General features: G+C 43.4%; 1 protein-coding gene across 2 annotated transcripts; it reads left to right on the top strand.

Annotated features, from left to right (window-relative positions):
- Positions 1-94,745: 94,745 nt before the first annotated feature.
- Positions 94,746-238,741, top strand: LOC124595210 (rap1 GTPase-activating protein 1). 2 transcript variants are annotated; one of them, XM_047133850.1, is made up of 10 exons: positions 94,746-94,931; positions 222,689-222,871; positions 222,995-223,233; positions 223,336-223,487; positions 225,206-225,332; positions 227,016-227,181; positions 228,144-228,317; positions 231,407-231,504; positions 236,854-237,061; positions 237,350-238,741. In XM_047133850.1, exons 1-10 carry the CDS (start codon positions 94,755-94,757, stop codon positions 237,488-237,490), a joined length of 1,665 nt encoding a protein of 554 aa, XP_046989806.1. In that variant the 5' UTR covers positions 94,746-94,754; the 3' UTR covers positions 237,491-238,741. The 2 variants fall into 2 exon arrangements, with proteins under 2 accessions (XP_046989806.1, XP_046989805.1); XM_047133849.1 differs by having other exon boundaries at positions 228,144-228,419.
- The last annotated feature ends 49,617 nt before the right edge of the window (positions 238,742-288,358 follow it).

Genomic DNA, 288,358 nt, shown 5'->3' with positions numbered 1-288,358 from the left:
ACCAACCTTCAAACACCTGTTACCTTCAAGTAGTTTCAAACACAGCAAACAGTTTTGTTTGTGATACTGGTGCTAGGTCAGCGATCATGGTCCTCAGTCTCAGGCTCACGACCCTCCACGAATTACTTGTGCCAAGTAAAGACTTGTACCTTCCCAGTTATTCAGTCATGTCCTGAAGATTTCGCCTGGTCTTACACCTTTCCGAGCGAGAAACTTGGTAATAATTCGCTGCGCACCTGAGACAGCAGACTGGTATCCGTTGCTCATACATCGTTATTATGACCATCCACGAAAGCGAGCGACCCCACTCAACTGTTTCCCCCAACTCGTCAGGAGCGGTAAACCATCACATATCAGTATTTGCGAGCGCAGGGATCTCGCTTATATTTCATATTTGGGATGAGGTGGCGCTTTGCAGCTGTCAAAAAATTGTGTAACTTCATTGTAGATGTCCATCAGCTGTTTGTTTATACGCTCTGCTACCGTTTTCGATCAGTGGACCAAAATCTTCCTTACCACCTCTTCCCTGAACGTTAGTATCGTCATAATGGTAGCGTGATGTAGAGAACGTGGAATGAATGATATGGGCAGAAGGTTTCTCTGTGGCCTCTAGAGGACTGCTGTGGGTCCAGATGGAAGAAGATTCTGCTCTCCCCCCCCCCCCCCCCCCCCTCTCGCCCTTCACTCCCACTCGCTCCCCGGGTCGTGTCAGTTCCGTCTTCTGCCGACTGTCGCAGCGCCGTGCGACAGGCTCGTATGTCACTCGGCGTACGTCTGAAATGGATTCGTCCACGGCGGACGGCCATTAGGGGGTGGTGGTGGTCCGCTGTTCGTGTGTGTGGCCCGGGGCTGCAAAAACTCGCCGCTAAGGGGAGTTGGAGCCGTTTTTTTTTGTAACCTGTCGCGAGTCACGGGGGAAAGCAGGCGAGAAGAAGACATCTCGTCGAGGGCGCACACGTCCGGCTCACTAACAGCATCGTCAACTCTGCGCTTTTTTTTCTTTCATCACTCGGGCTGTGATCTAATTTAACTTTTATACATTTCTTTTGAAATTCTGAAGATAATAAGGACAAAATCAGGGAGCGAAAGGTTATTCACAACTTCTACAGAAATCGGACTGCAGATATATGTGTCAAAAAAAACGCAGTAGATTAGGAGTGCGATAGGGTCGTAACCTATCTCGAATGTTTTTCTGTGTGTACCTTCAGCAAGCTGTGAAGGAAACGAAGGATAAATTTGGAAATGAAATTAAAGTTCGACAATTAAAAATAAAGACTTTGAGCTTTGCTGATGACATTGTAATTCTGTCAGAGACGGGAAAGTGTTTGTCACAACAGTTTAGCGGAATGGTTAGTGTCTTGAAAAGAGATTAGAATAACAACAAAAGTGAAATAAGGTGATAGAATTTAATCGAAGTAAATCAAGCGATGTTGAGAGAATTACATCAGAAAATGAGACACATGATGTAGTATGTGAGTTTTATTATTTGGGTAGCAAAATAACATGTGATGCCCTAGAGAGGATGTGAAATACAGCCAGGCGATGGCAAAAAGAAGATAATTTCTTTGGAAGTCTTTGCTGAAGGTATTTGTCTGGAGTACAGCCTCATGCGGAAGAGACACTTGGCCAATAGACGATTCAGACAGGAAGAGAATGAAAGGTCTTGAAATATGCTACTACAGAAGAATGCTACAGATTACCTGGGCATGTTAGATAATTAAAGGAGAGATACTGAATAGAACTGTGGAGGAAACAAATTTTAGAGACTGATTGACAGGGCATATCCTGAGTAATTGAGGGAAGTGTGTGTGTGGGGTGGGGGGGGGGGGGGGGGGGAGGGGGGGGGGGAATAAAATTGTTGAGGTAGACCAAGGGTCGATTATGCCTAAGTTGCCAAATGTATATGGGTTGCAGGGATTAGGCAGAGATGATGAGACTTGCACAGGATAGTTTAACATGGAGAACTGGATCAAACTAACTTCGGACAGAAGATCACTCCAACAGCAGCAGGATTTCTCATGTTTGTTTGCAGTTATCCTTTGTATATTGATGGTATTTCAAATCCAGTTTTGCAGCCACTCTAAGTGAGCATTTATTTTTCAATTCGCTTTTCGTTTTGTTCATTTAAAACATCGTCATTGGTGTGGAGTGAGGCAGATTTATAATTTAAATATTTATTTAAACACGACATAATATTGCACTAGAAATATTTATTTGTCTCTTTGGCAAACGTATGTTCATGTTTATAGGCAACTTACTTGCTTGTCCTGTTTTTCGCTTTATCTAAACTTATTCACCCGATCTACGATTTGCTATAACTGCACTATGTCGTCCTGTTTACATTAGTGTGTATTTATTTAAAAATATTAGAATCAGTTTTGTTATATGAGAGATAAGACAGAAACTACTAGAAAATAAATTCATTGTTGAATCCAGTGGGCACTTAGCGTTTAAATATTGAAACGCAATTTTTTAAAAACTTGCATGCTTTGGCGAAATATAAGAATTCCTGAGGTTACCTGCAAATGCAACACATGACTGTGATAATAGTTTAGCCTATGGCCACATAATAGTTCATTACATAAATACGTTTGAATGAAAAGAATAATGTGCTACCTTGCTAAAATATTTACTTTAAGAAAACATGTTACTTTACTCCAGGTTCTCACAGAAATGCTACTTTCTTATTATTCTACTCGCATATTTCTGCACATGTCTCCCTTTTGTTTTCAGGTGAGCACCGGGCGGCTGTTGCACTGCGTCTCAGAACTAGTCGCCCTGCAGCGACTGTGCGTATTTCAAGATTAATCAAATGTTGATTTCTCGAGTGTAAGTATTGAATAAATTAATGAGTGTACAGTCTACTGATTGTAGGTGCCACTGGTTTTCAATTTAGGCTTTAGCACCGAGATTTTACTTTGTTACACAGTTATTGAGGGAATATTTGCTGTTAAATGGTCACTGATTTTTATTAGTGGGACCTAGAACTTCTGCATTTCAAGCAGGTACAAAAAATTAAATTGTTCAACGGACTATCTCCAAATCGTTTTTTCTCATACAAATACTTGTCTGTTTCTGGGAGGACTTTGTGTTTAATTGGTTTCTAAAAACGAAAAATGCTGAGCTAGCGCGACTAATTGTGAAACGCAACCGGAAGTTCGTCGGGTGCAAGATAACATCGTATGTTCACTGCTTTTAAAAGGGGTTTAGCGACGCGGAGAGGTAGGCAGCGCAGCAGTTTGCCTTTTGAAAGGGGGATGACCAAGTTCCAATGCCCCATACTTCCTGCAGAAATCAGGTTTTCTATTTTTAATCCGAGATTAAATGATTCTGTAAGGTTGAATCGGGACAAGCGCCTGTTCACAACGAGGCGCGGTTCATTACTGACTGGAATCCCATGGATTGCGCACGCACGCACGCGCGCGCGCGCGCACATACACACACATCCACACGCATGAGCGCACATCGAACTACTGTTATTGACGTGGTAGGCCGCCATTATATATTAAGGGAACCTACGAAAATGTGACGGGAGTGTGAGACTTCCATCGGAAATAAGAAATTTATGTTGCAGGAATGAGTTCTGTAAGATAATGAACTTGTCAAATAGAAACTAGTCACTAAATAGATGCAGTATTCAAACGGCTTCATTGTTCATCACTTTAACTGTTGCAGGGTCGAAGTAATTAATCTGCAGGTACCTGCGAACACAATGAAAATCGTTAAAGTTGTTTTTCTCGGTAGAGTACGGGGAAACCGAAAAAAGTACAGGTTAATTTTGACAATAAGGTAAACAGCAATCAATAACTCTTATTAACAGATCTAATATTTTATAAGAAAAAATAGCGCCGTTACTGGTTCCGAACCTGCAGGACTGTCATCATACGACGAAATCTAACATTATATTTGCAAAAGTTATTTTGAGCTAAATGTAGTTTTAGACGTGAACAGCTCTTGACGATCGACTTATCGGTTGGTTAAGGCGCGCTACTACTTCTGATCAGATATTCCACAGCTCGGACCGTCTTCAAAGGCGTCGCACGTTCTGGCCGTGATCAGCTGTTATATCAGAAGAGAAAAATATGAAGTAACATAAGATACATACTATATTTCTGATCATTACGAAAAATTGGATAAATTTGTGCCTTACAAGCCACGGATTCATCATGTCCGTTTTCGACTGAAGTCACTAAAAGCGCCTGCAACGGATGGGCAGTGGTGCCATCTCATGCTCGTGAACGAGCTATAGTCACATGTAGATCAATTGTCTCAGTTCGGAACGGTAATTGCACTGGACGAAGAAGAAAAGTTTTACTTCAGTGTAGTGGTTGGTAACAGTGTATCATCAATAAGACACGTGTTGACGGACAATTCGCCGGCCGGTATGGCCGAGCGCTTCTAGGCCCGTCAGTCTGGAACCGCGCGACCGCTACGGTTAGTTTAGGTAGTTCTAAGTTCTAGGGGACTGATAACTTCAGATCTTAAGTCCCATAGTGCTCAGAGCCATTTGAACCATTTTTTGAACGGAAAATTCAAAATGGTCGGATGTGTGTTGAATTCCTAAGGGACCAAACTGCCGAGGTCATCGGTCACTAGACTTACACACTGCTTAAACTAACTTATGATAAGAACGACACACACACACACACACACACACACACACACACACACACACACACACACACACACACACATGCCCGACGGAGGGCTCGAACCTCCGGCGGGAGGGGCCGCGCAATCAGTGACACGGCGCCTCAAACCGCGCATCTTGACGGAAGCCTATGGGGAAAGGTACTGGTTAACTCATCGTTTCAGTGACATCGAGAGCTTCTCAAAAGGAACCTTACCACAGTGTATCAATGTTATGTTATGTTATGTTAACCGGGCACCTAGAAACGAGGGAGAGGCTCCGTCCCCGCCGCAGCCGCAGCCGCAGCCGCAGCCGCAGCGGTCCGCAACCCCACGTCGTCTACCGCAGTCCACTTCACCCCTGCGCCGCCCCACATCGAACCCAGGGTTATTGTGCGGTTCGGCCCCCGGTGGACTTCCCAGGGAACGTCTCACACCAGACGATTGTAGCCCCTATGTTTGCGTGGTAGAGTAATGGTGGTGTACGCGTACGTGGAGAACTTGTTTGTGCAGCAATCGCCGACATAGTCTAGCTGAGGCGGAACAAGGGGAACCAGAGCGCATTCGCCGAGGCAGATGGAAAACCGCCTAAAAACCATCCACAGACTGCCAGCTCACCGGACCTCGACACAAATCCGCCGGGCGGATTCGTACCGGGGACCGGCGCTCCTTCCCGCCCGGAAAGCCGTGCGGTAGACAGCACGGTCAGCCGGGCGGACACAATTTAACAATACTGGCTGAAGAGCTCGGGTTTGGGATTGTTCACGAAGCTATCCCGGACTGGAGCGATTTAGGGAGATAACGGAGAAAGGTGACCCGGGATTGCGACATGGGCATTGGGAGCGTGCTCTGCTTTCTCGACCTTTGCACCAGTTCTCACGGCCAGACTGTAGAGGCGCTCCGTTATTGTAGAGGTATGGAGCCGAGAGCAGGTGAAAGCAGGGTGTGCGGTGAACAATGGAGGTGGGATAGAAGGAGCGGGGGCGGGCAGGTTGTGGCAGCAGGCACGCCCCGGCGGCGCCGACGCCCCGCCGGGAGGTTGGCGCCACTGCTACGCCCAAACACCGGCCCCGTCTGCAGCGCGCGCGTGTCCTTCAAGATGTCACCGACTGAGGTTCTACACTGTCGGGATGCTACACGTCGTCGTGACAGACACCAGCAACGGCATTCAACCTACAACATGCTGACTTGATCGTGGTTTACGCGACCGCAGTGCGTTTCAGAGGCAGTTGTCAGCTGTGTGCCGGCCGTTGTGGCCGTGCGGTTCTAGGCACTACAGTCTGGAACCGAGTGCGCGCTACGATCGCCGGTTCGAATCCTGCCTCGGGCATGGATGTGTGTGATGTCCTTAGGTTAGTTAGGTTTAATTAGTTGTAAGTTCTAAGGGACTGATGACCTCAGAAGTTTAGTCGCATAGTGCTCAGAGCCATTTGAACCATTATTTTGTCGGCTGTGTCGAGCTCGCAAATCACAGTTTCATTTACGAAGTGGACGGGAGTAAAGTTCCTACTTTCTATGAAAAGGCACATATCCTCCCTTAGCCGTATGCTACTCATATTTTGTCTGTAGTATACAAAAAACAAAAACGTAAATATCCGTGAACGTATTAAAGGCAAAAAGTGAAGTTCCATGTTCAAAAAAAATGTTCAGATGTGGGTGAAATCTTATGGGACTTAACTGCTAAGGTCATCAGTCCCTAAGCTTACACACTACTTAACCTAAATCATCCTAAGGAGAAACACACACTCCCCATACCCGAGGAAGGACTCGAACCTCCGCCGGGATCAGCCGAGTTCCATGTTCAGTCAGTAAAGACATCAGCTTGTATAAGTTCCATCACAAATCGTGCCATAGAAATTTACAATAGTCTTCCACGTAAAATAAAAGTTGCTTCATCTCTATCATATTTCACTAAAATCCTGAGGTCATTCTTCTTTTGTCACTGTTTCTGCTCAGTTCAAAATGGTTCAGATGGCTCTGAGCACTATGCGACTTAACTTCTGAGGTCATCAGTCGCCTAGAACGTAGACCTAATTAAACCTAACTAACCTAAGGACATCAGACACATCCATGCCCGAGGCAGGATTCGAACCTGCGACCGTAGCGGTCGCTCGGTTCCAGACTGTAGCACCTAGAACCGCACGGCCACTCCGGCCGGCTTCTGCTCAGTAGCAGTATCTTCAGAACATATGCAAAATATGTTACTGCAAGCAGTGAAAGCTCTCTTGTACATAAAGGCCACCGAAGAAACACACTCTCGGGAGAGAGCTAACTTACATTTAGATAACATCGAAAATAGTCTATAGTTATTGAAATAATAACAAAGTCGCAGAACTTATTACAAAATGCGAAGGCGAATGAAATAAAAAGTAAAATAAAATAAAGAAAAGGGGGAGGCGGGGGGTATAGTGAGACGCGAACTATGTACACATAACTTTGTAAGCGTGCATCTCTATTCATTACGCTGTCCTAAACTTCTGTAACATACGACAACCTTGTCTTCTATGTTACTATATTCTGACGGCTTTAATTGTAGATATATGTTACTAACTGACAATTAGCCCGCCCGGTTGGCCGTGCGGTCTAAAGCACGGCTTTCCGGGCGAGAAGGAGCGCCTGGTCCCCGGTACGAATCCTCTCGGCGGATTTGTGTTGCGGTCCGGTGAGCCGGCCAGTCTGTGGATGGTTTTTAGGCGGTTTTCCACCTGCCTCGGCAAATGCGGGCTGGTTCCCCGTATTCCGCCTCAGCTACACTATGTCGGCGATTGCTGCGCAAACAAGTTCTCCACGTGCGCGTACACCACCATTACTCTACCACGCAAACATCGGGGTAACACTCGTCTGGTGTGAGACGTTCCCTGGGGGGGTCCACCGGGGGCCGAACCGCACAATAACCGTGGGTTCGGTGTGGGACTGCGGAGGGGTGAAGTGGACTGTGGTAGTTGTCGTTGGGTTGCGGACCACTGCGGCTGCGGCCGGGGACGGAGCCTCTCCGTCGTTTCTAGGTCCCCGGTTAACATAACATAAGATAACTGACAATTAACTATTATAAATCGTACCAAGAAAATTTTTTTTGATGGGTCTTCACTATGCCTCTTCCCTGAAATTGCATACTTTTATAAAAGGCAAGTTACAATTCGATAATTCTTTAACCACCAGTGTGATCTTTCCTGTCATTTTATTACGACAAATCGTACCTATAAACGACGAGAGAACCTCAGTTTGCTGGTGGTTTGAAACGTCATATTGCCATAGGTCACATTTTGTAATGCAAAACCCACCAAATATGGGCTTCAACTGATAGGCTACATTGTGTCTCTGGGCTCTGTAATGAAGAGAGATGGCGTGGGTGTGACGCAGGGTCCATGTTGTTGGTCTACGTTCAGACGTACGTTCAGAATATATGTCATGCTTGATATTGCTATACACGTTCGGAAACGCCCTCAACGTCGTTTTTCCACGGTATGACGTCAGAAACTCGAACGCTCAACGCTGACATTCGAATGCACGGTTCGTGTAACGGCGCCCTTAACAGCCACGGATCGTTACGCGTTGGAACCAGATAATACTGCAAGCCACACGGAGCTGGATTTGCTGTAAAGCCGATTTTATACCAGCGACTTTCGTAGTGGATGCACATAGCATGTTTAGGCATAAAGTAGCCGGCAACCACCCGCGAGTGGGTCAGTGACGCAAGCGAGCCGGGCGTAGAGTTCTAAAATCTTGAGTATGTCGCAAAGTGCGCTTGCGCAGAAACGAGAGACAGTGACGTGGTCCAGTCACCTCCGAAGCTGAACAAGTCTCGCTTAGCTCCCTACTACAGAAATAGATTTGGAGCTTTTGGGTCTTTTTATCCATTTCTTGTTGTCTGCTACGTTTTCCTGAAATATTTCACAGGTTGCACGAGGATGTGATTTTTTTCCTGCCTTTCCCCTCCTACAACAGAGACGAAATGTTGAAAACAAAAAGATATTTACTTGTTACAAAAAGCCTATGCTAGAGGAACATAGGAACTTTAATAAAGTGTTTCAATGAAACTTCTTGAAACAGTGAAAAAGTTCACATCTATTAACGAGAAACATAATTTGCGATATTATTTGGCACCTAGAAACAAAGCAACATTCAAAGAATAAACTAGAAAAAATTGAAATAAAGTCAAATGTTTCGTGAAATGTTTTTGTCTGAAAGTAAGAAATGAAACAGATAACAAAATCATTAGACGCGCCTTTGAATAGTGATCGAAATCGCATACAGCGCATGAGGTGACGAATGAGAATGCCCATTCTTATTCCTGATGCTTAAGAATATTCTATTAAAAAATTTTGAGACAAAAAACTTTGAACTTTGTTACATCTTCGAGTAAAGATGATGGAGATGTCAAGGAGATAGGCACAGTCTACATAACCGACTATACAAATTTCCTTTAGTACGTTTAAGATTCCAAGTTAAAAAATGAACTTTAAATTCAAAGGCGCGGCAAATGTTTTCCTTGTCTGTATATTACTTACTTTTAGACAAATCATTGCACAAAACATTCAACAATTTCTTTCTTTAAATTTCATTTGTATTTTGAAATTTATTTCAGAAATAATGATCTCTTCAACACCTCATTTGCTTACCTAGCGTCTTCTGCTGTCTAAATGTCACAAATCCAGTGCTTGATTCGAAAGATACCTTTTTCTTACAGTTAAATATCAAGCAAGTATAATTTTTATGCTCAAAATAGCTAGGTCTTGAAGATATGAACTGAAATTTAATTTCCATTTGATGGCAGCAGTTGTTCGTGAAATATTTATTTCCCTTAAAATAACTCGACAGTGTTTATTAATCACCCAGATTAATTTCAGTTCACGTTTTTTATTTAAAAACTGTATCTGACTGTGGTCAATCTGTCCATTTCCCAGTCTTCTTTTGGCTATGAAAATTCGGACAACACTGCATCGTGTAATTTCTATGCAATCGTGTTGTTTTCGCTCCTTTGAAATATGTAACCAAAAAAACTATGTTTACTGCCTTCTGAAGTTTGTTTAATGTCTTTCAAATGGCTCTGAGCACTATGGGACTTAACATCTGTGGTCATCAGTTCCGTAGAACTTAGAACTACTTAAACCAACTAACCTAAGGACATCACACACATCCATGCCCGAGGCAGGATTCGAACCTGCGACCGTAGCGGTCACGCGGGTCCAGACTGAAGCGCTTAGAACCGCACGGCCACACCGGCCGGCTTTTAATGTCTTTGTAAGTACATATGTTCCAGAGCAAATAAATATGGGTGCTTTGAATTGTGTGAACGACGCTTTTCCTATTCACTCAGTTATCAGTGTTGTGGAAAATTTACCGTGCGATCTTTGTCAAAAACCATCCACTATGAATTTTGCTTTGGTCTTCAATAAATTTTACTATAACTGCCTGTTCCTACATCCTGTTACTTTATATCGATTTCTCCGTAAAAAAGGGTGGTCTCTCATAACCCCACTTTCAACGTTAGTTGGATAACTGCACAGCACACGGGTCTCACAACGTATGGAATTTTGTTGTCGACGCGTAAATGAAACCTACCAGTCGTGACCGGCAAGACTTACTGCAGGAACAAAACACCATGGTCACTGCAGTAGATTCACTTGCGACGTGTTATCGATTGAGGTTAAAGTTACTCGCTTAAAACGGCCCTTAGTTACTCGTACCACGGCGTCTGGACAGTGGAGGAAGGTAACCATATTTGTTTTAATTACTGCATATAGGGAACAGTCGTTCTTATATTCTGAGGATGCTCCCAGCTGTTCTAACAAACGTCTGCATTTGAGATATTTTTTCAACCAATAACTTAATCGAAGATCGCCTTCACCGTGTGCCAGCTTCACGGGTCAGGCTTTCAGAATGCCTGTGAGCCAAAACTCTTGCACGATGTCTTCGATCAGCGAACTCATTCACACGTTGTCTGCTTCCTTCGAGTGTACAGAGAATGCTGTCTTCTTCCTAGTCGCTAACTCCGGCACACAGAGATTTTGTAGCACATTTGTATCGCACGCGCCCGCTAGCTGATCAACGGGAAAAGGTGTGTGTGTGTGTGTGTGTGTGTGTGTGTGTGTGTGTGTGTGTGTGTGTGTGTGTGTCTGTAGACGTTTTCGAGTGAGAATTTAATTCAGTCTTTGAAAATTTCCTAAACAGCCACAGAATATGTGTGTATCTACGAGTAGATTCATGGTCATGAAAGGTTAGAAAAAGAAATCAGTGTACTGATGATGGGGAAACTTCCCCGAAACATGTATGATCGAGAATGAAAAACATTTGTTTGCTCAAGGCCGCATCGTTTTCCAGCACATTTGTTAGCAAATTTAGATACAGAAAGAGAGCTTTAACCTCACGAAGTATATTAATTCTGGTATCAGAAAGAGATGTTCCCTATGGAGAATAAAAAGTAACTTCGGTCGACATTTCTGGAAAAAAATTCATAATTTTTAATATGACGCTAAGAATGTGTTGATAGTGTGTAGATCATATAAAACACAAGGCATTTACATCGTACCCCTACGACTGTGCACTTTGAAAGTGTTTTTAAAATGTCTATTATCTTCAATGCGCCTCAAGGTGGGGACTGATTTCGCATGTCGGTGCTCACCTTTCTTTACGCGACGGTGTACTAAGCAACGCCTGGTTTATTTCGTACGCTTATCTGAGTAGGCACTAGCGACCAGGCGGCGTGATTTACGGGCTCACTCTGGAGTGATATTAACCGGACTTTTATAATCCTCCTGTCTGTGGAAACCGTTCGCTACTTATCTGCTCCATTAATGCATTCCCTTCGCTGTCGCCTGCTTTTCCACAGTGCCGACTCTCGATAAATATTCCAGACCAGACAGCGCGCACGAACTGCGTCGTTTCTTTTTCTCAAGTACCGCGCTTCATAAAGGGTGTTGATCTTAGTATTTTTAGCTGAGTCGTGCTTAAATCTCGTTGTTTAGCTTCTTACGGGCGCGACTTTTTGCCACACACACACACACACACACACACACACACACACACACACACACACACACACAGAGTACCTACATTTGTTGATCTCAGTTTTATATACTCGGCGTTCAGCGCTAAACTCCTGTGGACAGAAATTTTTAAGTTCCTTTTTTGGTTTATCGCTTGCTTAAATACTTTTGCCGGTATGCTAACGACCTCCTTGCATATTCTAAAGCTTTTGCACTTGCATTCTTGGTGTGATATGTAGATAGTTACTGTATATAGTCAATTTTAGATGGTCTTACTCCTTTGCTTATTCTCCAAGCTTGTTTTGCCAAAAATTTCATGGCAACTAGTTTCTGATTGCGTTCATATTCATTCGCAAGTGTCTACGTCTTTGTCCATTGCAGGTGGGACCACTGTGAAGTACTAACCATAGTATCTGCTATATGTTTGGATTTCTTTCCGTTCCATTCATGTATGCCGTGCAAGAAGAACGACTACGCGGAATTAGTCTCGGCTTCCGCGGTTCTCAGCTGAAGCAGTCGTAGCCCGCTGTGCTTTACTGCTAGATTAAAATACTGGCATTGAAAGTCTGTAAGTGGAATAATTGGCGTTTGTCTGATACTCTCCTGTGAGCCAGGCAAACTTGTGACTTCTCACAAGAAACGACTCCACCAGACAACTCTGCAAAAAAGGCTGCTCTCCTCTCTCGTTGACTTACTTCTCATTAAAACGATCTAATAGTCCATCAACCGATTTAAATTTTTTTCCATCTTTACCGCTCTTTCCTTTGCTATTGTTTGGTATGTTCAACATTTTTTTCCACTTTCACACTGAATACGTCTCTTTCTGCTGCATTTCATCTTTCCTTTCCTTGAAAGTTGACTAACTAACGAAGCTGTACCTCTAGCGAAATAGAGGTATTGGTATTTATCCAAATATGGTTAACCACTTTCTTTTTAAATTAAATTCTGTTCTTGTGTGACTACCTATATAGCCATAAATTAGTTAATACAGAACTCTTGTTGCAGTGGACTTGTTTATTACTTCACGATTTTTTCGTTTTCTTGATTTTTCGCAACGTTGATTTTGTTTATTATCTTGGCGATTTTTTTTCTTTCTCATTTACAGTTTCTTACTGTTACTAGTTCGAAAAGGGCACTGGGTAATATTACTGCAGTAAGCGGAAAGGACTAGATTCGTAGAAACACTATTAAAGATATTGCAGTCTGAAGAAAAGGGTTACAAACCACCAGCAACTGTCTACTAACGAGATTCATTACTAAAGGAGCCAGGAGAAGAGCAAGCTACTTGGTAACAGAGGAGGTAACGGAATGAAGATTAAAAGCTTCGCTTAAATAATGCAGAGACGGCGACAGAAGGTTTCTGGTGCAAGGTTTCTGGCTGAGCACCTGACGTAATTCGTCCATTTAATCATTTAAAAGGTACTGTCACCCGCAGGGGGAGACATTTCCTTCTCCTAGCAGCGAGGACGCACGGTTCATACATTTTTCAGTTGAGCTTGAATAATACACTAAATTGTTTCACGATAAAAAAGGGACATCACTGAAGGCTCCCGCTTACACGTAGGAGGTAATACTAATACAGGACAGTGCCAAGATGTCGGTAGCGAGAGTAACACTAGACGCATTAAACACTGCAAAAGTGTGGGTTTTTTTACAAACTAGTTTCTGTAGCACAGTGAAGGGCACATGGTTGCGCTCATCCTGTCGCGCCTCAAAAGCATTACTTTAAAACGACTTCATACAATTCCGCACCCGTCATTTCTTTCAATTCGTATAAATTGTGCGTCGCTAGGTCGTACAATAATGGTCGATTCTACTTGAGTGTAACTATTGTGTATTCAGAAATTCTCTGTTTCTGTCAGTAAAAAAAAATATGAAATATTATGTTGTAAGTAAACTGATTGATTGACCAGTAAGGTAGCCGTCAAAACGACACACAATACGTAACTGTGCTGAAGTATGCTTAAACGTAGCTAGTTTCTTTTCTATTTGTATGTTCTTCGTAGAGCTCATATTTTATATGTCTTTTACGAATTTGTACTCACCCTAGTTGTGTTCAGGATGAGCGCCAACTACGCTCCGTCACGGAAGTAGAATAAAATTTTCTAAGTAACGATTTTCCCAGGATAACACGTGTGCGATAAAAAGTTCCTTTAAAGGAATTTCTTGACGTCACTTGGCCGAAAAAAAAGAAAGAAAACAGATGTGTCTCGGTTCTGGCGAAAACGGCAAAGAAGCATCTGGCAGCACAAACAACATACGTGGCTTTATTGCGCGGTAATTCGGCTTGTGAATGTGTCATCCAACGCACTCTTGTTCCACACGTTTTGTTATCCACGCTAGGCATTCCCGTGCGAACTAACAAGACAAGTAGCCTACAACGCGTTACCTTTTCGACGAAAATTTGAAGATGAAACACACTGTTCTGATAACATCTTCCTCGTGTTTCTTTGCCTTCTCAGAATATAATGCAAGTGCGCATATTGCCTCTGGGCCTCTTCTTTATTAAGCCGACAGTTTCAGAGCCGGCCGCTGTGGTAGAGCGGCTCTAGGTGCTTCAGTCTGGAACCGCGCGACCGCTACGGTCGCAGGTTTGAGTCCTGCCTTGGGCATGGATGTGTGTGATGCCCTTAGTTAGGTTTAAGTAGTTCTAAGTCTAGGAGACTGATGATCTCAGATGTTAAGTCCCATTGTGCTCAGAGCCATTTAAACCATTTTTGACAGTTTCAGAGTCTTAATCAGCAATATTTAGCAATTCAGTTTATGGCAACCGAAATACATACTTTGGTTTTGTATCTCACTACGTGAAGTGAACATGTAGCGGTAATTCTTATTGCATAAAGCTGTCATTATTAGAAACAGTAACGTCTTACACACAGTTTTTAATTACTTTGGTATTTTACTCATCAGTCTCTGGGACTGGTTTTCCATGCTTCTGCATATCATTTAGTAAGTCAGTGACTGACTGAAACTGGGATGTGGACATATTTTTCTTTACGTGGTAGCTATATATCTTTTCGCTGATCATCCAGTGTTGCAAATCGTGTAGATTTTTACAGTGTGAATAATGTTGATTAAAACTGTTGATGTTTGTCATACGCTGAATAATATATTTGAACTGATACTACAGACAGAAATGCTTACACTAAATTACTAACAACAGAAAAAATGGCAATTTATATCTATGTAGAAATAGAAGAAGAAAACAAAATGAATGATTAAGAAAGAAGGTGAAATGAATCGATTCTTTCACTTACAGAGACAAGCCTCAAAGTTTTATCAATCTGTAGGATTCGTTCATTCAATCTGTAGGATTCATTCATTACCGATCACAGCACGCTCATCCTTCCAATAATATGTACATACGACTCTATACTTTCTTTTAGTATTTTATCGATCTTCAGTAACTGCATTTGTATTTGCTGAAATAATCAGCACCAGGTTCTCATGAGACCACCGAAGAAGTTAAGCACTGTCAGGCTTGGCTAGCACTTGGATGGGTGACCGCCCAAGCCTACCGAGCGCTGTTGGCAATCGGGGTGCACTCTGGCGTTGTCAGGCCAAATGAGGACCCACTTGAAGGAGAAGTAGCGGCTCCGCCACGAAAACTGGCAACGGCTAGGAGAGCGGGCTGCTGACCACATGCTCCTCCATATCCGCATCCAGTGACGCTTATCGACTAAGGATGATGCGGCGATCTGTCGGTACCGATGAGCCTTCCGAGCTCTGTTCGGACGAAGTTTTAATTCTTTGTTGCACATAAGAAATTTTATTTCGTTAGCTGGTTTCACACAACTAGTGCCTTTCTTCAAAAGGCTGTACAGAAATGTGTTCTACAAATAAGTAGAAGTTAGATAATAATATTAAAATTTAAAAACGGAAGGCTTAAACGTCTAAAGATAAAAACTCGTACATACTTAACATTTTCGCATTATTTCCGAGTGTCAAAAAAGAAATGTATGCAGCTTTCTGAATATTTTAAAAATCGTTAAGTCCTCGCCCGTCTAAAATATTTTTCTAGGGTGTAGGATTTACACTAATTTGGTGTTTGTTTAAGAATCTGACTGCTGATGTGGCAAAGTCACTTAACACATTCCGGCACTGCAAGTAATTTCCACTGTACTCAGAATAATTTCACCCTGAGTAGGCATTCATCAGCGTTTCTCAAAAATGGTTCAAACGGCTCTGAGCACTATGGGACTTAACTTCTGAGGTCATCAGTCCCCTAGAGCTTAGAACTACTTAAACCTAACTAACCTAAGGACATCACACACATCCATGCCCGAGGCAGGATTCGAACCTGCGACCGTAGCGGTCGCGCCGTTCCAGACTGAAGCGCCTAGAACCGCTCGGCCACTCTGGCCGGCAGCGTTTCTCATATCTGCCCGTTCCAACGGCGCACCACCATCGTCAAAACCTAATTGTACGCTGGTATTCTACCATATTGTCAGCTTATTCTGGCTTCGCGCTGCCTGAGCGGAATCCGTTATTACGTTCCATCTGCAGCAGGGTCTGACTAGGCTTAGTTGCAGAGGCCGTCAAAAATTAGAATCGGTACGTTGTCAGCACGATCAGCTTTGCAAACCGAGTCTAATATCTGACCTCTAAAGTGCTAAACTCTGTCCAGACGAAAGTGTGCTCATGGGTTGTAGCATCAACAGAAGGACCTACGGGCAGTGGTTGATGTAAAATGATGTACAGTCAGTTCCATAGGAAATTGTATGCCGTTATCTGTATGAAATAAGACACTGTTATAAACATATGTTTACATTAAACTAGGTGTTATTACTAATTGCACAATTAGCTGATAGTTAATCCAATCGCCGCCATTATCTATTATAGCTTGGCACCTTTGTGGCATGCTTATCACGAAATTTTCCGCGTATTCTCTAAATAACGATCTCCATATCGTCGTGATTTTATTGACAGCTGCTTCAAAGTGTATATTGGCTTTCCTTTAAGCTTCAACTTAATATATGACCAAACATTTTGGATCAGATTTGCATCTGGAGACATTGCAGACCAAATCCGTTGTTGACACCCCATTGTCTTGTTTACACACGCTGTACAGAGTCGGCTGCGACGTTTCGGATCATTATTCTCGGAAGCACCCAGTTTGCCTCGTTCGGTCCAAATAGATTCTTAGCGGACCTCGGAAGGCATTTTTGATAAATATTGCACATATTTCCAGCGTTTAAATTGGCTGTAAATAAGTGCAAATAGCCAAAACTGCAACCGACGAAACAGCTATACATCTGTACACTGTGCAAGGGCGCACTAAGTACAGATTCGAGATCACTACCAGAGATGTCGCTGCAGACAGTATATTTAACATTATCGAGTACACTTTTTTTGTGGAATTGACTGTACTTTCTCTCTGGAAGTGATTTTGTAGTCTGTCAAGACATGCACTCGAATATGCTTGGAGAGTATGTCACCACCAAAAGGGCAAAAGGCTTTTGCAGAGACACGACACGGAGCCGTCGGCCTCCCACGTTTGCCGTTCTTTTTGTTTTGGCTTTTTTTCGCTGCAGATACCACACATAGCGGCTGATCCCCTTGTTCTTTCGCCACGTTAGCCCGCAAGCCAAGCGTGCTGAAGCTAAATGTCAGACCCTGTTTCTGCCCACCTCTGCGCTCCGCAGACTAGCTTTGAAGGCTGTCGATGCCACGCGGCTTTTTTGCGGTACAGCATTTGTCTTTTAAGTGACATCCGGAGATATTACTCTGACACAGGTATCAGTAGAATTACATACATAACATCTGTCGCTATTGCTTGCTCAGTCAGATTCAGCTCCGAGGTTAATTCTTCTTAGGAGGTAACGTACTTCGTTTTTGGTGCCTCTCGAAAACAATGCGCAAGTTCTTGTTAGTAATCACAAAATACAAATGTAATAGTGCAACTTCCTAAGTATACAATGGTCTGCCAAAAAAGGACGATAGGAAATTTTGCATGATATTTCACTGCCAATTATCATATCTCGATGAAACTTGGACCATATATAAAAAGAATTGCTACAGTAAAGTACAGAAGGTAACAAAGTAGTACTCAATGAAACGAGCAGGAACGTTCCTCAGCTGTATTATTACACTTTTTTGTTACGACCGGTTTCATTCTTTGAACATCTTGAGGTTGGCGAGTTATTCAAAGACAATAATTCACCTGAAGTCACAGCGATTTTATCATCCCCTGCTCATAACAAAATACGGGACCTGGTTGTTAACAATGAATGCGGTCCACGGACGGCAATGCATGCTCTGCAACGGCTTCCAAGGTTGGTAAGGAGTTCTTGTGGTAGGGTGTTGCATTCCTCCACCAGCGCGGTTGACACCTGCTGGGTGGTCCACGTGGACGTGTCGCAGTACGTTTCCCCAATGCATGTGCTCAATCACGGACAGGTCAGTCCATTAGCCGAATATCAGTTCTTCCACCTGTGCAGTTCGATGCGATCGCGCACTGTTGTCCATGAAAATGGAGCCAGCGTGGAGTACACCCTTGGAGAGACGCAAATGGGGAAGTAGTACAATGTTACAGTAACACTGACCGGTGAGTCTACTGTGTACAGAGGAGGTGAGGTCGTTACGCCCATGCAACGTCATGTCTCCCTACACCATAACTCGTGGACCACCAAAACAATCATGTTCGACAATGCTGGATGTATACTCATGTGTCGAGAGGGGAACACGTAATTCGACCTTTCGTATTTCTTTCGCTTATGGAACTACGGAAAAATGATAATCTCTCTTCACACAAGGATATCTCCTATCTTATTTCCGCTATCCCTATGTGATGCATACGTTGGAGTAAGTATAATTATTACGTATTCCTAGAATACTGTCTCTTTAAATTTGCGCTACAACTTGTTTCAATAATAACTTTGCCTGTCCCTCAAAAGTTCCACTTAATTAATGGGCATCTATGTTAAATTCTCGTAAGAGCTCCTCTACCTATTACTATGGTATCGACGCAGCTCTAAGCTCCTTCTATGTATCATGTCATGCCTACATGATAACGTCGTTTGAGATTAACTCCAGAATAGGTTGTAGTAGTGACTTGTATCCCGTTTCCTTTGCACCGCGCTTATCCAAAAACCTTCCATTCGCCTGCTCCAGTACGTAATTTTTATCGCTTCGTATTATTATCGTAGATATGTAAGTTAGATGACACGATCCAGTGGGTTACCAATCATCTTACACCAGAATATTACCTGGTTTTTGCTATTTGTTATTACGCAATAATTTAAAGAGAAGTGTCATTCGGTACATCATTTGGAAATACTGTCCAAATCGTTCGGCATTTCCTTGCAACTTTTTCGTACAATTTCGAATGCCTCCCGGAAATGTAAGAAAACAGTCTCTACCCACTTCGTTGAATCTACTATTTAAGAAACATTGTGTGTGAATGAAGAGCTCTGTTCACACAATGGTTTTTCTTGAACCTGGATTCGTGAGAGAAGCAGTCTCCTTTCCTCCAGGAAGAACAAAATGTTACAGCTCAGAATATGCTCTAGGAGTGTACTAGAAGTGGACGCTAGGGACATTGGCCTCAAAATTTGCGCACCCGTTCTGTTTCGCTTTTGTAAACAGGAGGTGAGCGTGTGTTAGACAGATGTTTCACTCCACGCCCGGAGCTGCTTGCTTTGGTGTGGTGCACCAGAAACCTCGTTCCGCTCAGAAGAACTGCGGTGAGTGTAAGCCAAGCTTCCGTGAGAAGCGGTGGTCAGAGCCAGGACAAGTTAATGGTTATTCTGCGCACACCTGGTGACGCACCGCGTCGTGCGTGTGTGTGTGTGTGTGTGTGTGTGTGTGTGTGGGTACCGTTCCCCAGACACAGCCACTGCCAGCAAAACATCGCAGCACTGGAGAGCCACCCAGGTCATCCAACCGTACTCGCTTCTTACGTTCGTATCATCATAACTGACATCCCTCTATCGAGATGGTTGAATGGGCACGTTCCGAAAGCCAGTAAATTTGAAGAACAACCTTATTCCGTTTTTTATCACAACGAAAGTCTTGCTGTACACGACTATTACCAAGTTTAAAAAAATAAATCTTTAATTGCATTTTTTTAAAGCCAAGTGTGAGGTTAATTCATCTTAAGGTTAAAGCTGACGCTACGACCGTGTTTTGGAGAAAGTATTCCGTTAGTAAACTCAGATTCCTTCGTTATCGCCTGTAAATGTCTCTGCGGAATTTTGCCATTGTTATCAGGTCCATTTTATTTTATGTTGAATAAAAGGTAAAAAATTGGCATGATAATGCATACAGTTTTGGGATTATGGTCATTACATTTTAAACATGTTAACGAAATGCATTCCTTAATCACACATACTAGTCTTCACTTAACTGTCCCTCGCCTGCACACTTCGTTTGCAAATATTTTAGATTTATTCAGACTATCGTACATTGATCGAAATGTTGGGCCTAAAATGAAAACCATTTGTGCTTGGAATTTTTTGCGCTTTGTTAATGTTAAATCGTATTACTGCATCTATTTATACGTTACATTGGGCTATGAACACTGATTTGTAGAAACAACTTCGAAAGTTATTACAATTGTCTATACAAACAAATGCTGAAAAGTAATCAATACTTCGTTCAATATAAGTATTATATAATACAATAGACATACGCCTGTACTGCAGACAGACATAGATAAATGAACATCAGTATGTGCGGTTAAATTTTATTAATGTAATGACAATAATCCCAAAAGTCTAATAATCGTGCAAAATTTTGACGTGTTATTTGACGGGAAATAAAATACAGACACTAACGCGCGTGAAACTTCACCGAAAAGTGTATGTGATAAAGAAGAACATTGTGTTTGTTCGAGACAGTCCTTTTTCTCAGAAATACCTGAATGTGCAGGTATAAATTGAGTGTCTCCCTCCGTCACTGAAAGATAAAGTGGTCAGCGCGGCTGACTTGTCATGCTGAGGCCCCGGTTTCGATTCCCGGTATTGCTGGGAATTTTTGCTCTGTGGGAGGTCTGGAACTGGGTGCAGTCTGCCTCTTGATGCCAATTGAGGCGCTGCGTGGCCGTGAAGCAGCGGCGCCAGGTCACAAGGACTGACAATGGCCGGGAGAGTAGTGTGCTGGCCCTACGCCCATACATACTGCATCCAGTGACACCATTGGCATAGGGTGACACGGCGGTCGGTCGGTGCTGATGGGCGCCCCAGGGCCTGTATACAGATTATTTTTCATAAACTGAATCGTGTGCGAATGCACAACGATTTATAAATACTCCAGAATGAGATTTTCACTCTGCAGCGGAGTATTTATAAATACTAGTTAACTTCAGATTTAAGAGGCTCTTTTAATAAAGTGACTTGCAAAGAAAGCGCACCAAATGGAACTTCACTGCAAAAGCCTACAACTACAGTTTACTTCGTTCTCTTAGTATAAGGGATATAGTCAATACTGAAGACATACTGTTTACGATAAATTGCTGATACTTCCACAGAACTTACGTCAAAGTTGGGTTCTTTGTTAGACGATTTACGAAAGATCTAAAGACAACACGATATCATGCCTTCAGCAACGAATGGTTAAGCACATCAGACATCCAAATACACTACACAATGTCAAAATCTCGGAAAGAGGAAGAGAGAGCTTAAGTTACGTCGTTTTAGTATTTGTTTTACCAGCGACTGGGCAGAAGTGCCCCCACAAAATCTTGTACATTTGCTCAGTATGGCTTCCATTCCTTAGCAGCTCTCGCCAAAACACAATCGCTGGCGCTCTCAGTTTCGGTAATTAATTAATTTCATTTATTCATGCACGTTCTGTCGTGTGGATGACTCTGATTGTTCTTGTGTCCGTTGTTATGGATGAGTACGTAATGAATATAACGGCACAAAGGGGCCGCCGAACTACGTAATTCGGTGGACGTATCACCGTCAACAACGTGATCCCCATGGGATATTGTGCAGTCAGGATATATAGGCCTAACTCTGAACGTTCGGTCACAGTATGGAGACCAGAAACCGTGGCCGCTAACCTCTACATCCCTTGTGGGATGAATACTTGTGATGAAAGTTCATTCCACCACCAAAAGACGATCCAGGTACGAATACTAGCGACCGTGGGAGCGGAAGCGGAAAACACTGCCCCAGAAAAGAAACTTACCGCAAAATCCTGAAAGCTAGTCTCATCACATTGCAAGCTGCAGGTTGTTCGAGGTTTGTTTGGTAATTGTGGTAAATTTCCATGGTGTGCCTTCATGGTTGGTAAGCTTGATTATTCCAGGGATGGGATGGGAATTGCAACAATGTACAGCATAGAGTTAGTTGTTGACAATCGTCTGAGTTGGGCAGTGTGTCGACTGTGAATGAAAACGGAGAAAATCGAGTTTCGTGCTGTTATTAAACATTTTCATTTGGAGGGTTGGACTGCCGCACAGATCAAAACAGGATTGGACGAAGTTCATGCAGACTCTACACCATCGTTGAAAATGTACTTTTCTATTAATCAATTTAAACGTGGTCAGACAAGCACCTTAGACAAAGCGCGGTGTGTCGTCTGATTGAGGTCACCACAAACGAAGCCATTAACAAAATCCACGATGTAGTAATGCAAGACCGCCTAATAAAGACTTGTGACACTGCTGAGACTGTAGGTTGCTCAGCTGAGCGAGTGCTTAATGTGCTGCACGGAGAACTGGCTATGAAGAAGCAACCTTGGCTATGAAGAAGCTGTCTGTGAAGAGGGTGCCGCGATTGCTCACAGTCGAGCAAAGGCGCATAAGGCACAACATTTCAACACAATGTCAATGGCGACGTTTAACCGCAATCCGCAAGACGTTTTGTGCCGATTTGGATCCATCATTACACACCACTGTAAGAACGGCGATCAAAACAATACACAGAGGCTGATGAAAGTGCACCGAAAAGGCAAAGACTATTTTGTCAGCTGGCAAGGTGATGGCCACTGTTTTTTTCGGATTCCCAAGGAATAATCCTCATAGACTATTTGGAAAAAGGCAGAATCATAAGTCGATCCTGTTCTGCTTTGTTGATGGATTGATCAAAAGTGTTCAAATGTGTGTGAATTCCTTCAAAAACGGTTCAAATGGCTCTGAGCACTGTGGGACTTAACATCTGAGGTCATCAGTCCCCTAGAACTACTTAAACCTAACTAATCTAAGGACACCACACACATCCATGCCCGAGGCAGGATTCGAACCTGCGACCGTAGCGGTCGCGCGATTCCAGACTTAAGTGCCTAGAAACGCGTGGCTAGACAGGCCGGCTGTGAATTCCTGAGTGACCCAAGTGCTTAGGTCATCAGTCCCTAGACTTACACAATAAACTAAGTAAAACTAACTTATACTAAGAACAAAACACACACACACACACACACACACACACACACACACACAAACGTGCCCGAGGGAGGACTCGAACCTCGGCGGGAGGAGCCGCGCAGTCCGTTCATGACGCCTCAAACCGCGCGGCCACTCCGCGTGGCGTTGTTGGATTGATTGAAACTTGCGTTGTCTGAAATAAATACCAAGGCCGGCACGAAGAAAGATGCTCTTTCACCAGATTAATGCACCATCTGTGACCTCTGCGACAACGATAGCGGAAGTGCAAAAGAATTGGGCTGTAAATGGGTTCCTGATCCACGCTGTTCACCAGACTTAGCCCCAACGAATTCTTTATGTTCTCTAACTTCAAACTTTGGCTTGCTATGGATAAATTTTCATCAAGTGAGGAAGTGATAGTTGCAGTTATCTAGTATTCTGCAGAGTTTAACAGAAATTTCCGAAGAGATGGAAAAGCTGGAGCATCGCTGGACCAAGTGTATATCCCTCAAAGGAGACCGTCGAGAAGTACGGTGAGTTGTTTTCTCGCTTTTATATTTTTTATTTTAGTACACTTAGCAAGTTACCGTCGTATCGTGGGCCAGAGCGCAAGTGAGTGACCTCCCCCCCCCCCCCCCCCCCCTCCCGAGTTACTTACTTACACACACACAAACTGAGATAGGAGGAAAGCTAGTTTGCCGGTGTTTGCTCACGCAATTAAGGCTGCGGCGCTGGAACGGTCCGTGGTTCAGCGCCGGCGAGCAGAGCACGGTTTCCGTGGGCGCTAGCAGCCGGTGCCAAGCGCTCTCTCCTGCAGCTGCTGAATATGCAGGCGTCTCGCGCACCGCGCATCCTGATGACCTCTGCGGGGGCAGGCGCTGGCGCCGGCACCTTGCTCTGGGATGAGGGAACACTTCCTCGGAAACCGCGTGCGCTTTGTCTTCGCACAGTGGCATCGAAAACGTTCCTCAAAGTGTCGGCGGTGCAATTTTAGTAAAAAAAAATCCAAATCTGTCACTATGTATCTTACTGCTTAAGAACCAAAAAACAAACAAAAAATAAAGAACACTGACAAGGGAACCTCCCCATCGCACTCCCCTCAGATTTAGTTATAAGTTGGCACAGTGGATAGACCTTGTGAAAAACTGAACACAGCTCAATCGAGAAAACAGGAAGAAGTTGTGTGTAACTATGAATAAATAAGCAAAATATACAAACTGATTAGTCCATGCGCAAGATAGGCAACATCAAGGATAGACAGAACTCAGGACCGCCGTGGTCCCGTGAGCAGCTGGGGAACGAGAGGTCCTTGGTTCAAGTCTTCCATCGCGAGAACAGTTTAATTTTTTATTTTCAGACAATTATCAAAGTTCAGGCACTCACACATAATCAACTTCGCTCTCCAAAATTCCAGGAGATGTTCAGATTTGCTTGGACATATGCAGGATTTGACGGTCTACACACGGAAAAATTTGAAAACGTTAAAAACATATGTTTTGACAGAGGACAGGGAAAAGTGTGCGACTGTGAGACTTTTGGATTCATTTGTTGCAGATTATGCGACAAACTCTTATGTTTTCATCACTTTTTTGGGAGTAATTATCACATCCACAAGAAAACCTAAATCGGGCAACGTAGAAGAATCGCCAAGTGTACAAGTTAGGTGGGTCGACAACATATTCCTGTCATGTGACGCACATGCCATCACCAGTGTCGTATAGAATATATCAGACGTGTTTTCCCGTGGAGGAATCGGTTGACCTATGACCTTGCGATCAAATGTTTTCGGTTCCCATTGGAGAGGCACGTCCTTTCGCCTACTAATCGCACGGTTTTGCGGTGCGGTCCCAAAACACAGACACTAAACTTATTACAGTGAACAGAGACGTCAATGAGCGAATGGACAGATCATAACTTTGCGAAAACAAAAAAAAAAAAATTCGCTCGAAGGGAGATTTGAACCATGGACCTCTCGTTTCGCAGTTGCTCACGCTAACCACGGGACCACGGCGCTCCTGACTCAAATTATCCTTGATGTTTCCTATGTTCGCGTGGACTAATCAGTTTGTATATTTTGTTTATTTTTTTATAGTTCCACACAACTTCTTCCTGTTTTCTCGATTGATCTGTGTTCAGTTTTTCAAGGCCTATCCACTGTGCCAACTTATTACTAAATCTGAGGGGGGTGCGATGGGGAGGTTCCCTTGTGAGAATGATGTCATCCACAGGTCACTGGAATGAATCTGACTATGCAGCGGAGTATGTGCTGTTTCTTGCAGGCAGATTAAAATTCTCTGTCAAGATGCTACACGAACCTGGAAGGATCATACAGTTTTAATCTGCTGGGAATTTTCGGAGCAGCGTACACTTCGCTGCAGGGTAGAAGGATTCGTTCTCTGAAAACAGGGCTAGGGTGAGGCTAAGCAGTTTCTCCACCATATAGAGGAAGTACAGCAGAGTATGTAAGACGGCTTCTGTTAAGTGTGGAAAGTACCTGAGATGTACTGGTAGAAGCGAACCTGTGAAGACTAGTCGTGAGTCGTCCCGCAGTCGGTAAAAGCAGTTGCGAAAGCTCCGAGTTCGGTTAGTGCTCCGGCGATTACTCGTGACTACTTCTGTACCTCGACAGTAACTTCGCGAAATATGTTATTAAGGTTGAAGTTTAGCCGGAAACAGTGACAATGAGAAATATTAACAGCGCCCTCTACTATTTATTAAAGGTGCGAAGCCAGCCGGAGTGGCCGAGCGGTTCTAGGCGCTACAGTCTGGAGCCGTGCGACCGCTACGGTCGCAGGTTCGAATCCTGCCTCGGGCACGGATGTGTGTGATGTCCTTAGGTTAGTTAGGTTTAAGTAGTTCTAAGTTCTAGGGAACTGATGACCTCAGATGTTAAGTCCCATTGTACTAAGAGCCAAAGGTGCGAAGAGAGGGAGACGTAATGAGTGGTTGCAACTCTAGTAAAAAAAAAAAAATTTAGAAAAATCCTACGGCATGAAAGGCTGAGAGACCCAGAAACGCAGATTCAGCCGCCTAACGCCTGATCGGAAAAGTTTTTCTTATCCTCCGCAGGCATGTTTCCTTCACGAAGTATGAGAGCTGTGTATGGAAGTATATTGGTGAAGTGTAGATTTACTGTAATTGTGTGTCCTGTCGTATCATCTCAAATCCGAGATAATGCAGTAAGGGAGAGGGTGAAACCTGGTGCCATTACATAGTCTACTACTCTCGAAGGGCGCCAATGGACCCTTGCCCTAAAGGCAAAGGGAAGATTCTCAGCAGAACGCGGCCTAACCGGATGGTCACGGCTCGCTGATCTGTTGGGAAATGGTATAGCCACTTCGGCACGGCCGTTGACTTTAGTAAGCGCACAGATGTAGTTTTGCGGGTATGATCATCATCTTCACGAAAAACAGCCGATGGTTCCGAACTAAGAAAATTACTTTTAAAAAACATCATAAGAATAATATTCTAATTTGTAAAAAGTCTTCTTTGTTGTGTGAATGATGAGATTATATTTTGTGATGATCGAGAAGCAACGATGTTGGTATAAAAGCAGATTTATTTTATTTATATTATTAACTGTGTGGAGCTGTTGTGAAAATGTCGTCAACAAACACTTTTGCGCAGCTTTACTTGTTCTGAAGATGAGTGTAGCAAAAAGAACAACAGACAATACCGTTCGCTATTCATACGATGGTTGTACGTAGGGTTAAAGATCTTTCCGCTCTATGAAAAATAGCTTTGAAGTAACTTGCTGTATGTTTTGCAGTATAGAGATTGTTGTTAATGATTCGTTTCCCGTTAGCTTGTAATTATGGATCACACAGGCGGCTGCAGCAACGTTGTCTTTAATTTCTTGGTAGCTCAAAGTTTTTTAATACTGGCACGTGATATGTGAGGTCGGGGAACTTACACATCAATGTTTCCGCAAACGAAACCAAGTTGCATAACGCTACAGTCTACTTTCTGTGGCTGAACGGTTGTAGCAGTTTTCGCAGAATGACGCATCTGACCTCCATTGCCGTTGCCGACTGCACATTGTTCTTTCACTTCTGAGCAGGTGGTAACGTCAGTTTCCCAGAGAACTACGTCATGTCTCTCTTTGTCCAGACCAGACAGAATACTCCTCATAACTTGCTACACACACACACACACACACACACACACACACAGAGAGAGAGAGAGAGAGAGAGAGAGAGAGAGGGGGGGGGGGGGGAAGTGAGATAGGAGATACAAACAGATAAGCCATTCTCGCAGGTAAAGATGTACAGAATGTGCTGATGAGGGCGTGTGCATGTGTGTGTGACGTCACGAGGTGAACAAAGCTGCTACCATCGCTACCGTGGCCAGCAGTTCGATCGTCGCTTCCCCTCACCCCTCCATCTTGGCATGTAAGGGGAGTGATAGCACTTGTTTCTGGGCGTACCCTTTTTCCGGTATTGCATTCCCTCCCACCCCACCCACCTTCCCTCCCTCGCCTTTCTCCTTCCGTTGTACACCGTCCTCCGACGATTGTCTGTGACGCCGCTGCATTGCACGCCATTGTCGTGGGACAAATGCGTATTGCATAGGGCCAGAATGCGCGTATTGTATAACGGGGACCGAGCGCTCGAGGCGTGCCGTACCGTCCGTCTGCCGACGCGCACCTCATCTCCAGAAAGCGGCATCTCGTGTAAATGCCAGCCATCAAACAAACGTATTGTTTGTTCTTTTTTCATCCTTTTTTATCTTCAGTGGCAGCTTGCGATGGGAGTGTACTTTATTTAAAAATAAAACTTTCTAGGACGAGTTTCAGCTATTAACAGCAGGATGCGTAGTGCTAATTTTCTCCTCTTTCTTTGGCTCCAATTCTAGCTGTTGTTGTTGTTGTTGTTGTTGTTGTTGCTGCTGCTGTTGTTTCTGGTTTCCTGCGGTAAACGGCAGGCTACGGAATTGTGAAGCATCGCGATGTGGGCCAGCAGTCTGCGATGCACTTGGTTGTTGTTGTTTTTTTTAAAAAAAAAAAAAGAAGCTGTACATTTTGAACGTCAACCACACGAGTTTCAAGTCCTTCTACCCTCATCTGCAGGTATGTTTGGGAGCTGGATCCGTCTTACGCAAAAATACAGTTACATTGTTTCCGCGTTGCAGTGAATTTTTCAGTATTTATTTCGAAATCAATGTTCGTCAGTTAAAACTACTGCACTGTTATCCGTTTTTTGTTTTTTAATCATTATTCTCACCGCTTACGTCACCATATGATGCGAAACCCACGTTACTTGTACATTACATATTCGAGGGCGTGCTGAGAAGTAATGCCTCCAAATTTTTTATGTGAATGCTTTTTGAACGAAACACGCCTTATTAACGTTCTACATATTTATTAATCATGTCTAATGTTTGCACCCATCTGCCGCTGGAGGGTTTCGAATTGTAGCGAGTAACATCGCGTTGTGCAACGTAGCCGGCCGTTGTGGCCGAGCGGTTCTAGGCGCTTCAGTCTGGAACCGCGCGACCGCTACGGTCGCAGGTTTGAATCCTGCCTCGGGCATGGATGTGTGTGATGTCCTTAGGTTAGTTAGGTTTAAGTAGTTCTAAGTTCTAGGGGACTGATGACCTTAGAAGTTAAGTCCCATAGTGCTCAGAGTCATTTTTGAAAATAAATATTCCGTAAACGAGCTTGGTTGTTCATATTTATGTTTGTATGTCATTCTTTACGAGTAGTTTAGAGGTTACGGCGACATTCTCAAGCTCTCATTCTTGTAATCGTTATACTGTCATGGTGGCTTCTCGCAACGTCGGCGGTCACAGCGACACATTCGCAAAGAATCAGATATAAATAAATAAAATAGACTTTGACGTGCAGCAGAAACCTCTTGTCAATGAAGAAAATCATCTTCAGCTACGGGGCCAAAAATTCTCTTTTGAAAATAATGGATAATGTCATGAAATATTAATGAGAATTGTTGGAATGCGGGTCGAACCGTCACCTGGTTCAGTGCCAGTTCGGTACATGAACGGTCTTCTCTTAGTCTTGGAGCATCGTTTCCCAAAATGTCGAACAATTTTTCACAATTAAAGATAGTTAGTGCTGTCAGTAGTGTCAAATGCTGAAGAAAAAGCCCTTTGCATGTGTACTTAAAGCTGTGTTTTCCATTATTTGACAGCATTGCTTACGACCGTCTAAACAACGAGGAGCTCACTTTGATGTTGAAACGGTTAGGACGAGCGGCAATAACGACGACTTAAGGGAACTTCTTTTAATAGCCGGGGGAGATTATTTCTGTCCGTATTTATGGCGCTACTGAACTTCGGAGTCGACAAGGGAGGTCCTATAAATGTGTCTAAACGCCAGGGCGCAGCAAGGCGTTACTCATCTCCTTTGTTCTTAGCAGTGTTGTCTGAAACACGTGGGAGAGACGTTGGTGATACTAAAATGACGATTAAAGGGCCCTTTCAGTTTGAGAAAGGTGCTCATCTGTTATTCTATGTATCGCTTTGCAGAAACTTCTGTCGTCAACTTATGGAACATAAACGTCAGTTTCACTCCGAGCAATGTTATACCGTAAAGAGTGTTGAGGGTTATTAGTTTCATATTTGCAGCAGTCCTATATGTTGGTATTGTTGCTGCTATACATCAATTACGCAGATTGGTAATGGCTGTTGAAAAAAGAATGTGGAAGGTGGTAGTTTCTGTCACACTTAGAGTGAAATTTTATAGCACAGAGGAAACAAACCCTTGTTAAATATATTGCACTGTTGCGACATTGCGACATTGTTCTTGCAAGTGTAAAATGATGGAGAAACATGTGGAGGCAAAGGGTAGGAAAATTACGAATCCTTTGGTAAAAAAATTCTGGCATCAGACGAGGAGAATAGAGGGAATTTGGGTAGGAATGTAGAAGTTACATTTTTGTATTCTGTATTACACGGTCTATATTTCAGTTCATATTTACTAGTTTACAGTTCGCTACCAAAGTTATCACAGAAATGTGACAGAATTTAAAATAAAAAAAAGCATGAAGTTGGCATAGCGAAATAAAATTGTAAAACTAAGCGAGAAATTAAAGGCAGGGTAAAATGTAGACACAAAATTAAGTAGTGAGAAGGTTAAAAAAGAAGGAAAATGAATGAGGGAGAAGGTCAGCCAGGTAGCCAGTCTGGGGGAACACCTGTAAAGACTTCGTGTTACGGCATCGAAATATCGTGTTGGGAAGACGCGGAACACCCGATCTCGACGAGATGATGACGAATCTCAGGGAAAGTCTTAGAGATTATATAGGCTTAGCTGCTTAAACTTTGTATCTAGTTGGCTTTAACGGGGAAAAGAAAGAAAATAATATTTAACCAAAACATAACGAAACGGCATCATGGCCTAGTCACGGTGCAAATATTACCGAGGTAACATTAGATACAACTGACGGGTTGTTGTTTGTAACACTCAAAGTTGCCGTTTATTATAGGTGTTCTGCTACTGGTTTTACCTTTGTGTATTGCTGGTTTTCTTAGTTATAAATGCTAGCACGGTAGTACTAACCATTACGAGTAATGGCAACAGAGATGCTGTGTCTGAGATCTGCTTTGCTGTACCTATACTTAAAAAACGTCATCGAAAGTCCGAGTGCTGTCTTGTATGCTCAGTTAAAGCTGTTAAAGGGCATTGTATCAGATGCTGTTATAGAGATCAGATTTACTCGTTCCATTTGGCTCTTTCGGGTCCCTTTGCGTGTACTTTTTAAGCAGGTGTAAGTCGGCTTATTGTTTATAAACTAAGTGGCCAAAAGAAAAGGAATGGGTTGTCCCATTTGAAGATATGTTGCGTAGGGCTCTAATGTAGACACGGTATCTCAACGTCTTACCGACAGGTGTGTGAACGTGGAAGCACGTCGCGAGTTAACCTGCTGTAAACGTGGGTTGTTGATCGGTGCAAGACGCATGTGACCTAGCGTATTGGATATTACACGAAACTTCGGGCTTTGGATAGTACAGAAAGTCCGCCTGAGACTGATGTGCAGTATTGCAAAGAAAATGTTTCTACACCAGTAGACCTCCGCATAGAACAAGTTGGCGGACAGGCGTCACGTCGCTTCCACAGAACTATACGGGACGATCGACGGTCTACTGAGAGAGAGAGATAGCGTTTGACTTGACTTGAATGTGGGGAGTCAGGAACCGTTTTCTACTAGGACAAACGCGCTGTAAGGGCATCACTCAGTGTATTCAATCGATTCGGCTGACATGTTGGATCTGTATCGCTTGAAAATCGTGACTGAACTATCGTGTGCCGTGCTTATGCAGGTAAGATCGCTGGTCCAAGTTTCCATCAGCTCCTTACTGCACCACTGTGGAAAGCCTCAGCTGTCGGTTTTAAGCGGCCCCTCTTCTGAGCCGTCCTTCATGAACACGGGGCGGCGTGGTTGGGGAAGCAATAAGAAGACTGCAACTTGGCGGATACCTCGCTCGCCAGCCTGCCAGCTTCAGCGATGACCTAGGCCCGCTGGAAGGCGGAGGGAACTCAAGCTGCAGGCAGTCCCTACAGGCCGTCTTAAGTGAATGCGGTCTTATAACCAAGAAGAAATGTGACGAGACGGCTGAAATAAACTGTTCGTTAAACCGAAACTGAACCAGGAATGTTGTTGCGCTTATTAACTCCGAACGCTGTAGAGGATGAAACCAAACTTGGGTATTTTCGCCAGTTAAAGCGAGGTAGAGCTAAGTTGGTTTGAGAGTAATATTTTTTATTACCGTCAAATTCCAGAAATATTTTTAAAAATTCGATAAAAATGTAATTACGACAAATATCTCTTTCTTAGCATTAATCCCATAGTAGTCACTGTCGTCAGTTAACCTAAAGGAGGGAATTTACCATACACAACTCACCAAACAGCCGTATATTTTCTATAGTTGTTATATTTACAGGACTCGTTTTGGCATGTCATTAATGCTATCTTCAGGCCCCTATGCACTCCATGCATAGAGAATCGGTTACATTGATGCAAATCTTCGAAGTGCACATTCCACAAAAAGTTAACCGAATCCAAGTGTTGATGCCTCCGGCTATGCACGCATCGATGTATCTGATTTTCTATATATGGAGTGCATAGAGACACGAAGATGGCTTTAATGAGGTGCCGAAACTGGTTGTGTAAATAAAATAAAAACTTCTGAAAATATACGGCTCTTTGGTGATCTTTCAATGGTAAATATCTGACCTGCTGCTGTCCCGTATCCACGATGGATCAACAGAGATTACATCAACTCTGTGTGGTGACATGGAGATTGACGACGAGTCTAGAGTTTTCCCAAACGAACCTGGGAAACCGCCAAAAGGTCGACAACCAAACTGGCCGGTACACCAGAGAAACGGACGTTAACTAGCCGCACTGATTCAGTCTGCGTTTGTGTGATCTCCCTGTCTCGCAAACTAGTGCACTGCGCGATAACCTATACAAGAAAGTCCATAATTACGATAAACATTATGTAAATATTCCGGTTGAAGATGAAATCTATCTCAATTTTGAACGTAAGTTATCTGTTTCTTAACCGCTTTAATAAATAGTGACCATTTTGTGTTTAAAGGAATTAGAATTACATTAATACCTTCAGCTGCTAACGGGTGTTGATATATATCAACGGGGACAGGTGAAAACGTGTGCCCCGACCGGGACTCGAACCCGGGATCTCCTGCTTACATGGCAGACGCTCTGTCCATCTTAGCCACCGAAGGCACAGAGCATAGCGCGACTGCAGGGATTATCTCGTGCACGCCTCCTGCGAGACCCACATTCTCACCTTGTATGTCTACACACTACATTCGTAGTGTCCCAACCCAACACACTCATTACTCATGGAAGACATTCTTACCAATTCACGTAAGAGTTCGGGGAATACGTGTGACATGTCCGAAAGAACAGACACCATATCCATATAAGTATATTTTGTGTTTAGATCAGTCTAGTAGTAAAGAAAAGGTTGTTACACGTTTGCCGTAGTCCTTTCGCTAAATTCTTTCAAAGCATTCGCTGTGACCTGTAAAGTAAGTGTAATACCTTCACTAGAAATCCAAAAAATGATGTTGACAACCACATTATCAGAATTACATTTACGTTCTTACATATACGAGTATAGCTTGTTTGTAGGCTACGTAAGAAAATGGCTCTGAGAACTATGAGACTTAACAGCTGAGGTCATCAGTCCCCTCGAACTTAGAACTACTTAAACCTAACTAACCTAAGGATATCACACACATCCATGCCCGAGGCAGGATTCGAACCTGCGACCATAGCGGTCGCGCGGTTCCAGACAAGCGCCTAGAACCGCTCGGCCACCCCGGCCGGCCTACGTAAAAGATTGAGAAAAAAAAAAAACAAAAAACAAAAAAACATAAAAAACGCTTGTGCCGAAACATTTAATAGCCTTTTGACTACCCTCAAAGACAGACCTCTTCGAAAAGAAAAATCACAGTACTCCATCGTTACCTACGTTAGTTTTCTCAGTGAAGTTATCAGCGTTATTTGATTTGACCTACGATAATTTACCATCTGATAAAATTCTAATGTTATGTCTTCAATTCGTAATATACGGAAATGTCTTTCGGGACTTGTCAAAATCTGGAGCGATTTATTATTCTAGAGCAGTCCAGTCGCAAGTTACATTTTTTCTCTTCACAGAACACAGTGGCAACATACACACCATGTTTTGTGAATTGGAAAACCAGTGGAATTCCACAGAAGCGTGTGCCGTGTTTGTATGCGCATTTCCACAAAAGATGAGCGTGCAGAGTAAAACGGACGTCTCGAAACCAACTGTAGGAACACTCAGAATATAGTATCGACGTATTTTCGCCCAACAAAATTACGTTCAGACATAGAGCAATTCGTTAATTCGCAAACCAAGCAGATGACAATCTACCCATACGCTGCAATGCCCAGTGCCCTACAGAAACCATTAACAACCACAACACACATTGTTTTTAGGTCTGTTTTTATTGGAAAATTGCTACTTGAAGCTTGTTTACAGGACAGAATAAAGTAACCACTGATGGTGGTATTTATGAAGAACAGTTATTTGCTTAATAGGCGGACCTGGATTTCCGTAATAGGCTGCGTTACTTGAAATTCTCCGGGTGCAGTGCCCACATGGGACTCGCCATGACGCCAGCAGTAAGTAGTTTGGCAACCTGGAGAGCATCTGCCGTGCTGCTGGCTGCGGCACCAGAAACCAGGATGCGGGCGCGCCGACAGCTGCTGGGTTGGGCTGACTCTCCGGTCCGGGCCGGGCATGTCTGTCCTTGGAGGCGCGCTGAGTCGACTCGCAACAAAGACGAGAGGGGACCGCGCTCACCTGCCGCTTTGTCCGCAGTCAGAATATCTCGCCACTCAAAACACACACACGCACACACCACCTGATCTTCCACTTCACCTGTCCGTCTGTCTTGCACTCATCTTCCCCTGTCTGCCGACCTCCCATATACCTCTTCCTCACTTCCTCGCCCTCTCAACCTCCCCCCCCCCCCCCACCCCACCCCCCCCAGGACCAGCAATGCCGCCCCCCTCCTCCCCCCGACCCACGGGAGCATCAGTATGTTACAAGTTAACAATTCGCACAAAGCTCAAAAGTTTTCAACAGATCGTCAAAGCCACTGAAGCCACAGACTGAATCAGATTTCCTTTCCCACATTTCCCGACATCATTGAAAGGAGCGTGGTCTGTAACGTGTACGCTTTCAACGGACCAACCGATTTCTATTTATTTTCTGTAAACTCTCGTTTAAGAGGAGCTTACGATTTCATCAGAAGTTGTATATATTGTACAAACTATTGGCGTGGATAGACTATGTTGGAATCGACAGCATCTCCAGTGAAGTCGATTCTGCAACAAGATGCCTTAAAGAAACTTTTAATCTCCAAGATAGCATTCAGTACTATTTATTCCTGATGAACGATTTCTACAGTTAAAAAAGACTGCCATCTTCTGGTTTTTAAAAACCTGTTTTATGGCTCCTGTTCCATTATGACCGTGTCACACACGCCGTGTTCACGTTGCAGTGGATACTTAACATGACGTGTGCAGTACAGTCATAACGGAACAGGACGTGAACAACAATTCTTTTAACGACCAGAAGATGACAGTCTTAACTGTTGAAACCGGTCATTAGGAATAAACAGTGTTGAATGCGCACTTGGATATTAAAAGTTTCTTCAAAGAAAATACATATGGCTCCTTCCAGTCCCTAATTATGAGAAATTTCTGTCAACATGACTTGGTTTTCGGTGGAATTCATTCACACAATTGAACTCCAATCTATTAAATGTTACTTTTGTACAAGAAGGCGCAGTAAGCCATCACAGTATCCCCTAAAAACCATTTCAGTAGCCAGTTTTATGTGCAGTTAAAAAAAATGTTCTTGTTATATACAGTGGACGACCAGTCTTCGCTGCATATTGTTGGTTAGAAACTGCAGTAACTGACGTTTACTGCTTTTACGTGTATATCTTTACGAGGACTATGGAAGTTTATGGCGTGTATGCCAGAAACAATATTCTGTGTGGATAAATGATGATGATGATAAACGGTTTTGTGGACCGGCATCAGCAAGGCCATTCGCGCCCGCATGAAAATGTAATAAGACGAGTGTGGAGAAAGATGGTAAATTACTAAAATCAGAACTGCGAATACAATAAAAACGTAAAGAAAGTCATGAAAACTGGCGCGCGTGCGCACACACACACACACACACACACACACACACACACACACACACACACACATACTTTGTCTGAGCCAACACAGAGAAAAAGGGGAAAAGCTGTGGAAAGAATTACAGCCTGATCGTTGGAATAAGAAGGGATGAGCCAGTCACTCTGCATCACACTAAAATGTCCAGTCCAAAAGCTTAGGCCACAATCCAGACATTTAAAATTTTAAAAGCTTGACCTCACTCATTTCGTCATCAGATAAACTAGAGGGCAAATCCCAATTCGCTTTTGTCAGTTTGCATTGTTCACCCTGGTCCTCCTGGTTCTTACGCGATACTTAGTGGAAGAAAAACAATCAGTAACCAAAAGGCTAGTTTGCATACCCAGTGCGTGCATTGTCATGATGCTACTGAAAGGAAGCCCACGACATAACGCTGTTGGAGCTGGTTCACCCTTGCCACCCTTCGACATCGTGAATTGTCATCCAGTCAGTTACAGTTAAAAGGGCATCTGAAAAACAGTGGAACTTTGCGAATAAACAATGTGCTGCCTGGAACGAATATCTTGTTAACTGTTAGAAAATCCTAGCACAGTGGGACTTTGCAGCGTTGGAAAACTACTAGAAAGCGACACTTAGCCTCAATTTCGTTCCCGTCCATTCTCAGATGTTGTTGTTGTGGTCTTCAGTCCAGAGACTGGTTTGATGCAGCTCTCCATTCTACTCTATCCCGTGCAAGCTTCTTCATCTCCCAGTACCTACTGCAACCTACACCCTTCTGAATCTGTTTAGTATATTCACCTCTTGGTCTCCCTCTACGATTTTTACCCTCCATGCTGCCCTCCAGTACTATATTGGTGATCCCTTGATGCCTCAGAATATGCCCTACTAACCGACCCTTCTTCTAGTGAAGTTGTGCCACAAATTTCTCTTCTCTCCAATTCTATTCAATACCTCCTCATTAGTTATGTGATCTACCCATCTAATCTTCAGCATTCTTCTGTAGCACCACATTTCGAAAACTTCTATTCTCTTCTTGTCCAGACTATTTATCGTCCATGTTTCACTTCCATACATGGCTACATTCCATACAAATACTTTCAGAAACGACTTCCTGACACTTAAATCTATACTCGGTGATAACAAATTTCTCTTCTTCAGAAAAGCTTTCCTTGCCATTGCCAGTTTACATTTTATATCCTCTCCACGTCGACCATCATCAGTTATTTTGCTCCTCAAATAGCAAAACATTAAAGAATTTTTCAGTCCTCGTGGCCTATACCTGGACTTGCGTCCGACTTTTCTCCATCAGATGAGAGGAGATTCAAGAGTGTCCTACACGAGACAACTACCACGCCATCCTCTGAACTGCGCTGAAGATTGCGTTTCACGCTATCTGTTTTTATTAGATTGGTGTAAAAGTCGTAAAGTTTCGCCATTAGTTTAATGAATACAAAAGATACACACAGGCTTTTGTTATCAGTTCTCCTTCAATGTTTACATCTTTCAGCCAACGTTAGGCTAACTTTTGGATCCCGCGACTGTAGAAGATGGCGAAGAACTCGTCGAGTCATGTTCATCCGGAAAAGAAATTCCTTGAAAGTTGTTAGAGAGCGGAAAAGGCGAAAATATGAGGGCGCAAATCGGGAGAATAAGGTGAGTGCTGAATGACTTCCGAACACAACCCCTGTACAGTGGTTTTTGTCAGTCTAGCAGAATGCGGGCTGTTGTTATCGAGGAGTAGCAGTACTTCACGCAGTCTTCCTGGTCGTTGTTCTTAGACTGCGCAGCAAGACGTCTCAGCTGTTGGCAATAAATGTCAGGAGTGGTAGCTACACCTCGGGGAAGCAATTCGCGGCACACCACACAGCCGCTGTTCCACCAGATGCGTAATATTAACTTTTGTGGATGCGCGCAGGATACGAATTGTCAATGTTGTTCATGAGCCACAATAAATGTCAGTAGTGGTGGCTACACCTCGGGGAAGCAGTTGCAAGTAAACCACACCGCCGCTGTTTCGTCAGATGCATAATACTATTTTTCGTAGATGCGCGCAGGATAGGAATGTCCCGTGTTCACGAGCCAGTTGACGACGAGCAAGCTGAGATGCACATATGGTCACCCGCTGATTCTTGTCATTTTGGCGTAGAATATGCCGTACCCATACACCCGATTTTTGAACGTTCACCACTGCGCGCAAATGTCGCACGGTGCTAGAATGATCACAGTTCATCAGATTTGGCAGTTCTTGAGTACACAGACGTGGATGATTATGGATTAATGCGTTTAAACGATCTTCATCAGACGCCGAAGGTCTTCCTGAACGTGGAGAGTTCAAAATGGTTCAAATGGCTCTGAGCAGTATGGGACTTGACATCTGAGGTCATCAGTCCCCTAGAACTTAGAACTACTTAAACCTAACTAACCTAAGGACATCACACACATCCATGCCCGAGGCAGGATTCGAACCTGCGACCGTAGCAGTCGCGCGGTTCCAGATTGCAGCGCCTAGAACCGCTCGGCCATACCGGCCGGCCGTGGAGAGTCACTAATGTCAAAACGATCGAAAAGTCGATTTCCTTGCCGTCCTCTGTCCAGTGGCATCCCCATACACGGCGCAGATATTTCTGGCTGCCTCCGTTGCCATCACCCCTCTGGTGAAAATAAACAGAAGAATATGTCGGAAATGTTCAGATTTCTCCACTTGTCACTCCACCTTCTAGGCATCCACAGTTTCACTCGCTATCTCCAAATGACAAAACAACAATATGAAACTTCCTGGCAGATTAAAACTGTGTGCCCCACCGAGACTCGAACTCGGGACCTTTGCCTTTCGCGGGCAAGTGCTCTACCATCTAAGCTACCCAAGCACGACTCACGCCCCGTCCTCACAGATTTACTTCTGCCAGTACCTCGTCTGCTACATTCCGAACTTTACAGAAGCTTCGCTGCAGAGTGAAAATCTCATTCAGGAAACATCCCCCAGGCTGTGGCTAAGCCATGTCTCCGCAATATCCTTTCTTTCAGGAGTGCTAGTTCTCCAAGGTTTGCAGGAGAGCTTCTGTAAAGGTTGGATGGTAGGAGACGAGGTACTGGCAGAAGTAAAGCTGTGAGGACGGGGCGTGAGTCGTGCTTTGGTAGCTCAGTTGGTAGAGCACTTGCCCACGAGAGGCAAAGGTCTCGAGTTAGAGTCTCGGTCCGGCACACAGTTTTAATCTGCCAGAAAGTTTCATATCAGCGCACACTCCGCTGCAGAGTGAAAATCTCATTCTGAAAACAACAATATGCTGCCTCAAATAGCAACAGTGAGCTACAAATAAAAAATGACAAACGATAAATAAATCCGTGGCAACCGGAATACCAACACGAAAAACAAAAACGCTACGAACTCATGTACCTACCTAATATATTAGAGTAACTGGTGGTCTGATGATACCATCACATGCGCACGCAATCTTCGCGGAATATTCCTTTAAGCTTACGGGTTGTCTTTTTTTCCTGCTGGAGAAGCAGCAGCAGCAGCAACATTGTTGTCGTGTCGGCTATTTGCCCGCACTGGCGGGGTCGGCTCATCTGTCAGCGGGTGCCTTCCGCGGGGATATACGGCCGCCTGTCGCAACTCTGCGCCGGTCCCAAGCGGCGCCGCCTACCGCAGAGCAATATTCTGGCTGCTGCCGCGTCTCCTGGGAAATACGCGCAGCCGCATCGGCGTCGCCGACGCCAAAAGAACTTTGCAGGTCACGTCCTCTGTCTTGGACACAGGCACGGAGGGGAGCAACACAAACACACACACGAAGAATCAATTCTTCGCTTGGAATACGTATCTGAATTTACATAGTTCTCCGCAGAGATTTTGAATGTATTTATTCACTCGCAATTGACCTCGTACGTAAAGCGGAGTTTGTATAATATGTCACAGATTGCTTTGTTGATGCAATGGGATATCAAATTACAGTTTCAGCGACAAGTTTTTTTTATTTTTTGTCTGCTATCAGACATTCTTTTCTTCAGTGCTGGGTAACTGCTTATTTAACGGGTAGTGAACTATGGTTGAGCCATTAGCAACGGTCGTAAGGGTGCCGCGCTTCGCACCAATACACAGCTGCAGATATTAACTTTGACCTCATTGCCGTACACAGCTACTGCTTCGAGTTTGAACTCTCTGAACTGTAAGAAATCCGTACTTTTGTTACCAGGCATCGAGCGAGGTGGCGCAGTGGTTAGCACACTGGACTGGCATTCGGGAGGACGACGATCCAAACCCGCGTCGGGCCAACCTGATTCAGGTTTTCTGTGATTTCCCTAAATAGCTTCAGGCAAATGGCGAGATGCTTCCTTCGAAAGGGCACGGCCGACTTCCTTTCCCATCCATCCCTAATCCCATGGGACCGATGACCTCGCAGTTTGGTCCCCTTCCTCAAATCAATCAACTAACCAACCAACCAAAACGAGGCCTGGGTGTACTGTCCGTGTGCAGCCAAATTATTGAAAGGAGTCTTTCTATTTGTAACGGTTGCAAATATTTATTGCCACTGAAATTTCGTCATTTCTCAAACAAGCTGAAATCAAACACGGTGCCATTAAAATTAAATTCCGTTATAACTCGGTCCATTAGTAGTATTTGGGGTGTTCAACACCGCGACTTCACGTTTAAAGTAGACTTAAATGCGCCACATAGGTACTGCTTCTGTTTTGTTTTAGCGTTACTTTATTTTTAACGTCAGCATATTTCATCTGGTGACACTGTTTCCTTTAAATAAGCTTTGAGGTGACGAACTGTCGAAATTACAGTAGCAATAAATGCTTTGAACAACCGTAAGATGCGGAGTCGAAAGGTGCGAGATCCAGGCTGTAGGTTGGATGAGGAAGAATAGACCAATGGCCGGCCGGGGTGGCCGAGCGGTTCTAAGCGCTACAGTCTGGAGCCGCGTGACCGCTACGGTCGCAGGTTCGAATCCTGCCTCGGGCATGGATGTGCGTGATGTCCTTAGGTTAGTTAGTTGTAAGTTCTAGGGGACTGATGACCTCAGAAGTTAAGTCCCATAGTGCTCAGAGCCATTTGAACCAATAGCCCAATGAAGTTTGTGAGCTACTCTCGAATGCGCAGGCTTGGGTTTGATTGTGATCCGTCTATCACCCGGAATGAGAGTGTCCGCACGTTCCAGTGTTGCCGGAGTCGCAGCTGTGTGTGGCCGGCCGGCACGCGGGAAATGGTGCAGGCTTGCGCAAGCATGATGATGGCAGATGCATCGCGCAACGACTCACCGTGCGTTTTTTCACTGCCAGGTCTCCGTAAGCATTGTGCAGGCGCCAATCAGTACCTGCGATGCTCTGCTTTTCCGCCAAAAGTAACTCAGTGACAGCTCTCTACTTGGCATACACTTCCGTCTTAGACGCCATTTTGAAGGCTACTTATAACGCCACTTCGAGAAACTATAGGAGCTGATGCGGCAATATCCCAGGATGTCACACGACAAATTTTGCATTTTCCAAACAAAAATTGGCTGAGAGAAATTGCTTTGCATTACTTACTGAACGCCCCTCATATTATATTCTAAACTTTACGGTTAAACGTGTATGTTCTCGCTTTCGGAACTATCATGGACGCTGAAAATATTCGGATATATTACATGTTGTCAGTAACAGGAAGTACAAATTTTCAGGTTGTTGCACTTAAAATGTTTACTAAACGTAAGCTCCCTCTATTTCTAATCTTGATCTGACTTGAAATTGACCAATCGTGCGAAACATGTAAGATAAATACACTACTGGCCATTAAAATTGCTACAACAAGAAGAAATGCAGATGATAAACGGGTATTCATTGGACAAATATATTATACTAGAACTGACTTGTGATTACATTTTCACGCAATTTGACTGCATAGATCCTGAGAAATCAGTACCCAGAACAACCACCTCTGGCCGTAATAACGGCCTTGAAAAGCCTGGCTATTGAGTCAAACAGAGCTTGGTTGGCGTGTACATGTACAGCTGCCCTTGCAGCTTCAACACGATACCACAGTTCATCAGGAGTAGTGACTGGCGTATTGTGACGAGCCAGTTACTCGGCCACCATTGACCAGACGTTTTTAATTGGTGAGAGATCTGGAGAATGTGCTGGCCAGGGCAGCAGTCGAACATTTTTTATATCCAGAAAGGCCCGTAAAGGACCTGCAACATGCGGTCGTGCATTATCCTGCTGAATTGTAGGGTACCGCAGGGATCGAATGAAGGGTAGAGCCACGGGTCGTAACACATCTGAATTGTAACGTCCACTGTTCAAAGTGCCGTCAATGTGAACAAGAGGTGACCGAGACGTGTAACCAATCGCACCCCATTCCATCACGCCGGGTGATACGCCAGTATGGCGATGACGAATACACGCTTCAAATGTGCGCTCATCGCGATGTCGCCAAACACGTATGCGACCATCATAATGCTGTAAACAGAACGTGGATTCATCCAAAAAAATGACGTTTTGCCATTCGTGCACCCAGGTTCGTCGTTGAGTACACCATCGCAGGCGCTCCTGTCTCTGATGCAGCGTCAAGGATAACCGCAGCCATGGTCTCCGAGCTGATACTCCATGCTGCTGCAAATGTCGTCGAACTGTTCGTGCAGATGATTGTTGTCTTGCAAACGTCCCCGTCTGTTGACTCAGGGATCGAGACGTGGCTGCACGATCCGTTACAGCCATGCAGATAAGATGCCTGTCATCTCGACTGCTAGTGATACGAGGCCGTTGGGATCCAGCACGGCGTTCCGGATTACCCTCCTGAACCCACGGATTCCATATTCTGCTAACAGTCATTGGATCTCGACCAACGCGAGCAGCAATGTCGCGATACGATCAACCGCAATTGCGATAGGCTGCAATCCGACGTTTATCACAGTCGGAAACGTGATGGTACGCATTTCCCCTCCTTACACGAGGCATCACAACAACATTTCACCAGGCAACGCCGGTCAACTGCTGTTTGTGTATGAGAAATCTGTTGGAAACGTTCCTCATGTCAGCAAGTTGTAGGTGTCGCCACCGGCGCCAACCTTGTGTGAATTCTCTGAAAAGCTAATCATTTGCATATCACAACATCTTCTTGTGTCGGTTAAATTTGGCGTCTGTAGCATGTCATCTTCGTGGTGTAGCAATTTTAGCGGCCAGTAGTGTAGTTCTTAGTTAACAGCCATGACACTGTCGTCTGGGAAACGGCCGTGTTTAATGTTACAAGCAGGTTGCGGACCCACCCCACATAAAAACTACAGTATCCTTGCAGCGGATGAGTGAGCGTTACGTGGTTTGGCGTCACCTGGCCAGACCCTGGGAGACAACTAACGCGTACGTCAGCGGACAGACACGGTGTCTTGGCCGGCGAATGTTGTGGCAGCGCAGGGCGCCCCGGTCGGCCTTGAACCTGCCGTGACACCCGATACGGCAGGCGCGCGACCCCCGCGGCTGTGGCGCGGCTTTGCGTCGCTCGGCCGGGCCTGGCTTGTTAGCCCTGCCCTGCTACGTTGAGCCGTCCGACTGCCGGCGTTTTTAGACCCGTGCCTGAGGGCATTGCGGCTGGCGCGGTTGCGGTCCGCTTCTGGCCCGCGCTAGGCTTAAGAACGGGAGGAAGGCAACTGCAAAACCAGTGGGTTACCGCGGTGCAGCATCGTTCTTCTGGCGACATTCCCCACGGTATACACGTTACGACGTTTGCTTTGTGCTGTGGTAGGACAGAGTTGGCTAGGGAGTTCGTGAGTGGTTTGGATGGCAGTCAAATAGCAGGACTGTCATCTAAATTTGCACGTTTCTGTAAAACCGCTATCAATGCGGAGGTTGTTTCGAGCACCACACTGCTTTGCTAGGATGTTCCTTCAGGAGATTGTATGCTGTTGACTTTTTCTGACTTATAAACTGACTTACGCACCCAGTTACTGGGAGGCGCACTGGTTAACGTGGACTAGGAACGACGATGCAACTCGGCATTTGTTACAATTAACAGGTGGACGAAGTAATCCGCGACAAACTAAAAACCTGGGACTGACGTAGTATAGGACCTGAGGCCTTTGGGTTCACTGTGTGGCTCTTTACCATTTAGCCCAAGTCTGCCCCTGGTAGCTGAGTGGTCAGCGCGACTGAATGTCATACCTTACGGCCCGGGTTCGATTCCCCGCATGGTCGGAGATTTTCTCCGCTCAGGGACTGGGTGTTGTGTTGTCCTAATCATCATCATTTCATCCCCTTCGACACGCAAGTCGCCGAAGTGGTGTCAACTCGAAAGACTTGCACCAAGCGAACGGTCTACCCGACAGGAGGCCCTATCCACACAGCATTTCCATTTAGCCCAAGACTTTTTTCCCCCTGACACACACACACACACACACACACATATATATATATATATATATATATATATATATATATATATATTGTGTGTGTGTGTGTGTGTGTGTGTGTGTGTGTGTGTGTGTGCGGGGTGGAGGAGGAAGAGGGGCATTAAAAAAAACTCATTTGACCTGCTGGTTCGGATATATTACTGAACAGCTATCCACCTTACTTGTAGCGCCAATAACGGTAATTTACAATGACTCGGTGACAAGTAGTAGACTATTTATTACGTATAGATTTTGTAATGTAGTTGGTGACGTCAGCACATCGAGGATTTCCCAACGACTTTCGTAGGACGTGGTATCGTCTTTTCAAGAGGCGAAAGTCACAGAAAACACAAGAAATGGTAGACCCCAGCGGGGATCTATACGTAGTAGAGCTTTCGATAGATGTTTTGACTGTTGCCAAAGCTGCGACCAATTAGCATACATCATAATTGGATGCAGTAAAAGGAATCGAGACCAACTTAAGCTTAGCAACGTACGAAGCAGGTATGCGAGAAAGAAAGTTGGACGACGAGGACGGCAGTACAATTCTAATAGATCATCTACTCTGAAACAGTCTAGTGATTTCAGTCGTGCCCAAAAAGAAAGTTGGAGCTTGTATTTCTTTTCTGTGGCCGGCCGGAGTGGCCGAGCGGTTCTAGGCGCTACATTCTGGAACCGCGCGAACGCTACGGTCGCAGGTTCGAATTCTGCCTCGGGCATGGAAGTGTGTGATGTCCTTTTGTTAGTTAGGTTTAAGTAGTTCTAGGGGACTGATGACCTCAGAAGTTAACTCACATAGTGCTCAGAGCCATTTGAACCCTTCTTCTTTTCTGTGCACTGGCAATGGTTTCCCCGACTCAACCTCTCCCCCCACCTCTCTCTCTCTCTCTCTCTCTCTCTCTCTCTCTCTCTCTCTCTGGCTGTCTCCCGCTCTCCCTCCCTCCCCCTTCCCCCTTCCTCCCTCCCTCTCTCCTTTAAATCGTTATCGTACGGCGGTGGCACAGCAATGCAGGTGCCTCACAGCGTAATGCACCGAGCGAGTTCGAGGCGCAATCGCGAGGTCAAAGCTTCAAATTCCAGTTCGGTCCTCCAGATAAAGTTGTGTTTGGTTCTTCCAAACCGCTTAAAGAAAAATGTCCAGGTGAATTCCTTGAGAGAGGGACAACGATGACTCCCTTCCCCAAAAACAATCTCATACTCCATACCTAATGACCTTCTCGCCGACGAGTTGTTAAATGGTAATTTTCCTCCATTTTTACCATCACCGCCCATCTCAAGTTATTCGACTTTCGAGCTACTCATGAGCTTGTTTAGCCACGTATCTTGAGGTAACTTCTGGAGTCTGTCGCTGTGACTGCAATATTTCGCTCGCGTGAGGGAAACGAGTGTAACCTCTTGTCAGCGCCCGGACTACTACTGGAACACTGGACTCGCATTCTGGAGGACGACGGTTCAATCCCGTCTCCGACCATCCTGATTTAGGTTTTCCGTGATTTCCCTAAATCGTTTCAGGCAAATGCCGGAATGGTTCCCTTGAAAGGGCACGGCCGATTTCCTTCCCAATCCTTCCCTAACCCGAGCTTGTGCTCCGTCTCTAATGACCTCGTTGTCGACGGGACGTTAAACACTAACCACCACCACCACCTACTACTGGAAATTGAAGAATGTCGCTGGGCTACATCTCGATTGGGAAATATTTGGATTTTAAACCGAGCCCTCCTCTTGTCGTGAGGCATATGTTGACCATATGAATTCCTTTATCGCCGGGATTCTCACCGGCTGCCTCGGGGTCCAGTCCGACTGCTCTAGCACGCGTTGGCGGTCTCGGCTACGTAGGAGGGTCAGCAACATTGGTGCCGTTGGGGCTGACCTTGATACGTGGAGGAACGGAACGAGGAGGCGGTCACTGTGACACAGGAATGCTCACAGTTAGGAAAACGAGCGTGTGTCGTCGCTGCGAGGGCCATATTTACAGGTATAGGAGCGCGTGGCAGGTAGTTGGGACTGGGTACACGGTGAGTTGGCGGCCGTTGTCCAGGAGACACGCTCCGCCGGCACGTGACGGCAGGAAGTCTGCGTCGCCGAGCACGCCGCCTGCCTTCGCACTGCCATCGCCGGGTCGTGGCACCCCACGTGTATCACCGTCTGTCACTGCAAATCACTGTGAAGTACTGTGGTAAGTCATCATCACCGTCACCACTCATTTGTCAACTTTTTGACAAAGGTCCTCGCCATACTTTTCAGATGGATTACATCTATACAATGAGGTGATAGAAGTCATGGGATAGCGATACGCTCATATGCAGATGGAGGTAGGATCGCGCACACAAGGTATGAAAGGGCAATGTATCGCAGAGGTGTCACTTGTACTCAGGTGATTCATATGTGGAAAGGGTTCCGACCTGTTATGGCCACACGGCTGGAATTAGTGGCTTCGAACGCGGAATGCTATCTGGGGATAGACGCATGGGACATTCCGTTTCCATAATCGTTCGGGAATTCAGTATTCCGAGATGCACAGTGTCAAGAGTATGCCAGAAACACAAAATTTCAGGCATTACCTCTCACCACGGACAACGCAATGGCAAACGGCCTTCATTTAACGATCTAGAGCAGCGGCGTTTGCGTTAGCACTGACAGAAAAGTAAGACTGCGTGAAATAACCGCTAAAATCAATGAAGGACCACGACGAACGTATTCGTCAGGACAGTGTGGCGAAATTTGGGGTTAATGGGCTGTGGCAGCAAGTGATCGACGCAAGTGCCTTTGTACGACAGCCTGCAGCGCCTCTCCAGGGTTCGTGACCATATCGGTTGGATCCAAGACGACTGGAAGACAGTGGCGTTGTCGGATGGGCTCCCATTTCAGTTGGTAAGAGCCGACGGTAGGATTCGAGTGTGTCACAGAACCCACGAAGCTATGGGCCCAAGTTGTCAACGAGGCACTGTGCAAGATGGTTCGAGCTCCATAATGGTATGGGCTCTGAGTACTCGGAATGGACTAGGTTCAAATGGCTCTGAGCACTATGGGACTCAATTGTTGAGGTCATAAGTCCCCTAAAACTTAGAACTACTTAACTCTAACTAACCTAAGAACATCACACACATCCATGCCCGAGGCAGGATTCGAACCTGTGACCGTAGCGGTCGCGCGGTTCCAGACTGTAGCGCCTAGAACCGCTCTGCCACTCCGGCCGGCGAATGGACTAGGTCCTCTGGTCCAACTAAATGTTTATGTTCGGCTATTTATCCCAGATATGTTGTGCCTCCAGGCAACAATTGTACGCGACTGGTCTGAAGAACATTCCGGACAATTCGAGCGAATGGTTTGGCGATCCAGATCGCCCAAAATGGCTCCCACCGAACATTTATGGTCATAATCGAGATGTTAGTACGTGCACAAAATACTAGACCGGCAATACTTTCGCAATTATGGACATCACTCACATCCATGCCCGAGGCAGGATTCGAACCTACGACCTTAGCAGTCGCGCGGTTCCACACTGAAGTGCCCAGAACCGCTCGGCCACAACGGCCGGTTCCATATCCTCGAACGCCGACAGTTGAACACGTTCGCTTGGAGGCAGACCGCTAACTGACGCGTCCCGGACATAAATATTGTGCAGTAATAATGTACCATTCTTGCCCACTCGCTTTCGCGCGGTATATTTGCAGAACCCTCAGTAGTGTTGAGGATGTGATAGCCGCGACACAGATAATCGTACCGGAGCTACAGCAACAGCACAATGGCTCCTGTGAAGAGGCCAGACTAACATACAGGCTGAGCCCAAAAGGGACTTGCAACTTTGTAATGACATAGAAATTTACCCACGTAACTTACAGAACCGGTAGATGTGTCATTTTGTAGCAAAACAACCTCAAGTTTCACATAGAAGTGCCAAGTGTCATTTTGGATCGATGTGACTACCATTTCTGATGCAGCAAACATCCCATCAGTAATCAGTTTCTTCCCACACTCGTTGCAGCAAATCAGGCGTAACTTGTACAACGGCATCATAAATTCGACTGTTTGAGACGGCTAAATTATTTGGTAGGGGAGGAACATAGACACAGTCCTTAATGAAACACGGTCTTTAATGAAACCCCAGAGAAAGAAATCCAGTGGTGTCAAGCTTGGGGAGCGAGGTGGCCATGCGATTGGCTGCTCATGGCCAAACCACCTGTCGAGGAAACTTGGAACTTCCGGGATGAAATCAGGTAGTTCACCATCTTGCTGGTAGTACACCACCCCTTTTCGGTATCTTCATCGATTTGTGGAATTAAAACACTTTTCAGTCTTATCCATATAGCTAATACCAGTAACAGTTGCTTTACGAAGAAGAAAGGGACGTATTTAAATTTTCTAAGGGCACAAAACAAAGTTCTTGTGCCAAGAGTAAATTGTGGGCCTGTTTGGAGTTTCCTTAGCGTTTTCGGTGCGAAATTTACTCCGAACAGTTGTTGCAGAGCTCGTTTCATGAAACCAAAACACTCAGTGAGCACGCTCCGGACCAGTGAAAGTAGCCATTTTAACTGTGCACTGCGCCGGCGCTCCTGGTGGCGGAATGGGGTACTGGTGCAATACGTTAATCAAATTTGAGTTGCGTGCTACAAAATGACACGTCTACCAATTTTGTAAGTTATCTCAGTAAATTTCTGTATCATTCCGATGTTGTAAGTCGTCTTTGACTCATCCTGTATGGTTCCTGAAGATGGACGCAAGCCTTTTCAGTAATTGCAGGAGGCAACCGTATGAATGAATGACTAATCCAGCCCTGAAATAGTAGCCAACATGGACGTGCTGTATTGGTGCTTCGAACAGCTGAAAGCAATGGGAAACTACACCCGTTTTATTTCCCGATGGCCGCGCGGGATTAGCCGAGCGGTCTTGGGCGCTGCAGTCATGGACTGTGCGGCTGGTCCCGGCGGAGGTTCTAGTCCTCCATCGGGCATGGGTGTGTGTGTTTGTCCTTAGGATAATTTAGGTTAAGTAGTGTGTAAGCTTAGGGACTGATGACCTTAGCTGTTAAGTCCCATAAGATTTCACACACATCTGAACATTTCCCGACGCCGTACGGCTCTACAGTATGCTAAATGTAGTGCTGTAGCTTAGATAGTTAGTTGACAGGATCGGATATCTGAGGAAGAGGTACTAAATCGAATTGAGGAGAAAGAAATGCAGAACCTTGCCAACACTACCACCGCTCACTGCCATCTATCAGTCACAAAGTTATTTTATTCCACTTATGGTGAATGCTATTTACTGTGCTAACATGTTGATAATGCATTTACGAAATTACAACCAGCAAAAACTGTAATGGTTGACAAAGTTTCTAGCTTACCTGTTGCTCGTCACGACATAATATTGTGGACGTTTTTGTTTCTCTCTCTTCCTTCACAGTCTCCGATGGAAAAATTTCAAATTATATATTTGACAGAGAGTTATCTTAGAAGGCATTTTCTGTCTTTTTATGGAAAAGTTCTTTCTTTGCGTACAGAGTTTCAGAAAACGCCGGCGTTGTGCGTCAAATGGCGTATCTTGATGACCGTGTCACAATGGCCCGTGATCTCAGCAGGATTGCGCATTAGCCTTCATTTACGTGACTCACGTTCATGGGCTCGCCGACCGCATGACTTCGGCGCTTTCACCACCCCACCAAGCCGTAGTTCTGTGCCACGTTCTCCGCATGTGTACGCCGTCAAATGTCAGAGGCCCCTAACGACTACCTCCGACCTTGAGGTATGTGTTCCATGCCATAGACATCAGGACCCACACAGATTTAACAAAGGTCAGTGTGGTCCACTGTGCGTAGACCATACTGGTATTTACCACTTGCTTTCTATCCATCACACGTATTTGACGCCATTAATATATCGAAAATGAAGTTACGAAAGTTATGCGGTACAACAGTCAAACCGCTGCCAGATGTTACACGAAGTACACGGACTTAGAAATGAGAACTTAACTTCGTAGAAGCCTCACTGCTGATAATAAAAGTTTCCTGACGTTTATGATCTAGAAAACGGAACACTAGAAGTTGATTTTAAGACATCTTGACGACATTTACTTGTTTGTCATTGCAAAGATGTTCGTAGCCCGTTGTCAGCAGTGCAAGTGCAAGGGCTGGGGGTCAGGAGGTAGGCGTAATAGAACAGTTCTAAGCATAACTTTATTGTAACTAACCATCCAGTAAAACCCACTGATACTCTTAAAACCAAACTTTTAGAAACAACACCAAGTAATTGACTTAAAACAATACGTCAAAAAAACTTTACAATGAAACGTTCAACTTAATTTAATGTAGTACCTTGGCCAAGAAAAACTTTACACTCAGAAGTGAAAATTACTGCAGTTCCTCATTCGTCTGTCTTTGCTCTATGCAAACAGTAACAAAAGAAGGGACACGAAAATAACAATGTGAAGTACAGTACATATGAGTAGCATGACAAGTTTTCGGACTCCCCCTCCCGCATATTTCTCTTAGTTAAATATGCGCCACAGCTGAGCCACATAGAACACGCCCGGTATTCAGATCCTTGGGCGACGACCGTTCCAATCACCACAGCTCACTATAACTCTAAAAGGTTAATGATCGGTACTATCCACGGTCCCACCAATACCGACCAAAGGCATCGTCTGTCCGGAACACGTCGTGTAGCAGGTTGGCGCAGTCCGGGGCTCCGTTCTTCCGTCTCGCTCTCTAGTTGCAACCGTTCTCCGTGAATTGTCCAACGTTTTTGCCAAGATTTTAGGGATATGGTTTTCGTATGTTCACAGGGTGACTGACCCACCCATATTTTACTTAACTGCGCAGCCAGTGACGTTTTCCCGTGCCTTCCTTTTAGCTCCTTTGTCGTTTTACTTGTGTTTCAGTCTCCTGTGTAGCAGCGTATATTCTTTCCCCTTGGCTTAGCGTGTGTGATCACATTTTAATAATTTTTTTCCACATTCGATTCTTGTCATGTGTCTAACAAGGGAACCTCCCCATCGCGCCTCCCTCAGATTTAGTTATAAGTTGGCACAGTGGATAGGCCTTGAAAAACTGAACACAGATCAATCGAGAAAACAGGAAGACATTATGTGGAAGTATGAAAAAAATAAGCAAAATATACAAACTGAGTAGTATATGCATATGATATACAACATCGCCGGCCGGAGTGGCCGAGCGGTTAAAGGCGCTACAGTCTGGAACCGCACAACCGCTACGGTCGCAGGTTCGAATCCTGCCTCGGGCATGGATGTGAGTGATGTCCATAGGTTAGTTAGGTTTAAGTGGTTCTAAGTTCTAGGGGACTTATGACCACAGCAGTTGAATCCCATAGTGCTCAGAGCCATTTGAACCATTTGAACAACATCAAGGAGAGTATGAGCTGACGAGCGCCGTGGTCCCGTGGTTAGCGTGAGCAGCTGCAGTAAGAGAGGTCCTTGGTTCAATTCTTCCCTCGAGTGAAAAGTTTAATTTTTTATTTTCAGACAATTATTATCTGTCCGTCCGTCCGTCCGATGCGATCAATTTTTTGGGAGTGATTATCACATCCACAAGAAAACCTAAATCGAGCAAGGTAGAAGAATCTTTTTACCCATTCGCCAAGTGTACAAGTTAGGCGGGTCGATAACATATGCCGTCACCAGTGTTGTATAGAATATATCAGACGTGTTTTCCAGTGGAGGAATCGGTTGAACTATGACCTTGCGATCAAACTTTTTCGGTTCCCATTGGATAGGCACGTCCTTTCGTCTACTAATTGCACGGTTTAGCGGTGCGGTCGCAAAACACAGACACTAAACTTATTACAGTGAACAGAGACGTCAATGAACGAACGGACAGATAATAATTGTCTGAAAATAAAAAATTAAAATTTTCACTCTAGGGAAGACTTGAACCAAGTACCTCTCCTACTGCAGCTGCTCATGCTAACCACGGGACCACGGCACTCGTCAGCTTATACTCTACTTGATGTTGCATATCATATGCATAGACTACTCAGTTTGTATATTTTGCTTATTTTTTTTTTATACTTCCACACAACTTCTTCCTGTTTTCTCGATTGATCTGTGTTCAGTTTTTCAAGGCCTATCCACTGTGCCAACTTATAACTAAATCTGAGGGGGGTGCGATGGAGAGGTTCCCTTGTAAGGGTGCTGATAACCTCGCCGTTGTGCGTCCGTAAGCACCACACACACACACACACACACACACACACACGACGTATAGACTCAATAGGAAGGGGAAGGACTACACCCATTTTAGTCCGAGCACTTCGTTCTTGGTCTTCCATTCTTATTGTTATCCTCGCTTTTTCCCTTTGCGTGAAATAACGATTGTTTTCGCGAATAGGTATCGAACCGTCTACTTCTACTAGCACTACCGTACAGGCCCTCGTAAGTAGCATCGAGCATTAAGGTAGAAGGACAGTGTTATCCTTTCGGGAGCCGTAGATCGAAGTCACTGAGCGGATTTCCTTACACGCCGCGGCGCCGGTTGTCACGCGCCCGCTCCTCGGCGAGCAGACGGCGCAGGGGGTGTTTGTTTACGTAGCAGCTGGCGTAGACACGCACCTTCCGTGCCGTGCACTGGGAAGTGCTGTACGGTAATGGCGGCTCCGCGTTATCGCGATCTGCCTAGCTAGCCTACTGAATTATTCAACGTTATCGGCCGCGCGCCCGCGCAGCTCGCCGCAAACGGAGTTACAGCTAACCCTGTCCTGCCACCGGCCGTATCCACTTGTTTACATCGCTCCGAAGGCGGAACAGTGTCGTCAGCCGTCCGATGACAGCTACTCCGCTCCCAATGCCGACTGCGTGTTTCCTGTTCCGTCACACTTGACATTTATCCGTGCTCTCCGTTAGTTCCACATGTGCTTTCCTACAGCTGTCGCTCTTCCAGGTCAAACCTAAAGATCTGTTCCCAGAATGAGATTTTCACTCTGCAGCTGATATGAAACTTCCTGGCAGATTAAAACTGTGTGCCGGACCGAGACTCGAACTCGGGACCTTTGCCTTTCGCGGGCAAGTGCTCTACCAACTGAGCTACCCAAGCACGACTCACACCCCGTCCTCACAGCTTTACTTCCGCCAGGTTCGCAGGAGAGCTTCTGTAAAGTTTGGAAGGTAGGAGGCGAGATACTGGCGGACGTACAGCTGTGAAGACGGGGCTAAAGATCTGTTGTTCATGATCATTTGCACCAAAATTTTTTTGCTACGTTAACAAGTCCCTCGCGATCCCATTTCTGGTGGCCCATCGCTTGCTTCTTAATACTGATTAATGTGTTATAGTTAAAAGTATCGTTGTCGACCTGAAAGCTGTTTTCCTCTCGCCTCCTCTTTCATATATATTTTTCTATGTTTTTAAAAATAGCTCGTTGATTGTTGATACACAGTCCAGTCACAATAAAGTGACCACAGCTTACGGTTGACGTCAACGTGCAATAGTTACTCACAGGTGGCAGGTGAAAAGACTGAAGGCTCCCGTAAACGATTTGCGAAGTAAGCTAATACACGTTCAAACTGTGTTTTTCGGTTTAGCCACACTTTGAAGCAGACGCACTTCGTGTGTATTTTGGGCAGTGAGTACGGCGGCAAATGAAGACAAAGCAGTCCTGGCATTGACTTTGCGCTGTGTTTAAAGAAGAAGAAAACGAGACTCTGGGGCAGGGAACGGCTTAAAATGAAAGATTTACCCATGAAAAAATGCCAAGGGAAATACTACTTCAGAACCCGGTAATTACAACTACTTTCTGCGAATGGACAATGAAACTTTTTAAAACTTGTTAAGGCCCTCCTAAAACAAACTTGCCTCTCACGTTCGCTCTTATGTAGCCACGGATGTGTCAAACAAGAAACGTATCAAGAAAACTTGTCATTTCTTTCTTCTGAAGCAGGCGCTTTTTGTGTACGCTGTATTTTGGCGTTAGAGGGAATGGCTAGAAATGCAGATAAAGCACTTCTAGCCGCCGTCAACGTGTTTAAAGAAGAAGAATACAAGACGCTCGTCCAGGGAATGGTTTTCAATTAGAAATATACGAGGTGCATTCAAGTTCTAAGGCCTCCGATTTTTTTTCTAATTAACTACTCACCCGAAATCGATGAAACTGGCGTTACTTCTCGACGTAATCGCCCTGCAGACGTACACATTTTTCACAACGCTGACGCCATAATTCCATGGCAGCGGCGAAGGCTTCTTTAGGAGTCTGTTTTGACCACTGGAAAATCGCTGAGGCAATAGCAGCACGGCCGGTGAATGTGCGGCCACGGAGAGTGTCTTTCATTGTTGGAAAAAGCCAAATGTCACTAGGAGCCAGGTCAGGTGAGTAGGGAGCATGAGGAATCACTTAAAAGTTGTTATCACGAAGAAACTGTTGCGTAACGTTAGCTCGATGTGCGGGTGCGTTGTCTTGGTGAAACAGCACACGCGCAGCCCTTCCCGGACGTTTTTGTTGCAGTGCAGGAAGGAATTTGTTCTTGAAAACATTTTCGTAGGATGCACCTGTTACCGTAGTGCCCTTTGGAACGCAGTGGGTAAGGATTACGCCCTCGCTGTTTCAGAACATGGACACCATCATTTTTTCAGCACTGGCGGTTACCCGAAATTTTTTTGGTGGCGGTGAATCTGTGTGCTTCCATTGAGCTGACTGGCGCTTTGTTTCTGGATTAAAAAAAGGCATCCACGTCTCATCCATTGTCACAACGAAAAGAAAGTCCCATTCATGCTGTCGTTGCGCGTCAACATTGCTTGGCAACATGCCACACGGGCAGCCGTGTGGTCGTCCGTCAGCATTCGTGGCACCCACCTGCATGACACTTTTCGCATTTTCAGGTCGTCTTGCAGGATTGTGTGCACAGAACCCACAGAAATGCCAACTCTGGAGGCGATCTGTTCAACAGTCATTCGGCGATCCCCCAAAACAGTTCTCTCCACTTTCTCGATCATGTCGTCAGAGTGGCTTGTGCGAGCCCTAGGTAGTTTCGGTTTGTTGTCAGACGATGTTCTGCCTTCATTAAACTGTCGCACCCACGAACGCACTTTCGACACATCCATAACTCCAGCACCACGTCCCCTTCAACTGTCGATGAATTTCAGTTGGTTTCACACCACGCAAATTCAGAAAACGAATGATTGCACGCTGTTCAAGTAAGGAAAACGTCGCCATTTTAAGTATTTAAAACTGTTCTCATTCTCGCCGCTGGCGGTAAAATTCCATCTGCCATACGGTGCTGCCATCTCTGGGACGTATTGACAATGAACGCGGCCTCATTTTAAAACAATGCGCATGTTTCTATCTCTTTCCAGTCCGGAGAAAAAAAATCGGAGGCCTTAGAACTTGAATGCACCTCGTACAACTGAAAACCCGTTAATGGAAATGTTACACCCAGAACATGATGATTACGTAATTTTCCGCGAAAATGTTTAATAACTTGGGTACTTTGCCCTCACATTCAAAAAGAAGACATAAGTATGCGAAAATTTATTCTCGTCTGCTTGGTCCTCTGATGACAATTCATTAAAATATCACAACATGGGAACGTGTAGCCCACTCGTTCCTGGAAGAACCGGAAATCTTCTATTTCAAATGGCTCTGAGTACTATGGGACTTCACATCTGAGGTCATCAGTCCCCTAGAAGTTAGAACTACTTAAACCTAACTAACCTAAGGACATCGAACATATCCATGCCCGAGGCAGGACTCGAACCTGCGACCGAAGCGATCGCGCGATTCCAGACTGAAGCGCCTAGAACCACTCGGCCACAGCTACCGGTTCTTTCTTTTATTTCATTCCACTCTGCTTGTTTGTTACTGTATGCGTATGATACTTCTGCCATTTTAGTAATTGCCAGTGCTATTTAGGTTTTATGTTTTATTTTTCATAGTTGTGGAAACTCGTGATACAGTGAATAAATTGTAATAAAACATTTATTCACCAAACGTACGTGGCGACACAAATGACGTCCACCATCTTGTCAAACTTCCAGTCAATCGAAATTTCTCGCAAACACGATGCATGCGTGACAAACACGTCAAACAGCACCGTACACGGTCAAATATTTGGCAAGCGTAGCTGCGTTTGACAGAATGTTTGATCTTTAGAGAAGTTTTTACAGTGAAAGGTACTGTATCTTAAGCGTTCCGGACAGGGCGTGGAGAGATAGAGATGCAGAAAACGTTACAGTCGTTGTCATAAAGCGGGAACGAATGTCCAAAAGCGCATGACCATTAGCTTTCGGGCCAAGAATGGAAGCCTTTAATAAGCCGCCGTGGTTAAAGTATAACGTGCATGGTAAAAAGGCGCCATCCAAACCCAGCGCCGAGGCAACTATGGCTCAACTAAGGGCCATAGACGGCAGCAGTGGAAGATGGCTGAGGTGACAGGCGAATAGAAGGGCAGTTGTCGAGCAACTGACCACCCAGGTGAATGGAAGAGCTACCAACACTGCCTCGACCTTTCAACGAACTTTGCTGTGTTTGAGCCTCCGCAGCCTTGTTGACCGCTGCTCAAAGGCGGCGCCAGTTCCGCAACTGGGTGTCTACTGCGTAGCGAAAGATGGCCGCCTCATATGAATTACGGTTTATGCTCAATCCGTCAGATGACCGTTGTCTTTTGTGGTCCTACTACAGTCGTCGTGAGGATCGAGGCCTGGCCGGCCGTTGTGGCCGAGCGGTTCTAGGCGCTTCAGTCCGGAACCGCGCTGCAGGTTCTAATGCTGCTTCGGGCATGGATGCGTGTGCTCTCCTTAGGTTAGTTAGGCTTAAGTAGTTCTAACTCTAGGGGACTGATGACTTCAGATGTTAAGTCTCATAGTGCTTAGAGCCATTTGAACCATTTTTGATCGAGGCCGGAGGGGGGAGCCTTATGGTCTTGGGAATGTTTTCGTGGAATTCCATGGGCTATCACGTCATTCTGGAAGGCACAATGGATCAACAGAAATGTGGATATCCTTGGGGACCATATTTACCGTTAAACGCAGTTTGTTTTTCATCGGCACAATGGCATCTATCAACAGGACAATGCAACGTGTCACTCAGCTGGCTGTGGACATGCGTGCTTCGAAGGGCACCAGGATAATTCTACCTGCTCCTGTGGCCACCAAACTCCCTGGATTTAAACGCAGTAGAGAATCTGTCGGACTACCTCGATCGGGCTGTTCGCGGCGTGGCTCCATATACATACCTATCAGTACCTCCCACAACCTCCTGTACCTCTCGCAGCGGCCCGCGCTGTAGAGCGTGGTTATTCAGGCTTTTGCCGGGTGGTCTCATTAATATGACTGGACAATGTATTTGTCCTATCCAGTTTGTTTCTTTTTGTACCATTCAATAATTGTCACTACTCTGTCACGCTTCTCAGCAGCTCATTTATCACCGTATCTTCTACTCTATTTGCATCTCTGTATGTTCGTTCATAGTGATGTTGAATTTGTTGACCATGTGAATTTTATTGGGATGGGGGACGGGGGAAGGAGTAAATTTCGTACAGCGATTAACTTTAAAGTTTCCAAGATACTGTAGTTTCTCTGCGGAGACAGTATCCATCCTTGACCACTGCTTGCTGGGAAACAAATCAACACAGACTGATGATTATGTTTCGTTGGGATGATAATGTCTAATACGTACCTAGTCAGATGCAATGTACTTAAAGAAAGGCATCGTGCAGCACGTGTCTCTTCGCAGGTGGTTCTAGGAGCATCAATCGGTTCCCCTCTCAGAAACACAACCAAAGACTACAAAACAGACCGATCGCGTGCAAATCCCGTACGTTGAGACCGATGGTGACGGACGATGACAAACGGCAAATTACTAAATTGATATAGTCACATGGCCATATAGTCCGCTTATACTAAATATGTTTTTATCATATTACATTAGTCTCTCCCCCCCCCCCCCCCCTCTCTCTCTCTCTCTCTCTCTCTCTCTCTCTCTCTCTCTCTCTCTCTCTCTCTCTCTCCCCCTCTCCTTCTCCCTCTCTCTCTGTCTCTTGCTAGTAGCTTCTATTTTCTATTCAATACCATACTCGACACAGAACGCTCGGAAAGATACCAATCTCTGCTTTCTCTGAGGTTTATTCCTCGAGTACGGTGTTTCATACCCGATGCCACCATTTTCCATGATGCCACCATTTTCCATGCCCGCTTCACACCAATAACCTCCCAATGTGTTTGCCGACACTAGGCGGTTCCCGCACAAAAGTAAATGGACGAAATGGATGTGAAAAAATAATTTACAATTCCATTCATTAGTGTGTAATATACACATAATTTACAATTCCATTCATTAGTGTGTAAAATACACACTAATGAATGGAATTGTAAATTATTTTTTCACACACCGCCTTCTGTTTCCAAGAAATCCACTTACAGAAGTCGCTGCTGACGAATACAATGTGGCGTGCACTTCTTTCTGTCAGTCTTCGTAGCTGCAATACAGGCCGCCCGTATTTGGCAGTGAGCCTTTCGCGAAACACAGGGCATTGCACCAGAGCAGGGCACGCCAGACGCGGGTCGGCTGGAGAGCTGATCACATATCGGAGCGGGAACCGCAACCTGGCAGCGGACTGCCGTACAAGGAAGGTACGGCGGGGACTGGTCGCGGCCTGCCTGCTGTTCGGAGCGCCGACCGCGGGTGACAGCGGCGGTCCGAACGCGGCGCGCATGCGCACGAGGGCTGCAACAGCAGGTAGCAGTAGCCCTTCGAGTAACGGAACGTTCTGACGTGCGACGTTTTACTCTCTTTAAACTGCAGCTGCGCGCTTACGTTGAAAGCAGTTCTGCAAGCGAGCTTCTCCTTTTTCTACGATCTCATCAACTCCCCTCTACTTGTCTCCCCCTTTCTCTTTCTGTGTGTTTTTTTGCGAGAGCAGGATATTAGGTTACGTAATTAGTTATCAGCTAAAAGTGGGAGGGGACAATAAGCAAAGACTATCCGTCGAAAGTGTAGTGCACCACCAACTATGCTAATATTAATTTTAGTTAGACAGCTAGTTTCATGTTCCATCGATCATTTGCACGATAAATCCTGATTGTATGGAACGAATCATTTTCACATCACAAATCATTGTGTAAATTTGCCTACATACAGATCATTCATAAGTGTACTTTTTCTTTTAGAAGACATACAGATGTGAGTTGTCACGTGTTGGACGTGTTTTTTCTCCTGGTATTGTAATTATTTACATCGTTGTTCCTTTAACTGCAGTTCAAAGGATTTGAACATTTAAAAAAGACCCAAATCAAGAAATATGTAAGGTGCGTACTTTTCCGTGAAACTGCAATGTGAAACAAATACTGACGGCGCCACGTGCGTTTTTGAACGAACATCGTGTTATTTAACTTTTATATTGATTCTCAATCCTAATTTTAGTCTACAACATGATACTTAATCTAATGAAATGTTTTCTCTCTGCACCTACCTCAGTGAGTGTTTCGTTGGTCCTCAGGCTAATACGTTACTTCACTTTTTATCACAATAGAGTTTTCCTTCACACCTAAACAACAACAGATAAACAATTCAGACACTGCGACTTACGAAGACTAAGACTGACTGACTTAATGGGAACAATGACTGTTTACAACGTGCCACAGTGATTTAGGAGACGTCGAGACGAACAGTTTTGCAACACACACATTTGTGGTCTATCAAGTCAGAAAACACCGTCAAAAACTGAAGCTACAGCGCATGAATTCCGCGCGAGGTTTTCGAATGTCCTCTCCCTCTCACTGTTTTGTGAGTTTTAACAGTCTAAAGTTAACAATTAAATCGTCTGCTTCTCTGGCCTTCATACTGCGAGACTACTGTGCTTGTAAGGGTTTAGACCGAATTGGAAACCTTTCAAAAGTCTTTTCCTTTTTTCTTTCATTACCGTACAGCGATCATTAACCTGCTAATGTTAACGAAAGTCGGTGGAATAAGAGGGCGAGAGTATTAAACATCTCGCAAAGTCTATATGCGCTATGGCTTTCGTAGCTTCGTACGTTAATTTGAGGGAACATGCACATCAAGCTCGAACTCTTACTGGAATCGGTGGAATGCTACGAATAATGAGGAAAATGGGCAAGAGACACTACATCACGAGTGTTTGGGTAAGTTGACAATGTGGGTCTGGCGGAAGGCGTGGATGTGCGATGACCAATGTGTCTGGATGGCAGAGTGGCCTAGGGCATCAGTCTAGTAAACAGGAGACCCAGGTTCGAACCCCGGTCTGGCACCCATTTTCAGCTTTCCCCATTGATTTAAATCAGTTCCCGATAGTAGTTATTGTGTTTAATTCCTTTGTGTCCTTATTTGAGGGTGTTTCCCGGCTTGATAGACAATAAGCGGCGAATATAACAGTGTTCGTCTTCACTTCCCCTACACCACTGTGTGATGTTGTAAACTCACTATTTACAACAGTGGTACTTAACTTCATTTCTTTAGAAAGGCTTCATAAAGCTTCTCTCATAAATTTCTTCATGTTTATTTTTAAAAACCAATGATATACTTTGTAAATTTGGCACTTTGTATGGGGTCTTTCATATCAGATTAGAGTTACATATCTGTTACAAATTTTGCTATTGTGTTGTGCTGTGCCCACATGTATTCGTTATCATTTTTTACGTTTTGGTAGTGTACGCTTCTGTCATTTTCGGATAGTCGTGCCGCGTGGTCTAGGGAGCCTTGCCACGGTTTGCGCGTCTGTCCCCGGCGGAGGTTCGAGCGCGCATGTGTGTGTGTGTGTGTGTGTGTGTGTGTGTGTGTGTGTGTGTGTGCGTGTGTGTTGTCCCTCGCGTGAGTTAGTTTAAGTTAGATTAAGTAGAGTGTAAACCTAGGGACGACGACCTCAGCAATTGGGTCCCACAGGAACTTAACCACAAATTTTCGGATAGTCGTAATTTTAGGCATAAACGCGCATGTTTGTACACAACAAAGTAGACAGTACCTAGGAGTCATTACTGAACATAACTTGCAACAGGAGATTCTTCGCAGTAGCGGAGAGTAAAGGAGTATATCGAAACCACTGACAAGAAGAAGGGACAGTATGATAGACATCTATTAAGACATCAGGGAATAACTTCCTTGGTATTAGAGGAAACTGCAGACGGTACAGACTATCGAGTAAGACAGAGATTGGAATACATTCAGCAAATAATCGAGGGACGTAGAGTGCAAGAGCTACTCTGAGATGAAAAGTTTGGGAGAGAAGAGGATTTCGTGGCGGGTCACATCAAACCAGTGAGGAGAATGATGATTTGAAAAGAACAGAACACTTGTAATATTATGATTTCATCTTCAAATTAAGCAAAAACTTTCTACGTTGCATGCAACGCGTTATCTCACAGCGAAACCGCACAGTGAAGTATCAAACTCACGAAGGAGCAGTGCTTTACATTGCGATAACTTGGGGTGTCATACTCTTCGTTTAGCCACTGTCTCAGACACTATACTAGTCAGTAGTTGAGGCAGCGACATTTCAAGAGCCAGTGTTCTACTACGGATACAGCCGTTTCTGTGTCACCATGTTCTACATACGAAGCAAGGAAGTTGACAGATTAATATCTTGTCAGTGTGTTGTTCATTTAAGACATGTTTCACATAGTGATTGCAAGGAAGGCCTTAGAGGGACTCGGCAGTGCGATTTTGTGAAACGATATTGCTGACAGTGCAGGTAAAATTCCCGTGTCTGATGGCGCTGTGGTTTAGGCTAACAAAGCTCCATGACGTTTCGTAAATTTGCAGACAGTCCGTTTCATAGCATTTCTGACTGCTCTGCAGGAAGAAACGTGTACTGTTAGAGAGCAGGACAAAAAAGAAATGAAATCCTGCTTCGTCGACGCAACCTTAAGCCCCGAGCTTCCTTCCTCCGAATCATACTTTTTAATGATCTTCAGCTTGGCGCTTATGCAGCGAATAATATAAGCTTCGTGTGTGTGTTGCGGAATATTTTATTTGTATTTAGCCAGAAAATTTCACCTTCTCCCAGAACATTCCCTGTAAGTCTTCGTACAACCTTCTCAAATTAATACAGACCCACGCGCTCTTTACAGCATACACCATTATAACAAAAATATTTCTCTATTGCCTTATCATACATAGTGGTATATACCAGAATGTAGTACTTCCGGAGTTTGGACCCGCCTTATGGGGAAAGAAGGGTTGTTTTATGTGCACCTAAACAACCTAGGGCAGTAGAACTTTATCGCTTGTGAAATCGTTGGCAAAATTTTAGTAGCCGTATTTTTGATTATATATTGTGAGGACTTTACTATAAAGTTGGTTGTTTTGTACCTATCATTTGACGGAGGCGAATACGGAATAAGTGCAGTGCTTCTCCTATATACCGAACCCCAACAGAAGAGGAAGATATTGTACGTCGCTTAGCGGTTCTCATGTACAGGCGGATCGGGTCTTGCAGGAATTTAATGATGGTAAGGTTTAGATAGTCAATGTCCTTGCGGCAGTGGTAACACCGGTTCCAGTCAGATCACCGAAGTAATGTAGGGCTTGGCTAGCGATTCATTGATGACTACAGGTTTGTCGAGCGCTGTTGGCAAGTGGGGTGCACTCAGCCCTTTTGAGGCCAGTTGTGGAGCTCTTTGACTGAAAGTAGTGGTTCCGGTCACAAAAACTGACAACGGCCGGGAGAGCGGTGCGCTGACCACGTGCCCCTCCATATCCGCATCCAGTGACGCCCATCGGTAGATGATGACACGGCGGTCGGACGGTACTGTTGGGCCTTCCGAGGCCTGTTGGTGTGGACTTCATGATACAGATAAGTTGCTAGAGGTAGCTATATCAATGTTCTGTCGGATAGACAGTGGAGGAACCGCGAGTTATTGTGCACGATCTCCTTCGAAAAAGTCTCCTCCACAATTGATACACCGCTCCCGACGCCGTTTCCAGTTCCGGAAACAGTCTTTGTACACCTCTTGCTGGATCACGAGAAGCGCCGTCTGCGAAATTTCTTTGGTCTCGCCCATCGTTGCAAATCTTCGTACTTTCAACTGGATTTTCAACTTCAAAAATAGAAGTCTGCAGCGGCCAGGCCTGGAGAGTACGAAGGATGAGGCAGCACATTGATTTCGGTTCTTGTGCAATAGCGGCGCACCGTCCTAATAGTACCATCGATTAACAGTTTGTTCCTGTGGTACTAATTAATGATGAACTAAGAGGTCGAAGGGCGTCCTGAACGAGAGTCATCCTTAACTTCCATCCGGCCATTATTAAACCGTGTGAAGCATTCGTAAGACCGAGTACGACTTAAGATCTTTTTTTATTTTTATTTATTTTTTAATCTTATGGGACTTAAATGCTAAGGTCATCATTCCCTAAGCTTACACACTACTTAACCTAAATTATCCTAAGAACAAACACACACACACCCAAGCCCGAAGGGGGACTCGAACCTCCGCCGGGATCAGCCGCACAGTCCATGACTGCAGCGCCTGAGACCGCTCGGCTGATCCCGCGCGGCGACTTAAGCTCCCATCACCGTAGACTTCCTGCATTATTGAGTTTCACGCAAAATTTAACGCAGACGCGTTGCTCCTATAACTCTGCCATTTCGAAATTAGCAAACTATGCGACACAGCATTCTACTCATTATAGCACTGAACAATAACTAACAGACATACAACAATGAAACTTCTGGCAGTTATACATTAAAGACAGGCGTGTGCACTGATGCCAACCACATTTCGCTCCAGCACACTACTGACGCGAAATTAAGAATGTGCCGGAATTTTTTTGAACAGACCTCGTATAAATGACCAAGTTAGGCTGCGATTTGGCAAACTGGCATACCAAGTCTAGTGGTTAGTAACTGCGCAACATTTGCAACCGAGCCTTGAATGGGCGACCCATAACAGCATTTTACTGCAAATACATTCCGTTTACTCTCAGCTTTGTCTTACTTTCTTATGACGCATAGAGTGCTCCCGACAAAGTTCGCTGCGAGCTGCCTAGTCTGAACCAGCAAGCAAGTCCATGAATCAGCGGCGATTTAGAAAATGCTGCCCGAATGCCCGTCGTGCGTCATCCAACAGGGAGGAAATAGTAATGATACTTAAGATGATTAGACCTCCGTTGTAAATCTGCGAGGGCAACTTTCTAAGCTGACATTCACAGTACATGAAAGCCAGCCGCATGCGGCGCCGCGTCAGGGGTGTTTGCCTCGCGAAGATGCACTGCGGGACTACTTTCATGCGTGCGCATTAATAAAGACTTTCACTGGCTGCCACCCAGACCTCGGAGAGCGCTTTCTCGGGCACTTAGTCGTCCCTGCCCCCGCGTGTTCGCAGCGCTTCCTCCTAGCGCGGCCTTCGACGCGCTTGTCCTAACAGGAAGAAAGTGGAGGGTCGCCACGGTGAGAGTTTGCCCCCCAACAAGCTCACTGCCAGTGCGGATCTCCTAGCCAAGTGTGGGGCGCAGTGGTTTCCGCCGCAGATCCAGGTTTCTCTCCGTTGGGCTCCTGATTAGTTTGATGCGAATCTGGAGCAATTCCTCTCTTGCATCTCGCAGTAGACTTAACACAAAGTGCACAGTTATCTGTTGCGTATATTCCAAGCAATAGGCACAAGAGCCAAAGGAAATAATAGCACTGGACGACCAAGAACGAAGTGCTCTGATTAAAACGGGTGTAACACAGGGATGCAGTCTTTCGCTCCTCCTGTTGATCGGAAAAGCAATGATGGGAATAATAGAAAGGTTCAGGAGTGGAATTAAAATTCGAGGTGAAAGGATATCAGTGATACGATTCGCTGATGATATCGTTATTCTGAGTAAAAGTGAAGAAGAAGAACGTGATCAGCTGAATGGAATGAAGAGTCTAAAGAATACAGAATAAGAGTAAACCGAAGAAAAATGAATGTAATGAGAAGTAGCAGAAACAAGAAAAGCGAGAAACTTAACATCGGGATTGATGGTCACGAAGTAGTTGAAGTTAAGGAATTCTGCTACCTAGGCAGCAGAACAACCAATGACGAACGGAGATTCCTGGCCAATAGAAGTTTTAGTAACAAACGTAGGCCTTAATTTGAGGAAGAACTTTCTGAGAATGTACAACGTAGCTACGGATCATGAGGTTTCAGTTGCTGCACAGTCTGGACCTTGTACGGGTACCGGTACCAGTATAAAACAGACCGCAGAAGTTCCCGTACTGTTGAACATGGGTTGGACACTGCATGAGCACTAGCCTCTATCCAGAGCACGCCCTGCATGGTCAGTCACGGAAATAGCAACCCCGTCAACAACTTCCTCTACCAGATGCCACAGCAAGCTCACCCGTGTTTTCGAAATTCATTATCATCCTCTTTAAACCATTTAATGACATCTGGCCGCTCCTCAGACATCTCAGTCAGTGATACTCTCTCAGTGCAGCACTGTAATTGCTGCTGTTCACACAAAACAGTTTCACTAACACAGTCTCTCTTCTACGTAGTTATACTGTTCAGTCACGTATGGCTTGTCAAACGACCTCGTGGATGTCATACCGTCATAAAACTATGTACAGCGCCAGTTTTGCACCTGGTGACCGAAATGGGAAATAATTTTCGTCCAGTGCAAATCGGTTCCGCATTAACATATCTAACGCTTGCCGCTACCATCCACTACACTATTCTGAGATGTTCCTACAACCACACCACAGTACTTTTACCTCCGTACACACACGCGCGCTTACGAGAAACGCGATTCTTCCCTGGTAGAATGACTGATCATTATGGGCTTTTTCAATGTTGTGAAGGTATTTTTCACAGAAAACAAGGGTACTGTCCTAGCATGCCAAATAAAACCCAGTAACGAGTAACAGGCACCACTACTGTCGGAACAAAGCATAGCATCGCCACCTGTGCACTGGCAGGGAAGAGGAAAATTTTGTATTGCTTGTGAAAAAGCGGCACTTAGGTCTATGCCTCATGAAAGTTGGCAATACCCTATTTGAAAAATTAAAACAAAATCGAAATGAGTGGAGAAAGAGTAACAAATAGAGACCGCCGATGAAGAAGTGGGTTCTATCGACCTCTGATGAACGTCGATAATTATGAAACGCTGACAGAAAGGTTAAGTAGTGGGATTAAAATTCATGGTGAAAAGGATCTCAATAAGATTCGCTGATTACGGTGCTTTCTATCTGTATCCGGATCCCGCTCCAGCTACTTCCGGGTCTGGGTTGTTACTATGGAGTTGGGCAAGGTTAGTTTCAGAGGGTGGCCGGATGATTACAGTGCTAATCTCTGTAAAAGTAAGATAGATCCTGACCATTTGAAGAAATGAACACTCTAATAAACAGAATATGGACTGAAAATAAACCAAAGAAAGACGAAAATAATAAGAATTAACAGACATGAAATTATTGGTAAACTTAGTATCAGAATCGAAGATCACGAAGTAGACGAAGACATTCTCCTACCTCGGAGGCACATATTACGCTTTATGGACGAGGTCAGTAGGATATAAGAAGCAGATTACCAGAGGCAAAGGGTGACACTCCTCTCGAGCAGTAGTGTCTCCTAGCATCAAACAGAGGCCTTAATTTGAGGAAAAAACACCGAAAACGTACGTCTGGAGCTCATCCTTGAATGAAAGTGAATGATGGAGCATCGAAGTGTATGAGATATGGTGCTACGAACGAGGTTTGAAATTAGGTGGATACGAGGAAAATTTGGAAAACACCGGTGAGGCGAAGGGACAGAATGATAAGACGTGCGTTGAGAGCTCAGAGAGTAGATTCGGCATTACTAGAGGGAGCTGAAGAGGGTGAAAACTGACACTGGATTATTTTTTAAGTCATCAGTGTTCTGACTGGTTTGGGGCTGCCCGCCACGAATTCCTCTCCTGTACCAACCTCTTCACCTCAGAGTAGCACTTGCAACCTACGTCCTCAATTATTTGCTGGATGAATTCCACTCTCTGTCTTCCTCTACAGCTCCCTGTAGTACCACGGAAGTCATTCCCTGATTCCTTAACAGCAATCTTGCCCCTTCTCCTGTCAGTGTTTTCCATATATTCCTTTCCTCTCCCACTAAGCGCAGAACCTACACATTCTTTACCTTATCAATCCACCAAATTTTCAACAATTGTCTGTAACACCACATCTCAAATACTTTGATTCTCTTCTGTTCCGGTTTTCCCACAGCCCATGTTTCACTAACATGCAATTTGATCTTCCGTTTCCGGCACGGATCGAAGTTGATGGCATGTGGCCGGGCAATATTCTACGGAGTGACGAGCCGCATTTTATAATACGGGTTGCAGTAAAGGCACAGAACTGCCGAATTTGAAGTACTGCTAAACCGCGTGTTGTGCATGAAGAGCCATAGCACTCGGCTTGTGTGACTGTGTGGTGTGGATTCACAAGCAGCTTTGCTGTCATCCGTTCTTCTTTGTAGAGAATACGCCCAGAGGTCCTCCCAGCCCTAAGGTGACGCTTGCACCATATCGAGAACTTCTTGTACAGCACTTGATTCCTGCTTTGGAAGAGCGCAACTGTGTGCAAACCACTGTTTTCATGCAAGATACGGCAACACCTCATGTCCCTCGCCCAGTGAAAGATCTGCTTAATACAACCTTGCACTAACATGTTATCTCCAGATATTTCCCAGATGCATGGGCTGAAGGATCACCTGATCTGATTCCACGTGAGTTTTGGCACTGCGGATGTCTAAAGGAACGCGTTTGCCAGGGAAACGTTCAGTCTCTATCTGATCTGAAGGCCAGCGTACACGAACACAGAATCCACCGGTGCTGCAAACAACTGCTGATCACGTCGGTTTACGGATGCAGCACCTCGCCGGCGTCTCTGGCGCTCATATTGAACAAATTGTGTTAGTAGCCGTTAATAATAAAATCAACATTATGCCGACCTTTTCTTGCCCGCATATGAAAGGAAATGAAACACCTACAGCCGTCCTTACGGTGTCATTTATTGTGTGGCTACCAATTTCGGTGCTTCAGTGCACCAACTTCACGCATTAGCTTAAGCAGAGGGGTTAAAACCATCCATAAACACGATGCTACCTGTATCAGCGATGTTGTCTCCAACCATCGACTATATTTGTCGAGTTACAGGTAGTCTGCGAAAACGGGTTATAAGTGTTGGCCACTGATGCATCGTATATACGGATGGTGTCAACCCCCTCTGCATCAGCTAATGCATGAAGATAATGCACTGAAGCAACGAAAATGGTAGCCATACAATAAATTACATCATAAGGACGGCTGTAGGTGTTTCATTTCCTTACATAAGTGAATGGCCGTAATCCCACAGACCCCCAACCACGAGGATGGACATACAAAAATGTTTCTGCCCACGTCCCGTTCCTAATGCATTACATACGGGAACATTTCTATACTTCTTTCTTGCATTCACAGCGCCAGATTTGCATCTGGTGGCCAAAATTGGAACAAAATTTTTTTCCGCTGTAAAACGGTTCTGCACAAAGGCATAATATATGCCATGTTTCCCTACCATACGATAATTGCAGCCCTGTACTGGATCTCTGTGAGTAAGTGCATTTTAATTATAGCCACCCAGTACATTGTGGTGTATATCACTGTTAACGTACCACTATCATTACCGGAAAAAACACGCGTAGTACTGTATGCAATCGTGAGGGCCAAGAGCAAAGTGGTCGTTACTGTTGTTGGTTGGTTGGTTGGTTTGGGGAAGGAGACCAGACAGCTTGGTCATCGGTCTCATCGGATTAGGGAAGGATGTCGGCCGTGCCCTTTCAGAGGAACCATCCCGGCATTTGCCTGGAGTGATTTAGGGAAATCACGGAAAACCTAAATCAAGATGGCCGGACGCGGGATTGAACCGTCGTCCTCCCGAATGCGAGTCCAGTCGTTACTCGCTCGGTCGTTACTGTTGTCCGTAGCAAGTGCCATGACTGAATGGAACACGTTCGTTTTTAATGAAGTCAGGCGGCACATACCGTCGACATTTGCTATGTTATGCACGTTTTTTGAGTGCAACAAAGACGGAAAGATAAAGGGGGTAAAATTATCAAATGAAATGCAATTACTCTCTAACGAGCCACCTGAGACCAGGAATCGGTTACACCGAAATACTCCGAAAATATCCCGGAACCATCAACAAAATTTTTCGGCGGAGTACAGATTCACAATGTTTCTCGAACCTTCTCTGAAAGTGGGTTCCTTGAATTTTAACGTAGAAATGAGTATGCGGCGGCCTGTGTTACGTGCAGCGCCGTACCAGCACGTATCCCTAATTCGATTAGCTGACGCCGTGTAATCCGCATCCGCTCTCGTTTTCCCTGGAGTGCTGACCTACTCTCCCTCCATCCATATTTTACAAGCACTCTTCAGCCCAAGAGCCTCTCTGGAGTTGCGCGTCATTAAAATTCGGGCCGAGCACCCTGTTCGTTACAGTTAGTGCGGCTCCGGAAAGAACGGGGACGGGGAACGACTCAGTTCCCGAATGAAGACTGCCACCACACACACACACACACACACACACACACACACACACACACACACACACCTATCCTTCCTCGGGCCTTAGCCAGTTTTTTCGATCGGCAAATAAATCTCCTCTGGCGTCCACCCCTGCGACCAATATTTCCACCACGGCGCGGTGCCATCGAGCAGAAGACGCAATCTTTGTGAGCGTGTTATTTTTTCGCCCGGTCCCGCCCGTGTAAAACGCCGCCGATATTGAAGTGCCCTTCCGGACGGCAATAGAGGCCGAGTCCGAGGATCCACAATCCTCGCGACCTCCCTTTTTTCTCTCTCTGGCCTTTGCCTAGAAGGTGGGCGATAAAGCCCCGCCCCCCCCCCCCTCTCGTCAACCCTTCCCCCTTCCTTATCAGCAGCCTCTGCCGGGAGATGGCCAGGGGGGGAGGGGGGTGGATGATAGAGGAAGGGAACGGGCGCCCTGGTCTGATGATAAAGTCTCTCCCAGACGGCCGTGTTTACTCCAGTTTCCCGGCAGTTTGTGTGTAAATGCCGGTGAAGATTTCCTTCGGAGCCTTATTCTATATGTGAGATTCTTCTGGCAACTTCTTACTTCGCAGTTTCGCCTTTCCGTTTTCCTGTCATCTGCCGAAATTATCTTGTTTGGCTTTCCAGAGGATTGGAGTCGCCCATAGTTATGAGGGATGCAGGGAAAACGTTAGAATAATGTTAGCACCACCTCAACAGTCACAACTCACATTTACATTCCTTTAGACTGTACGACTTTGCGAATTCAATTTTACTGAATCGCTGAACGAGGTTTTTCGATTCTTATTTTATACTTTTCTTAAACACTTTGACATACATCAATAGGTCGTCGGGGACTTCTGTGTGATAACCAAGTTTGCTTTTTTATGTATACCTGCGTCCATCGTAGAATCGATAGAAGGAACATCAAAGACGATGTTTCGACTGGGCACCTGCTAGCCATCTTCAGTGGCTCACCTCAAGATGGCTGGCAGGTACGCAGTCGAAACATCGTGGGATGAACTGAACGACGACTGGTTGCGAGCCCGAAATTTGTTTGAAAATTGAATTCGCCGGGAAAATTTTAAAATTCACAGAACAGAGGTGACACGATGTTCCATCCTCATGGGTGAGTTTCACCCATTTAATCGTCAGGTAAGCGCTAATTACGTTGGGTATGAGGACTTCAAGAAGTAGAACGTGTTTGTGATTAACTATTAGAAGTTGAAACTGTTTTGTTGTTATATTCACCAATATACAGGTAGCAGAAAGAGAACCCCCCTACCGCAGAAGGTAGCTGCTATGTTGATGTGGCGTGCTTGCACTCAGAAACTGCCTTGTCACACGGCAATTTAGGACTACAACAAAAATAATGTTGGCAACACAATGCCCCTATCGGTGTCGTTTTGTGCAACCCAGCCTACGTCTGTATCGGGAGCAGTATCCGGACAGGCGACAGCTACGTAATCAATGTAAATTCGCAATTAAGAGATTTGGTTGATTGTAAGTAACCGGGAATCATACCGTAAAAAGTGAAAGTGAGGATTGGCCATGTGTTACATTATTTTTGGACCAAGACAAAGCTTACTTCTGCGACAGTTATCCAAGTGTCTTCAGTCTCTCTTTGTGTCATCAGCGGTATAGTCATACAGGTTTTGTATTTCTCTATCAGCTTATTCCGTTAACAGTATTTAATCGTTCGTAAATGGTTCAGAAACGTTGACTTATAAAGTGTGTTCCGTAATCAGATACAACGAAATTAACAGGAGATGTCAAAATGGGAAGCATGGAAGTGGCAAGTTTCCAGCATATAAAAGATTATTACTCGCCACGTTAATGTCCTAAAGTAGTTTCATCAACAATATTTTTACCCTACGTCTAAGATGTCTTTGTTCACTTTACCGGCTATTCGGCAACATTTTTGACAATGCGCTTCACATCTGGAAGACGAAGTGGCCAACAACATTGTTCTGTCACGTGGGGTTGCAGAAAAAGACATCGGTAGGGGCAGATGAATAACCGTATGAATGTGTACAGGGTGAGCCAGTAAGAAAGACACATGGTTTGAGGGGTGATAGTACTAGTAATTATGAACAAGAAACCTCGGATGGACATATGCTCTATTGCGAATGATTTCTGAAATTGAACACGTTTAACGTACATTGTTATTTATTCTTTGTTCTATACAACATTGTCATTGTTTACAATGTACCACGGTAACGTAGAGGAAGTTGAGAGGAACAGTTAGATACGGGACACTCATGGTCTTTCAAGTCGTGAAACTGTCCCAAACTGGCCTCTAAAAGAAACTACCCAAGCTACAGTGAATGCGCGTCGCGCGAGTTTATTAGTGTTCTCGCCCTCGCTTCGGGCAAACTATTAGTTTAGAGGGAAAAAAAACGAACGTATGAAGTTTTTCTGTTGAGAATCACTAGTATTATCACCCCTCAAAGGATGTAGCTTCCCCCGGACTCACCTCATACACACGAATACTCAGCTGTAGTCTGACGACGATTATGTGTGGCACTGACGTTAAACATCTGACAGTAGTGCCAGTATGGCTCACACAGTATCTTGAGTTCTGGCTCTGTTGAGAAATGTACACTTTGACAATCGGCGATTGCTGTGACAGTGGGCGATGACTGCGGGATAACTAACGACAACTGGTTACTGTGCAGTAACTGGTGACTGGCCAAGTGAAGCTGTGCATCCACTTAAATCCACGATAGTCAGATGAATGTTCATTTGCAAACTATTTGCCTTATGTAAGGACCGAGCGAGGTGGCGCAGTGGTTAGACACTGGACTCGCATTCGGGAGGACGACGGTTCAATCCCGCGTCCGGCAATCCTGATTTAGGTTTTCCGTGATTTCCCTAATTCACTCCAGGCAAATGCCGGGATGGTTCCTCTGAAAGGGCACGGCCGACTTCCTTCCCCATCCTTCCCTAATCCGATGAGACCGATGACCTCGCTGTCTGGTCTCCTTCCCCAAAAACAACCAACCATATGTAAGGCGGAAGCAGTATTTAGTCCCCGTTAATCAGGGCCCTCTGTGACGTCAGAGCATAACTGTGGCGGATGAGTGCGACATACGGCAGAAGCATAATACGGTCCCTGTTAGGTGCGCCCTCTGCGGCGTCGAACAGTAACTAAGTGACACCACACTGGAGAATGGACCTGCCTGTTCAAATGTGTGTGAAATCTTATGGGACTTAACTGCTAAGGTCATCAGTCCCTAAGCTTACACACTATTTTAACCTAAATTATCCTAAGGACAAACACACACCCATGCCCGAGGGAGGACTCGAACCTCCGCCGGGACCAGCCGCACAGTCCATGACTGCAGCGCCTGAGACCGCTCGGCTAATCCCGCGCGGCGGACCTGCCTATGGCGCCCTCCGTGTGTACAGTGTGGTCAGAAACAGTCTGAAAACCCCGTAAGGGTGTTGCAGGCGAGGCCGTGTTGAGAAACAACTGTTAAGAAAACAATTCGATACGCTGCGTCTATTCCGTTTTAATTAGCATTGAAGTTAGCCAATCAGGCCGTTGCGCGCGAAAATTCAAGCGTCCCGCCAGATACAGTGTCAGTTGTTCTCATAGCGTAGGTAAAAGCTGACGATACTGCTCAACTTTTGACTCTGGTTCAGTTCTTACTATCGTCTCATGTACAGTTTTTGTATCGCTCTCTTGTTCGGTTTTAGGAAACCAAACGGAGAACACGTTAGGCGACACCGTCTCTGGCGGGCAGCTTGAATTCGCGCGCGCAGTGACCTAATTGGTTAACTTCAATGCTAATAAACTAGTAAATGGCGCAACGCATCTAATTGTTTCCCAGCCCCACAAGGTTTTTAGACTGTTTCTGACCAACCTGTATAGTTGTGTTCCGTATCTCACGGCGCACACTGCAGTTGTAAAAGTTCGTCTCCTGAGGCTGTATTTGATTTGTCATTCTGGAAAAGGAAAGAAATGGAACTGTTGCCCTTTATATACGACAGGTGGTAAACATTAAGCGGCCGATTCACGACCATGTGGTAAGTGTACTTCACCGGAGAGGACGCGAATGGGTCACTCGATGCTTCCGGCTGGCCGAGGAGCAGATATACAGGGTTCTCGACACGGCCGTTGAGGCGGCGGCGCTGCCAGAAGTGGCTGGCGACAGCAACAGCGACAGTGGAACCACTTGAGGGCGGCGAGCCGGCTCAAAATACCGGCCGCACCGCACGGCTCTCCTCGGAGCGCCCCGCTTCCAGAAATACTCGACGCTGCCGCCCGCGCCAACCACCGGCTGCGCTGGAGTCTGGGGACCCGCGCAAGCTTCCGCACGATTTACAATCTTTTATCTACATCTACATACATACTCTGCAATCCACAATACCCGCAGTCCCTTTCCTGCTCCACTCGCAAATGAAGCGAGGGAAAATGACACGCCGGCCGCTGTGGCCGAGCGGTTCTAGGCGCTTCAGTCCGAAGTCGCGCTGCTGCTACGGTTGCAGGTTCGAATCCTGCCTCGGGCATGGATGTGTGTGATGTCTTTAGGTTAGTTGGGTTTAAGTAGTTCTATGTCTCGGGGGCTGATGACCTCAGATGTTAACTCCCATAGTGCTTAGAGCCATTTGACCAATTTTTTTGAAAACGACGCTCTATACGCCTCCGTACGACGTCTAATTTCCCTTGCCTTGTCTTCGCGGCCCTTACTTCAGATGCATGTTGACGGCAGTAGGATGCCTTTGCAATGTCTCGCAAGTGTCGGTTCTCTGAACCTTCTAAACAGTTACGAGATGCATTCGCAACTGCGAATACGTTTGGACAACTACTGTGCGATACACTAGTGACATACTAAAATTTGTGCCGAACGAGGACTCGAACCCGAACTTCCGTCTTTGCGCGACTGGTCGCCTTAATTGCTTCGGCTGTCCGAGCACGCTTTCAGAGCCAACCCAAACTTCCATATGTCCCAGTGTCTACGTCCCATAGTGCTCGCACACAAATCGTTGCTTAGGGAGACGCATTATTTACACGCCAGATTGCCTTGCTTTGGTATGAAAGAAAACTGAGCGAGATGGTGCAAAGGTTAGCATACTGGACGCGCATTGGAGAGGACGACGCTTCAAACCCGCTTCTGGTCATCCGTGATTTACCTTATTCGCTGGAGGCAAATGCTGGGGCGGCTCCTTTGAAAGGGCACGGGCGACTTCCGTCCCCATCCTTTCCTAACCCGATGGACCCGATGATCTCGTTGTTTCATCCCCTCCCCCCCCCCAAATCAACCAACCTGCCATGAAATAAAATAGTGCAGTGTCTGTGTTTTACGGACTGTGTAGTTCGATGCAATGATCCTTCGGACATGCAGAGGTCCTCCCCACAAACATGCAAGTCCGATTAACCACTGCATCGAACTAAATAGATACTGTAAAATGCACTTTTTAAACTGTGGCGGCCTGTGTGGCCGAGCGGTTCTAGGCGCTTCAGTCTGGAACCGCGCTACCGCTACGGTCGCAGGTTCGAATCCTGCCTCGGGCATGGATGTGTGTGATGTCCTTAGGTTAGTTAGGTTTAAGTAGTTCTAAGTTCTAGGGGACTGATGACCTCAGATGTTAAGTCCCATAGTGCTGAGAGCTGTTTGAACCGTTTTAAGCCGGCCGGTGTGACCGTGCGGTTCTAAGCGCTTCAGTCTGGAACCGCGCGACTGCTACGTCCGCAGGTTCGAATCCTGCCTCGGGCATGGATGTGTGTGATGTCCTTAGGTTAGTTAGGTTTAAGTAGTTCTAAGTTCTAGGGTACTGATGTTAAGTCCCATAGTGCTGGGAGCCATTTGAACCATTTTAAACTGTCCTTATAACGTCTTAATTATGTGTTTTCGCAAATAAAATTACAGTGAAAACATAGTGCTGCCATTCCTGGCCACACTGATGCAAATTCCATATTTAAAAAGCGAATAGTTCACCTGTTTGGGAATGGCGTCTCCATTTGCTCCTGCAGAACTGTCGATCCTCAAGCAATTTTGAACCGACTGTAGATGCTGAATCGACTTGACTGCGCCAAGTAGCGTAGCACGCTACTGCTTTGCTTTTCGTACTCATCTGCACTAACTTACTTTTTCCTACATTTAGAGCTAGCTGCCTTTCCTCCTACCTACTAGCAATTTTGTCTAAGTCGTCTTGTATCCTCCTACAGTCACTCAACGACGACACCTTCCCGCACACCATAAGATTGTGAGAAAACATCTACAGTTTGCTGCTCACCCAGTCCAGCAGATTATTTTATCTATCAGAGAATAATAGCGGTCTTACACTTACTACTTCTTCTTCCTCCTCTTTTTATTCTTTCCGCCTTCCACTGCTTCTTCCTCCCTCTTCTTCCTTCGTTGCTCTCTCCGTACGTCATTACTTACTTCTTCCTCCACTTTTTTCTATTTTCTCATCTTTCCTTTTCCTACTTTTTTCTTTTTCTCCATGTCTTTCTTCTCGTGTTTCTCTTTTTCTCCTCTCATTATAATTTTCTTCTCATTCTATACTCTCTTCCTCATTCAGGTCCTCCTTAAAAGGAAGAGGAGGAAAGAGGAGGAGTAGGAAAGTACTGCCTCCTCCTTCAGTCTTTTCATCCTTGTTGTACTCTCTTTCTCTTTCTGCTATTTATTAGTCCATCACCCCTCTAGTCGTCATTACTTTTTTCTTTCTCTATATTTTCGTCTTCATCCTCCTCAACTATTTCTTCCTTTTTGTCCATGGCAGTTTAACTTATGTCTCTCATCATCATCACCATCATCATCATCTCTCCCTCTCCGTCTCGGTTATTACATTTGTCGTTCTTGTAATTTCCTCTTCTGAGCGATTTGACACAGTCGGTAAGGCATCGCATTCGCATCTGAAACCAAAGGCAACCTTGTCTTCACCTGGCCGTACAATATCAGGTCGTCCAAGTTTTCCGTAAAATAAGGCGAAATCTGGAATAGTTCCCTTGCAAACGAGGCGAGGTTTCCTTTTTCGTCCTTGTATAGTGTCTTTGTTTTATTTCTGATGATCTCATCCTTAATGGTACATTAAACTGTAACTGTCTCCTTCCTTCGTCTCTATCTCCTCCTCCTCCTCTTCTTTATGTCCTGTTCTTCTCCTCCTTTCCTCTTAAGACATCGACAAGACCATCTACCTGTAAAATTCCTTTTCTGCTAAGTGGTGTTAGCGTATTAACGACGAGAACAATACCAAATGTGTTCCTTAGAGCTATTTCCCAAGCCTGTGAACTGTAGCACGCTACCACCCTCTCCCCGACGTGTAGCCTACCTACGTTGGCGCCCGTCACACGTTTACGACTTTGACCTGTTGTTACATCCCTGTGTTGGTGTACGTTGTAAACTTTAATGTACCCTAATTATCTGGATACTTCCTCGGCATCTGCTGTCTCTCCTGGTAACAGCTTAACAAACTTACTCTCGAATGTGAGCGGAAGAGATAAACCGGGCTTTCTGCTGAACGCGGGAACACCATGTTCTGCTTCCGTTTGTCTTAAAGGGATCGGTTACTGATGTATACATTGGCCCTTCTTCTAAAAACAGTTGTCAGGACTGTTTGTTTGCCTCGCAACAACACAAAGCACATGTCCAGTCGAACGAAACCTACCGCATCTAGATTTTTGCAGAAATCAATTTCACTTACTATCGCTTCGTTTGCACGGCGTATTGAGTGAAGCGATCGCTCGGCCAATTTCAGGTTACCGTGGCGTGGCTTATTGTGTAACTACATTTAAGTAGCTAACTCAGTAGAAGCTGGGCGATTTATGTCAAGTATTCAATTTTATGTTGAATGCGAGGGAAAGTCACGCAAAAATTGCTACTTCCTCCCTCCCCTTTTAATCTCCTCCCTACATCCCTCTGCTTGCCTTCACTGTAGCACTTTAAATTTCGTATCATACTCCCTTTCCCACGTATGAAACCTATTTAATTCCGCTTAACAGAACCTAATGGAATATTATGCTAAGTAGCGTCTTAACAGACCCAAAAGAATATTCAGTTTTCGTGACACTTCTTTTGATGATGTCATTCTGATTTTGTGTCCAGCTGAGTCATAATTTGCTTCTGGCTAACGATATTAAATACGTCCCGAACCTGAGTTATTACATCCTGTCATTCCGTTTGCTGTGGCTTAATTAGCGGCGGCGGTTGAAGTTTATGACAGGCCGAATTATGTGACACGCCCTCTCGTCCTTGTTGCCTACGCTGACACCTGTTTCAAATCGAATTTATACGCGTTCTCTCTCTGTGGAATGTTACTTTTGCGTTGGACCGAGCTGCGTGTGGGACGCTAAATGTAGAAAGAACATGGAAAAGCTAGTATTTCATAATGGCCCTGGCTCCACCGTATGAAAGCCCTAGGATACAGCATGAAAAACTTATTTGTATTTTGTCCAGAACCTTAATTTATCATAATAATTGAAGTTATTTTTTCCTGTTTTTTGTATCAGTTATTCGAGTAATGTGATTAAGTAAATGCGTGTTACTGTTTCCACAGAAGATCGCAACTTATACACAACACCCTGTTGTTGAGCTTATTTTAGCTGTGAAATATATCTCTTTCGTTTGTCTAAAGTGTAGGTTCTGAGATGTTGAGCTAATATATGGAGAAGTTCTAGCTGATCGTGGAACCTGCTTGTCCTCACTACTGATGTCTGGTAATGAAATTTCAAATGTCGAGCTGCCCAATATGCTGTACGGAGAACACAAACCGGAGAATTCAGGTAACTTGGAAATTGGAAAGCTGTATTCAGAAGTTAACTTCCAAGGTGTCTAGAACGAAAAGTCGATGAAAATTTATAAATCGTCCAAAACTTCCGTTCGTCCCAACGGGCGATGAGAGCAAATGTCTGGAAAACAAAGGAAGACCTCTATCATTGTGTTTATTTCCTTATAGATCATCACATTGCGTTCATTACTATGTTAGATCCGTACATTATCATATCCTTTTCTTGCGAGTGCGTTCTTCAAACCCGCAAACATTCCGCACCAAGCCAAGTTGAAAATGATAAAAAAATAAAAAGTACATATGTCATGAACTGGGTTTGTAGCAACAGATTGTAACAACAGACGGACAGTCCAGAGTTCAGGCAATCACTCACCAGTTCAGTGCCGGACAACAACGGCGAGCAGCCAGGCCATCAGCAGCCCATATGTGTACCAATGCTTCCAGTTCCCAGCATACGTCACAGGATACATGTGCGCGGAAACACCGGGAACTCTCATATGCGGGTTTAGTGCACGAGGTAAAAAGGGCAAATCGACAAAAAAGTAACGTGGACACCTGGAGCTACTTGTTTCATCTTTTTACTGGCATTTCTTCATAACTTGACTTGATGTGAATTCAAAACAGTACTTTACAACCGATCTGAGCAATGGCGAAAATGGTAATGAACTAACAAAAGTGAGCTACAGTTCATCGATTTGTTGTAAACCGGGCTATAGCTAGAGCAAATTGACTTAAATCTGAATGGTGTTTCAGAAAAAAGATTATACAGGAAATGATTGTTCCCTGCAGTTTAGAGCGGCAAGTACCAATCACTAAATTATGATGAAAGCGAAAAAAGTGCATTACCTGGCTGGTAACAGTCACTAAGCAAACCATAATTGTACTCTGAACGCAGCAGTGACTTTGACAAGTCATATTTAAAATCACTAGGAGCTGTTGATGAAATGAACCCGTATTAAATAACAGTTTCTATCTAACGTTCAGCAACAGGTACTATCAAATTGGTTACAAAATCCTGTATGCCAACGTTCTTAATGTGCCGTCAAAAACTAAATATATAAGAAAAATACTAACGTCAACTGCAAATAACATCAGTACAGACAACTGTAAAATGCTTTACTACAGTCAACAGTAAAATGCATTAATACAGTTCATTAAACTTCGTACACTGTCATATTCACGTTCCATCCTCATGTGTGGTGTTTGGTCTGCATACGCCATAATTTTTGGTATCTGATGATAGTCAGGTGACTGTAACTGGGATTTAACAAAACTTTATTTCATCATCACCTCTTGGTAGTCCTGAAATACGAATGTCAGATATTTACGAGGTGTAGAACAGTACCTGCACAAAATGTATGCAGCAGAGAGTATATTCATACAAACCCTCGCAAACATAAACCCGTTCCTCGCGCCCGAATTGCCCGCGTTGCGTCCGTGATATTTGAATTTGGCACTTTGTGCCGACATAGTATGACAGAAACGTACATAATGCGGCTAGCCCGGGACTGGCCCAGAGGAAATTTAAACGCTCGCAATTAATCCGCGCCGTGCAGTCGGCTGCCACAATTGGCCGCAATTAAATTCGGTACAATTTGCGGCTGGGTCCAGCTCTGCGGGACCTCGCGCAGCGAATTGCGCGGATGTCTTCCGTCGGCTGTTTACGACCTTGGTGGCGCCACAGAATTTCACAGCTATTACATGAATTCTTGGTGCCGCGTAAGCGGATAGGCGGGGCGGGGGTTGATAAACCGGCGTAGCTAAAAAACACGGCTTGCCATTCCCTCTCCCACCTTTTGCGCCAAACCCCTATACTGGCGAGACATTACGGCATTAGCTCGACCCGCACAGGTCGCCCGCTCGCTCCGAGAATGTCCTTTGTCTCTCCTTGTCCTTTCAGCAAGGTCTTAGAGGCGACGGCGCGTGAAAAAAGAGTTATTTAGGGGCTCAGCGGCTTGAGTAACAAGGACCAGTACAGGGGGTGCTGCCGAGGCCCGGTGTGATACTAGATGCGGGGGGGGGGGGGGGGGGGGGGTTGTCTCGTCATCAGCGTAATGACTCTCGCCAGGCAGCGCCCAGCATCGCGCCAGCACTAATGAGCTGGCGCCAGACACCGGCGCCGTAACCACCCCCCCCCCTCCCCACGCAACCCTTCCTATTCCACAGATCCCAAGCACACATGCGCCACAAAGGTGCCGCCAGCGCTACGTCGGGATGCCAGCTGCGGAGAAGCACACTTACCGAGAGCGATGGCGGCGTTGGCTTACCCAGCAGGGCAACGGCTAGATCGCCATCGCGGTTGCGATGCTGGGAAGGAAATGGGCAATAAATGAGAGCGATGTTGGCAGCAAAGCTTTCGTGAAAAAAAGTACTGGGTGTTTGTGTGGGGGGGGGGGGAGTAATACTTTTACTAAGGAATGATTGAAACCTTTAGCATGAACTCTAGGTCCATTACCGTAATGAATGAGATAGGAGAAAAATACACAAAGCTGTGGAGGTGAGAAAACGAAAACCGTGTTTTTTGTATATAAGGTACGCTGAAGAACCAAAGAAACTGGTACACCTACGTAGCACGCAGAAGTGCCGCAGCACGGTCTCGACTAATATCTGAAGTAGTGCTGGAGGGAACTAACACCATAAATCTTGCAGGGCTGTCCATAAATCCGTATGAGTACGAGAGGGTGGAGATCTCTTCTGAACAGCTCGTTGCAGGGTAACCCAGATATGCTCAATAACGATCACATCTGGGGAGTTCGGTGGCCAGCGGAAGTGTTTAAACTCATAAGAGTGTTCCTGGAGCAACTCTGTAGCAATTCTGGACGTCTGAGTGTCGCATTGTCCTGCTGCTATTTCGCAGGTCCGTCCGAATGCACCATGGATATGAATGTATGCAAGTGATCAGGCAGGATGCTTGCGTACGTTGCCACCTGTCAAAGTCGTATCTAGACGTATCAGGGGTTTCAGATCACTCCAACTGCATACGCCCCTCACCATTACAGAGCCTCCACCAGCTTGAACAGTGAAACGTCCCCTTAGAAAAATTTATGAATGACTGTGCAGATAAACCTCTTAAGTTGTTTGATTTTCAAACAGCTCAGCAGAACTGAACGTACTCAAGACATTTCTCACTCTACTTATTCTGATCATCACTAAATTGACACACAATATTTTTAGCGCAACGCAATCTGACTTTCAATAATCCCTACAAAAGAATGGCCCTGACTAACAATAATCTATATCTTTCACAAATCACTTACCTCACAAAAATCTTCGTTACTCGAACTACTGCAATACAGCGAGCGCCACTACTGCCAGCTAAATAAAAGACTCTAACTACTGAAGTCACTAACTACTGATAGGCATAGTTAGCAAATGAAAGATTTTGATAAAGAACAAACAATGTATTTACCTTAATAGTGTTCATAAGTCATTATATATATATATATATATATATATATATATATATATATATATATCAGTTCATGACATCCAGTCTTACAAATTTACTGTCTATGATGGACACAAGTCCAGATCATCCGCTCTCAAAACTCCGCCATCTCTCTCCCTACATCCACCACTGCTGGCGGCTCACCTCCAACTGCGCAACGCTACGCGCTGTTAACAGCCAACTGCCCAACACTACAATGGCGAATATTACAACAATGCTAACCAGCCACAGACTGCACACATCACAGCCAGTGATTTTCATACAGAGCGCTACTTGGCGTTACCAATATAAAAACGTAAACAGCCTACTTACAACAGGAGAGTCTAATGCTAGTCCAACTATCTACATCCACGTCCGTACTGCGAAAACCACCGTAGGGTGCATGGCGGAGGGTACTTTGTCCCACTACTCGTCATTTTCTCTCTTATCCCAATAGCTAATAGAACAATGGAAAAAGACTGCCTAAACCTTTCTAATTTCTGCATTCTATCTTCATGGTCCTTATACGAAATGTACGTTGGCGGTAGTAGAATAGTTCTGCAGTCGGCTTAAAATGCCGGGTCTCTAAATTTGCGCAATAGTGCCTTGCGGGATGTGTCTACAGTAACAAGTTCGTAGCGTAGAGTCGTCAACTGCACAAGCATCAGGAAACCAAGCTGGGCCCTCGAGAGCAAAAAAAAATACAGTATCGTAGGAGCACCAAGACAGTGCTGCCACCGCGGTGGCGAGCCCTCTTTATCCTAGGTACACTGGCCACGTCCATGTGGCAGAACGGCGCTCGTCGGTGTGAAAGGCGTTTTCTCGTTTTAATCCAGCCCTTCCTTGACGCGCGATTTTTCACACTGACCTTTCTGTTCTCACGATACGAAAAACGTGTCATGGGGCCATCCGATCCTGACGAGAGAGCATACGGCTCGTGGCGGCAGAGTCTCTGTGGGGCTGTGGTGACGGATGGCCGCGCTGTGACGCTGGCCGCAGGAGAGGCGTCCAGTTGCTAGCAGAGGAGGGCAGAGCTGCGCAACGCGACCCGCCCTGGCCACGCCGACGCCTCGTTACGGGCCCCAGCGTAACGCTACACCACCGGCCTCCCTCCGCGCTCTGTCCACCAGCGCCGAAAACCTCGCCACGCGAGCCGACTCCGGAACACCCACTCTTTCCGTCCGATAAGCTGCCCGTGTGAGCAGTACAGTTCGCGGCAAGTGTTTGAGAAACAAGGTGAAAACTCTCTGACAACCTAGCGTGACTGAGGAGGACACGAAACTGTTGTTCGTGCTGGTACAGTCTGGAACAAATATGAATATGTCACCCATACAGTCAAAAACATAAAGTTTGTCGGAAGAGCACACTTACTGATATACACTTACATAAGAACTCCAATCATCACCCACAACAAAAAAGAGGTGTAATCAAAAGTTTAGTGGACAGGGCAAAATGGATTTGTGCGCCGGAATATCTGGATACGGAACTGAATCATCTGAAACAGGCCTTCGGAAAGAATGGGTACTCAAACAAAGAAATTAATAGAGTTTTAAGACCTAATTACAGCAGGCCAAAGGACAAGGATGGTATACAGCAATGGAAGAACACGGTGTCTTTACCTTTCATTAGTAAGGTTACAGATCGAATCGGCAAAATTTTGCTGAAACATAAAGTGAAATCGGTATTCAAACCTACCAGAAAAATAGGACAAGTACTTCGTTCTGTTAAAGATAGAAGGCCACATTATCATCTAGCGGTGTGTGTAACATTCCGTGTACTTGTGGCAAGGTCTATATTGGTACTACGAAAAGAAGTGTGAATACGAGGGTAAAGGAGCATTAAAGTCTTCGCCGACTGGGAAAAATAGATAAATCGGCCGTTGCGGAACATGCACTACAGTCAGGTGACCATGTAGTTAAGTCTTCTGAAACTACAGTTTTAAGTGCTACCACGAACTATTATCCACGACTGTATAGGGAGGCTATTGAAATTTATAAACATGAAGATAATTTTAATAGAAAAGAAGAGGCCTTGAAATTAAGCGAGATATGGACAGTGGCGTTACAGAATCGATAAGTGATTTTTATCTATGACGGACTATTATCGATAGTCACATTTGATCTTTGACTAGTTTTCTCTCTGCTACCACGCCCACTTACCTCTGTATTTAGGCCGCTCTCCGACGCCCGACTCGTCAGTCGGCAGGACCCAGCAGGACCAGCCATACCTCTGAAGATGTCCAACGTAGTATTGGACGAAACGTTAGGAACAGAAGAATTCCATGGTCCACGGCCATATAACCCGGAAGAATTATCAACAACAGTACCATCCGGTGGTGAAAGCCTTCATTGTATGCCTAAAACCATCGCTCAGCTGAAAACAGCTCTGAGGATGTCATCGTCAGCATCGATGTTCCGACACTTCAGCGGGTCATGCAGAATTTCGCTATTCGTCTGCGCCATATCATCGCCAATGATGGCAGGCATATCGAACATGTTATAATCGAAATCCCAATATATGTAGTGACGTTTGCCCGCATCTCGTGGTCGTGCGGTAGCGTTCTCGCTTCCCACGCCCGGGTTCCCGGGTTCGATTCCCGGCGGGGTCAGGGATTTTCTCTGCCTCGTGATGGCTGGGTGTTGTGTGCTGTCCTTAGGTTAGTTAGGTTTAAGTAGTTCTAAGTTCTAGGGGACTAATGACCATAGCTGTTAAGTCCCATAGTGCTCAGAGCCATTTGAACCATTTGTAGTGACGTTTACCTGTTGAATAAAGTGTGTGCACGGCGTAGTTTGTAACTACGAGGGTAATTCCGAAAGTAAGGCCTCCTATTTTTTTATAAGTACATTGACCTGTTTATTTCTACAGTGGTTTACATCAGTTTACTGCTTGAACATTTAGCTACTTTTCGACATAATCACCATTTCTGTCGATGTATTTTTGTAGACGCTGTGGCAGTTTTTGTATGCCCATGGTCATACCAGCTCGCCGCCATGTTGTTCAGAAAGTTATGAACCTCTTCTTTCACCTCGTCGTCGGAGCTGCATCGCTTTCCGGCCAAATGTTCTTTTAACCTAGAGAACAGGTGATAGTCACTGGGCACCAAGTAAGGACTACAGCGTGGGTGGGTGATTGTGTTCCACTGAAACTGCTGCAGAAGAGCAACGGTTTGGTTCAAATGGCTCTGCGCACTATGCTACTTAACTTCTGAGGTCATCAGTCGCCTAGAACTTAGAACTAATTAAACCTAACTAACCTAAGGACATCACACACATCCATGCCTGAGGCAGGATTCGAACCTGAGACCGTAGCGGTCGCTCGGTTTCAGACTGTAGCGTCTAGAACCGCACGGCCACTCCGGTCGGCAGCAACGGTTTGCCGAGCGATGTGTGGGAGAGGGTTGTCATGGAGAATATGTACGCCCTTGCTCAACATTCCTCTTGTCCGTTTCTGAATTGAACGTTTGAGTTTTTCCAGTGTCTCACAGTACCTGTCAGCGTTAATTGTGGTCCCAGGGATTCAGCTACTACGACGAGGTGAAAGAAGAGGTTCATAACTTTCTGAACAGCATGGCGGCGAGCTGGTGTGACATGGACATACAAAAACTGCCACAGCGTCTACAAAAATGCATCGACCGAAATGGTGATTATGTCGAAAATTAGCTAAATGTTCCAGCTGTAAACTGGTGTAAACCATTGTAGAAATAAACAGGTCTATGTACTTAAAAAAATAGGAGACCTTACTTTTGGGATTACCCTCGTAATTTACGTTTTTTTTTTCATATAGTTCAGTAATTTTTGCCCTGTATCTGCCCTACACGAGGCTCTGCTGCAGCGGCAGAGCAGCTGGGTTGGACAACGAGCGCAGACTCCCACAGTGAACGTAGAGGATTCCTTGGCGGCGACTAATTGGAGACGAGTGCGTAAATTTCCCGGCGACTTCCTGGGCGCGGAGCAGCCCACGCCTCTTCCTCCGCTGTTGACACTGCGCGGCCCACGTGTGTGTGTGGACAAGCGCTAGCGCCCGGCGGAGTGGAGCCCAACCCTCCAGGCGGGTTCCCGCCTCGGCTTCTGCATTGTGTCGCACACAATACGTCGCTTGGGCAAACACACGGAAAACCGCCCAAAGGAAAGAATTCATTAACTATTTACAGTCGGTGGTGGGCTGCGTTTAGATAATATCAGCCGGATGCAAGGCTTGCTTGCTGAATACTGTTTAATACGAGCATTCATACAAAATTAGCCTACATAATTAGTCTGTATTTTGTAACCACGTGCATAGTGCGAGCGTACATTCTCATTGAGACGTATGCACACCGAGGCAAGCGTTGGAATGCATCAGCAGTGTACGAAAAGGATTTGGCAACTCAAAACGCCTTCGTCCAAAGATTGCAAAGTGATGTTAGTATCGGCAAAATACAGGGCGAGTCAAAAATCCTTGGGCACCTTCATAAGTTGGAAGATCAAAGGGAAAATTGAAATGTGATGATGGGAACATAGGTTTGATGTGGGGCCGCAACTTTTGGAGTGAATGTTCATGGCCGTCAGCTTGAAAGCCGCCATTTTGGATTCAAGTCATTTTTTTGAATGGGAACGGGGGTGTATGACACATCAGATAACACTTGCTTGAGCTCTGGAATTTAGTGGTGTAATTTGTTTTTGTGTATCTTGTACAGTTTAGAGGTTATTAATGTTCAAAGTTGGGAAATTACCTTCATACCGACTGCTACAACACATGTTCTACGTGTTGTCCATCCCGTGCAATGCACAACTGTAGTCGGCGCAACCACTCTGACTGCACACGGAGGAGAGTGTCTCCTGCAATTTGGTCAAAGGTGTGTTGTATGCGTTCCTCCAGGTGTCTCAAATCATGGATGCTCTCAGCATACACTATCTGCTTAAGATGTCCCCATAGATAAAAATCAAGGTGCGTTAAGGGATTAGCCGAGCGTTCTGGGATTAGCCGAGCGTTCTAGGTGCTGCAGTCATGGACTGTGCGCCTGGTCCTGGCGGAGGTTCGAGTCCTCCCTCGTGCATGGGTGTTTGTGTTTGTCCTTAGGATAATTTAGGTTAAGTAGTGTGTAAGCTTAGGGACTAATGACCTTAGCAGATAAGATTTCACACGCAGTTTTGCGTTAAGTCAGGGGATCTGGGTGGCCACTCCACGGTACCATGGCAACCAATCCACTTCCCTGGCAGTTGTTCCTCCAACTATTCACAGACACCAATGCCATAGTGCGGAGGGGCTCCATCGTGCTGAAAATAAGATGGGAAAATGCCGTCAGCATTCAGTGTGGAGGGGACACAAGTTCCTGCAACAGCATCAGATACTGTGGTGCAGTTAAGCTGTTGTAAATGAAAAATGGCCTAATGATGTAGGTATCCCATATGCCACACCACACCATCTGCTTTGCTGGACTATGTTCTCGAATTGGGGCAACCCAGTTTGGATTTGCGTCACTCCAGTATCGACAATTATGTCGACTGACCTCCCCGTTCAAAGTGAAATACGCCTCGTCGCTGAACACTGTGCCCTTGGCAAACGAAGGATCCATTTCATATTGTTCAGTAGCCCACAGGCAGAACTCCAACCGACGATCAGGGTCATCCTCATTAAGTCGATGTTGCGTCTGCAACTTGTAAGGACGCCACTTATTGGTTTGCAATATCCGGACAACGGAGGTTTGGCTCATTCCACATGCTAGGGCCACACGACGGGTACTTCGTTTAGGACTTTTCACAAACGACGCAACAACCGATTTTCCTCATTGGTGGCAGTCCTTGGTCACCCACTACATGCCCTATCGTGAACAGAGCCCGTCTCCCGGAATTTGGTGATCACGTGAGCCACCGTGCTGTGTGATACTGGTTCTCTGTCTGGGTGCCGTGTGTTGTAGTCAGCTGCTATTGTCCGGTAGCTATGTTCCCCTGATATAAGGATGATTTCGATCTTCTGTTCACATGTCAGGTCCATTTTAGATCACCTGGAACAAAGAGAGGCACGAGTCGGTATCAAGGTAACTTTGAACATTAATAACTTCTAAACTGTACAAGATAGACAAAAACAAATTACACCATTCAGTTCCAGAGCTCAAGATATGTCATACATCCCCCTTCCCATTTAAAAAAAAAAAAAAAATACTTGAATCCAAACTGGCGGATTTCAAGATGGCGGCCATCAACGACATTCACTCCAAAAGTTGCGGTCCCACGTCAAACGTATGTTCCCATCATCACATTTCAATTTTCCCATTAATCTTCCTATGATCTGCCTCTATGCACGTCTGTTGCCATGAGACTGTCAGTATCTTAAACTGAGGTAGGTGACGTCTAAACTGAAATTCTCTCTGTTATTGCCAATGTCGTTATTTTTTATTCTCATCTGACCGGATGATAGTTGCTGGGCAGTGAAGGAGTTCAGATTATTAGATCATTTTCATATCCGTTTCTCACTGAAATGAATCGTCAGTAATTCGTTAATATTTATTGGATTATCTCCTTACGGTTGTTACAGCCACAAAGTCTGAACCACGATTCACAACTCCACACCAGTTATTGTCATTTTCAGGTGATTATTCTTCTGATATCTAGAAGTGGCCCGCCATGAATTCCTCTCCTGTGCCAACCTCTTCTTCTCATAGCAGTACTAACACACTGCATCCGCAATTACGTCTCTCTTCGTCTACTAGGGAAGTTATTTCATGACGTATTAAAGCATTGCGTGTTGTTATCTTGTCCCTCCGTCTTCAAGGCAAATAAATAAATAAGATGATTCAGACATGATACCGATAGAAATGAAGTGTTTTGTGGCAAGACTGAATCAATTGTGACGGAAATGGGAAAGAGTTCCCGAAAGAGAAACACACACAATAACTGATGGGTTTGTATTTGGGAGAGGGGAGGGGTTTGTATCGAATGATTCCGTACATGGGAGCGCCAGCAAGTGCCGCTCCTCTACCGAAAGGGGATGAACAGTGGATTCACACAATGTTCACCCTTATTCCGTTCAAGCATCGACTCGGCCCGCTCGGATAGCGGATGACATCAGTACAGTGAATTAAAACTGACCAGGATCATGGTGGCTGTCGGACTGGCAGCCGTAGTGTGGTTTTGGGGCGGTTTTAGACTTGATACAACATTTGACTCACACTATAAAGAAAGGGCAGCACACTCAGCTCTGTGAATTATTTTTTCTTTGTGACATATCAGTACTTAGACAGTCACGTACGTGAAGGGCACAACAGAGGATTAAAGCGATAAGATGATCTAGTAATAACTTGGCAAACGTTTAAGAGCAGTTGCAGAGAGTTTTCTAGGGTTACTTACCAGCACGGTGTGTAGAGGATAGCTCCAAGACGACTTCTGATAACGACTCCCTCGGAGAAATTTTTAACAGTATGACTGACTTACACAACAGCGTACTCACATGTTTAAAATGCAGCTGAGCAGTAAAATGCCATAAAATGAATTCAAAAGTCTTGGGTTCAATACCGAGTCATTATTTACGTCACTTATTTCACCTCTGGTAACATTTCTTGATGTAAAAAATGACGTGTTGGGTCGTGGTCAGGTGTCCACGTTATACTACAGTTCGTCCTGCAAATGGCAAGGCAAATTAGTTGAAAGGTTGGAGAAAGGCAATGTCATTCCACCTCCAGTAGCACTACGCCTGGTAAAGAACTGTGGTAATAAAGTTTATAACTGATAAACTATCGGGCACATTAAGTATTACTTTAATTCGTGGGTATGCGGTTTAGTTATCTGATCTCTCTTATAATGTTATTTCGGAGAGGTCAGTGGTCTACCGGTATGGGGATTTTTTTATCTGCTTACATGTATGAAAATGTTGCAGAACTCGAATCATGTCCTCGATGCAACCGGCGAACCTGTAGTAGCTGTCGGCAGGAAGCGTGCTCTATGATAGCCATGCGATAATACGACGGCAGTTGAGGAGGTGTTTTTCCCTGTGAGAGATATTGACGTGAAAGTGACGAACTATCTATTCTTTGGAAAGGGTAGATGTTCCGTGGGAAGTTGCAACATTAGCAGCTGTGCACAGGTGTGATCTCTCTACCCTATCCGGCCGGTGTGGCCGAGCGGTTCTAGGCGCTACAGTCTGGAACCGCGCGACCGCTACGGTCGCAGGTTCGAATCCTGCCTCGGGCATGGATGTGTGTGATGTCCTTAGGGTTAGTTAGGTTTCAGTAGTTCTAAGTTCTAGGGGACTGATGACCTCAGCTGTTAAGTCCCATAGTGCTCAGAGCTATATGAACCATTTTTTTCTCTACCCTAATTCCACGCAGACACTACAACGTTTCAAGGCTTGTTAGATATTGAAAATACGGATTATCAGAGGATTTAATTTAGGTCGCTTTCGTACGGTATTTGACCTGTGTGGATGACAAAATACTAGTGCGTCCAGGTTCGGATAGGCACGTTGGTGGACTGTAGATCAATCATGAAAGAATCACTAAAAGTTCTCCCGGCTGAAAATTCGTCACAGAGTTGATGATAGCTTGACACTTTCAAGTAACATGCGGCACGGAGCAGTGGTGTCTTGATCGCTACCTTTCGGAGGCCATCTACTGTGTCAACTTCAAATCGCGGTCAATCTTTTTCTGTGGCCGCGGTGGCTGGTGTTCCCAACATTTATGATCATATGCGAAGGTTTCTTTTGTCGGACACTCAGTTAACATGAAGATTCATCCCCTCATCGGCGTTGTGAGTAAATAACGCCTCTACGGTGTCACTGGTACCCCAACCAGTAATTTGCAGACAACGAGTGGAAACGTAGGTGGCCCACAGGCAGGCACGTGGGAAGCCAGCACAGGACTTTTTCAGGGCACGTTCGAGGGGTGGGGGGGGGGGAGGAGGACACAGCGAGCTTTCCCTTTTGCCGGAGGCTGCCGTCAGGGGGACAAAGCGCGGTGCGGGGTCGCGGCTAATTAATCCTCTGCAGGCGCGGTCGAGCCCGGTCGTGGCAGGCTGCTGCCCTCATTAGCTGCCTGCCTGCAAATGAACCACCACCGCCGCCTGCTCTGTTTTTGGATTCACGGCTGTCTACAAAACGCGCCTCCCAACTGCTGCTCGCGCTGTCGTAAGATCTGTTCTCCCTGCCCTCTAAAAGACCTCGCACCAGCCGAATCGCCGCACCTCTGGTCCAACCCCCAAAAAGTATATGTGCAACGGTTAAAACTACCCCCGTTTCGGACCCTGAGTACCCATATCCAAAAGATTATCTGGAAAGAAATTTCAATGCAGATTGTGTGATTGCCTAATTATTTTGCTTTACTTTATTGTGACAATTAGAAAAGTAAGGCTCAACGAAATTAAAGCCATTAGGCATTGAATCAATAGCGCAAGTTAAAAATGTGTACTGAACCGGGATTCGAACCCGGGACTCGTGCTTACTAGGCAGATACGCTCACCACTGTGCGATTCGGACACAGTGGTCACCACAGTCGCATGGACTACTCTAGCACTCCTCCCGTCAGACCCAAATTTTCACGCTACTGGTGTAGTGCCCCCTCTTTCTTAGCCTCATTACTCGCACCATCGGCGGCCGCTGTAGCCGAGCGGTTGTAGGCGCTTCACTCTGGAACCGCGCGACCGCTACGCTCACAGGTTCCAATCCTGTCTCGGTCATGGATGTGTGTGATTTCCTTAGGTTAGTAAGGTTTAAGTAGCTCTATCAAGGGAACCTCCCCATCGCAACCCCCTCAGATTTAGTTATAAGTTGGCAGAGTGGATAGGCCTTGAAAAACTGAACACAGATCAGTCGAGAAAACAGGAAGAAGTTGTGTGGAACTATGAAAAAAAATAAGCAAAATATACAAACTGAGTAGTCCATGCGCAAGATAGGCAACATCAAGGACAGTGTGAGCTCAGGAGCGCCGTGGTCCCTTGGTTAGCATGAGCAGCTGCGGAACGAGAGGTCCATAGTTCAAGTTTTCCCTCAAGTAAAAAGTTTAATTTTTTATTTTCAGTTTATGCTACAAACTCTTATGTTTTCATCACTTTTTTGGGAGTGATTATCACATCCACAAGGAAACCTAAATCGGGCAAGGTAGAAGAATCTTTTTAGCTATTCGCCAAGTGTCGACAACATATTCCTGTCATGTGACGCACATGCCGTCACCAGTGTCGTATAGAATATATCAGACGTGTTTTCCTTTGGAGGAATCGGTTGACCTATGACTTTGCGATCAAATGTTTTCGGTTCCCATTGGAGAGGCACGTCCTTTCGTCTACTAATCGCACGGTTTTGCCGGTGCGGTCTCAAAACACAGACACTAAACTCATTACAGTGAACAGAGACGTCAATGAACGAACGGACAGATCATAACTTTGCGAAAATAAAGAAAGTAAACTTTTCACTCCAGGGAAGACTTGAACCAAGGACCTGTCGTTCCGCAGCTGCTCATGCTAACCACGGGACCACAGCGCTTCTGAGCTCACACTATCCTTGATGTTGCCTATCTTGCGCATGGTCTACTCAGTTTGTATATTTTGCTTATTTTTTTCATAGTTCCACACAACTTCTCCTTGTTTTCTCGATTGATCTTATTGAGTTTTTCAAGGCCTATCCACTGTGCCAACTTATAACTAAATATGAGGGGGGTGCGATGGGGAGGTTCCCTTGTAATTTCTAGGGAACTGATGACCTCAGATGTTAAATCCCATAGTACACAGAACCATTTGAACTCGCGCCATCTTGCCGATTCCCCTAAGAGGTCGAGCCTGCTGTGCCTCTGCACTGAAGGGACCATTGGCCGTCCTCGCCTTAGTTATGTATGTGGTGTCTGTTCTATCACGCATGTTCTTAAGAACAGTCACCACAAATATAAATACAAAAGCATTTCAAAATGCCGTTACCAGTTTACACCATCCATGTGCTATCAGAGCCCATGAAAGCACATGCTGCTAGTAGTGACTAAAGTTCCCATTGTGTTATGCGGACGGCTGAATTTTGAAGCGCTTTTGTTGTTCTCGTAGCAAGAAAATAATTCGATATTACACACAGAATATTTCTCTCTTTGTCGCAGGTTATCGCTGATTGCGCGTTTCGGCACTTAGACATCCTCTTTTTTTTTTAAGTCTCATTTTGTTCACTTTTGTTCGTTGCATCTGCTCGAGGCGGACGTCGTAAGACATCCTTTTAAGTTCGTTGTTGATCCATTAACTCAGTTTTTTATTACAGAGGGTAACTAAACCCTCTGACCGAACACGCTGAGCTACCGTGCCGGCGCCTCAGATGATGTTTGTTGCTCTTGAGTTACAGACTTCACCGTTTCAGATACGCTCACCACTGTGCGTTTCTCAGTCCATGAAAAAAATTAAATGAGCGCATGGCGTCGTTGGCCGGGAGGCCCCAACCGGGGAAGTTCGACTACCAAGAGCAAGTCTTATTTCAGTCGGCGCCACTTGCGCGCCGGTGATGAGGATGAAAGGATGATGAGCAGAACGCAACACCCAGACCCCGAGCGGAGAGAATCTCCAACCCGGCCGGCAATCGAACCCGGGACCGCTTGCATGGGAGGCGAGCACGTTACCACCCAGCTGAGTAGACAGACTCAGTGCTTGAAATGATGTCGGCACTGGCTGTGCCAAAAACCTGTCTCTGTGCCAAACACATATCTGTTACGTCGAAGATAGGCGTTTGGTACAGTCATTGCTGGTCTAATTTCACGAACTAAGAAGCAGTGTTGGCGGCGCTATGAACTGGATAACTCAGGACCAACAAACACGATCTAAGGATGGCTGAGTGCCAAAACACTTAATGAGAAGTAATAACGCGCGACAAAGCGAGAAAAACTTTATGTGAAAGAGCATAAACATGATTGCTGACCTCTACAAAAACCTCCTGTCTTCCATTATTCGATATTATGTTGTCGTATTGGATGCAACTGATAAACAATATCGTGTCTCTCTCTCTCTCTCTCTCTCTCTCTCTCTCTCTCTCTCTCTGTTTTATTCGATCCACTACACAGTTCCATGGTTACGCGAGCAGTATAAGGCACATTCATTTGCCACTAATGCAGTCGAAATGTAAAATAAAGCGCCGCGTATAAAGGCCATTGCTTTACCAATTTGTGTGCTGCAGTGAAGGACATGTTTCGTTGCTGCCTTGAATGAGGGCGTGTCCAGTATGCTTCCAGTTTCTCGCACAGGTCCATTTCTCTAGTACTATCTGACTGGACGTTCCAAAAGTTTAGTATTGCGGTGATTTCCTACGAAGTGGTGACCGAAAGTAGCCTTTCAAAGCGGTTTGTTTTCTGTCTGATGGAGCATAAAACGAATTTCATCTGAAAGGTCAGCTGTCGCCACTAAATGCACGTCCAGTTCCGGTATTGATGTTTAAATTCTAGTCTTCCTCGCCGATAAACAGCGTGAACCAGGCGCCTGGTGGAGATACCCATACGGAGGTCATCGACGAGACGATTTTGGTAGCCCCGTGGTTCATCTGGGCAGTCACTTGGTTAGCAGTTGCTAACCCGTTGCAGTTGCTAGTCCGTACACATCTCCGCATCCGTCGTTCACCTCTGTTATCTATCGCCCGTCATGCACCACACTTGCCTCGGCGCCGGTTTTGGATAGGGCCATTTTGCCACGCAGAGTATACTTTAACCAAGTTTACATATTTAGCGGTTTAGCAAATCCTTCCACCCTTGGCCCGAAAGCCGATTATATCCTACTGGTCGTCACACAGATCGCTCCCTTTCTGTAATACGACAACGACTGCACTGTTTTCGGCGTCCCCCCATGACACCGCTTTACATATTCTCCACTGCTAGTGCTGCCAACTGCCGACTGTGAGTGGTTACTGCATTTTTGAGATCGAACATAGGCGGTGATCACATAAATGTTACAGGACCCTCTCTCGAGTGATAAGTGGTGGTAACATAATACTCCCTTGGCTTAAGCTCGAAGTTTCTTTTCCTTAGAATGACAAGTTGAGAATGAGCATATGATTTTTCTGTGTTTTTTGCAGATTGGCGTACACGTAAGAGTACTGGCTATTGACTGGAGCTGTTTGTCCGTAGACGCCGTCTGCGGCTGGGTCCGCGGGCAGCGGCGCATCGGCGGGGTCGGCGACGTCCGCTCCCGGAGGCGGGGTGTCGGCCCCCGCGGCGGCGGCGGTGGCGGCAGCGGCAGCGGCGAGCGCCAACAGCGCGGCGTCGCGGCGCCTGCTGCAGGAGGCGCTGTCGCGGCCGGCGCCCTACCCCATGATCGTGGCGCCGCCCGGCTACTGGGTCGACGGCCACGACCACGACTGCGCGTTCGACGCGCGCGGCAACCCCGTGCTGCCGCAGCCGCCGCAGCCCGCCGCGCCGCAGGCGCACCGCTACAAGATCGAGACCGACGAGACGGCCAAGTGCTACCGGAGGTTCTTCGTCGGACTCGTGAGTACCCTACCCCTCTACTGCTAGCCTTCGTCGGTGGAAAGTGTTGTGGCCCGAGGTCAAGATAAACTTAGTCGTCGTCCAAACCACCTGCCGGTTGCCCTTCTATGAGGTGTTACTGGACAGCGATAGTAAGGGACCTGTCAAAAGTACCGTGATCTGGCTTTACATACTGCACCCGGCACTTCTCCTCAGTTATCGAAACCGCTGCACCAGTAAATAACCTATCACTTGACACTAAGGGAGGTGAACAGCTCCACCAACCAAAGAACTGTCACTGGGAAGATGGGAAGGAACGGGCGTCAGTAGTCAACAGATGAATCGTAAATCTGAACTAAACGTCTGATTTTTACCATACACCAACTACTTCTGAAGCTCCATGTCTATGTATCAGTGAGAAAATTCTTACGTCAATACTCCTAGCTCAGCGGTCACTGGAGGAGCTGAATAGGATCTACAGTAGAGTCGAGGATGTTTGGCGGGAATATTGGAACTGGTCCTCTTCAAACTATTACTGCAGTGGTCGATATTCCGAAACCTCTCCTGAGATCTGGTTATTCCGCCAGAAGAGTGGTCCAAATGGCTCCAAGCACTATGGGCCTTAACATCTGAGGTCATCAGTCCCCTAGACTTAGAACTACTTAAACCTAACTAACCTAAGGACATGCCACACATCCATGCCCGAGGCAGGATTCGAACCTACGACCGTAGCAGCCGCGGGGTTCCGGACTGAATCGCCTAGAACCGCTCGGCCACAGCGGCCGGCCCAGAAGAGTAGAGACGAATATCCCAGCAGAGGGGTGGAAACGTACGCTATCGAGGAACATGACGTAATCGTTGAAGATCACAAAGGAACTTCTGAGTTGCTGGCTGCGCAATGTTTCTCAATAAAGACCGGAAGAGTGGTGTACTCACCCCACCGCGTCCAATGACGCCAACGGCAGAGGATGTCGGGTGGTGCAAATGGGGCTGACGGGATTTGTTTTACGTTTACGTCGTGTTTCTCAATGGTGTACCCGCTATTCCTCTGCGTTTCAGCCCATCAGAGATCTATATTTACATAAAACGACTGCCTGCATGCCTCCGAACGATACCTAATCTCTCTAATCTCGTCTCCATGATCCTTACGCGGAAGTACGTTGGCGGCAATAGAATCGTTCTGCAGTCGGCCTCAAACACTGATCTGATAAATTTTCTCAGTAGTCGTCCTCAAAAGGAACTTCGTCTTCCCTCCAGTGATTCTCATTTAAGTTCCCGATGCATCTCCGTATACTTACGTGAGATGTTAGATCTCTGGAGAGGGATCGGAACGCCAACCACTGAAGTGTTTGTGGAGAGATATTACTTTGCGTAATTGCTCCACGAAAGTTGGAGACTTGTATAATGTTTACGTGCTCGAAAGCCTAAGTTAATGGACTGCAGGTAGTGTGTTAATTACAAATTTCTCCAATACTACACACTAGATGAAGTCTTAGCAGAGACCACCATGGGGTGGTCAAATTAATGCTGGATTCGCTTGTTTATTCTAATTGATACGTGGACTGTTTATTTTGGGCAGGGTGATGCAAAACGTTCCATCCGAATGCATGTCATCTGAGAGTTGTACACGTTCAACCATCGACCAGCTTACCTGTAGAAAACCACGTACAGTTATCATAGTGGAAGGGCGAGCATCAAGAAATGTTACAATCAATCAGGGATTTCGATCTGACTAAATAATGGTGTTCCGTACAGCTCATTACGCAACGATACGACATTTTCCCATTATCAGTGAGTATTCATCGACATAGATTCAACATAATGGCACGGCCGAAGAGCCTTTGTAATTCACTAATGTGCATTTCACGTAGCATTTTGCTTCGAAGCTCCCGTGGGTGGCACAATATCGAACTGGCCACTTCGGTAATCTCTTCGCGCAGTTCTTTACGTTTCGCACGATGTCAAGAGCACAAAGAAACAGCAGCAAATAGTATAGATTTTTATGTACTACCGATGTGGATTCTAAGAAGTGCATCGCATGAAGTGCATTTTGACTGTGCTACACAAGTGCAGTGCATTCATGATAAATTACAATACGAATCTATTGTCTCGACGTTCGAGGGAGATGGCACGTTAGTTAACTTACGATGCCAGAGATCTTCATTTTGGATATGGCGTTTCGGATCCCCCCGTCCGGCCATCCATCTTCAGAATTTTTTTTTTTCTGAATAGATTTTTCCCTCCTAGTCTTCCGCAAACCGACGTAATATTCCGTCTCTAATGTCCTCGTCGTCGACGGTGCGTTCCTTCTTCCATTGTTTCGACAGAATGTTTGTTAATCGTTCTCAGAAGACTCTTTCTCGCTCTAATTATCTCCTCCTTAACAGCCTACAACAGACTACAACGACTGAGCTACGACACGAAGTATTCGTTTCTATACCGACAGCATTGAATACTTCTTCAGTAAAAAAATTCGATCAAAGCGATGTGATCTGCAACTGTTGAGAAAACTGCGAGGTCCCTTGCAGGCTGGGAGACTGTTTACAGGTTAACTTGCAGTCGTACTACAGATAGCTGTAAGAGAACCATGCATTTGAAGTAGCGCATGCAAAATTCATCTGGAGCTTTTCTACTTTCGCCCTTCGTACCTCCACAGTGCGCGGCTATTGTGCCGCCAACACCCATTTGTTGCGCGGGCCATAACGCGCGCGCACCTTTTACGGACTGAGAGATCTCGGCTGTGCGGAAACGGGTACACACGGCCGCTGCCGCCGCCCCGCGGCGTGCACTCACCACTGGCACGCCAGTCGCTACCTGTGGCGCCAGCACTGCCGCCATTGTGCACGTTTCTGGGCCTCGGGCGTGCCGGCGCAGCCGCTCGCCAGATAATGACTCCGCGGCTCGCCTGCCCCCACAAAGGAGCTGCTTCACCCCAAGAAGGTCGCCTTGCCTTCAGACGCACTGGCGCTACTATATAGCTGCCTGCTTTCACCAACGTGCCACATGCTTCGTGCAAGCCGCTGTACAGTGGACGTCGTGCCTGTATTATCGATGTTCTATCCCAATCGCGTATTGAGCAACTGAAAAAAGTCAGACTACATGGCCCTGGTACGTACTCTAATCTCTCTGATTCTCATTATCCACAAGAGATGTACAGGGCGTTTTAGCTGCCCCTACCGATACGTTTTATGCAACCCGCAAAGCCTTCAAATATCACTCGCAAGATTTTCATATTCTCTCGCTCCCTACACGCAAACTATTAGTCCTACAGACAAAATGAACGGGTCGTTTTGTAGGAAATTTAATGTAGTTAAATTTTTTACTGCTATACATTCTCTCTAGAGGACGTAGTTTTCGAATTGTGCAAGGGAAAGGTACGAGAGTAACCTTCAAACGGGTTTTTATTTAATAACGGCGCTAGATGTACATTATCGGATAATTTGTTGGAGTTACTCATTTCATTTCAACATCATAGCCATCGTCTCTCTTCTGAAAGCTAAACCTGTATCAAATTAAATTATACACCCAATGCTGCAAAAATGTTTTCTCTACAAGACGTAGTTTCCGATTATTCAAGAAAAACGTACAAAAGTAACCTACAAACGCGTTCTTCTGGAATAACTCGAAATCTGTGGCCTCCAGCAGTAGTAAATAGTGTCGGAAGTTCCATGCGGCTTTTCGCAGATGATGGTTTAGTATATAGAGAAGTTGCACCATTAGAAAATTGTAGCGAAATCGGGAAGATCTGCAGCGGATAGGCACTTGGTGCAGGGAGTGGCAACTGACCCTTAACATAGACAAATGTAATGTATTGCGAATACATAGAAAGAAGGATCCTTTATTGTATGGTTATATGATAGCGGAACAAACACTGGTAGCAGTTACTTCTGTAAAATATCTGGGAGTATGTGTGCGGAAAGATTTGAAGTGGAATGATCATATAAAATTAATTGTTGGTAAGGCGGGTGCCAGGTTAAGATTCATTGGGAGAGTCCTTAGAAAACGTAGTCCATCAACAAAGGAGGTGGCTTAGAAAACACTCCTTCGACCTATACTTGAGTATTGCTCATCATTGTGGGATCCGTACCAGGTCGGGTTGACAGAGGAGATAGAGAAGATCCAAAGAAGAGCGGCGCGTTTCGTCACAGGGTTATTTGGTAAGCGTGATAGCGTTAGGGAGATGTTTAGCAAACTCAAGTGGCAGACTCTGCAAGAGAGGCGCTCTGCATCGCGGTGTAGCTTGCTGTCCAGGTTTCGAGAGGGTGCGTTTCTGAATGAATATGTTACTTCCCCCTACTTATACCTCCCGAGAGCATCACGAATGTGAAATTAGAGAGATTCGAGCGCGCACGGAGGCTTTCCGGCAGTCGTTCATCCCGCAAACGCCGGCCGGTGTGGCCAAGCGGTTAAAGGCGCTACAGTCTGGAACCGCGTGACCGCTACGGTCGCAGGTTCGAATCCTGCCTCGGGCATGGATGTGTGTGATGTCCTTAGGTTAGTTAGGTTTAAGTAGTTCTAAGTTCTAGGGGACTGATGACCTTAGAAGTTAAGTCCCATAGTGCTCAGAGCCATTTGAACCATTTTTTTTCTTCCCGCAAACCATACGCGACTGGAACAGGAAAGGGAGGTAATGATAATGGCACGTAAAGTGCCCTCCGCCACACACCGTTGGGTGGCTTGCGGAGTATAAATGTAGATGTAGATGTAGATCTAAGTACAGAATTTAACTACATTAAATTTCCTACAAAGAGGTCCCGTTTATCTTTTTTGTAGGACTAATGGTTTTCACGTAGCGACCGAGAGACTATGAAAAACTTGCGTGTGGTTTTTGAAGGCATTGTGGGTTGTGTAAGACCTATAGTAGGGACAGCTGAATCGCCCTGTATAGTGGTCGCAGCAGATTGGTTGCAAAGTGTTCCCTATATTTATTCGGTTTGGTTTCGCGAGAACTAATCGTCCTTCTTGCGAGGGATCCCATTTAAGTTCGCCATGCATTTCTATTACATTTGCGTATGGGCTACACTGCGCTGTTACGATCCTACCCATAGCAGCCCAGTTCTGAATTCGATATCTCAAAAAGCCTATTTTCTACCTCATCTGATAAGTCATTTATCTTCACATCATCAGCTGATTTCGGTGATGTGCCATTTTCTGGTACTTCGTAATTTTACAAAGTCGCCCTGTATGAGTATTCAAAGTATGTCATTTTCATATATAAATGCAGATGTAATAGACTCGAGCGAGAACAACGTTTCACACTCTTCAGCCATTTGAAAACGGTACTATCGTAATGGTGCACGTGATTTAATAAAGAACTTACGACAAATTGCACAGAACACTGGTCTTGAGTTGACACTGTCCACTCAACAATGAACAGCAGTTCAAAGATCCACCGACAACGCGCAGCTGACCGAAGTTATCCATATTTTCTGCGGACCTGGTGCCCAATTATTATCTTACCTTAGCGAGTTTAAATAACAATAACAGCTTCCATACTGAACATTCTCTGAATACTTTGGTATTATTTATACAGTTGACAGCCGGGGGAATGTTGGTCTCGTTCGAGTCTATTATGCCAGCAATTATGAAAATGACAGACGCATTTTGCGTGCACCCAGAAATGGTGATTTTGCAATGTTGCAGTGGTATAATGGCTGGCTCTGAGCACTATGGGACTTAACATCTGGGGTCATCAGTCCCCTAGAACTTAGAACTACTTAAACCTAACTAACCTAAGGACATCACACAACACCCAGCCGTCACGAGGCAGAGAAAATCCCTGACCCCGCCGGGAATCGAACCCGGGAACCCGGGCGTGGGAAGCGAGAACGCTACCGCACGACCACGAGCTGCGGGCGCAGTGGTATAAGGAAGCATTAGAAAATGCTGCATCGCTGAAATCAGTTGATAGTGTAAAATAAATGACAGTAATGGTAATAGAGCCAAGGTGATAAATGGAACTGTTTATAGTAAATTGGTGCCTGTGGCATCTGATACGGTTCGATGTTCGTTGTCATACCTTCTTCATTAGGACTCCAGAATACTATAGCAATAGAATTAGTCTCACAAGAATCTCGTACGTCATTTTCTTTACCGATGCACTGAGTTTTCCGGAACCCTCTCAACAATTTCAAGCCTTTCATTAGCATTCCTTATACGTCAATTTTAATATCGGTTTTTAGTATTGTCCCAAAATACGCCCACGATGTGACGTGCTCAAGTTGTTCCCCATTAATCTCGTGATCGGATTATTTCTCTTTGTCATAGTCATTATGCACTTTTCAATCGAGTTGCCATTTATTACGCCAAGTGGGAATTTTCTCCAAGTCTTTCTGGGTTTCTTTACAATCGAACAACGACGGTTGAAGTAGCCTGCGATATAAAAACTAGGAAGGATGTGCGAAGAAATAAGTGTGATGAAAACGCAGAAATGACAGGCTTTCATACTACGAAGAAGTGAAGGACAGTGTCAGATCAGCTGACAGTCAGTAGTTCATAAAAGTACTAGGACGTGACTCGTATTGTTGTTCTTTCTCTTCTACTTCTTCGTCTTAGCACCTGAGAAACATCCCTTTCCGCTTTTTCCTTTCCGCCCTACTCACATACTGACCGCGGGGCTCTGCACATCGCACCTTTACCCACTTGTTTTCGTTCCGTTACTCCATATTCCAAACTTCCATATTTCACGCTTTCCGCGGGGGGTAATTAAGCGTACTGTACAACGAACAGGGCGCTTAGAGGCGAACTGTGTCCATCTGCACAGGGACGGGGCTCTGTGCGGTTTGCACAAGAAGATTAGCATAATTCTCATTTCCATCTGATTAAGCGTGGGCATGGTCGCGTTCATATGAGTAAAACACATTGGAGAGAATACTAATTTCTGGACGCCCGGTGGCCCGCAAATTACGGGTCTTGCTAATGCCTCACGGCGTGTGTGTGTGTGTGTGTGTGTGTGTGTGTGTGTGTGTGTGTGCGTGCGGAGTGGCGGGGGGCGATCGCCTTGAGCCGCATTGGCCAGCGGTGTCTCATCACGGCGGACTACCTGTTCGCTGCTGCGCGCAGCATTGTGCAGTGAAATTTGCGATTGGCGTCTCTTGTTATACAGAATGTAACGGTTATAATTGTACACATTTTTAAATGCGGTACATTAATATGTACGGTTGCTTTTTTCTCTGTGTGGAACAGTCTTCCGACAAACACATCACAAACTTCACGACTTGATGTTTTCTGCACGGCCGTAACTGCACCACTAAGAAGACTACGCCAATCACTATAGACTAATCGTTTTGCGCCCATGCGTTCACACTTCAACACCTGAAATGCTGCCTAGGGGAGAATAAGTGCTAATGGATTGCTCTTGCCACACGTACTTAGAGATTCTAGCCAATCTGAAAACACCGAGCTTGTAAAAGCTATAATTATTATAAATGAACATAAATAGTCTCGACCGCAAAAAACTACTTTGTGATAACCGTTTCATTCAATTTGTTACCATCTTCATAGCTCATACCATGATGGTCGGAGTAGGAGTTACGATTCCAAGAATGTCACCGGTTGACGTTCTGGGAGTCATAACACCTGCTCCGTTCACCGCCAAACATCATGATATGAGGTCTGAAGATGGTCAAAAAAAAAAAAAAATGGTTCAAATGGCTCTGAGCACTATGGGACTCAACATCTCAGGTCATAAGTCCCCTAGAACTTAGAACTACTTAAACCTAACTAACCTAAGGACATCACACACATCCATGCCCGTGGCAGGATTCGAACCTGCGACCGTAGCAGTCCCACGGTTCCGGACTGCGCGCCTAGAACCGCGAGACCACCGCGGCCGGCAAGATGGTCAAAAACTGACCGAAACCCGTTAGCACAAAATAAACATTTTTTTGCGGTCGAGTCTACTTATGTTCATTTTTAACTACTTTTTGCCACACGGATGTCTCCAGGAGAAATGCTCTCAAAAATTGCTATAATTATTAGTCTGCAAATGGCGTAAAATGTTAAAATGTGTGTCAAATCTTATGGGACTTAACTGCTAAGGTCATCAGTCCCTAAGCTTACACACTACTTAACCAAAATTATCCTATGGACGAACACACACACCCATGCCCGAGGGAGGACTCGAACTTCAGCCGGGATCAGCCGCACAGTCCATGACTGCAGCGCCTAGACCGCTCGGCTAATCCCGCGCGGCACAAATGACGTAAATACTGATTGAATGTCACCAATAAAACGTCAGCACTTACACCCGTCACACCCTGTTTTATTACTTTCTGCACACTGGTACGATTCTGTGTTTCATTTATTTCCTTGTCATATCCCTCTCTTGTCCTTCCTTAAACTTTTACGTTGAAACCAGAACGGCGCAGACGCGTTGTGCACAAGCTGTGTCGAAAATAGTGGGCAATACTTGGGCACGAAACTCCCTGAAGAAGAGACAATATCAAAATAGGACCGAAATTTTTTATTTACACCTGTTCGTTGAAAACCTGATGATCGAGCTTTCACTTTGTAATACATACAGGAAATAAACACCGAAATACCGACATCTGTTCAAACAGTACAGTTCCTGAAATGTTTAGTTTCCAACTCATGAGAAAGCCATTTTATACTATCCAATCTGCGTAGGTTTCTTTTGACGTTATAATGGGTAGGTAGAACTGCACCAGTTCTTTATTGGCAGGCTCGGTTAAATCCATGTGACTCCTTAATGTGAGGTTGGACTAAGTCTACAGTTTACGCAATACCTGTGAATGTTCATATCGCGCGTGTGAAGCAAGTAAATGACACAGTACCCTCTATACTGGGCAACAATTGTAAAATTGTTTTCCACCGTGCTTGGAGCACAACGTGGCGACAATTTGAAGACAGTGTTCCGTTCAACAGCGACTGTCTCGAAAATTTGGCGTTAAGTATTATTAAAATTTTGTAAAATTCTGACGTGTAATGGACAGGTTTCTACAGAGTGGCTTTGTAAATGATTGAAACGGAAGAATATAATAGTGGAGTACAGGTATTTCTTTCTTTTTCTGCTTCACAAACGATGCAGAAACATATTACTATTAAAAATCTCGCGAATTCTTGTGTGTCACTAAGGACGTCGTAATTAAGCAACTTGGTATAATTTATTAAATTCTCAGTGTAAATTTCTCTCTCTCTCTCTCTCTCTCTCTCTCTCTCTCTCTCTCTGTGTGTGTGTGTGTGTGTGTGTGTGTGTGTGTGTGTGTGTGTGTGTGTGTGTGTGTCATACTAACCGGTAAAGCGAAAGATTTCGAACATCGTGCCCTGGTTTGCGTCGAGAAACTGAATCGGATTTGTGATTTTTCCTTAAGTTAATAATATTGCGATTTGATGTCTTTACGCTCAAGAACTTGGCAGTCGTGCTGCCTTCGCATATCGGCTTTACGCGCTTTGCGTGTCGAGCTGCCCAATCAGCTACGAGACTTAATTACAATGTTGCCAGGTTGCACGTAGGCAGATTCGATGTTCAGCGACATTGCGTGAGTTTAGAGCTGGACAAATTAAACTCCCTGATATATGTCAAACTTAGCACAAGCTAACTTTACTTTCCTCTGTCTGTTTCCAACAAATTATGTAGGGTGGGGTCCACAGTCTACACGCAATCAGCAGTACTAAGTCAGAAAATTTATGAGTTGTATTCATGCGACTTTATTTCTACCTCGCTTACAAGCTTTGCAGAGTATGTACATCTCTTGCCTATATCTTTTCTTGTCACGCTGCCTCATTAATTTCTACTGTCATTCGATGGCTTTTTTAGAGCACCTACGAGTTCATATAGAAACTATCAATCTTACAGTAATGGTTAAAGGATAGTTGCTGTGAGGTATCTGGCAGTGATATCCGTTTTCAGATGTGTGAGATCTCAAGTACATATGCATCTAGCTGCCTCCTATCGAAACGGGAAGAAGTTAGGAAAGTTTAAAAAATCCTGTAACATGATTTTTTTTTGTACAAACTAACGCTTTTAACACAGTCATCAATGTTCCACTAATGCGTAATAAAAACAATTCTGTTAAAACAAGATTGTCTTTCAGATAGTTGCTGCCCAGACTTACATTACACGCACATTTGTTAGTGGTTAAGTACACAAGGTTCGAGAGAATTGAGATCAAGAACTTAATTCTTTCTGCGACGTGGCTGACGTAGATCCTCGTTCTGATTATGGCGGAGTGTAACCAGCGTTACTGGTTGAAGTTTACTCTGGTTGGAAACTGCAAATTTTCCTCAATTAAGGCAGTAAGCAACGGAAAGATCTTGTTGGGCTAGGTGGCTCAGGTAAAGTGTCAGATTACAAATTCATCGGTTCACGGTTCAACCCTCGGTGAGACATCGGGTATTTATCTGCCACTTAACATTTCTTTCACCACTGGCAATATTTTTCATGTGCAAAATGCCGTACTGCTTCGTGGTTGGGAATCCGTGTTAAACTGGTGTTCCCCCTATTGCTGTCTGAATAAGACAGATCAAAAGTCGAAGAAAAGCAAAGGCATACCACCTCCAAAAGGACTATGTTTAGTAAAGCAATGTGGTGTTTAAGCAGTCTTTCGGATTCGTGACAGCTGTTAGTTTCACAACCTGGCGGCAGACACCTGACTGTACCCGTCCAGTGCGGCCGTACAAACTGAGTGATCAAAATACCACGGGAAGGATTTCTCCGTGCCCTAACGCGAGTGTAGATTTTTAAGCCAGGGGCAGTCAACCTTTTTTTACTAATGGTCCATGTCGGTACCTCTTGTTAGTAGTAAAATTTTCTAATCCGCACGCTGTTCCACGGTACTGATGATTTGCGTAGTAGGCTTGTAACTTAATAAAATTTATAAAGTAGAGTTACAAGAAGTTAAAGCATACAGTAATAATAATAATAATAATTACTTTCCAAATAACTTGTTAAAATTTGGTGAAAAGCAGGCAGAGTAAGAACTGGAACAGCCACTAGTGGCCGGTGGAGATCAGATTGACCACCACAGTATACAGTAAGTACACGGTATACAGTAAGTATGATTTTTTCGTGTTTTATTAAATCAAACTATGCGTTTCGGACCCTCTGGTTCCAGCATCTGGTGCAAATGATTTTAGTACATCATCTACTCCTGCTCTTCAGTGAGGTGGTGCGAAATGTTTTTCTGTTGTAAGAAGGTTACATATTAAGTTTCAAAATTCGCAAATAAAGTAAAAGAAGGAAAGTAAAAGGAAACCCAGTGATCAGGCACTGAAGGCCACACGAAAGTCGACCGACCGCCGTGTCATCCCCAGTTATTCATCATCGCATCCGGATCGGCACATCGCACTCCCTGCCGTTGTCGATGTTTCGACCTTGGAACCGCTACCTCTCGTCTATCTGGTAGTTACTCGCCATCATGGGGCTGACTGCACCCCAGTCCTCCCACCAAGGAAAAATCCCTGGAAATACGGGGATCGAACCCTGGTCCCCCGCATGAGAGTCTGTCACGTTGACTTTTTTTTTTTACTTGATCACCAATGGCTTTATTCGAGTTCGAGACGAGAGCGGGTCAGAGAATCACGCCGTTCGTGGGATGCTGGGGTTGGATGCCGTACAGGGGCGAGGCCTTCGAAATCGCCGGCAGACAAACGCATGAACTAAAACGTAAATACAGAATAAAACACAAATTCGACCGTGCGATTCCCCCTGCTCAGATTCGGGTATTCAGGTCGCAGGCCTGGAAATGTTGGTACGGCACACCGTTCCGGGAACGATGGTACACATGTAAAGAACGTAGGAGATTGTGTACTAATTAATTATGGGGGGAGCGGGGGGCGGGTATTTTTGATCACGCTGCGCAGATAGTTGGGGAGCATTCGTACGTACTGTGAGCTTCCAGTATATAACATTAAAAATCAAATGTGGGGATAAATGAGAAGTGTGTGGAAGGAGTATAAGATTGGGATGGAACGTTGCTGGCGGGGCGCAGTGGTAGCAGGCCAATCAGTACACGCTGGGTTACGCACCGAACGGTGTGTTTCATAGTGCATGAAAGGCAGTGTTCGTCAGTGTCCTCGCTTGGGTAACTTGTGTTAAGTGGCGACGCAGCCAGACCGATACATGTATTCGCTGGCTGCTCGGAAACTCGTTGTTGACATTGTAGCTCTGATGCCAGGCGGAAGCAAAAGTGCACGGACAGTCTTCCACACTGTCGACCATTGGACTTCCGGCCGTTGTGCCTCCAGCACGTTGCGGGGTGTGCTTACTTATAAAACATTCTCGATCACGGGACAACTACAATCTTGTGATCGAGGATGTTGACGTGACACAATGTATCTAATGAAGAGTTCTATGTGACTGAAGTAACGCTGCCTTTGAAAATGACGTAAAGTGGAAACGCGTAAGGTTGTTGGAAAAATAAAAGTGTGGCCTAGACATAACAGAAGTTGTCAAAAGTGCGTCCTAATGGTCTCGAGTCTCACAGCATTTTCATGAAAATTGCAGAAAATCAACGCCTCCTGAAAATAAAATGTTACAAATTTTTCTTCCAGGATTTTTCGCTAAGTTTTTCACTGTTTCCCGTGTTAGTTCCCGGTATTTGGTCCTGAATTTCGAAACTTAATACCTAACCTTCTCGCAACAAGAACGTACGTATCACCTCGCTCAATAGCAGAAATAATGTATTACTCATAAAACGATCTGCACCTAATGCTGGACCCACGGGGCTCCGAAGGGCTCGTGTAATGCAGCAGAATACGAAATAATTGTGACTGAAACCGTTATTATTCTTAGTTCCTGTGTGCTGAATAAAGACACGTCCTCGATTGCAAAATATGGATGAAACTAGATCACAGAAAATATTTCTACAGGCGTAAACCGCCTACGGGACGACCAGAAGCGTCGACAGACGTGAGTGAGTCAGCCACCGATCTGAATATGTGGCATCAGACACCCCTTTCTACAAGCCCTGTACGGGCTGCGTGCACCACATAATCTGCAGCGGTCGCTGACTGATATAACATTAAGTGTCGTTTCAAGGCTCTCGGACATTCAGTGTATTTTGCTGACACGAGCAAAATGTTCGATTAGCGGCCAATCTCTTTAAAAGACTCGTTGTGGCAAACTGGCGGTGGAACTGCCGGACGAGATTGCGGTGGGATTGTTGGTAGGCAGCAGGCTAAATGGTGAGTGTGAGAACTTCGTGTCAGCACTTGTTACGACAGCGAGAATGGACTCCACGTGTCGTCCCAGGGGACACCTGCTTAATGAAAGTGTAACGCAATTTTTGGTAACCGGTGCCACCGGTGTTATTAATGTTGGCTAAACTCGATTAGGCAGATTAATAATTAGGCAGGTACGCTCGTTTCAGAGCCACAAGCAGCGCCTGAGGACGCTGCGTAATGAAACCCTGTACCTGCGAGAGAATAGTGGCCAGGGCAGTGTGTGTGTTTGTGTGTGCGCGCGTGTGCGTGTGTGTAGAAGGAGGGGCGCAGGGGAGGCTTGTTGGCGCTGCAGCTAAATAAAAGCTCCAGGTCCCTCACGTTCTACATAAAACATTCGGCGCCGTCTCTATGAGATCTGTGCCCTGTTAAAGAGAATGTCTCTGCTGAATTATGTAGCAGGTCTACCGGTGCGCAGAGGGGAAGAATATTAATCTGCTGCCCAAAACGAACTGGTTTATTCCTAAATGAAAATATTAAAAGAGAGGAGAAAATTCGTTGATGAATCTGTATGCACTTTATAGCCTAATGGATAAGCGAAGCTTTCTGCGCAGTACATGGTGTTTATGTTTGAGCTTAATTCGAAATATAAAGCTCCCCGTCTTCAGGCCACAAGTGACCCATCGGTGCCGGTCGGGGTGGCCGAGTGGTTCTAGGCACTACGGTCTGGAACCGCGCGACCGCTACGGTCGCAGTTTCGAATCCTGCCTCGGGCATGGATGTGTGTGATGTCCTTAGATTAGTTAGGTTTAAGTGGTTCTAAGTTCTACGGGACTAATGACCTCAGAAGTTAAGTCCCACGTACTCTGAGCCATTTGAACAATTTGGCCCATCGGGACTATTTGACCGCCGTATCATCCTCAGCTGAGGATGCTGATAGGAGGGTCGTGTGGTCAGCACACCGCTCTCCCGGTCGTAGAATGAAAGAAATTAAGTAAATAAAGCATAAATTATAGGTAAAGCAGAATCTGTACACTCGTTAGGTGAAATACCTGTGATGCAAACACTTTGTTCCGAAAATTCAGGAGTAGTCCGTTTGTTCCAGCCTGGGTCTTTGCGGTACTGGTATATTAAAAGAAACGACGTAGGCTAAATCGCTCTTGACTGGAAATACATGTTGTTATAGCCAAGAACATATCTGCAGTTGAGGTAACCAAATTTATTCACTTAACTTGCGTAGAAGATAAAATAGCAGTCAGATTCTCCTTGTGCCATACCGTAAATCGACAGTCAAACCTTTACATTAAAAAAGCTATTTACCGGACCAGAATTCGAATGCGGGACCTTTCCTTTCACGGCAATGTTCTTTGCTTTTGAGCGAGCTATCCAAAGGCAACTCACAATCCCCTCCCCCCCCCCCCCCCCCCCAATACAAACACACCAACTACTGCATTTCTTTTCCCAGTGTCATATTTATAAAATATTATAATAGTTTTTGAAAACATAAATAAACCTGGATTCATCTAACGGAGATTCAATGACGAGCCGATGCCTTGGTCCTTGATATCAGACAGACATCCGATGGAGTCCTGCACTGTCCTTTAGTGAACGAAATACGGGCTTACAGAGTTTCGGACCAGATTTGTGATTGGATTCAGGACTTCCTTGCAGATAGTATTTAACACTTCGCTCCTAACGGACAGCAGTTCCAAGAGTAACCCAAGGAAATGTGATAGGACCGTTATTGTTTACAGTATATCAGTGTCCCAGAAATGTTGCGGCCAGCGTCGAAGGGTTGTAGAGGGTGTCTTGAAGAACCAATCGAGGACAGTGAGAAACGTAAGCCGAAAGCGCTACAGAGCATCGAAGTTTAGGTGCAGGCACTTGCCACTAGGCTACCCCTTCGCCATTAAACTTTGTGCGTTGACGGACCGTAGGCGGAACGTGTCGCAATGTTGTATGCTATTCAGCGATCGCGACTGATTGCCACGACCGCCAGTGGAGAAGATGGAACTAGCTGCTGCATAGAAAGGCGACGCTTTGTTCCTCTGTGGGTGACAGTTGCGGACATGAGTTTCCAACCGCAGTTTGTTTTTCTCCTGGAACACTCTAAAATCTCCAGAGCTTTTCGGTAATTTCGAGGCTAGCGTCGTTGGATGACGTTTCCGGACACTGCTTCCTGTCCTCGAATTGTTGCTCAGGACACCCTCTATAACCCCTCGAAGTTCGTCGCAAAAGTTCGGGGACAGCTTGTATGTAAATAACCTAGTGAATACGTAGCTCCATGAGGCTCCACGATGCAGCGGAGCTAGAGGACTAGCGAACGGCGGGGAGCTCTACAGAAGAAGGACTGGCAGTTGACGTTAAATGTAAATAAAAGTAATGTGTTGAGGATAAATAAGTGAACGTCTAGGAGTAACTATCCGGAGCGACCTAAAGTGGAATGACCACGAAAAATTATGGGGAAAGCAGAGACCAGGCTGAGATTCACTGGAAGAGGCTTCAGCAAATGATATTCATCCACAGCTTAGTCTGGGTCGCTTATCAAGTTCTGTTAATAGAAAGAGAAGATCCAAGGAAGAACGGCACCTGGGATCGTTTAATCACCACGTGAGTATTACAGAGCTGTTCAACAAATTCCATTGTCAGACGCTGAGGGACAGACATTGTGCATCATCGACAGCTTTATTGTTGAATCTATGGGAGAATACGTCCCGAGAATAGCAGGGGGAGCTTAAGTGCCCGGAAAAAAATAGAGTAGCGTCAAGTGACAAGTGAGGTGACAGGAAAATGTGATGACAAATTCAGACCAAATGAAACACACATGTCACAGTGAAGGGTGTCCAAACAGTCGCACCAATACATAGTGTAACACCCCCTCCCCCTCTGGTGGGAACGCAGACACGCATTCTCGCACGCAAAAATCATAAAGGCATCTTGTCATAGATTTTCCCCAGGAATCTTGCGCCTTTTTACGCAATTCGTCAATGATTTTGCAGACTCTGGAGAACGAGTAAGTTTCCACTTCGTCATGACCCATACGTGATCAGTTGGCGAGAGACCTGGTGATGTTGCGGCCAGGGCGGGTGTTGTATACCACGAAGAGCACGTTGCGTCGCGACAGCTATATGTGGACGTGCACTACCTTGCTGGAAAAAAAAATCGCCTTCCTGTCGAAGAAATGACGGTAGCAAGGGGGATAACGACACCTTCAATGTAGTGAACATTTGTTATTTTACCTTGCAGAAACACCAAATATGACCGTCAAGTGTAACTGATGGCCTCCCACACCGTAAGCGTGGGATGGAACCTGTGTGTTGTCGGCGAATGCTCTCTGGAATGGGCAGCTCACCGGTTATCTGAAGTACGCGTAGACGCCCATTGCTCGCATACAGACATGAACTACTTTCATCACTGAAGACTAGAGAGTGCGCTATTGAGAACTCTTTCACGACACCAGAGTAGCTGTCGAGATGTGACAGCTCGGTCAGAGGCACACGTGATCCTAATCCTGCTGCAAGCAGACCGTTCCCAATGGTCGCTGATGACACAGCTGATTTCGTCCCTGGATGATAAATCAGTCGCTGACAGCTGCTCGCATAGCGTGTCTGTACTACGCGGATGTCCAGAACCTGGTGTACGAGTGTGGGAACGTTTCAGAGACTACTGTCGAAATCAGCGACGCAGCATAGTGCCTATTATGTGCAGCAATCCATCGACACGACCATCCATCTCCTGCAAGCCAACAATACGACCTCGTTCAAATGGCTGAAGCTGTTCAACAAGAATGAGTACTCGGGGTGAGGTATGGTTCTACCCTAACCTGTAATGTGCAAACGCTGTTCACCTGCAAACTCACCAAAGTTACTGCAGTGTCAAAACAGACGGCGCATGGACAGGCCTTCGTGAGCACAAGCTGATCGGTGACCGTGACAAACAAATCACTAATATTTTTGGCGGCAGTGTATTACTTCCTCCGATAAACGTTTCGCGAAATGACGACAATGAAGAAATGAGAGAAACAAGAGCTAACACGAAGGATTTACCCATAGTCATACTTGCGACGTGCCATTCGCGAATGGAACAGGAAGGGGAGGTATCAAAAGTACCCTCTCCACCACATACAGTAAGATGGCTCGAAGAAAGTAGATGTAGAAGTTGGCGGCGTGGCCATCCACTTTTTTAAGCACCGCCGTCTCGGCCGCTTCTGGTGCCCTGTCCATGCGATATTTATTGCCGCGGCGCTGCCGACGTTTCCAGCGACGGTACATGTAGCGGCCTGAATTTACGGTTCGGAGTGAGCACAAGACATAACGGGAGCCGTTTGCATGCAAATGACGCCGCACGGCGCCCACATCTGGATCGGTCGTCGCCGATGTGGTAAGCCTTCCGTTTACGTGTCATTTGTATTCATTGCTCACGTTTTCATTTCCTGCGTCTAACCGGGGAACGGCGGTACGTCCCCGGCTCTCCGTCTGTCCCGGACGAGTCTCGATGGCGCGGCCTAGTCTGCCAGAGGGCCTGGACCTCCCCAGCTAGCGTCCCGCACGCGGCGCTGCGGCTGGCCGCACCGGAAATTGGGTTCTGTTTTGGCCGTTCAGCGAGCCTGCAGAATGGACAAACTTCGAATGATGTTACTTAAAACGATCCCGTGACATTAGCTTGAGATAACGCTGAGCTGTTTTGCAAAATGCGCTGAATGACATACACCGTCAGTCCAAAAAACTCCCGAGACTGGTTTCATTTTTGGCATATAAGCGACGTCGCCGCAGTAACTACAATGGCAGCTTGAACAGATGTGCATTCGACCAGTCAGTTGTGAGCAGGCAGTTTTAAGTACAGGACGTGTGTCTTGCTTGCGGAAATGAGTAATACCAACAGACGTACTTTTTATAGATGATGATGAAGTTCCATACTCCTTGACAGAGCGTAGGGGATGATGCGGGAGACACACACTGCTGTACTAGGCAAGGTCCTAGCGGAAGTGGTTTGCCATTGCCTTCCTCCGACCGTAATGGGGATGAATGATGATGATGATGAAGACGACACAACAACATCCAGTCATCTCGAGGCAGGTCAAAATCCCTGATCCCGCCGGGAATCGAACCCAGGACCCCGTGCTCGTGAAGCGAGAACGCTACTGCGAGACCACGAGCTGCGGATACGTTTTATAAAGCATATTAAATTAAATGCGCGACCATTGTTGCCACTTCCTTTACCGAAACAAAAGAATCACGACCCGAAGAGGCCGCCACGTCCCCTAGTAACTTCTAACTTGAGCAGTATCATTCGTTAACGAACATTAATTTGGACCATACACATATGTACCCACTTTATTTCCGTCAATTGTGGACGGATATTTTACTTGGCAAATATTTGTATCTACTGGATGCAAAATGCTGCTATTTGCGCTTTGCGCTTATTTAATTTAAACTTGTCTTTGGCTACATTGTAATTTGGCTTTTGTTTGAGAATGGCCATAGCACGAAAACAGTCACCTTCGTAAACATCCATTTTAGTTGCTACTGTGGCTGTCTCTTTTTGCATCACAATGTTAATATCATATGCAGATACGTATATAAACTGAATGGAGATATTCAACGTCGGTGCATTAGGAGAGGTACCATGTATATTCATTGGGCTCGTGAATTTCTGTTTACACGATGTGTGCACTCTAGCTATCTAGCAACTACTGTCAGCTGTTGTTGTTAGATGGCTGGAGTGCACACATCGTGTAAACAGAAATCCATGAGACTAGTGGTTATACGTAGTGCCCGTGTTAATGGACCGAGGGTTGGATAAATGGTTCAAATGGCTCTGAGCACTATGGGACTTAACTTCTAAGGTCATCAGTCCCCTAGGACTTAGAACTGCTTAAACCTAACTAACCTAAGGACACCACACACATCCATGCCCGAGGCAGGATTCGAACCTGCGACCGTAGCGGTCGCGCGGTTCCAGACCGAGGTTTGGATATCACTACTGAGTTTGCATAGGGGCCTGAAGATGACGCTAATGTAGTGTCGAAACTAGTTGCTTAATTACTATATTTTATAAAAAGTACTGATGCTGGTATTCCTTATTTCCACAAGTTCATGACCAGTCCCTGTCCCACGTACACTTCGATGACGGGTCATATAAAACAATGTGTCATTTCATATAGGAATTTTGACCTGGTACACCTGGACAACTGGTGGCTCGTTAAGTCATCGGTCTAATGAGTGCAGAATATGGATTGAGAGTAAATCGAAGAAAGACGAACGCAATGAGAAGTAGCGGAAATAAGAACAGCGAGAAACTTAACATTAGGATTGGTGATCACGAAGTAGATGAAGTTAAAGAATCCCGCTACCTAGGCAGCAAAATAACACATGGCGGACGGAGCAAGCACTGGAAAAGAGGACATTTCTGGCCAAGAGAAGTCTACCAGCATCAAACATAGGGTATAATTTGGCAAAAAATTTCTGAGAACGTGCGTTTGGAGCATCACATTGTATTGTAGTGTAATATGGACTGGGGGAAAACCGGAACATTAGAGAATCGAAGCATTTGAGATGTGGGGCTACAGAAGAATGTTGACAGTTAGTGGACTGCTAAGGCAAGGAATGAGGAGGTTATCCGCAGAATGAGAGAAATATGTGGAAGACACTGACAAGAAGAAGGGACAGAATGGTAGGACATCTGTTAAGACATCACGGAATAACTCTCATGGTGGGAACTATAGAGGGAGACAGAGATTGTAATCCATTCCAGCAACTAATTGGAGACGTAGCTTGCAAAATGAAGAGGTTGGTACAGGAGGGGAATTCGTGGCGGGCCGCATCAAACCAGTCAGAGGACTGGTGATTCAAAAAGAAGTCTGTAATTCCTAGCCGGCCGGGGTGGCCGAGCGGTTCTATGCGCTACAGTCTGGAACCGCGTGACCGCTACGGACGCAGGTTCGAATCCTGCCTCGGGCATGGATGTGCGTGATGTCCTTAGGTTAGTTAGGTTTAAGTAGCTCTAAGTTGTAGGGGACTGATGGCCTCAGACGTTAAGTCCCATAGCGCTCAGAGCCATCATCATCTGTAATTTCTAATTAACTGATATGACTGCTTTTGATTTCACTTTCTCATTAGAGATGTTTTTTTTTTTTTTTTGTACTGTTTAACTAGAATTATTCGCTGGAGTACCAAGCAGCAGCCATTTTCTTAATTACTGACCATGTCGTTAACACTATCCGATTTTAAGTCCAATGCCTGTTTAAATTCAGTATATTGATAACATTCACACAAATCATGCTGAGGTGTTCCTACCAGCCCATAGTTGCACGTCTGTGCCCTAATCAGTTCTACATAAATACGCGTGATATGGGTGATGCCCTGTCAAAAAATGCGTCACACCTTCAGAGAAATTTAAATAATGTAGTTGAAACCTATCACGGCTCTTTGGAAAAAGTATCCGGATAATTATAATGACGAAACTATTGGCGTCTTCGTGAGGGCGACGTTCGATACCCCAGCACATCAGCGCTTCCATCGATGTGTAGAATGTGTACACCGAAACCTCCATGTCTGTAGTAACAGACCCCAAACTGTCAGAATCCGCTACACTGCAGAAGAAACACAAATATCGAAACGACCCAGAAGAGCGAATCCGTCCAAACATTATCGTTGCGATTGGCGACTAACAAAAGGTGACGGCGCTGTGTACGGCAGCCGGGGCTGAATAAACAAACGGGCGGGTAGCCGAACGGTACGCGCGTGCGTGCGTGGGCCAGGCAGCAGGGCTGCCAATACACACGCACGGCAGCCCACGTGGCGGCAGACAGCAGAGGCGAGGCGCAATGATCCCGGAGTTGGCCGCACCTCGGTCCCCGCCGTACCCCCACGGACCATTGTCACATGCGCGGGGCTGACGTCAGCTGCCAGTCTGCAACACCGCCTCTCTGCATCCTCTTCTGTGGAGGCCACTAACGATGAAAATTGCATTTCGTATTGTCCAGCTCCCTAGTTGAATGATTAATACCGGCCACCAGGTTCCACCGTGACAGTTCTAGAATCATTCAAAGGGAGTCTACATTCTGTATCGCAGAAGTACCCGGATCATGCTATATTAGTCGGAGGCGACTTCAACCTACCTAGTATAGACTGGGATGTCTATGGATTCATTACAGGTGGTACAGACAAGCCGTCGTGTGAATTGCTTTTGAACACATTATCCGAAAACTGTCTTGAGCAGCTAAATCGACAGCCAACGCGTAATGGAAATATTTTAGATCGGAGGTGAGGGTACCATCTGGAGTGCCCCAGGGTAGTGTGGTAGGTCCGCTGTTGTTTTCTATGATATCTGTGATCATTTTGATAGGGTGGATAGCAATGTGCGGTTGTTTGCTGTGGTGTACGGGAAGGTGTCGTCGTTGAGTGACTGTAGGAGGATACAAGATGACTTGGACAGGATTTGTGATTGGTGTAAAGAATGGCAGCTAACTCTAAATATAGATAAATGTAAATTAATGCAGATGAATAGGAAAAAGAATCCTGTAATGTTTGAATACTCCATTAGTAGTGTAGCGCTTGACACAGTCATGTCGATTAAATATTTGGGCGTAACATTTCAGAGCGATATGAAGTGGGACAAGCATGTAATGGCAGTTGTGGGGAAGGCGGATAGTCGTCTTCGGTTCATTAGTAGAATTTTGGGAAGATGTGGTTCATCTGTAAAGGAGACCGCTTATAAAACACTAATACGATCTATTCTTGATTACTGCTCGAGCGTTTGAGATCCCTATCAGGTCGGATTGAGGGAGGACATAGAAGCAATTCAGAGGCGGGCTGCTAGATTTGTTACTGGTAGGTTTGATCATCACGCGAGTGTTACGGAAATGCTTCAGGAACTCGGGTGTGAGTCTCTAGAGGAAAGGAGGCGTTCTTTTCGTGAATCGCTACTGAGGAAATTTAGAGAACCAGCATTTGAGGCTGACTGCAGTACAATTTTACTGCCTTCAACTTACATTTCGCGGAAAGACCACAAAGGTAAGATAAGAGAGATTAGGGCTCGTACAAAGGCATATAGGCAGTCATTTTTCCCTCGTTCTGTTTGGGAGTGGAACAGGGAGAGAAGATGCTAGTTGTGGTACGAGGTACCCTCCGCCACGCACCGTATGGCGGATTGCGGAGTATGTATGTAGATGTAGATGAACAAGTCTGCCACACGGAGGAGGCACCTTCTACCCGTGGAACCATCAAAGGCGCTGCATCAGTTCGAGCAACGGAAAATTGTCAGTTTGGGCTGGTACAGTTCACTGTCATTTTGGATTTCATACACGTTGTAAAACAATGAAATGAGAAAAAACATCGCGTAAGTTTAAGTGATTTTACGTACGTGGGAAAGTAGCGTGGCAGGATACCGGTAGTTACCAGTGCGTGGACGTATTTCATTGAATCGATACAGATGTGATTGGGTTCTCGGATACATCTGATGGAATGTGTGTTCTGAAATCAGTCATCTTGCATGGATAGTCAACATATGTTAAATACAGCCTAAGGAAGTCTCTAGTATTCACGTAATAAAATGGAAAACGTAGTCTGTGATGTGACTGACCCAACGCATGTGAAAGCAAAAAATTTGACTGTGGTGAGGGACTGGACTGTAGTATAGCTCTAGTTTATACAGAGTGAACATTAATAAAACCGACAAGCTGCAGGGACGTGAAGTTAAATTCTGGGTGATTAGGCTGCGTCGTATTTCCTCTATAATAATCGACGTTTCGACCCCTCTGCTGGGATCTCCTTCAGGATCTTCCGGTGTCTACTACTGCTGTGTTCTAGCCGGAAGATCCCAGCAGAGGTGTCGAAACATCGATTATTTTAGAGGAAATACGGCGCAGCCTAATAACACAGAAGATTTTAACTTCATGTCCCTGCAGCTTGTCGGTTTTATTAATGATTTCTGGCGTCCCCCGAGGTAGTGTTCTAGGCCCTCAGCTGTTCTTTATCTATAGAAAGGATTTAGGACAGAATCCGAGCAGCCTTCTTAGGTTGTTTGCAGATGATGCCGCGGTGTATAGACTAATAAAGTCATCAGAAGATCAAAACCACTTGCAAAACGACTTAGATATAATATCTGTATGGTGCGAAAATTGGCACTTGACGTTAAACAACGAAAAGTGTGAGGTCATCCACATGAGTGTTAAAAGGAATCCATTGAACTTCGGTTACTTGATAAAGCAGTCAAATCTAAAGGCCATAAATTCAACTAAATAGCTAGGAATTACACTTACGAACAACTTAAATTGGAAAAGAACGTATAGAAAATGCAGTGAAGTAGGCGAACCGAGCGCTGCGTTTTATTGGCAAAACGCTTGAAGATGCAACAGATCCACTAAAAACATTGCCTACACTACGCTTGTCCGTCCTCTTCATAACTACCGTTGAGCGAGATGGGACCCTTACCAGACAGGATTAACAGAGTACATCGAGAAAGTTCAAAGGCGGGCAACACGTTTTGTTTTATCCAGAAACAGGGGAGAGAGTATCACGACATGATACAGGGTTTGGGGTGGAAATAATAAAAACAAAGGCGTTTCTCGTTGCGGCAGAATCTTCACACAAAATTTCAGACACCAAATTTCTCCTCCGAGTGCGAAAATATTTTGCTGACGCCGACGTACATGGAGAGAAACGATCATCATAATAAAATAAGGGAAATCAGAGCTCGCGCGGAAGGATGTAGGTGTTCGTTTTTTCCGTGCGGCCGCTATGCGAAATTGGAATAATGGAGAATTATTGTGAAGACGGTTCGATGAAACCTCTGCCAGGCGCTTAAATGTGATTTGCAGAGTATCCATGTAGATGTACCCGACAGGGCTTTCTTCCAAGAGCATTTGTGTTATACTTTCGTATGGACTATACGACCTGTTGCCATCCTACCACCGCGTCTCACTCGAAAAGCACTCCAAACATTGGACCAATCGAACTGGTCTTTTTCTATTATCAAATCAGCAAAACCCAAAAATGTTTGGAGGAACCTTTGAGTGGTGAGGTCGATAGGAAGTGGAGTAGGTGACAATTTGCAATTTCTGAGTCGATATTTGTAAGGCGTTGTTGGACTTCTCAATCTGAAGAGCACTTGGAGCAAAAAGCAAATATCCGGTTTCGAATCCTGGGCTGACAACTTGTCTCCAAAGATCAACGCGACCAGTACATTGTAAAAAGCAAGGACACTCATTTCGGCTGTTGACTCCATCACTTTTACCGTCGCCCCCCCCCCCCCCCCCCAGTGCCCCTCTCACCCCATAGTGTTTTGCTGATTGTTCCCGTATTCCACGAAATCCCTTCCTCACGAATAGGTAAAACTCCGGCCATGCGTTCATTTTTTTTTATTATTATTTTTTCAGCGGCATACACACCGATTTGTTCGTTATTTTCAAAACTGGTTCTTTCCTCGCTGAGAATGGTACGACGTAACAAAATAAAAGAAAAAATAATAGCTGTTTCCGCCACGGTAACGTGGGCAGATGTAGCGTGAAATTGAGGCCAATTAAACCGCGCTTCGGGCGACGCTATTTTACGCTTCGTTTGGCAGCAAAGAATCTGCGGCCATCTGTGAGGTTACGTGTGCCTACTTGGCAAGTTCGATGGCGACACTGTAATGTACGCTGGGCGGTTACAGAGGCAAAAAACGGCGGAGAGGGGATACAGGGGGAGGGGGTAGGAATCACTGGCTTCCACACTCCCCCCCCCCCCAACCCCCACCACCTATATCGTTCTCTGCACAGACCCATGTGAGCGTGAAGCTCGGAGATCGCTATTGCGAAGTATTCCATCGATCGAACGTGGAGACAGAGAGGCGCGTTTTGAAAATGTGCAGTGTCTTTCTGAGCAGTTAATTCCGCTGCCATAAAAGCGAAATGAAAACAACAGGCGGCTGAACAAGTTTTCGATTGGCTGTTCATTGTGTGAATGGGGTCTGCGCTCGATGTCGGTGATCAACTGTGTTTTCCCCCGCCGGCGAGCAGTGGAGCGAGCGAGTGGAAGTTTTCCGCAGAGGCTTTTGTAGCTCGTCGAACAGATATCGCAGAGGAATAAATGTAATTGCGTATACATATATTTTTTTAATTACTCTGCCTGCTTTTGACGTTGACAACGGTAGCGGGAAGAATATTTTCAGGCCGTTTCGCCAATAATTTAGCCGCGATTTAGTCCAGTGAACTGAAATTTGCGCAAAGAGATCATGGCGCTCTGTCGATGAGTTTAAGCGAGGCTGACGTGAGCAGTACACTAAATTTATGATCGCCGTAAAAGTATTTCGTGAGCTGTAATGTGTACATTGCCACAAAGTGCACAGAAACGGATAAACCAATATTTATTAAATAAGTCGCGTACCATGAGAATATGAGATTATTCCACTGTCTTCTTTGAGTAGGGTGGAACGCTACAGTTAGAAGTCTTATTACGCAACTTGTTAGAAAGTAAAGCACAGTATAATGACACCTTGAAACGTCCCCTCTGAAAAATTATAAATGACAGTGCTGGTAAACTCCTACGTTATTTTATTTTCAAACAGCTGAGCAAAACTCACTTTACTCAAACAGTTTTCTCTTTACTTATTCTGATCATCTCAAAACTGACACACAATATTTTTAGCGCAACACAATCTGACTTTCAATAATCCCTACAAAAGAATGGCCCTGACTAACAATAATCTACACCTTTCAGCTAAATAAAACATTCTAACTACTGAAGTCACTAACTACTGATAGTCATAGTTAGCAAATAAAAGATTTTGATAGAGAACAAACAATGTATTTACCTTAGTAGTGTTCAAAAGTCATTATATATATCTCTCGGAAACACGTCCAGATCGTTCACTTATAGTAACTTCTCAAAACTCTGGCATATCTCTCTCTCCACACCCACCACTGCTGGCGGCTCACCTCCAACTGCCCAATGCTACGCGTTGTTCACATCTAACAGTCCAACACTACACCAGCGAATGTTCTAACAATGAGTCCAACCAGACACAGACTGCACACAGGGCAGTCAGCGATTTTCATACAGAGCACTACGTGGCGTTACCAACATAAAAGCCTAAACAGCCTAGCTACAACCCTGACTTCCTTATTTTTATTATACGCCAAGCACAAATCAGGTTCCTAGAACATAGATCAGTCACGTGGAAACATCGCCCCGCCCGTATTTTATTTTATTTTTTTCATTGCAGATGGAACGGTAGAATGTTTCTGCCTCCGCCGATCTGAGGAGGCTGATCAATCGCAAAGAGTCAAACTAGCAATCACATGGGTGGAAGGGGATGCAGGGGTAAAGTTATAACGTGCAGACTCGCTGGACGTTAGAGGAAATTGTGCATACAATAACACACGGCATCATCGTTTCTCCTTTTGTATTAAAAGCTATATTTTAAGTTACTCGCCTCTCCTGTAAAACTCCGCGATTCCTGCCATCTGTTCAAAGTTTAAAGGGAGCACTTCCACTTCACGAAACGAATAGATGAGAGATGAGTAACAAAAGAAAAATATCCAATGAAGGTACTTTAGTACACTAGTATGCAAAACTTGAGGATTAGAGTAACTTTCGCATGATGTGTCACGGTCAAATATCATAGCTCGTTGAAGCTTGGACCATATATAGCAAGACCTGTTATAGTATAGTACAGACTGGAAAAAATGCGCAATGAGACGAACAGAAATGGCATTTTTATTCAAGAACAGCAATTACGCTGAAGTTACCGCGATTTATGATGGTCCCCTGGACATTAAAAATGGCGGGACATGATTCGTAATATGGTGTGTATCACCATGGATGACAGTGCTTGCTCTGCAACGTGCTCTCACGATGCCGTAAAGTTGGTAAGGAGTTTCGGTGGTGGGATATTCAGTTCCTTCACCGGTACGGTTGGTAACTGCTGGATGGTCGTCGATGCGTATGGACGTGGTGCGATAGACCCCCAGCGCACTCCACACGTGATCGATGGGATTGAAGTCGGGGAAAGATACAGACCCTTCCATTCGCCGAATATCTTCTCTTTCCACAAGCTCCTCCACCTGTGCAAGTCTAACCGTCGTACATAAAAATGAAGTCAAGGCCACAGGCACCATTCAAAAGACGCACATGGGGAAGGAGTGTACTTTCAGAATAACGCTGACTGGTGGGTCTGAAAATATTAGTGGGTGTTTCCACCTCTCGTTGTATGAGGTACCTCGAGCAGTGTGGCACGTGACCGTTTTGCGGTCCACGTGTTACGGTGTGGGGAAGCATGACAGTGTATGGACGTACTGACATCCAAACCTTTGAACACGCTACACTCACCAGACACTGTACTCCTTCTCCATGTCCGTCTCTTGACTTGATTTTTATAGATGACAACGTGCGACCATGCAGGTGGAGGTGGTCTTGGAACCATTGGGTATTCGACGAAGGGATTACCCTGCCAGTTCCCCCGACTTAAATCCCGTCGAGCGAGTGTGGGATGTTTTCTGCACATTCACATGTGCCAACAACAGTTCAGCAGGTGTCAACCGCTCTGATGGAGGAATGGAATGCCCTACCACAAGAACTCTTTACCAACCTCGAGGCCAGTATGGGAGCAAGTTGCAGAGCATGCACTACCGTCCGTGTTAATCACACACACCATTAAGAACCATGGCCTACCCTTTGTAATGTCCAGGGCATCGCACTAATCATTATTTTTCAACAAAAGTGTCATTTCTGTACGTCTCATTGCGTATTTATTTAAGTTACCTTCATTATTACACTGTGGCAGTTCTTTCTGTGTCTGGTCCCAATTTCATCGAGCTATATTGCTTGACACTAACAAAAATGGTTCAAATGGCTCTGAGCACTATGGGACTTAACATCTATGGTCATCAGTCCCCAAGAACTTAGAACTACTTAAACCTAACTAACCTAAGGACAGCACACAACACCCAGCCATCACGAGGCAGAGAAAATCCCTGACCCCGCCGGGAATCGAACCCGGGAACCCGGGCGTGGGAAGCGAGAACGCTACCGCACGACCACGAGATGCGGGCGCTTGACACTAACACATCAGGCGAAAATTTACTTCACCCTTATTTTGCACACCAGTTTATAAAGCAAGCACGACACCCATCAGTAACATAAATATTATACTGTAGCAAGAGGAAACCGTTTGAAATTATAAAACTAGTTATTATAAACTTGCTGTGAAAAATCGACGCACAGACAAACAACCTCCAAGAGCGGGATGAAGCAATTGGAAAGCAGCAAATACGGATGCAAATTTCTTTGCAGAGTTTAACTGAGAGACTGGCTGGGAAAACCTTCGATTCTACACGTTGACTTAGTGTATGTAGCGACAGCTCAGCACGGACAGATGGACTCGTTTTACCTGTCGAACAGCGGAGGTGTTCTCCCCGCGCTGGGCAGAAGTGGGGCAGTGGCGCACGTGCTACAGACGCAGACAAAGAACCCTTTTCCGGCTGCGTGAGGACGGCGGAAGTGGCGGTATCAACAAGCGGGGACAGCGCGCGCCCACCTGCCAACGCAGCTTCCGCCCCCCCCCCCCCCCTCTCTCTATTGTCATAGGGCGTTCAGTCTACCGTCGACTCCAGCGCAGGCAAACCGCACCTGGCGCGCCGGCCGCTTCAGCCAGCCATTCAGTATCCCGTGCCGTCCCAAACAAACTCCAGCTCTCCGGAGCCCCGTTTGATATTTCTGTGCGTCGCGACGACAACCGGTTGTGTATTGTGCTTCGTCGAATCACTGCAGCCGGTTTCGCGTGGGCATTGATGGACATATCCGACGAAGACCGCACGGCTGCCACGCGGCGGCATTGATTCTAATACTTCACTTCCCACAGTCGATGTGTCGTCATTGGTTCTAATACTTCACTTCCCACAGTCGATGTGTCGTCATTGGTTCAGTTTCCGCTGTCGATCTGAAAACTACTCGCCTGTCATTTAAAAACTTGGAAGGAAAATTTATTTATGGATTCTTCCGTTACTTCTTGGTAGAACAATTCCATGTTTAATCTTAAATAGAAGCAAGCAACTTCCTTCTTCAGTGCGTGCAAAGCCCTCAACCCCAATCGCTACTCACTGCTGGAAATCTGGCTAGCGAAAAATGGACGCTGTTTTTTTAATTCTTTTTTAAATATCCGTTCAAATTTATACATATTATACGTTTAAGTCTCCCGTCACATTTTTCTATAAGCCTGTTACGGTAGTAGACTGAACAAACTTGTAATAACCAAGATCACATCCAATACTATTTATTCTCCATAACCGTTTTAAACGGTTACAACTGTCATCTGAGCTTCATAAAAGTTGTTGTTATACGTCCTTTTCCATTATGACTGTATCACACATGCCATATTGATATTACAGTGGATAGAACGTAGTCCATTACTGACAAATACATCATGGATCCACATTCTTTGAAACACATAGACTTCAACTTTGCGGTGCGCAGTATACTTCAACTACGTCGGCACGCAAATAATTAACAAACGTAGCCGTTTCGGAAATGCTTCCACCCTTGGCTCGAAAGACAATTGTTATACTCTTTTGGTAGTCAGATAAATCGCTATGTTTGCGCGTTACAACAATGAGAGTACTTCGCGACTTACAATAAACTTTACACATAATTTCAAAAACCTTACGAAACTTCTCGCTGCCACGCACAACGAAATGATGAAAGGAAAGAAACTTGGTAGCTTGCTACGTTTTTCGCTGTTAGTGTAGTAAAACTTCACCATTAGACGTGACTTTTTAATTGATTAGGTCTTTACGACCAACTCTATTCGCAACACATTATGCCGACAGCATCCACATAAACCAAGTGAATGTACTTGCAAAAGTATGTCATTGTACGACATACAGTTCGGGAAACATGACGTCGTAGGCATTTAGATGTGTGAGAAACAAGCTTTTACTTAAAATCGTGAGCAGTGAAACTTCAGCATCAAGCATGAAGTTTTGTCATTTCATTACTTACTATATTTGTAACACACTTGCACTTTTATGAGTATCCGCATATATCACTGGATGTACCGGCAAAATTATATCACTATGCGACACATACGTTGCGAGACATGTCTTAAGCATTGAGATGCTTGAAAAAACTAGTTTTTGCTTAAAATGGAGCACAAATTGCTCACACTATATTCATCAAGTGTTTTAAGCGCACTTCAAAACCTTTTCTAAAATTTTTCTCGCTTACATGCCCAAGTCAAACATTTAACATAATAACTCGTCTGTAAAGTAATCAGACGTTTGAAGCCGTTTGATACATTGGAGCTCAATTCTTTAAGGACTCGGTGATTCACTAGTGTAGACGAAGTTTTGGCGGCAGTAAGGTTGTGAAGGCGGGTTGATATTGGAGTCGTGCTTCGATAGCTCAGTAGGTAGATCTCCTGTCCACCGAAGGCATAGGTGCCAGGTTCGAATCCTGGCTCGGCACACATTTTTAATTCGTCAGGACGTTTCAGATCAGCGCACAGTCCGTTGCATACCAAAAATCCATTCTGCAGCTCTCTCTCTCTCTCTCTCTCTCACTCACTCACACACACACACACACACACACACACACACACACACACACACACACACTTGCTTACTTACTCGGGATGACCCTTATGAAAAACAAAGAGAAGACTCGTACTACGGATCGCTTGAATACTTGCCCCAGGATATGAATTTTAAAGTTTTGAGATGAGAGATACCTGATGGTCTGGATAAAGCCCAACCACACTTACTCGGATGTCCCATTTGATAGTGTTACTTCTGAAAGGTGAAGGTCCAGGTTTGTCGTATGTCTGAGACACAGTAAGTGTCGAATGATTGGTAATACCCTACACAAACACGACGTGAACTCCGATACAAGCTAGATATCGGAAAATAAATACAGAAGAGAATCCTTGTTAAGAAGGGCACTGTTGACCGAGTAGGAGAAACGTCTAGTCTCCTACTGCCTATAGTGGTAAATTTTGGAGCGGCACCGACTATACTTAGGCAACAGCGAACGTCACCGTTTTCAGGGAACGGCTCTGAAAATTAGATAAAACCTGCGCAGTGGGCGTGATGTTTCGAGGCAGCCCAGAATCCCGTACGCGGCTCACGCGTCAGGAATCCTCCGCCACACACGCGCTGTTAGGTGTGTGGGAGGCTGCTGTCTCTGTGGCGGCGACAGCCCGCGGTCGGGGGACCACGGTGTGGGCGGATGCCGGCCCCACGTTTGCAATAAATAACTTACCGCTTCCACGCCCACGCTGCGCTGTGTCCAGTTCAGGTGAGAGGACGAACCCTGACCTTTCTAGTTTATGCTGTGCCGTACAAGAACTAACCTGCTGACGTCAGTTGCTTGCTAGCCTATATTATCTCATTGTGCTTAAAAAGGAACTGTCGCATTCGTCCTCATGGAAATGTTGAGGGTATAACAAAATTAATCATTCTAACAAATACGAGGCGTAGTCGGAAAATAAGGTCCGATTACGCGCGAAATGGAAACCACTGTCAAAATCCGATGGAACTTTGCACAGATGTGTTGGGTAGTGTCTTTAGTGTGCCTGTCAATCACTTCACGTCGCTCTTTTCAGTTCAGAGCGCGAAGTGATCACGTAGAAATGCCTAAAACTGCAGTGGCTCCCGCCAAGTGTGTGGACCCGGTGAGAGATTTCGCCTGAAGCTATGCAGCCCACATAACATAAGTATCATGCGTTTCTTTCGCGAGGCAATTTTCAGCCGCATTCTGCAGGTGCAATGAAGACACTCCTGCAGCGTTTTCGATGGGAAGTGTTTGATGACTAACAATACAGCCCTTAATTGGCTCCCTCCATTGTTCGTCTCTGCTAACATGCTACGAAGACAACATTTTGACACAAACAACGAAAGGCAATCCAGTGCAGAGAAATGGCGGAAAGCTCAGGCGGCTGCTTTCTGTGACGATGGTAATGGTAAGTTTGAACAACGCCACGAAAAATGTCTAAGCCGGAGCGGCGAATGTTTAGAGAGGTAGCGGGAAGGCGTGGCTAACTGTTCCGAATAAAGAATTTTTGATTTTCACTATGGTTTTCATTTCGCGACCGATCGGACCTTACTTTCCGAACAGCCCTCGTAATAGATCGGGAACATAGGTGAATTTTTTGCAACATACTAAAACATCAGCAATTACACTGAATGTGAATAAAAATTGTCCAAACGGCAGGTGCATGGAGCTGCTGTGTTATTACAACGTGGAAGCTGGCTCCCCAAGTGGGTTTGAAATCGCCAGTTGGCCGTTATCTAACCGAAAAAGGTGACCGTCAGCAGACACAGAAGTGATTCGGACATAATTCTCATTTATAAAATAGATGGTTCTTCAGATACCATGTTACTTTAGAACGAGATGGTTCAATGGTTAAGACAAGGGATTTTAAGTTACCGCCCAACGATTCCTACTTGTGAATACGATATTGCAGTGTTCTTTCGGATATACATGCCCGACCGTGTTGTTAAAAAGAACGCTGCAGTGTTGCATCGTTCTTCTTAACAACGCTGGCACTGCAAATCGTATTTATCCGACGATCCTGTGCAGCGACTTTCAATTACAATGTCCTCACCTGTATGACAATTACATAGTGTGTGTACGAGTACTGGTATGTTCAGCCCATAACAAATAATACAGATATGGAGCACAGTCAGTTTCCTGAAATCATTTATGACACTTGATGGCGGAGTCGTATTAAAATCTACCTGCTATCAAATAACGATGTTGGCGTATGATCTGGAAGCTTTGCTGTGTAACCTAACCCCCAGATCATGTTTTATTCGACTTCATCCATAGTTTTTCCATAACAGTTTTTATGAAACTGAAGTTTATAGCTAGAGTGAGCCGCTGCTGATCCAGGGAAAATCTATGTAGCATATCCTTTGAATGGCGGTTTGATGTTTGGAACGCTAGTGAACAGTTCAATTCCAGTCGAGCAGATAAATGCGTAATTACGCGGTAGGTACGAAATGAAGCACATACGCCGGTCAGCGCTAATGGAATTACAGCCTTCGTTCGCAAGCGGCATCTGTTTCATTGCAACATTTGATGCTGCCTGCCGATCGTAAACCGATATGGCGGTGTAATGCAGAGGTACCACGGTTTGTAGCGGACTGAGGGATCAGGGTTCGAAGCCAGAGATAACTGCTGGTCAAAGTCAGCCGATACAGTAACAAACCCGGTATTTAGACTTACGCGATGAATATTACCGAGCAACACAACACGAGTAGAGGCGAACGTGCCATGGCGATGAGCAGGCCTCAGTACCGTGATTACTGACCACAGTGCTTTGAGGATAAGATAAAAGATGGAGGGGAATAACAACTGTCAAATAAATTATTTCATGTAAATGTTCAGTCATAGTTGAATATTTTGTTGTTGTAATATTTCACATGGCCATTCAATGAATGGATCGACGTGTACTGTCAACCACCACATCCCAAAAGATGTACTCAGTGCTGTTTAAGATTCCTTCTCCTTGTTTTTTTAGGGAACATCTAGGTCAAGGAGGACAGAATAAAAGAATGTTGTTAGCTGCTTCTTATTTTTGCTATGAAGGGGACCGTGGAATTTTTTCATTCGTTTCGATATTGATTCAACCAATAGATTATTCTGATACATTTTTAAGTACTGCACGTATTGAGAAACAGTATTAAGTACAAAGAGGACGTGTCTTTTTGTGGCATGTCATTCTGTAACACCAAAGTTTCAGTGCCAACATTTGGCTTTACTGATCACAGTTCACATTGCTTTCAGCGTAATATGAGATACTTCCCTCAATTAATTCAGGTTCATCAACCCGCTCTGTGGCTTCGTACTAAATAATATCCATGAGGATAGGGAAGCAGGTCCACGACTTTTAGACACTTTCTGATATTGTTAAGGTCGTAATCGATGTCGTCTGTGTAGAACGGTCACGCTTCTTGAAATTAATTTCACGGAAGTTTCTGTGAACAGCGTGCTTCAACAAAAATTTGAATGAGGATTTGGGGCCAAAAGGCATAACACTGTAACTTCCGAAAAGTTAATAGGATGTCCGTCCATCGCTGTATTTCCTTTTGTTATCTTAGAAATTTAAGTCTTCAACCTTGCGGAAGAAAAAAATCCGAAGATGAGTAATAGGATGGTCCTTCGAAACAACATTTTACAATATAGTAATTTAATAGCTATATAATGGCATGCCACAATGATCCCTTTAGTAGGCACCAAGTAATGCCCATCACATCTACGACAGTCATTTGTGGTTAATGGGCTCCAGATAAATATCTTAGAAATTTTCCCATATCATCGCACGAGGATTCACTGTCAAAACATCAAAACAATCCGCTTCCGTATTGGTTCCACAATGATCTTCCCCCCCCCCCCCCCTCCACTTCATGCGAACAACTTGAGCCGAAGCCCCAGCAAGCTGCTTCTTACCATACTGCAGCTTAAAAAAATAATGTGCCCTGCCTTGATGCAATATTTTAAGAGTAGAAATAATCAGTTGTCAGGTGCACAATTTTTTATTAAATTTACTCCTTGACTAGTTTCGACAAATTAATTTGCCATCTTCAGAAGATCTTACAATTAAGCTTACATCGGAAAGCAACCATCAAACAAACTCTGGACGATAGGGTCCTTCGTTATGTATGATATTCTGAAGATGGCAAAATAATTTAATGAAAATTTGTGCAGCTGACGACTGATGATTTCTACTCTTAAAACGTGCTTCTCAGCTGCTGATTGATAGCTATGAATAAAATTTTATACTTGCAATATACAACAACAGAGTGTGTGCTACCATCTCTTGGTTTGTTCAAATACTGCTCTACCAGTGACTTACTGACCTCGAGCAGATACGAAAAGTGTACGAATCTCGGCATTGCTCAGTGTAAGGCTTACTGTTATCTCGTTCCGAGGGCCTCACTGACACACGTAAAAAATTGGAACACTCCTACCAAAGTCTTTTGGCACGTGGCTCGTACACTCCTTCCTCTTCTCTCCCCCTACCCCTCCTGACACCCGCCCCTCTTCCGTGAATGAAGAGGCTTGCATAGAATAGGAGAGCTGCATGGAGAGCTACATCAAACCGGTCTCTGGATGCCAGTAGACTTTCTTTGTCCCGGAATGGCCTCTTTCCTGTGCTAGTCCGCTTGTATGTTTTTTTTGCTTCGTCCGACATGGGTTATTTTGCTTCCAATGTAGCGGAATCTCCAAAACTTCGTATACTTCGTGATCACAAATTTGGATGGCTATTTTGTTGTTTTGTCCTTTCTGCCACGTTTCATTACCTTTGTCTTTTTCCGGTTTACTCTCAGTTCATATTTTGTACTCATTAGACCGTTCATTCCATTCAACGGATCATGTTATTCTCCTTCATTTTCACTGAGCGCAGCAAATTCGTCAGCGGATCTTATCGTTGTCATGTTTTCACCCTGACTTTTAATCCCACCCCGGAGACTTGCTTTTATATATGCCATTGCTTTACGGTGTTGAACAGTAGGGTAGAAAGACCGCATCTCTGTCTTATACACTGTTTAGTCTGATCACTTCACTCTTGGTCTTCCAGTTTTATTTTTCCCCTCCTGATTCTTGTATGTAATTTATACTACCCGCATTTCTGTGTGACTCACCCCTATTATTCTCAGAATTTCGAACATCTTGCTCCATCTGACAGGGTTGAACGTTTCTTCCAGGTCCACAGATCCTATGAATGCGTCCGGATTCTTCTTCAGTCCTGCTTTCATCATCAGCCACAACAACAGAACTGCCTCTCTGGTGCCTTTACCTTTCCTAAAGGGAAACTGATCGTCATCTCGCTACGGTCGCAGGTTCGAATCCTGCCTCGGGCATGGATGTGTGTGATGTCCTTAGGTTAGTTAGGTTTAAGTAGTTCTAAGTTGTAGGGGACTGATGACCTCTGAAGTTAAGTCCCATAGTGCTCAGAGCCATTTGAACCATTTGATCGTCATCTAACAGCTCCTCAGTTTCTTTTTCATTCTTCTGTGTATTACTGTCGACAGCAGCTTAAATGCATGAGATCTTAAGCCGATTGTATGATAATTCTCGCACCTACCTGCCCTTGCTACCTTCGGAATTATGGCGACGATATTTTTCCGAAAGTCTGACTGACAGATTCTACACGCATGCTTGAATTGTCATTCGGTTATCACTTCCAATGGCTTCAGAAATTCCGATAGGATGTTATCCTACCTCTTTTGCCTTATTCGAACTCCAGCCTTCCGCATCGCTTTTAAATTCTGACACTAATACTAGATCGCCCATCTGTTCCATGTGGACTCAAGTTCCTTCTTCCCCGTCCCTCGCCCACGGTTGGATCTGCAGCTATAGTTCAATTCTTTTATCTTGGCCCAGACGCGGGAGATGGGTGAGTTGCCAGTTGCAGGCGCCAAGCAAACTTACGTTTAGGGGGGAGCCCAAAAATTTGATTTTTACACATCTTCTTGAGTGATACCTTCCCCCCATAAATGACTTAATTTTGTTTCGATGTTCAATGTGGTTATTGTGCAGCATTAAATGTAGTAAACCACTGCACGAAATTTTGAAGAGTTTGCAGTCCACAGAGTATACTTTCCGCATGGTTGATTTCAGTTGCCACTAGAAATTAAAAAAAAAAATTACATTCAAACGAATAAAATTCATGAAGTAAGACACTTCGATATTGTTTTTAAATACAGAAAATTTTAAGGTCAGAAGAAGCTTTGAACTCGGAACCTTTCGCTTAGCAGCCAAACACTTTAACCATTACACCAACGCAGCTCATCATTTAATATAGTTCCTGGAGGACTTTAAACGAGGACTCAAAATACCGACGAACGCTGTTGGTATGACTATGAATTACTCACGTTTCGTCGAAGTACAATAGGAAATAAACAATTACCGCTGTTCTTTATTGCGAAAAAGCCGTTAGTGGGAATGATATGAACACATTTCCTTGCTATCGCCTGAAGTATGAGGCTTATTGCTTGTTTGGTTTAATTAATTAATAGAATATGAAGCATTTGGCATAAAGAATGCTTTTTCCAAACTTTCTATAAAAGAAATTCTGCTATCAAGACATTGTTTTCGTTCAGTTACTTTATTTATGACTGAACGTTTCTAAAACTGAAGACTCTCGTCCGTGCTCCGTTCTGCAGTCGAGCTCTGGCCACGTCGTTGTCTGTTCATTGGCTGACTGTGTTTTGTGACGTCAGATGCGCAGAACGAACCTAAACTGGGCCGCCGTCATAAATGCCCCGCACTTTAGCTACAGCTGGGCCTAGGGGTCGCTTTGCTTAGCAGTGACAGAACGTGTGTTGTGTGTTGGTTGAGTTTCTCTGCCGTGGGAGGAAGCGGTTTCCAGGTTTGGCGCAGCACCAGCCCGGCAGTTGGGAGTCGTGCACGTAAAACGGCGGCGGTGCTCCCATTCGACGCACGCGAGGGGCCAGGCGGTGCCAGGCTGCAGAAAGCGTGCCCCGGCGCCACAATGAGGGCGCCGCAGACCGCTAAAGGCGGGCCGGCTGAGCTGGCCGGGTCGTGATTGAGGGCCGCCGTCTGCGGGGGCGGCCGTCGTAAATACCCGATCCCCTGCCGGCCGCGCGTTACGTCACTGCAGGCCGGAGTCTCGCCTGTGACATTTCATTCACCGTCGCCGCGCCCCGACGCCCGTCAAACTCCGATCCTACCAGACTGCCAGCAGGCACGGAACTCCATCGGGGCCTCTAAAGTTCATCGGCGTACAATACATGCACGAAACACAGTGTCTTCCATAAGGGTGTGTGGATAAAAATCCTACGTCAACATCACAAATTTTCTTTAATGATTACCAGTTTCGGCTCATTACCGAGCCATCCTCAGGTCGAAAATGTTGTTTAGTGTGTGACACTCATGACACATGGTCGTATTTATTAGAGCTAAGTCGCTCTAATTAAATGAAAAATCCTAAAGTGAAAATCTTAGTTTTTTTATGTAAACTGACAACGTTGATCACTAATCAAACAACATTTGGTTAATGAGATTAACGTTGTAAGTTTACATAAACTAATAATAATGCCGTGTGGCTACCGAGCGAGGTGGCGCAGTGGTTAGACACTGGACTCGCATTCGGGAGGACGACGGTTCACTCCCGCGTCCGGCCATCCTGATATAGGTTTTCCGTGATTTCCGTAAATCGCTCCAGGCAAATGCCGGGATAGTTCCTTTGAAAGGGCACGGCCGACTTCCTTCCCCGTCGTTCCCTAATCCGATGAGACCGATGACCTCGCTGTCTGGTCTCCTTCCCCAAAGAACCAAAACAACCTTGTGGCTAGGACCTCCCGTCGGGTAGACCGTTCGCCTGGTGCAAGTCTTTCGAATTGACGCCACTTCGGCGACTTGCGTGTCGATGGGGATGAAATGAGGATGATAGGGACAACACCCAGTCCCTGGGCGGAGAAAATCTCCGACCCAGCTGGGAATCGAACTCGGGCCGCTAGGGATGACATTCCGTCTCGCTGACCACTCATGTACCAGGGGGGGGACTTTACATAAACTAAGATTGCATAAACTAAGATTTTCACTTCAGGATTTTTTATTTAGCTAGGGTGGCTTAGCTCTAAAATATACGACGATGCATAACGAGTGTCACACACTGAACAACATTTTAGATTGATCTGAAGATGGCTCGGGTATAAGCCGAAACCAGTTAAAAGGAAAGAAAACTTTCGATCCTGACGTAGGATTTTCTTCCACACATGTTTTAAATCAACAGATCGCATATCTCCCGACCCTGCCCCCCCGTCCCCTCAAATCGACAGTTTCAAAGAATAACAACTTTCAAAAAGATACATCCGATTTCACAAGAGTGTATCGTCGATATCTACATTTACATATATATACTTCGCAAGCTAGCGTGTGGTATATGTAAGACGATACCTTCTACCACTACTACTACTACTCTTACTACTACTACTACTACTACTACTACTACTAATAGTTACACTACTAATAGTTACACCGAGCGGGGTGGCGCAGTGGTTAGACACTGGACTCGCATTCGGGAGGACGACGGTTCAATCCCGCGTCCGGCCATCCTGATTTAGGTTTTCCGTGATTTCCCTAAATCACTCCAGGCAAATGCCGGGATGGTTCCTCTGAAAGGGCACGGCCGACTTGCTTCCCACTCCTTCCCTAATCCGATGAGACCGATGACCACGCTGTCTGGTCTCCTTCCCCAAACCAACCAACCAACCTACTAATAGTTACATCCTGGCCGGCCCCGGGTGGCCGATCGGTTCTAGGCGCTACAGTCTGGAACCACGCGACCGCCGGCCGAAGTGGCCGAGCGGTTAAAGGCGCTGCAGTCTGGAACCGCAAGACCGCTACGGTCGCAGGTTCGAATCCTGCCTCGGGCATGGGTGTGTCTGATGACCTTAGGTTAGTTAGGTTTAAGTAGTTCTAAATTCTAGGGGACTGATGACCTCAGAAGTTAAGTCCCATAGTGCTCAGAGCCATTGGAATCATTTTTTTTTGTAGTTACATCCTTTTGTGTTCCATTTGCAAATGATACGACCCAAAAACGACTGTCTACAGGCATCCTTATAGCCTTAACTTCTCTTGTCTTCGTCTTACTTGTGCCAAATGTACACTTCAGTCAGCTGCGGGTTCTCTAATTTTTCTAGCCAGCAAATGTGGCCGAGCGGATCTAGGCGCTTCAGTCCGGAACCGAGCTGCTGCTATGGTCCCAGGTTCGAATCCTACCTCGGGCATGGATGTGTGTGATGTCCTTAGGTTAGTTAGGTTTAAGTAGTTCTAAGTTGTAGGGGACTGATGACCTCAGATATTAAGTCCCATAGTGCTTGGAACCATTTGATTTGTTGGGCACATACGTAATAATACTGTTGAACGTAGGTAAAATCTGGTATGTTTATTATAGATTACGCATGAAGCATAATTTTTTACCATTGCACTCACAAAAAATGGCTCTGAGCACAAAGGGACTTAACATCTAAGGTCATCAGTCCCCGAGAATTTAGAGCTACTTAAACCCAACTAACCTAAGGACATCACACACATCCATGCCCGAGGCAGGATTCGAACCTGCGATCGTAGCGGTCGCGCGGTTCCAGACTGAAGCGCATAGAACCGCTCGACTACACCGGCCACCATTACACTTACATTTCTTGTCTACTCTGTGGATACTGCATACATTTTAGCCCTCGTCATATTAGTAGAGGATACTCCGAGATGAGTAGGTTGATCTAAAGAGGAATTCACGGTGAGCCGCTTCAAACCGGTCCGGAGACTGATGACCAAAAAAAGAATCTAGTGGTGAAGTCAAGTAGTATCAGTCGTAATGATGTTTGTTACATATCTAGATTTTAATGACTGTGTAACCATTTTCAGTGCTGTGTGACCATCTTCATTGCTAAAAACCGTCGGAAGAACCAGCTACAATAATGTAACACCCATGCCTTAATAGTGGTACAGTTGCATAAGTTTTAACTGAAAGTAGCTCATAAAATACACACCAGTAAATGTAAGTTAAAACATTAAAAACACTCGTATAAGCACATAGTTCCACCTGGACTATTCATGTCAGAGGTCGAGATCACACTCAGGCTACTGTTTACGATTACAACACATCTGGCTTCAGTGTGTCTTACTAATAAATAAGGCGGTTGTAACTAATAGCAGTGGCTAATGTTGTAGATTTGAACATCGTGGCAGAGGCGTCAGTTACTGCTGCACATTTTACAATTGAACGTAATTTAAAATATGCAAAACATCTTATTCAGCTACCTAACTGAATAACTTGTTAAACCTGTGACATAAATAGTCCAGTTGGTACTGTGTGCGCCGGCCGGTGTGGCCGAGCGGTTCTAGGCGCTTCAGTCTGGAACCGCGCGACCGCTACGGTCGCAGGTTCGAATCCTGCCTCGGGAATGGATGTGTGTGATGTCCTTAGGTTAGTTAGGTTTAAGTAGCTCTAAGTTCTAGGGAACCGATGAACTCAGATGTTAAGTCCCATAGTGCTCAGCGCCATTTGGTACTGTGTGCATGTAAAAGTGTCTTTAGTGTTTTGACTTACATTTACTGGTATGTATTTTATGAGTGACTTACATTTAAAGCTTATGCCCAGGCATACATGTTGCCTTATTGTAACTGGTTCTTCACATGTTTTTTAGCACTGAAGATGGCCGCACAGTGACCGAAATCTAGATATGCAACACACATCACTGTCAATGTTAAAAATATATGGGCTCAACCACTTGTTTATAGTGTAAAATACTAAGATTGACGCGTTTCGGAAGTCAAGCTTCCATCTTCAGAATAATAAAAAGTAAAAGAACCTCTTAAAACTCGCTAAAATGGAACATGCACCAGGCACAATAAAATTGATAATAAAATTAAAACATGGTGGCTACTTCCCTTGTTGCAGCCGTGTCTTCCAAGGTGCATCTCCACATAGTCGTGAAAATATAAAAAACTCTAAAATGGTGTCACCTATGTTGTTCAACATCTAACCACATGGCTCTCTCCTCTATCGTCGTAAACCGCCCGTGCGTCTTCGTTGATACCAAACACCATGTAGCCAAACACGACACTGAAACGCGAGTAAGCTCACGCGCAAGTAAACAAGGAAGTCACAGACATGTCTATAGAGTTTTTTATATTTTTTATATTTTGACGACTATGTGGAGATGCACCTTGGAAGACACGGCTGCAACAAGGGAAGTAGCCACCATATTTTAATTTTATTATCAATTTTATTGTGCCTGGTGCATGTTCCGTTTTAGCGAATTTTAACAGGTTCTTTTACTTTTTATTATTCTGATGATGGAAGCTTGACCGAAACGCGTCAATCTTAGTGTTTTACACTATAAACAAGTGGTTGAGCCGATATATTTTTTAACATTGACATACACAACCACGACCTCTCATCCAGTATGGCTAAAATCACACATCACTGTGACTGCTGTACCCTGTACCACTTGATGTGAATGCCTTTTCTGGGGACTAATCTTTTCGTGTGGTATCGAACCTGATAGTGGTGAAACGGTGTTACATTCGTCAACGCCATTCGATAATTCGGATACGATGCTATGAAATTGTCGAATACTTCCTGTCAATACCAGTACCATAGACACGGAAACAGAAGCAAGTCCCTAGAGACAAGTCTGTGGCAGAGCCGTTGGTTTCAGTTTTTCGCCGCTGCCCACCGCCAGTGGCTGAGCGGCAGCTGTCGCCTGGCCTCGCATCCCGTGCGTGTCCCCAGGGATGTGCGGCGGCGGTCCCGTCTGTGGCGCTGCCAGGGAATGCCAAGGCCGCCGGCGCCGCATTGGGCACGGGCACGGCCACAGTCGCCGACCTCGCTCCCGAGTGCGAAAACACCAGCCGCACGTGGCCGGCCATATAGCCGGGACACCACGATCAGGGGGGCTGGCAAAACTTAAAACTCTACCACCTGCCATTTTTGTCATTTTCGTCAGCCACTTGACACCCATTTCTGAATAAAGTCCTCCTCCACGTCGCTTCTTGAGCCATACGGAGTGAGGCTGAACTCTACAGACTTTAATTACGGACACTTTGTTTCTGCCGCGCCCTATTTTCTGTTATATTACAATAATTACATTATTATTACTGATGTCATATACAAGCTACTTGATATTTCTGTTGGGGGAATTGGTGGAGGCCAGTTCACATTTAAAACTGAGATTTCTTTCAGCCACCTCTCACTTGGGGTACAGATGCTGACCAAATTATGGCAGAATAAAAAAAAAAAAAAAAAAAAAAAATTGGCTTCTGTACGGTAGATTGTCATGTGCTTAGTTTGCGAATTAACGAATTGCTTTATGTCTGAACGTAATTTTGTTGGGCGAAAATATGTCGATACTATATTCTGAGTGTTCTTACAGTTGGTTTCGAGACGTCCGATTTACTCTGCACGCTCATTTTTTGTGGAAATGCGCACACAAACATGGCACATGCTTTTGTGGAATTCCACTGGATTTCCAATTCACAAAACGTCGTGTGTATGTTGCCACTGTGTTCTGTGAATAGAAAAAAATGTAACTTGCGACTGGAGTACTCTAGAATAATCAGTCGCTCCAGATTTTGACAAGTCCCGAAAGACATTATTTCCGTATATTTAGAACTGAAGACATAAGGTTACAATTTTATCTGATGGTAAGTTATCGTGGGTCAAATCAAAGAAAGCTTATAACTTCACTGAGCAAACTAACGGAGGTAACGATGGAGTACTGTGATTTTTCTTTCCGAAGAGGTTTGTCTTTGAGGGTAGTGAAAAGGCTATTAAATGTTTGGACAACAGCGTTTTTTTTTTGTTTTTTATTTTCCAATCTCTTACGTAGGCCGGCCGGTGTCGCCGAGCGGTTCTAGCCGCTACACTCTGGAACCGCGCGACTGCTACGGTCGCAGGTTCGAATCCTGCCTCGGGCATGGATGTGTGTGGTGTCCTTAGGTTAGTTAGGTTTCAGTAGTTCTAAGTTCTAGGGGACTGATGACCTCAGCAGTTAAGGCCCATAGTACTCAGAGCCATTTGAACCATTTTTAAAAAAAGCTACAAAATTGAAAGATCTAGGTGAAATTATACAACCAAATGCTTTAGACAAAGAAGCTAACATAACAAGGATAAGGAAAATGGAGGTGGCTTTTCAACTAACAAAAATCTATACAAGTAAGAAATCTATTTCCACAAAATCAAAACTTCGGCATTACAGTACTGTCATTAACCCAGAATGTCTTTATGCATCAAAATGCCTTTCGTTAAATACAGCAAAATAATCATGTGAAATAGAAAAGAAGAAAAGGAAAATAATCAGGAAAATCTTGGGATCAAAATATGGGAATGGAAATGGAATTTAGGAGGTAATAAAGTAGTTTATGAAAAATAGAGCGAAAATCAGACACGATGAGGAAGAGAAGAGCTGGATTCTGTGGACACCTAAAAAGGCTAGAGGAAACAGGATAACAAAAAGAATTTTTAACTTCTTTGACAGGAACTCCAAAACATCAGTGATGTGGATAAAAGAAGTTAAAGTAGCCTTACGCAAATGGAAATAATGGAGGAAGAAATAGGAGAAAGAGAATGGTTCAGAGCAAAAGTACAAGGTGTCAAGTGCTTCCAGGACAAAACAGAGAAAAAGACATGTTGCAATATGGACAGAAGAAAGAAGAGAAAAAGGAAGGTTCAAATGGCTCTGAGCACTATGGGACTTAACATCTATGGTCATCAGTCCCCTAGAACGTAGAACTACTTAAACCTAACTAACATAAGGACATCACACAAAACCTAGTCATCAGAAAAAGGAAGGAGTAAAGGAGAATATATAACTTATTTCATATGGCCCTTAGTAGGCCAAACAAATTAAAAAAGAAAGAAATTACTGATGTTACTACAGAAAAGTGCCAAGGAGACATTGAGAATTTAACACAACTTCACTAGTAGCAAATATATCCACGAGATCTGGGGTCAGCGAAAAGCGGCTCACGGGCTGCATGCGGGCGCTGAGGGTTTCTGTGTGTGGTCCGCCACAGAATATTTCGCTTAGAACCGAGGTTTCCTCTCCGTGCGCGACCGGCAATTTCCACTAAGACTAGACTATCGGTTAACACGCAAGCGTCAATACATATGTGCGATTTGTTCCGGTTGATCTGCTTTATTTCCATTTTGTCTGTGCGGCAATAAATATACTGATGTACAATTTTAGTGAATCCATGAACCCTCCGAAAATTTTTTTAAAATTAGCGATGAATACTGTGCTTTCAATGAAGGATGGACAAATACGTATTTCTTTGTCTACACAGAGAGTAAAGCAGTGTGTTTATTGTGTCATGATTCGACAGTCGTATTAAGCAGTACATTCTGAAACGATGTTACAAAACAAAACATGGTGAATTTGGTTACAAAATTTGCACGGAAGAATACAAAATAAAACTTGCGAAGTGTGATAAAAGACTGAAGTAGCGACAAAAATTAATTACAAACCAATCAACCCTTCAAAATAGCGCTACAGAAACAAGTTTCGTCGTCGATAACCTTGTTAAACGCAACAAGCCTTATTCGGATGGCAAGTTGATTAAGTAGTGTGCGGTAACGTGTACAAGCATACTGTATTGCGATGGCCGAAGGAAATTTGGAAGTATTTCAGTCTCAAAAAGGACCAAACTGCGGCGCATTGATTAATTGGTCACCAACTTACGGAACAGCTGAGGGCTGCGGGTAAAGGTTTTGTTTGGTTTTCTTTGGCAGTGAATGGGAGCACAGATAATGAAGACATTGCACAATCAGTCATGTTTAGCTGTGGAATTAATGAAAATTTCGTTATAGAATCGATGAATTATAGAAAAACTGGTCGTCACTTGCTTCAGTGTTCTGTGAATTGTGTGGAGAAAAGGGGCTTGTCCTGGAACAAAATGGCAAGCATTACAACATACGTCGCTAGAGCTTTCAGTGAGAAAAATGTAGGTGTGGGCAACCTTTTTAAAAACTAGTTCAAGCCCAAGTCACGGACAGTGATACCTTGACTAGGTACTGAATTTCAGTCCTTCCAAAGTTGCGCTGGACTTAAAGCACGTAATGAAATAAAACATCTACAGATGCCGTATTGATGTTATTATATTGCAACCGGTTTCGGTGAATCAGCACTTCATCATCAGGACTTCACTGAAGCTGAGGTGGTGAACTCCAATCGTATACCCGATCCGACCAGTGACCAACATCTATCAACTGGCTTCCGTAGAGTATTGTAAAAGTGATGTTGTGTCTGCAACTATCAACTACCAACTGACGTACTTGGTAGTTGATGGCTTTTGGCACACTATTCTCCGAAGCCAGTTCATACAAGTTAGCCACTGATCGTGTATACGATTGGCGTCACCATCTCAGCTTAAGTCCTGAAGATGTTACACTGAGTCACCAAAACCGTTTGTAATATAATAAAATAATATCAAAACGACGGCTGTAGGGGTTTCATTTTATTACGTAAGTGGACGTCCGCAGTCCATCAATCACAAGGATGAACATACAAAAACTGGACTTAAAGCATGTGGCACGCAGTTCGCTTGTAGGCCTCTGGTCCTGTAATGGTACATTTAAGGGACGATGTCTCCAGGCTGCCTGGCACAATCCCTCTCAACACACGCTCAACAGTACCTGGGTACACAAAGGACCGGCAAAGTCGAGTATCGCAAATCCAAGGTTACAATATCCTCGACAGGGAACAGGATATACTCGATAAGGTGACCTATCCAGTTTGCAAGGTGCCACTAGATGGCACTTAGAGTGGCAAAGTGAATTATGAACTCAACACATGTGGTAAATCCTATTGTTGGTGTGGTGAAGACAACCAGAGCACGGCCACTCTACCATCGAGAGTTCAAATCATTTCTTGAGAATCTGGTGGCAGTCTATGACATAATTCATAACAGTGTGAGTGTTAAAAAAAATCTGAGCATTGCAGAATGAAATCATCTTATTTGTGGTTTCGAATGAGAAGTGCCTCTAGTCTTGTGATAGCTTGGATCACAAGAAATGCCCTTGACACGTGGTATCCAAACAATGACTGAGCATCAAGACAAATATCTGACATTTGTGACGTCTTCGTTTCAGTGGCGCAAGGAGCCTCTACCCACGTAACCGCATGTTTACCGAACTCCCTGAGCGGCCATCTCCGCTGCTGCTACCTGTTTCGCAGGTTTCCAGCAGTTTTTCGTGGCAGTGGGGTTGGCGGGCGACGTAAAAGGCCCATCCGGCGCGTGGGAAGTTGTAACTCGGAACCAATCGGCATCCGTCACACGGCAGCTCGCCATTAAGATAAGCCTGCCCGGCGAACCGGCTTCGCGTCTCAAGCCTTCTTCTCAAAATTGTATCCGTGAAAAATTGGATCCAGTGAATGGGGTCACTGGTCTCGGCCCGGCGGCCTTGTCAAGTCGTGCACTCTCCATTAAGTTTCCAAAGGTCACCACAGTGTTTTGCACATCGGAATAGATGGTAACACACAGGACTCGTGTTCGGAAGAAACAGCGTTAAAATCATTTAATTGTCCATGATATTGGGAGTGGACTGAATTACTCGAAGAAATGAACCAACAAGCACAGACGGTTTTCAAGTTTCATCCTATTTCAGTTGGTGTGTTTTATTTATATCTTTGTCAACAAAACATTTTATTGACGTATTTTGAAAGCTGCAGTTACTGCTTGTTCTGTAACTTGTAGTTATTTTTCCCGTCTTCACATAGACACTGTCAGTTTCACTTAACACCTGATGCATCCCAGCATTCCCCATGTGGCCCATTTTTGCGCTTGTTTATGTCGGAAATTAAGTGCAAGGTCACGAAACGTCAGGAGTCAGTTTTTAAAAGCGTCAAAAATTGATAACATCTCTGTATGAGTACAAGAACGGTGTCATGTTCCTTACTTGCTATACGAGGAGCGTTCAGTAAGCAATTTGAAAGAAATGCGAAATTTGTTGTGGGACCTCGTGGAATATTCATGCTTCAGCCTCTATAGTCCCATGAAGTGTCAGTCTGTGGCGGCGCTATACGAGTCTTCAGAATGGTGTCCAAGCCGAGAGCTGTCACTGAGTTCCTTTTGGCGGAGAACCAGAGCATCGCAGATGTTCATAGGAGCTTGCAAATTGTCTACGGAGATACGTCAGTGAGCGAAAGCATGGTGAGTTTTCGGAACAGGCGTCTGTGTCATGGGAACAAGGTCGCGATAAGTTGTCCCATCTCACGCGTGCCGGCTAGCCGCACACAGCTGCAACTCCGGCAATGTTCTAACGTGCGGACACTCTCGTTCGAGATGATGCAAACTAACTACTATTTTCCATGACAACGCAAGGCTTCACCAAATGGCTCAAATGGTTCAAATGGCTCTGAGCAGTATGGGACTTAACATCTGAGGTCATCAGTCCCGTAGAACTTGGAACTTAAACCTAAATGACCTAAGAACATCACACACATCCATGTCCGAGGCAGGATTCGAATCTGCGACCGTAGCGGTCGAGCGGTTCCAGACTGAAGCGCCTAGAACCGCTCGGCCACGCCGGCCGGCCAACACCTCACCCAAGTATGCGCACCCAAGAGGAACTGGACTGTTCTTTGTTATCCACCCCTACAGCCCGGATCTCGCACCTTCCGACATGTTTGGCCCAATAAAGGATGCAATCCACGGGAAGCAGCCAAAAGAGGGGAGAAGAACATGGTGTAATGGAATCATGAGTGAAACCAACCTGCTTTCAGAAAAAAAATGGATTGTATTACTTATAGGACGCCACTCGTATAATACGTGTACTGCAATGAGTAGCATTTGATTATTTTTACGGGCAGCATGTTGCAAAACTGCATGAAGACAGATCAATACGAGTTGTAAAGACGATCAAAACCGGTAATTGAGTAAATGTACTTGCGATCAGTGACAGTTACGGTATTTACATAAAGTGATAAACCATATTTTACGCCTGTGTAAGGCACATGACATTTATAAAGATTATTACATGTTTATTCAGGTAATTCGTGTTAATATATCTCTGGAACGATGCTCGTTTAGGCGTGTAAAGTAAGAAAGCAGTCTGACCTACTTGGCCTTGTGTACGTTACAGAACTGTTGGGATACGAGAAATAATGTAGCACTTGCGAAGCGTTTCAGTACTTGTATATAAATGTCGTCTACTTTGTATCTCTCTCTCTCTCTCTCTCTCTCTCTCTCTCTCTCTCTCTCTCACACACACACACACACACACACACACACAGTGTCTTTCACTGACTCAGAGCCAGAGAAAGAATACGTGTTGGCACGGAGGTGAGCTGTTCATTCATTATGTTTTCCCCAACAAGCTCGCCCACATCTCAGCAGCAACAATGGGCGGAACCGCCGCTTCCAGGGCCGTAGAGCTTTTGAAAGGGAAATACGCCCGTTGCCAGACTTGCGTTGTGTGACTATTATTAGCCCGTGAAATCACGCAACAAAAGCTAATCAATTTTCAGTATTCGAATTGCGAGAAACGTGAGACTGTGCCGGTGCCTCTACGAATACGAATCGCCGAGTTATTATTTCCGTTGTGCAACGATGAAAATTGACACCTGATTGCCTGACGCGACATTCATTTGACTAGAAGCCAGTTGGCCTCCATTTTCCAGCGGTTTATCAGTATTAGTTGTGTAGAAAAATGTTGTAGATTCGACAGAGTTGAACTGGATTCGTAACTACCTGTCCCAAGAGTTGTACATCCACGTTGCGTGGTATATATGAGCTATTCTGAATGATTATGTGATTTACTGCGCTAATTTTTGTCTATATGAAGAACGTAGTAATAATGTTCGCCGACGACAAGAGCCAGGAAACTTTTGTGCGAGAGGATGTGCTTGCCTCCATTTGTATTTCATTTTCTCAGGCATTACTCTTCTGTCTTGTCGTACACTCGTTGCACAGCTATGGAAGCCATGCTGGAAGGGAGGATATATGACCCATACTCATCTGTCAATAGAAGAAAGCTCAGCGCAGTAAATGGAGTTGTTGACGATTCTGGCAGAAACAGCAGCTAGTCTCGATTTATTGTCCAAAATATTTATTCTTAAGTGATTTAGCGTTAAATTCACTGTAGGTTCGTCATCAGATTATGGCAATAACAAAAGCTTGGTTTCGTCAAATGGTTCAAATGGCTCTGAGCACTATGCGATTTAACTTCTGAGGTCATCAGTCGCCTAGAACTTAGAACTAATTAAACCTAACTAACCTAAGGACAGCACACACATCCATGCCCGAGGCAGGATTCGAACCTGCGACCGTAGCGGTCTCTCGGCTCCAGACTGTAATGCCTAGAACCGCACGGCCACTTCGGCCGGCCTTGGTTTCGTCATCTACGTGCATTTTACTAACAAGGGAACCTCCCCATCGCACCCCCCTCAGATTTAGTTATAATTTGGCACAATGGATAGGCCTTGAAAAACTGAACACAGATCAATCGAGAAAGCAGGAAGAAGTTGTGTGGAACTATGAAAAAATAAGCAAAATATACAAACTGAGTAGTCCATGGGTAACATATGCAACATCAAGGACGCCGTGGGCACAAGAGCGCCGTGGTCCTGTGGTTAGCGTGAGCAGCTGCGGAGCGAGAGGTCCTTGGTTCAAGTCTGCCCTCGAGCGAAAAGTTTACTTACTTTATTTTTGCAAAGTTATGATCTGTCCGTTCGTTCATTGACGTCTCTATTCTCTGTAATAAATTTAGTGTCTGTTTTGCGACCGCACCGCAAAACCATGCGATTAGTAGACGAAAGGACGTGCTTCTCCAATGGGAACCGAAAACATTTGATCGCAAGGTCATAGGTCAACCGATTCCTCTGATGTATTCTATACGACACTGGTGACGGCGTGTGCGTTACATGACAGGAATATGTTGTCGATCCACCTAACTTGCACACTTGGCGAATGGGTAAAAAGATCCTTCTACCTTACCCGATTCTGGTTTTCTTGTGGATGTGGTAATCACTCCCAAAAAAGTGATGAAAACGTAAGAGTTTGTCACATAAACTGAAAATAAAAAATTAAATTTCTCACTCAAGGGAAGACTTGAACCAAGGACCTCTCGCTCCACAGCTGCTCACGCTAACCACGGGACCACGGCGCTCCTGAACGCATATTATCCTAAATGTTGTATATCATGCGCATGAACTACTCAGTTTGTATGTTTTGCTTATTTTTTCATGGTTCCACACAACTTCTTCCTGTTTTCTCGATTGATCTGTGTTCAGTTTTTCAAGGGCTATCTACTGTGCCAACTTATAACTAAATCCGAGAGGGGTGCGATGGGGAGGTTCCCTTGTAAGTGAAATTTTGTGCCCTACAAAGAAAAAAGGCTATATGACAACATATAATACGCTTCAGTGTGGACATATATCAACCAAGTCCACATAGTTTACCCATAAATTCACATAATCTTCTGGACTGTAAGTTGCTGTTAACTATCAGCATGTGGTTAAGTAAATTCTCTTTTGTAAATTAACGAAAACCCTGTAATACCTTGGAAAAATAAATAGATTACTGCAACAATCGCGATTAATTGTCCGTATCGTGCTCTATTTATACCGCACTTAACGGTATTCGCCGTCACCCGGAATGGCTAAGAGAAATTAAGAGTGAAGATCGTTGATATGAGAATTAGAGAATCATTTTAAGAACAGCAAATGGTCCTGTTGACTGAATCATTGGATAATGGCCGTCTAGAATAAAGCATATTAGACTTACTTGTACTGTTAGAAAATGTAGTGCGTCTAAAGTTCAGACCAGCGTACACACAAAAATTCCATTGTCACCAGCTATAAATAACAGATCCATCATTTTCTCTAACGCACATTAAAACTGCGAGCAACTTCATAGGCAGCTTCTGGTTGCAGGAATTTAAGCTATGATATTAGGCATACTTGTCTACTTTTTGTTGCCTGATGTAGCAGACATCGTCCTAGGCTATCTCTATTGGTGTTTTGATCCTCGAACGTTTACTGCGTCTAAAGACGAAAACTTCGAGGAGTTTATGCGTGCACATAACTAAAAACGTTCGGCTGTGAGAATTTGCGTTGCGTTATCAAATCTTCAGTTTTATCGGTATGATGTTACGCTGCCTAATAGATCTTTCTTGATCGCATTTACTGTATGAATGTGATGCTTTAGTTGCCTTTTGCGATTGCTCTACTCTGTCTCAACTCCTGCGAATAAACTGTTACGATCGACACTCTACTTACTGCTAAACCTGTTGGAGACAGACTACGCGTGTTACAAGAAACATTACACGAACAACGCTCACGCCGCACAAGCAATATCACGCGCCGTACAACTCGCGCTTCGTAAGAACCTGCAGTAGGACTTCCGTTCGCCGTTACCTTACAACGCCTCCTGAATTTTAAAGCTAGCATGGCATCCAAGAAAGCAGCATCTTCTGAGTAATACAATGCATTCTAGAAGACGGAACAATGTCTAATATCGCACTCTGCCGTTGTGTGGCAACGATCTGTAGCGAATGCGCCATTATCAGTTAAGATGAGTCTGTGTTGAATCGATGAACTGGTCTAATGTGCTTAATATTTACAGTCCCTCTCAACAACATTACTATGATATCCTAAAAACATCGCGGAAAATGTCGAGAAGATTGACATATTGAAGCAACGAGCCTATTTTCAATACTGGAATTATAACGCAATATGTTCCGTTTAGATATCAGCTGTTGCGTTTAGATATCCATATCCACATTCGATTTCCCCCCCCCCCCTCTTTTTTCCCTCTGAGACCCTAAGAATGGCATCGTAGAACGGCTTTCGAATATTGGCAAAATGAGAACTTGGAGCATAAATTTTAGTCTACCGGTATCGTTTTAGCATGGCGGTTCATGAAGCTAGACGTAGCGTCGACTATGTAAATAAACGGAAGCAACAGCCAATGAACCGGACAGCCGAGTCGCAGGAATGCGCCGATACGTCGCGCTGACTCATGTTCCTTCCAGCTGACTGCTGACCGACTGGTATCGTGTTACTGCCGGAATATTTTCAGTGAGAGTCTCTTGTATTATGAGTAGCGTCATCACGCTACCCGCTGTCAGCGATAAGCCACCGAACACGTACCCGTGGTCTGATTCACGTAAGATGTGACCATCAGTAGACGTATGTCAAATACCACTGTACACTTAATGTGTTACGTTATGGGTGCCCCCGTAGTTTCGATACATCTTAACCGAGCAAATTCAAACGGAAGATTAGTTACGTATGAATACAAAACCAATAGCAACTGTGATTACATCGACTGGCCTCAATTTGCAAGATTCTGAACAGTAAGTGACAATTGGCTGTTTTTTTTTTTTGTGGGTGGTGGGGGTCCACACAGCGAGGTCATCGCTCCCAACGGACTAGGGAAGAATTGGGTGGGAAGGAAGTCGGCCTGACCTTTCAGAGGAACCATCCCGACATTTGCCTGAAGCGATTTAGGGAAATGACGGAAAACGTAAATCAGGATGGGTGGACGCAGGTTTGAATCGTCGTACTTCCGAATGAGAGTCCAGTGTGCTACCAATGCGCCACCTCGCTCGGTTAGAGGCAATTGTTTTTCCCAGGGTTAATTGTTCGACTAACATTTTCTTACGTAGTGTTCACTTCTGACTTCTTACAGCATGAGCAATTTTCAGCAGCTACGTCCCACGAAATTGCGTTGGAATTAAACGTTAATGCAAATTAACAAACTGGAAGCATTTTGAAATGAAATTTTTTCGTGCAAAGAGACAGTCAGTGTTGCGAATAAAATACATGTTTATTGAGTAGGTGATTGGTTTCGGGTTGATATCCATATTGTAACCAAACAAGGCTTGCTAAATTAAATGTACGTCCGAACTTTGCAAGCCTTGTTTGCTTCGAAAACGAGTGTTAACCCGAAACCTGCTACCTACTGATCAACATTATTTTATTCGCAATGCTGGCTGTCTCTCTGCATCATAATTCAATAAAAGTTGGTGGAAGTATGGAAATGTTTTGAATTGTCAAAAGAAATGGAAAATAAAAAACATTCCTCGCAGTAAATAACAAAAGAAGGTTAAGATTTTTGACATACCGCCTACATATTGTTAGAGGCAGAATATTAAGATGAACAACGATATGGAAGGAAATAACTCTTGCTTTTAATGGGGAACCCGGTGTATTTACGGAGACAGTGGAGAACATGAATTCTGATAGTGGAACAGGTGTTGCCCTCACAGTATATATTTTCTTTAATGTCGTTTGTTGTTAGCAATATTAGCCTATTCCCAAGAGTTAGCAGCTTTCACTCAGTTAATACTAGCCAGAAATCAGATCTGCATGTAGACTGCACTTCCTTGACTCTTCTACAGAAAGGAGTGCAGTATTCTGCTGCATCCATTTTCAATAAGCTACCACAAGAACTCAAAAATCTTAGCAGTAGCCCAAACTCTTTTAAGTCTAAACTGAAGAGTTTCCTCATGGCTCACTCCTTCTATTCTGTCGAGGAGCTCCTGGAAGAGCTAAAAAATTAAGCAAATTCCAGTGTTACATTGTTGATTTTCTTCATTTAAACTTACGACTTGTCACCTGAATATGTTTTTTTATATTTCATTTTATCTGTTTCTAATATCGTGTTATAATTTCATGTATTGTCTCGTTCCATGACCATGGAGACTTCTCCTCAATTTGGTCCCACGGAACAATAAATAAATAAATAAACCATTGCGCCACAGCGTACAGAACAAGTGGCGAACGAAATAATCCATGACTCTCTTTAACGGAAGGGGATTATTTGTCAAGGTATGAGGCAATAGCTTCACAGTGACAGGTTTGAGGAAAACAATGTGGGATGAACAGCTGCAAAGAAAGAAAGAGACAGATTTAACGTCCTCTGGCAAAGAAGTAAAATTTTTTTGATATGCGATGAAGCACAAAGTTTTCCACTTGAAAATGACTGTATGGTAAAAACAAGTTGTAACAGAAGAAAATATAAAATTCGTGTAGTTTGCTTCTGGCACAACGCGTCATGTAGTGGAATCTCTTTGTTGTAACGATATGTGTGTGCTACAGATGAAAGAATGTACAGGAAATTCGCAGTGAGCCAAAAATCATCGCAGTGAAAGCCCCGGTTGAAGCCTGTAAACTCCGAAGATCGAGCTAACCCCCCCCCCCTCCCCCTACCCAATACCCCCAATACGTATAGATGCAATTAAAACCTGAATAGAACTTACGGAAGTTTATTTGTGTCCTATATATGTTCACACTGATGTTATTCGTCTGAGAAAGGAAATGCTTTCACTTCAGCGCCGAAATGTCCTAAACCCTTGCAACAAGTTCTGTCTCCTTCTTGTCGCTGCCTGCATGCTTCTGTCCATCAGTGTTTCATCCCACGGATTCTGTACATCACCCAATTTTCGCACCCAGAAGAAAAAAATACGTTAAAGATACTGTACACACAACAAAGAAGAAGAAAAATATCGTTTCTTCAGAAGAAAGAGTGATGTAGATAAAAAGTCACTTGAAGCGGGACAATGAACATTAGAAAATCTGGGTGCGGTAAGATAAACTGTACGTACTCGTATGAGTGAGGACAAATTCTAGAGAGGGCTTCATCATCTCCGAAAGTAGGCAGTCCACGGTGCCGAGATGTCAACAGACAGGTACGAGTGCAGGAATTGGTGACAGCCTTCGCTCAGGGAGTTCACTGACCTCCGCATTCGTCGCTGCGACCACAGTTAACTTAGTAATTAATGAGTTCGGCTGCGCCAGACTACGGGCCCGTAATGTGCTAGCGGATGAATGGTCTCTGTCAGGGCCCCCGTAATGGGCGATATTATTTGGCTACAGCGTGTAGTCTTTTGAAATAGGGGACTTTCGGCCAATAAATTCTGTTAGCGCTTGGCTCTGTTCGCTGCCTGTCTGCCGCGAGACAAAAACTTGCCCGTTACTCATAGGGCATATAAGGACGCAACGATACTTTTCGTCGCTTCACAGACCTGACGGGCGTTTTTGCTCCGCCGTTGTGTCATCAGTTTCGTGCGGAAGACTGCCTGCTCGTGAAATACGGTCGAGAATATGTAGTGTCGTTACAGAACGCGTTCGTTAAAGGAATAGCCTCGGCACTACAGCTGCGACATCAATTTAAAGGACTTTTGCACGAGATAGACAGGCTTATTTGGTACTCCTTGATTTCTGAAAGGCGCTAGACACTGCACCATACTGTCGTTGAATGACGAACATACGAGCTTTTATCTTTGCAAATATGTGACTTCCTGGAGCAATTTTGGATCCGTAGAGGCCATTATGTCGTCCTGGATTGCGGCTATTCATCAGGAAGAAAAGTAATAAGTGTGTGCGTCCCAGCCCCCATCCTCTGACACGAAGGTTGCTCTCTGTCCTTGCAAACTGTGTCAGCAGTACGACAATATTAGTTGTGTATGGAAAAGTATCATCGTGGGTAATTCTAGTAAAATTCAGAAAAAATTAGAAAAATAAATAATCTTGGTGCTTGGTGATTAAATGTGAGATAACGCACATAAGCGTGGAGAAAAATCCAATTGTTTTTTTACAGCTTTAGTGGCATGTTGCTTGAACTCTTCGGCTAGATAACTAGTTTTTAGAAGTTACATGAAGTGAAATCAGTTTTAATGAGAACAAATGTACAACTACGATTTTTCGTACCTCCAGTGGTAACGACGTAATATATGTGACGGGACCCGAGAATATCAGAAGTGCTAACGTCGGATATAGACGTTTCGAGGTCTTCCTACTATGAAATACACACTGCATGTAGACATGTGGTACACAGGTCCATCTCTCTTCAACTACCTGCATGGAAGAACAACAAAAGCAGTGTAGGTACAGTTCGGCATGAATGGTAAAGGTACGCCAAAATTTGAAGCCAAACTGCAAAATGGTGAGCTGGAATTCAGCTAAATAGACGCTGTGATGGCCTTAAAGTGGCGTGACAAAAGAGTCTTACGTATGTTGATGATGTGCTATACAGCTGCAAGGAAATCGGTTGTGAAAATGGACCGCCAAACTAGTACCGAAAAAGTGAAACCAAAATTTGTGTTGGATTACAACAAGTCTATGGGTGCAGTGGACAAATACGACACGCTACTTAGCTCAGCGGATGTGTTCGCAAAACACTGAAATGGTAAAAAATAGCTTCTTTTTCTTAGACATGTGCATACTAAACACCCAAGTTATTTAGAAAGTTCGTGCCGTAAAGAGTACGTCTGTCACCGAATTTCAGCCTCATTCGTGAGGTATTAGACACATACCACCGAGAAAGGGAAGCATCAGAAGGTTGACGAAGAGACGTGGACAATCCAGTGCAAATTCCATAAAGGCACTTTCTAAGCACTGTTGAATTGTCAGTAAAAGAACTCGGATCTGTGAGGCGAGTCATCATTTTTAGCAAGAGAAACGGATAAATCGCTTTAGTGCTGTAAACAATGTGACGTTGTACTGTGGGTCGTGTCACACACATCTTTCTGAAATGTGGTTCTCTGTAACGTTATACGGTTTTAGGAACTTCAACAATTCATTTTAAGAGCTTATTGTTCAGAATAAATACAGAAAGCGATGGTAACGACTCGCTGCGGCGCTCGTCGCCATATATCGGGCCCAGCACGGCGGCCACCGCTGCCTAGTGTGTAGTCCGCACGCGGATGTGCGCACTGTTATGGGGCAGTCAGCGGTAAAGGGGTTAACTCCTGTATGACCGACGTTTTGAGTACTACTTCCGTTTTTGGGATCGTATGAGATTGCATTAAAGGAAGAGATCGGATTCACCAGGGCGAAACCACATTTGTTAGCTACCAGTCCGGTAAGGCTATTCTAAAAATCAATCAGTCACGACCGAATATGGCAATTATAGTAAGGCGTCACTGCCAGTGTGATTCCATTCTCTGTGTTACCACTGGCTCGCTACTGTCTCCATTTGTGTTGGAGTAGCAGCACAGGGAGCTGTGTCTAGGCGCGCCAGAGCAAAAGGTAGAGTTTCTGGTTCAAATGGCTCTGAGCACTATGGGACTTAACATCTGTGGTCATCAGTCCCCTAGAACTTAGAACTACTTAAACCTAACTAACCTAAGGACACCACACAACACCCAGTTATCACGAGGCAGAGAAAATCTCTGACCCCGCCGGGAATCGAACCCGGGAACCGGGGCGTGGGAAGCGAGAACGCTTCCGCACGACCGCGAGCTGCGGACAGAGTTTCTGGCGTCTTGAAGAGATGTCGTCATCCCAGCACAGAGGTAGCACGTAAGAATTAGCTGCTTTTGCTGTGAGGCTTCAAAGGAACCGCCACGAAACAGGCCAAGGCTCTCTCTTACTGCACTAATAAGTTTCGAAGTTTGTAGAATTTTTTTTTTAAATTATGCCCACTTCTTCAGAAAAATAATCGCGAACTGTGAGCTGATGTGTAATTATGCGTACGCCTACAAGAATCACAAGCGGTTGCTCTTCATTCTTACTGGCCAAAATACTTTTCTCATTTTAAAACTTAGTAGCAAATATTAACATTTGACGAACCAAATTACACTTTACTAAACTAACTTGCACACTGCACTAATCCACATTCGCAGTCTTAGACACGCACTGCAATCTATACAACCTAACTGTTCGGCCTCACCGGCTTCCACTAACAACTAAATTACTTGGCCCAACTACTTCGCTAGTCGAAATGTAATAATACTGTACCAACGGCCGTTATTTTGATACTATTTTGTTAGGCAACCGGTTTCGACGTTCCAGTCACGTCATCTTCAGGTCTATACAATAAAGTTACAAAGCAGCCAATGAACTCACAATAGAATGTCACACACAGTATTGTATAAATTTGTGGGGAGTTCCTATGGGACCAAACTGCTGAGGCCATCGGTCCCTAGGCTTACACAGTATTTTAACTTAAACTAACTTACGCTGCGGACAACACACACATCCATGCCAGAGGGAGGACTCGAACCTTCGACGGAGGGAGCCGTGCGAACCGGGCAAGGCGCATGAGACCATGCGGCTACCTCGCGCGGCACAGTTTTTGATAAACGAAACAAGTGATACGTAGCAATGTATATAAGTAAAAGAAACCGGTAATGGAGTACAATATTCAGCTTATTATGAGAGATATACTGTGAACATACATGTTGTGCATACATAAAACAAGAACATCGGTTCCCTCACAGAAACAACTGTAAAACAGTAGTGTTACTGTAATGTCTAGAAATATGTGGGGTATAAGTGATGTATATTCACGTAGAACGAGCAAGAAAATAGCGCCAGATATCTAACGTAAAATTGCAAGAACCGATAAACGTGTTACAAGTAACGTAATTCAATGCTTTTAGGCTAGTGTGTGGTATTGAATTCAAAGGTTACTTCTTATCTGTGGATTCACGTACATCTTACAAGATTTCGACTCATATACGACCTGAGATTCTTCTCGTAGTTGGTTCACATGTTTACACTTCCTTGTTCTGATTCTATTCTGGAGGTTTCTACCACCAATGCGTAATCGATGGAATTATTCATATTATGTAGTAGTGGCTGCTTTGTTTTACTACATTTTAGGTTATCAGCCGTCATGGTTATTTTTGCAGCACAGTTAACTTGTGTCGTTACTTCTAACACTTATATCGGTTCTTGCAATTTCCCGTTAGATATCTTGCGCTATTTTTCATGTTCATTCTACGTTTAAATATTAGAAAAAGATCCTTGTCGCTTACACCCCACATATTTGTAGAAAATGAATGTAAAGGACTGATGTTTGCATTACACTGACACTACTATTTTATAATTATTTCTGAGAGGGAACAGATGTTCTTGCTTTATGTATATCATGTTGTACGTTCATAGTACATCTTCCATAAAAAACTGAATATTGTACTTCATTACTGGTTTCTTTTATTTTTATGTATCATTTGTATCGTTTATGTAATACTGTGCGTGACATCCTATTATGTGTTTATCTGCTGTTTTTCACTTCATTGTGTAGGCCTGAAGAAGACGTGATTGGGAAATCGAAACTGGTTGCCTAATAAGATAATATCAAAATAAGGGCTGCTGTAACAGTATTATTATACATTTCATCGACCAGCCACTGCCCCAGGCTTCTGAGCTCAAGATAGAGTTACATTTACTTCGATAGTCGTTCGCTCGTCGCGGAGCCGATTACACACGAAGTGATTCGGCTCTTTCTAATTACTCAAAAGTATCGTGTAAGGTGATAGTAAAACGTTTTGATGGCGCAATGTCAGCGCAGTGTTAAAACCTGGGTGTTAACTTAGCAATAATTGATTGAAAATACGAGTTCCAAAGCGCGGGCCAGAGGGTAATGCAACCATCTTTTAATACAACAGGCAATCAGAACACGACCCGGTTCAGTTGGCGCAATTTCCCATGATAGGTGTAGCTGGGTGTAGCATCTGTCCTTCGTAGCTCACTCCACCTTATGGCATCATGCGTAAGCTTGGTCCAGCTGATTGTGGAATCTGTGACTAAAGCTACAGCTCCAAGAGCCAGAAATGTTACATCAGGCAGTGCGATGGTATTACGGGTATTGCTCAGGGATCCCGTGAAGCAGGCAAAGGTGTTTCGAGCAAGAGGTGGAAGCCTCCTAATCTTTTCGGAATATATGCGAAAGAGAGCCCCAATTCAGCACCAGCACTGGGGATGTGGAGAATCTCAAATTCTCACTACAAGAATTTTCTCGGAAGTTCTGGTCCCGTAGTATACCTGTGGTGTGAGGGTCTCCATAGAATCTGTAACGAATGTAGAGACGACTGTGACAAGCTTCAGTTTGGACCGTGAGACGTTCTCGGATAGCTACGAGTAACTTGGTTGTTCGTGCCCACGCTGCATGTTCAAAAAATGGTTCAAATGGCTCTGAGCACTATGGGACTTAACATCTGTGGTCACCAGTCCCCTAGAACTTAGAACTACTTAAACCTAACTAACCTAAGGACATCACACACATCCATGCCCGAGGCAGGATTCGAACCTGCGACCGTAGCGGTCACGCGATTCCAGACTGAAGCGCCTAGAACCGCACGGCCACACCGGCCGGCCCACGCTGCATGTAAAATAGTTGTTCAGCATTTTGGAATACCGATATTCGAGATCAGTCATGTACAGTATCTCGCAGAACGAGCGTTTATGAGCAAGCTATGTTAATTAGCGTATTGTCAGCTACTTTCCCTCGATCTCAAATGGTTCAAATGGCTCTGAGCACTATGGGACTCAACATCTTAGGCCATAAGTCCCCTAGAACTTAGAACTACTTAAACCTAACTAACCTAAGGACATCACACACACCCATGCCCGAGGCAGGATTCGAACCTGCGACCGTAGCAGTCCCGCGGTTCCGGACTGCAGGGCCAGAACCGCACGGCCACCGCGGCCGGCTCCTCGATCTCAATTCACAAGTTGAATGGTAGAAAGTACCTCCCACCAAGCACTCCACAGCATTTTTGCAGGCTATATATGTACGTGCGAAGCGCCCGCGAGTTGCCAGCAGTAATAATTTCGCTTTTCACAGCAAGCAAACAGAGAATTTATTAGTAAGGCGAGTGCAGTGCGGCTGACCTAATGTCTCGAGTGGGATATTATTAATGTCAGCTTCTAATTCTTTGTTTTGTCATTGAGTTGAGGTCGACTTAGAAGAACCGGTTCGCGTCCCGCGGTGTTTCCTGCTGCAGTGAGCGAGCGAACTGTTCGCTGTTCCATTTGCGTCGTCCACGGCAGCAGACAGTGAGTGATTACTTGCGCGAGCGTTTAAAACGGTATTCCTGTCGTTCTCCGGTCTCATTAAAACTGCATATCACACAATGAATTAAAAACAAAGGGCAACACGAGGCGTTAATAACAATATCGTGTCACACAGAGCCATCGATTCGCCCACGCGCCATTGAGAGCTTATATTTATTTAATTCCGCGAACAGGTGGATAGATTCGTTATGGGCGCTGTCAGCGAAAAGGTAAAACACACACACACACACACACACACACACACACACACACAAAACTCTTTACGCGCCGCTGATATTTTTGACAGCTAACAGCAGCAGACGAATATTGTTGTTGGAAACGCCACTTTTTCCGGACACAGTGGTCTTTCGAAGCGGCAAATACGCCAAGAGCTGTCAGCCTTTGTTGTCAGAATCATTCACGAGTCAGTATGAGTCCTCTGTTTCGTCGAACAAGCCATTTCATGTGTTTTAAAAATTTGGAAGTGTTTTGCTTTTTGTTTACACGACAGCGGCAATAGCTTCTCCTTGTCTTTGAATTGCGTGCAAAGTACTATCGTTTCATCATTTAGGCATCACTGTGTGTGCAGTGGTAAAAAGCGTAGGATTTCACAGTGCCTGTATTACCACGATGATGATAGTTCGTGCCTTCACAAGCGTACTATTGGGATTAAAGGAGTAGTGTCATTGTCTTTCGGCTGCTCATGAAGAATGTTGTTGTTGTTGTTGTTGTTGTTGCGGTCTTCAGTCCTGAGACTGGTTTGATGCAGCTCTCCATGCTACTCTATCCTGTGCAAGCTTTTTCATCTCCCAGTACCTACTGCAACCTACATCCTTCTGAATCTGCTTAGTGTATTCATCTCTTGCTCTCCCTCTACGATTTTTACCTTCCACGCTGCCTACAATGCTAAATTTGTGATCCCCTGATGCCTTAGAACATGTCCTACCAACCGGTCCCTTCTTCTTGTCAAGTTGTGCCACAAACTCCTCTTCTCCCCAATTCTATTCAATACCTCCTCATTAGTTATGTGATCTACCCATCTAATCTTCAGCATTCTTCTGGAGCACCACATTTCGAAAGCTTCTATTCTCTTCTTGTCCAAACTATTTATCGTCCATGTTTCAATTCCATACATGGCTACACTCCATACAAATACTTTCAGAAACGACTTCCTGACACTTAAATCTATACTCGATGTTAACAAATTTCTCTCCTTCAGAAACGCTTTCCTTGCCATTGCCAGTCTACATTTTATATCCTCTCTACTTCGACAATCATCAGTTATTTTGCTCCCCAAATAGCAAAACTCCTTTACTATTTTAAGTGTCTCATTTCCTAATCTAATTCCCTCAGCATCACCCGACTTAATTCGATTACATTCCATTATCCTCGTTTTGCTTTTGTTGATGTTTATCTTATATCCTCCTTTCAAGACTCTGTCCATTCGGTTCAACTGCTCTTCCAAGTCCCTTGCTGTCTCTGACAGAATTACGACGACATCGGCGAACCTCAAAGTTTTTATTTCTTCTCCATGGTTTGTAATAGCTACTCCGAATTTTTCTTTTGTTTCATTTACTGCTTGCTCAATATACAGATTGAATAACATTCGTGGGTTGCGCGCTTTCTGATAATTCGTAGTCCACTACCAATCGACGACAAGCGTTTGGAGCCGTGTTTTCCGTACCAGTACATTCAGAGCGATTTTTATAAGAAGCAGCATGGTGTTCGATACACTTTTAAAACGTGATACCACTGTGCTGGTCATACCGGTAGTATTAAGTCAGAGCTGGCCATTTGGGTAAGAGGCGCGTCGTAAGCCAGTGGAGGGCGTCGTGACTGCCACCACAACACAGCTGCGTGTCTCTCGCCTTCTGACGGCGCAAGCAGCGACGTTTCAGCTCGTTTGCGAGCCTCTGTAGGACGCGGCACGCACCGCCAACACAAACTGTCAACATTTGCCTTTCTCGCGCCTTCCCGTCGCCATATCCGCCTCTTCTATTTTACACTCCCTGAAGCCACTTCTAAATGCACCGCTTTACCGATAGCTGGGGCTATGGACGTGAAATTCTCCTCTTGTATTGCCAAGTTCGTCTTCGATTCCTATTGTGTGGCACAGATACTTCGTTAGATGTCAGTGTATTACTGTATTTGTCAGTACCTGACAATGTCGGCTGGTGTGCGATCAATTAATTCAACGAAAATAAAGCTTCTGATGTGAAGTTTTTTTATTGCCTTGATCGCGTGTATATACACTAGTTTCGACTGGACTAAGCTACCATCTTCATATCCATATAGTACAGGCTATGAAATCATGCTGTGTGATAAACAGCACGTTTGTTTTCGTACCATCATAACGGACTAATACGAAAAAAAGTGGTATTTCACAACCTGTACTCTGTGGATATGAAGATGGTAGCTTACTCCTGTCGAAACTATTAATTCAGTGTACATACACGCGGTTAAGCCAATAAAGAACCTTCATATCGGAAGCCTTATTTACATTCAGTTTATTTGTCTATACTGTATTCTGTTTAAAAGTATGTACTGGAGGCAGCAAACGTAATTGGAAAATCACACACGGAACATATTCGTAATGTTACATTTCGTTCGAGTCCCTGGAACTTGCAGTCTGCCGGCCGGAGTGGCCGAGCGGTTCTGGGCGCTACAGTCTGGAACCGCGCGACCGCTATGGTCACACGTTCGAATCCTGCCTCGGGAATGGATGTGTGTGATGTCCTTAGGTTAGTTAGGTTTAAGTAGTTCTAAGTTCTAGGGCACTGATGACCTCAGAAGTTAAGTCCCATAGTGCTCAGAACCACTTGAACAATTTTTTGAACTTGCAGTCTGTTCACTATACAGCGAAATACCTGTAATGAGCGTATTACGGAAGACCTGTAAAATTTCTTCATTTTAGTTTTATTTGCGACTGCAAATTAAGACGATATGCGACGGTTTACGAAAATGCATTTCGGAACGACGTTCTGGAATTTTCGCCATTCGGGAAACGTGATCGTTATTAGTTTAGCTGAAAGCATTTTGCTTACTAAATCTTAAGAATATTCAATATTTTTGCGTGCTTCGAACCAGAACTCTGTCGACGATCTTGAACACGACATAATCTTTGTTAAATGTGACGCATAATGTTTAGCTCGGGCGTTAGAAGCTACATGAGTCAATTTGTTACGTTACGAGAAATAGGTTGCTGGTTTCTTAGTAACCTGTTATTTCTTTCTTGGAGTAATCTTTGTTCTAATTTTTAACACCACAAGACATTGTGTATACAGAATTGACGTGATTTCGGTATGCGGGTTCCTCAACACCGCAGGAACTACCGATCCAGATAAGCTGAAATTTGCATTAACTTAGCAAATATGTCGGGGTGAATTGGTCTTTCTAAATTTTTCAGAAAGTACAGTTTGGCGACCACTTATATGCCGCCACTACAAGAAATTTACAACCTGTTTCCAGGATTATGGACGAAAAGGCTTGTGCAGTCTCATTTGTAACAGTGCAGTGCGTATCCTTGAATTAACTGGCTACGAAATAGTTGGAATGCATTTTTGCTGTTTCTTCAATCGTTAAGTAGCAAATTGAAAGCAAAAAAAGAAAAAAAAGTTTTAAAGTCTATCTGTTGTAAGAATAATAAAGCTGCTTATCGGCTTGCGTGCTTGATGTTTCAGATATTACAACTGAACTGTAAATTTACTATAGTGAAGATGATTTGTACTTTCTCAGCATGTTTCCGGCTTGCTCCTTTGATATTTCGGAGGTTACTACTATAGACAAAATTTACTACAAAGAAGATTATTTGGACCGCTTTAGTATTTTTAAAACTGCTCTAGGGGACGATGTTTTTGTGTAAAGACCACTAACTAATCAACCACTATAAGTACTTCCTTACTAAGGTGATCCGTCTCGTTTTTATGTCCTCATAGCTTGAGGCAGTTTAGTACTATAAAATCCAGTTATCTCTTGATGACCTAGGATAAGTGCTTAAATGTTGAGACGCCTATATGAGGAAATGCGTGGCACTCACATTGTGTTACATGTTTCCGGTTTTCTGGAGCATTTCATTGACATAAGTTTGATCTATACCGATTTACGACAGCAGTCTATAAAATGCCAGAAGTAGTCATTCCTCAGTCATGAGAAAAACCTGAACACTATTTTGCCCTCGGTCTGAACTCGTGATCCCGATATACGCCGAAGATTCAAAGAAACTGGTACACCTGCCTACTATCGTGTAGGGATCCGGCGAGCACCCAGAAGTGCCGCAACACGACGTGGCATGGACCCAACTAATGTCTGAAGTAGTGGTGAAGGGAAATGACAGGATGAATCCTGCAGGGCTGTCCAAAAATCGGTAAGAGTATGAGGGGGTGGAGCTCATCTGAACAGTAGGTAGCAAGACATCCCAGATATGCTCAATAATATTCATGTCTGGGGAGTTTGGTGGCCAGAGGAAATTGAAACTCAGAAGAGTTTCCTGGACCACTCTGTGGCAATTTCGGACGTGTGGGGTGTCGCATTGTCCTGCTGGAATTGCCCAAGTCATTCTGAATGCACAATGGACATGAATGGATGCAGGTGATCAGACAGGATGGTTACGTACGTGTCACGTATTAGAGTCGTATCTAGACGCGCCAGGGGTCCCATATCACTCCAACTGCATACGCCCCATGCCGTTACAGAGCCTCCACCAGCCTGAACAGTCCCCTACTGACATGCACGGTCCATGGATTCATGAGGTTGTCTCCATACCAGTACACGTCCATGCACTCGGTACAATTGGAAAAGAGACTCGTCTGAGCAGGCAACATGTTTCCAGTCATCAACAGACCGATGTCGGTGTCGACGGGCCCAGGTGAGGCGTAAAGCTTTGTATCGTGTAGTCATCAAGGGTACACGAATGGGCCTTCGGCTCCGAAAGCCCATATCGATGGTGTTTCGTTGAATTATTCACAATGTGACACTTGTTGATAGCCCAGCATCGAAATCTGCAGCAATTTGCGGAAGGGTTGCACTTCTCTCACGTTGAACGATTCTCCTTAGTCGTCGTTGGTCCCATTCTTTCAGGATCTTTCTCCGGCCGCAGCTATGTCGGAGAATTTATGTTTTACCGGCTTCCTGATATTCACGGTACACTCGTGAAATGGTCGTGCGGGAAAATCCCCACTTCATCTCTACCTTGTATGTGCGCTCTTGCGCTAACTATGACACCACGTTCAAATTCTCTTAAATCTTGATAATCTGCCATTGTAGCAACTACAACCGATCTAACAACTGCACCAGACGCGTTGTCGTCTTATATAGGAGTTGCTGACCGCAGCGCCGTATTCTGCCTGTTTACACCTCTGTATTTGAATACTCGTGCCTATACCATTTCCTTTGCTGCTTCAGTGTAAATCATATTGTGTCAGGAACGTGAGTGTTTATGACGCCATTGGTTGGGCGTTGCCGTTACCAGGCGCTTCGGAGACCGTCACTGTTAATGCTCGACACAAAGTGAGCATCCACAAAGTCGCCTGCAGACTACACTCTGGCGGGCCCGCCGGCATCGAGAGGGCAGCGAGTTACGGCGCTGTAATAGTCAGTCAGCGACGGTGCAAAAAGTCGTGGAGACGTGTGGTGCTGTAAATACAACCCCCTCCCCGTCCTCCGGCTCGCAAACCACGGTCGCTGGCGAGAGTTTGGCGGAGATTTACCGCCAGGGGCCTGCGTCGTCTTTTTTTTTCCTCGTCGCCACTGGCCGCGTAACAAGTGGGCCCGTTGAGCTGGTGCAGGCGCACGGATGACGGGAGAAATTAGCATGCTGGGCCTCTGCCGGAACTTCTCGAAAGACGTGCGACTGCTTTTTTAGCATTCGCGAACCAAGGACGGCGTTTTATTAGCAGAGCGCACGGATAGAGCAGCAAATTTACTAGAGAAACTGGCTACGCTGCGCTTGTCCGGCGTCTATCTGGGCGGTATGGGATCCTTATTACCTGATCGCGTCGACGGAGGATATCGAGAAAGATCAGAGGAGTACATTTCGTTTTGTACTATCATGAAATGGGGAGAGTCATGGAAGTTAGTAAGTCGGGAGTGGCAGTCAGTAAAATAAAAAACACTCTTTTCATTTCGGTGAGACATGTCCACGAAGTTTCGATCACCATCTTGTGTCTCCGAATGCCACGCTCATCCACGTAGGGAGAAATGACAGTCGTGGTAAAGTAAGAGAAACCATACCTTCTACAGATATTAGATGTTCATTTACAATCCTGCTGTCTGAGAGTGTAACCCCAGAGAAAAAAATCTAAAAGTGGTTCTATGCACCCTCTGCCAAATTCTTAAAAGAGATGTCTTGTACATGTAAATGTCACATGAAGCTCTACGTCCATCAACTGACGTATATCGTATCGATATGGGTATTACAGTGCTTACAAAGGCACCATACGAACTTTCCATCACCGATTTGATTCGTGTATAAGGCACGACCAGAACTTCAACATACGTGAACAGGAAGACATAACTCTTAACTGTTTTCGATAAAAGTGGCTTTGAAAAGCTTTGACATGCTTTTGTACTTTGTGTGGTCGTCTGTATTCAAGTAGTCCGCAGCCGAACGACTAAGAACTGAGTTTCATAAGTGCGATAGCTCTGGATCGAATCCCGCTGTCAATACCTACATTTTTCTTCATTCCAGCATACTTCATCCTGAGAAAGGAAAAAGTTCTTTTTTCGTAAGTAATTGGAAATAAAAAAGGGATGCATGAAACTCCCAATCAAATCAGTATAGTCATTTTATTTTTTATTATTAACTTTTGGATAAAGACTCGAAAATCCAGATATTTCTGAAGACTTCGACGGATAAAGACTATTATCCTAGAGGTAGAAGCTTCGTATACAATCGAAAACGTTAAATCCAAAATCCAAGATAAAAAGGAAAGCCCTTAGATCATCATTTGGCAAGCGGCTGGAATATGGCCGAACATTGAATGGTTATAACATCCAGAAAGAATCTATTTTACACGTTGTGTTAAGGCTTCGTGGTGGTGCTAACAAGCGAAAGAAGCAGAATTACTCGACAGAAAAAAAAGCTAGAAGAAGAATAATGCTAAGTCCATAGTCCTGAAATTTTGTAAGATTGATGAAAATTGGAAGATTCGTTGTCTCTGCCGTAAGTGCCCATCAGAACGAAATGGTGAAACGTAGGCATTTAGCGTGGAAAATTGTGTGTGTAAGCACATATTATTATTCAAATGGGCACATGTTGTTATTCAAACCTGATGAGAATTAACTTGTTACTCTATTATTTCTTGGAGTTGTAATATTACTGATAAGTATTTAGTAAACAAGCAAAAAAGGGTGACAATACGAGACGAGTCAGAAGTTTTCTGAATCTATGTACGAAATTGTGTATTTTTCCTGAAGTTTTAAATCATAATCCAATTTTTTCTAATGGGCTGGATACATACACTGCAATTTCTAGATTGGGACGCGAAGTGGGGCGTACTGTTGCACTCTGATTGTATTGGCAACTTAAGATAGCAGCAACATTATTTCGGCCTCGACAGAAGTAAGTAGCAAAACAACCAACAGCACGTTTAATCTACAGAAGGCACAATCCCACATTGATTTCTGCGCAAGTATTCAAACTATACAACAACAACACAAACTTGGGACACAAAAACAGTAGTAAATTGTGTATGTTCGACCAGTTTTGAGGATATTGCATCCGGGTGCAGCGTTATTAAGAGAGAACTGCTGATACTCAGTAGGAATTACAGAGCAGTTGGCACGATCCAACTTGGCTTTCGAACCCACGTCCTGTGACAAGCCATCGAGTCATGGAACGGGGTACGGCGGCACTGCAGAGGAGACGCGACGTCTCCGTACTGTACTAGGGTGGCTGGCTGGGCTGCTGGCTCCGGTGATTCATGGCCGACCCAGTTCCCGGTCGGCTATCGACCTCAACATCTCCTCCCCTGGAAGCCGTCCAGCCTGCTGGAGGGTAGGGCAGGGTGGGGATAGGGGGGGGGGGGGGGGGTCCGGGCTTTCCGATGCCGATCCTACCAACACGCGGCCTGCGGGCGCTAGCCACGCCGTTACTGCTAGACCTCACCAAGGCCGCTTAATGGGTTCCGCACAGTTCTGCCGCTCTGGCGATGTTCCACATACCCCCACCTCCTCCGCCCTTCTCTCCCTTCCCATCCCCCCTTCTCTCTCTCTCTCTCTCTCTCTCTCTCTCTCTCTCTCTCTGTCTCTGTCTGTCTGTCCTCTTGTCTACTTCCCTTGCCCACACCCACCACACGTCCAGTCTGAACTGTCCAGTGAATTGTTCTTGGCAGCGTCTGCGTGAGACTGGCCTTAAACCTTACACTTTGGGCGGGGACAGCAAAGAGGCCGACCATGATTTGCTTCTCTCTGAAGACGTTCACCGTAGTCCACTTCACAGAAAATAAAGGACGGAAACTGTCTCCATATTCCCAAAGCAAAAGGTACGGAAGAGCCAACACCGTGTTACGAGTGGAGGCCGAAATGCACGCGTTTTAGCTCACGCAGGCTGGCGTGAGGAGGGAAGAACTATACTGACGTGAGGTCTGGAACATGACAAGGAATGAGAATTCAGAAAGCGGACGTAATTAGTTTGATGAACGTCGCTCTTGACGGTACATGATTCACAATATTATCTGTTCAGAATACATTCTTGACGAATATGGCGCCTTGCTAGGTCGTAGCAAATGATGTAGCTGAAGGCTACGCAAAACTGTCGTCTCTGCAAATGAGAGCGTATGTAGTCAGTGAACCATCGCTAGCAACGTCGGCTGTACAACTGGGGCGAGTGCTAGGGAGTCTCTCTAGACTAGACCTGCCGTGTGGCGGCGCTCGGTCTACAATCACTGATAGTGGCGACACGCGGGTCCGACGTATACTGACGGACCGCGGCCGATTTAAAGGCTACCACCTAGCAAGTGTGGTGTGTGTGGCGGTGACACCACATAAACTTTGCGTCGAAGTCGAGATCATGACTGAGGAGCACGCGTTCGGAGCAAACAAGGATCATTTTATATGCTGAACCATTTCCAAATGATTGCGGGGTTCGTGGCGGAGGGTTCTTTGTGGAGATATGACTGCTGCAACATCTCTGACAGAAATTCGCGTAATTTTAATGCACGGTCTCTCTTCGTAGATGTTTAAGGAATACTTATCATTGCAGCTACGTATTCAGTCACAGTCGTAGATAACATTGAGTATTACGATGTAGATGTGTGCCCTCATGTTCTCAACCAGGAACCACCTTATCATAGCCTTTCCTCCCACTCCCAAAAAAAAAAAAAAAAAAAAAAAAAAAAAAAAAAAAAAAAAAATTGGTTCAAATGGCTCTGAGCACTATGGGACTTAACATCTGAGGTCATCAGTCCCCTAGAACTTAGAACTACTTAAACCTAACTAACCTAAGGACATCACACACATCCATGCCCGAGGCAGGATTCGAACCTGCGAACGTAGCGGTCGCGCGGATCCAGACTGAAGCGCCTAGAACCGCTCGGCCATACTGGCCGGCCCCCACTCCCATTTTTCAGCGACATTCACAGCTCGTCGCAAATTGTCTGAAACGATCAGAGATGTGTATAGTCTGATATCTCTAAATCACCCCCTCTCAGTCTGGACAAGGAAAGATACATTCGGGTGGAAGGGAAAAAGCGCCGACGTTATTTTTAGACTGAACAATTGACTCGAATACAGCAAACATAGGGAACGAAATCGGCAACAATGACTTGTGGACTGTGACCCTTATTTATCATTACTGTTGCGTCTCATTTTCAGTTTGCACAGATTTTCCAGACACTCCTCGGTGAGACGATGAGTGGCTGGAAGTAACCCACAGTAAGCTCCGTGTCGCAAAGCCCACAACTAGGCCGTCGCGTACCCACTTCCAGCCACGTCGACGGGACGAGGTCCCCAGAACTCGCCTTTGCATAGCTCCAATGTGTGGCGCGAGTGGCGTACAGATCACGTTTTATGAGACTGCATTGTATTTTCAGAACAGCGGGCCTTGGCTGATTTGCCGATGGATCTGCTGTCTATTTTAGATAATAATCAAACGAATGTGGTTCGAATTTCAACGTTTTGTGAATTGTCCAACGTTTTTACCAAGATGGTTCTAATATCTTCACAGGATGACTGGCTTGCCCATATGTTAAGTAAGTGGACAGCCAGTGACATTTTCCTGCGCCTTCCTTCTATCTCCTTTGTCGTTTTACTTGTGTTTTAGTCACTTGTATAGCGTCTTTTATTCCTTCCCGTTGTCTTAACGTTATATGGCAACATTTTATTACTTTTCTCCACATTCGTTACTTTTAATATGAGTAAGGGCGCTAATAACCTTGCCGTTGAGCTCCCGTAAGCACGAAACACACACACACACACACACACACACACACACACACACATACACATACACATATATAGCGTCGCCCAAGAACCCAAATTTGCTAGGGTGGTACTACTGAAGGGGGTTGTCTTCTTGTCAACGGTGGTTCGGTTCACTCAGCTACAGATGGAGAAGTTTTTGATTCCTAATTATGATGAAACCTGGCTTTCCGTACATACACCAGATACTGCCACCATAATCGCGTTCCTTACGAAGGAGACGTTAAATGCCCTAAATTCTCTAAATTGGAATTACTGAGGCTTTGGAGCAGTTATTAAGGAGAAGACTAATGGCAAACCTTTCCTTTCTTCCTTCGAACGTGATAAGGAGCGTGCAGATCACATATCTGCCACAATGCATATATAAGATTAATTTAAATACTGGGTTTTACCAGTAGTTTTGGTCTAGTGTAATTATTAGTGGAATACAAATACACCTCACCTCACTGGTTGGTTGGTTGGTTGTTTGGGGGAAGAGACCAAACAGCGAGGTCATCGGTCTCATCGGATTAGGGAAGGATGGGGAAGGAAGTCGGCCGTGCCCTTTCAAAGGAACCATCCCGGCATTTGCCTGGAGAGATTTAGGGAAATCACGGAAAACCTAAATCAGGATGGCCGGACGCGGGATTGAACCGTCGTCCTTCCGAATGCGAGTCCAGTGTGACCTCACTGGTAGCTGAAGACGACATATTCACTATATGCCTTGCCAATTTGTTTAGTGTACCATGAATTTGGTAAAGTTATCATCAGCCCGACGCCACAGTGGTTTAGCAGGCATGGTCCTGTCGCAGTTGAGATGTCCTTTGCCGTCGGCCGCAGTGGCCGAGCGGTTCTAGGCGCTACAGTCTAGATCCGCGCGACCGCTACGGTCGCAGGTTCGAATCCTGCCTCGGGCATGGATGTGTGTGATGTCCTTAGTTAGGTTTAAGTATTTCTAAGTTCTAGGGGACTGTTGACCTCAGAAGTTAAGTCCCATAATGCTCAGGGCCATTTGAGCTATTTTTTTGTCCTTTGCCTTCCTCTGATCTTTGAAACAGACGTATCCAGCGAACATGGGAGGGGGTTAGAGGGACTATAGTTGAACATGGTTTCGGCCGGCGGAAGAAGTGATATTAATAAACTGACCATGGATCGAACACTGGATCTTTGGATCTATGTTCTGACCCCTAACCACTGAGCTACCTAGACCCTTTTGCGTTAGCTCCATAGATGCCAAGCGCACCGTTGCCTGTGAGAGACACTGACATCGTGCTGAATGCCGAGGTAGATGGCGATCAAGGATATCAGCTGGTAATTGACCTTGGAAAGTGCAGATCAGGATGCACAGTAGTATGTCCGCAAGGTGAATCGTACACGGTGCTGGCTACATTTGGAGGCGGCTATCCGGGACAGCCTCGTACGGTAAAGGTGCGTGGCGTGCGCTGTGCGCAAGGTCGCAGACTTCTGCCCCACTCTGCGCAGCTGTTACCTGCGAAAGCTTTCTCCTGGCCCACCAACACCCGTCGGCTTTTATACTGCCGTGTTCGCTAAGCGACTGACGCCTCACCCATTTGTAATGAAACGAGAGAAGTGAGAAGGCGGACCTTGCTTCCGTGTTTCCTTAGTGTGTGTGTGTGAGTATGTGTGTGTGTGTGTGTGTGTGTGTGTGTGTGTGTGTGGAGACATGTAACTATACTTTTATACAACGAAACTTTCGCTGCAAAATTTATGTATACGATAACAGGATATTATTTCAGGCACGTTTGTTCGCTCGTCACAGAAATTAAAATAGGCTATATTCCCCAGTCTGATACTCGTATTTACTTTCTTTGTCGCATAACATCAATCTTTGTCACAGTTTTTTTTCTCGGCTGTTCTGAGTGCAGAAGACAAAAGTTGACACGTCTCATTTTCCCGTCAGGCACGTGTTGCTTTTAATATCGTGTAGTCGCTGGTAATTACGTCGATGAGCTTCAGAGGCAAGAGGAAAGTAATTAGCAGCCGTGCAGGCGCTAATACGTATGCTATTACAATAACAGCGTCGTATACACCTGCGCTGAACTCCGTAACACTTGTAGCCCGATATCGCCCGTTATGACTGTAACCCATAAGTTTCCTTTTTTTCGTCTATAACTGAGGTTAAATAAAATATTTCTGAAATTGTAGTTGATTTACCTGTGTAACTGGATAGCAGTTATTTCGCTCTTTTTTCGATCGATACAAAGAAGTCAGGTATACTCACACGAACATTAAGACAATGACTGTAGGTCCAAGAAAATTTGCAATTTTTTTCAATGATAATCGCAGTAGACTGATTTTGCAGGTACCTTGTTTATGGATCTGTACGAGCATGAGCAAGCATTGTGGTAAACGGGCAAACAGTAGGCGTCAGTGGCCAAGTGAATGCCATTGTGGTTTCCTGAAAACGTCATATAAGGAAACTTAGTACAGGAAACCTGTGCTTGGCGAAATAGGTATTTTACATGCAGAAGTCCTGTTATACAAGTTAAATTTTGCTTTGTGCTAATTTACAGGTTATCAGAGTGATACTGACAAATCGATTTCAAGTATATATGTATCTATATCGTACGCCAGAAAAGTTCAGGGACTAGCTTTACTCCTGACATATAAGGGACACCAGCGCTGTAAATATGGAGGCAGCTTGAACTAACAACTGCCAACAAGAGCCGTGCATTCGGCCAGGCTGTTGTAAGGCGACAGTGTTAAGCAGTGGACGCGGGACAGTAGTGTGTCAATGACGGTGTGTTGAAAAATCGGAATGGAAGCAACGTCTCTAAATCAAGTGTTCAAGACACTCTCCAGAATGTTTGTTTGTCCCGCGCACCTTGACTCCCAAACAAGAACGACGACGGGTGGACGCCTGTCATGACTTGATATAAATGCAAAACGCTGACAGTTCTGTGCTGGAAAAAAATCATGACGAGTGATATGACTTCTTGTTATCAATACGTCTAATATCCAGTAGCACGTCCTCTTGCATTGATGCATTTCTGTATTCGTCGTGGCTTACTATCCACAAGTTCATCAAGGCACTGTTGGTCCAGAATGTCCCACTCTTCAACGGCGATTCGTCGTAGATCCGTCAGAATGGTTGGTGGGTCACGTCGTCTATAAACAGCCCTTTTCCATCTATCTCAGGCCTGTTCGTTAGGGTTCATGTCTGAATAACATGCTGGCCTCTCTAGTCGAGCGATGTCGTTGTCATGAAGGAAGTCATTCACAAGATGTGCACGATGGGGGCGCGAATTGTCGTCCTCGAAGACGAATACCTCGCCAGTATGTTGCTGATATGGTTGCACTATCGGTCGGAGGGTGGCATTCACGGCGCCTTCCATGACCACCAGCGGCGCACGTCGGCACCACATAATGCCACTCCGAAACATCAGGAAACCTTCACCTTGCTGCACTCGCTGGACAGTGTGTCTAAGGCGTTCAGATTGACCGGGTTGCCTCCAAACACGTCTCCGACGACTGCCTGGTTGAAGGCATATGCGACACTCATCGGTGAAGAGAACGTGATGCCAATCCTGACCGGTCCATTCGGCTTGATGTTGGGCCCATCTGTACCGCGCCATGGACGTCGGGAATGAAGTTGCGCATCATGCAGCGGACTGTTTGAGTCGTAACACGACATCCTGTGGCTGCACGAAAAGCATTATTCAACGTAGTGGCGTTGCTGTGAGGATTGCTCGGAGCCATAATCCTTAGGTAGCTGTTATCCACTGCAATAGTAGCCCTTGGGCAGCCTGAGCGAGGCATGTCATCGACGGTTCCTGTCTCTCTGTATCTCCTCCATGTCCGAACAACATCGCATTGGTTCACTCCGCGACGCTTCGGCACTTCCCTTGTTGAGAGCCCTTCCTGGCACAAAGTAACAATGCGGACGCGATCGAACCGCGGTATTGACCATCTAGCCATGGTTTAACTACAGACAACACGAGCCGTGTACCTCCTCCCTGATGGAATGACTGGAACTGTTCGGCTGTCGGACCCCCTCCGTCTAATAGGCGCTAATCATGCATGGTTGTTTACAACTTTGGGCGGGTTTGAACAGTAAAAGGGACTATGTCTGTGATACAGTATCCACAATAAACGTCTATCTTCAGGAGTTCTGGTAACAGAGGTGATGCAAAACTTTTTTTGATGTGTGTAAGTTCTGAAAACAATTGGCTGTTAGGCGATTTTTCATTGGTACATGTAGTACCGTGGTGAACGCCTTTCGGATGTCTAGGAAGATGGACTCCGTTTGTTCACCTGCGTGCACTGCGGGTAGAGCTGGTAACAAAGAGTGGTCGCTTAGGTGGGAAAACGCGGTGCGTATAATTTAGTTGTTTGTGTGTCGCGCGTGGCGGCCGCGGCGGGTGGCGTCGACCCCGGCGTCTTGTTGATCTCATTAGAGTGGTTGCGGGGCACGCCGCGTCATTACGGGGCGATGAATGGCCGTATTAGCATAAACCGCTTCAGGTGAGAGCGGCCCGCGCTGCCCGGCCCGTGTAATTGTTCCCGTAAATCACGGCACGCCCGTCCGCCCACGCGTTCACCGGCGACTGTCGTCGCCAGGGAGTGTCGTCCCGCTCTCGCGCCACCATCGCTTTCACCGCGCGGAGACTACCTTGCGCGCGGCACTGTACCGGCGCGCTCGTAAACGGGTTCTCGGTCTCTTCGTTCTCGCGGAGGGCTCGAAGAGTGGGCTCGGCAAGGAATAACACTGGCAGCGTGGCACTAGAACTTCCCATTCATTTTGTGTACGAGGTGAAAACAGCTCGCGGCCGTGAGGCTTACGTTGTCTCGTTAAGAGTCACTGGCAGGGACTAACACCTCCCCCCCACCCCTCCCCTCCTCTACCTTCTCCCTCGCCACTACGCCGCCCACTCTTCGACGCCACATCTACTTCTACTTGTCCACTCTGCAAATCACACTTCAGTGCCTGGAAGAAGGTTCATCGAACCGCCTTCACACTATTAATCCACTCTCAAACAACGCGCGGAAAGGAAAGAACACCTATACCTTTCCACACGAGCTCTGATTTCCCTTATTTTATTATGATGATCGTTTCTGCTTATATAGGTCGGCGTCAACAAAATATTTTCATTTTCGAAGAAGAAAGTTGCTCCGCAAGACCGCTACGGTCGCAGGTTCGAATCCTGCCTCGTTTAACTAGTTCTGAGTTCTAGGGGACTAATGACCTCACTAGTTGAGTCCCGTAGTGCTCAGAGCCACCATTTGAAGAAAGTTGCTAGAGTGAAAGTTTCACTCTACAGCAGAGTGTGCGCTGATATGAAACTTCCTGGCAGATTAAAACTGTGTGCCGGACCGAGACTCGAACTCGGGACCTTCACCTATCGCGGGCAAGTCCTCTACCACCTGAGCTACCAAAGCCTGACTCACGCCCCATCCTCAAAGCTTCAATTCCGCCAGTACCTCGTCTCCTACCTTCCAAACTTCACAGAAGCTCTCCTGCGAACCTTGCAGAACTAGCACTCGTGGAAGAACGGATATTGTGGAGACATGGCTTAGCCACAGCCTGCGGTATGTTTCTGGAATGAAATTTTCACTCTACAGCGGAGTGTGCGCTGATATGAAATTTCCTGCAGATTAAAACCGTGTGCCGGACCGAGACCCAAACTCGGGTCCCGGATGAGTGTCCTATAGGAAAGCTGGAATCAACCCCAAGTTGGTTCAAACGTTCTGTATTAGGGGTGTTCGTATTGGTAGCAGCACGTTCATCTCACCTTTAACCAAGCACAGCTGACGTACAGTTTAACGTGGACTCCAGACCACTCGGCATATATTAACATTGCCTGAAGTGAAGGAAATGATAAGTGACAAAGGTTCTAGGACTGACTTGGGGACCGAGCGAGGTGGCGCAGTGGTTAGACACTGGACTCGCATTCGGAAGGACGACGGTTCAATCCCGCGTCCGGCCATCCTGATTTAGGTTTTCCGTGATTTCCCTAAATCACTCCAGGCAAATGCCGGGATGGTTCCTCTGAAAGGGCACGGCCGACTTCCTTCCCCATCCTTCCCTATTCCGATGAGACCGATGACCACGCTGTCTGGTCTCCTTCCCCAAAACCAACCAACCAACCAACTGACTTGGGATTGAACTGAAGACCTTTGGAGCTGTAATTTACGATTGAACCACTCAGCCACACCTTTTTGTATATAACAGTAGCTTTTCCCCATGTTGTACGAGTGACGTTCAATAGGTACTACAAGAAGCTTTTTTTTCTCGCCCAAATTCGATTGAGAAAAATTCGAGCCGTGTTGTGGAACATCATCGAATATTCCCGCTTCAGCCCCTGTAGTTTCATTAACTGTAGATACGTGGTGGCGCTTACGTAGGCTTCAAAAGGGCGTCCGGAACGGAGGTGCGTTCCAAGCGTAGGTCGTCTCACTGAGAAACCAAAGCATCGCAGATATTCAGAGACGCTTGCAGAATGTCTATGGAGATCTGGTAGTGAACAAAAGCACGGCGAGTCGCCCTCATCAACGCAACAAGGCCGCGCAACCCTGTCCGATCTCCCGCGTGCCAGCTGGCTGAACACAGCTGTGAGTCTTGAAAAGCTGGACAGTCTCATTCGAGGTAATTCTAATGAACTTCTCTTTCTCCATGACAACACAGCGCCTCATAAAAGTCTACACAACCGAGAGGAGCTCACAAAACTTCATTGGACTGTTCTTCCTCATCTACCCCGCAGCTCGGATCTCGCACCTGTCAGGAAAAATTGTGTTACTTTATTTATTGAACGCCCCCTCAGGTGTAGGTCATGATGTGACATTACTTCTCAAAACGCATTTTATGTAGATACATTGTGACTGGCAACGGTTACCATTTCAGATACTCTGGTCATTTTGTCGTTAATTGTGTAGGGTGCACGCTTATTTCACCAAATCACGCTAATCCGGTCAGTAGTAAGGAACTGGCAGTCACAGTCTTGGTATGTGTGTGGCAGAGGAGAGAAACGTCGCTGGCTGTGAGCCGGCTGCCTGGTGGCGGTGTTTCGCGACCTTCCTTTGTCTGAGCCGCGCTGCGGGGGCGACAGCACTCTTCCATTACGGGGGCGGCCTCGTCTGCACAGCCCGAGGCAGCGCCGTGCCCAGCGGCCACTGCTAGGACCACTGTTCTCCCTAGGCAAGGCAGCAGGTGCTTGGTGCTCAGTTAATCTGTGTTACTGAGGCGGCTGCGAGCCTCAGTTCTCATTATCCGACATGATTCATATGACACATTAGCGAAGTATTACGAGGCATGTTCAGAAAATATCACGTGACCTTAACGAACTGCGATTTTTTGTTTGTTTTTGTTTTTAGAGGGTTGGTAACACTGCGTGATAGAGGGGGCGGGGGGCAGGGGGGTCCCCTGACCAGAGCGGGAATCACAGATCACGGAAATACGTAAGCTGTTGTTGCAGTGTTCAGCTGCGTGAAAGCTGTCTATAAGGAATCCTGCCAAGTGCGATCCGCTTCCTACTTGCAACAGGAATAACACTTACCGAAATTTTTTTCTGAGATGGGAATGGTTTTTGGCTAAGATGTTATAAACATCACGAGTATGTTAAAGCGGTGTAGATAGCTTACTGGAGGCAGAACAAATGTTCATGACGAACAGAGGAGCGGAAGATCTTCCAATTTGACTGATGAATTGCTGCAAGAAATTGAGAAAACTGTTTGTGAAGACCGCCGACTGACAATGGATGAATTTTCTGCGACATTTGCACAACTCTTCAGAACGCCCTTATACGAGGCACTCACACAAAGACTGGCATACCGGGAGCAGTGCGCAAGATGGATCTCAAAACAGCTGACAACGCAGGAGAAGAGAAAAATCGGGTCATTAGCGCCCGCGAGTTTCTTCAGCAACTTAAAAGATAAGGATTTTCTGAGTTCTATTGTGACTGGGGTTGAAACATGGGTGGCTCAGTATATGCTTGAGACAACAACAAAAAAATCGTTACAGTGGCGTCACACGAATTATTAATCTGCTAAAAAATTCAAAAGAATCTGGGGCACAAAAAAATCATGATCCAGTATTTTGGGACCGAAAATTCATAATTTTTGTCGAATTTATGCTTAAGGAGGAGACTATCGGTGTACAACGAGAATGTGAGAAACTAAAAAAAAAAAAAAAAAAATCGAAAACAGCATTCAAAACGAGAGGAGGGGAATGTTGTTGCATGATAGCGCCCGTCCTCACACAATCTTAGCAACCCCGAATTAACCTGGCTTGGCGCTTGCAGATTACCATCTTTTCAACCCCTTGAAGACACACATGAATGGAATTAAGCATTCAACTGACGAGCAACTGCAGAAAGAGGTTCTGAAGTGGGGGGAGGAGCTGACGGGAGAGTTCTTCGAGGAGGGCATAAAGAAGCTTGTGGCACGGTTCACCACATGCACCGAATGAGATGGCGCGTCTTTGGGAAAGTAATCAACTAGTATCAACAAGTGTGTCAGCAATATCCTGTAATTGGCGAAATGAGATAGCGGTCAAGTAGGATATAATATTATAATAATAATAATAATAATAATAATAATAATAATGAAGTTCCGTGAGGGTCAACGGCTTGGTGCAAGTCTTTCAATTGGACGCCGCTTCGGCGCTTTGCATGTCTTTTAAATATAAGCGATCTTAGTAATACTATGGGGGAAAGGGGACCAACAGTTTAACGTGGAATCAAAATCACCTGCCGTTACTAACAAAACTTCACAGCAGTGATAGCTTGTAGGCAACCTGAAAATTCCGTATTCGGACCGGGACTTGATCCCCCGACCTGGTCCACCAAACCAGACAGCGAAGTGATAAAAATGTGTTCTGGTTACAGTAGTGGATTACGTTGAACAACACGCCAAGGGATCACAACAGGGCAAAAAATGGTATACTAGTAGGTCATAAAATGTGTGAAATGTTCTTGGTATTTTCGCCGACCTGCTCGTATAACTTAGGCGAACTGCTCTATCTTGCATAACAAAGAGGTGAGCCAGGCCCAGGTCATACCCGCGCGGTGGAATATCGACTGTTGGCCTGCTAAACGTGGCAGGCTTAGTGTGGTTTTTAGGTGGTTTTCCACGCTCGTGTAGATAAATTTTTGGCTAGGTCGTAATTTACGCATCAGAATATGACACACAGTTACAATACAGTATCAAACATAATAAAGTGTACACGATTCGCAAGCACACACGATTTCAGCAGTGGAGCTGAAGACTGTGGTGACAGGAACGACATCGTCCAACAAACTGAATCTAATAAATTTTCGAAAGAACGACATTTCCGTCGCGCTGCAGATGTCACTAACGGTTCAAATGTTTGTTCTGAAAAAAGTTTATCATCAGCACTATCCAAAAAAAAAGTTCAGTTGACAATGTGGTTTTCTCAGTGCCTGGAGCGCACTACTGCTTCAGTTTTAAGATGTGAAGATGGCGGGTGACTGCCGAAACAGGTAATTTCGTACTGAAATTGTGTCTAATTGTGGTGGAAACTGGGAAGGAGATTCGCGTTTGTTTCGCGCGCGCAATGTCCCACGTGTTAATCTGCTGCAATACATAGGCTGTGCTGAGCAACCGGTGATGTTTTGGGAATTTTGAAAGATAGCAGAAAGATGTGAAACATGTCTGGGTAGAAAGAGGAAAGATAAAGTAATGGCATTTTGCATTGTTACGAAACCCATATCTATTACTCACACAAAAAGGAAGAATAGTAAGGCATTTTTTCAAATGCGTGACGCGCAGCTGTTTAGTTGTCTTTTATTAGAACAGGCTCGTTTCGGTTTACACTATCATCGCGGTAACTGTATCCAAATAAAGTATGAAACAAAGAGAAATGCACAAAAAGTAACCAGGGATTAACAGGTGATACAAATTAATACTTTCCATTACATGTGATAGCAAGTGTCACAGCTGTAATCCACGTAACAAACATATTTGGTTTTGTACTCTTTCACATGCGTGTACTTAGCTGATGTGCAGTTTTAACTGTGATTTGGATACATCGTCTTTTGTGCAAAGATATTAGTTGGATTCTTTATATGTTTAGCAGTATAGATGGGCCAGGAATTATATGGACTGCCATATTGATGTAGTCTATATGATATGCGATTGTTGTGTATCAAATTATAAGACCTATGTATCACTGATTAATTTTCGTGGGTTTCTGTTTGTTTCTGGCCTTGTGTGGCTGGATACCAATATCGTACTGGTGTCAACCGAAACCGGTTGTTGTAATAAAATGTCCATTATAATTATCCGGGCTGTTATGCCGTTTCGGTTTACACTATCATCGCGGTATCTGTATCCAACCAAATAAAGTATGAAACAAAGAGATATGCACAGAAAGTAACCAGGGATAAACAGCTGATACAAATTAATACTTACAATCGCATGTGATAGCATGTGTCACAACTGTAATCCATGTAACAAACATATTTGGTTTTGTACTCTTTCGCATGCGTGTACTTAGCTGATGTGCAGTTTTAACTGTGATTTGGATACATCATCTTTTGTGTAAAGATACTAGTTGGATTCTTTTCGCATGCGGGTACTTAGCTGATGTGCAGTTTTAACTGCGATTTGGATGCATCATCTTTTGTGTAGAGATACTAGTTGGATTCTTTATATGTTTAGCAGTATAGATGCACCAGGAATTATATGGAATGCCATATTGATGTATTCTAGGATATGCGATTGCTGTGTATTAAATTATAATACCTATGTATCACTGATTAATTTTCGTGCGTTTCTGTTTGTTTCTGGCCTTGTGTGGCTGGATACTAATATCGTACTGGTGTCAACCGAAACCGGTTGTTGTAATGAAATGTCCATTATAATTATCCGGGCTGTTATGCCGTGGTCGGTTGATGAATTCTGTGTCGATTCCCAACGTTTCGTCTCCAACTGCGGGAGACATCTTCAAGGGGGTCCGTAGCTCGATGGAAGGTCCAACACACCCACTGGCTAGTCAGTAGCGAGCCAGTGGATGTGTTGGACCTTCCATCGAGCTACGGACCCCCTTGAAGATGTCTCCCGCAGTCGGAGACGAAACGTTGGGAATCGACACAGAATTCATCAACCGACCAAGGCATAACAGCTCGGATAATTATAATGGACATGATATTTCCGGCCGTGAAAGTCTACATTTTAGTATGTTGTAATGAAAGACAATTAAACAGAGCAAGACCGAGGTAGCTGCTGCTGTTTCACTACTGCGGCAGAGGAAAATCTGTCTGATCTGCCTAGCTGTCTAGGTGCAGGCCAAGTTGTGGACGAGAGCAATTACTCGCTTATCTGAACACGGAATGCTGAATGCTGTGTCGCTTCGACGTTTAACGCGCGGGTTGTGCTTGTCGCCTGTCCTGCCCGTTGTTTTAGCCACTGGCACACTAGGAACTTGCAGCCGGCAGTCGTAGCGGCCTGCAGCAAGCTTTCGGGTGATGTGGGCGACTTGTCGCCGGAGGGACGTCACGGGGAGTTACGTGCTTTGTACGGGCGCGGCTCTTGTTCTAGTTCCCACAGCCGCCTCAAAGAGCCCATTGTCACCCCTGTGCGCCGTCCGCCAGCTTAGCAAACTCTCAACTACTAGAGCGGCCGCAGACGAGTCTCTGTCTCTATTTCGCGTCTGACGTCAGTGAGTCACAGTTAACGTTCATAGTAAATGGAAAGTGTTGCAAACGTCAACTACCACCAGTCCGGTTCTGCAGGTGAATAGAGAAAAAAAATATTGTCACTATACTATGAGAGAGAGACTGAGAGCGTGTAGTGAATGAGAAGAGGGGGCAGAAGGGGTGAGCAAAGACAAGTGCACAACACAGTTCGTTTCCCGAATCACTAAAATTCGTTTGCAACGCCGCAAATTGTACGCGGTGCGACATTGTTATTTTTCCGTTATCATAAATTGGTGACGCCTAAAGTTGACAATTGATGTTTGTAAATTACGAGCAAATGAAAATTCAATTGTTTGCAGTTACAGTGAAAGTGAGGGTGAAATTTTACGTCCGTCCAGCAGGTGCGTGTGTAGCTAAAGGGAACAACATTATGGAGCTATAGTAAGCTACTGCACTTGTGTATGTATCGACATGCGAACACCTCAAATGCTGCATAAAACGAGGTTTCTCAGCAAGAGATGTCAAGCAGATGGACCAAGAATTTACAAAAAATGGTTCAGATGGCTCTAAGCACTATGGGACTTAACATCTCAGGTCATCAGTCCTCTAGACTTAGAACCACGTAAACCTAACTAATCTAAGAACATCACACACATCCATGCCCGAGGCAGGATTCGAACCTGCGACCATAGCAGCAGCGCGGCCCCGGACTGAAGCGCCTAGAACCGCTTGGCCACAACGGCCGAACAGGAATTTACAATATGTAAGAAAATACCTCTGTAACCAAGTCTAATTACACTACTGGCCATTAAAATTGCTACACCAAGAGGAAATACATATGATAAACGGGTATTCATTGGACAAATATATTTTTCTGGAACTGACATGTGATTACATTTTCACGCAATTTGGGTGCATAGATCCTGAGAAATCAGTGCCCAGAACAACCTCCTCTGGCCATAATAATGGCCTTGATACGCCTAGGCATTGAGTCAAATAGAGCTTGGATGGCGTGTACAGGTACAGCTGCCCATGCAGCTTCAACACGATACCACAGTTCATTCACGAGTAGTGACTGGCGTATTGTGATAAACCACTTGCTCGGCCACCATTGATTAGACGCTTTCAATTGGTGAGGGATCTGGAGAATGTGCTGGCCAGGGCAGCAGTCGAACATTTTCTGTATCCAGAAAGGCCCGTACAGTACCTGCAACATGCGGTCGAGCATTATCCTGCTGAAATGTAGGGTTTCGCAGGGATCGAATAAAGGGTAGAGCCGCGGGTCGTAACACATCTGATATGTAACGTCCACTGTTCAAAGTGCCGTCAATGCGAAGAAGAGGTGACCGAGACGTGTAACCAATGCCACCCCATACCATCGCGCTGGGTTATATGCCAGTATGGCGATGACGAATACACGCTTCCAATGTGTGTTCACTGCGATGTCGCCAAACACGGATGCGACCATCATGATGCATTAAACAGAGCCTGGATTCATCCGAAAAAATGACGTTTTGCCATTCGTGCACCCAGGTTTCGTCGTTGAGTACACCATCGCAGGCGCTCCTGTCTGTGATGCAGCGTCAAGGATAACCGCAGCCATGGTCTCCGAGCTGATAGTCCATGCTGCTGCAAACGTCGTCGAACTGTTCGTGCAGATGGTTGTTGTCTTGCAAACTTCCCCATCTGTTGACTAAGGGATCGAGACGTGGCTGCACGATCCGTTACAGCCATGCGGATAAGATGCCTGTCATCTCGACTGCTAGTGATACGAAGCCGTTGGGATCCAGCACGGCGTTCCGTATTACCCTCCTGAACCCACCGATTCCATATTCTGCTAACAGTCATTGGATCTCGACCAACGCGAGCAGCAATGTCGCGATACGATAAACCGGAATCGCGATAGGCTACAATCCGGAAACGTGATGGTACGCATTTCTCCTCCTTACACGAGGCATCACAACAACGTTTCACCAGGCAACGCCGGTCAACTGCTGTTTGTGTATGAGAAATCGGTTGGAAACGTTCCTCATGTCAGCACGTTGTAGGTGTCGCCACCGGCGCCAACGTTGTGTGTATGCTCTGAAAAGCTAATCATTTGCATATCACAGCAACTTCTTCCTGTCGGTTAAATTTCGCGTCTGTAGCACGTCATCTTCGTGGTGCAGAAATTTTAGTGGCCAGTAGTGTACTTTGAACAAAGCATTTTATTAATTACAAATACTGAGAGTGAATCATTCCGCGAGAAAGCTGGGTGATAGACATGGTACCAGTAAAGATCAGAACTTACGAACAATGGAATTTAATCTGTGTTGATATGCAAATATTGTTTGATGGGGTTGAAATTGCAGACTGCTATCAGAATTAGGCATCACATGCGCACTCTTTTTGTGGGGATCGTTTCGTAATAAACCTTCACAAGGTTTATGCTACAGTATTCTTGAAGTGTATTGGATATCGTTAAAGAGACAACATAGATTTATAGATTTATTATTTAAAAATAATACTTCGTTTGATTTAATAGGAAAAGAAGAGTATTAACTGCACTACAAAGTACTTCAGAGTCAGCACTGTAACATGCTGTAAACTTATTATTCTGTCTAGGCACTTTTACGATCTATTATGAGCATCCAGTTCTAAGGGACATTGTATACTGCACCTGAACCGACAATATGATGTAAACAACACCAAAATTGAAGTGCTGGGAGACAAAACAGTGAGATGGATCGTAATCTAGTATAAGAAAAGCAGTGGCACAAAACAAGCTGCTAAGTATACCTTAATTCAGTTTACATGTTTGCCTGCCAGAATATTTTACTGATAGTTATAGATCTTTGCGCACAGTGTGTGTCCGAGCCAAAGAGAACATCAACCCGAAAATCAGGCCGGCCTGAAAAAATCGTTTGCAGCCACAATTACACTGGACCACCTGCTTGTGTTGTCCATAATTTCGATTGGCAAAATTTATCTCCTGTTATCTGAACAGTTCTTTCGTTTCATCGTAGTATCGAATCTCGAATCTTTTGAAGGTTGAAAATGTCATAGGGTTCAGACTGAGGAGCAGAGTTTACCGTCCCATTGACAAAGAGTCCTCTCAACCAGGAAGATACCCTTCCTAGTGGAAAGTGAAATATGCGAAATCCGGTGAGCTGCCTGTAAAGGCTTTGCAACGGAGGTCTCGTTCCCCCCAGCCGATGTGAGCGTACGGTCTGCAAGATTCACACTGGAGCACTATCTCGCAGCGCCGCACTGCAGCAATTTAAAACCCACACTGCGGTCGTTAGCCTGTACTTAGCGCACCGCGTTCTCTTCCGGCATTTAAATGTGACTGTGCACTCCCATGCGTGACCAACGAAGTGTATTTCATTGCTGCAGTTACCGCAGTGATGGAGTGAGTCCCTAGTGGGCGGATTTTCAGCTGCCTGCCAGCTTTCACGACGCGCCGTATGTTGTCCTTATTCTTTGCTTTGCCACCCGTGAGCCATGCCAGATTAGAGAGACGCCCATAATATTTTTTGTGGGTTCTCTGCAAGTTGGAAATTGAATGTGATGTGCGGATGTGCAGAAAAGATCATCGTCTCACTGGTTTGATCAGACTAATTTTGTTTCGTGAGCTTCACTTAAAAAACCTATACATTTCTCTGAGGAGAAGAAGAGACTATAAACCCAATCAGCAGCCCAGACTTGATGAGCGCATGGTTTCTCCAGCGTAATTTTTGTTTTAGCTAGCCAAAATAGGAAATGTAGAAGAAATGGAGGAAGAAAGAAGATTACGGTCTGGCTCTGAGGTTGTTCGAGAGAGGAAAGTGCGGAGGAAACGCAGAGGAAGATAAAGAGAGAACTTCTCGTCAACTGATCCAAATTCACAATTTTGAAATGTTGAGACATGAAATGTAGAAAAATATTTGCACTAAATGTTGACAATCAAAGAAGGGCATTTTCGGAAAAATTTCTTTCTCAAATTACAGAAACTTGATATTAAGCATAATGCTTTGAAGACTGCAACGCCTGAAGGACATTTTTTTATGCGGGTAGCAAGCGTACACGGCAGAGTTAAGTGCGCTAACAGTGCGACTGTTTCTCACTTCCCAAGGTCCTCATTTTTACACCTCTGTGGAAACCGGTAGGCTTGTTTGCCATGCGACAAGGGACACCATTCTGCCCCAGAAGTAGTTTGTAGGAACATAACCTGCGATAGACCAAAAATTAATGTTAGCAACTAGTACACTTTGTCATCAGGCTACTTAAAAGAACATTATCTCACGTCTCTGAACTGTTTGTCCATAGGCCACTTTCCCTTGGCGTTTATCGTGTCCAGTACCGAGTGCGCTTTTGAAGGATTTGAAAATTTCTTTCTTATAAAAAGTGATTTTTATCTTGATCACATTTTATTAATTCTGATTACACGGTTCGGCACTCAGTGGTCGTCAGATCAAGAATCAGTGTAATGTACACTGATGAACCAAAACTTTATGACCATCTGCTTAATAGCTCGTTTGTCCGTCTTCGGAACGAAATACATCTCTGATTATGCATATCTCGGATCCGACAGTTTGTTGGTAGGTTTGTGTAGGTATGTGGCATTAGATGTCTACAAACAGGGCGTGTAATGCGCGCAAATAACGGGCCGCTGATTTGATGCAGGTGATGGCATCCGATAGCGACCCAGATGGGTTCCACAGAATTTACATCAGGCGAATTTGGTCGCTGGGACATCAACGTGACTTTACTATAATGTCCCTCAAACCATTATGTCGTGGTTCTGGCAGTTATACTGCTGAAAGATGACACCGCCGTCAGGGAAGCCATCAAGCATGAAGGGATGCAGGTAGTGCGCAGCTGTCAGCGTGTCTTCGATTACTACCACAGGTCCCACCCATGTAAGCGCAAGAGAACGTAACCTAAGTAGCACAATACTGCTCCCATTTGCCTGCGACCGTGGCTCGCTGCGCGTTTCGAGCCGCCGTTCACCTCAGTGACTGTGTTTGTGAAGACGACCAGCGACCTATCGCAGGCAAAAATGTGATTCACTCCAAGAGCTGATACGTTTCCATTGATCGACAGTCGAATCCCCATGGTCCCGTGCCCACTCCAATCACAATTGACGATGTCGTTGGGTCAGCATATGAACATGAAGGGGTGGTTTGCTGCGGAGCTCCATATGATGAGCAGTGTTCTCCGAAACACTTGTTAAGTGCACCATCAATAATACTTTACAGAGCGGACAAACCTCCGAACCCCACGTTCTGTGAATAGTCGTGGACCTCCAACCATTTACCTAGTAGTAGTTTCACTGTCCTAACTTTTTTCATACATGCTCAGTACAGTAGGAAGTGCATATTCGACCAACTTCGGCGTTTTCGAGATATTCGTTCACAGGTTGTGCGTATTAATAATCCGCGCTTTGTCAAAATCGCTTATCTCAAGGCATTATCCCATTCGCAGCTCATATCTTAGGGGGATCCCCCGTAGGTTTCTGCTCCGCTTACCTACTTTTCTTTTGCCGTTTTCGTGCCCGCAACGTCACCAGGAGGCATACTACGTCGCGGTGGGCACTGGTCATAATGTTTTGGCTTGTTAGTGTACTACGCCAAATAGTACTTCACCGTACCATGAACATGTGAGTATTCAAGTACTGCTCTGAGGACAGCTTAGTGCTGAAACGCGTAATCTGAAATACGAGAGCTATTCCTTTTTCAAAGTCTGATCCGGTCGCGGAAATAAAACCACAGTGGTAATCCAATGGAGTTATTCGCTGATGTGTTGCGCTGTGTCCCCTACTATTCCCGTCGATTGTATCAAGTCCCACGTTTCATTTCTGAGCGCACAGAGAGCACGCGAAGATACCTAGCCCACAACGTCTCACGCCAGTGTGAAATGTGTGCTGACATTCGATTTATCCACACTTAGGGGTTCCGCCTGTTTTCATGCAGCCTGCTTGACGAAAGTCTCATATGTGACCGCAAAGTGCGGAAGTGGTGCACGATCTTTGAAGCACGGCATAGAAACGTCCATGAGTCAGGTAGTCAGAGAAGGAAGCGAGTATCAACCGATGATCTTGTCCAGCTAGTGGACCAGGCGATTTCAGGAAATCGTTTACGAAGGGCAATTAAGAACAAGCGAAGAGGAATGTTGTCCTTCGTGACAGTGCTCCGCCAACTACTGTTGCTTCAACAAACACGGTCAGGACTTTGCTTCCTCTGATTTTTATCTGTTTGTTTACATGAATCACTGGCTATGACATTTTGGCACAAATAACTAGCTGCAGTCCAGCAAAGAGAATGGCGGAAGCACAGGTGTGGCAAAGTTGGTACCGTGTCACGACAAATACTTAAGTTGGAGCGGCGACTTTGTCGAAAAACAGCTGGAAGATGTAGCTAAATATTTCAAAGAAAACATTTTTTATTTTCACTGTGGTTACCATTTCGCGACCGTTCGCTCCTCGTAAAAAAAGGAAGCGCCCTTATAATTAAGTGCGACCAAGACAAGAAACAAAGAAAAAATTGTGCATAAGTGCGTAAATATGGCCGATGTCCCGTAGAAAGACTTCCTGTCTCCGTTATCAATTTTCTTGTTTAGCTACTTTGCCGGCTGCACTCCCTGACGCAACAGTAAAATTGTTCTGTGTGTTATTGCATTTTAAGTGTTTGTGTGTCGTATTCTCTGAAGCGGGACTTGGCGACCAGTCCAGCATTTACCTAAACGAGAGAGGGAGACCGCCTAAAAACCACAATCAGGTTGGCCGGTGTCGTTAATCCTCCAGGCGGGTTCGTCTCGTATCTAGCTCATCTCTCTGTATCACAAAATATGGCGTTGCGCGGTTCGCTCTACGAGCAGCTCACACAACTAAATAATACTAAACCGGATAAAAAGTAGACTGTGTACTGTCTCAGGCCCAAAGCTAGGTAGGTATAAATACGGATGGCACTTTTAACTCTTAATCTCCCTTAAACAGACAAGTGATTCGTACGTTTTCCTTAATAAATAAAAAAAGGTCAATGTACTTAGCACATGAAAGTGTTGTAAGGAAAAAGTATAACAGTCTGATATTAGCCTTGGTTACTGCCTTTGAAAGAAGCAATATTGGAGTTACATGTCGCGGTAGGGACCATTAGAGGCAGAGCACCTGCTCAAATGGACAAATGTGTGACCTTTTAGTAGTAAACATTCCACCACCGATCCAGGAAATCCGACGAGAGACCTAATTATGGATGACCCAGACAGGTATTTCAACCTCTCTCCTCCCATTCACGAATCCGGTGGCTCAGTCACGACTGCGCCACTCTCGATTCGATTTTCTGCATCCAAGTCAGCCTTCCATACGGTAGATGTCTGTGTGATATGCGGCACGGACACACCCTGCCGAAATGGCGTTGGCGTGGCAAAGCGAAACGGAAACAGCGTTTTAAGTGTGTAGCCTCGGTCGGCCCACTGCTGTTTATCGCCAACGCTGGAACCTGGCGTCGACACCGACCGTTCAAGAGCTGCTCCAAATATTACGTTCCGGAAGAGATTTATAGCACCGTCCGGCGCAGCGATTTTGCCTTTCGGAATTATTAAGCCGTACCTTTTGATTTACGCGCGTAAGTTACCGAGTCCATAACTTACGAGGGCAAAAAAATTCTGCGCCCGCCACCGAGCGGTTTAAAACTTCTGGCGACGGGGCAGCAGCAGCAGCGGCAGCGCAGAAGGAAAGTAGTACTAGTATGACGAACTGCGTCGAGAGTTTCTTTCCCGAATTGTCGGAATAAACACTTCCTCGCGGAGACAGTTTTTCACTGTCTGGCGGGGCGCTATTCACGGAATGGCTCAGGTGATGAATGGGAAAGAAACTTGGTAAGAGGACTGCCCTCGTATTTATAAATATGCAAATTGTGCCCCCCTCCTCTCACGCTTTGTTCGACCGGCGTGTTATCTGATTTGTAGTTGGGCGGCGATTGTTCTCGTTTCCACGGGACCCGGGACCATTGCCCGCCGGAAACAATAGCTGGCTAATTGCATCACCGAATTGTTTGATGAAATTTAATTGCACCGTAATTAATGTGCTTTTGTCGTTGGTAGGATAACTGCTTGTGTGGAGGTGCCGAAACACTCCCCCCCTCCCCCCCCCTTCTCCTTCACCTCACAGCACCACAGTTTTCCTTGAAATCGAACAATAAGCTTGTAGCAGCTCTTGTTGGAGGCCGCTTATCTGTTTACTTGAGACGTGATAAATTTGTGTATAAGAAACGTTATTAATTAGAGTTCATTGACACAGTAGCAGTTCACGGGAACTGAACACAGGAACGATATTGGAATGTAATGACTAGAGCCCAGATTTTCATCCACTATCAAATCCTAAAACGTGCATGCATTCATGCAGTATATTATGACTAAACATACACAATGAGACAGCCAAACAATGAAAATACGCGGTATCGAAATCAGTTGTACAGGGATTCCGAAACAGTCTGAAAAGCTTGTAAGGGTGTTACAGGTTTAGATTGTACTGCAAAATACTTGTTAAGAAAAGAAATCGAAACACTGCGCTGTTTCCGAGCCATTCAGGCCGCTGCGCGAACAAATTCAAGCGATCCGCCAGATGCAGTTAGTGTGAACTGTTCTCATAGCGTAGAACAGTACGCCCCGATAGTTCTTGGTGAAAAAAAAAGCTAAATGGTCAGCGTGACGGACTACCGTCCTAAGGGGCCCGAGTTCGATTCCCGACTGGCTCTAGGATTTTCTCCGCTCAGGGACTGGGTGTTGTGTCGTCTTCTTCATCATTTCATTCCCATCCGGCGCACTCGTTTCCATTTCCATAGCGTAGAACAGTAGATGACAGCGCATGATTCTGCTCAGCATATGGCTCGGGATCGATCTTTACTAACGTCTCCATGTACAATTTTTGTATCGGTCTCTTGTTCGGTTTTAGGAAACCAAACAAAGAACACGCTTGACGACGTTTCTCGCGGACCGCTTGAATTTGCGCGCGACGGTCTGTTCGTCTAACCCAGAAAAGGTACAACGTATCGAATTTTTTTCTTAAGTTATTTGTTAAAAGCTTTTCAGACTGTTTCTGACCACATTGTATACTTATTTCTATTTCTTCTAAAATAATACACAATTACCAGTTTCTTCGAGTTTTCTTCAGTTGAACTCGTGCGTTTATCTGATGCATTTTCAAGGAGTGGGAGGTGCACACTTAAGTGAAGAAATTTTGAAGGAAGACATAACAAGTTGAAAGCGTTTTGCGTTTTCGCAACAAAATACTGAAACACGTACGCTTGAAATAAGTGAAACATGTAAGTCTGAAATACGATTGAAATTACGTAACTGTCAGTAGTCTGAAACACAACTTTAAGAATTGGAATGACATGTGAAAGTGTATTTTATCTCCTCGCTTATGCGCTTTGCGCAATGGTAACACTCTTCGCACTGCTCTTTGTTAGTACCGGTACTTTAAATTGTATAGGTAGCAAACAGCTGTTGTGCAAGGCTGTCGCTTAGCATACATTTTAATTAAATCGGATATGACTGAGATAATAACTTCCTGAGAAAAATAGATAATCAAAAATGACATGGAACTCGTATTGATTTGGGATGAGTAACAATATTGCACTAACTTTAAAACTTGTATTTTGACTCTTTGAAAATTAATTATCTCACAATTAATACAGTCAGTAAACTGATTATTCATTAACAATTAGGTTTACAAAATCTATGGATGTGAGTGCTATACATTGTCTGAATCATCACGTATGAATACGTGCATTGCATTAGTAACGAAACAACTTTCTTTACCTTAATTATTTCCAACTTCTGCTGAGATTCCTTCTACAATTAGCAAACATCATAGTATCTTGCAAATAAAAAATCATTAGTGCCCCTAGCGAGTAGCCCGCATCTCGTGGTCGTGCGGTAGCGTTCTCGCTTCCCACGCCCGGGTTCCCGGGTTCGATTCCCGGCGGGGTCAGGGATTTTCTCTGCCTCGTGATGGCTGGGTGTTGTGTGCTGTCCTTAGGTTAGTTAGGTTTAAGTAGTTCTAAGTTCTAGGGGACTGATGACCATAGATGTTAAGTCCCATAGTGCTCAGAGCCATTTGAACCTAGCGAGTAAATATATATCCAGCACACATCAGATACAACACGTCTTTACACTTGACTCCTCCATTCGTCTCTCGATCTAAAGTTACTCTTAACACATTACCAATAACACCTTGAATCAGCGATCGCTATTGAGCAGCGACGCTGCTACGCAATCGGGACTACATTTTACCATCGCTGGTTCAATGTAATATTTTCTTACAAAACTTGAATTAGTTTACGCTGTATATATACCTTTCGATATATTTCTTCGTTAATTTCCTAAATTTAAAATCAGGATTTTATCCGATAACCTTGTTTAGCGTATCTTTTGCTGCAACGCTCATTTCTCCATTGGATGATCGCAGTACTTGTCAAAGATTTTAAAACTTGGTGCTGTTGCGCCTCGATCAGGAAGTATACTTTTCTTCCAGTATTGAAATTGTAGACGACGATTTCCCATGAATTCCGTGTATGCTTTAGTTTCGGGGTTAGGGCGATACGAAGGAAAAGAGGGAGTGGGGGTAAGAATTAAAATGGATGTGAAAATGAGGGGTATGGTTGGAGTTGCATCAGGTTAAACGATAACTGAGCTAAGCATCGAATGTGACGATAACAATCGGCTTCCAAATTGACACTCATTCACCACACTAGTTTTCCCTTCGCTTGCCCTCCTCGTTGGCTGAGGGCATTGCCGCAGTGTTAATACTGGTTCAGTCAGATCATCGAAGTTGCTCGCTGTCGGGATTGACTAGCACTTGGATGGGCTACTACCCCGCTTGAAGTGAAATGAAGATGGCTTCGGCTCTCGATTCTGCTAAATGAAAAGGAATGCCAATTGCTTTTACCATTGATAAGATACGAAGCAGATACACCTACAAACTGCTAATAAGACGTTCTGCGTAAGTACCATTACAAAGGCAGACGTATTACAGCTTGTATTAGAATCAGTCAGAATCGTATTACATTAAGTCTTGTAGAAAACACGTTCACAAAATTGTATATATACTAATACTCTGTTCTTCTCTGCTTTGCACGCACAGTGGCGGTGTTTGAATAAAGTTATGTGACGCGCTTTCGAAATGTTAATTGAGCGACCGATAACAGGAATGGCATCGTTCAACCCCTCGCTCCAGACTGACTAGACAGCCCGAATCACTTCGCTTCGTAGAGCACTTTCGGCGGAAGCCGCAGGAGCTCGAAATACTTCCTCCGAATGTAGTTATTCTAATATTAATGAACATTGTTATGAAATTGAGATCTGGAATAGGTAGATTGAAGTGACCTATTTATATTCAGCGTGATGGACGATAAAATTAAATCAAATATTAATAAACGGATCTAACAAATTTGGCGCGCTGGCTCCTGTCTCGCAACCAATCAGTTTATCCTCCTACTAAACTGAAGCAATTTCCCACGAAATTGGTGCTCGACGTAAAATCTGTTGTCTTCCTCTGACCACCTCTTACGTCATGCCTCTTATACTGTAATCTCAGCCAAACTATGGAGAGAATCTTGGGAAGGAATCTTGTGGCTCCAAAGCCGGAAATATCACAGGATATTGCTAACTGGTTTGCAGTCGGCAGGCCACTTGAACGTGCCATAGATGCCTTTGCTTTTCGTAATAATAACATTAAAGTTTCTGAAGCGTTTTAATAATAATAAAATAATAATAAAAACTTGTCTTTATCAATGCTTAGTACGTAGCCGTAGCATAACTTCCAAGAAATTGCAGTACAGAGAAGGTAGCATTTGAATGACATTCGACATATAATTTGGGAATTATTATGGTCACGCGTTTGATTCAGGAACTGTAACAACAACAAACAACCTCTCGCAACTTTGACAGCGTCGTAAATCATACCACATAAAATCGATGTGTTCATTCACCATTATCAGTATTTCACTAGCACTGCGATTATGAACCCAGGTCTGCCGGCTATAGCTGTGCGAGAGTCTAAGAGAGATGAATTCTGTCTCTTTGAGTTACTTCTGTTTACATTTGGAAAGTCAGCTTTTTTGCTTTAGTGGAGGGTCTTTCCCTTTCCGTCTTGCCTTATTCAGCTACCTCTGGTTTGCCACTTCCATCCGAGGAACGTAGATTCTGTTGGTTTTGTTGGCAGCAGGTATTCTCAACCTATAAATGGGCGTCTGTCCCTACCCTGGATGTTCTGAGCAGGTGGTCGAGCTTAATCAACTGGAAAAAAAATCCTGTGTTAAACATAAACTATTTTTCGAGACTTAGTTTTCTTGCTACTTTAGTCTCCAAAAGTTATTTCAGATATTTGGGAAATGATATGTATAAAACTCATATAGTTTCATGAAAAGCTCCACGAACCCCGTTCTTTGTACCGCCGCCAGTCTCAGATGGTGAGCCATGTGAAAACAGTGACCTTCGTCCATAACAAATAAGTCCTCGCTTGCATTCTTCTTAACTGCGTACTGTGCACCGGGACGGGGTTAACCCCAGTCCAGAAGACAAGCTTAAGAAATGAGATGGTTTTTTTTTGTTTTTTAATCGAAAGCCTGGAAGTTAACCACGGTTCGCTGCAGCAAGCGCACACGGACAGGCGACCACGCCTGCGTCACGGATGGGCCAGTGGCCGCCATGCGCAGAGCAACAGTTGTCAGCAGCGGGTCATACCGCCCCCTCCCCCTCTCGATCTGTGCGGGCGACCAGCTGTCCGCCGGCCAGGGGATGCCCCGCGCCACGTCACGCGTGGCTAGCCGACCTCGCGGCCACAGCCGACGCCGCTAGCGACACTACCGGCGATCGATGCCACTGTGCGCTTACGTCACCGCTGCGTTCCCGCACGCCGGCCGACGCAGTCGGACTCGCAACGCCCACTCCCTGCGTCCCGGGGGTCATCGCGAATGACATACTACGCGCTCTCCCCCTGCGGCACCGCCCACACGACCGATCGGTCCCGTAAAAGAGAGGGTGGGGCAGTGCTGTCAACGGGAACATTAAGTTTTCTGGTTCGCACGACCTGACCTCACTGACACCGTGCGTGGCTGCTTATTATCACAAATTGTAGATGCAGCTATTTTTCTGTTAGTCCCCCCGTCGTATGGTGGTTTTCTATGTGTGCACTGAAAAGAGAGGAACCAGTGGCAAATTAATGCTTAGAGTTAATGAGATTGTAAACAAAACGCAGATGATACATTTCGAGTCCCGTCTTACTTATATGTGTCACGTAAGATCTAAACCCTCTTCGCTTACTATGTGATACAGTGATAACTATGGTAAATGGCGCTCAGGGCGAACTTCCACTCCCCCCTCTCTCTTTTCCCCCTTCTACCGACATTTCATTTTCAGTTTCATCTTCATTGGTCCTTAGACTGTTTAGTCCTTACCAGTGAAGTAAAAGGTAAATAAACGGTAAACAGCACTTGGGAATGATGATGATGATACGTGGAGCGCTCAACTGCGCGGTCATCAGCGCCCATACGAAGTCCCAATTTTTACACAGTCCAATTTTTTTTACACAGTCTAATCTAGCAGCTGTCACGGATGACGATGGTGAAATGATGAGGACAACACAAACACCCAGTCCCCGGGTAGAGAGAACCCCCAGCCCGGCCGGGAATCGAAACCAGGAACCCGTGATCCTGAACAGCACTTGCGGATTAGGCCTTTGGCCTGTTCCGATTGGCTGTCTGTTGCCTACAAGGCAGTACGAGGAGCGACCTATGATCACGGTATGTGTGATCAACATGTCGCCAATTCCTCCACTCGTTATTGCCAGTAGATGACCCTTGAAGATTCAAGGAGCTCCTCATTTGGCCTCACGTGACTGATTCTCCCCCTTCCAGACCTCCCTATCTCAGTAAAAGCTTACTAGGTACGGGGAATCGAAACAATCCTTCGGCACCGTAGACAGCGACACTAATCAGGAACGTTAAGAGAAAGTTCTGTCACATATTGCTACATCATCTCTATTTGTTTTCCATTGTCTATTTTGCGATCAATGCAAAGCAGTAAAAATGATAAACAAAAGAAGCAGACCCAAAATCTAGTATCCGAACACAAGAAACAAATGTCTCTATACAAGGGAAAGAGGTTTTATGGAACTGTTATTCAGCACAGTCCAGTCTGAATCTCCTCATGTTTTCTCACTCATGCGTATTCGCTGCTTTACTATTTAGTGCCCTCAGATTATTTCACTTCTACTACTACTAATACTAATATTACTATTTCCGCCCCGCCCTCTTCCCCTTCTCTTGGGTCCTTCCTCACAAAACGACACCCAGAACACGCGACTGACTTCATACCCTGCTACTGACTTCATACCCTGCTTTATTATCACTCTACCCGTTATAGAATCAAAACAATTTATAAACCCCACATACCAGGGCTCGACTCCGGATCTTAGCTTATCATGGCATCTCTGTCCCACTCAGCGCTCCGAATACCACGACGGACGGCCACACAGTTGAGTCACGCAATCATCTCTGAGACCGGTATGGGTTCAGTGTCCGTACCGCCACTTCGGTTTTCCATGGTTCCCATAAAAATCATCCCATGCTACTGACGGAATGGTTGTTTCCAGGTCTCGCCAGTTTGCTTCCTGCGTCGTTGTAAAATTTTTAGGTTCACTTCTTCCCTGTTGTCAAATGGAACTCTCGGGTTGTCGCTACAGAAAGAAATCGTCAGCCACAAAGAGGGGTGGATACGTACTTTTTGCTGCAGGTATGGCTTTGTAGGTGACATTTATGTAGCTAAAAACATACAGCCATGAACGAGGAAGACGCACGGCCCCATACTTTAACCTTGTTAAGATAAACAAATTCGAAGTCCAGAGGCTTGCGCCTCTCAAATGCATTCACCTTTTCTGCATGTATCTCCAACACGATGCTTTATAGAAAGATTTGGGCTGCCTGACGCAAAATGTTTGTCTGTGAAACCCATTTCGCTGTACTGATATAAAGCACTCGGATTTCCAGCCGTGTCATTTCGACGAATTGGGGCGACGGTTTCGGAGAACATTATAGAGGGTGTCCCGGGAGAAATGGTCAATATTTTGGGATATGAAATAGCGATCGTTCGAAGCAAAAACTTCTAATAAACTGACTGTAAGATGCACACCTTATGAGCTGCGAGCACTTCATCTTCGATAGTACGAAACAAATCTCTTTTATGCAAGCTCTTTACTCTCCACAGGGTGTATCAAAAAGAATCATCCGATATGGCACGTCTGTATTTCTGAAACTAATAAACATATACAATGAATTTGGTTTTTTTGATGAATGGGAAACAAACAGTTTTTTTCATACCTTTTCATTGTTGTTGTTGTGGTCTTCAGTCCTGAGACTGGTTTGATGCAGCTTTCCATGCTAGTATCCTGTGCAAGCTTCTTCATCTCCCAGTACTTACTGCAGCTTACATCCTTCTGAATCTGTTTAGTGCATTCATCTCTTGGTCTCCCTCTACGATTTTTACCCTCCACGCTGCCCTCCAATGCTAAATTGGTGATCCCTTGATGCCTCAGAACATGTCCTACCAACCGGTCCCTTCTTCTTGTCAAGTTGTGCCACAAACTCCTCTTCTCCCCAATTCTATTCAATACCTCCTCATTAGTTATGTGATCTACCCATCTAATCTTCAGCATCCTTCTATATCACCACATTTCGAAAGCTTTTATTCTCTTTTTGTCCAAACTATTTATCGTCCATGTTTCACTTCAATACATGGCTACACTCCATACAAATACTTTCAGAAACGACTTCCTGACTCTTAAATCTATACTCGATGTTAACAAATTTCTCTTCTTCAGAAATGCTTTCCTCGCCATAGCCAGTCTACATTTTATATCCTCTCTACTCCGACCATCATCAGTTATTTTGCTCCCCAAATAGCAAAACTGCTTTACTACTCAAAGCGTCTCATTTCTTAATCTAATTCCCTCACCATCACCCGACTTAATTCGACTACATTCCATTATCCTCGTTTTGCTTTTGTTGATGTTCGTCTTATATCCTCCATTCAACTGCTATTCCAAGTCCTTTGCTGTCTCTGACAGAATTACAATGTCATCGGCGAACTTCAAAGTTTTTATTTCTTCTCCATGGATTTTACTTCCTACTCCGAATTTTCCTTTTGTTTCCCTTACTGCTTGCTCAATATACAGATTGAATAACATCTGGGAGAGGCTATAACCCTGTCTCACTCCCTTCCCAAGCACTGCTTCCCTTTCGTGCCCCTCGACTCTTATAACTGCCATTTGGTTTCTGTACAAATTTTAAGTAGGTGTTCAATACGCCCCCGTTGAGATGCACGGCATATGTCAGTGCGGTATTCAGATTGCTCCCATTCTGCAGCGAGCATGTCTTGAGTTACAGCTTCCACAGCTGCTATTATTCGATGTCTCAGTTCATTCACTGTTGTTGGTAACGGAGGCACACAGTCTTTTATAAACAAGAAATAATCACATACAGTCAGGTCCGGTGATCTTGGAGGCCAGTAATGTAAGGTTGAATCATCTGGTCCAGTGCGACCGATCCATCGTTCAGTAATCCTTTGATTTAAAAATTCCCGCACTTTCAGATGCCAGCGTGGGGGTGCCCCTTCTTGTTAGTAAATAAACTCTTCGAATCAGTCTCCAGTTATGGGAAAAGAAATTTCTCACGCATATCGAAATATGTGTTTCGTGTAACAGTGTTCTCGGGAACGAAAAATGGACCTTACACCTTATCTCAAATAATATAACAGTTATGATGTTTAAAAATGGGCTGATTCTTAGTGTTGTACCACGTAAAAATCGAAAGTTTGCTTTTTTCAACAGCACGTGGTTCACGCACTAATTCAAATAACATAATAGTTATGATTTTTCTTAATCGCATGATTCTTTTTGATACACCCTTTATTTTGGAAGGAGGTAGTATGGACCAAAGCAAGAAAAAAATGTCTGTTAAACATGGGCTGTGAGCACTTGTTCAGTAGAAGAGATTTTTGACAGCCCTGGAGGTGAACAAGTGCACATAGCTGTTAAGGTATGCATTTTAGAGCCAAAATTTACTAGACTCTTGTACTTCGAATGCTCGTTTCTGCCGTATCCCTGAATATTGGCCATTCATTTTGTGACGTCCTGTAGTGGTCCAACTCACCGATAAAAAGACGAGACCATACCACTTCACTGTATTCGTCTTAAAAGTTTTCTCGCGGTCACTTTTTCTTCCCACATAATTCAGTTCAATGCTAATGTTTCCAGTCCACCCACCGCCACCACCTGTCTTGAAAAGAGTAGGTAATAATCCCGCATAATTCTGTTGTAGGCAAATAAATGTAGCTTCAGCATCTTGTAGGAAGAGGTATACCATAGGCTATAGCACCAGGAAAGTTTAATAATGCGGAGCAAATGTGGCATAGCCTATAGTTGACCTTAGGTTTCGCATCTTGGCGGTTTACTTCCCACGTGATTTGACGCGTCAGCCGTGAAAGGCGACCACAGCGAAAGACGTCGGGCGAGCAGATCAGATCTTTGGTGGCCACACACCGTGTAAGCAAGGTCGCACGCCAGCTAATGGAAGGATACGGAACAGCTGTTACCTGACGCCCCGTAATCACCGCTGTTATGACGGCCTGTGTCACGAACGCCGTAAGTGGAGAACACACGTTTTCTTCTTATTTACAGCTTCGTGGGTCGCCTACAGCGATCGATTTCGTGATAATTCGTGGCTTTTGCAAGGCCAACAGCTGCCTGGGTACGACAATGTATCATTTTGCAAGCACGCGTCGAAGCTTCTTTATACCCTCTGACAGTGTTCACTGAAGATTGTTGCCGCACGCGAAGCGTGCTGCGCATGTGGAAGTCCTGTCGCTAATTCTGTCCCCGCCACTAAAATGCAGTATATCACTGGTGTGCTGGTAGTTCGCTAAACGTTAATATAGACAGTACACTGTGCGCCAGGTTACAGTTCCGCGTAAGTAGGCTATGTGTTCGCACCTGTATGTATCTACCGTGAAGAGCCAAAGAAACTGGTACAAATGCCTAATATCGTGTAGGGCACCCACGAGCACGCAGAAGTGCCGCAACACGACGTGGCGTGGACTCGACTGATGCTGGAGGGCACAAGTTTCACAACAAAACGATTTTTTGAAACCTGAAGATACAGCAAAATTAGTCGAAACCGGTTGTTTTAAATAAAGAAATATTTATGCGATCTTGGCTATTGAATGTTTTTGGCATGTAGAACAGAACGCTGCTTCTGTCTTCTCAAAATGAGAAAATTCAGTCACTACATAATGCTACCGGTCCCCACAACCTCCGGAGCTACTTTACAATCGTTTTCCTGTCCCGGAGCGCCACCTCGCCACACGACGTGGCAGCTAACCAAAGATACACAAGCAGCGATGGATCGTCTCGAAACGATTCGCCACGTCTCTAAATCGACATCAAAACAGATCACGTAATACAGCTGCATCGAGAAAGCGACACTGTTGTGTACTGTGCACCAATAAAATACGTGTGTCGCATTGCAAGACTTCTTTTGAAGCCTTCTTTTGACTGGACGGGATCTTAGGGATGGGACAAACTGACCGGTTAAAACCGATACCGGTATTTTAGTTCCGAATAATGGGTGTTCTTCGGTATTTGTTTGGTCTTGGGTATAACAGATGCTTTTTTAATTTTTTACTAATAACTCAATAAAAAAACCAAATAACAATTAGCCATAGCAACAGTGTTAAAATTTTTCGTTTTAAATAAACCTCTCTCACATTTTTTTTAAGAAAAGTAATTTTTATTCGCAAAATCTGCGTTACTTTGAAATGTTATGTTACTGTAGAAAATGGGTGAAGTGGTCAGTGCTGTTTCAATAACAATACTAACAGAAACGAGCAACAGACACTTGACGTAAGAACTGGCACAGCATTGCTGAGACAATTATGTCCCTGTTGCCACGTATCGTGGCTAACGTGTGGTTGTACGTGCAGTGTGTAAGACTTGTCCCAACCTGATTTAGACTTCAGTTTCTCGCTGTCCTCACCGGAAAACCGCAGTGTTACTGAATAGCAACAACCCTAGTCTGGAAATATTTTTTACTAGCCGGCCGGAGTGGCCGAGCGGTTCTAGGCGCTTCAGTCTGGAACCGCGTGACCGCTACGATCGCAGGTTCGAATCCTGCCTCGGGCATGGATGTGTGTGTGGTGTCCTTAGGTTAGTTAGGTTTAAGTAGTTCTAAGTTCTAGGGGACTGATGAACTCAGATGTTAAGTCCCATAGTGTTCAGAGCCATTTGAACAATACAATACAAATGGAATGTAGTTGATCTGGTGCTTGCATCTACAAAATACGCCTTTATCGGCTTGTAGCCCTTCAAAACGGACAAATTAATGCGAGAAACAGTTCTTCATCCTCTGTCTTCACATTTTAGCACTCACTATTTTTACAGCCCTCCATTGAAATATGATTTTTTAGCAAGGTTTCAAAAAATTACAATCAGTAGGAGAGTACTAGTGATTTGTTGTAGAACTTACTACTTTTGGGAAAAGCAAAGAACTGTGGAAGGACTAAGTTTTCTTTTATTTGCCTAATTGATGTAATATTTTGAATCTACGCATCTTGAACTGAGAAAGTCAAAATTTTTCAGTATTTTTTCGATTTTTACGGTTATAACAGGAAATAATAGGAATAAAAAACCGAAAACCGGTTATTTCAGAAACCAGTTATTTTGAGCTGTTTTAACAGTCAGGTTAAACTGCCGTGGGAAAAAAAAATCGATGCAACCAAACACCAGTTGTTTCAGCGATAACCGCCATCCCTGCGAGATCTGTAAAAAAAAAATTTTCCAGTTCAGTTAAGGAAGGTAAATGGCGAATCTGCGCCCAACACAGATTCCAAGTACCTCAGATGACCAATTTCCTAGGGCTGTTTTCCCGTTGACCGGCTGTATAGCGTAACTCAGGTGATACGGAGGACTAACTTCGGACATTGCTTTCGTGAACCTGCAGTAATAATGTTTGTGCGGCGGTTTGCCATCAGCGCCAGGCCACCGCGAGCAGATTATATACCCGCCGTGGGAAGGCGGCCGATGTCGGCGTGGTCCGATAACGACCGAGCGCGCGCCCCGAGTAACGAGCTGCCCCGCGCCGTAACTAACCCCGCCGGCGGGGGCGGGGGCGGGGGGCGAGATTTACGTGGCAACTCGCACCGCGGCGGGGGCGGAGGGTGGGATTTACTGCGGCGTGCCGCCTCTCCTGCCCTGCAAATTGCTGCGCTCAGATTGGACAGTCACCGGCTTAACTGGGGGCCACTTTGCGCCAGCCTCCTGACATACATACTGCCATGTGGCGGCAGATGATCTGCTGTTGCTCTCCGTGCGACTTCGCGTAATGGGCTAAAACCGCAGCTCTCCGAGCTAATGGACCATTCCTCTACGCAGGCACGCGCTTCTGTCAAAGTTTGCTGCGGTTTGTTGACTAGTATTGGGCGGAGTGCCATCTTTAGTAATACGTAGAACTTCTGAGGACCACGTTTACTCTAATTTGTTCATTTTTCCCATGTAGATTGAGAGAATCAGTGAGCTCATTATTTTTCACTTTAAAGTTTATTTCAGTCAATCTGCATGTACATCTACGTCTACGTGATTACTCTGCAATTCACAATTAAGTGCCTCGAAGAGGGTGCATCGTAAATTGCCGTTAAGGGCAGCTGACACTTCATGCGCTGTAGCTGGTTTCCTCCAATCAAAGTGCTCTACGTCACGTCCGAGTCGTTAGCCGTTGTAAAAGTGCCACAACAATTAGTAAGTTCAGCCGTTACGACTTGATCACCAGGGCCATAAATGCTATAGCCTTTCGCAGTGTAATGGCGCAGCGCAATGGCTAGCGTATTATAATTTATGTTTCTCATACTTTGCCGCGTCATTTTCATATTCGTATTGACTTTTTCATTTGCTCTTATTTTTCTTTCTATCATTCCTTTTTTTTTCGTCTGGGATCTGCTTATATGGCCTGTAATATGCAGCCAAGTACCGATTACGACTGCTCATCGGTTGGCAACGCTGCAGCTCGTGTAGACAGTGTCAGGATAGTAATAGCGAGAAATAACACTTCACTTTTATCGTTGAAACCGAAATTTTGCCGTCTTCAGTTTGCTCTTAGTAGTTAGCCTTAAACGCCGTGAACAAAGCGATCGCGCTTTTTGGTTCAGCAGCAGATTGTTGATCTTCATTTTCTCGGATACGATGCACATCACGAGGTTGTGGTTGGGTTAGGAAAATGGTTCAAATGGCTCTGAGCACTATGGGACTTAACATCTGTGGTCATCAGTCCCCTAGAACTTAGAACTACTTAAACCTAACTAACCTAAGGACATCACACGTAACCTGCGACCGTAGCGGTCACGCGGTTCCAGACTGAAGCGCCTAGAACCGCACGGCCTTGGGTTAGGATATGAGTTTAAATTCAAGACTACAAAGCACGGTGTCTCTCACAGTTCAATCAATGGTCACTTACAATCAGCTTTGGACAGAGCATCTCGCATTTCCGTTATATCCTGCAGCGGCCGCCTCCAACGTTGTCCGCGTTAAACATTAACGGCATTTATAAAATGACCCTCCGTGTTTGTGTTGCCTACAACCGAGCGGTAGCCGGCAGTGGGACCGACCGAGGTGGCATAGTGGTTAGCACTTTGGACTCGCATTCGGGAGGACGACGGCTCAAACCAGAGTCCGGTCATCCTGATTTACGTTTTCCGCGATTTTCCTAAATCGCTTGAGGCAAATGCCGGGATGGTACCTTTGAAAGTGTGCGACCGATTTCCTTCCCCATCCTTCCCGTCGCTGATGTCACCGGTGACCTCGCTGTTTCGTTCCCTCCCCCGTATCAACCAACCAACCGGCAGCGGATAGGGCAACGCTGCCAGTTACAGACGTCAGCTGTCACGTACTTTTAATCGGACTACTGTCATTAAACAATGAAGGCTTTCACGTACGGTTGTCATAGTTGCTGGTGAATCTTCTTTATCGTTTCGAACATTTCGTGTAGAACTGTGATGTGAGTGTAGTCATTATCAATGGAACATTAATATTTCTTGGTCGAGGATTTTGATCCACATTTTATTGAGGCTCAGTACTCTATTAATAATCACAGCCAGTTTAGCCACTAAACAATGTAGGAGTTTGTGATCATAAATATAGTAACATTTATTCCAGTTATTATCCGTGTTCCAGTTTCCCTAACCCATGTGTCTTTCATTGTGTCAATATGACCATTTTCTTTTACTCTTCTCCACTGACTGGCTCTCACTGTCCTCTACATATATATTTTCTGGTTAAATATGTACCTATCCAATGTACCTTACTCTTATTTGCTCCACTCAGCTTTAAATATTCGATCTCTTCTTTCTGCTTCCTATTTAGCCTTTCAACTACCAATCTTGCCATGGTCCCATCTTATTTGCCAGCATAGTGTATTTCTTGTAGAATTAATGAAACCATATGGTTCCAGAGAACTTCTCAAGTCCCAAACATCTATGATGTGTGTATGAAGGCTGAAGCGACAAATGAGAATTTGTACAAAGGCCGGGATTCAAACCAGGGTCCTCTGATCAGTAGGCAGATGCGCTAACCACTACGCCACCCTGGCACAGTGACTTTGCACAACTTCTCGGGCTACCCTAGCACGCCTCTCTCTTCAGTCCAAATTCTAATTCACGCCCTTAAACTTTTAGCAGAATTGCAGAGGTTGCTCAACTGCATTAGAATAGCACTTCAACAGCGAACGAAACGGGTATCCCGCCTGAAACCCATGCATAGGTGCTTTAATCAACTGAAGCTGCATGGTTTAAGAGATGTTTTCAAGTCTCCAGAGAGTTTGAGTTTAAAATTTGGCATTTCCTATTAGTGTGTGGTCATAAAAAGGTGTAATTTATGTTAGTGTTACTAAGTATCTATCTCTCTTGTGCCTAGAAAATATTTCTTTTTTTTCGGTGTCAAAATAAACTGCGTCTTTGTGCACTTAATTGCTGTGTAAATCTTCATAGTCGCACTATTAGGGAACACGGCACTGAGGCTGAATTATTCATTTGTCAGTTTGATAATTTATACGTTTTTGTACGTTCTACCCATGTCATTCAGTACGTTGGTCTGTTTTACCCTGCGCAAATGGTCACAAGACGTTTATAAAATAGGACCCAACCTGTCCTTCACAATCGCAAGATCTAACTTTTTTCTCCAAGTCAAACTATTCTGTGTTGGGACCACGATAACAGTTGTCAGTGAGACAAATCTAGTGCTGTGGTTGCTCCCGTAGGTCTGAACAAGAAATTACAGAGTAAATATGCATTTGGAATTGGGACACTTCTGTTCTAGCGGCGTTTCGAATAGCGTATCGCCGGGAAGTTGGTGCTTCTACGCGGATGTATACTGCACCGAGGTAAACAGGCGGTCAATAAGCTATCAGTCTGTCTAATTAGTACAGAGAAAATTACAGCTGACATGAGTAGTATGTGAAGGAAAATCTGAATGCTGGTGAGAAGCCCTCAGGTATACGAATACGCAGGATGAATCAGTGTACGAGTTCTCTCGAACCTAAATCACTGCTGCCATTAATGAGCGTTGCCAGCAGAAAGTTCGCAGAGATTCCGAGATACTGTCATAAATTCTCCGTCCTAATGACCTCCACTCCTTGTTGTGACGTTGAACACGTGACCTCATCAGGTGCTTGACGAGCTTATTATTACATACCGCCGTATCAGCTCCCTCGTTAGACACGGCCACGCTGTTTTTACATTCTTTTTTTTTTCTTTTCACCTGATATTTTTTCTCGTCTCGTCTCGAAATTCTGGCACAGGGACAAATGCAAGTTCACAGCTTCTTCGCGAGTTTCTCGGTACAAGTAATTATCGTTGCGAGAGTGGAGTCACGTTTCGTTGGCCTCTGTGTGTGTGTGTGTGTGTGTGTGTGTGTGTGTGTGTGTGTGTGAGCACATGCATGCACGGCAGTTCCCTTTGTTGTAGGCTGCTCATGGCGCATACCCATCTCGGTGCACCAGCACTCCGTCGCTTCTTGACGGGAACGCATTTAGATGGCGCGAAATTTCTTTGAGAACGGAGAAAATTACACGCCCGACGAGTTCAATTCAGGCTCGGCGTCGCTTTGTGCAAAACGGAAATGAATGTCTCGGCCCGCTTCGCCGCCAACCCTTTTAAATGCGACACCCGCATGCGGAGCAAGCGTGTGAGAGGAAAGGAAGAAAAAGGAGGGAAAAAAGAGGAGGGAAAGGGGCTAGACGCGAATGAGGACAAGAAGGAATGAGAAGAAATCGCCCCGAGCGTGCCGGTGGCGCAATTTCTCAGGTGTGCGTGTGGGAGTATTCTCTTACACGTCGTTGCGCTGACTGACGCGTTCGATCGCGCTCAGCTTCGAGGGCGAAGAAGGGTGTGAGATGTGAGGTAACTGTTTTGCACGCGGGCAGCGCTTTTCGAAGCATGCAAGACGTAGCCTTTCTTTTCGGTCGGTACGCTACTTTCCACTCGTTATCAGGCGGAGCTTAGAATAGAAATAAGGTTCGTACTACTAGCCTTGCCTTTAGAGACTTCTGGGATTGTATTCTTTAACTCTGGTTCGGCCCATTCACCTAGGTGTGTACATACGCCTTGCCGGAAACCTGTGACAGGTTGTGAACTGCAAACCGCTTCGAAGGGCATAACGAACGTAGACAGTGGCCACGAAACTTTTGGGCCATACGCTACTGTCAGTATCTACGTGGTTTCTCCTTCTGTCTGTTCTTTGGTTGAAAGGCGTCATTGGGACCTATTCTATGGGGGATTGTGGTAGCGTAAGTATCGTTTTTATGTTCAGAAAGAAAACCTAATCCATACCCAGATCTATAACTGATGAGACATTACTTGTTCTTTGTCATTATGGATTTTTTGCCTTGCACTAGAGATCATTACAGCTAACTCTTTTATAGACAGTTATAAATTTTGTCATAGCGTTTCAAATATTAAGGGACGAATAGAGTGAGACAGTGACAGCTTTAATCTTCGTGTTGGAGGTAGGAGAACTGTGTCGAGAACACGCCGACTGTAAAATTCACACAGATAAGGTTGTAGGGAAATTAAGAGCTTAATATTTGATGTTCACCTAGATTATTATAACGAAGTGAAGGTTGGTGAAGGACTCGGATTCGTAATTGTCCTGTAGTGATGCAGGAAAATTTCTGAATACCAAAATGAGGATGGCCATACACGGAACAGATCTCTGTGCTATCGGTATGAGGGTCTAGTATCTTAATCAGTACACTATCCAACCTTGTAAAGGAAGAAAGCGTTAGAGGAGGAAAGGGTAGTAGAGGACAAGTGAAAATGTGGCAATGTGACGAGCTTCGGAAGGAATAGAATGAAGGAATAGTGGGGTGAAAATGGTAGATGAGTACAGGAGGTGAAGAAAGATGAGCAAAACGCAAGGGGCACGAGAAATTATGGGATAAGAATGCTGAAGAAAAAGAAGGAACTTCAGAGTATAGAAGAAGAGGAGAGAGATGTAGCAGAACTGAGGAGAAAGAAAGTGGAAGGCAGAGTAAGTGTAAGGAGAGGAAGGAAAAGACAGGTGAAATTGGACGAGAAGAGAATGAAGAAGGAAAACAAATTTAAGGAATGTGTGAGAAAGGAAGGAGATGGAGGGGTTAGGGGCGAGAAGGAAATAATGGGAGGTGACGGAGGAAGGGGAGAGGAATGAGGAAGAAGAAGGGAGTGAAGAGGAAGAAAGGGAGGAGGCAGGCTTCCAGTGCTGTCAGAAGGCGATTACCACGGCTGCCGTTGCCATGACAACACCGACGGACACTGTAAGACGACGCAGGGCGCGCACCCAGCCAGCGGGGCGCCGTGTGCAACAAGTGTGCACTGCAGCGGCGAGGATCGGCTTGCAGGCGGCTTGTGTTTCGCACGGCGGCTGGCGGTATTTCGGTCGCAGACTGCTCGTGTAACACACAGGGCCGCCCTTGTCCGGCCTTGGCTCTCACTCGTGATTTATGATAGCGTCTACCGTTACTGCTCCTTTGGAAGTCAGAACGAGCGCAACGTATGCGGGGCCTCTTGCTGCTTTCCAAGCCTCGAGTAGGCAACTGCAAAGGACACGCCCCCGCTTGTTCAGAATTCAAAGAGATTATGCCAGAGGCTGCACCACACCTTTCACGCGCTTCGCTGGTAACGTTCTGACAACGAGGAAGTTAATGACTGTTGGGATCCGTTGTTGAAGCTATTAGTACTTCCAGCTGGCGTTTCGTTCACTTAAACGATATGAGCCTTTGGAAATTGTTGCTATGTTAAACAAAAGTTTCTGTAGATAAATTAGTCTCCGTGGCACGGTTGCCTGCTTCCTTCGCACGTTTGCACCAAGCATTCCCTATTAAAGGGTGGACACGGATGGCACTGTGTTAGCTATGCCACTGCGCTGTGTGTAGGCGGACGACGTTGAAACCGTTATCGGTGCATCTAATGTCCATCACGTGGCGTGTGACATCATAGGATCAAAGTCGACGTTGTCTTTCCAGGTGAGCTAATGTTTTTCTCCGACAATGTGTGTACACATGAAGAATAAAGGTCTAGAATGTTAATAAAGTTGTTTTATTTTAAAAGCTTTAAGATCTTTCATATAAAAAAAATACGAAGGCACTGCTTTTCAGCGCGCCCTCGTTCACCACAGTAAACAACTCCTACGAGAAGTTAAACATAGCACGATTTTGCGAGCGTTTTTGTTTTACCAATGGACACAGCTAGGGTGCTAAATAAGTGAGAGCTATCCGTGATGCACAACGGCTCTCTCGAAGAGCAGTGATGTAGTGTCCTTAGAATGAGCCATAATAAGACAGTGGTGAACAAAAGCAGAAGAGTGCCGGGATGCCGGCTGCGCACGCAGGCGTGAAGGAGTCGGCAATTAGGCCGGCTTCCGCCGCTTGCGTGGTTCCGCCCGCGCCCGCAGTGTCTGCATCTGACCCCGCGACCTCTGCGGCGCACACGCCCTCTGGAATGTCGAGCCGAGCTGCACTGAGCGGTGACCGCGCCCGGCCTCCCGGGCTCCGCCCATTGTCCGACACAAACACCTTCTGCGTGCGCTCGCTTGCGTAATGTCCGCACGCAGCCGGCCGAATGTTGACGCTGTCTGCGCATTCCTCGCTGCTTCCGACTCCTTGCTGGCCGCCCCCGTCACCAAAGCCAGGCGCGCAATGGGACACAGGCGACGCGGCGTAGGAGCAGCGCAGCGCAACCCTACGCAAACGCGTGTTTGTGTGGTTCACAGGTTTCTTTCTGTACAACAGCGCTAGCTGAGACGCAGAGCGGGACAGCACAGTACGGCGCCTGCTTTCGAGTCACAGTAAACTTCACTGCGCAAGCGTCTCTTAAGTATACCAAACCGAAGCATCTCCCCTGGGGCGTTCAGGTCAAGAATCCGGAACACCTCGGTCTTGTTCTTCTACAGAAGCCAGTGACATATCTTTGACACGGAAGTACCCTCTAGACCTCGCGCTGGCCGGCCGTTGTGGCTGAGGGGTTCTAGGCGCTTCAGTCCGGAATCGCGTGGCTGCTACGGTCGCAGGTTCGAATCCTGCCTCGGGCATGGATGTGTGTGATGTCCTTAGGTTAGTTAGGTTTAATTAGTTCTAAGTTCTAGGCGACTGATGACCTCAGAAGTTAAGTCGCATAGTGCTCAGAGCCAACCAGTGAATGGCAAAACAGCAGGTCGAGCCACCAGATAAACGTACAAATTTGCATTCGGGGTGCTTCGGATAACCTCGAGACTTTCCAGAATGAGATTTTCACTCTGCGGTAGAGTGTGCGCTGATATGAAACTTCCTGGCAGATTTAAACTGTGTTCCGGACCGAGACACGAACTCGGGACCTTTGCCTTACGCGGCCAAGTGCTCTGCCATCGGAGCTACCCAAGCACGACTCACGACCCGTCCTCATTGCTTCAGTCCTGCCATTATCTCGTCTACTACCTTCCAAACTTCACAGAAGCTCTCCTGTGAACCTTACAGAACTAGCTTCGCAGGAGAGCTTCTGTGAAGTTTGGAAGGTAGGAGACGAGGTACTGGCAGAATTGAAGCTGTGAGGACGGGTCGTGAGTCGTGCTTGGGTAGCTCAGATGGTAGAGCACTTTCACGTGAAAGGCAAAGGTTCACTGCCACCGAGTCAGAACTAGCTTCCATCAGGAAACACAAAAGACCAGTTGTATCACCGTCGTGCCAACTGCTGCTCAGATTGTTGCTGCAGATGCAGTAGACTGCGCCAGTGCCATACGCCGAATCCGACAGTATTCCCTCTCGATAGTGTCACTTGTCCGTCCAGAGTCCAGTCTTCTTGCTATCTTACATTTTCGTAACCACCGCCGCCAACAGTCATGTACAGTGGCTACATTCCTGCCAAGTGATTCTGCAGTACAGCAGAAGGAACACCCAGCTTCTCGTTCAAACTCAGTGAGGTGTTGATAATGGCGTCTTTGTCGCCGTAAAGGCGTTCTTGACTAACATTAATTCACCAGGTCCAGTCTGAATGATAACTAACGCTCACGACCTTTCCAGTGTGTATGGTTCAAATGGCTCTAAACACTATGGGACTTAACTTCTGAGGTCATCAGTCCCCTACAACTTGGAACTACTTAAACCTAACTAACCTAAGGACATCACACACATCCATGCCCGAGGCAGGATTCCAACCTGCGACCGTAGCGGTCGGGTGGTTCCAGACTGCATCATCTTTCAGATGTAGAAACGACTCTATGAAATTTCAGTTCCTTCGCACACCTCCTTCTTAGCTTTGCGATTTTTTTTTCCGTCAGCGTATTTCCGCACAAATTCGTGGCGTTGACTCCTATCTAAAGGGAAATAGTTAGTGAGCAGTTTATTAGAATACACAGACGTCAAGGCGTATTTACCTAGATTTCTTCTCGTGGAGCAACTACAAATTTTACAAAAATTTGGTAAAAGATACCTCGCAAGAATGGAAGAGTTATATTACGAAACGAAAGGAATCGGACAAATCACTCACAGAGGACAGAGGTGGTCGCTGCCACCCGCGCGTGTGCTCCAGCTGACACTGTGTACCGTAGTTGGTCGATGTTTCCGGACAAGGGTCCATATTCTCACTTTTTTCTTAATGCATCTTATGCAGGCCCCCTATGTTTTTACGCACTAATGTTTCGACAAAAGTATTGGGAGGTTCATTTATATGGAAGGGGTAGCGAGAGGAATCGTAGGTTCGCAAACACGGTACAGAATCAAAGCCGATCTCGCAGACGGCACGAGAAGAAGTCCTACTTACACTACTGGCTATTAAAATTGCCACACCAAGAAGAAATGCATATGATAAACGGGTATTAATTGGACAAATATATTATACTGGAACTGATTACATTTTCACGTAATTTGGGTACATAGATCCTGAGAAATCAGTACCCAGAACAACCACCTCTGGCCGTAATAACGGCCTTGATACTCCTGGGTATTGAGTCAAACAGAGCTTGGATGGCGTGTACAGGTACAGCTGCCCATGCATCTTTAACACGATACCACAGTGCATCAACAATAGAGACTGGCGTATTGTGACGAGCCAGTTGCTCGGCTACCACTGACCAGACGTTTTCAATTGGTGAGAGATCTGGAGAATGTGCTGGCCAGGGCAGCAGTCGAACATTTTCTGTATCCAGAAAGGCCCGTACTGGACCTGCAACATGCGGTCGTGCATTATCGTTTTGAAATGTAGGGTTTCGCTGGAATCGAATGAAGGGTAGAGCCACGGGTCGTAATACATCTGAAATGTAACGTCCAGTGTTCAAAGTGCCGTCAATGCGAACAAGAGGTGACCGAGATGTGTAACCAATGGCACCCCATACCATCACGCCGGGTGATACGCCAGTATGGCGATGACGAATACACGCTTCCAATGTGCGTTCACCACGATGTCGCCAAACACGGTTGCGACCATCATGATGCTGTAAACAGAACCTGGATTCACCCGAAAAAATAACGTTTTGCCATTCGTGCACCCAGGTTCGTCGTTGAGTACACCATCACAGGCGCTCCTGTCTGTGATGCAGCGTCAAGGGTAACTGCAGCCATGGTCTCCGAGCTGATAGTCCATGCTGCTGCAAACTGCTCGTGCAGATGGTTGTTGTCTTGCAAACGTCCCTATCTGTTGACTCAGGGATCGAGACGTGACTGCACGATCCGTTACAGCCATGCGGATAAGATGCCTGTCATCTCGACTGCTAGTGATACGAGGCCGTCGGGATCCAGCACGGCGTTCCTTATTACCCTCCTGAACCCACCAATTCCATATTCAGCTAACAGTCATTGGATCTCGACCAAGGCGAGCAGCAATGTCGCGATACAATAAACCGCAATCGCGATAGGCTACAATCCGACCTTTATCAAAGTCGGAAACGTGATGGTGCGCATTTCTCCTCCTTACACGAGGCATCACAACGTTTCAGCAGGCAACGCCGGTCAACTGCTGTTTGTGTATGAGAAATCGGTTGGAAACTTTCCTCATATCAGCACGTTGTAGGTGTCGCCACCGGCGCCAACCTTGTGTGAATGCTCTGAAAAGCAAATCATTTGTATATCACAGCATCTTCTTCCTGTCGGTTAAATTTCGCGACTGTAGCACGTCATCTTCGTGGTGTAGCAATTTTAATGGCCAGTAGTGTATTTTTTTGTTCCTGTTGAACAAGGGAGGATGAAAGGAAGGGAAGTTAAGAGTTTAACCTTCGCGATGAAGCCAGGTGAGCGATGGATGATGAAAATACATTTGACTGACGAAACGGAAGGCAGCAATCTGAATGTTGTGGTAAGGAGCCCCCAGTTTGGGTCAAGAAGAGGGCGCTTAGTTGGTTGCGAGGAGACGTCCGACCGCGGAGATGGCGAGCGGTGGGTCAGGTAATGCGGTCGCCGCGTTCCCACAGCGCTGCGGCGCGGCGTGGGAGTCTCCCACGTCAGCAGACGCGACGCTTTGCCGGCAGGGCGCGCTCCGCGCAGCCTGCAGGTCACTTAGTGGCGCCATTACTACAATCACACAGCGAGCTGCACTGGCGTGGGCTGGAGCCACCTGGACCTTCACCGGCACCTCACACGCAGACCAGTATCGCACTAACATAGTCATCACTTCACCATCACCGTCATCGTCAGCATCATCACCATGCTGTCATCACCACCACTATCATCATCTTAACGTATTTGCTATCAGCATCATCATCGTATTTGCTATCAGTATCAACATTATCATTATCTTTGCTGACATCAACAGTCATCATCAGGACCATGATGTTTGTTATCGTCATTATCGTCGCTATCACCAGTATATCATTCATAAAGCACTAGCGTCGTTGACAACAAAAATAGTGTGTAACTCGTCTTTACGTTTCATGAGTGAGCATCCCTCTGGGCGGTGACACAAAAATAAGGCAACCTTTGGGATCTTGGGGGAGGAGGAGCAGGATGCGACTTTTAATTAATAATACTTCGCTTTGCATACAGTATTTTAACACGTCTGTTGAGATGACGTAGCCGGCCGGTGTGGCCGAGCGGTTTTAGGCGCTTCAGTCTGGCACCGCGCGACCGCTACGATCGCAGGTTCGAATCCTGCCTCGGGCATGGATGTGTGTGATGTCCTTAGGTTAGTTAGGTTTAAGTAGTTCTAAGTTGTAGGGGACTGATGACCGCAGATGTTAAGTCCCATAGTGCTCAGAGCAATTTGAAACCATTTTTGAGATGACGTAGTGTGGTCCACAGATATGAAGCCTATGAAACGTCTTAGAATTTTGACTAAGAGACCTGATTTCAATACGTACTTTTCAAATTTCCTTTGAAGTGGTCAGAAACACTCTCCGACACTTTATTTGGTGCAGCAGGGATTCCCTTCGAAATGCTTCCATCAGGTTCGTCCAGTGTACGTGATTTGTTTGCGTACACCTTGCATTTATGTATCCCCAGGAAAAAAATCACCTTCTGACATCTAGATAACTATCTGGAACCACATTCGGCTGAGAATTGGGCGTCGTTGTCATCTCATCTGTCTCTCTCCGCATCCATCCCCCCACTTCTCTCTCTCCAAAAAAATGTTCAAATGTGTGTGAAATCTTATGGGACTTAACTGCTAAGGTCATCAGTCCCTAAGCTTACACACTACTTAACCTAAATTATCCTAAGGGGCCGGCCGAAGTGGCCGTGCGGTTAAAGGCGCTGCAGCCTGGAACCGCAAGACCGCTACGGTCGCAGGTTCGAATCCTGCCTCGGGCATGGATGTTTGTGATGTCCTTAGGTTAGTTAGGTTTAACTAGTTCTAAGTTCTAGGGGACTAATGACCTCAGCAGTTGAGTCCCATAGTGCTCAGAGCCATTTGAACCATTTTATCCTAAGGACAAACACATACACCCATGCCCGAGGGAGGACTCGAACCTCTCTCTCTCTCCCTCTCCCTCTGCGTGTGTGTGTGTGGGGAGGGAGGGAGGGAGGGAGAGAGAGAGAGAGAGAGAGAGAGAGAGACAAGAAATTGGCTTTCTTCTAGCAGGCGCAGCAAGGTATACAGGAGCGCTTCTGAGAAAATTGGAAAGTAGGAGAGAAGTACTGGCAGAAGTAAAACTGTAAGGTAGGGTCGTTAATCGCGCGTGAATAGCTCAGTTGTTAAGATTAGTACCCTTGGAAGGCAAAGATTTTGGGTTCGTGTCCCATTCCGGCGAACAGTTAATGCGTCAGGAAGTTTCAGAACAATGCACTCCGTCGCAATCTGAAAGATTCATGGCTGATATATGAAAGTTAGCAATTTTCATCATCATCTCCTTATTCTTCTTTTTCCCTGCCTTGTCCCGTATCTTCACGGGATCGGTATTGCGTGTAGCCTAGTGCTATTCTATGTGATAGTGAGAATGTTTGTGAATCGTGTTACTGAGGCGGGACGTGGATATTAGCCCGTTATTCACCTAGTCGTATGTGGGAAACCGCCTAAAATACACATCCAGGCTTGCCGTAACACCAGCCCTAGTCGTTAACTAACCGGGCGGATTCGATCCGGAGCCGGCGCACCACCTCTAATCACGCTCACAGATATCTGGACGGATCTACACGTTTCATGTGGTCGGTAACAGACATCGCAACTGCTGATAGGTGAAACAAATGTGCAGCTCCAGTCCCTTTCTCTTCCACGTACCTTGCGTTTCAGCGGAGAGAAAGAACTAACGCGAATAAGTGAAAGGTACGGCTGTTCCAACCTGGAAGGTTGGTTTCAACACCACAGTGCATTAGTAGCCATAGTACTATTAGAGGGGGGTATCCTGTTGTGTTCCTTTACGGTAACTGAAAGAAAGAGACAGAGAGAGAGAGAGAGAGAGAGAGAGAGAGAGAGAGAGAGCGAGGGGGATTTGTTTCCCTCGAAAATTTCCTCCAGTCTTACCTCCTCTGTGTTATAAAAGATGTTTCATTGACCTCATTTGTACTAAGATTGCAGTACACGCGTAGTAGCTAGTTGCTTCCACCGCCCTGACTGGGACTCGTAAGTTCTGAATAACATTCAACAATCTGCTGTCTTCTAAGTTGTCTCCTGTGCAGAAAATAGCACGGATGTCCTGAATCCGTTAACTTGACGCTGTAACAAAAGGTTAACGGGAAACTGTTACTGTATAACTAATTATATTTTGATTTAGTTCGTTTAAACGGGGTGCCACTCGCTTATTTGTTAACACAATACGATAAACTGCGCAATTACAGTCCATTTTATCAATTACAAACAATTTCCTATCTTCACACTTTCACAGAGAATAAATAAAATTATTAATTGCGCGTTCACGTAATTACTATCAAACTAGTACTCAGTTACATGTCCAAAAACCAAAGATTGTTAATTAAGTTCTTAACCACTCCCAACCGCGCCAGACAACATGTCTGTCCTCAGAGACTGCCGATCGAGCCCTTACATATACAAACCAGAGATCGCTAGTTAGGGTTTAACGGACACCGACCGCGACAGACATCGTCTCTGTCCTCCGAGACAGCCGCTTGTGTTTTGATCTTACTGTGGAACCACCTCGCCCGCCATCCAAATTCGGAGATCTTCTTGTCGCACCTAAGTGCTTCGTATGCCTTTTCCTTTAGCAATTGTTCATCATTCTGCTGGTAATTAATACGTTTGAGATAATGGAATAATAGCCTACTTTGAGATATGATTTTATATGATAGACAAGTAAATTAACTGTTTAGTTTTTCTAGTATTAATAACAGACGTTTATTATTTTGGCTCGCTACTTCCGAACACAGCAGCCAATCGCAGAAAGGGACCACAATTTAGGCGGTCTTTCTGACGATACACGTGCCGAATAAACCCTATGTCACCGTTACCTTACCGTTGGTAAGGCGGGTACCAGGTTGAGATTAATTGGGAGAGTCCTTAGAAAATGTAGTCCATCAACAAAGGAGATGGCTTACAAAACACTCGTTCGACCTATACTTGAGTATTGCTCATCAGTGTGGGATCCGTACCAGGTCGGGTTGACAGAGGAGATAGAGAAGATCCAAAGAAGAGCGGCGCGTTTCGTCACAGGGTTATTTGGTAAGCGTGATAGTGTTACGGAGATGTTAAGCAAACTCAAGTGGCAGACTCTGCAAGAGAGGCGGTCTGCATCGCGGTGTAACTTGCTGTCCAGGTTTCGAGAGGGTGCGTTTCTGGATGAGGTATCGAATATATTGCTTCCCCCTACTTATACCTCTAGAGGAGATCACGAATGTAAAATTAGAGAGATTCGAGCGCGCACGGAGGCTTTCCGGCAGTCGTTCTTCCCGCGAACCATACGCGACTGGAACAGGAAAGGGAGGTAATGACAGTGACACGTAAAGTGCCCTCCGCCACACACCGTTGGGTGGCTTGCGGAGTATAAATGTAGGTGTAGATGTACTTCACACCACCTTACGCCATCTTCCCACTGCTACCCACTCAACCTCTCTAAGAAGTTCTTCTTGTAGCTGCATTAGATGGCTGTAAAGCCAGAAATGTTACAACGTACCCAGCCAGTTATTGGAAGTCCTACAGTTAAAAACTGCCTCCGAACCACGGAGAACCTTGGAAAAGGTGAAAAAAGTGAAAGATACAAATCTTAGTACCGACTAGGGACCGAATCCGAGACCTTTTGGATCCGTAGCCTATCGATTAGTAAATTAGCGAAGGGAGGTGCCTGACGCAGTGCGGTAATGGATAATGAAGCACAGCGACAGTGAGATGGGCAGCGGTGCGTATCGACGCGAAACCGCCCAGCTCAGCCGTAACTTGGGCCGGCCCTCGGCTCTGGAGGACCCGCAGGCAAACGGCCGGGCCGTGAATCACAAAGGCTGGCGCTCCGGCGCGTGGGCGGGCCGGGTTCGTGACTAAGGACCCGGCCGGGCTCGAGAGCAGACGCGCCACCGCCATGAATATTTATGCTGTCGCGGAGAGCGCTCGGAAATAGCGCGAATTATCGGCGGAGGTGACAAGTGCTGCGCGCTTCTAGCGCCACACTCTCCAGGGCGGAAGGAGGAAGCAGTCTTGCCGATCTCTGGGAAGCGATCGCCGCTCCCCTCCGGTTTGCCAGCTGACAAATCTCTGTACTGAGGCGACTGACACAGGTCCCCGAACCGCGCTTCCTAGGCAGTGGTCAAATACGTTTTCTTTATGAAAATCAGTGTACGAGAGGCGTTCAGGAAGTGATGCAATCCCCTTTTTTTCTGAAAGCAGGTTGGTTTTATTCAGGATTCCAATGCACAATATTATTCCCCACTCTTGCGGCTACAAAACCCTATTTTTCAACATAATCTCCATTCAGTGTGACGGCCTTACGTCGGTCATCTCGAATGAGAGTGTCCGCACGTTCCAGCATTGCAGGAGTCAAAGCTGTGTGCGGCCACCGGCACGCGGAACATCGGACGCGTTTGCGCGACCTTGCTGCGATGATTACAGACGCCTTGCCCAACCGTGCTTTCGTCCACTGCCTGGTCTGCACAGCAAGTGCCTATGAGTACCTGCAATGCTCTGGTTCTCCACTAAACGAAAACATAATGACAGCTCTCTACATGAACGCACCTCTGTCACAGACGCCATTTTGAACTCTACGTATGGCGCCATCATCTATCGGAACTTCATGAAACTATGGGCGCTGAAGCGAGAATATTCCACGATGTCACACAACAAATTCCGTATCTTTTTAACCGACAGTGGCTGAGAAAAAAATGTTGCATTACTTATTGACGCTCCTCACACACTTCTGCTCTTGTTCCGATTCATCCGTGCCTGTAGAAAAACAGTATGGGATTTGTGGATCCGCACTCATGCAAACACTTCCTTTGTTTACGCAGACGGAGCGTACTGCCAAAGGTGAAGACACTGGTCGTAGTATAATGAAATTCTATTCTTGATTTCTCAACCTCAGCTATCACAGACAGTTTCTTAGTCGTCATCAGATGTTCTTAATCTGTCGACTGAACGGGCGAAGTGCGTGACCCTAAACTCAGGAATGCATTAAAAGAATTTTGTCCCCAAACTAGTTTCAGCCGTAACTGTGTTTCTTTTTTTATCTAAAACCATTAAATTTTGACTTTTTCGTCTATCTTATAATGTTGTTTTGATTAGTTTCAATCATGTGTTCAGTACAGTGTCTTTTACTTATTTAGTTCACTGCATGTCATTGCTTTGATAATCTGTTTTGTTTTTATCATGCGTCTGTCTTTTATGAAATTTACGTGATTTAGGGCCAAAGGAACTTTTATTAACAACTGGCGCTCAGTCTGTAGATGGCATGCTGTTGTTATGGCCTTCTGTCGGAAGACTGGTTTGAAGCACCTCCGCCGGTGGTAGTGGCCGAGTGGTTCTAGGCGCTTCAGTCTGGAACCGCGCGGCCGCTGCGGTCGCAGGTTCGAATCCTGCCTCGCGCATGGATGTGTGTGATGTCCTTAGGTTAGTTAGGTTTAAGTCTAAGGGACTGATGACCTCAGATGTTAAGTCCCATAGTGCTCAAATGAACCATTTTGAAGCAACTCTTCATGTTCATATTAGTTGTGTCTCTTTATTCCTGCGTACTATATGCAAAAATCTAAAATTCACGTGTATTGAAATTTAAAAAAAATCATTGATTACTGCGAGTTATAGCTGATACTAGGTTGGGGATAATAAACAGGGTACTTGCATCAAGGATGACCCACAAATTCCACACTGTAATGGTTTAGGAAAAGTTAGTTCAGAACCAAATTTCGATGAACTTCTTCACTCTACTGCAAAAAAAATGGATCGAATACTATGGGACTTAACTTCTAAGGTCATCAGTCCTGTAGAACTTAGAACTACTTAAACCTAAGTAACCTAAGGACATCACACACATCCATGCCCGAGGCAGGATTCGAACCTGCGACCGTAGCGGTCACGCGGTTCCAGACTGTAGTGCCTAGAACCGCTCGGCCACCCTGGCCGGCCACTCTACTGCAGGACATCAGCTTTAGCCATCTACTGCTCACATTGACAGTTATTTCAGCGCATAATGCGACCAGAATGCCTCATCATCATCATCATATCCGTAAACAGATGCAATACCTCACTGAGAATTCTGGTTTTCTTAATGAATACTTGCTCGAAATCCTTGTCGATGGATTCACTTTCCAAAAGCTTGAAGTATCGACCTCATACAGTAATAATGCTCAACCATTTTTTGTTGGGATATTATGGCGTCGGGGTTACAGTCAGACTTCATACTCTGTTGAAATTTGCCATCGCTGCTGCACTAAGGGCTCTCAGTTACGTTTTAATATGAAAAACAGCACAGGCGATAAACCGTAGGTGTAGGAGAGGTGGAGCAGGTGTCAGGTGTAAAGAGGTTACTTGGGAAATAATAAAAGTAATGCACAGTGTTACCTTACACGTAGCGTGCAGGATTAAAATGTTTAATTACGTACTGAATACAGTCCTTTATAATAATGATTGTTGTTAGAGTGAGAGAAAAAAGGTCGAGAGCTTCCAACCCACACGCGAATGAGCGTGACCAGCCGACGGAGAAGCGTGCTCATACTCGTGGAACAACATGCGACGGCCTGACCGCTGCAACACGAACGCAACTGACCTCCACGGCCGAGAACAAACGTCCATACTGTACAGTGTATTATCACCGTGGGAAGACACCGAGTGAGTTGGTGCAGTGGTTAGCACACTGGACTCGCCTGTGGAAAGAACTACGATTCAAATCTGCGTCCGACCATCCTGATGTAGATTTTCGTGATTCCCCTAAAACTCTCTAGGCAAATGGCCGAGGCCGATTTCCTTTCCCATTCATGAACCAATCCAAGCTTTTGCTCCGTTTATAATGACCTCGATGTCGGCGAGACGTTAAACCACTCCTTCCTTTCGCGACAAGACATCCACAAACCCCGTTTTTTGCTGATGAGTCTTCCGGGCTGTATTGCCTAGGTCGAAGAAACTTTACGGTTCCTGACGTTTTGTCCAGAGCTGCGCTGGACATCTTCGGAGTTACCCCTGGTGACGTTTCCCATGGCGTGATCTATCACCATCGACATTTGTTACAAAGACTTGGCAACACTGTATAACCAAACAATAGCAAATGATCGTACTATACAATTTTCCCATGACATACATGTGCTTATATAAAAAGAATCGATCTTCATTGTTGGTACTATCTTACCAATTGAAATAAGTTTGTGTTAGCAGTTCAGGGTCTATAGAATGATGTAACCATATGAGTGTGCAAGTGTTAACGGAAGATGATGTGTTCGTTACTATGCTCTGTTTGCGAAACAAATTTCCCCGCAAAAATGTACATAAATACGCTAATGAAATAATTTTTACGTACAACTCAGTTAAGGTACACACTAAAATAAATGTATCTTTCTGTAAAGGGTTACATTACGGTGCATAACCACACTAACACACTCAGGAAGTAATTACTCATCATACTTCGGAATTTTTTTTTCAGTCATTAGTCTTCTAACTGGTTTGATGCGGCCCGCCACGAATTCCGCTCCTGTGCCAACCGCTTCATCTCAGAGGATTTATTTTCTGGAAGTATCCCAAGCTCTGTCTTCCTCTACTTTTATCCTCTACGGCTCCCTCTAGTACCACGGAAGTTGTTCACTGATGTCTTAACAATAATCTTTTATCTTGTCCCTTCTCCTTCTCAGTGTTTTCCACGTATTCCTCTCCTCTCCGATTCTCTGCAGTACCTCGTAATTCCTTACCCTATCAGTTCACCTAATTTTCAACATCTTTTTGTATCACTACATCTCGCATTCTTTGATTCTCTTCTAGTTTTCCCGCAGTCCATGTTTCACTACCATGAAATGCTGTGCTCCAAACGGACATTCTAAGAAATGAAGCCATATATTTGATACTAGTAGACTCTTCTGGGCTAGGAATGACCTTTTTGCCATTGATAGTCTGCTTATGATGTCTTCCTTGCTCCGTCCGTCATTGGTTATTTTGCAGCCTAGGTAGCAGAATTCTTTAACTTCGTGATCACCAATCCTGATGTTACGATTCTCGCTGTTCTCATTTCTTTCGTATTTCTTGGATCTATTCTCACTCCATATTCTGTACTCGTTAAACTGTGTATTCCAGTCAACAGATTCTGTAATTCCTCTTCAGTTTCACTGAGGATAGCAATGCCATCAGCTAATCTTATCATTGATGTCCCATCACCTTGAATTTTACTTCCACTCTTGAGCCTTTCTTTTGTTTTCGTCGCCGGCCGGAGTGGCCGATCGGTTCTAGGCGCTACAGTCTGGAACCGCGCGACCGCTACGGTCGCAGTTTCGGATTCTGCCTCGGGCATGGATGTGTGTGGTGTCCTTAGGTTAGTTAGCTTTAAGTAGTTCTAAGTTCTAGGGGACTGATGACCTCAGAAGTTAAGTGTCATAGTGCTCAGAGCCATTTGAACAATTTTTTTTCCCGTCATTGCTTCTTCGATGTGTAAATTGAACAGTGGGGACGAAAGACTACATCCCTGTGTTACACCTTTTTCAATCCGAGCACTTCTTTCTTGGTTAGATTAATGTTACGTATATTAACATTAAAGTGTCGTGCTAATAAATATTAGTAAGAAGTGACTGAAGGAATGAAAATTATTATAAATTTAAAATAAAGTCGTAAATCTCACAGTTCCATAAACGCGGATAAAAAAAAAAAATCACTTGTAGACTGAATGTTTTAATCTTGATCAACACCCGGCGCAATGAATTCTCATACGCAATACGCCAGCCTATTAGCAACGAAGCCTTGTAATACTAATGACTCGAACCCGCAGACAAGTGATGAACAGGAAGTACGCAGATGAACTGTGAGTTATCAGCGGTCTCCCCACATCTGTGCTAGCACTGCTGCAAGCTCCATGCACACTTCTACGTGTACCTAGAGCAGCTTGGTGGCGGGCGCTTTGTGCGCCGGCGAATGGTCGCTAATGACCGAAACGGTGCCGGAAGCTGCGGGCGTGGGCGGGTGCGTGCCCGTGCTGAATCGCTCGTTACCTCGCGATTGTGGCGCGTCTCCGCCGGAAGCGAGTTTCCGCGCCGCGCGCAATTCCCCGAACCGACAACGTGCCGTCCCTGTGTTTACAGCACCTGCCGCGTATCCTAGGCAACCAGTCGTTAGCTGTGGGCAGGTGGTGGGGAGTCGCCGCTGCGCGTTGCATTCCACAGGCACACGGCTCAATCGGCCGCGCCTCATTCCTCGGTATTCATGCTAGTATCAAAGGCTTCGCGTCCTACCAACCTTTCCTGCGCGGTATTTGCTCCGCTCCAAGCGCGGTGCCGGAGCAGTTACGTGGGCCAAAGGCTAGACTCCTCGTCCGCTGATCACCATATAAAATTCCCTAATTAGTGTGTGCAAGAGCGTTTCGTGGATCTAAGATGGGGGGAGGGGGAGCTGTAACTGCTGCTAATTTACAGAGTAGTTTTTCTGCCTCAGTTACTTTTACTACCATCTGATAGCGCAGCTCGTAAGTATTCGAGTGCGCATTAATAACGTAAAGTTCGGCAATTTTTGAAAAAAAAAAAAAAAACGAAACCCAAAGTATTCCGCTATAAGTGGAACGAATATTTCAGTTTAAAATATACTATTATGCATGTGACTCGTGTTCTATCACTCACACGGAACCACTGAACACGGAAATGGCTTGGTGCGTTATTAGAATCTGAAGGAAAATATTCGTTTGATCACGAAATAGGGGAGGAAGGGGGGAGATGGAGGGAGAATACCAAGGATGTGATACGCGAATTGGGATGCCAAAAATGGTTCAAATGGCTCTGAGCACTATGGCTCTGAGCACTAGTGGTCATCAGTCCCCTAGAACTCAGAACTACTTAAACCTGACTAACCTAAGGACATCACACACATCCATGTCCGAGGCAGGATTCGAACCTGCGACCGTAGCAGTCGCGCAGTTCCAGACTGTAGCGCCTAGAACCGCTTCTTTTTTTTCCCCCGCTTTTGATCGTTGCATCTGCTCAGGGCGGACGTCGTAAAACATCCATTGAAGTTCGTTGTTAATCGAGTAACTCAGTTTTTTTATTACAGAGAGCACGTAACCCTCTGACCGAACACGCTGAGCTACCGTGCCGGCATAACCGCTTGGCCACTCCGGCCGGCTTTGGGGTGCCAATCTTAATTTTAAAAAAGTCGCATTTCGTTGTAGCAGGATCTTCTCACGAAATTTCAATCACCAGTTTTCTCCTCAATGTGCGAACGAAAATATTTTGTTGGTGGCCACGAACACAGGGAGAAACGATCATAGTAATAGACTAAGATAAACAGAGCTCACACGGAAAGATGTAAGTGTTCGTTTTTCCTGCGTGCTGTTCGAGAGTGGAACGTACAGAAATAGCTTGAATGTGGCTCTAAGAACCCTCTGCCAGGCACTTAATAGTGGATTTCATAGTAATCATGTAGATATAGATTGTACCGACGTTTTAACTCTGAAAATGAGAACCACTGCCAGCAAAGTATAGGAATGGCAGAAACAGTAAAAAAATATTCCGAATTATTTCCGGAAAGTGAACTGAAACCAATATTAACTAAAAGAGAGCTTTATTTAGTAATACAGCTCTATTTTAATTAATACTGTAAATAAATTGTCAGTTTACGGCAGTAACGCGTAAGTAATGCAGTGAGCTTTCAAATGCATATCACATGATCACATTTTTTAAGAGCGTGAAGATGAAGCCGCATTTTCGTCGAAATCAACTGCAAATAAATTAAAACAACAAACACAGCTCACTGGAAGCGAGGCAGCAAGAGAAGTAGCTTTTGTTCTTGTGATCGAGGAATCCGTTTGGAATTTTCACGACAAATGGTTCTGGGTACACTTGCAACTTTCTTCAGAGTGATACTGAATTGATACATGTCTGGCGCGGCTAGTGGTTGCGGTTGGGAAGGAGCGGCTATTATGCCGTGTCCTTGCTGGGTGCTTCCTTGACTGTATGTCATTTCGGAATGTGCGCCAACTAGAAGATGCTATCGATTTCTTGGTACTTAATTATATCCTAAACGTATCTGGAATTTGAATGTAACAGTGTGGTGCACTCTAATGTAGGTTATTTGGCGATATGTTTTGTGCGTGATGGAAGCATAATGGTTGCACAGATGTCTTTGAATACAGATTCTATAAATTTATCCAGCAGCGTCTTATATTCCATTTCATTCTCACAGAATTCCAACTTATTCAGGTCTTCTTCATTCGCCTTCCCTAATATTAATTTCCCGTGATGGTCCCATTTCATACTGCTTCTTGCAGTCCCTAAATACACTCCAGGACACAAAACGTCGCATCACGAAGGAACAATCCGAATGGGATGGAAACGATAGATGTGATGTACATGATCAGACAAACAAATGATTACACTTCCAAAAAAATTGGAGGATTTATTTAACAGAGAGAGCTTCAGCAGCTGAGTAAGTCAGTAATGCGTTGGTCAACCTCTAGTCCATAAGTAAGCACTTATTCGGCTTGGTGTTGATTGACAGAAATGTTTGATGTTCTCCTGAGGGATATTGTGCCAAATACTGTCCAATTGGCGCGTTAGAGCGTCTAAACACCGAGCTGGTTGGAGACCCCTGCCCATAATGCTCCACACATTCTCAATTGGGGACAGATCCATTGACGTTGCTGGCCACGTTAAGGTTTGGAAAACACGAAGACGATCAGTATAAAGTCTCGCCCAAAACGGGTGGGCATTACCTTGCTGAAATGTAAACCTAGGATGTCTTGCCATGAAGGGCAACAAAACGGGGCATAGAACAATGTTGACGTATCACTTTGCTGTAAGGGTGCTGCGGATAACAGTCAGAGGAGTCCTGCTATGAAGTGAAACAGCAGCCCAGATCATCAATCCTGGTTGTTGGGCTGTATGGCGGCCAACTATCAGGTTGGTATCTCACAACTGTCCAGGTCATCTTCAGACACATCTTGTTGGTCATTGGGGCTCAGTTCCAAACAGGAGTAATCACTGAAGACAATTCTACCCTGGCCAATGAGATTCAATGCTGATGGTGCTCAGCACGAATGCAGATGGGCTTGTTGGTGTATAGAGGTCAATGGTAGTTGGATCAAGGGGTGCCAAGAGCTCAGCTCCCTAACTGTGAGCAGCCTGTTAATGGTCCTCGTGGTCACTGAAGCACTAGTTCACATCGGGTTGATGATAATGATGACTCCAGGGCTCTGAGTGCCTCTGATTATTGCTCGGTCCTCACATTCTGTCGAGTCTCTAGATTGACTGCTTCCATCGTGATGCTGTGTTCAGCAGTGATTCAGCCATTCAGCCCAACATGATCAAATAGTGGCAATACTCCTACTCAGATGTTGAGCGATTCACCGATTGCTCTAACCAGCTTGTTTGAGTCCAACTACACATACTCTCTCAAATGCTGATGTGTGTATATTGTTCAATATCTGTCTATGATGCATAGTTACTGTCCAACTGATTACATGGACTGAAATTCACAGAGATTTTATGCTCTGGTATCTACATGTCCTCTGTTTGCTCTCCTTGCCAGCTGTACAGTGAAATTCTGCACACATTCACTTCTTAGAGTGCGCTTAAACAATGTATAGTATCGACTGAAATGATCCCTGATCGTGGAGGACCTGTCACTATGGTCACATCACCATGCTAATGGAATTAAGAATAATACAAATCATGCTTGAAACCATATTTATTGCAAGAAAAATTCTTTTTATTATTAATTTCTTCTGATTAATTAACCAGTTGTTAAATAATATATGTGCAAACAAAATTCATATTGTCATACAGTAATGAAACAGAGAGCACAACTTGTCATTTACTTTTGTATTGGAACCTATACAAATATACACTAAATAGTTGGCATCTTACTGTTTGTAGGAGCACGTGAATCTAGTGGCCTCAGATGATGAACTCGGCCCAGTGTGTCTGTCAGTGAAGACGGAGAATGTCGCCAACCAGGAGCATACCCGTATCCTGTTGCGCCTGCGCACTGGCACAATGCACGAGCTGGTTCCTTCCTCGTGCCTGGGGCCTGTACCATCGCCAGCCAAAATGGCAAAGGTAAGGCCCACTTCCTTTTTAAAGATCCGTTAGTGAATTAGAGTGACCATTTTACAAACTATCCACAAATTTTTTGTTTAAATTCTGAGTCCACTACGCTAACTCTTGATAAATGCATTACAGCTTCTTAATGACCAACTCACGGTGGATAAGTTTACACCAGTGCTGTACCCAAGAGCATCAAAGCTGATTGCTGAATATGATGAACATGTCTTGGTGTCTACTTTCAAATTTGGAGTCCTCTACCAGAGATTTGGACAGACAACAGAAGAGGAGCTGTTTGGGAACATGAATTCAAGCCCTGCTCTTGATGAGTTCTTGCAACTCATTGGACAAAGGATTCCTCTGAAAGATCACAAGGGGTAAGCTTTTCTCCTTCTGCGATTGAGTTACTGACATCTCTGAAAATTTTGAAATCCCCAATCAAACATTGGTGATGATTAATTTTCCTTTTCTCTTCCTAGGTATCGTGGAGGCCTGGATACGCAGTTTGGTCACACAGGAGAAGAAGCTATTTATGAAGTATTTAAAGACAGAGAAATCATTTTCCATGTTTCTACAATGTTACCATACACGGAAACTGATCCACAACAGCTACAAAGAAAGAGGCACATTGGTGAGTTCACTTCTCTATTACTATTGGCTGCTCTATTGGTCCCATGTCTAATGTCTTTATTGTAATGCAAGATTGGAGTTATGGAAGACTTCAGAACAAAAGTAAAGTTATTAGGACAGGACATATAATTGAATTAGTCTGCAAGTAATGTTGTACCGTATGCCTGCCAAATGCTAAACAGGTCTCCTGTCATTCTAATCTGTCCTTAAATACAACACTGATTTAAGAATCATCATTATCATGGTAGCTGTTGAACACTGAGATATCAAATATGTTTCAACAATACATGGGTAGATAACAGACACAGTAAATAAGATTATTGCCTGTTGGCACTAGGAGACTTAAATGCCTGGGTAAGCTACAAGCTCTTACGAACAGCATGCAGTGGAATGCTGAAGCTTTTCAGTATTTACATTGCCTGTCAAGTGTGACCATGCAAAACAATACAGTTGCTAAGGCACTGGATCCACATTCAGGAGAACTGGACCTTAAATCATCATTCAGCCACCATGCTCTAGCTTTCCCACGGTTTACCTTAATTGTTTCAGAATAACGCCAAAGGAAGACCTATCAATAGACTGTAGTCCAGTCCTTTCTTCCATCCTCCTCCAGCTGAATTGGTCCTTCATCTCGTATGATATTTATGTCAAAAAATGTTAAATTTGAACTTTCCACGCATTTTCTTAGCAGACTAACAACAATAACGCATTTGTATTTACTTCTTCAATATATAAACACTATATTAAAAGAAAACTTTAAAAAAGTTGGATTTTCAAGCCACAGGCATGCATTATTATTTTTCAAGATAAGCCACTGTGATGGGTTGAAAGGCTCAGATGTGGGGCAAGCGAACGTAAACAAATTCACTAAAAGAAGGTGTCATTTTCCACTTATGCTGTATTAATTTTATTTGTTCGCAACTAGTTGCAGCCTTCAGTGCCATTCTCAAGTGATTTTGTGGTTTTGTACAAAATATATCGCCTCCACAAAAGGAAATGCAACAATATGAATGTAAACATACTTGAAATACATTTACCTGCAAAAGAAACCTATTTCTTATGTACTGAAATGACAGTGTCTATAAATTAGTGTTTTCTGTTTGTATTGGTTCACAAATGCTGTCTTGTTGGTTTGATAGCTTGTCATTTATGAAGTTATTATATTGACTAAAGAGTAAAGCTAAGCACCAAATAAATATTACAATATGAATTCCAGGAAAAATTAAATATATAATTTTTTTGTTGTGTAGTTGATATTAGCAGCATATGACTGATGTTAATGGGGGAATTTTTTTCTGAAGATATGTTTGCCCATTAAGAAATTATCTGGTTGACTTTTTGAATCACTGAAAATGTTGATTTTTTTCTAAGACATTCATTTGCTTCCCTTTTTTGTTATGGTACCCTGTATAAAGAAAATAATGCATTGTGTAAATCTACTACAAAATTACTTCAGCGTTTTAATTATGTGACCAAACAATTTAACTGAATATGTTCCTGAATGCATAATGGTAATACAAGCTAAAACTCTCATAATTTATTGAGAGATCTTATGCCACTTGGATAATGAATATTTGAATTTGGTAATCAGCCTCAAGAACTAATATTATATTACATTTACTAAATGCAACACTATTATAAATGCTTCATGTAAATGCAGCTGGAATAGATATTTAAATGTAAATGGAGTAAAATGCAGCATTGTTATCTTTGTTTCAGGTAATGACATAGTTGCAATAGTATTCCAGGAGTCCAATACACCATTTTCTCCAGATATGATTGCTTCACATTTCCTACATGCATATATTGTTGTGCAGGTATTGGATCCCAACAGCCCAAATACTAGGTGAGGCCATTTAAAGATTTTTATTTCATTATATGGTGCTGTAAATGTGTTTCATCAAATAAGTTCTGTTAAAACAACTGAACATTTCCTTTTGAAAGATCGTCCTTTACACGTATGAGGTGTGAGCAAAAAATAACTGTTTTTTTTTTTTTAATTTTTTGTGCTTTAAAATTTGATTTTCAATTTTTCTTATTTTATTGGTACATATTTTCCTAATGTATGACTGCATTTTCAGCTGTTTTGAATATTTCTTTAATTGTTGACAGTGTTGTGTTTTTGAGTGCCCAGCAAATTTTTACTTGTGAAAAAGATGGATCAAATAATTTGCATTAAATTTTGCTTAAAATACGGAATAACGTTCAGCACTGCAATCAAAATATTGAGTGTGGTTTTTGGCGAATCTATTATGAGTAAGACAAGAATTTACGAAGGCCTTAAAAAAAGAAAAACCACAAAGAGGGTCGAGAAGACGTAGAAGACAACAACTGCCCTAGCACATCAATTACTGATGACAATGTGGAATAAGTAAAGAAACATGGTTCTGGAAAATAGTTACATCACCATCAGAGAGGTTGTTGATGCTGTTGGCATATCCTCTAGCTCATGCCAAACATATAGGTGTGAAATATGTAGTAGCAAAGTTTATTTTGAAATTGTTGAGTTTTGACCAAAAATGACAATGCATAGACATCACTTAGGAATTGCTGAATGAGATCGACAGTGATCCAGAGCTTCTACAGATTGTAACAGGTGACAAAACATGATGTCAAAACCAAGGCCCAATTGTACCAGTGTGAACTGCCTAAAGAGCCAAGGGTGAAAAAGGTGACAATTTGATCACATATGAAGGTTCTTCTCATTGTTTTCTTCAATTACAGTGTGATAGTGTATCATGAGTTCCTGCCTTATGGTTATACAGTCAATAAGAAAAACTACCTGGAAGTTATGTGCTATTTGCATGAAGCAATGTGAAGAAAACAACTAGAACTGCAGCAAAACCACTCATGGAAATTGCACAATCATAATGCTCCCTTTCACATCTCAGTGCTTGTTCGTGATTTCTTGGTAAAAAACAAAACTGTTACATTGTCTCGGACACCTTATTTGCCAGACATGGCCCCCTGCGAATTCCTTCTAATCCTGAGACTGAAGGGAACCATGAAAGGACATTGCTTTTCCAGCATTGATAAAATAAAAACTGAACTGCTGAAGGAGATGAACAACATAATGAAAATTGAGTCTCATAAGTGTTTCCAAGATTGGAAAAAGTGGTGGCACAAGTGTGTTATATGTGATGGGGATATCTCTGAAAGTGAAAAAGTTGATGTTGATGAATAAATAAAGATTCTTTAAAAAGAACAGAAATTCCTATTCATATTTGATCACAACTCGTACACAGAACGTTTCTAGATACCTACTGGCTTGAGGCTCTATTTCTTAGCATATAGAATTTTTCTAATGTTTTTATGATCTCTTTGATGAGTGTTTGATCACTGTGTTCATATACCCACAATTGTTGATTGCAGCTCCCGCCCTCCCCCCCCCCCCCCCCCCCCCAAAAAAAAAGTGGTGGGAGACACTAGACAATCTGAATAAATTCAGTTATCAATTGCTTAGTTCATAGTATGAAAACATTACCTTAATCTATGATAAAATACTTTACTCAGTCACATTTCTTTGCAGGTACAAAGTTAGTGTCACAGCCAGAGATGATGTACCCTTCTTTGGACCAACTTTACCAAGCCCAGCTGTTTTTAAGAAGGGACCAGAATTCAAGGAATTTCTCCTTACTAAGCTGATAAATGCAGAGAATGCTTGCTACAAGGCAGAAAAATTTGCAAAACTTGAGGTGAGAACAATTTTTCAGAAAAGCCCAAATTTCCATTGTACATTGTACACACACAGGTGTTTAGTATTTCACAAAGTATTAAATCTTTCAGATTTTAGCATTATGGTATTGAATGTAGTCTGACTAAGTATAAGAGTTTTTGTTGATGCATTATGTGGAGGTAAAGGAGGAACAATACTGCCAAAAATAAATAACTGGGAGTTGCAGTGTCCATCATTTACTGCACCTGCAAGGGTGCTACTTGCTGGAACAATGGCTGACATAACTGAGGATGCTCAGTGTTCTTTACAATCTAGATTCAGTTGAGATTACACCTGTATCATTTTTTGTTTACTTCTTAACTGTGGCATTAGAAACGACATTGAAGGCATATAATGTAATTAGGTGGATGCAGAATGAGTATTAAACAAGTTGCCACCCACCGCAGGCTTTGGTAAGGCACTGGAGATTAATGAATCTATTGCGGAATGGCTTCCTAAGACAGTGCTGGCTGAGAATTGAATATAGTATTTTTCGTGATAAGAGACAAGGAACTACACTGACAATTGGCATTGTATTACACAATCATCCATAAAGGAAAAGACACCAAAAATAGGGGGGCGGGGGGGTCATAGGTGGAAACAAGGCTTTACTGACATTAAGGGGAGAATAAATGGGTTTTCGCTTTCTCTGTTTAAGTTTTGTTTCTTCACCAAATTCCTCTCTTCTGCCAGGAAAAGCTGGTGTTTCACGTGATTATCTGTGTGTGTTTGACTCTCTTGCCTGTTGGTGAGCAGAATTGTTGCCCCATCTACATGTGGACAATGTGTGACTAAAGAAATTAAAAAAGATAAAAGGTAAAGACAATTAATGTAATTTTTTTAAGAGGAATATTGTACTTTCCCCAACATGTAAAATTTTCTTTGAAACCACAAATTTCTTTTAACATTTAGGTCAAAAGTAACAAGTATTGTCTTTTGCAGCTGCGAACCAGATCTTCACTACTGCAGGCACTGACAGACAAGCTGCGTGAAAAGACACGAGAGTTCCTCGGAGCAGAAGAGTCACCGACATCAGCACCCGACACCCCAAAGTCTGATGGGGGTGGAGCAGGCAGCCGTTTCATCGACACTGTGCGCAAGGCGTTGATCGCCAGGGTGCGTAGCCAGAGTGTCGATAATAACCTGATCACGGCCGGGTACAAGAAGCAGACAGTGTCGCAACCACCACCCTCGATACCCGAGACGGCCACACCTTTGGTGAGCCAAAGAGCACTATGGTGACGGAACAGGCTTGGCTGCACTAACCCTCATACTGTAACCCTAAATATAGACATCCTCATCTCAAATTACTAATGTGGTCTAGTAAATGTAATGAAACTAAGTAACAAGCATGTTTTTTTTCTTTCAAAATAATCCTTTTTTTTGTGTCAAGAAATTTAAATCTTCAGGAGTGCCTTTGTATTTTTCTAATAAAGAGAGAAAATAAAATGCAGTTTTGTAATAAATATTCTGCAGTTTAAATAATACCTAAAAATCTTTTGTTTTTGCATGACCTACTGAGAAGCCCTTATAGGTAGAAACAGATCCTAATGTATTTGTTTATAATACTAACAACATAAATGAAGCATGTTGAATAACTTCTGCAAACTTGGAAGAACTTAACTTAAAACTAAACTTGATTAATTTAAATTTGATTAATCAATAAACTGTTGCACCACCATAATAATCACAGATATGAAAGTCATATAGAATCAACAATAATCACCATAATTGAGACCCTTTGTATTTTGGGTATCAAAAAGACGCAAAGTTTCTCATTAATTTGGTGCACCTCAAAGAGCCTGAAATGACAGTTGTAGCAAACATTTTGTTACAATACAGGAAATTCAAATATGCTACATGAGATATATGGATCATTAGGGAGTCTTTTCCTCCCCCCCCCCCCCCCAAAAAAAAAAAATATCTTATGGTGTCACCAGTCTAAAGGTCACATTCCTTACTACATGTGCAAGTTGTAACTATGTGGCTTCCTGTACATGAATAATGACAGATTGAATAACATGTTTAGTCGTTTCAGTCAACAGTTCCAGACAATGTTGCTGGATATTGTTTTAATCTGTTGTCTGAGATAAACCTACATATACTTTTCTGCACATTATGTGCATAGTCTGGCAGTTTACAGCCAGAACAGGAATTGCAAGTGAAAACTTGTATGTATTGTGGAGTTGGGTAACACAAGTCTATTGCCCCTAATTCACTGCAAATAAGGTTTAACAACTGAGGTAAAAGATCTCTGAACAAAACAGCAGTAGTTTTAAAGCTCATTTGATGATAAAATCCCTGTGGCATATATACTAATCTACTTTCTCACAGTTTGTATCATTAGTTACAAGTGTTTCTCCATGTCAGCAATTTTATATGTATAACTGTTTTGTTACCAAACACTTCTGTTTTGAAAGACGTTTTGAGACAAATATGGACCACCACGGAAATGAAATGGAAAATTAGGCTGTTTACTGCAATCTGTATTTCACGTAACAGCTGATTAACTAAGCCATATCATCAGCTACGAGAATAATTATTCCTTGGTCTAGTGAAACTGAAATTCCTTGCAGGTGTATTTTTTAACTATTATTTTGATGTTTGTTTCATGTATGTAAAATCAATTTCAAAACAATGTTGTCTAATCTTCAAGTAACTGTTAGGGGTGCTCCATGAAACTTACGCCGTCATGTCCAACACCCTCCACTCTGTGCTGTGGCAGATGCATTACAGGTGACTCCCTTGACAGAATGAGAGTTACAGTGCTTGTGGCATTTGATTCCTGAAGAATGCCTGACAGGTACTTGAAAATGAAACAATATTGTCTTGAAACTGATTGTACTTACATGAAATGAATATCACAATAAAATAAAAACTACAGCTACTTGGAAATTTACTTTCATTGGAATAAAGAAATTACAACTGAGAGTCTTTGGGCACATAATATGTTGCCTACGCCACATAAAAAAAACATTCCTTGGGTACTGTGTTATTTACTAGTTATGAATGTTGGCAAGGTATGGATCAGCAATTAAAATATTTTAGTATGTATGAAATTGACAAACTAGCTGTCTGTACTATGTTAATAATCCCAATCAGTACAGATGAATAATGTGGGAAGCCCCATGTATCCTAGAATTACAGCTTCAACACAATATTTTCACATTTTTTCATAAAAAAGTTAATATGATGTGAAGATTATGCAAGTTCTACAATGGCAGTAACTTATTATAGGAAATTGTTTTTACCATCTATGAAATATTTCCCAATTGGAACTGTGGTATAATTTGCCTGTTGAAAACAACTTATTCAAACTTGGCTGAGCTGCTTCATTGCATGCTTCTGTTGCACATGTGATGATTCTGTCCTCAGTCACAATCCATACAAAATGCATGTTTCCATATCAGTATGTATCAGACATGTGCTAATTGTCACTTTCTGTTGGCTAAACTGGAAACAAATTAGATAACCGAATAGCCACAAGTACATGAAACTACTCATTGAACTAATATGCTTTCAGGATTCGCAAAATGGAATTTCCAAATATTATATGCAGTAGAATATTTCTGAGTTGCAAAATTTAATTTGTATTTTATTATTTAGCATGGCCTATCTTGCACTAAGTTTAGTTTTGATAAGTAGATTTCACATAGAATATTATATCCCTTTTCAATTTTTGTGATTTGGAATGCATGCAGCATGACTTTTGCTAATTTTGCAATATGCAGGAGGTATCTAAGAAGCAAGGTAGAAACTGTAGGAACCTTTTTTTCCATACTTGGGGAGAATGTCCTCCATGTAAGCTGACTGTAATGAAAATTAATGGATCTGAATTACACAGATGGTGCAGTCTGCTCTGTAATGATCATACTGATGAAAGGAGTTCTGCATTAATGACTTTACTTCTTGGATTCCTCTACTTTAATTTTTATTCTGTCTTATTGGATACAACAGAGTGCCTGAAAATGATGCTTTACAATAATTTACTTTTTTATTTTTTTAATTAAAAAATGCACTCTTATATTTTCACAGCCAATGTTATGCTGCACAGCTTTCATAATTTTTGGCATTGTTGCAATTTACACATGAGAGAGCACAGTAAAGAAAATACACTCAAGACTAAATAGAACAGCACCAAATATTTATATTTTTGGAATAGATAATTATGCCTGGGTATGATGTTTGTGTATTTCTGTCCACAGAGTGGACGGTCTATTGCAAAAGGAAGTGGTGGTGGCAAGAAGAGTATACCCTCATCTCCAGTGTCAAGTCCAGACATTCAAGGACACAGACCAACGAGGTACAAACTTACTCGATTATACTGATAAAATATGTTTTTAAAATTATAGTTAATCTGGTTCTGCTGCAGTTGTGTTCTTCGTTTCAAAGACTGGTTGAAAATAGCACTCCATACTAGTCTCTCTTGTAAAAGTCTCTTCATCTCTGTATAACTATTGCAGTCTACATCCACTTGTACCTGATCACTGCAGTGAAATGCTTGTGCCACCTCCTCCACTCCCACCTCCCTCACACATCCTTCCATTATCAAATTATCATCCCTTGATGCCTCAGCAAGTGTTTTATCAATCTAGTGCTTCTTTTAGTGAAATTATGCCGTACATTTCTTAGCTCCCTGATTTTTTTCAGTATTTCTTCATTAATTATCCAATCTATGCATCTTCTGTAGCACCAATTTCAAAAACTATTTGTTTCTTGTCTGTACTGTCCATTGTCTACTTCTCACCTTCTGCATAAGACTATGATACAAACAAATATTTTCATGAAACATTTCCAAACATTTAAATTTATATTAGGTGTTGACATTTTGTCGTTTTCAAAAACAATTTTCCCGGTAATACCAGTATGCATTTCCTCTCCTCTTTATTTCAGTGACCATTAGTTATTTTGCAGCCAGAATGCAGAAATTTGTCTGTTACTTTTAGAGCCTGGTTTCCAAATTTAGTTTCATCAGCATGACTGATTTAATTCAGTTACAATCTGTCACACTTGTTTTACTTTTGTTGATGTCCATTTGAGAACTTAAGGTCAGTGTGGATGTGGACATCTTCAGTAATAATAAAATCTTATGATATTTAATATGTAATATCACACATGTGATGAAAATTACAATAGCCTACTACAGACCATGTTTTCTTTTATTAAGCATTTCAAGGCTGTTGATCCACACTGGAAAAAAATTCTTCGTGCAATAATACTTACTTTTATGGTTAAAAGTTAACAGCTAGTGCAGTATTATGGTTCTCATGTATTTTACATGCAATCAATAATAATAGATATTATTGTTTTAAGTCATTATTATTACCTGTTCTGGACTGAACATCTTCCTCTGGGCTCGAGAGGGCAGATGCACTGTTGAAATATGTAAGGGTTCAATATGGCAACATTACTTTCTTCTAACTTTCCTGGACAGTTACACATTCCACCTGTTTCCTTCACACCAGCAACTACCATATGTCATAGTCATATTTGTATCATTTGCATTAACAGCTATCAATTATGCAATTACCAAAAGCTGCCAAAAAGTGATGCAAAGACTACTGTATGACACTCCACATGGTGGAGTCATTTTACGTATGACATAAATAACATGTGGCAGTGAATCCCTCAACATTTCCCATAAATATATTTACAAGCACCTGCTGCAATGCTTACTACACTGAGAACTGTAGCATGTTAACCTGATGTAGTATTATTGTGAATTAATGTACATTTGGTAAAGAAACCACATTACAAACATTGACAGTATGTAGTATGTGACAACTTGTTATGGATTCATTTGACTTCCAGTACTGTGGAAATGTTTCATGCAAAAATCCACAAAATCAGTTTCAGTAATTTTGACAGAAACTGTAACTTAACATATGTGTCGATAATATGAGAGGCTATGTCGTGTCTAAATGTGGTCATAATCAGCCTCTCCATTCTTAGCTAATGGGATGTATATTACAAGGTTGGACTTCAGCAAATCAAAATTCTGGCAAAGAGCAAGCCTGCCATCAGACTGCTGGGTTACCAAATGGATTAAAGTGATTAAAAAAAATTAATTTGTAGGTGCAGACAAAAGACTTGCCGTTGTTGATAAAGTGCTTGCGGATTTAGTGGTGACAGTATTTCTCTTATTTGCACAGACCTCTTCTTATAGCCTCTTTTCAAGATACTATCCACTTCCATTCTACTGGTTTTCCACGTCCTTAGCTGACTGACAGAATACAGAATTATAGTGTTATCAGCAAACCAAAAGTTTCTGTTTCTTTCCCATGAACTACAAATACCCTTTCCAAATGTCTGCTAGATACTTGATTTTTATTGCGCAGTGTTTTTTCATCCACTACAGCATAAACACAGGGTTCGGATGATGGTGAACTGTCTAATGGCACAAAAGATACACTACCATGAAACTTTCAGAGATGCGTAATATCCAAAAAACACATAACATACCTTACCTTGCAAAATTGTTGTTTATTAATGCAGTAATCTGTAAGTTTATTGTATTAATTGTGGAGTACACAGTGATACGAAATTATTTTTCTGTTGAACTCCCAACTGGTACTTGGTGGTTACAGTTAAATTATTTCTATTTATCTTCCATTTTTTTCCCCTAAAAATAGTAAAGAAATTCACGTCAAGAGATAGTTTGCCAGTACTTAGCCACAGGTAACACATTTCTGTCAAGGTAATGGAAACACACAAAAATAAATAACAACACACTTAGCTTTTGCAATTAAAGGTTTTATACTAAGAGAGGAGAGAAAGGCACTGATGGGGGGAGATTGAACAGAATGGGGTTAAGGCAATTGTGGAGAACATTTATTAGAGTGATGTGCCACAAGTATTTAATTGGTGATGGTATGTATGTATGGAACACTACATTGTATGGTAGTGAGCCATAGACAGTGGGAAAACTGTAATGGAAGGGAATTGAAGCATTTGAGATGTGGTGATACAGAAGAATGTTGAAAATTAGGTGGACTGATATATAAGGAATGAGGTGGTTTTCCACAGACTCAGTGATGGAAGGAATGTATGGAAAATACTGACAAGATGAAGGTACAGGATGATAGGAGATGCATTGAGACACCAGGGAATAACTCCCATGGTACTAGAGAGAGAGAGTAGCGAAGGTTAAAAACTGCAAAGGAAGACAGAGATTGGAATACATCCAGCAAGTAATTGACGATTTAGGATGCAAGTGCTACTCTGTGATGAAGGGATTGGTTCAGTAGAAGAATTTGTGGTGGGCTGCATCAAACCAGTCAGATGACTGATGTCAGTAGCAAGAATAACAATTTATGGCAATTCTTCCAATTTAATGTAATGTGTTTACTTTTTTCTATGTGTGTATGCTATATCTATCTAAACAGCATTGTCTAAATCAGAGCAGTGATTGAGGAGTAGTGATCTAAACTAATTTGCAATAATTTAAAGAAATAATCAGAAAGTAAATGAAGAAGTTAGGTGCACACATGGAGTTCTGTTCTTATTTAGTGGTTGTTATCAAGCTGTGAAGAAAAGGAACTCTGAAATAAAACAACAATCATACATGCCTCTTCATTGGGTTGATAAAGCTACCACATGCTGTGTACCCTCTGTTCAAGCCCATCTGAAATATTCCCATTTTTGTTACCTGCTGATATTGTCCTAGGTCCCACTGACCACACCAGCTTCTGCAAAGACATTTCTTTTGTATGTGTGCTTATTGCTGAACATCTCATTAAACAGAAAATCAGCACCCATAGGGATGCCAGGAGGCAGAAAAGTGGGTAACGGCCTTCATCAACACAGAGATATTTCCTTGTATGGCCTGTGCTGTTAATCACTGAGTTACACATTCGTCCCAACAGCTTCTGGGTTCCACTTTCATACTTTCAGCATATATTTTACCTATAAGTATAAAAATCAGACAATTGTTATGGTGTTAATATCCGAACCTTTAGCAAAAGACCTAATCTTTTTATATATTTACTTCAAAAAGCACATGTTAGAATGATAACAATGGCTTCCAAATTCAACAAGATGTATTTTCTGCTAGTATTTCCTTGGTTAATGGAGAATTAACTTTCCAAAGGTCTGCAAACTGTCAGTCCAGTCCTCTTCAGCATGTTCACCATCTGGAGCAACTGTGAAACAGAACTGTTGAGTTTCCTGTAACTGTTGTATTCCCTCACAAATACATTTTCAGTAAGTACTTTTAACTTCATGCCATTGACCTGCATCCTACTACTTGCAAGTCACACAGTTTTCAGCAGGGTGAGGATACCAAAGAACAATTTTTTCCACTTCAGGAGTTGCTATTCTTCCTTTGTCACTTGTTGCCTTGATGTTTGAGGTAAACATGTCTGTTCAGATGTGATGTACGATACAGCTACACAGCTTATCCCTCTAGTCTTCTCTTTTCAGAATTATCTGAAAGTCTCAAGTACCATTCTTGGCCTGGAGAGATCAACCAATCTGTAAATGGGCTGTGATTTTCTGAACTACCAACTACCTTATTATATGGTTCATGTATTTTAGAATGTTTGCACAACAGTACTTGTTGTTTGCACCACCCCAGTGATAACCTCATCATGTACCAGGCAATACACACAACTGATTTTTTACTGCTCTCTTCAGCAAGATACCACTATAAAGGAATGCACACAGCCAGTGCAATTGTGTAGATAAAAAGATATGATACCCTATTGTGAATCATATCCTGTGACACAATAGATATTACATTGACATCTACTTCATCACCAGGTGATGAATTCATCCACAAAATTGCATTCACATTCAGAACTTTCTCTGTGGAAATGTGTTCTACCACACTGGTTGTTTCTTGTCACTGACTTGACTTCAGCACTCACTGACCTTTTGCACTGTCTAAATTACTTTCACTCACTGTCCCACTTGAAAGATTCCTTTGGCTTCTAATAATTGATCAAGTTTTCAAATGTTTGATTTCACTAGAAATTCGTGATCATTTGTGCTCTTGTGGTACTCCACTTAAGCTGGAGTTCTCAGTGACTTTCCTACTTAATCCATTAATAGCCAGAATTACCTAAGTGGCTTAAATATTGTATACCATCTTATCCTCAAAATACTGACTAATCTCAGGGACATCTGTTGCTGCATTTGCCTTTTATTCGTTCATTTATCCATTTATAAATCAAGATCCATAAATCTCACTATGGGAGAGAATCTACAGGGATTTTGAATGCATAAAAATATGAATTGAGGGAAAGTAGCTGTTAGCAGCTTGTCTAGGAACTTCAGAAAGTTAACTTTTTATCAGTTTTAGTTTGACAGCTGGTGCCAGGTAAGCTGTAACTTCTCCATTGCTATTTGACTGTGATATGTGGGATGACTTTATTGGTAATCATAATTCAGTTTATGGCCATGTTAAAGACAAGTTCAGTTACTTTGAACATGTTTTGTGATGAGTAAAAGACTGATTTTGGAGACCAGGAAATGGGAAGAAGGTGTTGATTAATGTAGTTTGGATATGAAACTTATGCTTTTTCAGCAGAGAAAATAAAAGCCTGATAATATGCTATTTCATAATAATGAAATAATTGTGATCAGACCTCTTCATTCTGTAGTTGTGTTTCTTTATAACTGTGGTTATAAATAATGTTCTCTCTTTCTTCAGGGTTACAATGTCAGAAAGTGATGATTCCTCACTGAATAGTGTGGACTTAGATGCAGCAGTATATGTGGATAGTGACACTGGGCTAGAGAGCATGTCATCTGCAGAAACACCCCACAAGGCATGTAGTCTTTGTGTTGAGGGAGAAGCCCTGCGGCAGGAAGTTTCTCGCCTCAAATGTGACAAACTTGATCTCCTCCAACAGAATGTTGTGAGTAGAAATGAAATATTTTTTGAATTGAGACGCCATTATTCAGTTACTTCATTTGTCAGAACAAAAATGAAAGTTAATATTCTACTTTTTATTTACCCTTGATAAATTTTGATGATGTTAAAGTAGATTTGTGCAGTGCAGTGTGACTTTCCTATTTAAAGCAAAAACAGCATGCTCCTAAGATGAAATACTGTTTCAGTTTATTATTTGTTGCATTAATTTTTTAAAATTTCTTTCAGCTTGTGTGTGTAGCAGATTTTATTAACTTGAATTCAAATCTTTCAGACACGTCAGAGAGACATCAAACGGCTGAAGGAGAAGGAAATTCAGCTCCAGACAGACCTAGCAGCAGCTTCCAAGGAAATATCACGTCTGAGGGAACTATTGAAAAATTATGGTACAGGAGGTGATGGTTCTCCCGTGTAATGGAAAAAATTTGCTGTAGGCAGTGAATGAAAGCTACATTAATTAACAGTCTGTGACACAACCTACAAAGTAGCAGGTGTCTAGATTTCACCCTATAGATTCCATCATCCCTTCTGTGGAGTGTAACTTGATGTAATTATTCTGACTGTGAATAAGAGGAAGAGCGAAAATATTGTAGAGTGCCTGTGTATATGAATGAGCAAAAGAATGCCTGTTTAATTTTTTTATAGGTGAAAACCGCTATGAATGGATGCACGTATCAATGAGTGAGTGAGCATGTGTTTAGCTGCGCATTGAAAAACAAATTTGTGCTATATTTGTACCTTGAACGTCATTGTGAGCCCCCTCTTTACTGCCTCGAGATTATACTGGTGTAATTTAGACTTTAACAGTCCTTTTTACCTTCTGAAGCACTGCCAATGCTAATAAGAATAATATATTTCACTTTCATATCAAAACTCAGTAATACAAATTTATTTAACTCAAGTGGCAGTGTTTTGTTTTAAATTGTGTTTTACTTTTATTAGACCATGTAATGAAATACTGTGTAATGAAATATGAATTCTTACAGAGCAGATTGATTGATTGTTTTTGAATTTGTATCTTTAAGTTTTATCATGGGCATTGTTGTATGTACAAAAGCTTAATATATAGGACAATGACTTCAGCAGCCCTGTGGAAACTGTCAAATTAGACTCCTTCAAAGTAGATGAGCTGAATTAGCAGTCAGTGTATTCATACATATTTATTACTTGTGTTCTAACACTATCATCAGACACTTTCATCTTTATTCACAACTGATGTTATTTATAGCAATTATATTTTATACCTAGTTTTTCATTCTTTGTACAGGAAATATGTAATTTTTATGACATATTTTGTTAGTGTATAAATAACACCTCTCAGCGTAATGTTTGCACCACTGAAAGTAATTAATGAAATGTACCAAAGCTAACATTCCTCAGTTTCACTAAATGTCTCGCTTATTGGTGTAAATAAATAGTTTAAGGACAGCGAGAAGAGAGGAAAGATCAGTTGTCATGCTGCTGTTAGTTTTCTTCATGGAAATACCAAAAATTAAAGTAATTACATTCTGTAGGTGTGTATAGATGATCTGCAGAATACTTAGTGTTAATGTTGTCAGAAAAGGACTCTCTGTATGACTTAAAATATTACTTGGATGGCATAGCATTCTTTGTATATTGCACATGTAAATATAAGAAATTAAATTATCCACAAACCTTAAAATGACTCATGTTTTTAAATTGCTAGTACTCACATATTACACTATTATCCTGTTCCTTTCTGTCTTCTTTTTGTTAATATAACAATTTTCTCCATAATCTCCATTATTTCAGAACTAATTTGCGTAAAGCAGGTGTTATGGAGACATTTTTTCAAACACTGATGAGATCTGTTTCCTGTAATCTCTGTTTTGGCAGGTTGAGGATGGCCACATTTCAGTTGCTGTAAATGTGATATTAGTGCCACAAAAAATGAAACAAAAAATATGAAAGAATCAAAACAAAATAATAATAAAATATCAAAACATGGAAAAAAGCTGAAAGGGAAATATACAGGACAACAGCCTAGTTAATTCGTAATTATTTACAGAAAATTTTGCATGTGCTGAATAAAAAATGCAAACAAACCTAATGTGGAAGAATAGCTCCAGTGAAAATGCTATCAAATTTTTTTGTGATACTAAACTCTGGTTGTGATAACAAACTACACAGACAAAATAAAATCCAACATGAAAACTTGCCATAAAAATTCAAAAAAGAATCTTCCAATGGCAAGGGGAAAGAAAATACTGATACTTTATGCTGACAGTCATGGAAAATACCTGCCTACACCATCTATGAAAACCTCAGCAAGGAACATTCTGTGTTTGTGTAAGTGCTAGTGCCATTTGAAATGCATTATTAGTAAATATTGCCCCAAGTCAGCTGTTAGAAGACAACCACAATGTAAAATTATAGGCAGTGACAATATATATAAAAATATAGAGGGAGAACACCCCAAGGTTTTTTAAACTTAATGCCACAATTTATATTGTAAATGTCACACTGCAGAAATTTTACTACGATCTGATTGCCACAGTTATTGCATTATAATAAATAAATAAATAAATAACCAGAGTACAGGGTGGGGCAAATAAAAGTGGCACGGAGAAAAGCGTTCCAGGGTAGAAACACAGCAGAGGAAAAGAAATATGGTACTAACCTGAGTATAGCAGATGTTTAAAGCGACCACTATTCATCTCGTGGCACTTTTGGGCGCCGTTCAGCAAGTTGCAGAAGGTGGATCAAAGCTGGACTGCTGCAGTCTCATTCAAAATGTACTGCTGCAGTTCTTGAAGACTGTGAGGGTTGTTGTGATACACCTTACACATGAGGGCTCTTCACACAAAGTAATCACACTGACAGATTATGTGACCTGAGCGACCAGCTAGGGCTGTGAGCACTCATCTCTGCTAACAGCTCTGTCAGGTGTGAAAACTGTATAAGTGTGCTCCAAGGTGTGCATGGTTAGATGGGCAGCTGCGTCATCCTTTTGAAAGTAACTGTAGGTGCATTCCTCCTCCGTTAATGCTGCCACAAATGCCTTCAAAATGTTGGCAGTGTAACACACTGAAGTTAGTGTCTTTTGAAAGAAATGGGACCAATGATGAACATAAACTGCACACCAAATACCAACCTTGTGATCGTGCAATGGTATTTGGTGGGAGTTACGCGTGTTCTCCACCACCCAGAACGTGTGATTCTGCCAGTTGACACAACCACTCAGGTGAAACCGGGCTTCATCAGGCACAAACAACGGAGTTATGTCCAAGTCAGTCATTGTTATCTCAGTGAACAGCCACTCACAAAACTGGAGGAGCTGAGAAGTATCTGCTGGTTTCAATGCACAAACAACAAAAAGTCGGTAGGGATGCATGTGTAGGTCGAGTATTCGTCTACAGTGATCAACGTAATATGCAAGTCACTTGCGACAGGTATCGGGTTGATTTCGTAAAACTCTGAAGTATTTTCTTGTGAACTGCAGCTTCATTTTCTGGTGTGCAGAAACATTCTGAAATGTTTTTTGACTTTTTCAGCACAGATCCTATCCGATGCCATTTTCAGACTAAGTGTTGCATTGTTCTCTTTGACACCATTAAACTGCTCAGTAAACAACTGACTGCACCATTTCTATGACTTTGATGTCTTATAAGTATACATTCACATCCTATTGTATCCAGGCCACTGTTATTTGTCCCAGCCTGTTTTACAGTTCAGAGCTTCCAAAAGCTGTGAATTTATATGTGCTCTTATGGAGACAGCTGCCCATGAATAGAAAGGGAAAGGCAAAATTAGTTACACAGATAATAGCACTGTGCGATAATGTGGGAAGGTGAAGGATCCAGTTGTTCTAGACCGTAATCAAAAGCTATTTTTAGGATAAAGGACCACCATACTAGTTTTCAGAAATACAGTTCAGGTGTGTCTGGAACCTGGGCACAGTATGAGAAAAGCCAGGTTTAGAAATTACCAGGTTTATAAATTACCTATCTTTCCAAAAATAAGACACTGGCTGTACAACAAAACTGTAATAAATGTGACATAATCATGACAAGGACACTGATGAACTTGAATCTCCAACATCGCAGAAACAAACATGGCTTTATTTGTGGAGGAAGATACACTCACTACATGTGTTGGTAATAACTGAACATGGACTAAAAAACAGTAAAATCATATATTATAAATTGTTATGCCATAGTAAGTAGTTATGCAGGCAGCACCAAGGAGGAGGTGGTGCAGTAATTGTTTGTAACAAAGTGCAGTTTAAAAAATCTCATTTTTTGAACACCTCTCTAAAAAGGGAGCCACTGAACAGTAGTGTGTTGTGTTCCACAGTAATCCACAAATATGTATTTTAGCAAAACATAAAGTGATCAGGGAGGAGGAGGAGGAGATTAGTGTTTAACGTCCCGTCGACAACGAGGTCATTAGAGACGGAGCGCAAGCTCGGATAAGGGAAGGATGGGGAAGGAAATCGACCATGCCCTTTCGAAGGAACCATCCCGGCATTTGCCTGAAGTGATCTAGGGAAATCACGGAAAACCTAAATCAGGATGGCCGGACGCGGGAGTGAACCGTCGTCCTCCCGAATGCGAGTCCAGTGTGCTAACCACTGCGCCACCTCGCTCGGTCAGTGATCAGGGTATTTCCCCCACAAAGCGCTGGTGCAATGTGCTTCATGGATGGACTTATGAGATGTATTCAGAAAGTAAATGTACTGTAACCGTAACAGGCTGTGGTTTAGTGTCTTTGAGAGTTGGCAACACTGAGTGGTGGAGGAGGAGATCTTGGTCACAACAATCATTGCAGAAACATAGAAAGTAAATGTACTGTTACCATAATGGGTTGTGGTTTAGTGTCTTTGAGTGTTTGCAACACTGAATGGTGGAGGGGGGATCCTAATCACAACAAGCATCGCAGGAACATAGTAGTACATAAACTCTTATTGTATGAGCGTTGAATGAAAAGTAATGTCTCCACCTTTGTTAATTGGTTTTGGGTGGGAATATTTTAATAAATCAAATGCAGAAATAATCTTAGAATGTGATCTTTAATTACCAATATTCACTTTTCCACATAATCACCAGCCAATTGGATACACTTATGTCAACGATGGACAAGTTTTCTGAAGCCATCATGGAAGAAGTCAACACACTGTTTCTACAGCCACAGTCTCACAGTTCTCTCAACACCTTCATCAGAAGCATAATGACGTCCCCGCAGATTGTCAACAGATGGAAATCAGATGGTGCTAAATCTGGACTGTATGGAGGATGCTGTACAGTGGTGAGATTCGTCCCTAAAGTCCTGCTGTGGTGGCACATGAAGTGTGTGGTTTGGCATTGTCATGCTGCAGGAAAATATATCCCTTTTCCTTACGGACCCTTGTTAGCAGTCATTTAGAGTTCACAGCATTGTGATGTAATGCTCTGAATTTATTGTTGTTCCACAATCAAGGACATCAACATGGATAACACCATTTGCGTCCCAGAACACTGTGGCCATGATTTTTCCAGCTGAGGGCTGCATCTTGAATTTCTTTTTCTGGGCGAGTCTTTGTGTCAATATTCCATGGACTGACGTTTCGTCTCTGGGTTGTAATGGTGTACCCACGTTTCGTCTCCTGCCACAACTGAATGGAGAAAGGCATCACCTTGATTCTCGTAATGTGAGAGGAGTTCCTGGCAAACTTAAAGTCTGTGCACTTCCATGTCAGGAGTCAGCATCTGGGATGCTCATCTTGCACAGATCTTCAGATAGCCAAGCAAAGCAATAATGTGACCCACATGTTCCTGTGAAATGCCAATTGTGCTTGCAATTTCTCTGAGTAATACGACGATCATCCTGAATCAATCTGTCAACATTTTGCTTGTGAAACTCAATGGTTGCTGTCATTGGACGTCCAACATAGGTCAGACGGTCCCGCCTCAACATCTTTAAATTTACTCACCCAAAGATGCACAGAACTCACACAAACACAAACACTGTAAACTGCTTTCATTCTTTGATGAATCTCCTTTGGGGTGACACCTTTTGCTGTCAATAATTTAATGACTGCACACTGCTTAAATTGCATTGACTGACTGTCTGCGCAGGTTTCCATACTTTACAGTGTAACCTTGCAAGGCAGTGTAAAATTGTCACAGCTGATATACCCCATAGCAAACAAACTTCTTTCTAAAACACACTCAGATCTGACCATTTGACTGGAAAAACTGCACTGCAAACAGTCGCAACACCATCTCAAACTGACTAAGACTCTCCCACTGTCAATCTCCTATGTGAACAAAACAAGATAACTATCTAGAGTAAAAACATGCAAGAAATCCAAACATGCAAGAAATCCACAATTCAAATTTCTATTGGAATGAAATGGAATTTATTATCATCTAACAAACCTAAATTAACCAACCTGATTTCTTTAATCTCCACCACCACCCCAGTAGCAAGTCAGTCTGTTGTCTTTGGGGTGAAAATCTCATTAAGTATGTGATGGTGTTTATTAAAAGATGCAGACATAACCACAATTTGGTTGCCTTTTTTTACATATTTGTGAACCATAAGGTTCTATTGTTAATACAATGACTACTTGTTCAACTTCATAGGATTAATAACACATTAAATCAAGTCAGCACTCACAAATGGACAGGAGTCCAGTGGTAAATTATTCACATAATTATAAAGTTACTGAAGTGCCAAGAATCAGTGATAAGTCTAATAATTCACTAAACAAAGTAATTGTACTGCACAATGCAGTTCATCTTTACACTATACATCACTGTTCTCATACCATCTTGTAGTAATTCACCAGTTAAAAGTACAGTGCAATAGCCCACTTACTTCTAATGGCAATGAAGGTCCAAGCCTCCTACAATCATCACACAGTTTAGTCAAAACATTATGAAACTTGAATTAAGAAAGCACCTGTAGTCTTTCAAGCTCCGAAATTATTTTGTTTTTGCAGATACTAAAACATATATTTTCATGGACAAACTGCACGTAGCAATTGCATGTGCAAATACTGGGAGCAGGCTTGGCTTAAGTGACTTGTACTGAGCAATTTTGAGTGATGTCTGACTATTTAGATCAGTGTACGAACAAAATCATTTGAAAAATGGCTGGGTTAGAGTGTGCTATTCAGGATGCGGTAGAAGTATTGACAGAAATGTGGTGATCTACAAATGCTGAAAGGTTTATGGAACCATTTTAAGCATTGCATGTTAGGAATATCCAACTTAGGAGTCCAAATGCCATATTGAAAGTTCTGGTAAATTACATAAAAATTCTAACTAACAACATAATCTATGAATGAAGTATGTCATCTTGCACTTAAAATTTAGGTTAACAAAAGTACAATGGCAAAGGTTGGAATTTATCGAGTGTAGAGTCAAAAGCAGCAATGAAAAAGTAGCTAGTTCTGAAACTGAATATTAATTATCTTTTAAATTCATTGGATTAGAAAAATGTTATTTAAAAGCTGAACTGCTAATGTTCATAATTAATGGCATCACTATGTCCAGAAATATATTTTAGCTCACAATGTTGTTGTTATTACGTAATGAAGTGAAATGTTCAATTAGTCTTAATTAACTGATTTCCCTGTAAAACTGATTGCAGCAATAAGATCAGTACGTCACAGATATTTCTCTGAATAATAAATCTAAGAGGTCCTCCCAATGATACCCAGATACACCCCTGCAAGTTCTTTTGAAAATTTCCATATGGGGAGGTCAATTTCATTGATCACTGAGAATTGCTCACTGCAACTCCAAAAATCTGCTTTGCAGCACCACCATCACACCACAAGACACCAAACATGCCTCATGTACCCTATGAGAAATGCAGGCTGACTTCCTGATTTTGTGAGCTCCTTTACTTTCAGGGCTTTCTGCTAATTACCTTTAGGAGAGAAATGCAGGAATTCACATTGGCTATTTCATGCTCCCACTACTAACTTCCAGTAAGGGTTTTTCAAAATTAATTTTTAATACATGGCAGAAAACACCTGCCATTGAGGGGAAATCACTTGCTCTTGAAAACAGCAGTCAGCACAGTCCAATACCCGTTTAATACACCTTATGAGAAACCGGCCTATTTTCCTCAGGAAGAACAATAAGCTTCCTTTTCTTAGATGCCAGAATCCACCCTTGGTGAATACTAAAGCCACTGAGTGATGTATTACATAGCATAGTTACCTATCACCGTACTGTATTTGATGGCTTAACATATGTGCATCTTCAACTAGTATAATGAACAGGAAACTAACTGATGTATTGAGCTCATATAACCTTCTAAATATGGTAAGCTCAGACACAAGAGTGATAATAAATTATGTAATATCAGTAAAATGTTAAAGATAATATTAATTTTAGCACTTATATTTATCACTTCTATCACATGGTAGAGTAGCTAAATCTAGCTATGCAAAAGAAAGAAAGAAAAAAAAAACATTCATTCATCAAAAGGAAACATGATTCTCTTCAACATTAACATCGTTAAAATAAGCTAGCAGAGAAGAAACTGGACATTATTTATCAGGTGAAAAGACTTGGCAATAAATGGAACAAATTCTGTTCAAGTTTTTTGAAACATTATGATTACTGGTATCTGCCAAAGAAATTAAGACAGTTTTTAAACCTAATGTAAGTTGAAATAAAGCTAGACTGAAACTGGTGACAATCCGTAAGAGTTATGTTATAAGAACCTCTTACTTCTCTATCGATTGAAAAACACAATTGAGCTAACAAACAGAAATTACGAATCTTAAGAAATAAGTTAACAGAAAGTCACATAACAATCAGACTGTATAAGTAAAGCATCTTGGGAACTGATTGACTTACATCATAAAACAATCAAGCTAATAGACTCTGCTCAATTAAGGATTAAATGTGGAGGTAGGTAATGTGTAAAAAAATACTATATGTAATATATTTAAATGTAATTTCTGCTGTTGACCAACCAGTTAATTTTATAAATGCACATGTATAGTAGACACAAGATCACCTATTACAATACACTGATTTTTAATATGTGGAGGTGAATGAACAAGAAATATACAAGATAACATGCATATTAAGAATAAATATTCATTTGAGTGAGATTGCATATCAATTTTTGTTACTAAGACATGTTTCAAAGAAATCTTAAAACCTTTTACCACCATACTAATTGCATTATTAAATAAATAAATAAAAACATGTATACAACTACATTAAAAAGGAGTGTGGATGAGCCAGTGTATAAAATGGGAATTAAGGCCTTCTTCATGATGCACAAACTACTCACAGGACCGCAGCCTGGTTTTAGAAAAGAGGTATGTATGTGCACAGAAGTCACACAGCTCTTCCATGACATATGCTGTCTGCTGGATTAGGACCTGCAGAATTCAGGAACACCTTCAGTTCTGATGTAAGTTTTTGACTAATTAAATCAAAGACTACTTAAGGGGCTCCGGAAAGGCTCAAAATCATGAAAAGTTCAATTTTTACTTTTTTGCGTTTTCTGAATCTGCAGACCTTTTAATAGATATATAATTTATTCAATTCTGAAGACTACAACTATTTTTAATTTTTTTTTGAAATGTGTTCTACATGGCCGTGACCCACTGTGGCGCTGTTAACTGCTGTCAAATGGTGTTATTATTAATGTCCGTGTTCATCAGGTACATTTTAGTGATGTAAGATAAAGTATGTGTTGTGGCTAACCTGTGATGGTTCAATATATATCGCTGGTGTGATCGTCGATTGTTTCACGTTTATTTACTCTGTCGTTATCTCGAAAATATTCATAATTAATTCTGTTTCTTGAATCTCTGTTTTGTTGAAGTATAATAATGAGTAAAAGTAAAGTTATTAGAAATCCTCTGAAGGCTTTTAAGAAAAGGAGAAATGTTGGAAAGCCAAAGGTATGTTTTATTACTGTAAACAATAAAGACGATAACCAAGTGAGTGAACCTAACCTCTCAAGTACACCTGCCCATAGCAGTCAAAGTGGGAGAGAAAATACTTCACAGAAGAAGCTTGGTTCAATGAGTGAAAACTATGAATGTTTTATGGGCGAATCGGATGTGAATGAAATATTTGATATGTCGGTTCTCAAAGAAATTTTTTCAAACTGTGTAAGATGTATTCATTGTAGTGAAGTTGGTCTGGAACTCTCCATAATAAAGCACGTAGGACTTGCTAGTGAAATACAACTGAAATGTGATAAGTGTTCATACATGACCACCTTTTGGAACAGTGTTGCAGTAACTGCAACTGAAGAAAATGGTAGCAAAATCTACGAACACAACATTAGATTTGTTTATTCCTTGCATTCAGTTGGTAAGGGTGCTACTGCAGGTGCAATTTTCTGTGGCATCATGAATCTTCCAAATCCCCCAACCAAGTTTACGACCCAGGGTGCCCAGCCAGTAGTTGATCACCACCCAGTAGTTGGTCAGTTTCACTCTAATCTTTAAATTATAAGAGTTGGTAGCACTGACACTTTTAAAAATGCAAGAGCATATAAAGAACATATGTTGGCAAACCTATTTCTTCTATTGTTACAACAATTGGAGGAAACTGATAGCTTTGAGAAAATCTTTCCTTTTGTGCTGTGTTGAGAAGTGGAGTGTCAGGGCGTCTAGACTAATTGTAAGGTAGGTTACAGTGATACAGATATTTATTGACACAAGTACTAAATACTGAAATATGATGAACTGTGTTAACAGATAACTCATTGTGAATGATTGATTGTATCATTCACCATAAAGGAAGTGTAAATTATTGCTTCAGTCTTCTTTAAGGGGGGGATATCAACTACTGGAGTGCATGAAAGCATATTTTCCAGTAGTTGGTCATAATGATCAATTACTTTGTTCTCACAAAGAGTTGCTTTTAGCCATAGACCAAGTAGGCATTCCTTTCTTCTGTCCCATATTGATGGAAATGTGAAATTTATATGGCTTTAAGTAGTTGATCGGGGTGATCATCTACTGGTTTACATATGATCAACCAACAAGTATTGAGGCATACAGATAAAATTTTTATCAGTCATTAGTTTCATCCCTCTATTTACAGGAGTGAAATCTGCAGACTCCAAAAGAAGATAAGTCGAAAAAAGAATTTTTTAAGTATTCTGAGGAAGACTTACAATGTGCAGTAGAAGCAGTTCAAGCGGGTGGCAGTAGTATGAGGAAAGCTGCAAAAACATTGTGGTATCCCATTTAGTACGCTAAATAACAAAATTAAAGGAAAAGTACCTATCCAGTGTAAGATGGGACCAAGTTCAGTTTTGACAGAGGCTGAAGAGAATTTATTGGTTAGCTGGATCCATGCCAACGCTAAAAAAGGCTTTCCAATAAAGCGAAGAACGCTGTATGAAACTGTGAGTGACATTGTTTTGGCAGATGGAAGACCTACACCATTCAAAGATGGAAGGCCTGGTGAAAAATGGTTTAAGTCATTAATGAGACGTCACCCTGATGTATCAGAACGGCATGCTGAGAGCATAAATACTGCCAGAGCAGCTGTTACTGAGGAAAATATCAGGCAGTGGTTCAATGAACTTCATCAGCATCTTCAGCAGGGTAATAATTTGGACATTTTAAATGAACCAAAAGGAATTTATAATGCAGATGAAACAGGATTTGAAACATGTCCTAAAACTGGGGAAGTTCTGGGTCCAATTTCTTTTGACAATCTGTATGAAGTCAAAAGTGGCAATGAAAAGGAGGCCATTACTGTAATGGCAAATTTCAATGCTGCTGGAGACACTGTACCCCCAATGGTCGTATTTCCACTTCAGAAAATTTCAAGGGACATATCCGAGAATTTGAACAGTGAATGGGGCATTGGGCGATCAAAAAAAGGCTGGATGACAGGAGCCCTCTACTTTGAATACATTGCCAACATTTTCCTTCCATGGCTGAAGAAAGAGAGAGTCAAATTTCCTGTTATTTAATTGGTAGTTGGGCACAAATCTCATACATCATATAAAGTTGCCAAGTTTTGTGCCGACAATGGGATAATACAATTTGCATTGTATCCAAATGCGACTCATGTGCTTCAACCAGCTGATGTGGCAATATTTCGTCCCCTGAAATCTGGATGGAGAGATGCTGTATATAATTGGAAACACAAAACTGGTAACAAAGTTGTAACAAAAACTGTATTTGGCCCATTGCTTGAGACCTTTTTCAATGAAAAGGCTACTCCTGAAACAGTGAAAAATGGTTTCAGGAAGTGTGGTCTTTTCCCTTATGATCCTGATGCAGTGGACTATGCTAGATGTATGTCCAGCAAATCTAGACATTGTGCAGCTGCTATAACGTGTGGTAATGCAATAAAACCATCATCATTTGGTGTTGAACATCTTTTGCATTTTGAATCTTTAATGAAGAGAGGTAGAGCAGAAGAATTCCGTGCAGCAGAGAAAAATGGATGGGAAGGTGATCCAGGAGCAGAAGAACTGTTTCAGGTTTGGCGTAAAATTCGTGCTACTTGTAAATCACCTTCAACAAATAAAACTACAGATGCTAACATGCTATCTCTGCATTTGTGTAGTACAGAACAATCCATCCCTACATCAGAAAATCCAGCAGGAGATCCTCAAGTGTGTACTAACAGCAAAATATCTTGTGACTCAGAAGATGAATCATCCACATGTCATAATGAAAAGTCAGGAGATCAAGACTCAGTACAAGAAAATGACAGTTCAGGTCCTCCTCAGCCCTCTTCACATCCAGTCAACCCTGAAGCAGACACTCCAAAACGCCGTTCATCCCTATCATCTCAGAAAAACAGAATCAGTCCACATTTTGCTAATCATATTACTTGGCCTACTGACTCCCCTATAAAGGCTGGAAGGAAAAGAGAGTACATACCATATGCGACAACATCCAAACAGTGGCTAGACTGGAACAAATCAAAGGAAGAACTAAAAGCCAACACAGAAGCTGCCAAACGAGCTAGAATAGAACAACGTAAAATGGCAAAACAGAAGAATGAGAAAAAAAGAAAAGGAAGGAAACTGTTTCCAGAGGCTGAGAAGGAAAAACCACCAAAAAAGAAACCTGTAAGAAAAGACAGTTCAGAGTCAGAACCCTCCAGTGATGAATGGAGCCCTCGTGAAGACACATCAGAAAATGAGTCTGACTGTAATAAAAACCTTGCTACCACTGAGAAGAGGCATGACATTGGAAGTCCTGCATTCAAAGAAGGAGATTTTGCTTTGATCTTGTTTCCAGGGCAAAAGAATAATAAGTATAAATTTCTGTGCACCGTTCAAAGAGTTACCACAGAAGAGGACATTGAGGTAATGGGTTTGAAAAGCTGTGATGAAAGAAATGCACTGTTCAAGACTGATGAAGATGATATAAGCACTGTTCATTCTTCACAGATTTTAGCAATACTTCCAGAACCCTCTATTATCTCTACAGGAGGCAGGCTGCATTACAAGTTTCAACGTCCTGTTGATATTGGAAAACTGGAATGAAACTGAGCAGACTTGTGTATAGTCTATTGCTGTGTGTAGGCTACTATGTTATATTGTTTTATTTCATTGAAAAAAAATTGTTCAGTATGTTAATCATTCATGTAAGTGTGTTAAAATTAAGTTCCCAGATGTAATTATCAATTTAATGTCAGATGATTTTATTTTTGCATATTGATCAACTACTGGACTATGGGTGATCATTTTGTGGAACTGTATGATCAACTATTGGTAATTTCTGACCACTGTAACTGAAATTCAGAAAATGTAGGGAATAAGCATTTCAAGGTTAATTGTATGTATGTCATTCTTTACAGGAAACTTTTCTCTGTGATATGTGTTGTTATCAACTTACTCCTTCAACTAGATGTTCTATAAAAAATATAAACGTAAACTCAAATTGTTAATCGATCAACTACTGGCGGTATCACCCATAATAAATTAATAGGGTCTAAAGTAGAAGATGTCTGTTTAGAATCTATGAAGAACGCTGTGGAAGAGGCAGTAATGGAAAATAATGGTAACAGAGATTTGACTGCAGCGTTCGATGGTACCTGGCATAAACGGGGACACACATCTCTTCATGGTGTAGTATCTGCCACCAGTATGTATAAAGGGAAAGTTTTAGATGTAGCAGTAATATCAAAGTATTGTAGATGTCCACAAAAATATAAAGGCACACATGAAAATAATTGCAAAGCTAACTATAGTGGCAGTAGTGGAGGAATGGAAGTGGCTGGTGTTGCCAGTATATTCCAGCGTTCTGAGGCGTGTGATAAAGTGTGATATGTTAATTACCTTGGTGACGGTGATTCTAAAAGTTTCAAACACGTTCAAGGACTGAAGCCCTATGGTGATGATGTTGTAGTGCAGAAATTTGAGTATATTGGACACGTACAGAAGCGAATGGGAACAAGACTTCGGCGACTGAAAGCTTCGTACAAAAAACAAAAACTCAGTGATGGTAAGGGTTGGATGGGAAGGGAAGGTTAACTGACAGTGTAATTGACAAAATACAGAACTATTATGGAATGGCTATTAGGCAAAATACACAAAGTGTCGACGAAATGAAGAAGGCTGTTTGGGCTCTTTTTTTTTCATACTTCTTCAACCGATGAAAATCCCCAACATAGCTTGTGTCCCAAAGAAGAAGACAGTTGGTGTAAATATAACAAAGGATTGCTAACTGGTGAAGTGTAAACTCATAAGCATAGTCTGCCTCATGCAATAATGGAGGTGATAAAACCTATTTTCAGAGACTTAGCAGCACCTGAACTGTTGAAAAAGTGTATTCACGGAAAAACTCAAAACCCCAATGAAAGTGTAAATAGTGTTATATGGTCGAGAATCCCCAAGACTGTATTTGTTGGAATAGAAACACTTCACTTTGGTGTGTATGATGCTGTTGCGACTTTCAATGATGGCAACATTGTAAAGTGCAAGGTATTTAGAAATATGGGAATGAAGATAGGTTCTAACATGGTACGAGCGATGCTTGCTTTAGACAAGGAACGCCTTCGGGCTGCAGACAGGGCTGTAAAGAGTCTAGAAATACAAGCAAGAGTAAACAGGAGGAGGAACAAGAGGAAGCTGGAGGAGGAGTTTGCAGAGGATGAAGATAATCCATCCTATGGACCTGGAATGCACTAAAAAGTTAATCCAATCTTTGTCGCTCGATTCCCAAAACTTTTATTTTCTCATACTAATTACATGTTTTCTAAGGATCTTCCAAACATATTTGTTTCAAACTTTCAGTAAATGTTACACAGTACCTTCTGCATAATTTAACACAGCCTTTTTCCAAAAAACTTTATATTTTTGAATATATAAATAAAAAATTGCAAAAAAATGTTGTGAATTTTCATTACGACTGAAAAAAAATCATCTTTAATAACTGAACTAAAATTTTGTAAAATCCCTGTGTTAAGTTGTAGCCCATATTCCAGTAAATAATCTGTAAAAAGTTCAACTTCCTACCTCAAATACTTTGTGAGGAAAGATGTAATTTATAAGCGTTATTTTAACATTGCAAGTATAGGGCATTCCGGAGCCCCTTAAAAAGAAAGCTGAAACCATTTAACATAGGCAAGCAATCTATACATATTTTACTCACATACCTAATGAATCATTAGCAAAGCACAAAAATAAGTGATAACTTCATCAATAAGTCCATTGCCAGTAAAACAGAATCACAAAATGTACCTCAAGGCTCATTAGTTGATCAAAAGAATGTTCAAATGAGTGTGAAATCTTATGGGACTTAACTGCTAAGGTCATCAGTCCCTAAGCTTACACACTTCTTAACCTAAATTATCCTAAGGACAGACACACACACCCATGCCCAAGGGAGGACCATCATTACCATCATTAGTTGATCCTTTTCTCTTCCCTGTATATATTAGTGGCCTGGCTTAAGTCCATGATTCCCATGTGATCAGCTTCATTCCATTAAAGATAAAATAAGGAGTTGGAATTTTTCACAAGTAATAGAGTAAGATATATAATTAAATACTACAATGATTAGTGCCTGAACACAAATGTCAGTACACCTCTTACTAATGTTTCAAAGAAGCAAGCACCCTTCACCACAATATAGTAATTAATGTAGTTAGTATCTTGGTCATAGAAATAGATAACCACAAAATTGTTTGCATGAACACTGATGCACATCTTCATTTAGCAAACCATATTTATTTTTTATGTGGAAAAATCAGTAGTTGCGTATGAGGTGCTGTCAAAAAATTTCTGGAATTTCATTATAAGTGTTTTGCTGCCCCTTATGTTAGTCTGAATTAATAACTCTGATTTAACTGATTATTTTTTATTAGTCTGCAATAATTTTCATAATGTTTTTCTTGATTTTGTTTATTTATGTGTAAGAGGGTGTGGCGATCAGTTGGCACAATGTCGGAGTTCAAGCAAAGGGTGAACGACAGATTCATGTGCAGATTGGGGAACTCTGCTGCAGAGACTTTGTTAGCCTTATGGACCATATACAGGGGTACTGTTTTAAAGAAAACACCATTTACAAGTGGTTTTCAAGATTTCAACATGGACAGGAATTGTAAGAAAATGAGCACCACAACGGAAAGCCATTAACATCCACAAATGAATAAAGGGTTAAATAAGTGCAACAGTTAATCAGATCATACTAACCATTGATCATTCATGCAATTCTGTTGAATGGTTTGAAGACAAAATGTGTCAGTGCAATGCCAGATTAAAACTGTGTGCCGGATGGAGACACGAACTCAGGATCTTTTCCTTTCGTGGGCAAGTGGTCTACAATCTGTGGTACCCAAGTACAACTCATGACCCATCCTCACAGCTTTAATTCCACCAGTACCTCATTTCCTACCTTCCAAACTTCACCAAAGCTCTCCTGCAAAACTTGCGTAACTAGCACTTCTGGAACAAAGGATATTGTGGAGACATGGCATAGCCACAGCCTAGGGGCTGTTTACAGAATGAAATTATCACTCTGCAGTGGAGTGTGTGTGGATATGAAGGTTCCTGGCAGATTAAAACTGTGTGCAGCACCAAGACTCAGACTCAGGACCTTTGCCTTTCATGGACAAGTGCTCTACCATCTGATCTACCCAAGCATGACTCACGACCCATCCTCACAGCTTCAGTTCCACCAGTACCTTGTCTCCTCCCTTACAAACTTCACAGAAACTCTCCAGCGGGTGGTAGGGCACTTGCCCATGAAAAGGCAAAGGTCTCGAGCTTGAGTCTCAGTCCGGCACACAGGACCGAGACTCAATCTGTAATCTGCCAGGAAGTTTTGTGTCAGTGCAATGTTTGTCCCATGTATGCTGACTCCAGATCAAATGGAAAATTGTTGGCTGTGGATGAATATTTTGGGAAAAAAAAAAAAAAAAAATTAATAATACACACACACACACACACACACACACACACACACACACACACACTCACACAGAAGACCCAATGTTTCTTGAGACAATCGTTACTGGTAAAGAAACCTGGGTGTACGCATACAACCCAGAGTAAAAATGGCAGTTACCAGAGTGGCACACTATGTACTCTCAGTGACCAAAGTAAGCTTGTCATGTCAAGTACAAAACAAAAGTGAAGCTCATTGCATTTTTCAACAGTGGAGGTGTGGTGCACCATGATGAATTTGTACCAACAGGACAAACTTTAACGGCCCTTTCTACAGGTTTTGCAAGGACTACAGGAGGCAACCCAAAGCATCACACTGTCCTCCCTACCGCACATCGCTTGTTGTGGAGACATGGCTCACAGAAATGAACATTCCATTCCTCTACCAGCCTCCATATTCACTCGATTTAGCACTGGCAGATTTCTGTCTCTTCTCCAAGATCAATAAGGGCCTCAAAGGTAACCATATTGTCACCACAGAAAACATCAAAACCAACTTCTATTGATAAGAAAACTGACTTTCATCATGTGGTAATAAATAGTTATAATAAATTCTGAGATCTTTCTGACCACCGCTTGTGTGTCTCTTTAGCCAGTTGCAAAACATTAATAAATTGTATAGTAGTTGTGAAACTTGTGTTTCTCCCCACATGTCTATTTGAACAACTAATGGGAATGCAGTCAGGTGACATCTTCACCAACTGATTGTTTTGTGCCTTGCAAACTGTGGGGTGTACATATGTTGAAATGTCAGTAATCGTCAAAGATATCACCTGGTTGCATTCCCATAAGATGTTTGAATATATCTTGTTGTTGATCAGTTGATATCACAGTTGTTGAAGTGGTCTTCAGTCCAAAGACTAGTTTAATCCACCTCTTCATGTTAGCCTGCTCTATGCAAACTTCCTTTCTGTTAACCACTGTAACCTACTACCACTGGAAAATGTTAACTGTAGATAATCCTTGGTCTCCCTCTAAAATTTTTAACCCTCTCACTGTCTTTACTGTTCCTTGAGGCTTCAGGATGTACTGTATCAACTGATCCCTTCCTTTAATCAAGTTGTGCTACAGCTCTCTTTTCTCCCCAATTTGGCTCAGTACTTCTTCCTTATTTATCCAATCTGACCATCTAATCTTCAGAATACTTCTGCAGTACCACATTTCAAAACCTTCTATGCCCTTCTTCTCTATACTGTTTATCATCCACATTTCTCTTCCTACAAGACTGCTTTCTAGTCAGATACTTTCAAGAAATGTCAATAATCAAGGATATCAGTAATCAAGAGCTGAACCACATAATATTAGCATTATGAAACTCTCCTTTCAATTATTAAAAATGAAAAAGCATGCACTGAATATGAAACATTCAAATAATAAAGCAAAAATGATCTGGAGCATTATTAAACAAAGAATAAATAAAAATGGGGCTACAAAAGATAATTATTTCTAGACGATAAATGTCAGAAATGATGACAGGTTGCAATCACCATTCATATAGTCAGTGTGTGGTGAGAGATATCAGTATGCGATGTGGATAAGGAAGGAGTAGTATGGAAAGAATAGAGAAGGGAAAGGGTAAGGTGAGGCAGTGGGAAACAAGTTAGCAAAAGTTTAGACCAGGTAGGCTGTGTGTGAGAGAGAAAGAGACACAGACAGAAGGAGAAAGTGAGAGACAGAGACAGAGAGAGAGAGAGAGAGAGAGAGAGAGAGAGAGAGAGAGAGAGAGAGAGAATGAATTCCCAACTGTGTAGTTCAGAGAAACACGGAAGCTAGTGTTTCTGTGCACCACATGTAAATCCACTATAGGTAGCTGGTTGCCTTTCCCTTATTTTATGTATTATTCCATCCAGGAACTTCCATTATTGCAATTCCTTTAATTTTTAATAGGTATACAAATTGAAATAATCAGTTAACAATGACTAAACAATACTTGTAATAATACATTCTAGTAACAGTGATATATTAAATTAATTACTCAGAAACAAAGTAGCAAATAAAAAAATACAGAAAGGACACAAAAATTAGATAAATTCAAAGGAAAAATTGTCTGTAAATCAAAATAAAAAAGGATTCTTCATTTTCATGCGTTATTTTCCACTTAAGAGATTTAATCTCCCATTTTTAACTGTAAGTGTAAATTCAGGTAGTCTGTGGTGCACTTTTCATTTAATCTGAACAACCAGCTGCACAGCTCATTAAGATATCAACATTCATTGGTGACACGTAGGAGGATACACATGCAGGTTTGTGTGCGCTTTTATAGTTTCATATTAGACCACGGTTAAACACATGAAGTAGACACTTTCATCGCCACCATTAACTTCCTTAGTGAATTTTGTTATGTGGGCATTTTGCAGATGAAACTTTAGACACAGAAACATATCTTAGACCACAGTCTAAGATCAATGGAACAAAAATCACCTAGAATGAAGGCAGCTATTCAACTCAGAGTAGCACTTGCAACTTACATTCTCAACAATTTGCTGGGTGTATTCTAGTCTCCATTTTCCTCTACAGTTTTTAACCCTCTACAGTTCCCTCTAGTCCATTCTTGTCAGTGTTTTCCAAATGTTCCTTTCCTTGCCGACTGCCTCTGGATCACGGAGTCCTGGGTTTGATTCCTGGCAGTGTAGCAGATTTTCTCCACCAGGGAACTGCGTTTCTGTTGTCATCATTCGGGAAAGTTGTGAGACTGGACAGTGAAAAGATTGGGGATTTGTATGGGCACTGATAACCATGCCATTGAGCTCCCCACAAACCATAAATCTTCATCATCATTTCCTTGCCAACTCAGAGAACATCCACATTTCTTACCTAATCAGTCCACCTAATTTTCAACATTCATCTGTTGCATCACGTGACAAATGCTTCAATTCTCATATGTTTCTGGTTTTCCCATGCTCTATGTTTCACTACCATACAGTGCTGTGCTCCAAACATAAATACTTAGAAATTTCTTTCTCAAATTAAAGCCTATGTTTGATACTAGTAGGTTTCTCTTGGCCAGGAAAGCCCTTTTTGCTAATGGGTCATTTTGCTGGCAAGGAGCTGAATTCCTTAATGTCATCTATTTTGTGATCAACAATTCTAATGTTAAGTTTCTCACTGTTCTCATTTCTGCTACTTCTCATTACTTTCATCTTTCCTCAATTTATTCTCAATCCATATTCAACAAATCTTGTAATTCTTCTTCAGTTTCACTGGGAGCAGCAGTGTCATCAGCAAGTCTTATCACTGATATCCTTTCATCATGAGTTCTAATCCCACTCCTTTCTTTTATTTCTGTCATTGCTACGCCAAGTACAGATTGAACAGTATTACATCCTTTTTAATCTGAGCACTTCATTCTTGGTCTTCAACCTAATGCCAAACTGATCGTCATCCAACACATCCTCAATTTTCTTTTCCATCTTTCAGTATATTTTTCTTGTCCACAACCTGTATCCATGAACTATTAAGCTGATTGTGTAATAGTTCTTGTACTTTTCTGCCCTTGCGACTTTTGAAATGTGTGGATAATATTTTTCCAAACGTCTGCCTGTATGTTGCCAGCCTCGTAGATCACATCGACCTGAATAGTCATTTGGTTGCCACTTCCCCCATGATTTTAGGAATTCTGACAGAATACCATCTGCCTTATTTGATCTCAAGCCTTCCAGAGATATTTTAAATTCTGATTTTAATACTGGATCCTGATCTCTTTCATGTTGACTCCTATTTCTTCTTCAATAGCATCATCAGACAAGGCCTCTTCATCACAGAAACCTTCATGTGCTCATTCCACCTACGCGGTCTCTCCTGTGCATTTAATGATGTAATCCCGATCATATTCTTAATGTTACTCCTTTGCCTTTAATTTCACTACAGGTTGTTTTTACTTTTCTATGTGCTGAGTCAGTCCTTCTGACAATTACTTCTTTTTCGATTTCTTCACAATTTTCATGCAGCCATTTGGCCTTAGTTTCTGTACACTTCCTATTTATTTCATTCATAAGTGATTTGTATTTCTGCATTCCTGAATTTCCCTGGACTTTTTTGTACTTTCTTCTTTCATCAATCCCCTGAAGTATTTCTTCTGTTACCCATGGTTACCTTGTTACCTTACTAGACACTATGTTTTTCATTCCAAACTCTGTGATTGCCCTTTTTAGAGATGTCCATTCTTCTTCAATTGAACTGCCTACCAAGCTATTCACTATCACACTACCTATAGCTTGAAAGAACTTCAAGCATAACTCTTCCTCCCACTGCTCTGAGCACTGATTATTTCTGACTAATCTCTTATACTTCAACCTACTCTTCATAATTACTAATTTGTGACCTGAGTCTATATCTACTGCCTTAGAATCCAATATCTGATTTTGGAATAGTTTTCAGGCCCTGGTGTAGTTTAACTGGACCCTTCCTGTATTCCTGGCCTTTTCCAAGCATACCTTCTCCTCTTATGATTCTTGAACTGTGTATGCACTATCACTAGCTGAACTTTATTGCAGAACTCAATCAGTCTTTCTCCTCTCTCATTCCTACTACTGAGTCCATTTCTCCACTGACTCCTTCCCCAACAATGACATTCCCATCCCCCATGACTATTAGATTTTCAGCTCTCCTTACAAACTGAATTACAAGTTTAATATCTTCTTATACTTTCTCTATGTCATCATCTTCTGTCTGTGACATCAACATGTATATTTGAACTATTGTTGTCAGTGTCAGCTTGCTGCTGATTCTGATGAGAATAACTCTGTTACTGAACTGTTAACAGTACCTCACTCTCTGCCTACCTTCCTACTCATAATGAATCCTACTCCCATCTTCCCATTTTCTGATGCTGTTGATTTTAACCAATACTTATCTGAACAGAAGTCCTTGTTTTCTTTCCATTTCTCTTCAGCATTCCTCGCTATATCTATACTGAGCCTTAGCATTTCCCTTTCCAGGTTTTCTAGCTCCCATACCACATTAAAACTCCTGATATTCCATGCCCCTATTTGTAGAATGTTATCCTTTCACTGATTGTTCAATGTTTTTCTCATGTTTACATCCCCCTTGCCAGTCCTCTCATGGAGGTCCAAATGGGGGACTCATCTGGAATCTTTTGTCAATCGAGAGGTCATCATGACACTTTTTCAATTACAGGCCCATGTCCGATGGATACACATTACATGTCTTCAATGCAATGGTTTGCATTATGTTATGTATCCTCATGCTGTTGAACACTGCTGATTCTTCTGCCTTATAGGGGCAATTTCTCACCCCAAGAGCAAGAGATTGCCCTTAATCTCAGTCCACTCTTCCACCATCTTTGACAAGACTGTTGACAGAACAAGGGTGACTTCTTATGCCAGTTGTCTTTGGCTGCCATGGTTCATGACGTTTATTCAAAATTTAAGCAGTCATGGGGTTCAGACCTGGGACTGAGGACATTTTGGTTACTATTCAGATGATACACATAGACCACAGGTGCAAATCCAAATAATAATATGCCCGTTTTATTAGTGACAATATTATAGGTAACTTTTCTGGTTGTTAGTAAGAGAACTTTTACTGCTTTAATGCTTGTCATCAACAGGCAACGCATGACCAGTGTCTGGGCATTGAGCAACTACATGGATTTGACACTGTGTCACATGTCTCCTTCTCAGTCAAACAGCAGTCAGTGTGACAGACAGTCATCAGTTATGCTTGCAATCAAAATCTCTAAGGTAACATTCTAGTAGATGTTAGAGTTTTCACAGCAGGAGTTGAATGCAAAGTGTCCCACACCAGGAGCATATTAGTCTCTTGCCCCTCCTGCCATTCCAAAAAATTTGTACTTGTTGTGTCTTTACTTTTCATGGGCAACTTTGGGATCTTTCTCCATTCCCTTGAGCAATGCTCTCTTTTATGATGCTAAAAAACGAACACTTACCAAAAATGTTTTCCTTTAAAAGCAATGAAAAGTAATGTTTATTTCACAAGTACTACCCTGGTGTGCAAAATTCAAAGACAAAAATAACTTTCACATGATGTGTCACTGTCAGATAACAGTGTTCAATGAAACTTGGACCATACGCGTGGTGAACTGCTAGAACATAGTACAAACGGAAACTGAAAGAAAAATGCAATGAGACAATTAGAAATAACAATTTTATTCAAAGACAATAATAGCACTAAAGTTACAATGATTTATGATGATGCCCTGGATATTACAGAAGGTGCTGTTTGATGTGGTTGCACATTGTCAACCATAAAAAATGAAGTCGGGGTTGAATGAACCAATTAAAAGAAGCACATGGGAATGAGTACATGGTCACAATAACATTGACCAGTGGGTATACCAAGTTCAAAGATTTGGAGATCAGTACACTCATGCAACATCATGCCTTCCCAAACTGTAACACCTGGACCACCAAAAAAATCAGGTTTACCAATGTTCCTGGCTGCGTTATGTGTTCCTAGCTGTCATCATAAGAGATGTTATGTCCAGTATCACTACTCAGACTGAATCTGCTCTCATCTGAGAAGAACATACAACCTCACTCCTTGTCAGGCCGATCCTTATGCTCTTGGCAGAATCACAAACAGTGCTGCTGATGTGCAGATGTCAATGGAAGACAATTTAAAGGTCATCAGGCAAAGAGACCACCGACATGCAATCACCATGCCACTATGGAGTGTCAGATTGTGTGCCAATTGAATGTGGTTGCAACTGCACCTGCTCTTTGACACAGTCCCCTTCTTGCCTGTTGCACAATGTAGCAGTAATCTGCTGCTGTAGATGACTGCAGTTGACCACCTCCTCTGCTAGTTGTAGTTTAATAATAGTTCAACTATTTTAGATTTAATAGTAAAATGTACATGCAACATAAATGTCTCGCAATGGGTTCAAGTATACTAGGTACAATTGCCAACATACATATTAACCACCTTGAGCAAAAACCTCTTGCTATAAGATCAAGCTTTATGGGTAAAATTATTTTCTGCATATGTTATGTTGATGATACATTTTTTTATTTATTTATTTTTATTTATTTATTTATATACTTGTTCCATAGATCTGTACATGTGAGCAAGTCACTCAGATGTGGAACGTGTCAATATACATAATAAAATACACAGAATAAAGACATTGTTATAGTATTAATAACAGTGCACAAAAGTCATACTTATTAGCTTAAAAACTAGTCAACATAAATGTGAAGATAGCAGTTTCATATTTAGGGCATTATTGCATCTATTTTAACCTTGAACAGTAATCAAAACTTCCCACTTTGGGTTTAAAAGTGACCCAAAAATGGAAATGAGAAAAACAGGAATTTTTACATTAGGGCATTATTACATTAGTTTAACAGTAAACAGTGTCAAAAAATTTAAAAACATCTTTCCAATCTGGGTTTTACTTATTTCTCTGAAAGAATTCCTCTAGTGAATAAAGTGAGGTCTCAAGTAAATAATTTTTCAAGCTACATTTAAATACTGATGTACTACTCCTTATACTTTTGGTGCTGTTGGGTAGGGAATTGAAAATTTTTGTTCCAGCATACTTTATCCCTTTCTGAATAAGTGTCAAGTTCTTTAACTCACAGTGGAAATCCTCTTTTCTTCTGGTGTTATGTTCATGATGTAGGCAATTCGTTTCATACAGAGTGGGGTTATTTATTATGAAGCACATCAGTGAATATATGTACTGAGATGTTGCTGTCATATTTCAAGTCGTTTAAAAAGATCTCGACATGAGGTTCGTGGGGGTACACCACAAATGATTGTTATTGCTCTTTTTTGTGCTGTGAGGATTTTCTTTGCGGCAGGTGTATTGCCCCAGAAGATGATGCCATAACACATGACTGAATGAGAATAGACAAAGTAAGCTGACTTTGAGATGGTAATGTCATTGAAGCGTGACAAATTTCGTAAAGCAAATGTTGACGACGTCAGCTGTTTTAGTGTTTATAGAACGTGATGTTCCCAGTTCAGCCTACTGTCCACGTATACACCTAGGAATTTTGATAAGTACACTTGCTTTATCATCTGATCATGCTGTGTGATAAATATTTCTTTTGGGTTTTTGTGGGTTGTCTGGAACTGGATAAAATTGTTTTTTTTTTCAGGTTTATTGAAAGGGAGTTAATACTAAACCAACCCAGAACTTCTTTAAGGATATCATTGACCTCGGATTCTAAGTCAGTAGTTGACATATTATCCACCACAATGCTCGTATCATCAATGAACATCGTAAATCTACACTGCTTATTGATGGATAAAGGCAGGTCATTAACATATATGAGGAACAGCAAGGACCCAAGCACTGATCCCTTTGGCACTCCATGCTGCACAATTCCCCACTCAGAGTCCACTATATATTGTGATACACTATCTGAAACATCTAGAATAATCTTCTGCTTCCTATTCTCGAGGTACAATTTTAACCAGTTCCCTACAGGTCCTGTAATTCCATAATGACAGGCCTTCTTGAAGAGTATCTGGTGATCTACACAGTCGAACGCCTTTGATAGGTCGCATAAGACACCAATTGGCAGCCTCTTGCTGTTTATAGACTCTAGAACATCATTTGTGAATGAGAAAATTGCGTTATCTATTGAAACTCCCTTTTGAAAACCAAACTGCTGACTGTTAATGATGTTCAGGTCACCAAGGTGTGCCACAATCCTGTTTTACAGAGCTTTTTCTAGGACTTTTGAAAATGTTGTTAATAGAGAGATAGGGCAATAGTTTGACACATTTGTAGCATCCCCTGGTGATACAATTGATATTAACAACATACTTGATATATTCATTACACAGGATGGAAATATAAACTTCAAGGTGGAATGAAAATAATGGCAGCATCAATTTCCTAGACCTTAATACCATTAAAGAAAACAATTGACACATCTCCAAAGTTGACAGAAAGACAAAAGCAACAGATACCATCGTACACAGATCATCTTGCCACCCCATGGCACACAAGCATCCTGCACATAGAGCATTATTTAACAGAGCCAGCAGTATAACAATGGATAAACATGCAAAGCATGATGAGATCAGTACAGTTAAATAAATACCTACAGCAAATGGCTACAATGACACACTAATTGACAGCCTCACACAAAAAAGAATACAAACTATATTAAACCAACTTCCACACAGAAAATGGAAAAGAAATTCTCTGCTTGCATTACTTTCACAGGCAAACTCTTCTAGAAAATAGCAAACATTTTCAGACCACACAACCTCAATATTCCCTTCACAGTGCATAACAAACTGTGACACACACAATGTTTACACATACAGATAAACACTTACAATTGGGCATCTATAAAATAGTGTGAAGTACCTGCAAAGGCCTCTGTGTAGGCCAAGCTGGGCGAGAAGTTTTTTTTTTAAAAAAAAAAAAAACCATTCCATGATCTAGCACAGGATTTTCACATATTACATAAAATGGACAAGGGTCACCAAATAGACTTATATGAAGAAATGGTAAAATTCACATGACACTGTACATGGAGACAGTATCAGTGGATGCTGCAGAGCTAGCTGGTTCAAACTGCTGACCTTAATTGAGGTTTGTAGTTGTTAAATAACTGAAATAGCAGATCCACATACTGAAAAAAGCCCTAGCCACTTACTCTGCAGTGATGTGATGAGCTCAGTGACAGAGCACTTCTCACTAGTTGTCAAGTCAAGCAATGGCCCTACTACGTCAATATGAACATGCTGAAATTGTTCTTTTGGTATCTCAAACCAAGTGTCATCTGTGCATGACATTCCAGTTTTTCTCCATTGGCAGGCTGTGCATACACGCGTCCACTTTTTGCAATCCTTTACATTAAGCTACACAAAGCATTTCGTAATGAGTTGTGTCGTCGGGTATTTGCCAGGGTGCAACAAATTGTGAAGCTGTTCGAACATGATCTTCTGCAGTGATTTGAATACAAGGGGATGAGTGTGATTTTGCAAAATGTCACACAAGAGGCATCTCTCTGTGCCAAGAACTAGGCAACGTTCCGCCCATAAGTTGGTCATGTATTGTGGACTAAGTTCATGAGATGGTGATCTTGCATCTGCAACTCTCTGAATTTGGTAAGAACAGATGACAAGTGGTCTGAAAAATCACATCGTATGCTGCCAGTAGTTCACAGTCATAGGTCGACCATTTGTGCAGTGAATCGGTCAGTTTACATTAAAAAAACCAGTGCGGACACTGTATGCCTGCCACTTCTTGCTCCAGAACTGCTCCAGTAGTGAAGTCACTCGTGTCAGTAGTAAATGTGAGTTGAGTATGCAGAAATTGGTGTACAAACATCTTAGCTAGCATAAGATGCTCTTTTATTTGCCTGAAGGCATGCCCTGTGTGAGGTGTCCACTATAGCTTAATTTGCCAGTAGTATTCTTCCCTATGAGAACTTCCATGAGTGGTGCCTGAGAGGTGGCTACATGATGGATGTGGTTATAATAGAAACTAATCATCGTGAGGAAATGTCATGATTGAATGTCACATCTGAGAACCATCCAGGTAGTGTCGTCGTGCTGAATTCCTCCGACACCTGGCGGATTATGCAGTGTGTAGCATTGTGTTCATCCTGTGGATGTAATGATTCCAGTCTTGTGCCAAAATAATGCAGCTGAAGTTGTTGCAGTCTGATGAAGAACGTGATGCATTCTGGTAGGAATCGTTGACATTTGTCAGATATGGCAGAGGCATGCCATGGCATTGGGGGAGGGGTACAACCAACAATGCCAGTAATGGAGCAGGCACTGCCCTGATGGTTCAGATTACTGCAGGCAAGATCTGGTAACAGCTGAAAGAGAAGTTCCATGTAAACAGTGCCCCAGCCTGAGATCCAAGGTATGAGACTTGGCCTGATAGGTGGTGACTGATGAATCATTCATTACGTGAAGCTGTAAGGGCAGGAATGGCACTCAGTGCTCAAGATAGAGTGGGAGGTGAGGGATTCACAACAGAATCCATGTCAGTGGGAAAATGTTAATCAATGCAGTCAAAGTTGTAGTGTCTGATTCCGTGTCGTGATGGTATGGAAGACGTTTTGTTGACATGACATGGAGTATTATCATTTGAATGGCCTTCATGATACTGTGTGCCTACTCTGAACTGCGTATCGCTTTTGTGTAGTTGCAAGGTGGATGGCAGTTCTGTGCAGTGTTGCCTAGTTGTGTGTGGAACTAGCAAAGCCATCCCTTTACTGGCCTGTCAGCATGCAGGGCGAGGTTGCCAGTTGTGGGGATGTTTTTTGAGGTTGTATGAAAGTCACTGTCCCCTACGGTAGAGTTGACATCACGCTCGGTGGCAGACGGGCAAGATTGGTTGGTCTCAGCTGTAGTGAGGTGGTGGGCGACGCACGGTGAGACTGCTGTGAACTGCATCCAGTGGCCTGCAGTACTTATATTATTGTCAATGTTGTAACATCATAAATATTCTGTTCATCAATTGCAATCCAGTGATTCATATCAATGTGAAGTCGCTGCAAGTTGAAGTCACGGTGAGAGTAGGGCATCCCAGAGAATCAAGAGTGTGTGATCCAGCGTCAGTTTTAAATCCAATAGCATGCATAAGTGGCACCAAAGCTGTGAAGGCATCCTGTCCCCAGGTTTTTGTCACAAATAACTTATAACTGCTGCTACAGCATCTGAGAGAGGCATTGGAGAAGAGTAGAATATGCATCGTGGCATTATTAGCTCGGTGCAAAAGAATGTCACCAATCACATCCACATCTTCACCGAGGTGACATTCGCGTGACAATTTGGCACTGTCACTTGATATATCATATGTAATGAGGATGCCCTTGACAACTGTGAACCAGATAGTGGGTTGATATAGGCGAAATGGCAGCAGTTTAGGTTGAGCACTATACCGGACGTTGGTGTTGTCAGTGAATGGTCGTACCTATGACCAAGGCAAAATCTGGAGTGCTACAATGGGCAAGTGTGCAGTCCTAGGTGCACTGAGAAAATCCGGAAATTGTCTGGCAGGTTGGACCACATAGTGTGGCACAGACAGACTGAACAAATTTGAATATGGCACAGCAGAAACATCAACAGTGGTGAACACTCACAAATGTGGCTGTTTGAGCAGGGTATGCACAGTATTTACCTGATGTGTGTGTAGAGTAGGGTCTTGAGTGAAATCAAATATAAAATTATCTGTAGGATTCCATTGTTCAGTGCCACTGTCCACTTCTTTGTACTGCATTGATGAAAGTCATGTTTGCTTTTGACGAATAAGAGTTGATGTGGAGTTAGCTGTAAAATACTGTACATTTATGTGTGGAAATCACTGTCATGCCTTGAGAATTGTGATGTATGGCAGTTGCACAGTGTTTCCATTGATGATGCCTAGTATCTAAATTCGGAGACATACAAGCAAGAAAATGAGCCACATGTGTTTGTTGCGGTCACCAATGTGGAATTTTACCTCAGGATAAGGTAAGGGTTACAATTAGTACCAGGATGTCCCTAGTTACAATACTCTTTATTTATCATACAGCACAAGTAAAAAAGCACATCACTCTGCTTGGCAGTCATAGAGTGAACTGAGTCCACCTTACAAAGATATGCATGGTGAGGACACAGTCAGTGGTCAGAGAGGCTCCTACCTCAAGAAGTACCCACAAGGGGCCTGACAATGATGCTTCCATTTAATAGTGAAATAACTATTAATTTTTGACATTTTAATGCTAATATTAATATGACATCAAAGTAAATGTTGTATTTTACAGAAGAAATTACTTTTGGTGTAGAACAGTATCAAGAGCAGATACCAGAAATGTTGAGACATTGACTTTATTACCATGTATTTTTCACAGTGGTAGTCAGTCTGTGATGGGGAATTACATAAATTTGAATAGGAAACAAATTAAAATTTAAACCATAATAAACTCCTGAACAAACAATCCTGATTGGTGTACACAATGTGTCAGTACTATATGCAACTTTGGCATCTATTCTTGGATTGGGACATTGTGATCAAGAGTTGAGTTTTTATAACTTAGTACTGTAATATCATTCCTCTCTGCCACTTTACAGTACAAAGAGGCATTTAAGCAGTCATTTTCCCATACTCCACAAGCCAATGCAATGGAAAGAAACAATAATATGTGATACCATGGCAAGTACCTCCTACAATGCATTTCACAGTGGTTTGCAAAGTGCAGATGTAGGTGTAGATGTAGACAACAAATGCTACATCATAGGTAAAAGAGCTGGGAGACTCTGGTCCATTACTAGGATACTGGCAAAATGTGTTCACTTTAGGAAGGAGACGGTTACCAAACACTTATGTGACCCATCCAAAAATAGTGCTCAACCTTATGGGTCCCATACTAAATAGGGTTAACAGGGTATACTGAATATATGCAGGTAAGGACACCATGAATTGTCACAGATATGTTTGACATGTTTGACTCATCAAATGATGAAAAATCTGAACCAAAAGATGCTTGTACAAAGACTCCATCTATTCCATGAAAGCATATTTAGTTTCAAGAACCATTTATTATGTTAGAAATCTAGGAACATACTATAGATCTCTATCTACCACTCTTATAGCAACTCTAAAGACAACACTGAACTTATTACTGGGATCACAGTAACATTTAAGCTGCCATTTTTCCTGTGTCCCAAACACAAATGAAATAAGAAGAAAACCTAATATGTTATTTAGAGGAAAAAGCCCTCTGCCATGCAGAATATGGGTAGGTTTAGATGCAGAAGTAAATGTAGATGAAGTCCTGTCTTGCAATAATTGTATCCTTCTTTATTATTTTTAAGTCATCTCCTACCAAACTATTCTCAATGCATTTACTTAGTCCACTGGTAAATGTCATAGAGAATTTATAGTTTGCTTAATTTTGTTCACCCGTGTGGGGTTGCTAGTCCCCCATCAGGCGCCTCCCCGGGTGGCGGATTGGGGAATGCTCTCCAGATATGGGGGGTACCGGGGAAATAAAATACCCGGGGTGGACCAAAACTAGCACGGGTAGGGAAGACTCGTTAAGCCATGGTGAAGGCAAATCCCTAGGGGTAGAGTACCCCAAAATCAAGACTCCTGGTCCTCCAGATTGGGGGTTGTGCAGAGGGCTACCAACCCACTCATGTAAAACAATGGCCGGTCAGGACACTCAAGGTATGCCTCGGAAACAGGACAGAATTTACTGGAACAGAAATTGGCAAAGTTACAAGGATTTCTCTTTAGGTTCGTGGAATGTCAGAAGTCTATACCGACCAGGAAGCGCACAAATACTAATAAACGAACTAAGAAAATACAAGGTACAACTGGTAGCGCTCCAAGAAATAAGATGGCAGGGAACGGGATCAATGAAAATAGGAGACGGGACAATAATGTATGGAGACTGCGGTCAGTGCCATGAATTTGGAACGGGCTTTTACATTCATAAAACAGCAATTGACACAATAAAGGAATTCAAATCAATTAATAACCGAATATCACACATCACAGTTCAGGCTCAGTGGTTTGATATTACATTTATAAATGTTCATGCACCCACAGAAGATAAGGAAGATGACGTGAAAGAAGAATTTTATAGTCAACTGGAACAGACATATAATTCAATAAGTAGACATAATGTAACAATAGTGTTAGGAGACTTTAATGCCAAAGTAGGAAAAGAAGAAATCTACAAACCAACCATTGGGAATTACAGCTTACATGATGAAAGTTCAGAGAATGGTGTGCGACTCATAAACTTTGCAATGGCACATGGTCTCACATTAAGCAGCACAAAATTCCAACACAAACGCATTCATTTAGGGACATGGATATCACCAGATGGAAAAGTAGTGAACCAGATTGACCATGTCGCCATCCAAAGACGATTTCAAAACAGTATTAAAGACGTTAGAACTTTTAGGGGAGCAGATTGTGAGACAGATCATATGTTAATCATAGCTCAAATGAAAATAAAGCTAAAAAAGAAACAAAGTACAAATAGGGTTGAAATTAAAAGGTACGATGTAGAAAATCTGGCAGAAGAAAAAATAAAAGAAAACTTTATGAAAGAAATGGAAATTAACCTATCGGAATCTAGACTGACACATAGTGACCAGCAAGACGTGGAAAGTAGATGGAGACACCTCAGAAACAGTATTCAAGATGTAGCTTCCAAAACTATAGGTAAAAGAAAACGAACTAGCAAAATCTGGTTTAATATAAAGTGCCAAGAAAGAGTACTGGAGAGGCAAAATGCGAGGAAGGCATGGTTACAAGACATGGACAATATTACAGTAAAGGAGAGATACTATAAAATCCGCAAGGAAACACAACGAACTCTAAGACAAGAGAAGAGAAAACACTACAACAACATGGTAAGAGAAGCGGAGGATGATTTCAAGCATCACAGAGCAAGGCAGATGTACCAGAATATAAAAAAGTCCTTGGGAAAATTCACTAAAAGGGAACAGTTTATAAAGGACCATAATGGGAAAATACTTACAAACAAGAATGACATACAAGAAACATGGAAGACATACTTTACACAGCTGCTCAACTGCAATGATCCACAATATTACTTTACATTTGAAGAACCAGATACAGTTGATATACAAGTCACCACACCATCAGTAAATGAAATAAGACAAACAATAATGAAATTAAAGAACAACAAGGCCTATGGGGAAGACCAGGTATATGCTGAGCTTTTAAAAAATGGAGGACCACAATTGGAAATAGAACTACATTCCTTAATTGAAACAATTTGGGAGACAGAAAACATACCGGCCGATTGGAAAACTGCAATTATATGCCCCATCTTTAAGAAGAATGATCCCCTTGTCTGTGATAACTACAGAGGAATTGCCCTACTCGATGTCACATATAAAATTTTGTCGATGTGTATACTACACAGACTGATTCCCATAACCGAAGAACTGACTGGGGACTACCAATGTGGTTTCCGCACTAACAGATCCACTTTGGATCACTTATTCACATTGAGACAAATAAATGAGAAGGCATGGGAATTTAATGTAGATATCCATATTCTATTTATAGACTTCAAGAAGGCCTATGATAGCATACACCGACAGACACTCTTAAACACCATGAAAGAATTTGAAATACCATTAAAATTAATCAAATTAGTTAAAATGTGTTTGGAAGAAACCATATGCAAAGTTAAGACACCTGCAGGAGAGACTGAAAACTTTAAGGTGTACACTGGATTGAGACAAGGGGATGCCATCTCACCTATTCTATTTAATATTATCTTAGAGAAGATTGATAGAGAATTCACCAAAACTAATCCACAAGGGATCCAACTGCAGGGACAGAACATTACTAGACTTGCTTATGCAGATGATGTAGCCTTAATAAGCACTTCAAAAGCTGAATTAATCAGGATGATGCAAAATTATTACAAAATAGCTGAGAAAGCTGGACTTCATGTGAATGAAGAAAAGACAGAATATCTAGTCATAAGTAAAAAACTCCAAAAGAATACACCACTGACCGTAAATGGTCTCACTTTCAAGGCAGTTGACCACTTCAAGTACTTAGGGAGTCTTTTTAGCAGAGACAATAGAGCAGAAATAGAAATAGACGCCCGTCTAGCAGCAGCTAATAGAACTTTTTACAGCTGTATCAAAATTTTAAGGATGAGATCACTTAGTACTGAATTCAAAATCCGTTTTTATCAGTCAACTATTGTACCAGTAGCATTATATGGATGTGAAGCTATTACATTCAGGAAAAAAGATGAAGAAAAAATTGTTGATACTTGAAAGAAAAATACTAAGAAAAATATTTGGACCAATCTTCGATGAAAATGTCATGGAGTGGAGGATAAGGAAAAATGAAGAACTACGGGAGCTGTACAAACATAGTACCATTGTGGAAATGTTAAAGAAGAGAAGACTGTACTGGGCTGGTCATGTAGCAAGGATGCCGGAGAACAGACTACCCAAAATAGCATCCACTAAGAAATTAGAAGGAAAGAGAAGAAGAGGAAGACCTCGAATTAGGTGGATGGAGAATATCCGGGAAGATGCAGCTAGGATGGGCATCAACTCTGATTGGACAACAATTTCCCTGGATAGAAATAATTGGAAGAGGCTCGTAGAGCAGGTGTATGGTCGATAAGGCCTTAGCCATGTGTAAAGTAAAGTAAGTTAATTTTGTTCACTAGTTTATGATTTGAATCCATGTCCGTATCTGTGTATGATTTATAATAGTGTATGCAACCTTACAAGAGGAGTTATTCTCTTGAGACTTTTCCATGACCTTGTCAAAATATTTGTGCAGGTAATAGAATTATATTTAGGAAACTATTGAACTGCCTTATTTTTGAATGACAGAAAACAGGAGGGGGCAATGGACTGCACCACAGTTGAAGAACTAAACCGTGAACAGTGGAATATAAAATTCAGTTGTTCTGCAAGGGTCTTTGTTGGATTCTCTCCTGGTTTTCCCCTTTACATGACTGTCTAAAGGGGTGAAAAGACTGTTCAGGTAGTGTAATGTTATCTTATGGTACAAGAATATTGGTGTAAGGACCAAACTGAACTACTCACTCACATCCACGACAACAGGTAACAGGCCTACAACTGATCTGCAACAAACAGTTTATCTCAGTTTTATAAATGCTCAAATTGAGCTCAGTTAAACCCATATAAATGACCTGACAGACCTAGAAATAGACAGTAATGAACACAAACTAAATGTAACCCTGTGCATAAAATTTCTTGGATCTATGAGCATGCTACATGAGTCACAGGAAACTGATAAGTTGAATAAGAAACGTTGGTCAGAGAATCTCTACACTGTGGAGCATCACTCATGGAGTTTACCAGGAGACATAGGTGCTGACTCCATGGGGCCTGAGCCCCCTCAAAAATTTGTTTGGGGGGGGGGGGGGGGCAGAGCTCCCCCAATAATGTAAGAAAATTATTATTTATATTATGCTTTGTAAAATTACAAAATTATGTTGAAATTTTTTATTTTCCTTGTTTGATGATAGTTACCTTTTAAAATACATCCAGTAATGAGTTAAAATAAACAATAATTATGTTAGTAAGCAGATTAACTGAAATGAGTGGTGTGAATCATGATAGTGTTAGGGTGCTGTGGGCACACTTAGAATTTGTCCCGGTGCGTGAACCTTCAGGTAAAGTCTGGCGCTGGTGGGCCAGCACTGCGGCCGTGGCGACATCAAAAAGACTAGAGCAGAAGCAACTTGAACCCTCCACCTCAAGTCGCCTTGACGCTTTGAGACATTACGACGCTGCGGTTATATAAAGCCCACCCTGCTGTCACAGTCATTCAGTGTGGATAGTTTCATTTAGTGCATGCTGCAGACATGTTAAGTGTTCTGACTTTAGTGTCTAGTGGACTATTTTATATGACTATATAAAGGATAAGAAACGTTGATCAGAGGATCTCTATGTCGTGGAGCATCACTTATGGAGTTTACCTGGAAATACAGGCGCTGACTCTGAGTGGCATGAGTTTTGTTACCAAAAAGGTGCACTTGGAAGTTGATGATACTGCAAGTCCACCTCCAACAATTATTGTGTCATCAGTTGCTTAGTCATCTTCAGGGAGAACCGTTCACAGCCGAATCTGGTAAGAGAAGATCATTTCAGAAGTCTTGGTTGGTCAAATATACATGGCTAGAATATGAAGCATCTACCAAAATTTTTTTTTGCAAAACCTGCAATGAGGCAGATGCTAAAAATATATTACAGTTTAAAAAAAAAAAAAAAAAAAAAAAAAAAAAAAAATATATATATATATATATATATATATATATATATATATATATATATATATAAAAATAAAAAAAGATGGATTTACTTCTACAGTACAGGGTGATTCAAAAAGAATACCGCAACTTTAGGAATTTAAAACTCTGCAACGACAAAAGGCAGAGCTAAGCACTATCTGTCGGCGAATTAAGGGAGCTATAAAGTTTCATTTAGTTGTACATTTGTTCGCTTGAGGCGCTGTTGACTAGGCGTCAGCGTCAGTTGATGCTAAGATGGCGACCGATCAACAGAAAGCTTTTGTGTTATTGAGTACGGCAGAGTTGAATCGACGACAGTTGTTCGGCGTGCATTTCGAACGAAGTATGGTGTTAAACCTCCTGATAGGTGGTGTATTAAACGTTGGTATAAACAGTTTACAGAGATGGGTGTTTGTGCAAAGGGAAAAGTTCTGGACGGCCGAGAACGAGTGATGAAAATGTAGCACGCATCCCGCAAGCATATGTTCGCAGCCCAGGAAAATCGACTCGCAGAGCTAGCAGAGAGCTGCAAATTCCACAATCAACTGTATGGAGAGTCCTACGAAAAAGGTTAGTTATGAAACCTTATCGTCTGAAATTGGTTCGAGCACTGTCTGCAGCTGATAAGATTAAAAGAATCGATTTCTGTGATTTTATCCTTGCTCAAATGGAAACAGATGAATCTTTCGTTTCAAAGATTGTGTTTAGTGATGAAGCAACTTTCCACACTAACGGGAAAGTCAACCGTCACAATGTCTGTATATGGGGCACTGAGAATCCGCGGGAAACAACTCAGTATGAACGTGACTCGCCTAAGGTGAACGTTTCCTGTGCCATTTCAGCCAATAAAGTTTTTGGTCCCTTTTTCTTCGAAGGTGCTACTGTAACTGGACTACAGAATCTGGAGATGTTAGAGAATTGGCTGTTCCCTCAGCTCGAACAAGAAGCACAACAATTCATATTTCAGCAGGATGGAGCGCCACCACATTGGCACTTATCTGTCCGTAACTACCTGAACGTCAACTACCCGAGGCGATGGATCGGCCGCCAGGCAGCCCGTGACAGAGCACTTCATCACTGGCCTCCAAGAAGCCCTGATCTTACCCCCTGCGATTTTTTCTTATGGGGGTATGTTAAGGATATGGTGTTTCGGCCACCTCTCCCAGCCACCATTGATGATTTGAAACGAGAAATAACAGCAGCTATCCAAACTGTTACACCTGATATGCTACAGAGAGTGTGGAACGAGTTGGAGTATCGGGTTGATATTGCTCGTGTGTCTGGAGGGGGCCATATTGAACATCTCTGAACTTGTTTTTGAGTGAAAAAAAACCTTTTTAAATACTCTTTGCAATGATGTATAACAGAAGGTTATATTATGTTTCTTTCATTAAATACACATTTTTAAAGTTGTGGTATTCTTTTTGAATCACCCTGTATTTTCTAACTGGAAAAAGACTTTGAAAAAATTCCGTTTTCATGAAAATACGTTTACGCATGAGGAAGGTGTTCTGAAATTAAATTCTATCACTAACTGAAGTGTGGCCTCCCAATTGAATGAACAGTTAGACAGTGATAGGAAGAAAGGCAGTTTAGCTCTTGAGACAATTTTTACTACCATGCAATTTCTATGCCCACAAGGACTAGCAATTAGAGGGCACAAAGATGTAAACTCAAATTTTTTTCAATTGTTGGAACTCGAAAGAATGACATACCTGAGTTTAAGGAAAGATTGGTTAGGGGATTCCGGGTATAAGTGGACATCCCACGATATTCAAAATGAGATCATTGATCTACTAGGAAAGTCTGCGTTGAGAAAGGTATTGGCTTCAGTCAAGAAGACTGAACATTTTTCTATTGTGGTTGACAAAACAAGTGATTCTTCGATTCAGGAACAAGTGTCATTTTGTATTCATACTGTTGGTGATTCCTTAATCACCAACACTGAATCACAAACTCTGTTTAGTATTTTTTGCTCGTCTTGATTTGTCAGTGGATAACTTAAGAGGACAGTGCTATGATGGTGCCTCATATATGAGATTTACATTTAAAGGATTAAAAAAGTTAGTTCTGGACACACAACCAAAAGCACATTATGTGCACTGCACTGCTCACAGTTTAGATTTGGCAGTTGTAGACAGTCTCCCCCATCTTACATATATGAGGGATATTATGGCTTTAGAGAAGGACTTAATAAACACCGTAAGGGAATCCTACAAAAGGATGGGACTTTCCAGAAGCACACGCTGTGAGAGCACCAATGAACAAGCTGGTCTACAACCCCTTTGCCTGGCTCAATGGACTATGCGAACTTCTAGTATCCTGAGAATATTGAAAAACTTTGAAGAGCTTCAAGAGTTTTTTGAAACATTTTCTGCAGAGGGCAAAACAGAGGCAGGTTACAAATCTGCAGGCTACCTTGAGTTAATGTTACAATTCAAGACTTATTTCTTTTTATGTCTTTATTGCCATGCAATGAACCCAGTAGAGGATGTCAGTGAAAAAATTCAATGTCCTCATCTAAGTGTTGCTGATCTGGAAAAAATATATGAGGGCTTGATTTGTATACTGAATTGAAGGCATGATAGTTTTGAACACTTCTGGGAATTGTGTTTAAAAGAAAAACCTTCACAAGTTGATGATCCTTTGATTCCTCATAATTGAAGTATACCAAAGAAGTGTGAAAACAATGAAGCCAGCTCACCGCATGCTTCCAAAACCCCAAACGAATATTACAAAGCTGTTTACATTGAAGTTTGTGAAATGGCGCAATCTTGCATTACTGAGCGGTTTCCTTCAACTGGACTCACACAGGTCATTGCAGTTGAACAAAAGTGCTTTCTCTTAGTAAACAGAGGCAAAACAAATTTGTAAAAATCAAGTGAGTTTTTCAAAAATGACCTAGACATTGAGAGACTGTGCTTACACTTGAATATGTTAGCCGATATCACAGATAAAAAACAACTGGTCTTAAAAACATGCGTGATGTAAGAAAGTACATTACACAAGAGCCTGTAGGTGGAGAAACGTTATGGGAAGTAGTGAAGTGCATTAAGCTTCTCCAAGTAGTGCCAACCATTACAGCAATAACAGAATGGTCATTTAGTGGCCTTACATGTCTGAAGTCAGATCTCTGATCAACAATGGGACAGAAGTGATTGAACAACTTGGCTGCTCTTCATGCCCACCGAGATGTTTTGGATGAACTGGTTATCAGACCAGTCATCAACAACTTCATATTCAGTAATCCAGTCAGACGGTGGACATTTTCACCTTTCTAAAGACACTCACTATTCTTCATCTAAAATTTAGAAAATTTCCTGGGGCAAGACCCCCTGTATGCCCCCCCCCCCCAATATTTTTTATAAGTCAGCGACCCTGCCTGGAGATAAAATGTTACCTTATTTCCATTGAGTTTGTAGTTATCAAAAATGCAGCTAAGCTACAGAGGCCTCTTTAACCCTCTATTGCATGGTGTTGCCAATTTGCAACAAACCATAAATTTATGTATAATGTTTGGATCCTTATATTGGTAGAAACAGTTGAAAATCGGTAATCACCGCTGAAGATCATGTGTATATAAACACAAGGGATTTCTGCCACTTAGATCACATCTAGTTAAATTTTTAAGGTATGTAAAATTATCATTAGTGATAGCACAGATTATATTTCCACATCCCTGTAACTGAATGATTAACAATTAACTAATATTTTCAATTTGTTGCCATATGGCTGTGCTGTTATTGACCTAAAATATTGAATAAATCAAAATTCAAGCAAAATTTCTGTGTTCAAACTGTTACACAGTATTTTGTGTATCAGACTCTACCACCATTTTTTTTTCACTGAAACTGGTTTCCTAAAAAAAGTCGTGCAAGGCGGTTAAAGGTTGTGCATGACATTTGTTCAGTGATGGTCCATAATTATGTTAATAGCTAGGGGTGATAACCAATTTCAGATGATCTGTTTTACATTTTGTGAAATTATGCAATTCATGCATGTTAGTTGTGCTTGAGTGTGTATTGCCACACACTAAATAAGAATATACCGGGGCCGGCCGCTGTGGTCGAGTGGTTCCATGTGCTTCAGTCTGGAACCACGTGGCTGCTATGGTCGCAGGTTCAAATCCTATCTCAGGCATGGATGTGTGTGATGTCCTTAGGTTAGTTAGGTTTAAGTAGTTCAAAGTCCAGGGGACTGATGACCTCAGATGTTAAGTCCCATAGTGCTTAGAGCCATTTGAATATACAGGGCAGTCAAAAATAGTCTGAAAAGCTTTTAAGGGTGTTACAGCACTGGTTATGATGAGAAATCATTGTTAAGAATAAATTTGGTACACTGTGTCATTTCTGAGTTAAGTAACAATGAATTTAGCCAATCAGGCCATTGTGCATGCAAGTTCAAGAAGATACAATTAGCATCAGCTGTTCCCATAGCATACACTCCTGGAAATTGAAATAATGACACCGTGAATTCATTGTCCCAGGAAGGGGAAACTTTATTGACACATTTCTGGGGTCAGATACATCACATGATCACACTGACAGAACCACAGGCACATAGACACAGGCAACAGAGCATGCACAATGTCGGCACTAGTACAGTGTATATCCACCTTTCGCAGCAATGCAGGCTGCTATTCTCCCATGGAGACGATCGTAGAGATGCTGGATGTAGTCCTGTGGAACGGCTTGCCATGCCATTTCCACCTGGCGCCTCAGTTGGACCAGCGTTCGTGCTGGACGTGCAGACCGCGTGAGACGACGCTTCATCCAGTCCCAAACATGCTCAATGGGGGACAGATCCGGAGATCTTGCTGGCCAGGGTAGTTGACTTACACCTTCTAGAGCACGTTGGGTGGCACGCGATACATGCGGACGTGCATTGTCCTGTTGGAACAGCAAGTTCCCTTGCCGGTCTAGGAATGGTAGAACGATGGGTTCGATGACGGTTTGGATGTACCGTGCACTATTCAGTGTCCCCTCGACGATCACCAGTGGTGTACGACCAGTGTAGGAGATCGCTCCCCACACCATGATGCCGGGTGTTGGCCCTGTGTGCCTCGGTCGTATGCAGTCCTGATTGTGGCGCTCACCTGCACGGCGCCAAACACGCATACGACCATCATTGGCACCAAGGCAGAAGCGACTCTCATTGCTGAAGACGACACGTCTCCATTCGTCCCTCCATTCACGCCTGTCGCGACACCACTGGAGGCGGGCTGCACGATGTTGGGGCATGAGCGGAAGACGGCCTAACGGTGTGCGGGACCGTAGCCCAGCTTCATGGAGACGGTTGCGAATGGTCCTCGCCGATACCCCAGGAGCAACAGTGCCCCTAATTTGCTGGGAAGTGGCGGTGTGGTCCCCTACGGCACTGCGTAGGATCCTACGGTCTTGGCGTGCATCCGTGCGTCGCTGCGGTCCGGTCCCAGGTCGACGGGCACGTGCACCTTCCGCCGACCACTGGCGACAACATCGATGTACTGTGGAGACCTCACGCCCCACGTGTTGAGCAATTCGGCGGTACGTCCACCCGGCCTCCCGCATGCCCACTATACGCCCTCGCTCAAAGTCCGTCAACTGCATATACGGTTCACGTCCACGCTGTCGCGGCATGCTACCAGTGTTAAAGACTGCGATGGAGCTCCGTATGCCACGGCAAACTGGCTGACACTGACGGCGGCGGTGCACAAATGCTGCGCAGCTAGCGCCATTCGACGGCCAACACCGCGGTTCCTAGTGAGTCCGCTGTGCCGTGCGTGTGATCATTGCTTGTACAGCCCTCTCGCAGTGTCCGGAGCAAGTATGGTGGGTCTGACACACCGGTGTCAATGTGTTCTTTTTTCCATTTCCAGGAGTGTAGATTACAACACATGACACTGCTCACCCTTTGGTTTGGGTTCAGTCCTCATTACCATCCAATGTCCAATTTTTGTATTGCTCTCTTGTTCAGTTTCAGGAAATCAAACAAATTACACATTTGGTGACACTGTCTTGTGGGCCACTAGAATATGCATGTGAAATGGCCCGAATGGCTAACTTCAATGCTAATTAACTCACAAATGATACAAGATATTAATTTTTTTCTTAACAATTATTTCTCAGCACAATGTACTCTGCAACACCCTTATAAGCTTTTCAGACTGTTTTTGAGCACCCTGTATATTACCAACACTAAGTTACAGAATTGACATCTATGTACATTTAATCGCCTGGTGTAAGGTTCAGGGTACAGTTCTGTATTCTGGTGTGAATGTCTTTAACAATAAAATATGGATCTTAGCAAATTCAAAAGGAAATTAAATACATATCACACGACATTCCTGCTGGGTTCAAATTACATTTGAATTAGAAGACTGAAAACTTCCTGCTAGACTCAAATTATTGTTCTGATATCTGCTACTAATCTCCATTTAAACTGCAAGCACTGAATTAACAATTTCATATTCCTACTAAAGTGTACATTGTGGCTGTACATTAACTGTTGAGAGATAAGTATTTAGTAACATTAACTGCCTATGATGTACAAGAACTGGGTTTCATTCCTCGGTTCACATTAGCATTTTCTCAGCAGTTAATGTGACTTTAACCTCTGGAAATTCCATTATTAACAGAATCAAATTGTATGATCGTTTGATTTCCACAGTAAGCTACTGCTTCTCATTCACACGGCTAGGTGATCATAAAGTGAAGTGAAAGGAATGCAAAGTTGAAGAACATCCAATAGAACCTTGAGTAGTAAAACACTGTAGTGTTAAAATTAATTTTTCTGTATAAGTAATACTTCATATTAAACAATGAAATACATCAGCTGTTCACTTCTTTGCACAGAAACAAAACTGAGCAGAAGATAACTTTTAAATTTTGGAATGAAATACTAAATATGAAACTTGTGGGCAGTTTCTGATGTCTTCGCAACAAAATCAGCAGTGACAGCTATGACATGAAGAATTCTTTTATGCATAGTCTGAAATATATGCACATTTTATTGAAGGACACAGAATTAATGAAATTATTAAGACTGAAAAATTCTTGCAAAGTCAATCTTAAGCCTCATTTATTTTTTGTGAGTATCACTGTTTAAGCTGCAGATGAGCAACAATATGACATATGATGCCTCAGTGTCAGTTCAATTGAACACACAGCACACTGGGTTGCATGACAGGAAGGTGAGACAAATTCAAATTTAATTTGAATGTGGTATTTAGATGGTTGTTCACACATTATTTAATTTCTACCACTCCAGTTTGGGGTACATCTTTGGAGTACAGTGTTGAATGACAAGTGTATGAAGAAAAAAATGTTGAAAAATTCAATGCAAATGTTTCAGAAAGAAGTTTCTTTTCCCTGTCACTTAAAGATAACTTCCATATTTTGGAGGACTTAGGATATTGATTCCCACTGTTTCTGAAAATTTATCTTCATTGATGCCAAACAAATTTTGGCATCTGTCTACATTCTAGCTTGTAATTATCCTTTGGCTTGATTTCACTATCTGAAAACAATTCTCCATTCACTATCTGTAAGCAATTCTCCATTTACTGAAAATTGTTATAGAATCTGGGCATTTACTTGTAGATTTTTCTAAACAAGAAAAAAATTTTTAATCATAATGATAATTGATGATTACTTCCATTGGCTGAACAGCAAAAGAATAATCAGAATTTTAAAATTGGCATGGAGTGCTTTTAGTAAATTAAACAAGTTTTTGAAACAGAGATGCCAATGTGTCTGACAGTGAAAGTTTACAGATATGTGCATTAGGGCCTACCAGTTTTGAATTGTGGCAGTGAGGGATAGATTTAGATGCAGAAATCATTAAAAAACTATGGGTTGCCCAGGAGTAATGGATAGATACATGACAGGAAAGGATTATATGATGATTACATGAAATATGTAAATTATATTAGAAAATATCAAGACACGGAATGGATGCATCTTGTTGAAAAATGTGTATGGAGAAATAAAAAAAAAAAGTAGTGTTGTTCTAGCAGTGACTGATTATCATGAAAGACAATGATAATGATGATTTGGTAAATGCTATAGTCTAACAAAGATATTTTCTTAAAAATGATTTAGAATGGGTAATGAAACAAAAGGAAACTCTTCTTGTTTTTATCCCTCTGAAAACTTCATTTCATGCCACAGAGAGTAACTGTCCCCTGGATGAGATGACTGACATAGGGAAATCAAATTAGTGAAGAAAATTAAAAATAAAAGTAAAGTGTTTTCAGACAGGACATTTATGGGAAAATAGATTTGATATGTGGTTATGGTTTCATGAACAAATCGTAGTGTTAAAATGTTGGGTAGGTCTACTTATTACTGAAAATTAAGGTATATGAATGGTCCAAATGATGTATGACTGCACAGCTGGAGCACAATCATTTATGGAAACACAATATTCGAAACAACAGAATTATGCTTTTAGGCATTTTGTTGAAAGACACAATGATGAAATGGCAAAAATTCTTACGTGCTTATTAAACTGTGAACTGCATTACATTTAGTAGTGATTTTGAGCTTGTGCTTTGTGGATGTGAAGAATACAGTGACTCACAAGACACAGGAATTTTCTGCGGTCACATTAATTTCATTGCTGAACTTAATGATCACCTTTCCAAGGCTACTATTTTCAATAGCACCTCCAAACATACTCAAAATAATTTACTCTACTATATGCTGTAGGTTAATTATGACCTAATAAAACCTGAGACTGCTGCTACTGATTTTCAGATGTTGCTGATGAGACAACCCATAATTTGACAATTTCCTGATTTGTTGGCTCACCAAATACATTTTGTTCGAGATCAAATATGTAGTAAGGTTTTAAGGTTTTCTCATGAAATGGGCAAAAACTTTAGCACAATAACTTAAATAAACTTCGTTAAATATTATGGATGATGTCAGTGACGTTTTTCCTCAGCGTTGTAATAGTGCAGCTGTTATGAACAGCAGTCATTCTTCAGACTAGTATTTAGAGACCTATTTCAATCATTTAACCTGTCTGATCTTAGCCCAAACAATGACTGATATTAAAGATGTTAAGAATTTTCGTAGATAAAAAAAGAAAAGGAAAATCACAGAGCAGGACATTCTCTTACGTTTATAACATGACATGGCATTTTAAATCAAGGACTGTGAAAATTATACATGAAGACAGTCACTTGTGGGATAAATGGAGAAAACTTACCTTGTATCGCAGCAGACTATTACAATTACTCAAGCAAGAGAGCTCTGTCTGAAATTAGATATACAGCATTTCAGTTCTCGCTGTCTGTATTTCAGTTACAAAAACCTGCTGTACAAGTTGGGCAAGAACATTTCAAAAGTGCTTTACTGAAAATACAAGGCAATAACATCAACAAAGTTTCAAAGTGCAGAGAGCTATTGCATTCTGCAAAGAGACAAAGACAGGAAAATGAAAAACCCAAAACTGCTGCAAAAGAAGTGTGTGACAGTTATGCCTCAGGCTGGCATCAAGAGGCATGTCACCACTGCATTTAACTCTGAAAAGTTTGCTATGCCTGTCAGTCAATTCTCATATACACTACTGCAGAGGCCTTGCAAAATACATCCCTTCATTGAATACAGTAAGTTGTGAATGAAGTTTCAGTCAGATACTCTACATGAGGGAAGAGTTTAGGAACAATTATATGTGATGTTATGCTATTTCTGCTTGAAAATAATTTGCAGGATCAGAATTATTATTGTTATTATTATTTTAAATCAGTTACCTGAATGGTTTGATACTGCCGACCATGAGCTTTCCTCCTGTGTCAACCTGTTCATCTCAGAGTAGTGCTTGCATTTTTATTGAAACATGAATCTCTTTTGCAGCCCTAAAACTTAGGCAAAATGAAACTACAGAAATGTTATGTACTATTATGTAAATAGGTAAAAATAATTCATTTGTGGTAACACAGCTTAAAAATTCTGTGAAATTGCACCCAACTGGACTCTGAAATTGTTTATGCTTGGTAAGTGGAGTCAGCAGTTCAATCTGCATTAATAATTTTTAATTATCAGCTATCACTTTAATATTAAAATTATGTGTTGACATTCACTGTGAAGGAATGGGATTCATATTCATATCCACGTATTCATATATTCATACTTGTTTATCGTGTAATGTATCTGATATGGGTTTCATCAGATATATATTTAATGAGTAAATGAATTTAAATGCATAAATATTTGGCTTGCATACATAAAGTATAACACAATAAACAATATTAATAACTGGGTAGAGAAATTAAGGGGATAAAAATGTAAAACAAAATATACTATTTATATTAACATACAGCATCCCATTTAAATAAGAAAATTTGTCAGTACATACATTTTGTGCATTGGTGTTAATTGCTGATTATTTTAGATTTCATTTAAATAATCTTTAACTCTAACAGTATAGTAACATTTTTTGAGGAGATATGATTTAACAGTTTTTTTCTGTTTTCTTTCTAGGTGTAGAATTCACTGCTCCTCATGTTATGTTTGCGTAGAGAGACGTTTGTGGCCCCCTTTTTTCATAATTTTCTTTATTTCAGTAGTACATTATTCTGCCCTTTTAATGAGGTTCTGTTTGTGGCATAGTGATACATGGTGCAGAAAAATAACCACACACTATTGCGACTGGTAGCAGTTTTATTCTCCCTATTAAGGAACAGTCACGAAGATCAGCTGCATCCATTATTGATAAAATTCACATACTGATGTGTGTTTCTCCTCATATACACTAATGTTTACAAAATATATTCACATTGGACAGTCAACATCCTAACTCTTCGAATAATTCCAGGCAGTGAGCACACTTTTTTTCTCCATTATTGTTCTAAGAGCCTTCTTTAGTAATTTTAAAACTAGTTTCTAAGTTTTACCTGTACTTGCTCCAGATAATTATGTCATATCTAGTGACTGAGAGCACATACTCTTAAAAGTACTTTGAATGAATTACTGTTACACACTGATGCTACTACCTCTAAAGCATAGCATGCAGATGAAACTCTTTTTGCTATCCTTGTAATATGTTCTCTCCAGTTCAGATGGATATCCATAACCATCCCTGAAAGTTTTGATTTAGTTTCATAGCTTACTGAGTCATCATTTAAATTTAATTTAAAATTATTATTGTTTGTCTAGCAAGTTATACTTTTTGTCTCCTTTTTGTTAAGTGTTACATTATTCTCCTCTGACCATTTGTGTATACCTTTTAACATACTCAGTTTTGTGCAGCAGCAGCAGCTCTGAAGTATTATCTGTGATTATTATATTCCTGTTGTCGGCAAACAGAATTTTGTAGATAGTTTGTTTCATTTAGCTCATTACGTCTTCAATGGAAAGCATCAGTTTCTTTCCGGTTAAGAACAATATGGCTTTCAAAGCAGAATTTTACATGCCCATTTGATACAGCAATCCCAAATTAATCTAGTGTGAGTATTGTTTTATCAGTATATGTTAACAGGGACAGTAAAAAAAGAATAATACCTAGCACTCCAGCAGTGTCAACATAGGCCTGGGCCACACTGATTGCTATTGACATGCAGCAGTGCTGCTCTTTCACTTCTGGATTATTGGTTATTCTAATGTTTTACTCTCCATGTTAATACATATCGATAAAAGAAATACCATACTTGACTAATTTGGGACCACTCTATCAAATGGTCACATAAAACCCTGCTTTAAAAATCAGTTTGTTTGTAACAGGAAATAAACCAATGCATTTAATTGACATTGGGCATCATAAGAAAGATGTGATGAGCAGTATTGGTCTAGGATGACTCCAACTACACACTGTAAAAACGAAATTGGAAATATCTGTCAAAACAGCAGATGAGTTTGGGGGGGGGGGGGGGCAGGGCACCGTGTATATAGTTCAAAACAATCTCATCTTACCAAAAATATATCAGGTAATGAAATGTCATTGATATCCAAGCCAAGGAATGAAAGCTTTGTCAGTGTTAAATATCAGGCATATCAAAAGTTGTCTGCACTGTTCTTCACTTAGTGTTCTTCAATGTCTACTGTTAGAACCTGTCTTATGAAGAGCTTAATTGACTTTTTGTTTGCAAATTTGACAACAGCAAAATAACCCACACAAATATCTTTCTTTTCTTCACCCATTTGACCACTGACTTCATTATTTAGAGTGTGTTACAATTTCCCTGAATCAAAGTTAAAGTCAAAACCATTCTTGCCAATAGTGTTATTGTGTAGGGGGAGAGGGCGTCCATATAGTGTATGAAGTGAGTGTCACATAATGTGTGCATATCATGAATAGCTGTATCAAATAAAGACTTAAACTGTTCAACTTGATCCTTTGAACAAAATGTTACAACAACTGATCCTCTTTCTGTTTTTGGCAACTTCTTAAAAGGGTATTGGATTTGTAGCCTGACATTTTCCAGTTGTCAGCTCAATTCTTCAGTTACCCAAGGTTTCTCCATGGCCACGTTTTTCTTTTGTCTGTTCTTCGTGAAATTCCCAATACTTTTCAACTGAACTGCCTGGTGTTGTATTCATTATTGCAGTATCTACAACCTTAGAGATGTTCAAGCACATCTCATCATTGCTCAGTACATCAGTATCCCATTTCTTTCCACTATAATTCTTTTACACGGTTCTCCTGAATTTTATTCTGTTGTTCATCATCACTAAGTTGTGATCTGAGTGTATACCTACTCCTGTGTATGCCTTATAATACAATATCTGATTTCAAGTTCTCTACCTGAACATGATGTAATCCAGCTAGAATCGTTCTGTGTCTCCAAGCCTTTTCCAAGTATGCTTCCTCTAGAGATTCTTGGAAATAATATACGCTAATGTTAACTGAAATACACTTTCCTCTCTCTCGTTTTTGCTTGCTATTCCATATTAACTTCGTCTTCTGTTCCTTCCATACTACAATATTCAAAACCCCATGATTATTAGATTATCATCTCCCTTTACACACTGAGTATCCTCTCTTCTCCCTCTCTTCATATTGTGGTTTTGATGTCAAATGTGATAAGCAGGAAGCCATCAGTAGTTACTGGGGAGCTGAAGGACTGGGCATTAGAAGCTTAAAAAAAGTCTTTTCCTGGATTTTCCGGTTAAAAATACACTGTTGCTCAGTTGAAAATACACTTTTCCCCGGATGAAAGGGCTTTTTCCCGTATTAAGTAACAATATACTTTTCCTCGAAGCTGTAAAACTTTACAATCCTTTGAATGGTGAAGATTTTATACACCATACACCTAGCCGGCATTTTGGAAAGATCTTTGATGCACGGTAACGTTTACACTGCATATCTTCGTAGTACGAAGTATAAACACGAATGCCACCAAATACAGAAAGGTGGGCCATGCACTTCTCAGTGGTTTGCAGAGTATAATCGTAGATGGAGATGTAGATTCCGAAGCACTGAAATCGGTATTGCAACCCCCTTCTTTCAGCCAATCACAGTTCATGCCACGTGGTCTCGTCAGCCAATGACAACAGATAAACAGAGCATAGGACATGTGAGTTTGTCAACCAATAGCAACAGCAATGTTAAGCAGCGCGAACACCCAACTAGAAAAAGTTAATGGTTTAAATTAATAGACATGCACTGTAACCACAAGAAAAGCTAAGCTTTCAAATATAATACCGGTTGTCAAAAATATTTTGCCGTTTTTTTTCCGAGGGTGTGGTTCGGCATGATCATAAGAGCACCAGCTTCCTAAGAGCACCAGCTTAAATAGCAGCAGCTGAATATTTCTGACAAGCACGACTATAAATGTCATTGCTGTGCCCCCAATATTTTGTGGATTACCTGGCTGAATACATGTTACGTCGAGCACTTCGATTTTTCCTTAGTGAAGCAAGTTATGTGCGAAATCGCTCAAAAACTCACTTCGCACATTTTTTGAAGGATAATTATACTTTTTGCCATCGTTATTGCATACGGTAATTTTTAATCTATGAAAGAACTAAAATAAATATGAAGAACTAACCTTGAAGCTTGGTTGTCTTTAGCACTTGTTACCTATTTCAGGTACATCAAACTACTGAACAGGCCATGAAGGCCCCTCGGTACCGACCGGCCACCGTCTCGTTCTCAGACCACAATCAAACAGTAAAATTTTAATGGGTCAAGAGGAATGTTCGATAGGAGTCGTCGGCTTTGGCCAGTGACGTAATATTAATGGCTGCTGTTATGTCAACTTTGGTGCACATATTCACAGTTTTCGAATTTGAAAGCAAAAAATAAAACTGGTTGTGGTGACACACTGATCTGTAGCTTAGTCAGAGGTACAGGTTAGGTTGCGAGGTCACAGTTTGGTAGTGAGTTGCCGAAACCAACGAATGTGATAGTGAAAAAAACCAGTTATGATGACAGACTGGTCTGTAGCTTTGCACGAGATCTAGGTTAGGTTGGAAGGTTACAGTTTGGTTGTGATTTGGCTGAGCCAACGAATGTGATTACTAAAAAAGCTGGTTGTGCTTACTGACTGATCCCATTTGAAAAAAATCGCCGATAACATCACGTTATAGTCGCTATATTGTTTATGTCGTTTGTCGCATGTTTCCTATCCTTGGTCAAAGCCGACGACTGGTATCGATTGCTCTATTTCGTTTTAAATAATAGCATAAATGGCTGGTCTTCTGGGCCTTAAGTTTTCCTATGTGGCTCGTACTCATTGTTATGTTTTGAATGAGAGTCAAACGCTCCGTCATTTAAGTAGTTCATCGCACACCTTCACATGTAACATAATTCATCTTCCGTGAAAGAAAGTTTACTTTGAAAGTAAATATATATATATATATAAGTTGAAGGTCGGGTGTGCACTGTGAGTTGTTATGAAAGACATATTTTCATTGCAACTAAAGTTTTATTTTGGAGTTATTCTCTCGTTTATGGTTTATTGCTGTAGTATTATTCTGCAGTAGCGGGCTAAAGTAATTGTTAGAGCAGGCCCGGATCTGGGGGGGGGGGGGGGGGGGGGGGGCAAACGGGTGTATCTGCCACGGCTAGCAGTTTCAGGGGGCGCCAAATTCAAATATATTATTGATGAAAAAAAAAAAAAAACCTTGTTTCACAAAGAAACTAGCATCAGCGTACATCGGTCAACGGTTTTGAAACGCATTCCTGTTGGTTTTTGAACATTTTTGAACACATTCTAAGTTGATTTCTGAACGAATCATAAGTTGAATTTTGGATGCGTG

The sequence above is a fragment of the Schistocerca americana genome, chromosome 2 (assembly GCF_021461395.2).
Source record: "Schistocerca americana isolate TAMUIC-IGC-003095 chromosome 2, iqSchAmer2.1, whole genome shotgun sequence".
NCBI classification, from domain to species: Eukaryota; Metazoa; Arthropoda; class Insecta; order Orthoptera; family Acrididae; genus Schistocerca; species Schistocerca americana.
This window is presented reverse-complemented; position numbering and strand designations above follow the sequence as displayed.

What these genes read in the sequence shown, in the direction of transcription:
- LOC124595210 (XM_047133849.1), top strand. Translation starts at nt 94,755, where the DNA reads ATGATCGTGGCGCCGCCCGGCTACTGGGTCGACGGCCACGACCACGAC. An exon ending in CCTCTGAAAGATCACAAGGG is followed by an intron (nt 223,234 to 223,335) that starts GTAAGCTTTTCT and finishes TTCTCTTCCTAG; the next exon opens with GTATCGTGGAGGCCTGGATA. An exon ending in CCCAACAGCCCAAATACTAG is followed by an intron (nt 225,333 to 227,015) that starts GTGAGGCCATTT and finishes ATTTCTTTGCAG; the next exon opens with GTACAAAGTTAGTGTCACAG.